Genomic DNA, 288,358 nt, shown 5'->3' with positions numbered 1-288,358 from the left:
CTGATATGAAACTTCCCGGCAGATTAAAGCTATGTGCCGGACGGAGACTGGAACTCGGGACCTTTGCCTTTCGTGGGCAAGTGCTCTACCGACTGAACTTCAAATGGTTCAAATGGCTCTGAGCACTATGGGACTCAACATCTTAGGTCATAAGTCCCCTAGAACTTAGAACTACTTAAACCTAACTAACCTAAGGACATCACACACACCCATGCCCGAGGCAGGATTCGAACCTGCGACCGTAGCAGTCCCGCGGTTCCGGACTGCAGCGCCAGAACCGCTAGACCACCGCCGACTGAACTACCCAAGCACAACTCACGTGCCGTCCTCATAGCTTTGCTTGTCTGTTAGCATTTAAACTAGATTCAACATAGTTTATGATTACACTGCACACGAGAGCAAATTCCCGCACAGTAAACTGCCATTTCAAACACGAAGTGCCATTTGTGGAAATGATTGAACTCAAGTAGTAATGTCTCCCAGCATGGTCATTTGACCAGAATACAAATGAGGCGCTGAGATCGATAAGGGCCTAAAGCACACCGCTGTCGATCTCACATTCGAGTGAACATCAGAGAAACCAGTCGTGCAGCTTTTCGTGAATTTTCATATATACCGTGTGGGCCTACAGCAGAAATAAACATGACTCACTATAAGAGCAACAGATTTCAGAATCATGAATAAATGCTACAGTCTCACAATCGACAGTGATGGTCTTTAGGCGCTTATTATACTCAGCACCGCCTCAAATGGATTACCGTATGATAAAATTCATAACTCATTCAGAAACTCAAAAAATAGGTTTACTTTCAGTACAACTTAGTCATGCATGTTTTTTATCAGATCCTTATGTATATAGCCCATAAGGCAATTACGTCACGCGAGTTGCGCATGCGCAAAAGCTCGTTAAAACGTGCACAACTGAAGGTGTGCTCGTGACACTGATCCCAAGCTTCACGGAGTCTAGAGGAGCAGTAGCGCATTAGCTTCAAGTGCCGTACCATCAGGTTACAGCATCTATGTTACGTTTAACAGCGTTCAAAGAAAAATAACCAATAAATCCACAAGATGTCGAATGTTAAGGTGTTCACGTGTTCTTGTGCTCTTACAGAGCAGACGCCACTGCTGTCACATTAATCCATCACAGATGTAATAATCTGCTCATAAGTGCACTTGTCCGAATCAGACTCAGGACAAAGTTTGATAAGGAGACTGAAGGTCTCCTTGACAATCCAGCTTAGAAAAAAATGATCGACGTTCCTCACCTTTGATACTGTATGCGGTAAAGTGCTGCTGCAGTTGCTGTAGGTAGATTTTCCAGTCTTCTACCTTCTCATCATAACTAAAAAAGGTGACACAGCGATTTTGTTGTTTTTTGCCTCTTGTATAAGCAGTAATATTTGAAGAGTAGCCATGAGCTGCGTCACCTATTGTGACTGAGACAGAAATAATTCATGTAAGGCACGTTCTCGTTAGGCATCATGGTAAATAATGAAGCACACAAATATGTATGATAAATAAGAGATACTGGGGAAGCAAAAGCTGTTGCACTATCGATTCAGAAGAGGACGCACACTTGACGACATGCAAAGATTAGTGGAGATTGATGCGCCTGTGATAGGATCTACGTGGGAAGCGTACAACAGCTACTACCGTCGTACCTTAGCTAAAGTTCAGGCGGAGAACTCGAAAAAGATCGGGTCCTATGCAAAATCATTAAGCGGGTCTAAGGCTTCCGCCCAGTCACTCGCTGACCAGTTTGGTTTGGCAGTAGAGGACTGCAGAAGGAAGGCCAATGTTTTAAATTTCACGTTTAAGAAATCGTTAACGCAGGACAATCGTACAAAGCATCCCTGACGTAGGGAAACAACTGAAAGAGTTGAAAATAAATAAGTCGTCAGGTCCGGTTGGAATCCCACTTCGGTTTTACAACGTGTACTCTGCGTCATTGGGCCCTTACTCAGTTTGCATTTATCGCTAGTCTCTAGAAAAAAAGCGCAGGTGACTCCTGTATATAGGAAGAGTAAAGGACGGCGCCGCAAAATTATAGACCAATATCCTTAACACTGGTTTGCTACAGGATTCTAGAGCATATTCTGTGTTCTAATGTAATAAATTTCCTTGAGACCGAAAAGCTCATGCCCACATATCAGTCAGCCAGCCAGTCATGCAGCAGCAGCCGGCCGAGACACACACAGCAATAGGGAAGCAACCGATTTTGTGACTTTTACGAGTTCCTAACCAGGAGCGAATTTTATAATGTCATCTGTGTGCTTTAATAGTTCAGTTTCTTGTGTTTCTGTGTGTTGATTTAATATCTAATATCCACAGTTCTCGCGTTTTTGTTTGCGTCAGAAAGCAAACCGATTTTGTGATATATTACAAGTTCCTAATCAGGGGCGAGTTATTTAGTTTCACCTGAGTGAATCTCTGTGTATTAATCTAATTTATTGGACACAGTTGTGCAGCACCTACTGACAGTCCGTTTATCCGCATAGTTTAGTTTTCCACGGTCTTTAGTATGGACAGGGACTGCGACTGTTGTGTGAGGATGTGAGCCGAGTTGGTGACACTTCGCTCTCAGCTCCAGACTGTGATGGCTTTGACTACACAGCTTGAGGCTGCAGTGGATGGGCCCCACTATTGTGGGCCGGCCGTGGGATCCAACGGACGTCCAGCACGTCCGAGTCCTCCGATTGGTCCTCACTGGTGGCCAGCCCAGTTACTGCTCACACTGAGGTTGACCCCCCACCTGTGGTTGAGTGGGAGGTCACCCCGGGGCATAGCAGGCAGCGAAAGACTTCCCAGCGGCCACATGTAAGGCCTCCCGGTTTGTATGACAAACAGGTTCCAGGTGCTGTCTGTGGCTGACACTGTCACTGAGCCAGATGCCGTCACCTGGCCTATTTCAGAGGAAACCTCTCAGCCTGCAAAACCTGGACAATCACGGAGGGTTGGATTATCGATAGTTGGGAGCTCCAACGTTGGTTGCGTTATGGTGTCCCTTAGGTACATGGCTGCCAAGAAAGGAAAGAAAACCAATGTGCACTCCGTGTGCACACCGGGTGGAGTCATTCCAGACGTGGAACGGGTCCTCCTGGGTGCCATGAAGAGCGCAGGGTACAGCCAGTTGCAGATGGTGGCTCACGTCGGTACCAGTGATGTGTGTAACTTTGGATCAGAACAGATTCTCTCTGGTTTCGAGCGTCTAACAGAACGTAAAGGCTGCCAGTCTTGCTTGCAAGATTTCTGCAGAGCTGACCATTTCCAGCATAGCCGACAGGACCGATTGCGGACTTCTGGTACAGAGCCGAGTGGAGGGTCTGAATCAGAGGCTCAGACGGTTCTGCGACCGTGTAGGCTGCAGATTTCTCGACTTGCGCCAAAGGGTAGTTGGGTTTCAGGTTCCGCTGAATAAGTCAGGTGTCCACTATACGCAGGCGCGGCTACACGTGTAGCAGGGGCTATGTGGCGTGGACCGGGCGATTTTTTAGGTTAGAGGGTCTCGGGAAAACACAAGAAGGGCTTCAGTCACAAAGGGTGCAGGCCGAACACAGGAAGAACGTAGATACGGGAACCATCAAAATAACAGTTGTAAATTCTCATAGCTGTGTTGGGACAGTACCAGAGCTCCAAGCGCTAATAGAAAGCGCTGATACTAAAACCGTTATAGGCACTGAAAGCTAGCTAAAGCCGGAGATAAGCTCAGCGGAAATTTTTGAGAGAACCTAACGGTGTTCCGAAAGGATAGGCTAAACACGGTTGACGGTGGCGTGTTTGTTGCTGTTAGAAGTAGTTTATCTTGTCGCGAAATTGAAGTAGATAGTTCCAGTGAGTTAGCAAGGGCAGCGGTCATGTTGGCAACCGGAATAAAATAATAATTGTATCCTTTTAGCCACCTCCCAATTCAGATGATACAGTTGCTGAAAGGTTCAAAGGAAACTTGAGTTTGATTTCAAACACATACCCGACTCATACGATTACAGTATGTGGAGACTTTAATTTATCCTCGATATGTTGGCGAAAATACATGTTTAACGCCGGAGGTACGCATAAACATAATCCGAAATTGTGCTAAACACATTCTCTGAAAATTATTTCTAGCAGTTAGTTTAATAACAAACGGTTGTGAAAACACACTTGTCCTCTTAGCAACAAATAATCCTGAGTTAATAACGAGCGTCAAAACGGATACAGGGATTAGTGAACACAGGGTTGTCATAGCAAGACTGAATATTGTAACCCCCAAATCCTCCAAAAATAAACGAAAAACATACCTATTCAAAAAAGCAGATAAAAATTCACTTGACGCCTTCATGAGAGGCAATCTCCACTCCTTCAAAAATAAAAATATAAATGTAGGCCAGATGTAGCTTGAAGTCAAAGAAATAGTATCGGCAGCAATTGAGAGATTTGTACCAAATAAATTCACGAACGACGGAGCTGATCCTCCTTGGTACACAAAACGGGTCAGAAGACTGTTGCAGAAACAACGAAACAAACATGCCAAGTTTAAACAGGCACAAAATCCCCAAGGTTGGCGATCGTTTACAGAAGCTCGAAATTTAGCGCTGACTTCTATGCGAAGAAACTTTGTCTCGAAGCCTGGCAGAAAATCCAAAGAGATTCTGGACGTATATAAAGTATGTTAACTGCAAGAAACAATCAGTGCCTTCTCTGCGCGATAGCAATGGAGATACTATCGAAGACAGTGCTGCCAAACCAGAGTTACTAAACACAGCCTTCCAGAAATTTCTTCACAAAAGAAAATGAAGTAAATATTCCAGAATTCGAATCAAGAACAGCTGCCAACATGAATAACGTAGAAGTAAATACCCTTGGAGTAGTTAAGCAACTTAAATCACTTAATAAAAGCAAGTCTTCAGGTCCAGACTGTATACCAGTTAGGTTCCTTTCAGAGTATACTGATGCATTATCTTCATACTTAACAATCACATACAACCGTTCGCTCGACGAAAGATCCGTACCCAAAGATTGGAAAGTTGCACATGTCAAACCAATATTCAAGAAAGGTAGTAGGAGTAATCCACTAAATTACAGGTCCATATCATTAACGACGATATGCAGCAGGACTATGGAACATATATTGCGTTCGAACATTATGAGTTACCTCGAAGAAAACGATCTATTGACACACAGTCAACATGGATTTAGAAAACATCGCACTTGTGAAACACAACTAGCTCTTTATTCGCATGAAGTGCTGAGTGCTGCTGACAAGGGATTTGAGATTGATCCCGTATTTCTGGATTTCCAGAAGGTTTTTGACACTGTACCACACAAGCGGCTTGTAGTGAAATAGCGTGGGTAACGCAGCAAGCTATAACGAGATGACATTCGTTGCAATAAGGCACGCAGTTGTCTAGTACGATGGCTATGTTTTTTTTTTTCGGTTAGCTCACAGCACAGCTGACGCCGTCTGCCGTGAGAACTGCATAGCGTAACATTCAGTCGATACGAAGATTCATACCCTCTACGAATCTAAATAATCCATATTAATTATTATCCGGTTTTGTTCAAATTTGGTACACAGCCTTATGTTATTAATCGAATGATGCTGTCAAAAATTTAGATTTTTATTTATTATAGTTTTGAAGATAAAGAGAATTACCTGAAACTCCTAAAACCTACGCTTATTTTTTAAAACCAAGTTAGCAACAATAACAAATTGACTTTCATTATCATTTGAAGCCATTCCAAAGTTATCAGTGCATAAAAATCAGTTAATTAGAATTTTCTTTTTAAAACTTTAATCACTGTGCATTACGTAATACAAAAATCGGTCAAAATTATTATTTGATTATATTTTGCCGTGTGAGTGCGTAAGAATGACTGAGAGTGTGTATGTGGGACATACGTTCAAATTTAATATTTCATTTTTCGTAAAACCTTGTACAAACGAACTGTGGGAAAATTATGTTGCAATCACGATTCAGGTGACGTATGTCGGGGTGTGCTTGCTTTTGTATAACAGCAGCCAGAATGGAAGTTAGAGGCGGAATAAGTTTATTTATCAATTTGAAGAATATTTCGCACTTCGTTTCAAATAATGGTTCAAATGGCTCTGAGCACTATGGAACTTAACTTCTGTGGTCATCAGTCCCCTAGAACTTAGAACTACTTAAACCTAACTAATCTAAGGACATCAGAAACATCCATGCCCGAGGTAGGATTCGAACCTGCGACCGTACCGGTCGTGCGGCTCCAGACTGTAACGCCTAGAACCGCTCGGCTACTACGGCCGGCCCGCACTTCGTTTATTTTAATTATCAACATACAAGAAAGTGAAGTTTTGCTGACATTAATTACTATCAAATTAGTGATTGGACAAGGCAAGATTTGTCGCGAGAATGATCTGGGACGAACGTTCTGATTGGTCGTTTAGATCAACAGCCAATCAGAATTAAGCTGTTCCCGCGCGAAAAGAGAAGTGGGCATATAGGAGAATACCTCAAGAAGAGACGCTTGATAGCCAGTCTATGGATAACACGATGTCAGATCGTTCCTCAAAAATACTCTGTAAGATGAGGAAATATTGACTTAATTTCGGTTCGACCATATCGTGACTGAAGCGACTGGAGTTATAAACATTTTAATGAAAGTTTGGTGTTTTCAAATTAAACAGTTTGAGAGATATGAACATGTGAACTTTCTGGTCGTAGTAACAACTCCGCGTGGTGTGTTTCGTGCTCTGTACGGAATATTTTGGAGAGCACCTATTACGAAGAAATGAAACAACCGAATGTTTAACTCGCGAATAGTTGTGGGTCTGTGACTGGTAAAACGTGAAAATTAGTCGGATCGACTTACTCAAATTCTGGCAGCTTTTCGAGTGAATATTTGTTATACAGACAGTGGAATGTGAATGATAACGTTTTACCATACTAAATGCGGACTTGATAGCCATATCATGTGTTTCAGTATGAATAAAAAGCAGAGTTAATCTCATTTTAAACGCTTTTCTGCAAGTAGACTGAAGATCCCGAACGCCCGATTTTTTAATCATGAACTTTCAGGAACTGACTTTCAACTAGAGTTACCCGGCCTCTGTGTCGTGGTTTCATCAACGCTGCTTTACACTGCCTAGTATGTATCTGCTACCACAGAGTGAAGAGACACCGGAAAGAATGCTATCGAGGTAGGTGAACTGAACGATAGCGTTAACAAAAACGCAGACGACCGATCCCGCCCCACCTCGCGTGCTTACGGAATGTCGTCTCAGTTATGTGACTGGATTTGTGATTACCTGTCAGAGAGGTCACAGTTCGCAGCAATTGACGGAAAGTCGTCGAGTAAAACAGAAGTGATTTCTGGCGTTCCACAAGTTAGTGTTATAGGCCGTTCGCTGTTCCTTATCTATAGAAACGATTTGGGAGACAATCTGAACAGCCGTCTTAGGTTGTTTGCAGATGACTGTGTCGTTTATCGATTAATAAAGTCATCAGAAGATCAAAACGATTTGCAAAACGATATCTGAATGGTGATAAAATTGGCAGTTCACCCTAAATAACGAAAAGTGTGAGGTCATCCACAGGGCTGCTACAAGGAATCCGTTAAACTTCGATTACACGATAAATCAGTCAAACCTAAAGGCCGTAAATTCAACTACATACGTAGGAATTACAATTACGAACAACTTAAATTCGAAGCAACACATAGAAAATATTATGGGGAAGGCTAACCAAAGACTGCTTTTTATTGGCAGGACATTTAGAAAATGTAACAGATCTACTAAGGAGACTGCCTACACTATACTTGTCCGTTCTCTTTTAGAATACTGCTGCGCGGTGTGGGATCCTTACCAGATAGGACTGACGGAGTACATCGAAAAAGTTCAAAGAAGGGCAGCACGTTTTGTATTATTGCGAAATATGGGAGAGAGTGTCACTGAGATGATACAGGGTTTGGGCTGGACATCATTAAAGTAAACGCGTTTTTCGTTGAGACAGAATCTTCTCACGAAATTCGTATCACCAACCTTCACCTCCGAATGCGAAAATACTTTGTTTACACCGACCTACATAGAGAGAAACGATCCCCACAATAAAGTAAGGGAAATCAGAGCTCGTACGGAAAGATACAGGTGTTTGTTCTTTCCGTACGCTATACGAGATTGAAATAATAGAGAATTGTGAAGGTGGTTCGATGAACCCTCTGCCAGGCACTTAACTGTGATTTGCGAAGTATCCATGTAGGTGCAGATGTATATATCTGCACGGCCCTAGAAAGCATCAATCGTGCGAAACCCAGCTTGCTCTTTTCGCACATGATATAATGCAAACTATGGATGAAGGGCAACAGGCAGATTCCACATTTCTAAATTTCCGAAAAGTATTGGTCACAGTAGCCCATCGCGGACTATTAACGAAGGTACGTGCATACGGAATAGGCTCCGATATTTGAGTGACTCAGGAAGCTGTACAGGAAGGTGTCGAAAATAAGTGACTGTAGATTGATACAAGAGCCGGCCGGTGTGGCCGTGCGGTTCTAGGCGCTTCAGTCTGGAACCGCGTGACCGCTACGGTCGCAGGTTCGAATCCCGCCTCGGGCATGGATGTGTGTGATGTCCTTAGGTTAGTTAGGTTTAAGTAGTTCTACGTTCTAGGGGATTGATGACCACAGATGTTAAGTCGCATAGTGCTCAGAGCCATTTGAACCATTGATACAAGATGATCTGGACAAAATTTCTAGTTGGTGTAATGAATGGGGCAGCTGGCTCAATGTATAAAAATTAATGCGGATGAGTAGGAGAAACAAGTCCGTAATGTTCGGATACGGCATTAGTAATTTCATGTTTGACACAGTCATGTCGTATAAATAACTGGGTGTAACGCTGCGAAGCGATATGTAATGGAACGACCATGTGAGGACGGTAATACGGAAGGCGAATGGTCGACTTCAGTTTATTGGGAGAATTTTATGAAAGTTTAGTTCCTCTGTAAAGGAGACCGCATATAGGATGCACTGGACTCGCATTCGGGAGGACGACGGTTCAATCCCGTCTCCGGCCATCCTGATTTAGGTTTTCCGTGATTTCCCTAAATCGCTTCAGGCAAATGCCGGGATGGTTCCTTTGAAAGGGCACGGCCGATTTCCTTCCCCATCCTTCCCTCACCCGAGCTTGCGCTCCGTCTCTAATGACCTCGTTGTCGACGGGACGTTAACCACTAATATCCTCCTCCTCCTCCATATAGGATGCTGGAGAAACCTATTCTTGAGTACTGCTCGAGTGTTTGGGATCCGCACCAGGTCGGATTGAAAGAAGACATCCAAGCAATTGAGAGGCGAGCTGCTAGATTTGTTAGCGGTAGATTCGATCAACATGCAAGTTTGACGGATATGCTTCTGGAGTTCAAGTGTAAATCCCTGGAGGGAAGAAGACAATCATTTTGAAGAACACTATTGAGAATGTTTAGAGAACCGGCATTTAAAGCTGACTGCAGAAAGTCCCTACGGCCAACAACATACATTTCGCGTAGGGACCACGAAGATAATATACGAGAAATTAGGGCTCATACGGAGGCAAACAGATAGTCGTTTTTCCCTGGCTCTATCTGCGCGTGGAACCACCATACGGTAGCTTGTGCGGTACGTATATCGATGTAGATGTAGATGCTGCCCGCCTTTCTGAAACAGAAAACTGCCACATGCATAATACACTATCACGCACAAGCTCTACACCTTTTTTTCGCTATCTGTTGGTCACTGTAGAGAAAACGGTGTATCAAACAGAAACTGCCGACTGCGCCATTTTGTTGGGAATTCAGGAGGACAGAGTAGGTTATCTTCAATCAGAAAGATTCCCAACAGTTAGTAATAAAATGATATTTATTAAATATGAAAAAATACTCAACTTAAATGATACCTCATCTTGTGAAATGACCAGCGAAATTAGACGTTCGAAATTATTACAAGTCCTCTAAAATATTAAAATCCTGTCACTGTTCCTCTGGGTAAGTCCAGAGCTGTCCTACGATGCCTACGGAGCCTAAGTCTCGGAGACGGCCGACAGTTCCCTTCAGTGCGCCAAGCCATATACAATCTCCACTTACCACCGAGTCTACAAGCTGCAGTGTTCGTCATCTCCGAGACTCAGATGGTTCGCGAGTTGTTCGTTTCCTTAAGTGATTTATTAATAAGAAAATTTCGAAACTGCCCAAAATGGTCAACGATTTGTTTGCTCATTTCAGCTTATTTACACTGAAGCGCCAAAGAAACTGATATAAGCATGTGTATTCAAATACAGAGATATGTAAACAGTCAGAATACGGCGCTGCAGTCGGCAGTGCCTGTATAACACAACAAGTGTCTAGCGCATTTGTTAGATCGGTTACTGCTGCTACAATGGCAGGTTATCAAGATTTAAGTGTGTGGTGTTATAGTCGGCGCACGAGCGATGGGACACAGCAACTCCGAGGTAGCGATGAAGTGGGGATTTTCCCGTACGACACACTTACGAGTGTACTGTGACTATATGGAATCCGGTAAAACATCAGATCTCCGACATCGCTGCGGCCGGAAAAAGATGCTGCAAGAACGGGACCAACGACGACTGAAAACAATCGTTCAGTGTGACAGAAGTTCAACCCTTCCGCAAATTGCTGCAGATTTCATTTCTGGGCCACCAACAAGTGTCAGCGTGCGAACCATTCAACGAAACATCATTGATATGGGCCTTCGGAGCCGAAGGCTCACTCGTGTACCCTTGGTGACTGCACGACACACAACTTTACGCCTCGTCTCGGACCTTAAACACAGACACTGGACTGCTGACGACTGGAAACATGTTGCCTGGTCGGACGAGTCTCGTTTCAGATTGTATCGAGCGGATGGACGTGTACGGGTATGGAGACAGCCTCATGAATACATGGACCCTTCAGGTCAGCAGAGGACTGTTGAAGCTCTGTAATGATGTGAGTCGTGTGCAGTTGGAGTGATATGGGACCCCTGATACGTCTAGATACGACTCTGATAGGTGAACATATGTAAGCATCCTGTCTGATAACCTGCATCCATTCATGCTCATTGTGTGTTCCAACGAACTTGGGCAATTGTAGCACGATAATGCGACACCACATGCGCCCAGAATTGCTACAGAGTGGGTCCAGGAATATACTTCTGAGTTTAAACACTTCAACTGGCCACCAAACTCCGCAGACATGAACGTTATTGAGCATATCTGGGATGCCATGCAACGTGCTTTTCGGAAGAGATCTCCACCCTTCTTGCTCTTACGGATTTATGGAGAACCCTGCAGTATTCTTGGTGTCAGTTCCCTCCAGCACTACTTCATACATTAGTTGAGTCCATGTCGCGTCGTGCTGTGGCACTTCTGTTTGCACGCGGGGGCCTTTACGATACTAAGTAGGTGTACCATTTTCTTTGGCTCTTCAGTGTATATGTGTGTAATTTCCATATGTGCATAATTTTCAAGAGGGACAAAAATGGTTCACGAGTTCTGCATTTAATTATTTAATTTCTTCAATGTCTTTTGGCGAAGTCAAAGTTCAAACATTAAAAAAAAAAAATTAAAAAGAATAAAAAATAATTATATCATATTATACAAGAAAGGGGATTGCATGAACACTTTGACGGCTTTAAGAATAAATATTTATATGATATTAATTAAAAATAGAAAAATAGTTTTATTGTATTTCTAGAAAGTTTATAAATTTTAGATGATAAATATTCTATGGTAATGTAGGAAATTCTAAAAAATTCTCAACACACAATTTTTTTATTTATTAAAAATTATTCAAAGTTGATTGTTTATTGAATTAAATGGCCATCATGTTTTTATACAACGAATTCAGGGTGTTATGGAGCTCAAAAATGGTTCAAATGGCTCTGAGCACTATGGAACTTAACATCTGAGGTCATCAGTCCATTAGAACTTAGATCTACTTAAACCTAACTAACCTAAAGACATCACACACATCCATGCCCGAGGCAGAATTCGAACCTGCGACGTAGCAGTCGCATGGTTCCGGACTGAAGCGCCTAGAACCGCTTACTAATTAAAAGCTTCAGCAAAATTTGAAGAGCAGAATTTGACGCCAACCGTGAGGCGACGTGAAGTAAACTATTTAATTTGTACTCCAATTAAAGTAAAAGGGAACACTTGAAATGATTCTAGGCAGGCGATGTGTTGCCTATAGAGGGAAGGCGAGAGGGAAGTAGCTGGAATTTATATGGGTGTGGCATTTTCGCGGGAACACAGAAAATGTCTCGATTGTTCTAGAATGATCTTCGGGTACGTAGATCTTTCTGTCAGTTTAAAAGTGCACAGAAAAGCTGCACCGAAGGGGAATCCCCAGACTGATCTGTTATGCAATAGATCGAGATAGCGCACAAAGATATAAAATAGTCCATTTAGATTAAGAATTATTTATTTCAATTGTGATTTAACGAAGGTAACAGAGGAGAATACCTAATAGGTCAGATTCCTCCATTTCAGTTCATATGTTTTCATTCAATTTAAAAAGCGAATACATCTACTGTGACTCATGAGCGCGGCTTCATATGTTCAGTGTAGGGGACACCAACTAAGGTGTTGGTGCACTCGAAACATGAGGTCGCTAGTGGGACTGCCTGAGAGGCAGATCATTTAGATGAACGCACGGTAAAAATGTTCATTTCTGACGTAATACAGTACTTTTGAAGTACTATCACTTTTCGGACAATGCTCCGAGTGTCTGAAACGGCGTCTGAGAAGCGACAGGCTATTCCGCAAATACACTAGTGGCCATTAAAATTGCTACACCACGAAGATGGCGTGCCACATACGCGAAATTTAACCGACAGGAAGAAGATGCTGTGATATGCAAATGATTACCTTTTCAGAGCATTCACACAAGGTTGGCGCCGGTGGCGACACCTACAACGTGCTGACACGAAGAAAGTTTCCAACCGATTTCTCGTACACAAACAACTGTTGACTGGCGTTGCCTGGTGAAACGTTGTTGTGATGCCTCGTGTAAGGAGGAGAAATGCGTACCATCACGTTTCCGACTTTGATCAAGGTCGGATTTAGCCTATCGCGATTGCGGTTTATCGTATCGAGACATTGCTGCTCGCGTTGGTCGAGATCCAATGACTGTTAGCAGAATATGGAAGCGATGGGTTCAGGAGGGTAATACGGAACGCCGTGCTGGATCCCAACGGCTTCGTATCACTAGCAGTCGAGCTGACACGCATCTTATCCGCATGGCTGTAACAGATCGTGCAGCCACGTCTCGATCCTTGATTCAACACCCGGGGACGTTTGCAAGACAACAACCATCTTCACGAACAGTTCGACGACGTTTGCAGCAGCATGGATTATCAGCTTGGACGCCTTGGCTGCGGTTACCCTCGACGCTGTATCACAGACAGGAGCGCCTGCGATGGTGTACTCAACGACGAACCTGGGTGCACGAATGGCAAAACGTCAATTTTTGGGATGAATCTAGGTTCTGTTTACAGCATCATGATGGTCGCATCCGTGTTTGGCGACATCGCGGTGAACGCACATTGGAAGTGTGTATTCATCATCGCCATACTGGCGTATCACCTGGCGTGATGGTATGGGTTGCCATTGGTTACACGTCTCGGTCACCTCTTGTTCGCATTGACGGCACTTTGAACGGTGGACGTTACATTTCAGATGTGTTTCGACACGTGGTTCTACCCTTCATTCGATCCCTGCGAAACCCTACATTTCAGAAGGATAATGCACGACCGCATGTTGCAGGTCCTGTACGGGCCTTTCTGGATACAGAAAATGTTCGACTGCTGCCCTGGCCAGCACATTCTCCAGATCTCTCACCAATTGAAAACGTCTGGTCAATGGTGGCAGAGCAACTGGCTCGTCACAATACGCTAGTCACTACTCTTGATGAACTGTGGTATCGTGTTGATGCTGCATGGGCAGCTGTACCTGCACACGCCATCCAAGGTCTGTTTGACTCAATGCCCAGGCGTATCAAGGCCGTTATTACGGCCAGAGGTGGTTGTTCAGGCTACTGATTTCTCAGGATCTATGCACCCAAATTGCGTGAAAATGTAATCACATGTTAGTTCTAGTATAATATATTTGTTCAATGAATACCCGTTTATCATCTGCATTTCTTCTTGGTGTAGCAATGCGAATGGCCAGTAGTGTACATCACGCGGTAACATTTACGGGTAGGAAGTGACCTTGAATGTATGTACAAGTATCATTTCCAACTGTGACGATTATCAGAACGACGATAGGACCGCGTCCTCAAGCTATTATGCTCTCTTAGGATAATGGTTAAGTGATTTCCGGGCATGGCTTGGCGCTTGCGAGATTTCTGTTGGTTATGTCTTCAACGTTTAACCACGCAGGTGGCCAACTCGTCACGTGATGGAGGTATGGAACCCCAGTCCTTTATTCCATTCATTATACACAAATGAGCAAGAATATAGTTTACAATTATTGTCGAAAGACCCATGTAGCATTGCAGAATTAATTAATGTAATTGAAAGGTTCTTTACATATTATTTTTACGTGTTGTAACTATGTTAAATTACCAAGTGCTTGAGGTACGTTTCTGGAGTTCTAGAAACGATTAACATGAGTAAAGATTCACTTCATAGTGACTACTTGATGTGTGAGGAGAATGTTATTTAACATGACTGATGGAAGTATAATACAAGGCGCGTAAGATGCGTCGTTCGCCTCATTCTGCAGTCTTTCGTGTGCTCTAGTTTTAAATAATGGGTGTCAAACACAACTGTAACTATCAATCCCTTGCTAGTAGCTAGTGTTTATTGGAGTAGAAGGCTCCTCTCACTAACATTTGAAGGTTATTTCAGTTCTCTTCTTTTTATTCGTGGCTAAACAACCCTACTTCCTAGGCCACCTCAATACAATTACGATTTGGGTAATAGCAGTGTGTAATTACAAGACGGATTCTCGGCACTATTCTCGAATGTGTTATTGTCGAGATGGTGAAATATGGGCGTTTGTAGCGCTTGCAGAATCTCACAAACGTGCATCGGCCAGGAAAATGCTCCAAAATGGCCATGAAACAAGTTGCTAAGTAGTGCATTAAGGAGGAGGAAACTATTTCCAGAAAGTGGAGCCCATATTACACAGGGTGTCCCACATAAAACGGATACATCTCACGCCTGAGATCCGAGTAACAATGAACTGGCTAAAAAAGAACAGATAATAGTAACCTTAAAAAACATGTACTTACCTGTTATACGAAACGCAGGAAGTAGTGGGCATAGGCATCCAAGCATCGTTCACTTAGTGTGATGACCTAACCAGCAACACTCCGTAATTAAGATGGCGTGATGTTGTTAATTTCTCTCGTAATGTTCCGTTTAAGATCGTCTGTTTGCGACGATTGTCCTCATACACTTTGCTTTTTAATGTGTACCATAAATAGAAATCACACAATGTTAAGGCAGGGGATCTTGGGGGCCAGAGGCCTCTACTGACAATTCCGTCTTCAGGGAACATGTTAGTGATGTAAGCCATACTTGGGTGAATGTGCGAGCGATTACTCCATCTTACTGGAATAGTGCATACAGCTTCTTTGCGTCTGTTAATTGTGCTTAGAAAGAGTCAACGTATCTGGCACTATTTAAGGTGTAATTGAAAAATGTGGGACCAACAATATGTGTACAGGACAATGCACACCAAACACCTACACTCCTGGAAATTGAAATAAGAACACCGTGAATTCATTGTCCCAGGAAGGGGAAACTTTATTGACACATTCCTGGGGTCAGATACATCACATGATCCCACTGACAGAACCACAGGCACATAGAGACAGGCAACAGAGCATGCACAATGTCGGCACTAGTACAGTGTATATCCACCTTTCGCAGCAATGCAGGCTGCTATTCTCCCATGGAGACGATCGTAGAGATGCTGGATGTAGTCCTGTGGAACAGCTTGCCATGCCATTTCCACCTGGCGCCTCAGTTGGACCAGCGTTCGTGCTGGACGTGCAGACCGCGTGAGACGACGCTTCATCCAGTCCCAAACATGCTCAATGGGGGACAGATCCGGAGATCTTGCTGGCCAGGGTAGTTGACGTACACCTTCTAGAGCACGTTGGGTGGCACCGTGCACAATTCAGCGTCCCCTCGACGATCACCAGTGGTGTACGGCCAGTGTAGGAGATCGCTCCCCACACCATGATGCCGGGTGTTGGCCCTGTGTGCCTCGGTCGTATGCAGTCCTGATTGTGGCGCTCACCTGCACGGCGCCAAACACGCATACGACCATCATTGGCACCAAGGCAGAAGCGACTCTCATCGCTGAAGACGACACGTCTCCATTCGTCCCTCCATTCACGCCTGTCGCGACACCACTGGAGGCGGGCTGCACGATGTTGGGGCGTGAGCGGAAGACGGCCTAACGGTGTGCGGGATCGTAGCCCAGCTTCATGGAGACGGTTGCGAATGGTCCTCGCCGATACCCCAGGAGCAACAGTGTCCCTAATTTGCTGGGAAGTGGCGGTGCGGTCCCCTACGGCACTGCGTAGGATCCTACGGTCTTGGCGTGCATCCGTGCGTCGCTGCGGTCCGGTCCCAGGTCGACGGGCACGTGCACCTTCCGCCGACCACTGGCGACAACATCGATGTACTGTGGAGACCTCACGCCCCACGTGTTGAGCAATTCGGCGGTACGTCCACCCGGCCTCCCGCATGCCCACTATACGCCCTCGCTCAAAGTCCGTCAACTGCACATACGGTTCACGTCCACGCTGTCGCGGCATGCTACCAGTGTTAAAGACCGCGATGGAGCTCCGTATGCCACGGCAAACTGGCTGACACTGACGGCGGCGGTGCACAAATGCTGCGCAGCTAGCGCCATTCGACGGCCAACACCGCGGTTCCTGGTGTGTCCGCTGTGCCGTGCGTGTGATCATTGCTTGTACAGCCCTCTCGCAGTGTCCGGAGCAAGTATGGTGGGTCTGACACACCGGTGTCAATGTGTTCTTTTTTCCATTTCCAGGAGTGTATATTCTCTGAGTGGAGAGGTCCTTCATACAGAGTATGTTGGTTGTCCTGAGACCAGTGTCTGGAATTCTGGGAGTTGACATAACCTGACAAATGAAACCAGGCCTCATCTGACATGAATTGAAGCAAAGGTTCCTAGTAACCGTTAACAATTTACATTAACAGCGAGTTACAATAATGAACTGACCCTGAGCCTCAGATTTCAGCTCTTGCACCATACTCACACAATAGGCTTTTAATTTCAGATCTTTGAGTACATGATGACACAATGTATGAGATACACCAACCTGCCGCAATAACCTTCCTACTGACTTGCGGGAACTTCTTGAAATGTCCGTGCAAAGTCTCTCTATAGTCTATAGTTTCAGGGATTTTGACTATTGGTCGCCTATTCCTCCGCACATTCTGAACGGATTCTAGAGCCGTTCATTTATTGTACACATCTCCAACGGTGCTTGTCGTGGGAAGTTTACTACCAGGATACTTCGCTTCAAAGATTTGTTTACATTCTTTGATGGAGCCTGTCTTTATTAACACTCCACAATATCAATTCGCTGTTCTAATGCAAACTGCCCCATTTCTGTAACAACACAACAATACGAGCTTTTCACAACAATTGACGCATGAACACAGGGCTGCACTCAACTTTCCGATAAAATGCAGTGCAGCCAACTTCCGAGACAGTATTGTCATTTCACGAGCAATTAGACCAGAGATGATTAGCCAGTACAAATGGCGTACCGGTTTATGTTTGACACCCTGTAGAATCAAGTCTGAAAAAGGTAGGTCAGCTTTAGCCTAGTAAAGATAATTAGTAATTTTCAGAAGTAAGTGAAGACAAGTATCAGAATTCCGCTGTGGAAGTCAATGTGAAGAATTATTAGTCTGTAATGTGACAGAACACTGAGCACCAGCCTGTCAGTGTAAAAATGTCGATCACGCACGAGGAGCAGAGCGTATCAGCAGCTGCCCACAGAAGTCACAACAAAGGGTCACGGAAGTCTGGTGCAAACCAGGTGTCCAGCAATTCTTCGCTTTACCTTCACCGGGTTGAGGGGCAGCCAAGTAGCCAACCAGCTGTCACGATGCACGTATGGCCGAGAGAGCTATGCGTGCCAATTACGCCGATCAACACGCCGTTTCAGAGCATTGTTGTGAGAACGCAACAAAAAGTGGTCGAGCATTTTTTGTTTGCTCAGAAGTGTTTTAATAATGAGTAGAAAAATGCCTGAACAAGCGGACACGGATAGTTTTCCACCTCATGATGAATGAGGTGAACCTCCAACACTTTGAGTAATATTAAGATTAAGCAAGAGATGCTGGATAGTAGTGTAGAGAGGGCAGCAAACAATGAAATGGAGAATGTGTATGTTGTTGACCCCAGAGCAAAAAAATGTTTCAAATGGCTCTGAGCACTATGGGACTTAACATCTGAGGTCATCAGTCCCCTAGAACTTAGAACTACTTAAACCTAACTAACCTAAGGACATCACATCAATGCCTGAGGCAGGATTCGAACCTACAACCGGACTGAAGCGCCTAGAACCGCTCGGCCACAGCAGCCAGCAGCACCAGAATCAACTTTATGGATGGTATGTACATGACAGCAGAAGTTTGGGCTACTGTAAAAGACACTACCTCAGTAAATGACTGGAATAAGCTCCTTCCATCAGATGAGCTCAGCACTGCAGCTGAAAACTCACCACGCAGCTAGTTTGTATCACAACTGACTTGGCTGATTAAAGAATTTTCGGGACCTGAGGATTGTGACCAACATTCGAGACTGGTGAAATGTAATGCTGAAAACTCTGGTTATCACAACGAAATCATTGCTAGTGTTATTGACAACTAAGACCATTGCAATGATGGGGAATAACCTAGTGACAACTGTACTGTAAAAGGACCATTCAACGAGGAAACTTTTCACTCCTTTGAGATGGCTATTGAGTGGTTTGAAAAACAAGAAGAGTGTGATGTTGTCCAGTTACTGTGTTTAAGATGTGTGCGAGATCTAGTGGCAAAAAAGGATGTTTCAGCTCGAAAGTCAATATTGACGTTCTTTTCATAAAATGTAGGGCTACTTTATTAGTAAATGACTTCTTTATGTATTGCTTGTAATACATAAAAAGTAAATGCAGTTTTGTGTTTAATACACAAATCTGTTTCTTTATCCCATATTGCAATCTGGCCCGCAGCTGGCTGTAACTTGTGCTCAGAATATCGCACAAAACTAACTTTTCCTATCCTAAACGGTGGTGCCGCTACATTAGATTAACGGGTGAAGCGAAGACATATGTAAGGCGTTCTGACGCCTTGAGGAAGGCAGGGCAGTTTATGCAGTTTAAGTAGGGGCTTTTACAGAGGTACAAGAAACAGAACAGCGCTCGGTACTTTAGAGAGAAGCTATGGGAAATTAACGAGTACATTTACGAGTTGGGTCAGAGCGATGAAGCGAATGGTGTTCTGTTGCAGGAGGCCGAGCAAAGGGCACTTGATGTATTTTTGAGAGGGTTACCGGCGCATATGTCAAGGACAGTGCATGAAGGGACTCTGAAAGATTTGAATTCGGCCATTCAGCTGGCAATTCAATGTGAGGAAATAGAAGTGGCAGCAGGGGTACGTGATAGACAAACAGTGTTTACAGTGGGTATGAAATGTTATAAGTGTGGTCGTACGGGACATGTGCAGAGCCAATGTACACAGTCACCGAGGAATAAAGGAAGGGGTGGAAATCAGCAGCATGGAGGATGGAGGAGCGGAGTTAGTAGAGGTGGACAATCGTTAAACGGCAGAGGGGCCCAAGACCCAGCTAAGGGAGCTCCCTTTTAATTTCAATGCTACGAATATGTATGCGGAGGTGGAATGTTCAGTTGTAGGATCCATAGGAATTAAAACGTTTAAGATTTTGTTGGGCACAGGGGCGCAAGTGTCAGTAGCTACTAAGAGTTTAATGGGACGAAGGAAGTTAGACCCACACGTTATAGGTTGCCTGGAGTGGGGGATAAGGAGGTCACACCTAGAGATGGGTCGAACTCGTTGATTCCCGTGAACTACTTCATTCATTTCACTCTCTGCCGTGAAGCGTTCAAATGAAGTAGTTCATTCATGAAGTACGGAAGCCTGGCGAAGTTGCCCAGTTCGCCGCTCAGCCGCGGCTACGCTCACTTCGCCTCGCTCGTACAATAAAGGTTTGTAATACTTCATAATTTTACCAACAGATGGCCAACTATGCAGTAACGTGCACGCAACGTTTTACGCTCTAACAGCGTCTGAGCTAACTTAAATAGAGCGTGGTCGAAGGGGACAAAGGAAAGATAAACAGAGAAGCCTGTCACATATAAAGAAGGTATTACATTTAATCTTGCTCGACATTTTTTCATGAAACGCCCAAAAAAGTCTTTATCAGCCAAGTGAAACATTATTTGTTGTATTCATGGACTGAAAAACTAGGCCTACCAACAAAATGCAGTCCAATTTCATGTTCCTTTTAAAATTTAATCCAAAATAGAGTGAGTATGTTTACCACTGTCACAAAGTCTACATATCTACGTTAAGCAATTATTCAGAAGTTTTCCTGTAGATTTTATTTTGTTGAGAATAATATAACCCTCCAAATTCAAAACGTAAACTGTCACCTGTAGTAATTGGTACGATTTCAGGTAAAATCCCTCTTTCAGTGTTATTAACCAAACTTTTATTTTCATGTTGGCTGTGCGTGCTCATACAAAAAAAAAAAAAAAATGGTTCAAATGGCTCTGAGCACTATGGGACTCAACTTATGTGGTCATTAGTCCCCTAGAACTTAGAACTAGTTAAACCTAACTAACCTAAGGACATCACACACATCCATGCCCGAGGCAGGATTCGAACCTGCGACCTTAGCGGTCACGCGGTTCCAGACTGCAGCGCCTAGAACCGGCCACTTCGACCGGCGTGCTCACACAGCCAGCCTCTTCGTTTGTCGGCAGGCTACCGGTAGACGCGCAGTATAACTGAACTGCACAAATTGTCACGGGTAATGATGTCAGCACTGCAGGAAGCAGCTGACGCTGCCTTCCCATTGCCCCTCACCTCCCCAACCCCTCGCAAATCTGTAGTTTCCCACAAACGCCGCGCGATTCGACAGGTAGTAAAGGGGGGACTGAAGTGAAGGGAGAATGAGTGACGTAACGCCGATGTAATAGGATGAGGGAGAGGGGAAGAGAGTGAGTGAACTTGAACAAAGTGTGGAGTGTGTTATCTGTGAAGAGTTTGAAATACCAGTTCATTGAAATTGAGTGGTTAGTTCACACTTCACTGGAGTGAAGCGTTCATTTGAACGACTCATTCACGAGCTCCCCATCACTAGTCACACCTTTGGTGTCAGTGACAGTTGACTATTGCATAGGGAAATTCCGATTTGATGCATGCATGGAGTTAGTACCATGGGTAAGCGAGGACTACGACATGATCCCAGGAGTAGATTTCTTGCATCAGCATCATAACCCTGGACAACGAACTGTGAAACTTGGTGGAATGTTATTTCAGATAGGGGAAACTGTTGTCGACGCAGAGCCGTCGCGAGGGGCGTTCAACGTAATGAACAAACCAATTGAACCGCGTACAATAGCATTAAGGCTTAATTCGCATGAGTGTTTGTCTAGTGGCACTGGGAAGTCGCTTTGGGTAAGTGTAGAGTCACATATACCTGTGGGTACAGAGTGCGATATTGAACCATTGGAGTATAATGAATTTTTGGATACATCAGGTTGTTTTGTGAACGTAGTATTGTACGTGTGCAGGAGGAGACCGACAGGCGAGTAGTTCCCGTGAACGTGGACAATTTTAGCGCTGTAGACGCGAATTTGAGAAAAGGAGTTTTAGTAGCGAATTTGGATGTGCAAATGACGAAGACTGGTGTTCGAGAGGTAGGCGAAGCGATCAACCACTAACTGCCGATATAACTGCATTGCGTGGCAAAATTAAGCAATTGAATGGAAGAGAAAGAGAGCATATGGAAGGATTATTGTGGGAATTTAAGGATTTGTTTTTTTCTACAAGGGCCGTTACCAGCAACTCCATTAGTTCAACATAGGATACCAAAAGGGAATGAAGCACCTGTTTACCGTAAACCATACAGAATACCGAGGTATTTGCAGCCAATTGTGGAGGATTTCATTCATCAGCAGCTTGCGGACGGTATTATAGAGCATAGTAATAGTTGCTGGGGAGCAGGCATTGTCGTTGTGCCTAAAAAATCTGCGGATGGAACTTGTGACTACCGATACCTCAATAATAAGACAGTAACGGACGCATACCCCATTCCAAACATATCGAAGACTTTGGATCACTTAGGAGAGTGCCAGTACTTTTCTATGATGGATTTGACAAGTGGTTATCATCAGTTAGAGGTGGCTCAAGAGGATCGTCCAAATACTGCTTTCTCTACGCCTGAAGGCCATTATCAGTACATCAGAATGCCATTTGTTTAGAAAAACGCTCCGGCAACATTTCAGAAGTTGCTAGACAGTGTCTTGAGGGGTCTGAAACCATGACAGTGTCTGGTCTATTTGGATGACGTAATAATGTTTTCAAATAGTATAGAGCAACATAGACAGCGGTTAAAGGAAGTCTTTATGAGGTTAAGAGGAGCTCGTTTGACGTTGAGCCTGGAGAAGTGTCATTTCGTTAGAAGAAGTAAAATATTTGGGTCATATTATCAGTAAGGACGGAGTGTGAACAGATCCGAAGTTGGTACAGGCTGTAAGGGATTTTCTGGAACCGAAAACAGTTAAGGAAGTGCAGTCATTCATCGGAATTCGCAATTTCTATCGAAAGTTCGTGAAGTGTTTTGAAGATTTGGCACACCCGTTGACGCAGTTGTTACGGTAGGGTGTGAAATTTGAGTGGACAGAAGATTGTCAGCAAGCGTTTGGCAAACTGAAAGAAGTGTTAACATCAAGTCCGGTTCTTGTGTGTCCAGATTTTGAAAAGGAGTTTATACTAGCATGCGATGCATCGAATCAAGCATCAGGAAATGGATGGGAAAGAACATCCTGTAGCCTATGCGTGTAGGCAGTTGAATGCAGCAGAGAGGAATTACTCAACAACAGAGAGGGAGATGCTTAGCGTAATCTATGGAATCACATATTTTAAATGTTATTTATATGGGAGAAGATTTCGGGTAGTGACAGATCATGCTGCGTTGAAGTAGTTGTTGGAGTTGAAAGATCCGTCCACTAGACTCGCTCGATTGGCTGTGAGGCTTAGTGAATTCGACTATGAGGTGGTGATTAAGCCTGGGTAGAAGCACAGTAATGCGGATGCACTAAGTAGGAAGGTGCAAAAGTAGAAGTCATAGGTTATGATCTAGCAGTATGGCAAGAATTACGGGATGCGGACAACGATTGTTTATTATATCGGACACAGCCATAATTTAATATGTACGACAGTCTTCTGTGCAGGGAAACGGAGCTAGAGCCAAGAGTAGTAGTGCCAGCGAAGTTGAGGGATGAGGTTTTAAAGGAAGCACATGATCACGTGTTATGTGGTCATGGAGGGTGTAGAGCGACGAATAGGAAAGTGGCGGAGAACTATTGGAGGAGAGGTAGGAAAGAAGATGTCGATCAGTATGTCAAGAATTGTATACCATGTGCGCAGAGAGCAGATTTGAGTCGGAAACAGATGCAGCTACAACGATTACCGGAAGCAACATGTACATTCTCTTTGTTGGGGACTGATATCTTAGGACCTTTTAGGCGAACACAATCGGGGAACAGATTCGTTCTGACAATAATAGACCATTCTTCAAGGTAAGTGGAGATGGTGTCTATGCCAAATCAACAGGCAGCAAAGGTCGCGAAAGCGATGGTAAACAACTGAATTTTGAAGTTTGGTGTACCGGAGACAATAATTACTGACCAAGGGACCAACTTCATGTCGGATTTAATGAAGGAACCGTGTAAATTGTTGGAACGTAAAGAAGTTGAGGACGAGTGCGTTGCATCCACAGGCCAACGGAAGGACAGAACAGGTACACAGAACAATCGAGAAGATGCTGAGTTTTTATGTGGATTCTCATCACTATCTTTGGGACGAGTATTTGAGGCATATTGTATGCGCATACAATGCAAAAGTCCATACAAATACCGATTTGTCTCCATATGAGGTAGTGTACGTGCGAAAAATGCCGTCACCGTCTGATTTAGTGAAACTACAGAAAGGAAGGATTGGTGAATCTGTACGTCAATTTGCGAGAACAATTCGGGATGTTTGGAAACGGGTACAAAAGGCGATGACAAAGGCTTTGGAAAAGCAGGAAGACGCAGTAAAGCGGAAAGGAAGTTTAGCGCAGTATAGAGTGGAGCAATGGGTAATGCTGTCCAGCCCCTATACGCAAAAAGGAAAAATGAAGAAGTTCCTCACGCGGTATCAAGAGCCATACTAAGTTGTTGAAACCACATCCCCCATTAATGTTAAGCTTCAGTGCCAACTAGAACGACGATAGTACGAATTGTTCGATTAGGCCATTTAAGGGTTGCCCAGATGTGATTCCAGGCGTGTCACAGGAAGGAAGAGGAAGAAAGAGAGAGTGAAGAGAGGTTCTAAGCACAGAGAAAACCACGAAGATGGAGTACAGCATGAAGAAGTACTGTATGCTTTACCATCCAGAAAGCAGTAGAGTATTTGTAGCTTTTTTGTTTTGTTTTTTGTTTTCTTGTCATGTATCATTAGGTTTGCATAGAGTAATTAGGAATTTTATTTTCATATGTTATATGTGTTTTCGAGTACTGTGAGCCTGCTAGGGGCAGCAGTCCTTTTGAAGAGGGAGGAAGAGTGATGGTGATCCCTGTGCTCAGGTCACTGAAACGGGAAGTGTAGCGTCTGACGTATGTGGAGTGTTGTTGTAGGAGAAATCTAACGCAGTTCTGGATAAATAATTGCGATGGAGTAAATTTTGCGGCAAAGCCATAATAAGCATCTGTTGAACGTTGTCAGAGTCGTACGATTTCCTGTTTAAATTTTTAGTTATCGACAGTGTTGGGTCGGGAAAGTCGTATTTATTGCACCAGTTCGTATAATGTAATTTAAATATGAAAGTAGTCACACTATCGGTGTTGAGTTTGGATCAAAAATAGTAAATGTTGGAGGAAGCTACAAATATAGGACACGTGCACGGTGCAGTTATTTTTAGCTAGGGAGAAAGAAATAGACTATCCAAGGGACATCGTGGACCAACAATTGAGCTTGCAACGTGTCTTGATGCTTTGGATCTTCTCCTACGAGAATTTGGTAGTAGTAGCAAGTTGTTTTGAACGAGGAGTATTTGCAGAAGCGAAACGTATACAGCTCGAGGGGAGCGGAATTTTAATCAGTGGAACTAAGTGTAACATAAAAGGACCAACCTTCCACCTGCCAGCGTCAATTTCAGGATTCATGCAATTGAATGTTATGCAGCCACAGCTGTACTGGCCAGAAGCCATTTTAGAGTTTTTGCCAAGGAAGAATCTGACCTTGTTAACTCAAACTCTGGAGCCAGGTCTGGGCAAATAACTATCATTTTGAGCACGTCTGTGCCAAGTGTCATCGCAGCCTTAACTTTGTTATGTGTTGTTTTCTTTCTGATCAGTCAGAGAGCTAATACCAAAAGGGAACCAAGGGTAGCCAAAGTCCCAGTGCATTGGATACCGAGGGCGTGAGACAAGTAGGTAAGGGATTGATCGACCAGCAAGGAATTTTTACGTTTTGTTTTATGTAATGTTTTTAAGAGGGCACTAGACCACATTTAAGTTTTCTAGTAGTAAGGAAATATGTCATAGGTGCCGACCCAAACAAGTTAAGAGCTAGTTAAGGGCAGTGCGCGATTTGCAGGGGGGGGGGGGGGGATTCCCCCCCCCCCCACCTCTGCATCAGACCATCCCCTCCTCTGGTTTTAGTTTATGCATCCCAACCTGGGATGTTTATTTCCCACGCACTGGAGTAAAACTTTACATATAATTTAAATTTGTGGAGCCGAACACTGAAAGTTTTTAATAAGTCTTACTATTAATATGTTTCAGTTTTCTATCATCAGAATAAGTACAGCTCTTCACAAATGTGCCTCTACTTTTTGAATTCCCCTCGTATACCTGTATGTAGATGATTTTGTAAATAAGCTTTACCTATAATGCACTTTTAAAGATATAACAAGGGATGGCTTTTCTGATAGTGCATACGCGTGAATAGTGAGTTTCGGCATTAACATCTATTCATAAATAGCTGTTAAACCATGCGTAACGCCACGGTCCAAGCTAGTAACATACATAATTCTAATAGCCCCCGAAGACATCCCCCCCCCCCCCCCCCACTGGTAAAAGCACAAATCGCACCCTGGTTAAGGGTCAACCCGGGAACCAGGTCTTTCCGAAGAAGGGAATAATGTAGCGGAACCACTGTTTAGAATAGGGAAAGTTAGTTTTGTGCGATATTCTGAGCACAAGTTACAGCCAGGTGCGGGCCAGATTGCAGTGAGTTATGCATACCAGCAGTTGCGAAGGCAAATAGAGGTCACAGGGGCGTAGAACAGCCGGAGAGGACACACACAGCAGTTTTCATGACGCAAGTCACAGGCAGAAGGGACCACTGGCCAACCTAACGTGTTACAAGTACGTGACGCGAAGCAGCATGCTTGGCAAAACAGAGGCCGAGTATAAATAGGTGCCGTTTTCTAACGAGATTCATTCAAGTGTGGCAGCTCTCCTGAATGGCGGGGCGTGTCACACCACCAGCTACACGCAGCAGCAGATGATGAACCAGTGTTCCAGTCCCTGGCTGGTCGTAGGTTCGACCCTCTGAGGCCGACGCGGGGTCCGTAGCCAGCCAGCAGCGGACCACTCTTCAGCTCATCACCACGGGCAGACGTCCTGACTTCCAGCACGCACCGGTGCCATCTGGCGCGATGGTCGCAGATTCGGTTGCGGATCACAGGAGCTTGTCATCGCCACGTCCTAAGTCACACCGGCGAGGGAACATGGTCTTGTAGTTGTCAGTGGTCCACTCGGCGGCTCCTCAGAGCGGCGCGGAGGCAATGAGGACGGGGACAGCTGAGTTGGCAGGTACACAGACCGCCGAGTCAACTGCGGCATCCTGACAATGCCACAACTCCGCCGGCGTACAAGTCCGGCTCGACACAGCATTCCATTGTACAGGCCGCTGGGGTCCTTACTCAACATTGCAGAGCCCTGTGACACAGACCGAGGTGTACGAGGGCACTGTGGTTGGAATTAATAAATCATTTGGAAAGCTCTTGCTGAGTTTTAATATGGCACATTCTAACTCCTGGCAACAGCCACTACACTAATGTTGGCTACATGTAACAACTGTTCTTCCGACTAACCATTCATCACAGCTTAAGTTTCCAAGTCCTCCACAAATGAACACACATCCTCAGATGCCTTGCCAGAAAACGGAATAATCAAACCTGTGGCAACTGGATCAATCTCGTGCTGCGGCACCCTAGGCAAAAACGACTGATCCGATGCGGTTTCCTACTCACTTCTAGATGTTAATTCACTCCTCAACTGTGTATTGTCTGCTGTCAACTGTGCTACCTTTTCCAACAAAATCTGTACCACTTCTGGTTCTGACACCTCGCATTCCTGATTCTGCCATTGTATTGCTTTCGTTCTCGGTTAATCCCGAAACAAAACAAGTATAAAAATAACCCAACTCCCTACACCTCAGTATCATCATTCTAAGGAACATCATACACCAATACAAAAGTAATTGAATGCTACAAAGAAAAAAATAATAAATCTTACTGCCCCAAATACACTTACACTTCCCTGACAACAAAAAATACTACGCCCACGCAAAAATCTACAATGGCCTGTCATGAGCCATACTCAAAATCACAAAACAAAAAGAAAACGTCCAACCTTCAAAAGAAAACTAGTCAAAACTCACTACATCTTGTGACTGTAATCCAGACGGTGGACTCGAACGTCATACTGTACAGGCAACGTCCGCTATTCTGACACCAAATGTCGTAACAACTTCTGACACGAATGTATTGAGAAGAGGTAGACAGCACCGTATTAAGACTCGTCCGAGCTTTCCAAGTTATTTATTGTTTCCAACTATAGTGCCATGTTCCGCTTGGTCTGCGTCACCGGGTCCCACAACGCTGAGGACACCACTTCACTGTCTGCGAAACAGCTTGGCATGGAATGGCTGGTCAGCGAACCGTGCAGCGCCCTGTGTGTCGCTCTTGTATGGCCGCGGAGTTGTGGCGACGTCAGGATGTGCCGGTAGCCAACTCAGCAGCCGCCATCCCCACTTGCCTCAGCGCCATGCGCCGGGAAGCCACAAGGCGCCCACGACATGCTTCCTTGCTGGCGTGGGTAAGATTGCAGCGACAACAAGCGCCCATGATACAGCAGCCGAATCTGCGCCCCTCGCCTCAGGATGTCTCCAGTGCATGTTGGGAGCCACGACGACTGCCTGCGGTAGCGAGCTGTGGAGTGGCCCACCGCTGGTTGGCTGCGGACCCCATGTCGGCCTCAGAGGGTCGAACCAGCGACCCGCCATTGACTGGAACACTGGTGCCCCATCTGCTGCTGTGTGTAGCTGGTGATGTGATGTACCCCACTGTCCAGGAGAGCTGTCACACTTGAATGTTTTGTTAGTGAACCGGCACCTATTTATATGTGGCTGTGCACCTCTGTTTTGCTAAACATGCCGCTCCACGTCACTTACTCATAAAACTTAGGTTGGCCAGTGGGCCCCTTCTGCCTGTGACTTGCGCCATGCGAACTGCTGCTTGTACTTTTTCCGGCGGTTCTACGCTCCTGTGGCCTCTATTTTACTTCGCAACTGCTGGTGAGTGTAACTCACTGTAAACAGGTCTGCACCTGGTTGTAACTTGTGTGTTCAGAAATATTGCACCAAAACTGACTTTTCCTATCACAAACGGTAGTGCTGCTACAATATAATATGGAAGTTACGGGATTGTTGTACCGAACAAAGAACTTACACACAATTCTTGGGATATGGTTCAGAGTGTAATTTGGTATAGAAAGAGTATGTTCAACTGTCGAATACAAGATACAGGAAACGTTATTACATCCCAATGATGATTATCAATCAAATTTTGTAATACTGAAACTGTACTGAGTGATTACTACAGAATTGTACCTTGTCTCTTACAATCGCACGTCTAGCAAAACAGTGCTTTCAACCTCAGCAATGAGCAATAGGATAAGTAAAGGAGTTGTGGCAAAAACAGTTTCATATCTTATTCTCTTAATCATTGTTCACTAATACATAATGTGACAAAATTTATAATTCACAGACTAGATCTTTATGCATAGAAATAAAACAGATTTTTGTCACTACAGAGAAATTGTAGAGTATCCTGTTAGAATGTGTTGGCACTTGTAGTTGTTTCTATTACACTGTGATGGTAGGTTTATTTTTTCATAGTGAATGGACTCCTTCATGGACTTACACTGAAGTGATAGAAGTCGTGGGCTAGTGATATGCACATAAACCGATGGTTGTAGTATGACATACATGAAGTATAAAAGGGCAGAGCATTGATGGAGCTATCAGGTGAACTCAGTTGATTCATGTGAAGAGATTTCCAATGTGATTATGACCATACGTCAGGACTTAACAGTCTTTGAAAGCTGAATGGTAGTTGAAGCCAGACACATGGAACTTTCAATTTCGAAATCGTTACAGAATTCAATATTCTGAGATCAACAGCGTCAAGAGTGTGGCGAGAATACCAGATTTCAGGCATTACCTCTCACCACAAATATCGCAGTGGCCAATGGCTTCACTTAAGGGTACAGGGTACTTTTATGGCTCAATATTATGCAAAAATCAACACCTATTTCTTGCAGGCACTGTTTATAATGTATATGTTTTACAGATTTTTTGTTGATATCAGATAATGCAGCACACTTTCTAAACAAATTGGAAGCATTTTGAAACTTTTGAACCTGCTTACGGTTATTAAAAAATATTACAAAGAAAGTGATGCAATTTTTTTCCAAAATGCGTCTTCAAATTTAATCCAATGTTATACTTTTGAAGGAGTCAAAATATTTACCAGATGTGTGTGAAATGATGGCTGATGTACTAGACCTATTTAATTCCACCTAATATGTATATTGCAAGGATAAAAAATATCATATCTTACACTTTAAAATCAAATGTTTCCCTAAGATCTTACATTTTAATTTTTATAATTTTTTTCCTAATAAAAATGTTATTTTTTCTGCAATTTAGTTGATTCTGAAATAAAGCTTAGGTCTGCTACATAAGTATGGACTATTGCAAGTTACAGAAAAAGAATTAGAGCAATGTTTTATGAACTTTAGTAAATATTTGTACCTGAATTCTGAAAAATACAACTTGTGGGAAATTGGAAATGAATATATGAGTTCAACTTAACTGTGCCTTAGAACATTCCTGAAGCACAATCTTTATCCTGCAGCATTTCTTGATCTTCAGGCTTCCTCTTGGCATTCCTTTTAGCACTTCTTGCTTCTTTGCTAACTTGAAGAGCGGATCTTTCAGTTTCGTGTGCCTGTTGTCTGTCATGCACAAGCAATTGATCTTCCATATTAGAGACACATTTTATGCCTACGTTTCTCAGGACTAACCTTCCTATCACTCCATCACTGAAACATAACACTGCATCTAGTACACCAACTTTTAGTGTATTTAGTCCTACAAAAAAATTCTTGGGTAATCCTTCCCATATCCAGTGGTTGAAATTTTCATTTGTATTCTGAGTGCCCCCATGAAGACATTTACTAAGCAAAACAGGGTCACTCAGGTCTCAAAGTTTGTTTTATTTCATTCATAACAGGCTCAGTAAAAGAATTCTTATGATGGTATATTTGACCACTTTCTTCTGCTTTTTGGTAATAACACCAAGAATCTGCTCCTTTAGGGCAAAGTCCATGTACAGCGTGGTCATCTGTGGACAACTTATGAAACTATGTGGACCATACAGCTTTTCCCATTGCTGTAACATCATTCAGAGCTGCAGTTCGTCTAATGGCCAGTCCATAATAACTCTAAAAAAGGTCTATTTCAGTTTTTGTCAATTTGCCTCGGCCAGACAGAGATTTTCCATCAGACAGCAACTTTCCTTTGATTTCTCTTCATAGCCTCCTCAATCTAGCACCCATCCTCTTTTACACATGTCCACAACACTCTAGTTTTGTTAACAAGGTATCACCATAAACATTGAACTCATTAATTTTATTGAAAGCTTTAGAGTTCTCATCGCTTAGGTACTTTGTATATCTAACGTTATAGATGGGCACTGACCTCTGAAATATTTTAGTGCTCCATCACACACCATACCTCCACTATAACAATCATAATTCCTAGAACACTGATGTTCAATATGTCCATCAGTGTTACCATGGCAGGTGTGGCATTACTTAGATAAGCCTCAACATCAACAACTTTTCCATTCTCCAGAGAAGTAGCACTTACAACACCATTCAAGGAATGATGTCCTCGATGTTTCCATGTCCCATCAAGTGCAACAGCAGTGTCCCTGGTTCCACTAATATTTGCAGTTTCTTCTACTGCACATTGGATAGATGCTTCAGACACAACCGTCAAGGCACCTAAAAGTATTTTTATGTACTTGCTGAACCTACTGGGAGGAGGAGGAGGAAGGTCCATCAAACCACGAAATGTTTGAGCAGCCTTTTTTTCTTTTTTCTTTTGCATGCATTGCATACACTAACTTCAAATTCACATCGTATGAATTATGGACAATGTTCGAAGTAATTTTTGAGGTAGTTTTATTGCAGGATCTATACAGAACAACTAATTTTGACACTAAACCCATCCTGCTACTTTGTTGTTCAGTTATTTCCAGACAGCCTACACCACCACATTGTTTACACTTCGCCACTTCCTTTATGAAAGAAGATAAGATGCCAACATCAACAACTACAAATCCACTAAAAACAGCGTCATTGTTAACACAAAAATCCAAATCACCAGGAGGTGTGCCTTGTGAGAATTTCTTCCCTGACGAACTGATACATAGGTTACTTTCAACGGTGTGGTTTGCCTTGTTTGTGAACTGGTTACCACAGAATTTCCTTTTATTGAATTTCTTGATGCATGGCATAGTTCGTATTTATTGCACACTAAGGGATATGTACTTCTACAAATATATGTAGCTCTTGGGCAACAAACTGCTTCAGCGAAACAAAAGTTAATAATAGCAAAGATAATCATTTACAGACTCTAGAAACCTGCACTGTTACCAACATATACAGTGAATCATACGTATAATCGCTGGAAACAGAAAGTTCACAGTTCTTTTCGAAATAATACTGGTTTCTGTAACAGAAATAAAGGGGACATGGCGGTATGCATGATCATAACTTTAAAATTTGGGATATACAGGTCATTTTTCATTTGAAACCTTGTTGTTTTTGTTGTGGTCTTCAGTCCTAAGACTGGTTTGATGCAGCTCTCCATGCTACTCTATCCTGTGCAAGCTTCTTCATCTCCCAGTACCTACTGCAACCTCCATCCTTCTGTATCGGTCGCAGGTTCGAATCCTGCCTCGGGCGTGGATGTGTGTGATGTCCTTAGGTTAGTTAGGTTTAAGTAGTTCTAAGTTCTAGGGGACTGATGACTAAAGATGTTAAGTCCCATAGTGCTCAGAGCCATTTGAACCAATTTTCCTTCTGTATCTGTTTAGTGTATTCATCTCTTGGTCTCCCTCTACGATTTTCACCCTCCACGCTGCCCTCCAATACTAAATTGGTGATCCCTTGATGCCTCAGAACATGTCCTACCAATCGATCCCTTCTTCTAGTCAAGTTGTGCCACAAACTTCTCTTCTCCCCAATCCTATTCCACACCCTGTCGAAATCCTATAAAGTATATATAAATGTAATCAGGAAAGACTACAGAATTTAATAAAGTAATAAAAAATCGATTTTTCCACCATTTATAAGTACCCTGTATCCTTAATGACCTAGAGCAGTGGTGTTTACATAGAGTTATCAGTGCTAGCAGACAATAACAGCGGAAATCAGCGTGGGACATACCACGAACATAATCGTTAGGACAGTGCGTCGAAATTTGGGTTAGCGGGCTATGGCAGCATACGAGCGTCGTGAGTGCCTTTGATGATAGCATGTCATCACCTGCAGCACATCTTCTAGACTCTTGACCACATAGATTAGACCCTAGACGACTAGTAAACTGTGACCTGGTCAGCTGAGTCCTGATTTCAGTTGGTAAGAGCTAATTGCAGGGCTCGAGTGTGGCGCAGACCCCATGAAGCCATGGACCCAAATTATCAACAAGGTACTGTGCTAGCTGGTGCTGGCGCCATAATGGCGTGGGCTGTGTTTACGTGGTATCGTCTGGGTCCTCTAATCCAGCTGAACGATCATTGACTGGAAATGGTTATTTTTGGCTACTTGGAGACCATTTGCAGCCATTCATGGATTTCATGTTCACAAACAATGATAGAATTAGTATGGATGACAATGTGCAATACGCTGAGGCCACTATTGTTTGTGATTGGTTTGAAGAACATTCTGGACAATTTGAGTGAATGATTTGCCCATCCAGATCGCCCGACATGAATCCCATCGAACATTTATGTTGCATAATAGAAAGGGCAGCTCGTACACAAACTCCAGCGCTGGCAACATTTTTTGCAATTGAGGATGGCTATAGGCGCCACAGAGTTCAATAATTCTGCAGGAGACTTCCAACGACTTGTTGAGTCCATGGCACATGGAGCTGCACTTCACTGGGCAAAACCAGGTGCGACACGATTTTAGGAGGTATCCCGTAACTTCTGTATTGACACAGTTTCAGCTGTGATAGTCTGATAAAAATTATATTTTATCCAAAGAAATGTCTTGTGGCTAACGCTGATTCTATGATCGTTTACAGTGTACTAGTACTTGGTTCATTAGCTTTACAAATAGAAGAGTGTAATTTGCTTTTTGTAAAATGAAATTGGTGCTTCACCTTTATTTTATGGAATTTGTGATCTTCTAGTCTAAATTTCCTATATTGCATTCTAGGGCTATTTTATGCTGATTGATACATATCTATTCAATTACAAGCACATTGTGTCCTTTTGGGTACAGAAATTTCACACTTTTTTATTTAAAAGCTAGAAATCCTTCAACTGAGACCAATACAACTTCAGTATCATCTGTATTGAAAGGATCTGTGTCTAAGTGCTGATTCATGTGGGAAGCCAACAGACTGGAACAGACTGGGAGGTGACATTACTGTCAAAAGGTGATGTGTTCACACTACACGAGATGTCAACACAGTGACACTCTATTAAAACCCATATCGAATGGTAAAATTGAGATTAAGAGATACCATCCATGATTTTAAAGCATATCAGGATATAGAATCAGAATAAAGAACTATTTATGATATAGATGTTTAAGGGCCAAAGTAAAAAATCATAGGGGAAGTTCTTGACAAAATTTGTATGGTAAACTGCCGAGAACTGAAACAACAAGATAAAAGTCGTCCAAATATTTGATAATTTCAGTATTTACTGCTAGAGAAAATATATCAGCATAAAAATCAAAGAAAATTTAGAAGGGAGCATATGAAGCCTTTTTACTTTTTTCATTATTTTTTCATTAATAATTAGCAAATAATGTTCAAAAGTACTTTTACAATGTATTATCTGTTGGATTTCGTCTTGGGAACTTCAATGGATGGTTGTTCAATGATTTTCCTGATGTTTAGCTGGAACAAGTGGTTGGGATTGTCCAAGTCACCCTCCACTGAAGTTGAGCTAGCGCCGAGAGATTATATGGGACAACTAACTGTCTGAGGGCCTTTGCCTTGCAGTGGGGTCTTTGACTGTTTTCCAGATATCGTTTTAAATGATTAATTATGTCATTTCATGCTTCTAACATGCTTTCTTTCCTCTTCAATTTCAGTATTCTTTTATAAAAACAGAAATGAAGTACAAAAAATTTAAACACCAACTAAAACGCTCCATTTGAGTCATGTGATGCCTGTGACATCACAGGCTAGCTCGCTGCTCCTGCTGTCATAATGCTAATTCACAGTGATGTCTTCTTTTGGAATTTCCGTTTCGGAAAGTGGGTTACAAATGGTGTGTAATACCATACTGTTCAAATACGCTGACAAAAATTCCTGAAAAATTGTTTTTGAGTGTTTACAAAGAATGAGAAGACACGTAAAATGTGGCTGCACTGTACAGGCAAAACGCCAGCGATTCCTTTTTGTGCGGCTATATGAAAGACAAGGTGTAAAGCAATAAAACAGCCATTCAGGAGGTCACCGACAGCAACCAAGTTCTGACACCTTGGCAGTTCATGTAGAATTTCGCTATTCCTCAGAACCACATCATCGCCAATGATGGTGAACATATCGAACATGTCATAACCTAAATCCTAATACCTGTAGTGATGTTTACATGTTGAATAAAATATGTGCTCCATAGTTTGTAACAAATTTACATTTTTTTCATATAGTTCTATAACTGAATAACTGTTACCCCGTAAGACAATGTCCATAGATCACTGGTTCGAATCTAACCCAAAAGAACGTTTTAACTTATAAGTAAAACGACTCGAGAGTCCTCTCACATGAAAACCAAATAACAATCGTAATTATAAAACTCCTCCACATCGATTAGAAACAGAATAATGTTTGTTTTCCTTCCTGTTTGCTTGCACTTACTTTTGCAATCGCTATTCACACACGTCACATTCAGAAAAGTATTTTCTTGTCAATGTGATCACACACTTTTTTCTTTATTATGAACAATATTTTTATCTCCGCACTGTCTAGCTGGGATTCTTATTGTTTAAACTTTTGCTATTTCATCATATTACATGAAAATGAAGTAAGTCAGTTAATTATAATTCTTGCAGCACGTTTTCGACCAATGAGTACTATCCATCTTAAACATCAGTTACCTATAATATTATTCCATATGACCTTACTGAATGAAAATACACAGAATAAGTCAACTTCCTTATTTATTGCTCCCAAAGATTTGCAATGATTCTAAGTGCAAATTTGGCTAAACAAAGCTGCTTTAGAAGTTCCAAAGTGTGTTTCGTTTTTCAGTTTAAATTCTCATCAATTTTGAAGTTTCCACGATAATTCTTTATTTCTTCATCATGCGTTACACTCATAATTGGTGTACTATCTATAGATGTGCAGAACTGAAAATACTGTGCCTTTTTGAAATTGAGAGTAAGGACATTTGTAGAAAACCACCTAATAATACTTTTAAGAAGATTGTTTACCGTTAATTCTGCTGCTATATGTATGTTTGGATTAATTACAATACTAATGTTATCTGCAAAAAGAACTAATTCTTTATATATATATATATATATATATATATATATATATATATATATATATATATATATATATGAAACAACAGTGGACCTAAGATTGAGCCTTGTGGAACCGCAATGAGTGATTTCTCCGCAAGCACAAGACTCTCCCCTACTTAATTTGGTTGAATTATTAAGTATAACTTTCGACATTCTTTTAGTTAGATATGGCTTTATTCATTGGTTTGCTATGCCATCAATTCCAAAATCTCATTTTATCCCAGAGAATTTTCACACAGCCAGATGCATTAGATAGGTTGCAGAAAACAGCAACTGACGTCATTTTGTTATTTAGTGCTTTTAAAATTTGATGAGTGAATGTGTAATTGGCATTCTCAGTTGAGGACTCTTTAGAAATTCAAATTGTTATTTACTGAGGATATAATTGTTGCTCAGGTGGTATACTATTCTAGAACACATGACTTTCTCAGAAATTTTGTAAAATGAGGTCAGTACTGAAAGGGGTCAGTAGTTATTGACATCTCACCTATCGACTTTCTTATAGAGGGGCTTTTATTGTCCTTGTTCAACATACCCTTTTGATATTTCTCTTCAACTGTTTGTCCCCATATTTTTTTTACATTTATGAAATGATTGTTAAATTTGTATGCTGCCTGTGACTGATCACTTAAAGCCCTTGCATTTAAATTAATAGTGATAATATATCTTGAATGAGATTTTTCACTCTGCAGCGGAGTGTGCGCTGATATGAAACTTCCTGGCAGATTAAAACTGTGTGCCCGACCGAGACTCGAACTCGGGACCTTTGCCTTTCGCGGGCAAGTGCTCTACCTTGTTTTGAGTCTTGTTGTCCTATCTCTCATTTTATTACATTCCATATAGCCTTAACTCTGTTTTTACAATTACTGATTTTGACATAATGTGCATGTTCCTTGACTATTTAGTAAATTTTCTCATGAGTTTTGAGCAATTTTTGTAGTGTGCAACTACTAAGGGCTTTTACTTGTTCTTCCTAACACATACGATTTCCTTGCTTTTCACAAGAACCTTTAATTCCTCTAGTGATCAACGATTTATGCATGGCTGTTCTATGTGCTTTCAGTTTAGCTTATGCAGAAAACTGTTTGCGAATACTGATATTAAATTATCACTTGAGAAAGTAATGTTATGTCGACATTTAGTTCTTACAAATTCTATCCTAGGTCATCTCTTGTAAACTGTTCTTAAGACCATATATTCTTGAGTCATTAATTAGTCTGATCTCCATTGAGGGGTGTCTATATTATAAGGCAGTGGTCCTCAAAATTTTGGGCTCCTTTTCACAACAAAAAGTTGTATCTGCCACTCTCCAGAGCCACTTTCATTAATAAAAAATAGTCATTTTTATATTTTCTTTGCCTTATTCTCCGTTTTACCAAATTCAGTTTAGAAGGATTTTGTGCTACACTAACCAAAACTACATGAATTATATGTGACGAAAATATGAAATAAATTGTTTAGCTTTGTTAAATTTTTATTTATTCAAACACCATGTAGTGAATGATAATTGCAGTCCAGCAAATGAGGCTTACAAGGACATTGAAAATTTGGATTACAAAGTTCAACATGATAGATTAGCTTGATTTTGAAAAGAAAGTTTATCAAGACGTGGCTTGGTGTCACAGCAGAAACTGCCACTCGAAATTCTTTGTTTAGATTTAGCTCTGGACGATAGTCTAACTTCAGAGATGCCAGAGGTGAAAAGTCAGTAGCACACAACTATGTTTTTGAAAAAGGAAATCAGGATCTGCATTACATTTTGGCTCAGTGTTGGCGATTCCCTGTTAATATGTATCCAAAACTCAAACAATAAGATTTCATTAAATTTTCTCTTTGGTGAAGTATCGCAAGTGAGATCAATAAGTTGTTCTTTCTCTTTTGTATTTAGAGATTAGGGTCCATGAGCATTCTAAATGGATTTTTAATAAAGTTAAATTTATCATAATCGTCGCTGAACTACTTTTAGAAGTTAATTTTTAGTGATGCAAGACGATGAAGAACACAGGCTTTCAGAGGTATTGGCATGTCTGCGTCCTCTAACAGTGTCACTAGAATAGGGAACATATTTAACATGTCACTATCCATTTGGTTTTGCTAGAGCTCTAATTTCTTTATGAATGCCTTCAATTTTCATCTTAAAATAGTGTAGTTGCCTGGTTACATTGAAATGAACTGTCAATAATATTTAGTTCCTCAAAGATGTCTGTCACGTAAGCCATTTTCAATAGAAAATCTCCATTACTGAAACAGTCTGCCAGACAGAGACTTTCTTTCTTTCAGAAACAGAACACCTCATTTCAAACATTCTTTTTAGTGCTTTACCCTTGAATACCAGCGAGTATTGCTAAAAAAGCAGTTGAGCGAGTTCAGCAACCAACTCCTTGCATAGCACTTTTAAAAGCCTTGAATTTACAAATTTTGCGTAATTAATGTTAACTATTTCTATAACCTACTACAACACCCCTTGAAATGGTAGACTAAATTCTTTAACGGCCAGAGCCTCTCAGTGTATTATGTAGTGAGTCCATATGGTATCAGGAGCTACAGTATTAAATTTCACTTGCAATTCACCATGAATTTCACAGAATGAGCGAGCTCCAGTGCACAATCCAGTGTAATTATTCCATGACATCCAGATTTGATTACAAGGTATTGATTGTATCAAAAAAGTTTTGAACTGCAGCTGTTTCCAGTATTGGCTCACAGAAAAGAAATTCCCCTTGAATATGAAACTCATCAACGAAACAAAATGCTATTTTATTTATCCTAATCAACTGTACATCATGGTCAGAGAGAGCATTTGTTACTGAATATACAGCTATTTTCTTGTTTTGAGCTTTATCAAAAAGAACATTATCAGTTAGGATCCTACTGTCATTATTTACCTGAGTTGGAAAACAGAGTAATGGGATTAAATTTTAGGATCTGAATAAGGCATTCCGATCTTTTTCCGTATCAGAATCCTTTAGAAAATATACACTAAAATCAGTACTTACTATTAACTGCTTACTGCTGTCTGGCAGAGAGCACAGTAAGGAATCCATATTTCTCATAAGTGATTCAAAATTTCCCAGTAGAGGGTCTATATACAGTTATGATTAAAAGTGAACAATTTTTCAGTATTAATTCACAAGAACATACTTCTATGTGTTGATCACTACAAAATTTACTTGTTTCATTGTTTTTAAACTTGGTTCTGTCTTAATATACAGGGTGTCCCAGCTATCTTGTGCACCCAAAATATCTCTGGAACAATAACAGCTATTGGAAAACGACGTTCACCAGTATCAATGTAGGGCTGGGGCCCATGAATGTACATATTTGGAAACATTCTAAAACGAAAGCATATGTGTCTTTTAACACAAACTTACGTTTTTTTTAAATGGACCTCCTATATTTTTTCTTCAGCAATCCATAGCATGACAAAGCACATACACAATGGCGTTGATTGCATCGCAATATTCCCATTACATCCCGAGATATTAAGACGCGAAGTTGACGTTTGAAACACCCGACATGCGCTGCTAGCGCACGTCCTGAGGCTCAGGCGTGAACCCCATGCTGCCCGTAATTGCGATGTGATTGACATGCGTAATCACACTTCCATACTTATCAAGAGGTCCGAAACGAATAATACGGTCTGCTGCCATCCTGCATTAATGTCGTACATTCCAGCAGGTATTTATCCCATAGGCTACGGGTGATGCGGTTCTGTAACATATCTGTGTACTGCAAAGTTAGTCACAAAGTTAACTTCGCTTATCGTTAATCCGTTACTAAAAAGGTAATGCCGTTCAACGTTAAAACTTTACGTTACTGTAGATCTAGCACAAGTGACAGTTAATCATTCACTTGTAATAGTAAAATTCATGTTGATGGTTTTAGTGAAACAAGCAAGTGGACTAAAAGTTTTACCGTTGTTTAAGTAAAAATGTTTTGATTTGGGAAGTTCAGGTAGGACATAGAAGATGAATGTAAACATGTCTAACCAATTAGTTTTATTATCACATAATTATCAATGTTATGTTTATATAATGTGTTACATGACAAATTGTTGCAAACAAATGTTTCTTAACATCACTTGGTAAAATGGCCCTTTGTAGAAACTACTACTGTGATACCAGCACTACATACTAAACATAGCGTTCACATCTCCTGCTCAAAGTGATGCCCATTGGCTTGCATACATAGGGTCACTCTGCGGATGAAGGATGCCCTACTTCGTGCTACTGTTTCCTCTTTGATGGCTGTACAAGCATCAATAATGCGTTGCTTCATGTCCTCTGGTGTTGTTGGTTGATGTTGGTAAACAGCATCCTTCACTGCTCCCCAAAGAAAATAATACAGTGGTGTAAGGTCCGGAGATCGGGCAGCCCACCTAACTGGGCCACCTCGTCCAATCCACCTACCAGGGAACTTAGGTTCAGAAGTCGTCGTGCTCGTAAGGCGTTATGTGCAGGGCATCCGTCATGCTGATACCACATGACCATTCTCCGGTTCAGAGGTACGGTGTCCAAGAGAACAGGAAGATTGTGTCGTATAAATCTGGAGTATTGTCTGCCATTTTGGATGCCATTTATAAAGAAAGGTCCGATAATGGTATCTCCAATAATCCCACACCAAACATTAACTTTCCACGGACGTTGATGCTCTACCTGACGGAGCCATTTTGGATTGTGTGCGGACCAATAACGCATATTCCTCATATTGACAATTCCTTTGTTGGAGAATGATGCCTCGTCGGTAAAGTGAACATCTGCAAAAAAATTTGGATTAGTCAGAAGTTTTTGCTGAGCCCACCGACAAAATATTACCCTATTGCAGAAGTCATTTCCATGAAGATCCTGGTGTAAATGAACATGGTAAGGATGAAATTTATGACGTTTAAGAATACGCTGTGCACTTGATTTCGACACACCAACTTCACGTTCAATTTGACGTGTGCTGTTTTGAGGATTTACAGCTATGGTAGCGAGCACAGCAACTTCAGCGCGTTCATCTGTGCGTGTTCTAGGACGATGTCGAGGTCTTGGATTTAAACTTCCCGTTTCACGTAGACGAGATGTGAGACAACCAAACATCCAGCGCGAAGGCGATGGCTTCTCAAGGAATCGTCTTCTGTACAGTCGTTCTGCCTGAACAGCATTTCGTCCACCTACAACAGGGTACAGTACAGGTATGTAGAGTAGGGTAGAAAACAGACATATTAACTTAATAATCATAATGTTCGCTAACAGTACTATCAACAAACAAGCAATCTCATAACGTATTTCCCGTCAACGTACATTCTCCATAGATCAGCAGCATTTCTACCGTATCTTCATGTGTGTACATTATACTGTACAGTATAAGTTCCACAACACAACGTTTATTCACGATGTGTACTACGTCCGTGCCGTCACTAGATTACTCTGAAGCACGACTACACTGGCAAGCGGTGTACTGCACGCCAAAGCAACAACAAATGGGATGCTCGGAGGGTGGTGGAGTACAGGAGTTTGCATGGGTCGCAAATCATAAACAAGGCGAAGTGGTAACTGTGGCAGTAGTGGGAACTACGTTGGACACTTGACTAGGTAGAGTCAGGCCCTGCGCGACAGGCACAATGGGTCATATAACGCATTAGATAAACCAAATTTTGGGTGTGCAGGATAAATAAGACAACCTGACGTGTGTACACCGATCGGTACTGGTTCATATTGTGTACGTAGATACGTAAAACGTGCAAGAGGGAAACCATTATGTGCTTATGAGAGTTGATGGCAGCAGACCGTATTATTCGTTTCGTACCTCTTGATAAGTATGGAGGTGTGATTACACATGTCAATCACATCGCGATTACGGGCAGCATGGGGTTCACGCATGAGCCTCAGGACGTGCGCTAGCAGCGCATGTCGGGTGTTTCAAGCGTGAACTTGGCGTCTCAATATCTCGGGATGTAATGGGAATATTGCGATGCAATCAACGCCATTGTGTATGTGCTTTGTCATGCTATGGATTGCTGAAGAAAAAATATAGGAGGTCCATTTAAAAAAAACATAAGTTTGTGTTATAAAACACATATGCTTTCGTTTTAGAATGTTTCCAAATATGTACATTCATGGGCCCCAGCCCTACATTGATATCGGTGAACGTCGTTTTCCAATACCTGTTATTGTTCCAGAGATATTTTGGGTGCACAAGATAGCTGGGACACCCTGTATGCAACAATTCCTCCTTTTCCCATATTAGTTCAGCAGGTGTAAGATGCTACATCGTAATATCTTATGAGTAACTTCTTGAACCCCATGGTTATGGGTGCTCAGAAAGGTACAGGTTTCCTTTCTTTTCAGAACCTCAGAATTTTCTAAACAGACAAGTAATTCTTCTACCATTTACTCAGTCCTCCAATAGTCTGACGAAATAAGTTTACATTACTTTTCGGTGCATTCTTAAGCGGTGGGGTTCTATTGCTTAAACGTCTTTCTCTACAGTGTGCCTCAATCATCACCCTAACCTAAACACTACATACTTTCAGCATTAATGTTATTTCAACATTTAATATATTAACCCAAATGTATGTACCAATGTCATATGTAAGTACTGATATACACTCCTGGAAATTGAAATAAGAACACCGTGAATTCATTGTCCCAGGAAGGGGAAACTTTATTGACACATTCCTGGGGTCAGATACATCACATGATCACACTGACAGAACCACAGGCACATAGACACAGGCAACAGAGCATGCACAATGTCGGCACTAGTACAGTGTATATCCACCTTTCGCAGCAATGCAGGCTGCTATTGTCCCATGGAGACGATCGTAGAGATGCTGGATGTAGTCCTGTGGAACGGCTTGCCATGTCATTTCCACCTGGCCCCTCAGTTGGACCATCGTTCGTGCTGGACGTGCAGACCGCGTGAGACGACACTTCATCCAGTCCCAAACATGCTCAATGGGGGACAGATCCGGAGATCTTGCTGGCCAGGGTAGTTGACTTACACCTTCTAGAGCACGTTGGGTGGCACGGGATACATGCGGACGTGCATTGTCCTGTTGGAACAGCAAGTTCCCTTGCCGGTCTAGGAATGGTAGAACGATGGGTTCGATGACGGTTTGGATGTACCGTGCACTATTCAGTGTCCCCTCGACGATCACCAGTGGTGTACGGCCAGTGTAGGAGATCGCTCCCCACACCATGATGCCGGGTGTTGACCCTGTGTGCCTCGGTCGTATGCAGTCCTGATTGTGGCGCTCACCTGCACGGCGCCAAACACGCATACGACCATCATTGGCACCAAGACAGAAGCGACTCTCATCGCTGAAGACGACACGTCTCCATTCGTCCCTCCATTCACGCCTGTCGCGACACCACTGGAGGCGGGCTGCACGATGTTGGGGCGTGAGCGGAAGACGGCCTAACGGTGTGCGGGACCGTAGCCCCGCTTCATGGAGACGGTTGCGAATGGTCCTCGCCGATACCCCAGGAGCAACAGTGTCCCTAATTTGCTGGGAAGTGGCGGTGCGGTCCCCTACGGCACTGCGTAGGATCCTACGGTCTTGGCGTGCATCCGTGCGTCGCTGCGGTCCGGTCCCAGGTCGACGGGCACGTGCACCTTCCGCCGACCACTGGCGACAACATCTATGTACTGTGGAGACCTCACGCCCCACGTGTTGAGCAATTCGGCGGTACGTCCACCCGGCCTCCCGCATGCCCACTATACGCCCTCGCTCAAAGTCCGTCAACTGCACATACGGTTCACGTCCACGCTGTCGCGGCATGCTACCAGTGTTAAAGACTGCGATGGAGCTCCGTATGCCACGGCAAACTGGCTGACACTGACGGCGGCGGTGCACAAATGCTGCGCAGCTAGCGCCATTCGACGGCCAACACCGCGGGTCCTGGTGTGTCCACTGTGCCGTGCGTGTGATCATTGCTTGTACAGCCCTCTCGCAGTGTCCGGAGCAAGTATGGTGGGTCTGACACACCGGTGTCAATGTGTTCTTTTTTCCATTTCCAGGAGTGTATTTATTAGAGTGATGGTATTGCTTTAAACTAGTGGTGCAGCTGTTGGCTGCAGTGGACAGCTCTTAATGTCACTTATTTGGCGTTTTTAATTGGTCCTGAGCCTGCAAATCCATGCAGTCCACTCTAGTGGATACTTCCTGCTGTTGTTGTGTCTTGTGTACCTTTAAAGCCTCAAGACTGATTAAAAACGCCAAAGAAGCGACATTAACAGCTGTCTGTTGCAGTGGACAACTGCACCACAGATTTAATCTAAGTATGCCGTTTGCAAAAGACGTCAGTATTATGGCTACATTTAAGGAAATGTAAATCATTAAACAAAAAGCTTTTCCTTCACCTCTATCGCATAATTTTGGGCTGATATTACACGAAATATTATTTCTAGCATTATAGAAGTCGCATTTAACACATGATTATGAGTGATGTTGAAAGGTCTCTGTTGGATTCCTTTCATGTTAATTTCTTAAATCTGTTGTCATTTACGGCGTAAATTCCTCTTCTAAATTTACTGTGGCGTTTCTGACTGTCTGTGAGGAGACTGAGCAGTGGAACGTGTTACTTTTACACATAAACAAGAACGATCTGTCACACTACTACACTTTAAAGCACAGGTTATATGTAATTCTTATATGTAATTCATGTCACACAGTCTCATACGGAACCTACATCCGCTTTCTTTTATATACTGTATATGATAAGATACTGTCATCCCCCTTCCCTTCTGTGTGAGAGGATGAATGAGCAAATGTATTTCTAGTTGCATGCTTGAGGGTAGCAGACAAGCCTGTCTGCTAGAGAACAGTAGGACCAACATCGGAACAGGTATTTACGCTTTCTAAAAGCAAAGAGGTTTCTATCCTTAGTGTGGTCCTGTCTGTCCCTTGTTATGTTGGTATAGGAAGCTGTCTGTCTGCTCACTTCCGTTTGTGTCTGGGAAGCACGCTCGGTAGCAGCGCAGGTCAGTCTGTCCGCGGCGAGCGTCTGAAGTGGTAAGATCTCCGGCTAAGCGCGTGTGTGCTAAGTCCGTAGGACAATGGATTTCTTAAGATCAGCCTAACTGAAAATTTAATCACCTTTATTTCAGGTTTAGCTCTAAAATATCTAATGTTATCTTAAATTGCAACGCAGTGTAATTCGAGTGTGAAGTTCAGAATATATTCCGGTGGTTGCTTTGTCGCTACTTTGTGAGTAAAGTGGAACCACGTGTTGGTCAGTAACTCTAACTAAATTCATCAATCTTAAATGCGAATGTGCGTGAGATTATAACGTCTCGTCTTGACAATATTTTTCAATATAGCAACTTTTCTTTATGTTCAACCCACGTGGGGTGTACTTTGTGAGACCAGTACCACGTGCTTATACAATTGTTTGACCCATCAGGTTAATAGTAAGACGATAGTAACCAGTTCGAGGTTATTCTTTTGTAAATTGCTTTTCGATCTAATTTATTTTAATTATCAAAATTACTGTGGAGTTACACTCTTTGTGTAAACCAAGTTGACCACGTGAAGCATGTGGTGTATTCATCAAAGTAGCCCTCAGCTATTCTTTTCGGGAAGATTTCACACAGAGTTAGTATGAATTTAGTATACCAGTGTGTGGTAATTACATGACGGACAGGATTGTGCTATGAACGTAACTTCTTAGGGTGAAAATTGAATCGGTGGGTTGTGGTTAATTTCTTCTTGCATATGTTTCAACGTTCTTCGTGTGTTATTTTATGAATGCAGTGTTGTACGCAGTCTCCCAATCTTGGTTCCATATTTGATGTGTTCTGTAAGATTACAATCTCACATTTCACAATCCTAAATAAGGCACCAGCTTAGTTATGAATCGAGTTTAATATGCTGAAATTTCAATGATCAATGTTAAAGTAAATTTCCAAATATATACTGATTTATTTCTTTTTATTTAAATTCTCTTTTTTATATACATATCACCGGTTGTCGTATGACTATTAAAAGATTATAATTAATGTTAGTCTGGTTGGGGATTTGGTAAGCTAGACAGGATACCTGGTGAAACAGTTGCTCAGTAATGCAAGGTTAACTTCGCCAGACAGCTCACAGCTTTTAACCCGCTTTTATTGGCTATCAGTACCACTTTCATAGCAAATTAAAGCAACAACATTACAATGTATTCAGAACAATGAAACACGCGCCATACATATGGGTATAGCTTAAACAGAATAACAAATGTTAACTCAGTGCAGATCTAAAAATAATTTCATCAGGGCCTTTATGTGGAATGTTCTATCTATAGGTGTGTCCAATTTGTTTGGGGCAATAGAAGAGAAAAAAGATGCACTAGGCACATGAATATGAAGGACAGTTATGAAAACAAATCATATTGGATTGGCTGGTTAATTGGGGGGAGGGGACCAAACAGTGAAGTCATCGGCCCCATCAAATTGGAGTTAGTAAAATAAATTAATCAGAAAAGGATGTTGATCGATACCAAACAGAAGAATGAAAGACAATTCATTGAATAATTGGTTAGATAAATTTATTAACAAATAGTTTTCTCAAAGTAAAAATCCTAGAACCAAAATCAAGTGTTGACTACAAACACCCATATTACAAGTCTGATCACTTAAATGAAGCAGAACAGACACTTATCATGAGTTACACATAATAATGACATCACGTCCAAGGTATTGCCTTTATGGACCTATGATACTTGCATTGGCTTCACACCTATCAAACTAACCTATACTTTATGCTACTGTATAAAGTAAACTCGTTGTTTAACGCTGTTACCAATAATCTCGAAAAGTTCTTGGCCACTTCACTTCAAATTTTTACATGATACTCTAATAAGCGTTCAGACTGACATAGGCTACATATTTTTAACATATGCATTTAAACATTGAGGTAGACATAGGCTATGCATTTTTAATATCTATTATACTGTATATAAGCGTATACAGAATATCTGCACTACTAAATAAAGACAAGTCACTGTTTAAAGTTGTTACCAGAGTTATGAAGTAACTTACTTTAAAGTTTTAGACAATTCAATACTTTCTCTCTCTCTCTCTGTCTTCATATATATATATATATATATATATATATATATATATATATATATATATATATATATATATATATATATATATATGTGTGTGTGTGTGTGTGTGTGTGTGTGTGTGTGTGTGTGTGTGTGTGTGTGTGTGTATTACAGTATCATGTAAAAATGTGATGTACATTGGTCAAGGAAGGTATATAAGTACTCATATTCTAAATAAAGGAGAAAGATTCTCAGCAAAAATCTCGAAATTTTCTTGACTAGTTTACTCTAAATTTTTACATGCTACTCTATTAAACTTACTGACAGACATGAGCTACAATGAGCTATATATTTCTTTTTAAGCCAGTTAAAAACTTTTCGAAAAGTTTTGACTGACTTAATTCAAATTTTTACATGATACTCCAGAAAACATTGAGATGGAGATATGTTACATATTTCTTTTAACAAAAATGTCCAGGTTTTCTGTTAAAACTGACTGCATGAAAGAAAATACTAGGCTATGCGAGGATTTGAAAATGTGCAGTTTGGTTTTCTTTTTCATAGTCAATTTTAACTATTATAGAAAGGCATTTAAGCAATTACAAAAATTGTTTCCCCTATATAGATCCTTTTTCGTTATACATAGTTTCCAACACGAAATGCATACACAAATATGTATTTTGTTTTCTTCCTTGCAGTCAGTTTTAACAGAAAGGAGGAAAGTTGTCTTTATGGGTTATCAGCTTATGATTAGAATACTACTCCAGAACCAAAATCTTTCAAATCTTTGTAATCCTACCCATTTGGAGATTTAAACTATGCGAAAAATTGTCACTGAAGCTATTATCCTTACAGATACAACAATAGAAGAGGTCTCCCATACCCTTATACCAACGATCACAACTAATTCACCCGTGCATTTTAAGTGACTTCAATTTCCAACAACAGTTTCGTCAGCAATAACAGTAAACAATGTTCAAGGTGAGAAAGATGGGGGAAGAAGAGATGGACAGAGAGGGAGGGAAATAGTACATAGAGAGAGAGGTAAAAAGGATATGAGCAGTGAGAGGTGGCAGGTGGAGATGAAGAGAAGAAGGAAGAGGAGGCAAAGAGTAGATAGAGGGGGAGGAGGTGATGAAGAGAGTGAGGGGGAGAGGGAAGAGGAAAGGGACAAAGAGAAGGGGGGAGGGGGGGCAGAGAGGGGGCATAGGAAAACATTAGGATTCATATCCAATTTCCACATATATTTAGTAACTGCAAACCATTGCTGGATTCGTTAATATTACATTAAATCATCAACTTCTTATTATGTGACATAGTGCAATGAGCTTATAAGCAACAGCTGTCTTACAAATGTGGCCCCTGTTACTTTTAAAACAATATACACACAGTTCCAAATTTAGATTTCTTAGGTGTGGAGAATCTGGTCAAATGCCGTAAGTTCCTTAATTTTCCCTTGTATGTTTAGAATAACACAGAAATCTAAAAATACCGACAGACTTGTACTTTCCATATGATTTTATTTGTTGTGAATACCTGAATATATATCTCACCTGCTTAACTCAGTGTTGCTCAGATTTATTCATAATTTCCCCCATAACTAGATACTTAGTGCTCCCTTATATAAAAAAAGGAGATTTTTTGCCTAACTATCGAAGTTATAAGAAAAATGAACTGTTGAGATTTTGTGACTTTTGCAAGTGAAAAGTTTGATTTGTCAGGTAGGCTATTTATATTATTAATGAAATTCCTGGTCCCGAGTTCGAGTCTCGGTCTGGCACACAGTTTTAATCTGCCAAGAAGTTTCATGCCACTGCACAGCCCACTGCAGAATGAAAATTTCATTCTGGAAACATCCCCCAAGCTGAGGCTAAGCCATGTCACCGCAATATCCTTTCTTCCAGGAGTGCTAATTCTGCAAGTTCCGCAGGAGAGCTTCTGTGAAGTTTGGAAGGTAGGAGACGAGGTACTGGCAGAATTAAAGCTGTGAGGACGGGTCGTGAGCGTGCTTGGGTAGCTCTGTAGGTAGAAGACTTGCCAGCGAAGGGCAAAGATCCCCTCCAGAATGAAAATTTCGTTCTGGATATGTTATTAATGTCTCCTGCATGCTCTACATCATGTGTTATAACATTAATTGCCTACCAAATAGACTGTCAAAATTTTTACAGTAATTAAGAAATACCTCAATATTTATACTAGATGAAAATATGGCTCATACTTTGTTTAATAAAGAATACTTGTTACTTCTCTTAAAACACTCTCAGACTTGATATATTCATTCATTCAGGGTCCTTCTCACAATGGTATAGGATATGTCATCATAATATAATGAGACTAAATAGTCCCAATATAAATATACACAGAATATATGAATATGTTTTATCATGATAGGACAGGTGACTTTATTGTTTGTACTGCATTGAATTACAAATTAATCTCTTTTAGAAAATCTTTCTATTCAAAGTTTATTGTGTGTGAAATGCATTTATTTGTATGATAAGACAGTAAAATTCAAATAAATGAGCTACTGTATTTACGTATCATATAGAAATATGCTTGTATTATCACATTCTATATTTGGATATAACTACATCCATTATAACTCTTCAGTAATTGAGTGAAAGCTCAAAAATCCTAGTTAGTGGCCCCCATAGACAAATCACGTAGTGTAGTTTTTGAATTACTTATTTTAGTGATATGTGATAGATTATAGCATCATATCTCTCATAACTATTCTTACAGTCGACGAAAATGGCACTTGCAAATTTCACAAATTACAGTGAAAGCGATAAAATTCTTATTTTCTATTCCACTGACTAGCAGTCTGAATCACTTTTCTAATATGTCACTGCAAACTTTCCACAACTATATAATGCAGTCATTTCTTATTAATTTTATTTATTCTTTTTATTTTATTCTTAAATTTCAACTGATTTCAATCACATTCCCTTAATTTAAATCACATATATCCCTATTTACATAATTTCATTCGTAATACTGTTATTATTCTGAGAGAGGAATGTGTTACCCCGTGAAACGCGTCTTTCAAATGGCATAGAGAACATCAGTGTATAGTCAGATTTCAGAAACCAATCAAAGTAACACCTTACTCTGATTTTCCATTACATCTATATTACGTACCTAAATATAAATTCATCACAGGAGACAGTATTTATGTAGTATAGGTCATAAGAATGTTTATTTTTTCCGTTCTCTGTTTGCCCTTTCTTTCACATACACTAGTGTCTGTCCCTATGCCTATTGATGGACATAGAAATCGTAGATGAAAAGTGATGATAAGTGGTTCTGTGAGATCTTTAATACCGATGTTTGTTGGGACGTCTAACATTCTGTTGTTTACCAAAAAATTTCTAAAAGTAAATGTAATGCACCTACATGTGAGTAGCAACTTCTCTGCGAAGTAATGGCTGGCTAAGAAACGTGGGCTTTATATCCCTGTTCAACAATCATCATCAAGTTTTTTCATGATGTTATTTAGTCACCTAGGCAAATGCCAGAGTGTTTTCTTTGAAAGGGTCATGCCAGACTTTTTACTTCCACATTTTTGTTGTGTATGCTTTGTCGTCTTACTTTACCGTAACTATATTTTTATTTACACTTATATTCATTTATACTTTTTGTAGGATATTTAACACGTTTCATAATTTTCTTGAAATGGTTCATAACAAGTAAATACATAACATAAATTATTTATCTTCTATATTTGAAAATATATTGTGATGAAAGAGATCAGCATTCGTTTTTCTATTTAATAAAGACTTATCTGAGAGAATGAGCTTTTTATTTTGACGGCTCTGTTTTCTTTTTGTTTTTGTCAGTTTTTTACTTGTTCCGTTCACTTAGTTGTTTTTAGTTGGTAACTAATTGAGTGTATTAAGGATAAGAATATTAAAACGTTGTGTTAAGAGGCCACACTTTTTGCGTCTTATTGTGTTTTATCTGAAAATGCATATTCAAAACATAAACGCCAGAAATATTCCTGTAAAAATTGTCATTAACGTCGAAATCAATTTACGGAAATGAGAATGATTAAAAATTGTCATTATTAATATTTCAAGCTTAAAATTGATTTTGATGTGTGCTATAGCTTTTTCTGCTGTATCTTTTTTTTCTGTGTTTTCATAGAAAAGCATATTACAGCGTTGTAGAGATGTTTCGACTTTAGGACCAGTACGTATTCTTTTTGCATACGAGCGAGTCGTTTTAAAATGGCTGATCCATTCAATGTAACAGAAAGCAAAATAATTTTTTATGTAATCTTTTAACGGTAATTCTGACGGGAAAGATGTTCCTTGAGTAATTGCAGAGAGGTAACTACTTGCGAACGTCAAGCTGTGAAGGACACTCGTAGTAAATACTAAGAAGCAAAGACATACCATAGTAGAACGCTGAAGGAGTGAACTGTACGTGGAGGATTTTGTATTTTTCTCTGGCTGTCGTTCTGGGGGCGTGTGCTGTGTTGCTACTTCATCGGCGGTGTTCTTAAATGTTTAAATTTCGTTTGTGGTTCTTCAGGAGTACATATGGCGGGTTTGAAAAAAGAAAGCGAACGCCAAAAATGGAACACACTGCTTGTTATTGATTTTTCCTCATCAAACCGTTAACCAATCACGGAGGAGTTCACTCTTTTTAAAGGGTGAGGTTTCGATGCTCGTTTGGTTAGCCATATTTAAATGGACAGCCATTAGGTTGACTGTGTACTATGTTCCTGTGGATTAAACAGTGTTAAGTTTGTGTTTTATCACGGTGTCGGAAAGGCGGATTCCTAAATGCAGGTTGCTACACTCTTTCGGGAAACAGCTACGCTCTTGGGCGCAAGCATGGAGGCCCAAGATCCGCCAGGGGTTGAGACGCAAGGGTTTAAATTGTAAGTATGCAGTGTCAGAAAAATTTGCGTTGTTACAAAAATTATATGGGGATATAGCGACAAGATTTAACAGTTGTTAATGTATAACATGTGAACTTTGGATACATTTTGTGTTAATGTTTACATTGACAGGTCTGTCAAAAATTGTTTGTTTATGTTGTTGGAATGCTGTTTTGGTGTAGTTAGGAAGTACCAGTGCACTGTTGAGAAACTTCAAATTTACAGTTTACTCATTCTGGCCAACATTTTAGTACACTTATTCTTGTGTTAGGTAATTTTTAATTATTTTGCGTATGTTTGAATTGTCATCCTGCTCATTCAAACTTCGTTATGCTTCATAGTCACGAACTTATTGTTTGCAACTTATCAGTATGATATAATACGTGTAATTTAGACTTCAATATATATAAAATATCTATATTGTCATGGTCGTGTGCGTTTTAATTTAATTTTTCCATATTGTTTGTTTGGCTGGAATATAACGACCAGTGCGTTGTTAATGTTATTGTAGTTTCGAGAATAAACTGATCGGAATTATTGTTTAGTGGCAATCCAATTATATATCCGTAGACAGCCACACGTACGAAGTGTTTGCGACGCGGTGTTTCCCGAACATAATGTACAGATGTAGATATAGATCAAATAAAGTTGTAACATTGTGATTCCATAACCTTGTTGGAAACCCATTGGCCTTCACATCACGCGATTAGGTGTTTGTTGCTAGTAAACTTTGGTTGTTGAATGAAACATGTTCCTGTGTGTGTAATTTCTTGCTAGTACACCGCAGAAAATACATAGCTGGGGAGTAATGCTTTTTATGGCCATCCTGCTATCAAAGTTTTTGTTACTTAGTTATCAGTGACAGTATGAACACTCAACATCTTTTGAGCCCATGTCATTGGCCAGGGTTCTGGATTTGGGTTTGTATCATGATACTCCAGTTAAGCATATTTGTTCTGCTGCTGTAATGAGTAATTCTACATTAATCACTAGAGAAAATGACGTTACAGTTATAAAAAGTTTATACAGTGGTAAAATTCTTCTGTCTCGATATATGCCGTAGAAAACGGATTATTGTTGTAGTGTCAAAGGTATTGTCTTTCTTTCATTCACATATTGTTACTCATATGAATACAGTGTGTAACAACAGAGATTTAGATCTGCATATTATGATTATCGTAGATCGCTGTAGTGAAGTTCTCTTAATAGGATACTGAAGTGCTGATCATAAACATACTGTATGATGCATAACTGAATAAAAGATTTGTGTTTGATGTTACTGTTAGAGCTATTGCATTAGAGTGGAATATAAATATACCTGAAATGCCGTATGAAATAGATTACTCGTGTGTGTTCTGATGGTTATTAATTTATAGATTTTACTGTTTACGGAACTAGAATGGGTGAATCTTACTTACCTGACATCAGAGCTCTTAAGACAGTGTCAGCTGTCATTCAGTGTTCAGTTTATTACATAGGTTTGTACATTGGTGATATGGTTAATCTAGTTCTACTACCTCCTGTTGTGGCTGTTACGTGAAACTGAATCACTGATGTCATAGTTAAGTGTGGCACTTTCAGTTGTGTAGAAATATTTCGGATTTTCTCTTTTCTGTCAAATCTAGGATATAGTTTGCTCATTAATATAGGTTTTGTGTACTCAAATATGGGAAAGTGATTATTGGTATCATATGTATGGAGCTCCGGGTAGGAGATAAATACAAAAATCTACTTTAAATTGTATCATTGAATAATAGTATTATGTTTTTGTCTAATGGACTGTTAAATACCCACATTTAAATTTGCTTGTTTTTTCCTGTTGTTGCTTACAAACATGTCACTTTTAAATATCAGATTAGTTGAGAAATAGTGTTACTTAAAACAATAGTAGGGCATTATATGTGAATGTAGGCTTTCCCAGTTTGTGCCTGGATGAAATCTTCATGGGCTTTCATCTGAGGGCTTGTTTAGATGATTGTAAACGTCATGGAATTTGAACACAACTATCCAGATGGAAACCCAAGATGATTTCATCAGTAGTGGGTCAAATTATAGTCTTTCCTCTTATTTTTTCTATTCTGTTGACCTCAGTATTAGAATTGGTAAACCATTCAAATTAAATATATCGGGATAAAACTAACTAACTTCTACTGTCAACTGGGCTAATTGCCAAATTCACAGAGAAATAATTTGACTGTGATAACAGCCCATCTGCTTTGGTTATGTAACTTCACCATTATTATTATTATTATTATTCATGTTTAATATTCTTGGTTTACAAGTAAATTGGGGCTCTTCACTGTGGATTTATACTATTCATTATCATACTGAAACAATTTGAAGTTTTTATTTAATTTTTAATTATTCGTACAGGATCAAAGGTGATTTGCCATTAACCAGCATTTGTATTTGTTGGATTAAAAATATACACCTATTTAGTTTAATAACTCATAGCATCATCTTTCAGGAAGTATGCAAGTGTTTGACTACACACAGAACTCAGAATGCCATTGTTTCAGATTTTTGGAGAATACCCTTTACAGTTTTGATTAGCTGGTTGCATTTTTCTGTTTCATACTTAATGGAATTTGTGCTGCAGTGGGGGAAGATAGTATTGTGCTGATCACTAGTCTGTCTTTGTAGCAGGAATAACATGTGAAATAAAACATTTTATGTGTATCTTGAATTATTGTGTGATATTGAATTTTTTATTGGTTCCTGTAGGCCTACGAATATTTACAGTGGAAAGTCACATTAAGTACCCAAAAATTTCGAAGCCAATTTGAAGGTCCAGTGCTAAACCTTTGACTACTATAGTTTTGAAAAATAATTACTCAGTCACATGTCAAATATTTAGCATTGTTGTTCACTTAAGATGTAATAAGTCCAACATTCAGGAAAGCAGATACTAGGCTGTGAGTAAATGTAGGAAATTTTAAAAATTGTAACTCATCAGTGAAGAAGGTGATGCACATTCTCTTATCCGACAGTTAGTATTAATACTTGAAAAGGATAGTTGCTGCTCGCCACATAGTGGAGATGCTGAGTTGGAGATAGGCATGAGGACACACACACACACACACACTCTCTCTCTCTCTCTCTCTCTCTCTCTCTCTCTCTCTCTCTCCAGTCGGCAGAGACTGCAGACGTGTGTGTGTCACCTATTTTTCACAAAGACCTTATTGGCAGAAAGCTTATTTTGTGACAATCTTTTTGTTGTGCCTGCTGGGAAATACGGAAGTGTCCGATCCCGCCCGTCTTCTTTGACCCATGACGTCACAAATATGGCGGAAACAAAAACAAACACACACACTTTCCACAAGAAGCCTAATGACACTAACGGGACAAGCGCGGGAAATGGGGTGTTTTGGGTGGGGGGCAAACTAAATATAAACAAATTTAAACGCCTTGCGTAGCTACAATGTGTAAGTGAAGACAGCCATGCATGAATACCCACCCACCTCCCCAGGGGTCGTAACCCCTGCAACCCATAGAAGATAAAAATGCTTCAGTAGCTGATTAGTGTTTTTTGTCTTTTTTCTTAAAAAAAATCTCACGGGATAGAATGAACAGATCAGAAAGATAAATATAATAAACTAAAACAGAAATTGGAGGAAACAGATAATTAAAATAAGTAATAAGTGTTTTTAAATTTAAAAAAAAATCTCACGAGATAGAACGAACAGATCAGAAAAGTAAATAAAATAAGATAAAACAGAACTGGAGACAGCCACACTCAAACCAAACTCCGCGCCGTCATGACGTCACACACGACAACACCCTTACGTCACGGGTCAAAGCCGACGCGTGGGATCGGACACTTCTGTCGACCCCCTATCTGTGACTCATCATCTCTGCTGTATAGTTTGTAGCAACTATCTTTTTTATAAGATTGTTACATTCCATTTTGGATTTTCCATTGTTTGATCTTTCTTAGTATTGTTCTTTCTGGAATCCTTACCAAGTGCATTGTGCACTGTACACTCTCTGCAACACACCAGATGGTCACTTGTGTAGTATAGATGTTGATGTGACTAGCCAAACCAGCATGACCCAGCAGTGATGTAGGAGTATAAATATTCATCAGGCCAGAACTCAAACAGGGACCTCTGTCTTTTATAACCTATCTCCTGCTATTGTAATGTCAGCATATTACATGTTGTACTATAGTCCACATTACTGCCGTGACAGTTTGAGAAAGATGCTACATCTAAACAATGAGATATTAGAGAAGTGTTTCTCGCGAAGTATCTTAACATTCCCCAACTATGGAGAGTAGCAAGTACCTTCATTCATTGCCATTCTACTTTACTCACAGAATGGCTGTGCAAGAACTACTGCCTAGGAGCATCAGTACCATTACCGGTGTTGACAGCAGGGAGGTTGTGGAAAGAGAGCTAAGATTTCTATAACGTTCAGAATAGCTTTTCGGTTTCATCTCAATGTGTTAAATATATGCTGCTAATACAGATATTGATGGATGACAATTGAAAGCCCTTTCTTGACCGTCCAAAAAAATGGTTCAAATGGCTCTGAGCGCTATGGGACTTAACATCTGAGGTCATCGGTCCCCTAGAACTTAGAACTACTTAAACCTAACTAACCTAAGGACATCACACACATCCATGCCCGAGGCAGGATTCGAACTTGCGACCGTAGCAGTCACACGGTTCCAGACAAGCGCCTAGAACCGCTCGGCCACACAGGCCGGCTCTGACCATCCAGTTTTCCATGTTTCCCCAAAGTAGCAATTCAGATGCTGTTATGATGGTATTGGTATGTAACTCATTTCAGGGACAAAGAGCTCTCTACAGGACTCTTTCAATAATTCATAAACAGTTACTTGCATTTTCACACTATAAATATTCTCATATTGTTGACACAGGCAAATTAGAAGAGCATTAACAGTGATGCTCTACAGCATGGATATTTGTGTGTATGTCATTAGATCATATTCTCTATATACATGTGTAGAGCTTATAAGATGTTGAGTCTAATGAATTCTGCCAGAATCCATTGGTATATCAGTGCAAGGGAAGTAATGTGATTCACATTTGTGCTTCTGCAGTCAAGGCAGTTAAAAATGGAAGCAAAGATGGCCCTATAGATCGAACCAGTTACCAGAATTAAAAGGAAAATATTATTGTGATCTGACTGCTTTTTATTAAAATATCAAGTATGATCACTTTTGTTCCATAATGACATCAAAAATTTCTTTTAGTTTTCTTGAATTACATAATGAGTTTTTGTTGATTTGAGTTTTAAGCCATTTGTTGTGAGCCAGTTGTAGGCTTGTTCCACTATCTCCTGGCTGCATCTAATATATACACTATGTGATCAAAAGTATCCAGACAGCCCCAAAAACATATGTTTTTCATATTAGGTGCATTGTGCTGCCACCTACTACCAGGTACTCCATATCAGCGGCCTCAGTAGTCATTAGAGATATTTAGAGATTAGAATGGGATGCTCCGCGCAACTCGGGGACTTCTAACGTGGTCAGGTGATTGGGTGTCACTTGTGTCATACGTCTGTATGCGAGATTTCCACACTCCTAAACATCCCTAGGTCCACTGTTTCCGATGTTGATAGTGAAGTGGAAACATGAAGGGACATGTACAGCACAAAAGCATACAGGTCGACCTCATTGTTGACTGACAGAGACCGCTGGCATTTGAAAGGGTCGTAATGTGTAATAGGCAGACATCTATCCAGACCATCACACAGGAATTCCAAACCGCATCAGGATCCACTACAAGTATTATGACAGTTAGGCGGGAGGTGAGAAAACTTGGGTTTCATTGTTGAGTGGCTGCTCATAAGCCTCACATCACACCAGTAAATGCCAAACGATGCCTTGCATGGTGTAGGGAGCATAAACATTGAATGATTGAACAGTGGAAAATTGTGTGGCATGGCAAATCACAGTACACAATGTGGTGATCCATTAGCAGGGTGTGGGTATGGTGTGTGTACTGCCAACAGTAAAATTCAGAGGTGGTGGTGTTATGGTGTGGTCGTGTTTTTCATTCAGGGGGCTTGCACCTCTTGTTTTTTGCATGGCACTATCACAGCACACGCCTACATTGATGTTTTAAGCACATTTTTTCTTCCCACTGTTGAAGAGCAATGCGGTGATAGCGATTGCATCTTTCAACACAATTAGGCACCTGTTCATAATGCACGGCCTGTGGCGGAATTATTAAACAACAACAACATCCCTGTAATGGACTGGCCTACACAGAGTCCTGACCTGAATCCTGTAGAACACCTTTGGGCTTTGGGATGTTTTGGAACGCCGACTTCGTGCCAGGTCTCACCGACCAACATCGATACTTCTCCTCAGTGCAGCACTCTGTAAAGAATGGGCTGTCATTCCCCAAAAAACCTTCCAGCACCTGATTGACGTATGCCTGCGAGAGCGGAAGCTGTCATCAAGGCAAAGGGTGGGCCAACACCATATGGAATTCCAGAATTACCGATAGAGGGTGCCATGAACTTGTAGGTCGTTTTCAGCCATGTGTTCTGATACTTTTGATCACATAGTGTACATATTTGGAACCTATATCAGTATGCTAGTATCATTTGCAGACACCACAGATTTAGAGTCCTGTAGATCAAGGGGGAAAGGACCAAGAGCTGAATCATAGGAGACAACATATTTACTGTTGAACCAGTACAAATTTAACTTCCTTCTTGTGATATTCTTGGTCATTGTTTGCATGTAGTTTTTTTGACCTTAGTAAATTCATGTTACATGAAATTTATTTGTTAGTGCTTACAAAAATCATCAGTGACTATGCATGGGTATCAGAGTGGACTTCCTAGAACTCTGCAGAGGCTGGTTGTTTAATGACTAACATCGTATTGCACTCTTGCTGCTCATTCATCTGGTATACATCCTCACCATGTCATGCAGTTTGTCACCAGACTAGTATTTCGTAGCATAATTAAAGTGAAATGTGATTATAGCGAAAGTGTGAAAACCGTTCTTTGTGCTCTTCAACACAGAGAAAAAATAAATCAGATGAAGTACGCTGAACTCATTTGTAGAATAACTGTTCTCTTTTCCCATGTCTCACTATGTTCACCATCTACAATACCAGGGACGTTTATACACGAGATTTAATTAAATTGTCCCTCTGTTAGAGCTGGGATATACTACAGTTTTGTAAGTAAAAGAAAGTACAGTAAAAGACTGCTACTGATTATGTAGAAATGCATTGCAAGCTAAAGTCAGTTAATTACATACAGGGACTTAGGATATTAGACGTGAACTTAGTGTTTGTTTGGGCCAGCTGCAGATTTCTGTGTAGATATGTCACCTGCCTGTTGGAACGCCATTTGAATCCAGGGATAGGGAAATTGCCAATAGCTCTAGGTCAGCACCTTCTTCAAATAGCTGTCACATAAAAAAAAAAAGCAAAACACAAATTCAGAAATGTGAAAGTAAGTGGACTCTAGACAGCAGCTCATAGCAACTAGAGCCGGTGAGATGTCACTGAAAACTGTGAATTACACTTCTGACTTTGTATCTGTTCCAATTGTGTGGGATGTGTATTAGACATGTTGATTATGTACTCTATGCTCTCTGGTTATCTGATTTCAGTAGGAAAATTTTCCAACACACATTAATACAATGAAGACAGACAATAAATATCTGTTTAATAATAAGTAATTGCAGATATTCTCCTAAAGAACTTCTGCAAAATGTTACAGAGGCGTGACTGATCATGACTCACTGGATCCAAAGTGAAAGTGCTGTCTCTAAAAGAGGGTGAACTAAGATAAACATCGTAGTACTATGTAGCACGTGAAAATCTGTGTGTTAATTAATGATGCCAAGGCCAACTATTTTAAAAATAGCTTTAGGCACAAACTGGAGTGGCCTTTATAAGTAACCAGATATAAATATTAAATGGAATGTGTTTCATGATAAATTTTTGTAATTACTGGAAAATAACTTCCTAATATACTAATCAGAGAAAAATCTTCTGCCACCCATGAGAATAATGTAAAAATGGTATTTTGTATGAGAGCTAGAACAAATAAAAAACATGCTGGAGTTTAATACTGTAAAATCGTTGTTGTTTAGTTGGTTGTCGTCGTCATCTTCGTCTTCCACACTAGTTTATTCTGTGCAAGTCTCTGCATAACTGCTGCAACCTACGTCCATTCGAACCCATTCATGGCCGAGCGGTTCTAGGCGCTACAGTCTGGAACCGCGCGACCTCTACGGTCGCAGGTTCGAATCCTGCCTCGGGCATGGATGTGTGTGATGTCCTTGGGTTAGTTAGGTTTAAGTAGTTCTAAGTCTAGGGGACTGATGACCTCAGAAGTTAAGTCCCATTGTACTCAGAGCCTTTTTTTTTTTAAAAGCCCATTCACTGTATTTGAACCGTGATCTTCCTCTGCTGTTTTGACCCTCAAACAATTCCCTGTTACCAAGTTGACGATTCCTTGATGCCTCAGTTTTAGTCCTATCAACTGATCCCTTCTTTTAGCCAGGTTGTGCAATAGAGTTATTTTTTCCTTGTTAGTTATTCAATCTACCAGTCTAATCTTTAGCATTCTTCTGTGAAACCACATTTCAAAAGTTCCTATTTTCTTATTGTCTAAACTGATTATCATCCACTTTTCACTTTTTTATGAGGTTACCTCCTGAAAATACTTCCTAACATTCAGATTTATATTCAATGCTTCTCTTTTTCAGACATGCGCTCCTTGCTATTGCCAGTCAGCATTTTACATCCTTTCTTCTTCGGCCATAATCAGTTATTTTGCAGCCTAAAAGCAAAACTCGTTCACTACCTTTAGTGTACCATTTCCAAATCTAATTCCCTCTACAGTGACTGGTTTAATTCAACAACATTCCATTACCCTTTTTCTTATTTTGTTAATGCTCATCTTATAACATCTTTTCAAGACTTTCCATTCTGTTCAACTGCTCTTCAGTGTCCTTTGCCATCTATGACGCAAGTACAATGTCATAAGCAAATCTCGTCGCTTTTATTTCTTCTCCCTGGACTTAAATTCCCTTTCCATATTTCTCCTTGGTTTCCTTCACAGCTTGCTCAGTGTACAAGTTGAATAACATTAGGGATAGGCTACAAAAACAGTTCAGAGGCATGCTGCTAGATTTGTTGCAGTATGTTTTGGTCAACACTGGAGTATTACAGAAATGCTCTCTGAACTGAAATGGGAAACCTTGGTGGGAAGAAGACTTTTTTTTTAAGTGCTTTTGAGAAAGTTAGAGAACCAGCATTTACAACATACAGCAGAACAGTTCTACTTCCACCAGTAGACAACATGAGTCCTGATGTTATAGTAAATGAATGCTTCTTAAATCATTGATTACTCAGGAATAATAGTATGACTGCACAAAACAATCATTCCTAGCTGCTTTTAATGGTCAAGCAGTGATGGCAATGGCCTATTGTTAGAGACTGTCCTGACTTCTATTTCTTTTCAAATTTCAATTTTTACAAAATAGAGTTAGTTCGTTTTAGCATAACTGTAGTTACAAACCAGTGAGAGTGTCACCTCTTCATAAATGGTACCCAATCTTATATTGTGTTGGTGGTAAAGACATGTTATATCCAAACTCACCAAATATCTTATACTGTTTGTGTGTGTTCCAGATAGACCAGCTTTGTAAATAATAGTGTAATACCTTCTTTTGCTTCTGTTAAAGCAGTTAATATTTGAAGAATACTTCTCACAAAGTTCTGCCACTCTCTCTCTCTCTCTCTCTCTCTCTCTCTCTCTCTCTCTCTCTCTCTCTGTGTGTGTGTGTGTGTGTGTGTGTGTGTGTGTGTGTGTGTGTGTGTGTGTGTGTGTGTGTTTTTTATTAGGGTTTTGCAAATCCACCAGTTATCCTTCTGACCATAATGCACTGGTCCTTGCTTTGTGGGCAAGGCCACTGTTGTGCTGATACAGAGTATGTTATGTTCCAACTGTTGCTGTAAGAAAGGAAATGTGTAATTTTCCCAAATATTTTAGTAAGAAACTTACTCAGTATGTCAGCACCCATAACTAATTTATCTAGTTGAAACCAGCAAAAAAAGATCCATGTTATCAAACCACTGCCACAAAATTGCTTTGACATATTCAGTTAATAGCATGTCCCTCAAAATTACTGACTGCTGCATCATCTACGGTCAAAGAAACAAAACTGTTAGCATGGCAGGAAAGTCCCAGTTTGGGCATTCTCGGTGTGTTAAGTCATGTCACAAATTGTGGCAACACTTTCACCCCATTAATGTCCATGTTGAACTATAGTGGCAATTTATCATCATACCAGGTAGACTTACTATGCACAATGTAGGAAATTAATGCTAATTAAACATTATACGTGGAAGTACAGGATGTCAACTGCGATCATGAAATATGTAGTGATTTGACTGGCAGTGTTAGATACGGTCTGAAGGAGGTGATGTTTCTGTGCAAGTAGCTCATGGTCAAAGTGCCTAGTCTTTACTCACTGAATCGGAATTCAGTTCTGTTATCTGGCCAATGTTTTTTATGTCCTCATCATGATAGGTGCCAATGGCCTTTCTGTAGTAATTTGTCCTGTCTTGGCGAGTACAACACTTATGCATATTATTTGTAGGCTTTGTAAGTACTATTATTGTATGAGCTAACAAAAACTGTGTTACAAAACTCAAAATGTTAAACAAAATTCGTCAAAGTTATTGTAAGGGTATTCATTTTATTGGAGTGGGAGAATATTATTTTGTTGAGGATGAAGTGGTTTTAGATGAATCAGATTTCTAGCAAAATTTTATGTTTTACAAAGTTCATATTTCAAATTTAGTAACTAATTAAATAATTATTCAATTCTTTGGCTGAAACGAAGCTAGTAATGGTACAATTTTTATTAAATTACACACTGATGTAAGAACCAAGTGTGACAACAATGGTTTTGCCCCTTTATTCAGGGACAGTAAAAGTCACTAACACTCTCAATTTTGAAAACAGTCAGCAGAAACAGTCTCTAAAATGAAATTGAGTAAGAGAGAGTAATGGTATAAATTTTGGTGTTGTAGTATAATATAAATATCCTAGGAAAAATAAGTTCAACTATTCAGTGTAATGAGTCTGAATAAGTTTAAATTCTGTCGGTCAATGTTTATTAAAATCCGGTTCAGTGTGTGTGAAATTGGATGGCCTATCAATTCACAGGTCATGCGTAGAGTATGGTTTTTCCAGTGGAAATAATGGTTCATTTCCCTCTAATTTTTAAGGAAAATCGAACTCAATAATGTCGGTAGTCTGGGGTGTGGGCATACCACATCACATTTGTGTGAGAGCCAAAGCAAGGAAAAAATCTGTCCACATCATCACTTTGTCACCCCATTTCACACATAAAATGTAGCCTGTTGTGTGAAATTCCTGAGACCATTTGAAATGCATTATCCTCAGGAAATAGAAGCCTGGTGGGCAAATAACCCGTATCAAGTAGTAACCTCATTTTTATTACAAAGTTATATGGTGTGGTGTACTTGAGAGCAGTAACAATGGAAAATGGTATAAATGGCCTCAAAAGAATGGGGGTCTTCCCATGTAGCAGGCATATACTTACATACAACGACTTTGCAGTGTACTAGGAGTTTGACATAAAAGGTGGAAACAGTGGAGTAAATGTGAGTCCAGGCGGTATCTGGCCAGCTCTGAAAATCAGCAAGCCACACCAAAAGACACAACTCTAGTAAAATCAGCACATTATGAATGTGTTAAGTAGCTAGCATTGTCTCTATGCTGGCAACATTTGAAATAATTCAAAGAGAAGAAAGCAGCAGCAGAATCAAAGGAGACAAGCAAAAGTTTTGTTCTTGAAAAGGAGAAGGTACTGAATGCTTATTCTGCAATGGTTCTTTCTCCGAAGATTAACATAGAGAAATGGGCACAGTGCATTGAATGCTGTTCTTGGGCTCCCAAAGAATATTAACTTGAAAAATAGCTTTTGTATGCCCTGGCTGCACTACTCTTGCGCAATAAATACAAAATATGAGAAGGTGGTAGGAAGAGAATATTACTATTTTAGGATTTACCTGTTATATTGGTTGCCATTATTTTCTCTGACTGCCTCCTATTAGGATTCCGTTTCTGATTTGATTCAAATTGACTTGTTTGTGCTTTTGTTAAATTTACATGTATTAAGTGTTACGTATCACGAATTCGGTAAGTCAGAATTAAAGTACAATGATTCTACATAGACTCCCAAGCAACAAACGTGAAGTTTTATCAAATGTTGCAATTTGAAGTGGTGTAGTGTGAGATGAGGGAAGTTATACCTGTTACACCTCAGGGATGAGGCTAGTATGAGGCTCAACTATCATTGGCGTCAATTACCTGAGTTGTGCTGAGGCACAGAGGCAGTCAATTTCTTGAAATATGTCTCATTGTCTGTGAGACTCTCCCATATATCCAACACTACGTCAGGTGTGCATAGGGCCACTGTTGCCCAGTGTAAGTTCATATGACACTTCATTTTGGCATACAGATATTCAGTGGGATTCAAATTCGGTGCTCACAAAGGCCAGTCGATCAGGTTGACATTATCCTATTGCAAAAACCATTGGTGAATGATGTGACTAATGTGAACCAGTGAATGGTCATGCTGCAACTGGATCATTCTGTTTGGGATTGTGCCTCCTCACACTCGGCACCATCTTATGTTTTGTGATGTGCACATACTGAAGAAAGCCCATAAAGTTTGTGATCATCAGAGTGTGCTTCTTTATCAACAGCCCTATGAGACTTTCATGCCCAGATACCATAAGTGGTTTTGAATGTTTTTCAAGCATTCAGGGAAATTGGTCTCATTCTTGACTTGGACAGTGAGTAAAAATTGAAGTTCCATACGGGTGTCAAGTAACACATTGTCTGGCTGACATGTCGACACCTTTCCTAAGACTGACCTTCAAAGCCAATCAGTTGCTTCCATCTGGTGCCACAGCTTTATCCATTTCTGGGCACAGCAAGGTTGAAAGTCTAACCTGGCTGCCGCTTCGTGCACACTTAAACCATTATACTGGACAAGTGCCAGGACACCATCTCTCATGGCCTGCATATCCTGACCCCAGCAGTAATGACTCTCATATACCCATCCGCGGCGCAGTGTTTTATCATGTTTGGCATATCGTGGCTATGTTCATGTTAACACTTGCAGTGTGTCAAGAACCAGTACAGTGTAAAAGTATGTTATCAAGAGTGCAAGCTGTACACAGCTGAAGATACCCAAGTTTACCAAGACAGTCAGTCAGTTTTGTTTTGTCACCTGTACTTTGACACATTGTGTCATAAAACCATATTTTTTTGCAAAGGCCAATAACAGTATTGCTTGCGTGACTGTAAACAATGTTGTGGATTCATTCCTTAATTCGAAGAAATTGGGCAGCATTACTGCCATGAAATTAGCGTCTTTTTGACTAGCTTTTCTGCCACTCACTTATGTGCTTACTTGATATAAAAAGTCCTGTGTAATATTTGGCAAGGATGTATTATGGGTTCATACAGCTAGCTTCAGAATTTGGCAGACCTATCAGAGTGCTAGATACATTGAGATTCCAAGTCTTCAAGGATATGGAACATCTTGAAAAAGCAAACATACATAATGCCTTTGTCCAAGAGGACTACTATACTAATTTTCATTTCACAGACCCTAAGTGAAATGGTTCTGAATGAGAAGGAATAAGTGAAAAATTTTAAACTTGTTTTTATGTACAAATTAAAACAAATGAACTGTTTTAATGTGTGATGTTTCTGCTTCACAAGAAATCTCAGACAGGGATCTGGACAAATGCAGCTCTTGTAAAATATCTGTAGCAGAATGTCCAAACTTGTGGAGTCCTACAATCGTATCCCATTAAACCAGTTTATCATTTCTTTATGTTGTCTCACTCTACCAGGAAACATTATATTGTATCACTATTATGTTGACACATAGTGGTTGCACCCCTATACTCTTCGGTTCCTAGAAAAAAGGCCCAATGAATGTTTGTCATGTGACAGTCAGAGAATTTTGGCCATATATTTTATGTTGTTAACAGGAGGTAAAAGCACAGTCAGGAGCTAATTGAACATCTAGTGCAACTTTGTTTTGTTGCCACTCTGAAAAGCCAAATCAGTGCATATACTTATTTTATTTTTATTCATTCATGAATTACATTCTACAAAACTCTAATATTTTTATTAACAAAATCCTGACTTAACAAGTAATAGTGATCTGTTTAAAGTTACAAAATGATGTATTTGAATAAAAACAGCAGCTGAGCGTATAGGGAAGTAATGAGTAGTTTTTTTTTCCAGAGTCACTGCTTTTCTGCTAATATACACAGACAAATTATTTTACATACCTATGTATCTGCCATTGTGTTTAAGGTTTGCTGTCAAATGGCTACGGCAAACCACATTAACAACTACATAAAAAGTAAAGATGTACTGTAACTTCATAATGCAGTCTCTGTTGTTAAATAAATTGCACATAATTTATAAAGCAGCATAATATATGAAGTAATCTAGAAGTGATCCTGTAACTGTCGGTGTGAGTAGATAAGCACAAGTGGACATTTAGTAATTAGTATACTTTACAGAAGTAGCCAGCATTAGTGGCTTCTCCTGTTTAATGTATAATTTGACTTGTTCCACATCCCAGAGTCTGCTTCATGATGGGATTTACAGGACGCAGCATATGAATGGAATGAAATTAATGGGTTCATTGATATCATCTAGAACACAGTATTCGTTGGGGAGGGGGGGGGGGAGTAATGCTTTGGAAAACATTCCATTATGTGTTGTTCATCCATGATTGTCTTGTCGCAATGCCTTTTTTGGATTTATGTATACATTATATGTTCACAGCACATATGTACTCCAATCAACTTTGTTTCAAGTTATCTGTCACAGTCAAAAAGAAACAATAGTAAACTAATTGTGGTACCAGATTGAAAAAAATGACTTTAATAGAAGCAAATTTGGGCTCAAAAATAGTTGAAGTATGCTGTGACATAAATGCTGGGTCACACGCTCTTTTTTTTCCAAGTTTGTATTGCATATTATTGCTCTAAATTTGTATTGAGAAACTTCTTACATATAGACTGTGAGGGAAAAAGGTGCATACTGGTTTTATTAAAGTAATTTCACCACTTCATTGTTAGATATAAATACTTATCATTTACATGTATAAAATTAATTACACTGCCTGAAAAAAGTAAATGAAATCTCCAGAAGATATAGCCAGATGTCAGTGTAACCTCATACATGTACATACTGTTGGCAGATATGTAAGTGATACAATTGCAATTCTCTGTGGCAATTAGAATGGCCACCAGTGTTGTCCCTGTTCAGTGTTGTTACCATACCTGGTAGGGCATATAAGGGGTATGAATAGCACATTAATGATAAAATATGAAAAATGCCTGGTTAGGTGTAAAAGAGACTCTTTACTAGGATAGATAAATCAACAAATGAAATTTTTAAAGCTAAATTATGTTAACACATTACCCATAGATCCTGAGTGTACTCTTGTTTTGCACACCATATGTTACAGACAGATGTTGAGGTAACTCGTGTTTTCCACTTGCAGTGTGTAAATGCCGACTGTTGTAATATATTTGAACTATTTCATCCATTTAGGTGTTTACGCCAGTAGTCAGTGTATCAAACTCGATTGCCTTCATATATGTTTTTACTTATTGAACATTTTGCTTGTGGTTTGATACTTCAAATAGTTACTATTTTCATCTTGAAGTACTGCCTGCTTTTTGAGATGGATCTATTCAGAAAACAGAAGGAATGGAGTGAATGTGAAATATTTTTGGAGGTTTTTGCAATGATTATTGAGATGTTTCTAGTGAGAATGAAGATCCAGATGACTGTTAATGAATGTTTTTATGGTTGTGACAACGATTCCAGTGACAGTAACAGTATTAGACCTGTAAAATAGTGTAACATGGCAGTGTTTTCAAGTGATTATGAATGATTTGTTTCGTCATTTTCTTAACCCTTCAGAGAAGGCACCTGAGTCTCACTCGGGCACTGGCTATACTAACACATTAATGAGACTCGACCGCTTTCTTGAATGTATAATCTTGGAGCCGTGAATATTCGGTTTGACTGTTGATGTGGAAGCATGGCCGGGATATCCCCATGATTTTTTTACATTTAGGGTTATTGTAATGAACCCATTTTTCGTCCCCGGTCACAATGCGATGCAGAAATCCCTTCCGTTTTTGCCTCTGAAGCAACTGTTCACAAACACCGTTCAATGTCTCTCGGTTTCAGCTCACATGGGACCCAAGTTCCTTCTTTCTGAATCATACCTGTAGTTTTGAGACATTTTGAAATGGCTCGCTGTGTCACTCCCACTAATCGTGCCAATTCTTCTTGAGTTTGACATGAGTCTTCACTCGGCAATGATTCCAATTCTGCATCTTCGAAAACATTCTCTCTTCCACCACTGTGCTGGTCTAAGACATTAAAATCACCATTCTTGAAGCGTTGAAACCACACACGACACATTCTTTCACTAATAGCGTCCTTAACATACGTACTTAAGAGCATTCAATGACTCAGTCGCTGTTTTCTTCATATTGAAACAAAACAGTAACACCTCCTGCAAATGACAAGAATTAGGCTCGTAAACTGACATTTTAAATCAAGAACAACTTTATGGTGCAGACACAAATCAACTAATGTTTGAATGAGGTTATGTTGACCAAGGTCCAAGCTAACTGCCTAATGTCTGCAATCTGTTTCTTTCGACCGCTACTTACTGTTGTCCCACCTATCAGCAAACGGCGGAAGCAAAGTTATACACCTTGTAAAAAGCCTAGTAAACATAGGGTCTAAAATGCATATCTGAAGACTACAAGTATTTCTTCATCTTCAATATTGTGAAAAAAAAATCTCTTCTACTGCAAGCTCTTTATTTTCCATATTTTTGGAAGAAGGTAATATGGATCAAATAAAGAAAAATTGTGTGGTAAACATGGGCTCTAAAATACATACCTTAAGAGCTATGACCACTTCTTCAGTGGAAGAGATGTGTTTCACAGTAGTGAAGATGAACATGGGCTCACAGCTCTTAAGGTTCTTAAGGTATGCGTTTTAGAGTCTGTGTTTACTATACACTCATACTTCGAATGATCCTTCCTGTCATATCCCTGAATATTGACCATTACTTCCTCTGAGATCCTGCATTGAAACTAGACATTTTTAAGTTGGGTCTATGATGACTGTGTAAAAAGAGTGTGAAAATCAAATTAGCTTCTGTAAGCAATCAAGAATGATTTTATTACTAGCTCTGTGGGAACAATGGAAAAATCCAATATCAGTTACAAAACTATCTATGAATAGAAAGATTTCTACGTAATCACAATGCTTTTAATCTAAACTTACTCACTGCATACTTTTATGGCTATAGTTTTCATTTTTCTTTAAATTTCACAGGACTTTTGATTTGTGCGGTATTGTATTATTGATGTTTCATGTGTTTGTCATACTGAGTTGTGGGTCTTATGCATGTTTTCCTTTAATTGTTGACACAAGATAAACATGTTTTTTGTTAGTTCTTTCCTAGCTGCTTCTCATCATGTAGATTGTGTGGAGTCAAAAAACTGCAAAATTTTGGGAATTTCTTTCTTTGTGAGTTTTTCCTCTCCATGCTACGACAAAAAGCGTTTGGAACTTCCACGTAGAATAGAAAAGTTTTCTACAATTTGCACTGGTCAAATGTATTTTTACACCACTTGCTAACCAAGATACAGCGTTCAAACAAATGGGATATTTATCAGATTATATAAAAAAAACTGCAACAAAGACAGGTTTCAGCATTACAGTTTTAATTGTAAACTTTTTTTTAAAGAAAAATGATATTGGTAGGTGCCAGTAATAGTAAATACTTAATGTTGAGAACCAAACCCTCCACCCTTTCCTCAGTGAGATGCTCGTTTCTGCTAAGGCTGCGTAAAAATTGCAAGAACTGCAGTTTTTCATCATAGGTGCTTCTAATTGTCAAAAGTTTAACAACCCCAAGGACACCCTGCTCCTAATCCAATGTCCTGTAATACCAACTAACCATATATTTAAAAAATGACAATTACTACAAATGAAAAAAATGCAGAACATAATACAAAATAACCAAAAAGTTAATGCTTTGATCTCTTTGGACAATGTGACAGGTCAAATAGAATATTATCTTTGCCCTCCTCAGCAGTTATGTCATAAGTTAGGGTTTCCCCATCATGGTAATCCCTCTCAGGATTCTCCTTATTGAGGTGCTGCTCATGTGAATTCTCACATGCAGGGTCACAACAATGTATGCACATCGCACAGTACTGGAATCCTACTGTTTCGAAGCTGCAGGCTCTTGTGCTACACCCTTTTTATATTTGTGAGAATTGATTTTCAGTAAAGAGGCTGGAGCTGCATTTTTCACTTGTATGGGAATCGCTGCTTCTTTTAGTTCTAGTCCCAAATAATGGAATCTTTTAGCTACCAAGTTATGCCACTACTTGTAGGTAAGTAAGAAAAGAATGGTAATGGGTGGTGTCTCCAGTAGACTGCAGCCTCACAAGTCATAATTTGGGTTTTGCCATAGAGTTGTCAGTAGCATAGATCATCCAATATATCTGTGTGCACATCTCCACCATACCCCATGAGAAACGTTTCCCCTGCTTCAGAAATTTGGCGTGTGCTCCATACAGCTTACACAGAAGGTATCTGCTGTCAATTGGTGCTCATTTGTGCAGCCCAAGGTCCACTTCTTTAGTATAGGAGTGAACGCTAAAACCAAACTGACTTTGTGCCCTTGCAGATACTATATACTCAAGTGAAGAGATACGTCGAAAAGCAGCTCAGGTCTGGACAAGTAGCTTGGATTGCCAGCAGATTGCTTGGCAGTGTAAATTCATTGGAAGAGAGTAAAGCAATTATCAGTAACTTTTTTGTGTGCAATTTTCAGGGAATATGCAACTGAGGCTAAGAGTAACATTCTTATTCTTCCACTTGAATTTCACATCTTGAAAATTTTCTTCATGCAGTTGATGCCAATTTCTCGAGCTAAATAACAGTTTGCCATTGTTCCTGTGCCAAGTGACATTATTGCCAAGGAATGGTGGATATTCAGAGAACCATTGTTACTTGGAAAGGCCTGTCATATCGACAGGTTGTTCAGATGTCCTGAACATATCTCAGTGAACAACTCTGTTTACAGAAGTGTTTGAGGTGTATAATACCAAAAGTCTATTGAGGCAGCATACTATCCATTATACAGTGGCTATCAAACAGCCCTCCACAATTTGTCGCAGTCATCGTGATCTGCTCTACATGATTAGAATTTTCCAGTATGATGAATAGTCAAGTAGTCACCATCTGTGAATTTGCGAAGTGCCGGACGATCTGTTTTGTCTTTTCGGCTGATCATGATCTCATAGTACAGATATACACATTTAGCATAGTTCAGAAGACCTGCTGGTTGGAAGTGGGGAATCATTTCTTTTACACATTTGATGTGCAGGCTCTATTCTCAAACCCACTCAGTTTAAATGAAGTTTTTCATTGGGCTACATATGTGGAAGTCCTGAATCCATAGCACAACTATAGGATCACAACACTATGTAAATAAATCCAGTTTCTAAGAAGCACTCGGACAGTGATGGAGGGTAGTTGTGGGAGTATGGACAGTACCGACTATTTTAGGTATCCCGAGGACACTGATCCACTTGGTTGCCAATTCGTGAACCTAAGTGGAAGTGAACGTCTCATTGACAGGGATGTTCTCAGGGTTAATAAACGTTCACCATTAGAGGTGCATGGTGGGGGTCTGTCTGGCCTTCAGCTCTCCATGCTACTCTACCCTGTGAACTTGCTTACTGTATTCATCCATTGGTCTCCCTTTGCAATTTTTACCCTCCACACGCCCCACCAATACCAAACTGACATCTTATCAACCAATCCCTTCTTTCATTGACATTATGCCGCAAACTTCTTTTCTCCCCAGTTCTTTTAAGTACCACCCTATTAGTTATGTGATCTACCCAAATAATTTTCAGCATTCTTCTGTAGCACCAAATTTCAAAAGCTTATGTTCTCATCTTGCCTGAACTGCTTGTTGTCAATATTTGGCTTCTGTAGAAGGTCACACTTCAGAAAAATGCCATTACAAAAGACTTCCTAACACTTGATTTTTATTCAATGCTAACAAATTTCTCTTCTTCAGGAACACTTTTCTTGCCTTATTTTACTGCCCAGCTCATGTACTACTTTTAGTGTCTCATTTCCTAACGCATTTCCCTCAGCTTTGCTTCATTTGACTCTTCTACATTCCATTACCCTTATTTTGCTTTTGTTAATGCTTGTTTTATATCCGCCTTTCAAGGCACTGTCCATTCGATTCAGCTGCACTTCAGAGTCCTCCATTGTCTCTGACAGAATTAAAGTTCCATTGGCCTATCTGAGTTTCCAGTTCTCGTCCCTGAACTTTATAATTCATTATTAGACCTACTTCTGCATTATCTAATTGATTTTGAGGCACATATCACCAGGATTTAAAAAAAAAAATGTGAAATTAAAAGTTATAGTGTTAAAAGGTACATTTTTTTGCAATTTTTTGATGATTTGATGAATTTGCCAGTCCTTTGAAGGCTTCCATCTTGGTTGTAGAGGACATTTGACCAGTGTAAATTGTAGGAAATTTAATGCTTCACAAGAAAAGTCCTAGTGCTTCTCGCTGTGGGACACAAGAGAGAAATTTTACCCTTGAAAGAAGGGTCAAAATATTGTAGCTTTTTGGCTCCCCCACGAGTTACCCCAGGGTTCTTGAGGTTGAAAACTTAGAATCTGTGCTACAGATCACGTACATACAGCACACTAAATCTTCAGAAAATTTGGACTTTTTGAGTACCTGTCGAATGGATTAGTTGGTCTTCGTATCCCTTTCTTCCTCCTCAGTCTTCCTTTGACCTGTTTTTTACCTCTCTGTTGTTGTTTCCCTGTGACTTTTGTTACTTAACTACTGGTAATTTATGTTTAATTGCTCATAACCACTGAATAATTGTTAATAACATGAGCATGAAACAGTGGGTGCTATTAATATAGAGTGCATAAATAATTTGTTCCAGATAGTTGGTCTTTGTAAAATATTTGTGTTTCAACCTGTAAATTTTGAAGTTGAAGCATTCTTGCAGTGAGACCACTGCTTTGCCTCTTGCTTATGCCAACTTCACCAACATCACTGGAAGAGAGGTGTGTGACACTTTGAAAAAATCCAGTATATCTTAAAAAATTTGAAACTGGATTATTTGTAATTTTTATTTTCATTTAGTAGCAAATTTTAATTATTTTAAGATCTGACTAACAGATCAGGAAGAAATTTCAGTAATTCATGATTCTGCTGCCACCAACGTACACTGCGTGTAAGGTCCACGAAGATAAGAGAAGAGAAATTAGGGTTCATATGGAGGCATACCGACAATCATTTTTCTCGTGCTCTATTTTCGAGTGGAACAGGAATGGAAAGGACAAGTAGTGGTACAAGGTACCGTGTGGCACACACTGTACGGTGGCTTCCAGAGTATCTTTGTAGGTATAAATGTAGATGTACTGGCCTTTTTTGATTTTGTTGTAGACCCATGTCTTCAAACACTTTTATTGTATTCTCAGTATTTTCCTTCATATATATAATATATTATTTTGGTATAGTGAAAATACGCATAACAGGGAGCTCACTAAAGCCACATATGGCAATCACAGTGGCTTTGTTGCATAAAATGTGTTTTGAATCAGTTAGGCCATCTACATCTACATGATTACTCTGCTATACGTAGTAAAGTGCCTGGCAGAGGGTTCAGTGAACCACCTTCAAGCTGTCTCTCTACCGTTCCACTCTCTAACAGCACGTGGGAAAAATGAGCTCTTACATTTTTCTGTGTAAGCGCTGATTTCTCTTATTTGATCATGATTATTATTTCTCCCTATGTAGGTGGGTGCCAACAGAATGTTTTCGCAATCGGAGGAGAAAACTGGTGATTGAAATGTCATGAGAAGATCCTGTTGCAATGAAAAACACCTTTGGATTAATGATTACCACTCCAATTCACATATCTTGTCTGTGGCACTATCTCCCCTGCTTCATGAGAATAAAAAACGAGCTTGCCCTTCTTTGTACTTTTTCGATGTCATCCATCAGTCCCACATGATGCGGATCCCACACCGCACAGCAATACTCTAGAATAGGGCGGCCAAGCATGCTGTAAGCAGTCTCTTTAGTAGACCTGTTGCACCTTCTAAGTGTTCTGCCAATGAATCGGTCTTTGGTTTGCTCTACCCACAATATTGTCTATGTGATCATTCCAATTTAGGTTATTTGTAATTGTAATCCCTAAGTATTTAGTTGAATTTCCAGCCTTCAGATTTGTGTGACTTATCGCGTAATTGAAATTTAGCAAATTTCTTTTAGTACTCATGTGAATAACTTCACACTTTTCTTTATTCAGTGTCAACTGCCACTTTTCGCACCATACAGATATATTATCTAAATCATTTTGCAATTCGTTTTGGTCATCTAATGGCTTTACAAGATGATAAATGACAGCATCATCTGCTAAAACTCTTAAGACGGCTACTGAAATTGTCTCCTGTGTCGTTAATATAGATCAGGAACAAAAGAGGGCCTATAACACTTCCTTGGGGAATGCTGGAAATTATTTCGGTTTCACTCGATGACTTTCCATCCATTACTACGAACTGTAACCTTTCTGACAGGAAATAACAAATCCAGTCACACATAGTTTGGTTAGAAGATACTTGTGAGGAACAGTGTCTAAAGCCTTCGGGAAATCTAAAAATATGGAATCAGTTTGACATTCCCCGTCGATAACGCTGATTACTTCATGAGTATAAAGAGATAGTTGTGTTTCGCAAGAACGATATTTTCTGAATATGTGCTGACTACATGTAAATAAATAGTTTTCCTCGAGGTACTTCATAATGTTCGAATACAGTATATGTTATAAGACCCTATTGCAAATTGACGTCAGTGATATAGACCTGTAATTCAACGGAATACTGCTACTTCCCTTTTAAGGTATTGGTGTGACTTTAGCAATTTTCCAGTCTTCAGGTACGGATCTTACTGTGAGCGAGCGGTCGTGTATAATTGATAAATAAGGAGCTATTGTATCAGCATACTCTGAGAGATACCTGACTAATATACAATCTGGACCAGAAGCCTTGCCTTTATTAAGTGTTTTAAGCCGCTTTGCGGCACCAAGATATCTATTTCTATATTTCTCATCTTGGCAGTTGTTCTTGATTGGAATTCAGGAATATTTACTTCGTCTTCTGTGGTGAAGAAGTTTCGGAAAATCGTGTTTAACAAGTCTGCTTTAGTGGCACTGTCATCAGTGACTTCACCGTTGTTATCGTGCAGTGAAGGTATTGATTGCGTCTTACCACTGGTGTGCTTTATGACCAGAATCTCTTTGGATCTTGTGCCATATTTTGAGACATAGTTTTGTTGTGGAAATTATTAAAAGCATCTAGCGTTGAAGTACTCACTATATTTTGAACTTCTGCAAAACTTTGCCAGTCTTGGGGATTTTCCGTTCTTTTAAATTTTGCGTGCATTTTTCGCTGCTTCTGCAACAGCTATCTGACCTGCTTTGTGTACCATGGGAGACCAGTACCATCACTTATTAATTTATGTGGTATATATCTCTCAATTGCTGTCGATACTATCTCTTTGAAATCATTCCACAACTTACCTACACTTGCATGATCAGATCTGAAGGAGTGCAGACTGTCTATAAAAAATGGCATTAAGAGCATTTTTATCAGCTTTTTTATATAGATATACTTTGTGTTTCTTTTTGATGGTTGTAGGAATTACGGTATTCAGCCTTGCAGCTACTGCCTTGTGGTTGCTAATCCCTGTATTCGTAACGATACTAACTATTTGTCCAGGATTATTTGTTGCTAAGAGGTCAAGTCAAGTATGTTTTCGCAACCATTTACACTTCGAGTGGGCTCAAGAACTAATTGTTCAAAATAATTTTCTGAGAAAGCATTCAGTAGAATTTTGGATGAAGTTTTATGCCTGCTGCTGGCTATAAAAAATGGCATTAGGAGCATTTTTATCAGCTTTTTTATATAGATATACTTTGTGTTTCTTTTTGATGGTTGTAGGAATTACGGTATTCAGCCTTCCAGCTACTGCATTGTGGTTGCTAATCCCTGCATTATGTGTCGCTTTGGATCAAAGAAGATTCTCTCTGGTTTTTGGCAGCTAGCAGAAGTGGTAAAGACTGCCAGTCTTGCTTGCGAGATTAAGGCGGAGCTCACCATCTACAGCATCGTCGATAGAACCAACTGTGGTTCTTTGGTGCAGAGCCAAGTGGAGGGTCTGCGTCAGAGGCTCAGGAGGTTCTGTGACCATGTAGGCTGCAGATTCCTTGACTTGCGCCATCGGGTGGCGGGTTTCCGGGTTCCGCTTAATAGGTCAGGAGTCCACTACGCACAGGAAGCGGCTACATGGGCGGTGGGGGCTGTGTGGAAGGGACTGGGCGGTTTTTAAGTTAGAGGGTTTCAGGGAACCACAGAAAAGGCGTCCTTTTAAAAGGGGGCAGGTAAAACACAGTAAGTTAGTTGTAGAAACGATCAGTATTGTAGTTGTAAATTGTCATAACTGTGTTGGGAAAGAACCAGAGCTCCGAGGCCTAATAGAACGCACTGAAGCTCAAATAGTTATAGGTACAGAAAGCTGGCTAAAGCTGGAAATAAGTTCCTCCAAACTTTTTCAAACGAACTAACAATGTTCAGAAAGGATAGATTACATAAAGTTGGTGGTGGAGTATTTATTGCTGTCAGTAATAGTTTGCCTTGTAGTGAACTTGAAGTAGGTAGTTCCTGCGAAATAGTATGGCTGGAGGTTATACTTGACAATCGGACTAAACTTTAATTGGGTAGTTTTACTGACCCCCCCCCCCCCCCCAACTCAAAAGATATAATTGCTGAACAGTTCAAAGAAAACTTGAGGCTCATTTCAAATACGTACCCACTCATACAATTATAGTCGGTGGTTACTGTAATCTACCCTCGATTTGCTGGAAAAATTATACGTTTAAAGCCAGCAGCAGGCATAAAACTTCATCCAAAATTCTACTGAATGCTTTCTCAGAAAATTATTTTGAACAATTAGTTCTTGAGCCCACTCGAAGTGTAAATGGTTGCGAAAACATACTTGACTTGACCTCTTAGCAACAAATAATCCTGGACAAATAGTTAGTATCGTTACGAATACAGGGATTAGCAACCACAAGGCAGTAGCTGCAAGGCTGAATACCGTAATTCCTACAACCATCAAAAAGAAACACAAAGTATATCTATATAAAAAAGCTGATAAAAATGCTCTTAATGCCATTTTTTATAGACAGTCTGCACTCCTTCAGATCTGATCATGCAAGTGTAGGTAAGTTGTGGAATGATTTCAAAGAGATAGTATCGACAGCAATTGAGAGATATATACCACATAAATTAATAAGTGATGGTACTGGTCTCCCATGGTACACAAAGCGGGTCAGATAGCTGTTGCAGAAGCAGCGAAAAATGCACGCCAAATTTAAAAGAACGGAAAATCCCCAAGACTGGCAAAGTTTTGCAGAAGTTCAAAATATAGTGAGTACTTCAACGCTAGATGCTTTTAATAATTTCCACAACAAAACTATGTCTCAAAATATGGCACAAGATCCAAAGAGATTCTGGTCATAAAGCACACCAGTGGTAAGATGCAATCAATACCTTCACTGCACGATAACAACGGTGAAGTCACTGATGACAGTGCCACTAAAGCAGACTTGTTAAACACGATTTTCCGAAACTTCTTCACCACAGAAGACGAAGTAAATATTCCTGAATTCCAATCAAGAACAACTGCCAAGATGAGAAATATAGAAATAGATATCTTGGTGCCGCAAAGCGGCTTAAAACACTTAATAAAGGCAAGGCTTCTGGTCCAGATTGTATATTAGTCAGGTATCTCTCAGAGTATGCTGATACAATAGCTCCTTATTTATCAATTATACACGACCGCTCGCTCACAGTAAGATCCGTACCTGAAGACTGGAAAATTGCTAAAGTCACACCAATACCTTAAAAGGGAAGTAGCAGTATTCCGTTGAATTACAGGTCTATATCACTGACGTCAATTTGCAATAGGGTTTTATAACATATACTGTATTCGAACATTATGAAGTACCTCGAGGAAAACTATTTATTTACATGTAGTCAGCACATATTCAGAAAATATCGTTCTTGCGAAACACAACTATCTCTTTATACTCATGAAGTAATCAGCGTTATCGACGGGGAATGTCAAACTGATTCCATATTTTTAGATTTCCCGAAGGCTTTAGACACTGTTCCTCACAAGTATCTTCTAACCAAACTATGTGCGACTGGATTTGTTATTTCCTGTCAGAAAGGTTACAGTTCGTAGTAATGGATGGAAAGTCATCGAGTGAAACCGAAATAATTTCCAGCATTCCCCAAGGAAGTGTTATAGGCCCTCTTTTGTTCCTGATCTATATTAACGACACAGGAGACAATTTCAGTAGCCGTCTTAAGAGTTTTAGCAGATGATGCTGTCATTTATCATCTTGTAAAGCCATTAGATGACCAAAACGAATTGCAAAATGATTTAGATAATATATCTGTATGGTGCGAAAAGTGGCAGTTGACACTGAATAAAGAAAAGTGTGAAGTTATTCACATGAGTACTAAAAGAAATTTGCTAAATTTCAATTACGCGATAAGTCACACAAATCTGAAGGCTGGAAATTCAACTAAATACTTAGGGATTACAATTACAAATAACCTAAATTGGAATGATCACATAGACAATATTGTGGGTAGAGCAAACCAAAGACCGATTCATTGGCAGAACACTTAGAAGGTGCAACAGGTCTACTAAAGAGACTGCTTACAGCATGCTTGGCCGCCCTATTCTAGAGTATTGCTGTGCGGTGTGGGATCCGCATCATGTGGGACTGATGGATGACATCGAAAAAGTACAAAGAAGGGCAAGCTCGTTTTTTATTCTCATGAAGCAGGGGAGATAGTGCCACAGACAAGATATGTGAATTGGAGTGGTAATCATTAATCCAAAGGTGTTTTTCATTGCAACAGGATCTTCTCATGACATTTCAATCACCAGTTTTCTCCTCCGATTGCGAAAACATTCTGTTGGCACCCACCTACATAGGGAGAAATAATAATCATGATCAAATAAGAGAAATCAGCGCTTACACAGAAAAATGTAAGAGCTCATTTTTCCCACGTGCTGTTAGAGAGTGGAACGGTAGAGAGACAGCTTGAAGGTGGTTCAGTGGACCCTCTACCAGGTACTTTATTGTGAACAGCAGAGTAATCATGTAGACGTAGGTGTAGACGTATCCATTAGTTGAAAGAAAGCACATTTCATACCAGTGTAAAAGAAGGGTAGCAAAAGTGGTCCACAAAACTGCTGCCCAATACTGCTGACATACATCTATTGTAGAATTGTGCTGAGATAAAACATAGTCACCATGGATTCTGTAGACATTAGTCACTTGAAACCAACTTGTGCTGTTCACAAATGGCATACTAGAATCTGTAGAGCTAGGAAGTTGTGTACATGCATTGTTTTTAAGTTCTGAAAAGCATTTGAGTTAGTGCCACACCAGCACTTATTAATGGAAGTTTAATTATGTAGGATATCAAATTCATGATTGAATCGATGAGTTTCTGATTTGGAGGACATAGCATGTTATCTTGGACATTGAGCCATCAGCAGATGTAGAACTGACGTGGGCATGCCCCAGGGAAGTGTATGTTGCATCTCGTACTGTTCATGTTGCCCGTTAATGATCTAGAACCCAACAGAATAGTATCTTTAGTGTCACATGACATGTCACATACAATCATTTCATTGAAACATTGGTGACTCATCAATGAAAACAGTTGTATGCCCACATAGGTATATATAAAAACGAACATACACATATGTTAAAGAATGTGCCCCCCTCCTCGCCCCCTCCCTCCAACACCACACACACACACACACACACACACACACACACACACACACACACACTCTTTCTCTGTCTACAATATACACGCTAAATAGGTGTTATGTCTCTCTCTCTCTCTCTCTCTCTCTCTCTCTCTCTCTCTCTTTCTTATAATGGAAATTCCTGGGTGGAGTAGTACATAAAATAATGGAATGACACTGACCTGTAGGGGACGAGCACAGAAATAAGTAACAGGAAACAGCAGTCACATTAGCTTCTTAGCTCCTGCTCCTTTTCTAGCAAAAGTACACACATTCACTCACACCAAAATGCACTCTCTCATGGGCACAGGTGTGTGTGTGTGTGTGTGTGTGTGTACTTTTCCTCTTCATTAAATTTTTCCACACTATAACAACATTTTTTAAGTGCTTGCTTCTGTAGTTTATAAATATGGGTATATAAAGGTAACACATACATCCATGAAAAGAGTACACAGAGATTATAATGTAAAAGATTAATACATATAACCGATTGACAATTCGTACAGTTGACAGTTGTTTCATTACAGTTGTTAAAACTATTGAATGTAAAACAATGAAAAGTTCAATAGTCCGCTGTAGCTGCACTGCACAGCACTTGCTTCAGCAACACATGGTTCATTCATACCTTGTGTTGTCAGCTGCTGTGTTGGTGACACACACGGGTATGTCAGCTTCTTGACCCAGTACTTTCCTGGATAGCATCTATGAGGGGCATTGTCTGTTGCTTGACAAAGTTTCAGTTGTGTAATATTGGGGTATTTTCAGAGAGTTAAGTCTTTGACGAAGCAACCCCTAGTCTGTCCTATGCCTTGTTTCATAAACATGTGTAAAAGAATTTCCTTTCCTTTGAAACGTGGGCTTTTTATCTCAGACGAGAGTATTTCATATATCAGCAGACAAGGAATTGTCATTAAGTTGAGGATTTTGAATAATGATTTGCACGACTGCCTATTGTTTATACCAGTCATAGCTCTGACAATTTTTTCTGTAGCTTGAACATTCTGAGGAGGTTTATTTTTTCAATACCCCAAAAATTATGCCCTATCGACAACTGAGTAAAATATGCATGGTAAGCAATTTTCTTAACAGCTAAGTCAGTTAATTTAGTTAATAGAACTCCAATTGCATAAACAAAACTGTTTAATCATTTCCCTAAGCAGTCCACCTGACCAGTCTGTGACATGTTTTTCCTATTGTAACTCCAATAAATTTAACAGTGTCTGCAGTGATCAGTGCTTTGCCCTCATAATTTGTGATATATATTCAAAAGTTTGTTTCATCCTGAAGTGTACAATTTGTATTTTTGTAAGATTCAGTTTCATACCATTATTATTCTTCACATTTCTGCCTGGCATTCATAACAGTTTCCCCATCAGTTTCCAGTTTAGGTGTAAAATGAGTATTTTTTCAGCACCTAATTTTATGATTTATTTATGGTATGCGACATTAATTTACTATTTGCCATTTGTTTTGCCTGTTTAATGACTGTCAAATACTCTTTTGTATTTGTTTATGTGTATGAGAAACTCTGCATCATGCTAGTTCCGTGCTTACATGTGCAGTTTAGTCATTCTAATGCTAGAGATCTTGGTGCCTTCAGTTATCCATGATCTTGTTTTGCTGTATATGGCATACGCTGTTATGAAGGGGGCACAGTCATTGAAAATAATCATTAATTCTGATACAAAGCTATTGTAGATGATATTTACTGAAGGCTGATCACTGAATGACCATGGAGCTTGATTCAGTGTCTTTTCACAGTATATGTTTTCTCTGAATATAAATACAGAAAACTGCACCCATTCATTTTTTGAATAGTTATTTATTGTTCCACGAACCAGTTTTCGAACCTTTTCAGGTTCACATCTAAATGGTTTTCTGGAAGTTGCATCACTATTTTTAGCATAATGCTGGGTGCTGACTTGTGACAGTATGGACAGCTTCTTTTGTTAGTGTCCATTTGTATGCTTCCATTTTGATGGCTAGTTGGTGCATCACTTCCCACACTTTTATACAATCTGTATTTATTTACACTATGACAGATTGTGTAAAAGTATGTGAAGTGATGTACCAACTGGCAATCAAAATGGAAGCATTACAGATGAACGCTAATGGAAAAAGCTGCCCATTCTGTCGCAAGCCAGCACACAGCATTATGCTAGAAATAGTGATGCCACTTTCAGAACACCATTTGAAGGTGAACCTGAAAGGTTTGAAAACCAGGTCATGGAATAATAAATAACTATCCAAAAAAGTGATGGTTGCAGTTTTATGTATATACATTCAATTAACATTCACAGGTTCTAAAATATCTGCAGTGGATAAGCTTAATAAAGTTTTATCTTAATTTGACAATGACACAAAAAGCACTGAATGGTCAGATATCTCCCAAGTCTGAAATGAACCATTCTTTAGCACGATAATTGATACTGCTTACAATATTATGTGTATGTGTTGCAGTAGATTTTGTTACTGTAGGGTTCTCCCTAAAAGTTAGTACTCGGTCATTTGCAGATGACAGATTTACCATTTCTCTCAAAAACACTTTATTAGCTCTTACATATATTGTGAAGTCTGTACAAATAAAAACCTTTTTCTACAACTTTTCTGCCTGAAACCTACTCAGGAAAGTTTCAGATTTGTATTTAATTGCACATGTCACTAACTAGTTTGATATATATGCTAATATACCTTCTCCAGAAGTACTTTCAGTTCATATAACATGTTCATCATTCCTACATACAGGCCATCTGTGTTTAGGTTCATAATGTAGTTATCTTTATGAACTAAATCAAGCACAGAAACACTACATTGGTCATCATTTCTGGTACCTGTGTGAATTTTTATTACTACATTGAACTCCCATGTTATTCTGTTACTTTTGGAGCCTATTCCATAGGAATTGGTTCACTTCATTAATTTCCTTGTGGAGGACCGTCCAGCTCAATAACAGGTTTATTTCTGCTTTTGTCTATGAAAGATCTCCGTGATAACTCGGCATACGTCATAAGCTAGTAGCCTTTTGCCACATTTCTTGAGAGGCATCCTGTGGCATGTGCCGAAGTTTCTGTCATAATTGCTAATGTGTAACAGAGTAACATTTACCAGTTTTGCACACAGGTCTTTTGGTTTGAAATTATTTAGTCTAATTTCTTAGTTTATGCAAAACCAGTCTGGTAGATCATACCTTAGAGGCAAAGTCGTTACAGTTAAATCTTGGTGAAATGCAGGAAATGTAACATTGTTAACAATATTTTGATAAGGGCACTGGCCTTGTTATTATTGATGTTATTAGGACCTCCTATGAGAGCAACACAGTTATTTCTTTTGAGATCAGGGCAATCCTGCATTATACTAAAAGTAAGTGTTGAAATTCGCTCCAGGTTTTACAATGCTAGAAACTATTGTTTACGATGTTTATCAATAATTCTTTTATGTTGCATGCATGATGGTTGCCAGGTAGTTTCACTTACTGCTTCTGTAGCCATTTTTCCACTGTCATGAAGTTGTTGGTCGTATAGTTGGCATATGCCTTTGAAAAACTGTTATTATACGAAACTCAAATGTTGTTTGCAGTTTACTAATGATTACTATTGTATTCCTTTGATGAGATATAATTTGTAGAGTGAATCAACATGTCCATTTGGTTTACGCTGAAATTTTTATTATGATCATCTAGCTATGGAAGGACAAGTATTTTCTTTTTCAAGAATGTGTACATTGTATCCTTTAGAGCATATCACTTTGAAGTATGCTGATCGTTTCATCTTTTCTCTGATTACATCTCTAAATTAGCTTTGGGTAGTTCCATGAGTAACAGAATGACATTAGTGATTGTTTTTGCACTTTAAGCATGGAAAAGGCCAATAATCATGATAAAAGAAAAAAAAAAAATTCTATTTTCTACATAAGCAAAGGAACACAATTTATTTTATTTAATAGCTTAAGTTTCATTCATATAATGAGAATTACGGGGAAAAAAACCTTTCTGGTAACAGTGAGACATAATTCAGACATGCATATTGTTCTCATTTATAATGTAAAAATAATTCAGCTCTCCCATTTCCTATAAAAATTCACAAAAATTATATTATGAAGAGGAATAAATGGGAAACAAGACATAGAAGATAAATGTGTTAAACCAATATTTTACTGACAAAAAATTGCTGGTAACAGAATGACACTTTCACTCGAAAATTGTTTCATTCTGCACTGCTGATTGGGTAGGGAAAATGGTACTTATTCCTCTGATCTATAGGGTTGCAGCTAGTTTCTCTACAATTTGGTCTTTTTCTACCCAACATGTATCTTCTTTTGAGGGAAATGTAAATATATTTCCATTTCCATCATTCTTTCTAAGAAATGAAATTTCATAACAATCTTCAACATAAATCACCTGAACCACAAAAAAATCTTGATCAGTTTCTACCAGCATAGGAAACCAGAGCAAAATCCTCTTGATGCAAGGCCATAGGATTGATCAGGTCCTGTGAATTTTCTTTGGCTGAATATCGCTTTTTGAAATTGTGTGCAAACCTCTGGGGAGATAGCAAGTAATGCTGGTACTCAATAATGTATGGAGCAATAAGTGTAACAACATGGATGGTTTTGGTCTGCTCTGTTGGAACTGTTCTCATCCATATTTGATCTAATTTATCCTTATTTTCTGCAATTTGCAAGGCAGAGATGTAAAAAAATGTTTATGCCATGACATCTTTCACATGCAATTTTTGCAAAGTCCTCAGCACCAGATAGTATATGTTTCCCAGCTCTGCAGATATTCCAGACTGCACGCTTTACAGTTCCACCAATCCCATCCACAACACTTTTGCTGTGTGATGTGGCAAAGAAGTCCCATGAAATATTTATCCCATAGTATTCTCTGAAACAAAAAATGTCAAGTTGGTATACAGGAAACACTGCTTAAATTAACTGGCTGCACCATCACTCATGACTGTGACAGATTCTACCTCTCGGCTCATGGCTATAATGTGCTCTACAGTCTTACCTAGTAAAGCGTGCACTGAATATTTATTGTGATCAAGTTCATCATCAACAACAGCACAATAATATCCATCATTTTGTGAGTCCCAAACATATGCTGTAAACAAAGTGATTTGTGGTTTTAACCAATGGGGAGAGTCCATGGTGACTCACATTACATTTTGAAATAAGTGTTTTATTATGTTGACTTGTTATCAATCTATAAACCCATATTTTCTTTTGTAAATCATCGTTATAAATTGTGTTATTCAGGCAAAGATCTTGAAGTGTTATTTAAGCAGGGAAGAGCATTAAAATTAAAGAACAAGAATGTAATTTATGTTGTGACTCATGTTACATATTTGGGACATCCTATTCCTAATGTGCATTTTAGGTCAAAAGTGTCCTCAAACTATTAGGAGTATGGATCTGGTTTTTGTCACAGAAAATGCATATTAGGTTGGCATTCAAATGACAGAGTTACAGATTTATAACAATACTTACACCATGTAAAATATTGTAATATATTGAAAAAGGCGCGTAACTCAATGTTACATGACTTCTTGTTGGAAAAACTTTTTTACCATAGGCAGAGAAATGAAAATATGACATGATGTGCCAAATAAGATAAACTTGACGTTAACATTTCACTTTTCAAACACTATGAAAAATTATATGAGCATGACATCTGGGAAAACGAATTGTAAATTCAATTAAAAGACAGAGAAATGAAAATATCCTCTTGCATTGACATCATCAAGTGGATTAATTTTCTTTATAATTTCTTCACATTTTACAGACCATTTCCAATAGTGACCAGCACGCTCCATTGCACTGATTAAGTAAGAATTTCCAAAAACTGCACATATATCTCAAACATTGAATTTACTGTCATATTCTACTTTGTACCTGTCTCCAATTTTCACATTTTCTGTAGTTTCTTCAGTGTGATGATCTGCAGCAACAAAAGTCTTTGGAGGTAGCAGATATGTTTGTAGTATTCCTTTCTTGTAGTGAAAACAGTGAATGCTTTTTATGTTTGGTGCTGAAGAAAATATTTGAGCCAGATTAGGTTTCAAATTTTCATCAATAAACACATGAAAAACCTGCATAGTTGTGGTACTTGCAGCTACGTGAGCAAAAGTTGATGCATCACCTACTATGAATTTTTGCTTTTTTACTGCATTCCCCACTAGCCATTCTGCAGCTGCATCAATTCCATCTACTGCTCCTTTACCATGGGATGTAGCAAATAAGTTCATGTAGAGTTCCACATTATGGAATGATTGAAATTGAGGTACAGCAGCAGTAATGTATTTGTTTTTAAATTGTGAGGCATGTCCATCTGACCAGATTGAAACTACCTTCACATTTTCAGGTATAGTTGATAGTACCTTGCTAACGTAGGCAACTGCAGCACTCGAGCCATAGCTTTATCCAGAGCACTATGTGGCTTATACAGTGACAAAATTGCTTTACTAGGTTGCTGATCTTGCATCTTATGTTGCCTGTTTTCTAATTCTTTTCCTTTTTATAGCTCTTCTTCCTTCTAACAACATTCCTAGCTTATGTTGACTTAAGTGTAGAAACTTTTGTTTCTGCTTCTGCTGGCTTTTTCAAGCTTCTTCCAGATGCTGCTTCTTCAATTCTTCATATTTTCCTTCACTCTGTAACTTTTCCCATCTCCTACTCTGTCTTTCTGCTGCTGCTAAGGGCATCCTCTTCTTCTAATCTTAAAATAATACAACTGTGACTCACATTACACATTTAATTTTCTGTTTCTACAATAATGGTTGAAATTGGGAAATTTTTAGTAGTGCTATTAGTTACACATTCACACTAAGAATTAAATTACTGAACAAGATAACTTTTATCTCTAATATCTCTCTTGGTATAAAAATTTAATTACATGAAAGTGACTCATGTTATATGAAAGTTCATGCTGTTGTGTTATATCATTTACCCTAGTCTATAATTTACCTACTTCAGTTTTATAGTTTTTATGCAATACATTAGGGTATGTAAAAGTAATATAAATAATGGTATGCCAATTCTTACCTGCCTATTAATTGAAATGAAGGTCCAAAATCTCCAATAATTCACACTCTCATCACATGAAAAACATATGGCGTTATAAAAATGGCTACAAATTATGAAGGGAAACCAATAATGGGTCACAAACCATTGTTGCCTTACAGTAAAAAGTCCAACCTTTTTGAAAAGTATGTAAAAAGTACAAAATTTTAAACTTTCAATATCATAAGTGTGTCCTACTTTACATGGAATATCCCAGTGGGCAATCTGGACTTCATTCTGCAGTTGAACAGTACAATTTTGTGCAAAATGTACTTCCAGGCTTAAAGATGTTCTTCTTGTTTGAGGATTTTTTTTTTAAATTGGTTGTTGTCTTTCAATAAATGTATGTTGTAAGACTTGGGGTACCATGTTTGAACAAGCATCAAGACTCTGACCAACAATACCATGAATCTCTTGCAGAGTGATTCACTGGTTCACTGTTTGTCATTGGGTCCATTTGATCAGCTTTTTCATTGAGTTTTCATCCAAAGAATACTTATCTTTCAAAGTACATTTGCACATTTTTCACATTTTGACATCATGCAAACTTCCTTCTCTTGATTGCAGCCTATTATGCTAATGAAGTCAGAAAATATGGTTTTCACAACCTCATTTATAACTTTCAAAAGTAACTTTACATTCTCATGGTAGCAGCAGACACACACATTGCGCGATGTATCCTGTAAGGTGCACACAAACTTTGGTCTCGATGCACAGAACTTGGACAATTTTATTGGCATGTCAGGGAATTCCTCTTGATATATAGCTTGTTCTTCTTTCAAGGTCATGATCATGTACCTCTTCTGGACTTTGGCTTTTCCACCTTCCCTATCCTTCATTGTCACACAATCTTTCATTCCAGGAGTTTGCCATGAAATGTCATCTCAAACATAAAAAGCAGCAACAGCTTCTTCTGTGCCTGGATTTAGGTGTTGAATCTGATTTTTCTCCTGTTATTCGTTTACTGAAACTCCATGAGCAGCAGCTAATTCCAAGACAACTTTCTTATACTTTCTTGGACTCTAGGTAAACACGTTTCCACATGTTTCATTGCTTTCTTTAATTTAGCTGGAGATTTATACGGACTATTGGTGTAGATGACACAAGCTTCACCACCATTGCCTTCAATGCTACCTCTGACATTATTTCTGATTTTTCTTTGATTAAGTTTATCTTTTTCTCTTTGCTTCTTAAGTTGAGCAACAGTTAAAATTGACCATTTTAGTCTTTTCCTTTCCCTGTCCTTTCTCTGTATCTCATCATTAACCCTTTCTCCTTGAGTCGTTTCCAGTATTCTCTCATTTTCTCAGCTGATGTGAGCGGCATGATAACAACTGTAAAAATGAGATATCTTGTTTGAGAATTAATGTGGAAACAGTGTAATTGCTAGAAATAAGCCAGTATCTATTTTAAATAAAAAATTCTATTCAATATAGTGATCTTCTAACAACACAGTACATAAAAATGTCTCCGTTATTTAGGCATAATACATAGTGACCTTCAAAGACAATCAACATTCTGTTGCAATATATAGGAAGTCAGTAACTTCTTTTTCTATAGGCAACATTGGGGTTTTCTTATAATTTGGCATTGCCATTGCTTCCCAGGGAAAGCATAGGTTATGGAAGAAGTAATACTGTTTATTAAAATAATTAACTCCATTCTGTATTCAGTATGCAGCCATTTAGTCATTTCAGTGTAATCTTTACTAAAGAACCTTATTAACTTCCCTTTCAGCAGTTACTCTTCAGACTCCCTGAATATAAGTTTCTTCTCTCTGGAAAGTACATTCTTGGTTTGTGGGACTTCCCACTTTCCCTCCAATTTTTATGAACAGTATAGCCAACATATAAATGTATTTGATCTACATCTGAAGGAATGTCAATCAAATTGTCATTCTGTTAATCCATTTGTCATTCTGTTACTGCATGTGTGTCATTCTGTCACCATTACAAAATACTGTTTGTAGTGAATAGTTTTTTCTCTGCTGTTAGACTTTTATCTCTCTCATAAATCTGTATTTACATGCCTATTTACAGGATTCTATAAAATTGCATTGACCCTCAAAAACAAATTTCAGGCTTTTTTCAGTAACGCAATGACAGGAGATAACAATAAAAAATCAATCAGCCTGGGGACTTTACTAATTAAATAAAATCAATATAAGCTATCGAAATGGGCTGGCTTAAGATACTTGTAAAGTTTTTCATATATATTCTGTTAATAAATTACTTTACAATGCATCACTGTAGTACTTTTGAAAACTAGTTTCTTAGAGGGTCTAGAAGCTGAAATGTTAGACAAGCTATAAAGCCATTTGTTCAGTTCCAGCACTTCTTAACATGAAAATAAAAATAAATAAATAAATAAATGTGTTTCAGCTAACAGAACTGAAAATCAGATTTGTAATAAGTATATTTTTAATTTTTAAGGTTTGTGTCTATGTTCTCATAGAACAGCCCCTTCACAAGCATCACTAGCACACGTGAGACGAGACGTTGAATAATTGTCAGTTACAAAATATTGTTTACTTTGGAACATTTCTCATGGAACCAACAGTGACAGTTGCTACACTGAATATGTTTTATCACTTGTAGTTGTTTGCACATTAACAGACATTTTTACCAGTGCAGTTTTCACTTGGACTTTCCTGTGCATCACAATCTCGGCAGAAGGCAATATTAATAGTAACTCCAAAATTTTGGCAGATTATGCAGTTACTTTTAATGAAACTCTGTCTGGAGAAGCTGTGTGAAGATTGGAAACTCGTTTGAAATGTTCAGAAAAATAAAATAGTACACTTCACAGAAACATAGTATATTACAGCAAAAATATCAGTGGGTTGAACTGGAATTAAGCAGCTCGTATAAATATGTGGGTGTAACGATTTGTGGGAATATGAAGTAGAATGAGTATATAGGCCTAGTCATAGGCAAAACACAAACAGACTTTGCATTTTTCCTGTATCCTACCATTGAAACAATAACGTCTAGAAAGTAGATAGCTTGCAAAACATTTCCAGGACTCATACTAGAATAATGAGTGGACTCTTATCAAATTGGACTAACAAGGGGATATTGAATGTATACAAAGGAGAACAGCACGATTGGTCACAGTTTTGTTTGATCTATGGGAAAGCATCACTGAGATGCTGAAAAATCTGGAGGATGTGTGACGATAAATGCCAACTACTCTACAAAAGCCTGTGTTTCAAGCTTCAAATATTAAGTGCAAATATATGTATTACAGCCACCTCCCCACTCCCCCCACCCCCATGCACACTGGAATGAAGACAAGATTGAAGTAACTACAGCAGACAGAGAGGGCCATTTAGGCGATAATTCTTCCCGTGCTCCATACATGAATGGATTGTAAATAAATCCTAATTTGTGGTACAGTGGGAAGAACCATCTGCCATGTGCTTCAGTGGTTTTTGGAATATGGAACTGTATGTAGACCAGTGCTATAATGAGCTGTGTTACATGTAAGTGGTCCTCGTTGACAAAATATGTTTAACTTGCATGAATCTCTGTTCATTCTTGACAAGTTATTTTCCTGTTTGCCTACCCCTTGTCTTCTTTTCAAAATTGGAACGCCATTTATTATTATTATTGTGTTAACTGTGTGCAGGTACTCCTGTCCTTTTATTTATTTTATTGACAGATAAATTTTTTTTTTTCCTCCCCCTTCTGCCCAGTCCCTGATTTATCCATCCCCAGTTTATTTTGGCCGTGTGAACTATGAACATGTGAAGTATTTCTTTCTTCTTATCCACTGTATTTATTTAACTTTCTTTTACATGCTACCTCGCATGTTATTAACATCACTGTTTATAATATGCATTCTTCTTGTCACTCTTTCTGTGCTGTGCCAGGGCAGTGAACTACAGACAAGACATCGTACAGGTTCCCCACTTATTCAGAATCCAATCTAAGCATTTACTCTGTTGCTTGTAGTTGAGGTGAAAAGTCGGAAAATAAACATAAAGGACTTGAGCTTTCATCTTTGGTAGGTCCTAGAATTTTCTACTGCTTGCCATTTCTTTCACATGTGGCAGTGATTTGTGTGCGTTAAAAATGTACAGTTGCTCCACATTTGGAGTTCATGTTAAACTGTAAATCTTCCAGTAAATGTCTGGGTAAGTCAGTTCACTGGTTAGAGAAATCCAGGATTTTAGAACAGCTTTGCTTTACTTGTGGAATCTCAAAAAACTGAAGACAGTATTCAGACCACTTTGCATATGTTGAAGTCATTTTTACACGACTGCTTTATGCACATACATCCCCCTTAAATGTTTTTGTTCATATAACTGGCATTTTCAATGTTTGGTATTTGCCTTTTAAAACAACTTTCACACATTTTGTTTTCATTCTTTTTGATTTTGTTGTCACATGCTATAATTTTGTAGTTCATTGGCCAGTGCTGGATATTTCTGGCAATACTTAACTTTTTTATTTCTCCTCCTCCTCCTCCTCCTCCTCCTCCTCTTCTTCTTCTTCACTGAATGTGTTGAGCATCGTAATTTCAGTTGTTGTTTGATTTTTGTAATAGGGTGTAAAATTATACAATGGTACTGATTTTCTTGTATAAATGCAATTTATTTCCTGTCATAGTGACTGACATGAGTGGAAGTGCTTAGAGCCTTTACAATAACATGTTCTACTATAGGTCACAGATTAGGGCCTTTGTCAGTTGTTTGGTTACTGTAGTGCCTAGCAGAAGTATACACCAGTCCATGCATTTGTGCCTGTTTGCAACAGTTCATAATAATATAACTTGTTTTTGGTGTCTGTTTCTGGCATTTAGGGACAACTAGGAGTTCTAGAACTATGTTAATGCTTCTTACGTTCCTTCTCCCTCCAGTGATATTCTGGGTCCATTAAGATGCTAGTTGTCATTAACTTGGACTGAGTGTAAGTTCATGGCCCCATCCATTCCCTGAACTACAGCAACCACCCCCACCTCATCCAGCCTTAATCAGGGGGATAAACAGCTCTTTTGAAAATATGTGATAGGTGAATGCAGTTCATCGAGCTCTTGCTGTACTACTTCCCTTTCAATGCTGCAACTCTAACTTCTAACTGTCCTATTCCTCCCCACAGGTGTCCACCACATAATGGCTATGTATGGACCTGGTGATCCTGGGGTTCCCAAGCTTTTGGCTTATCAGCATTACTAATTGTCCATGACTGTAACCTGTAGGCCCACTTGAATGGACCACTGTTGGTTGTGAAGATGGAATGCCATGTGCCATGGTTAATAGGGATCTTGCCGCAACTGCCCAAATTATGAGGAAGGTACAAACATTTTTAGAAAACTTCTGTCTCAAGGTGTGCTATATGCTAAAGGTGTGGTTTGCTTTGAGGCAAAACAGTCATTAGCTGGCAGCATCTGAGGAACCTGCCGCACCTCACCTGTATAAGATCCAGGCAGTTTAGACTCTGCCTGGTTGGACTTCATAGATACCTAGCTGGTGTTGGGTAAAAACATGGTCCTGACTCTTCAAACTGAAGGGGAAGAATTGTACCATCAGGGGGTAAAAACAGCTAAAGAAAGAAGAGATCTTGGTATGTCAAACCTTCCAATCATCCTTTTCTGGTTCTTATTCTTTCTGCAGTTTTCTTATATCCACACTGATTATGTCACACCACTTAGTTTGTGTTAAATTCGCTTGACTTTGATTTTATATGAATGCATGGTGTGTCTCTCGGGCATGGTCTCTCTCTTTCGGGCATGTCCAAATGAACAGACACCACACCGAATCTGTAGCAGTGATGCATATTGTGTAATTGGAGGTGGAGGGGGAGAAGGAAGAAAAGGAACTATTTTTATCAACTGCATCAGGACTTTGTGTCGAATGAACAAGTGAAAATGTGTACCAGACTGGGTTAAAGTGCTGCTGATCCCGCACAAAGTCCCAATGCAGCTAATATTAATAGTTCCTTCTCTTCCCTTCCCATCTCTTCACTCTTCTTTTCTTTCTCCCCTAGCTACATTCAGGTACATAATGACTTTGATTTGTTGCAAATGACCCTCGGGAACTGACAGGTCTCGACTCTTGCAATTTTAAAAGAAATTTCTTTGGTCTGAACTTGAATGAGCTTGACTATATGTGGTTGTACAAGACAGACATATCTAAGGATGTAAGGTGCTGTCCACAGTGAGGGCATTAGGCTAGAACCTGGTGCTTACTAAACCAGTCCAATACCAACCTGGTTCACCAAGGCTGGCGAGCCACCAATCTCAGTAAGTTAGCTTCTTCTTATGGTGATATGTGATCTGAAGATTCTGTTATTATCACAATCGTTAATATGCATCAAGGTCAGTAATTCACCTCTTGAGTGGCTGTTTAGAAATGGACAGCATACGATGAAATTATTCAAGATCCAAGCACAAAAATGCTCCGAGAGATTAAAACTGGCAGAAGCTAAGATTACAAGTCAGATTCGGAGCAGTACGCCACTGTGGCTAAGTAAAAGGTCCAGTGTAATTTTGGAAATTACAAAATACAAGAGACATTTTTAACCATATTTTTAACTGTATGTTAAATGAATATCTTGATTTTAAAGTCTGATACACCGATGGATCCTAGCAGGCCAATGTTCTCAACTTTTCAGTTATTTTCCACACAATCCAGCTGGAAGTTTCACCAACTCATTGTCTCTGTTCACTTCTGTTAATAATGGAAAAGTGAACAAAAGAGAGACAGAGTCAAAACATCAAAGACACTTCTGAACATTGGAACTAAGAAAAGAAGTATCCTGCTATTTGGTGCCAGGGTATACAGGAATTAGGCAAACAGAAGCGGCAACTATAGATAAATGTGGGGACAGTGCAATTCAACATAAAAATACATCTGTCAGTTTTGCCTCTGGGTAACATTGTGCAACCCTCTCAATATTCCATTAAAACAACTGTTCAGCATATTCAGATGATGGCTGTTGCTGTGTTCACTACTGCAACACATGACTGGTGATACAAACAGATGGCATCAACATTTATCAGGGTTAGGTGCAGGAATTATGCACTCACAGTTGGATGAAAGTAGCACTCAGTGTCCCAGTATGCTCAGTAGGCTTTGACTCTGCTGCTGGACACTGCTGTGGTTAAAAGCTGACTTTAACAGTCTGCAGTGTGATGCATTGGGTAAGAAATTGGAGGCTCTTACTTCATTTTAATTTAATGGCAGTCAGTGCTGGATTCCAGGCAGCACATTGTTGAAATCCTGCAGCTCTGTTAAGACTGTCTGTCGTACAGATATGTACAGCCTCATTAAAAACACAATCCCTGAATGATGATACCGAGTATAAAACTTCAGTCTTTTCATAGAACATACAGTGCTCCATATTCAGTCAGTGCTCCACTGCAGCTGATTTGTCAGGCTGGCCCTGTGAGTCTGTTGATGGTGTTCAGCACAGTTTTCTTGCACAGTGCAACGTACGTGCCCAACACAAGATTTTCTATACTGAAGAAGGCTGTTGCAGTGGTTGCCTCTGCATCTTCATGTACATCCCTGCCCTGAACTTGTTTTAATTGAAATGAATTACATATGAATTTTTCAGAATAACTGTTCTGTTAGAACACCATTCTTAGGTGTTGCAGCTCAGCTGCCAGGCTGAATTTTTCAGAATAACTGTTCTGTTAGAACACCATTCTTAGGTGTTGCAGCTCACCTGCCAGGCTGCCGGGATCTGAGATGACATGTGCTCTATGTCCCAGTGAGCAAAAGATATACCTTGTTGTTCAGGGTGGTGATACTTTTTGGCCTGCAAATATAACTCTGTGCGAGTCTGTTTGTGGTAAACACATAGTTAGAAGAAAAACTGATAGAACACTGGGGCAATAATGCTCAAAAATGGTAAGATACCATTTTTTTTTACACTTCCGTGGCGAACTGAATAGTGAACTGAATATTCAAATGGAATGAATTCAAATTCTGGAGAAAGATAGGTAGTGTCTCTATAGTGTGTGGCCACTCAACAAATACACTCCTGGAAATGGAGAAAAGAACACATTGACACCGGTGTGTCAGACCCACCATACTTGCTCCGGACACTGCGAGAGGGCTGTACAAGCAATGATCACACGCACGGCACAGCGGACACACCAGGAACCGCGGTGTTGGCCGTCGAATGGCGCTAGCTGCGCAGCATTTGTGCACCGCCGCCGTCAGTGTCAGCCAGTTTGCCGTGGCATACGGAGCTCCATCGCAGTCTTTAACACTGGTAGCATGCCGCGACAGCGTGGACGTGAACCGTATGTGCAGTTGACGGACTTTGAGCGAGGGCGTATAGTGGGCATGCGGGAGGCCGGGTGGACGTACCGCCGAATTGCTCAACACATGGGGCGTGAGGTCTCCACGGTACATCGATGTTGTCGCCAGTGGTCGGCGGAAGGTGCACGTGCCCGTCGACCTGGGACCGGACCGCAGCGACGCACGGATGCACGCCAAGACCGTAGGATCCTACGCAGTGCCGTAGGGGACCGCACCGCCACTTCCCAGCAAATTAGGGACACTGTTGCTCCTGGGGTATCGGCGAGGACCATTCGCAACCGTCTCCATGAAGCTGGGCTACGGTCCCGCACACCGTTAGGCCGTCTTCCGCTGACGCCCCAACATCGTGCAGCCCGCCTCCAGTGGTGTCGCGACAGGCGTGAATGGAGGGACGAATGGAGACGTGTCGTCTTCAGCGATGAGAGTCGCTTCTGCCTTGGTGCCAATGATGGTCGTATGCGTGTTTGGCGCCGTGCAGGTGAGCGCCACAATCAGGACTGCATACGACCGGGGCACACAGGGCCAACACCCGGCATCATGGTGTGGGGAGCGATCTCCTACACTGGCCGTACACCACTGGTGATCGTCGAGGGGACACTGAATAGTGCACGGTACATCCAAACCGTCATCGAACCCATCGTTTTACCATTCCTAGACCGGCAAGGGAACTTGCTGTTCCAACAGGACAATGCACGTCCGCATGTATCCCGTGCCACCCAACGTGCTCTAGAAGGTGTAAGTCAACTACCCTGGCCAGCAAGATCTCCGGATGTGTCCCCCATTGAGCATGTTTGGGACTGGATGAAGCGTCGTCTCACGCGGTCTGCACGTCCAGCACGAACGCTGGTCCAACTGAGGCGCCAGGTGGAAATGGCATGGCAAGCCGTTCCACAGGACTACATCCAGCATCTCTACGATCGTCTCCATGGGAGAATAGCAGCCTGCATTGCTGCGAAAGGTGGATATACACTGTACTAGTGCCAACATTGTGCATGCTCTGTTGCCTGTGTCTATGTGCCTGTGGTTCTGTCAGTGTGATCATGTGATGTATCTGACCCCAGGAATGTGTCAATAAAGTTTCCCCTTCCTGGGACAATGAATTCACGGTGTTCTTATTTCAATTTCCAGGAGTGTATGTAGTCAACATGTGGCCAGAAGCAGGAAGGTTGGAGAGTTGCAGATGTCAGTGCTGTTTCTTCACTCTTACATAAAATAGTTGACCACCATGAGAGATGGGAGACTTGCCATGGCATCACCATCCACTTTTTCAAAATACTGATTATTAAATAAGAAATAGGTTTAGATAAGCACATGTTTAAACAGTGCCACAATGTATTTCCTAAACCTGCTGCTAATAAGCTCAGAGTCCTCTGGAGGCACTTTTGTACTTAATGATATGACATCAGAGCTCACCTAAAGAGCCAACTGTTATATAGTTTAACAATCTTGAGATGTCCGTATCACCAGTTGCATCCTGTAGCAACGTCAAACAGTTGTTTTGATGAAATAGTATGTGGTTTGCCCAGTGTTATCTGGCTTTGAACCCAAGAAGTGAATTTGAAACATATCTACTAAGAAGCCCTGAAAAATCACACAATGCAAGATGTTTGTATCACCCTATCAGTTATTATCTTGCATCCAGGATGAAAAATTGAGTCAGTGGATAGACAGGTAGTTGGAAGTAATAAACAAGATGCCACAAATGAAGCCTAGTATTCAAACGGAATGTGCATCATCCCAGCAACAGAAACAGAATGAAATAGTGCTTACCAGATGCAGAATAGGCCATTGCTCATGACCCACAGGTGCCTTTTAGAGAAAGGGGAGGGGGGAGCACCAGTATGCATAGTGTTTAATGCAACCCTGTCTGTATATCACATGTTAACTAGGTGCATTTCGTTTGATAGCAAGAAGGCAGCCCTCAGACATAATGAGGATTTGCCATAACTTTTATCTGACAACATCACAAATTTTAAATATTTATATTGAGTTGGAACTGGAGCTGTGGGGAGGGGTTGAATGTGTAACTGATTGACTGACTCATTCATTGCTGTCATGTGATCAGCCACTCACTTCAAACTGTAGTGCTGTTTTGTCTTTAATCACTTCTTAACTTTACCTTCTTTTACCAACAATTTTATTTCCTGCTTTTTAGTACACAATTTGTAATCATTCTACTGATCATGGTATAAAAGTATGTGTATTTGAGAGATTTCGGATGGCAGGAATTTGCATTGATAACACAAATTTCAAATATTAAATATTATGCTGTTGTGAGCAATGAATTACACATTACATTTATAATTTTAACCAATTTTGTAAAGGACTTTGTGTATTTGGGACAGGTGAATTAACAATTGTTCTGTTACACTAGGCCTTGTTAGTTTTCCTTCTCATAGTTCTGTACTATATTTAATTGTGCTTCATCATATATATCATCACTCATTTGCCAATGTTGAAAAGGCAAAGCTCTGGAGTAATGACATCCTTTGAGAGCACTATGATGCACAATGTCTGGCACTGGTGGGGTCTAGAGGTCTGACCCTGAGTTGTGTCCTTCCTTGGTCTAAGCATTAGCACCCCAGACATTCATTAAATCGACCTGAAATGTGTGCATAGAAAATTGTTGCATTAAGATTGCTTGTGAAGCGTGACTTCATTCTTTTTGATAAATCCATACATTCATATTGATAATCCTGCCATTGATTGATCCAACATGAAGATGGCGAGCATATATGATTTAAAGTATTATTTTATCATGGTTGATTTCTAATTTTGAATGTTCACATGTAAGAACAGGAAGTTGTATGAAATATTGGGAAAACGTTGTTTATGTTAGTAAATTACATAAGTTGGTTACTCTCATTTCATTTGAAATGTGCAGGTTTTCTTTGTTTATTAAACTAACTCTTTCCCTGTTTTTAACTCAGTAGGCCAACATTCCTGGATGGACCTGTGAAACTAGAAACTCAAGATGATGGCTATGAAACAAGTGGTGACCTTGAACTGAGGACACAAGTAGAAAATCAGAAATTCATGAATCATCTTCAAGGCCCTCATCCAGCCAACATCAAATGTGAGCCTACTGAAGATCCATATAGTTTTGTGGATGATGATCCTACACCCACTGCTCAACATAGGCAACAATCTGTTGTTTTACAGCCCATCCCAAAGAAAAGAGGGCGAAAAAAGAAGAATTGTTTGGAGGGAGGGTAATAAATTTTTACTGTCATAGTTTTTTCTTAAGTTGTCATTCAGTTTTGCACTTTCTGGTATGCCTAACTATATTATTCCATAATTTTTATTGTTGAATGGTTGTGAAATGTTCTGTAAGCATGTTTTTCTGTTTTAATGGATCATATTTTGTTATATTGTTATCCAATAAATTAATGTTTACTGAAATTTTTCATGCTTAGTAATTGTTTGATGAATCATAGATCCATATTTTCTCTCTGTGTGTCTCCATTCCCCTTCCTCTTACACCTATGTTACTGCATCTCTCTCCCTCCCTCCCCCCCTCCCCCCTCTCTCCCCACCCCCAGCCCCATCACCCCTCCCTCACCTGAATTGACTCTGTGTGTGTGTGTGTGTGTGTGTGTGTGTGTGTGTGTGTGTGTGTCCGTATCCACTGCATGTTTCAGTTCCATGTCCATTACGTGCATTTTACAGTCTTTTATACCTCCTTCTGTTTTATGTTGAATTTGCCACAGGGGAATGTTCAAATATGTTTGCAGTTACTTCATCTGGTTATTTACTACTAGAGTTTTATCCAAAGCAGGAATATGTAAACTGAAATTTTAATCAAAAAATCTTCAATTACTCAAAGAACAGATATGAACACAATTGTACAGCTAAACTTGATAAAAGAGAGTATAAATTACGGGTGACATTGTTTAATTTCATGTAGCAACTGTTGGTTTTTCTTGTAACACAAAAGCCTGTATACCTGAAAAAGAAACTGATATCCAAGATGACATTTCTCAGTATTTGCTGACTGTATCTTGTGTAAGCACCTAAAATTTGCCCTTAAGTTTAGCTAGAGACTGTCTCCTTGCATAGATTTAATTCCAAGCTGAACGAAGTTTCAAAAAAAAAGTGTTTTTAATTTTTGTAAGCATTGCATTCACTCTACAACATACTCTGATGAACATTGTTAAAATTGATAAAAGTTTGTGTCTTTCTGAAAATATTGTATGTGGTGGTTCCATGTTGTTGTAATTTTAGAATGGCTGTTTTCTTCGAAATTTTTATTTATTGTATCAATTCATTCTGTATGATTGAAGTAAGAAACACCCAAAACAAGAGGTGGGGTTAGAATTTGTTGTGACTTTTAGAAGAAAAACTTCAATCTTTAAAGCTTGAAAGTAAGAATGGTGAAAAGGAAAAGGTTCACAGCTATAGCTTATAAATAAGTCACACGGGACACTCACAGGTAATGTTATTGAGTACATAATGTTGCTGATAGGGAGGACTCAAACACAGGTAGTAGATTGCAGTGCTGGAAAGCCAAATGTCACTGGTATTCTTGATTCATTAAAGAATTGTATCATCAAGGATTAGATAGAATATAAAAAATGATGGTAACTGAGAAAAATCGTGATAGTACAAAGATACTGATCAATGTAAACTATGATTAAAGGCAGAAGTATAAAAAAAGAAGGGAAGTATGCTCTGCCTGTGAGATTTATGATATTACTTGTGGAAGGTTTAGATGTTTATTATGGAATGGATATTAGTTTCTGTAGATAGCGTGGTATTTTTATTAATATTTTACTAAACACTATGTGGACTAGGTTAGTTAAAGTTTTCATTATTTCCATAGTGAGACAGTGACAAAATCGTTCTTTAAAATTCATACAAATCTACAGTTTTATTCCGATCTTGATGAAATTTTGCACATGTTACTGTCAAGACAAGAGGAAGCTCACTGTCTACATAAGATTTCATAATCTGACTTGAAATATATATGTATGTAATATAAAAAAGAGAAAGGATATTACCAAAAATCTCTGAAAGTTCTAGGCCGATTTACTTCAAATTTCTACACAATCCTGTAGTGAACATTTGGGCAGACATAGGCTTTATATAATGTACACAATATATAAATTTACTCTGCCGAGGAAAAAAGTCGCAACAAAAAAATAATGTAGAGTAATGAAAATTTGGGAATACATTTATCTAGGCAACATATTTAAGTGATTAACATTGCAAGATTACAGTTTAATGTAAGCAAGAGATAAGTCATTGCAAATGTGAAATGCTGGTACATTAATGACCAGTGTAACTGCCAAAACGTTGAACGCAAGCATACAAACGTGCATGCATTGTGTTGTACAGGTGCCTGATGTCAGATTGTGGGATGGAGTTCCATGCCTGTTGTTCACAGTTGGTCAATACATGGATGACACTGGAGTTGTTGTCTGATGATGTCCTCTATGTGCTCGATTTGAGACAGATTTGATGGTCGAGCAGGCTAAGGCAACATGTGGACACACTGTAGAGCATGTTTGGGTTTCAACAGTGGTATGTGGGTGAGTGTTATGTTGGAAAACACCCCCTGGAATGGTGTTCATGAATGGCAGCACAACAGGTCAAATCACCAGATTGACATACAGAGTTGCAGTCAGTGTGTGTGGGATAGCCACAAGTGTGCTCCTGGTGTCTTATGAAATCAGCCCCAGATCATAACTCCAGGTATAGGTTCATTGTGTCTAGCACATGAACAGGTTTGTTGCAGGCCCTCAGCTGGCTTCCTCATAACCAACACACAGCCATCAGTGGCACTGAGGCAGAACCAGCTTTCATTAGAAAACACAACAGATATCCATCCTGCCTTCCAACAAGCTCTCACTTGACACCACTGAAATTGCACATGGTGGGGATTTGAGGTCAGTGGAATGTATGCTCCAGAGCATCTGACTTGGAGCTGTCCTGGAAGTAACTGATCTGTAACAGTTCGTTGTCACTGTGGTTGCAACTACTGCTCAAATTACTGCTGCAGATGCAGTACATTGTGCCAGAGCAATATGCCAAACCTGATTGTCTTACCTCTCATTAGTGCCATGATTTACATCAGATTTCTACATTCAGATGAAACAATGAAGAAAATTAATGAAAAAGTAAATGCCTAACAAATGAAATATATTATGGGAATTTCTGTCACGAGAATGAATTATAGGACGATACCCGTCTTGGAGATAGTACCATCAGACGTCACTAGATCACAGGACAAAACAAAAGCACGAGAATTTGACATAAAAATTATTGCAAACTCTCATTTAATGATTAGTTGCCATTGTTACATATGCAACAGAACAAGGATGACCACGAAGAAACTATTGCTGAACGTAATAGAGGCCACGATCATCACGGGTTATGCTGCAGTTGAAGACATATTCATTCCTCGCATTCCATCAATATTCGGTGATTCAAATATGACCTTCGGTTTAAAGTGGTTGCAGCCTGCATTCCCTAGGAGTGTCAACAAGGCACAGGGCCAATGAGTTTTTGTGGCAGATATTAAACACAACAGACAATGCGGGGGACTGCAACTAGTGTGATATATACTGCAAGGTTCACCGCATATGGTGCACAGGCAGTTGTCAGTGGGGTTGTGAAATATTTCAGTTGAGCGTATTCATTGATGTAGTCCATAGGCTGCCACCCTTGTATACAGGTGGTGCAGCTGGAAGTTGGCTTCCTTCCATTTGTTGTTTGTCGTTGCTGGGTGTTGAGGAGTCTTTTATCTATTGCTTTTTACTTCCTGTCTTCCAGGTGTCTAGTGCTTTCTGGGGTTGTCAGCTTATGAGCTGCAATCTGGTTGTCAGCAAAGAAAGTTGTGTCTGCCAAGATGTAGGCTAACTCGTTTTGAGTGTATTTTGGGACAAATAGCATTCTTTTCAGGTATGCTGACTTGACTTCTGGTCATCTGAGGTTTGAATATGTGAGGTGTGTCCATATTAGGTGTGTGTCTTATGATGCCATCGGCACAACCTTTATGTTCAATAGCGCCAGAGCTGTTCTTGCAGCTAGTAGACTCAGTCTCTTTATCTTAGTAGTTGTCTTTTTTGTTCTCACTACACTACCTTCAATGTGCTTGGAAAAGGTGTGGCCTGTCATCTGCAGTGTAATTCCTATGTATTTGTGACTTAGAGTGTTTCCAGATATTGTTCCCTGCAGATGAATTTGTCTTGGTATTCAGGGTAACTCCTTTCTTGAATTTCATTGCTTTTGTGTTGTACTTATGAGTAGGTTGTTGTCCTGGGACCATTCTTCCACTTTATTAATAGCTTCTTCCAGGGACACTCTTCTTTCTCATACTAGGAGCACATCATTAGCAAACAGCAGCCCCATTCTCACTTCTTCTGATTGTATCCTTTGAATCACATCATGGGAAAATATATTGAATATTGTAGGACTTTCAGGCTCTCCCAGCAGTACTCCATTTGTTAACTGTATTCCTTGGAACTGCATTAATCATTCATGAATTCCGATTGTGTTTGCTCGCGAATTCTTGCTATGAACTGGAAGATGTGTAGTGGATATAGTTTTCCAATCCTCTACTCCTGTTTGCCATGTCAAAACCTTGTTTGTAGTCAACAAAGACTGTGTATGCATAGCCTGTAAGTTTGGATGGGGTTTCACTGGAGAATGTATCAAACTGCTTGAATGGTTGAGCTTCTAGGAATGAAGTCGTGCTGCTCCCAGGATGTTAAAGTCATTATGTTGTCATGGATCTTTCTAAGTGTGGTGGTGGTGGTGGTGGTGGTGGTGGTGGTGGTTATCTTGCATGGTGCACATTTGAAGGTGATGCCTCAATAAGAATCCAGTGAATTCTGCTATCCTTTTCCTTTGTAGACCACTTTAAGTTTAGATTTTCTGCATATTTTGTGGATGTCCATGATATCTAGGTACTTGCTGAACAGTGCTGCCCACAATTTTGTGGTGTGCAGCATTCTTCTTTCACTAGCTCACAGGGTTTTCTTCTTTCAGTTGTTTGCCAGACTACAACTTCCGTTATTTTGTTTTCAGTCAAGGGGGTGCTTCCCTCAATGCTATAATGCAAGCTCTTCTTCTGGAATAGGTTTACGTAGTGGTTTCCCCATACTATTGTGTAGATGCTTGGGGTCATCTTTGTTCTCCGTGGGTCCAGGGCTTTGTAGGGCTTTGCTTGTGCTTCATGTAGTAATTCTTCTTCTTTTATCAGAGTGTACTATTGTTTCTTTTCTGTCACGAGTGAGTTTTATCTTGTTCTAACAATGGAAAATCCAGGATGGAATGTAACAATACCAGAGTAGGAAAGTTGCTACTCACCATATAGCGGAGATACCGAGTCACGATAGGCACAACAAAAAGATTCACATAATTATAGCTTTCGCCCATTGAGGCCTTTGTCAGCACTATCGACACACACACACACACACACACACACACACACAATGTCTGCAGTCTCAGAGAATTGAAAAAGTGTGGTTTCAGTTCTCTGAGACTGCAGACATGTGTGCAAGTTTTGTGTGTGTGTGTGTGTGTGTGTGTGTGTGTGTGTGTGTGTGTGTGGTGCTGACAAAGGCCTCAGTGGCCGAAAGCTATAATTACGTGAATCTTTTTGTTGTGCGTATCGCGACTCGGCATCTCTGCTATATGGTGAGTAGCAACTTTCCTTCTCTGATATTGTTATATTTTGCTCTTGTATGCATATAGCTGTGTCTGAGATTTTCATCTTTTTCAGCTCATTCTTTTTTTTTTTTTTTTTTTTTTTTTTTTTTTTTTTTTTTTCTTCTCCAGGACCATGTATCTTCTTTTGTAGCATTCACTGTGAAACCAGAATTAGCTTTTCCTCGTTGTTGGTTGGGGAGATGCTGACTGGATCCTGGATCAGGAGTGATTCAGTTAGGCCCCACCGTGCATAATCAGTGTTGCCTCTTTCTATTGTGGTTAGTATTTTTTCACCACTTACATTCTGCTCTAGTAGGTTGAGGATGATTGTTCTCGGAGTCCATTGCTGTTCATTTTGTATTTTTCTCGTTGTTGTCGTGATCTGAATTTTTACTCATACTGGAAGGTGTTTCCTTATAGGAGTGCTTGGAGATTCTGTAGTGGATGTTAAGCTTTGGAGATTTATCTTTTTTCCTCCGTAAAAAATGTCTGGTACTGGAGTCATTGTATGAGATGTAGGTTTTATCCTGAACCTCATTGATGAGGGTAAAGTGTTCCTCTTCCATGAGCTTTACGAATTCCTGTGTTTTGCTGTTCAGCCTCTCTATTCGGCAGTTTAAATCTCCTACCAGCAGGGTTGGGACTTCCTGGTCAGTCTGGTCCACTGCAGTCATGATGCTGTCTACCACTTCATCTGCTGAACATTGAGGACTTCACATAGATTCCTATGATTGCAGCTTGTTTATATGTACTATCACAGTGGTTTCTCTTGTTGTGCATTTTTAAGTTCTTGTGACATAATGAATAATCCATTAAATTTTGGGCATGCAGCTGTCCAAATACTACTACTAAAACTGATATGTTGGCCACTTATTGTCTGGCCATCTTCAGAGTGAGTCACAGGACTGATGACAAGGTGCCAAATGTGGCCTTATGTATTCCATTGCAGTGGTACTGGACTTACTGCTTACAGATGCTGGCCGGCGGCAAAGAGTTACACTTACACACGCACCACCTGTTGTGGAAGCTTTCAGACATTAGATTCGCTTATCGATACATTTTCTGCGGCGGTAACACCATGACAATTTCTGTGCAATTTATTTACACCAAGAGCCAGATTCCATGTCTTATCCAAATTAAAACCATTATCTCTATTCATTAAGTTATTGGTTAATGACTTCCTTAAAAATAGAATCCCAAAAGGAAAAGGTGGTTGTTAAATTCTTCATGTCATTGTAAAGAATCGGATGACCCATATCTAAACAGTGTTGTGCCACAGCTGACTTGTCTGGCTGTAGTAAGTGCATGTATCTTCGGTGTTCCATGCACTTCTCATAAACGGTGCATATTGTCTGACTTGTATACGACTTATCACAATTTCCCCAAGGACCGTTCTAGTGACGTGTGTGGAATACCAAAGATACACATGCCAGACAAGTCGGCTGTGGGAGTATATTGTACAGATACGGGTCATTTGATGAACTACAGTGACATGAAGATTTTAACTTCCACCTCTCCCTTTTGGGATTCTGTTTTCAAGGAAGCCATAGAACTTAGATGAATTGGTAACTTAATAAATAGAGATAATGGTTCTAATTTGGATAAGGTATGGACTCCAGCTCTTAGTATAATTAAATTGCAGAGAAGTCGTGAAGTTGTTACTGCTGCCAAACATATGTGGATAAGCGAACCAAATGTCTGAACACTTTCACCACAGGTTGCGCATGTGTAAGTGTACCTCTTTGCCACCGACCGGCATCTGTGACCCGCATGCACAGTAATGCTGCGGTGGAGTAATTAAGGAAGCACTTGGCTCCTTGTCATCAATCTTGTGACTCGCTCAGAGTATGGCCGGATGGTACATGGCCAAAGCATCATTTGAAGTAGTAATATTTACGTGGCTGCATGCCTGAAAGTTAATGAATTAGTGTCCTCCCCTGTCTGCATGCTTAGCTTGACTTAAGGCTGAGTTACAGTAACATATCACTCCCCCTAATGGTCTTGTTTCTGTCCCAGCATTAGCCAACGCGTGCATGCATTGCATAGAAACCATTTATATTCCATGGTGTTTAGAGAGAGATTTCGCAGGAAATAAGGATATCACTGCCAAATTTTGTTTTGTCTGGTAAATTCTTCAGTAGGAATTTTAAGCCTTCTTCGCTCCATAGTGTGATTTCAATATCACACTCTCTTTGACACATTGGTTACAAACAACAGGATTGTTTACGACGTGGTCCATTGTAACTTTTGGGAGCTTACGTGTTATTGTTATTTATAACCCATCAATCAGAATTTTTTAACTGCTGTATATTGTTGATGAATACTGATGGTGCTGAGAATGGAGTGGAAATATTTTCAGGAGTGCTGTGTTGTGTTCCTTTTCTAATTAAAATAAATGTGTGTTTTCTTGTTCCATGCCTTTTTTTTCCCAGTAGTTTGCTATAAGTCAAATGTTTTATTAATAGGAAATGATTTTGCCTTGGACCCACGTTGTTCTTCTCTCATAAGTAGCTGCCTTCCCATGAACACTGATCATTACAGTCTTGTTGTAGTTACAAGAACACTGATACCCATGTGGTTTCTTTATTATTTTTGGAGCTTTTTTTATAAATTAATGTTGGTTTATCTTCCATTCACTTTTTTAGTATATTCACTTTCTCCCTGACATTTCCCCAAAAATGTTTAGAGTTTATGTAATGCAAAGTTCAAGGTGTATCCCAGTAGCTTAGTTCCTAAATCTTGATTTTTTTTTCATTTTTATAAGTAAATTTTTAAATCTGTAACTCAAATTTCTTCTTTTCGTATTACATTTCCTCCTGTTCCTCATGCTTAAATTCTTGTGTGTCTTGTTTCAGCATTTGACTGCAAGACGTCTCTTAGTGTTCATTGCTCATCAAATGCAGATTTAGCTGTTTGTTTTATTATTTCTACAAATAATCATTTTTAACCTAAGTTGTTGTTTCTTTAACACCTCTATTATTTCATACCTTTTTTTTTCCTTCTTACGCATATGCCTCTTTAATAATGTTTGATAATATTATCCAGTTTTTGGCGAGAGATTGATGTCTTTGTTCTGCTAACAATTGTATATTGCCATTTCTTTTCTTTTTTACCAAGGCTACAGAGGTTCTTAATCAAAACGTTTTTTTTTTCAAACTTACTTATTTTATGGCTGGTTTCAAGTGATGTCCTCTGCTTTGTTAGTCAAGCAGAACTTTTGCAGAAATTCCATAAACTTTCAAAAATATGTACAAATACTTCTTGACTCTGTGATTAAGTAGATGTCAGACTGCAAATCCTTGTTAGTCCAGTATTCATTCTGTGTGGAAGTAAGTGGAAGGCAGATGCTGCCATATCTGCTGAGTAGGGCGAATGCTCCAGCAATTTCTGTTTCCCAGCATCTTTGTGAACATGTGAATTGTCCTGGTGAACAATTTCTTTTCTTCTCAGTCCAGGTCTTCTCACAATTTTTGCACTACTTCTAATGGGTTCAAGAGACTTGCATACAATTTATCGGCCATTATTCTGCCTTTTGGAAGATCACCAGTTACAATATTCTACTTTGCACCCCATAAAGACAGTTTCAAGAGATGGAAGTGACTTTTGTCTGCTTTGGTGCAGCACCACAAATGTCACCACTCCAGCAGTAACACAGCAGTTTGGGCAGTGGATGGAAGTGGTCAACATAAGTCACATCCACAGGAACAAATGTCAATACACAATCAGGTGGATTCTTTCTAGAATGGTCCTAACATTGCTGAGAAATTAGTTCACACATTTGACTCTTGTCGACACTCAACAAATAGGGCATCGGTTACTTTGTAAGCCTGCAATCACAGATTTTCCAATTCAATATGTTGTGCAGTCTTGATATTTTCACATGTAATTGTAGTTGAACTTTCTTTGTGTTGCTAATTTTTGAGACAAGTATGGCCATATTTGAATTTAACCAGTTGTTCTTTACACTTTGAAAGTTGTAGAGGAGATAACTTACTTTTGACGACTTTTGGTCAGTTTGCTATGGTCACAAACTGTCCTGATTAAAGAATTTTATCATGACTCTGTATTCCAGTTTATACAATATAACAAAATGCACAAGATGATTTCTTTGGTAAGCTGTATAAATATTTTTTTAATAGATAAAGTTGACACTTGATCTTTGCTTTGCGCAGCTTGAACTAACATAACAAAAACAAAATTTCATTGACATTTGCTTCAACTCTAGGCCAGGCCAAGAACTTTTAATTGGTCTTGTGGATTGTGGTGTCCTGTGGCCATCATACAATTGTGCCAACGCCTTTATACAGTCAAACTCTAGTGCTTGGTCTTTGGCGATGTGTGGTATCACATTCTGGACTTAATCCTACCGATTTACATGGAATACGCTTTCTCCACCTTCAGGAGGCTGACAGTTCAAACCTGCATCCAGGCATCCTAATTTATATTTTCCGTGACACCAATTTTCTTGCCAATCCTTCCCTAATCTGAGCTTGTGCTCCGTGTCTAATTACTTTGTTGTTGACGGAATGTTAAACACTAATCTCCTCCTCCTCTTTCTCCAGGAAAGGGCTGTTAGAAGTTATGTGCAGTGTAAATTTGTGAACTTGATGTTTCTGCTGTTTAAATGTTTAGGAACTGTAACATTGCCGTTTCAGTATGTGTAAACATTCATGAAATTTATAATTAATGGAATATTCCCATTCATTGTGTTAATACAAAAGGGGAGACAGTGCACACTTACATAACAGTTCATATACCATTAGATGATAATAATACACATCATTCTTCAGATTTCATTTTCAGAAGGTTTCTAATAGGAATTAAAAAGCAAATGTAATAAACTTCAAATTTCCACTTAAGCTGATATATTTCCTCTTGACACAGTCTTATTGATTACAAGCATTCTTAGCAGCATTTATGTTTGTACTGTGCAGTAAGTTTGTACAGGGGCTGCCACTCTTAATTGGCATTGTTGAAGTACTGTGGAGTCAATAACTGTTTATGGCAAATAATAAAGGATCTTTCATACAGTGAAACCTCACTTTTACACTTTCCAAGGGACTTCAAAAAAATCGTCAAAAGACTTGTCAGGGACGTTTTTATTACCTAATAAAAGTTTGTTATCTAATAAAAACCACTGATGTAACTGGAAGTGATAACTGTCTGGGAAGTAGAAACGTTTGACTTAATTTTAAACATAGTAATCGATATTTCTGGGAAGCCTACAGCTCTCATTCATTATTTAAATAATGAAATCCTGCACTATTTTCACATTTTTTTCTTGCTTAACGATGCCTTTCAAGAATTTATAATTTCAAAATATCATAATTGATGTTTTTGAAAAGCTTGCAGCTGTCATTCATTATTTAAATTGTGAAATACTGCAGTAGTTACATATTTTTTCATGCTTAATGACACGTTTCAAGAATTTTTTCTCATTGTCAAGTGCAAATATGTAAAAAGTATTTTGTGTGGTTTGAATGTGTGTTATTCTGCCTCTCATGCACTGTAGTCATCTTTTTGAGGTTATCAGGTAATGTGCCTCCCCAGTTATGTAAAAACCACACACATACAAACTATAACTCACACTGTTTGTGTAACATCACAAAAAATAATATGAAAATACTGCACTTGACAACAAAAATAAGTTCTCATAACACGTTTTGCTCAGCGTGATAAAATACGTAACGGTCATTGTGTTTAAAATAAAAACATTTGAGCAACGCAAAGTGAATGAGGATGTCAACCAGCGCTACAAGAGGCCAAACTCTGAAACACGCTAAATATGATTCGATAAAGGTGTCACGATGATCGCAACACTCACGAAACTGCATTTGCGCAGTAGAGAGTTTGGAAATGATTGTGAATGGTCATGATATCTTTGTTCGGATGAACCTAGTTACCCCTATCAGCCATCAGGCCAAGTAGTGCTTGGCAGCAGCGGGAGATATGGCACGAATTGTTCCAACTTTTACATGTTTATTGATTCAAATCTGCTGATTAGAGTGCTCTGGTGTCAAGAAACTTAACCATGTAATATTTGTAAACACTACTGGATGGCCAACATGCCAGCATCATTTTTTTTCTCAACGAATATTTTTTTGTAATATGTAAATTGCATGAAAATTATAAATATGTTGCTGCAAAATGGGGTGCAAACTAACATTGTGGAAATTGGAAATTTGACAGGAATGATAAAAATGTCGTAAACGGCGGGAAAATGTTAGTTCTGGGAACGTAGAAGTGGGGTTACACTGTATATTAAAAGTGTATGCGTGTTTGAAGGGCGCACCACAGGCTGCAGTTTCTGTACTCGAAATGAGCTTTAAATGGAAGCAATTGGTGCACATTAATATTTTATGTGCTCTGAAAAAGTAAATACAACTTTAAAACTAAATATTAGTTAGACACTTTCGGATTTTCTTTTTCATTAGCAAATTCTACTATATCTCACACATCTATCATGATAGAAAGATTTGCCACTCTGTTATCTAGTTTGTTGTTTTGCAAGTTGAAAATCGTGTGACTAGAATGCTTCCAGAATCATCAGAGCAGAAAATCGTAACCATAAGTGTGCGAAAGTTATTGGTCTAGACTTCAGAAGAACTCTTGAAACTGCTACAAGAAATGTTTAATGAACAACTCCAAAATTGTCATGTCTCCATTTCATTTCTTCAACTTCCAGAGGGATTACTGGAAACAAATGATGAAGAAAATTGTTGACTTCTGGAAGGCTATTCTCAGTACTTACTAAATTATGGAAATTCCAATAAACAATCTTCCTTTGAGAAACCCACCCTATATCCACAGTTGGCACCTACCTCAGTGACAGATGGTAAGCAAATAATTAATAATACAGTGGGCCTAGATTACAACTTTTGTTTAAAAAATGTATTATCTTTTAACAAATGTAATCTGACTGTGGAACTAAATATACATAAACTGATCAAATAATCTGCAACTTGAAAAACAATAGTGCACCAGGAAAAGCTGGATTTGTAACTGAAATGTTGGAAATAGGTGGCACAAATCTTTGAAGAAAATGCTGCAGACGATCTGGCATACTGAGAAGATCCATAAAACAGAAGCTTATATTAAGTAACTCACTATGTACGAAACTGGATGAATGGCTGGATAGCTGGATAGATACAGAGAGATACATGCATACATAGAGAAAGATATCAGGTAGCATAGTGCTAGTTTTATAGCAATGTACGTACTCCAATCAAAAGTATCCAGACACCTGTTAGTGGACACTAATGGAGAGTGTGTCCACAATCTGCCTTCATGATTGCTTGAACTGTGCTGGGGATGCTTTCAGAGAGGTGTATGAATGTCTGTGGAGCAGTGCCAGCCCATTCTTCCTAAATAGCTGAAATCACAGAAAGAAGGAAGGAAGATTTTGAGTTTAATGTCTCATTCAACATCGAGGTCATTAGAGATGGAGTACAAGCTCGGCATGTTTCAGGAATGGGGAAGGAAGTCACTTATGACCTGTCAAAGGAGCCATCCCCTTATTTGCCAGAAATGGTTTATAGTAATCATGGAAAACATAAATCTGGTTGGCTGGACGTGGATTTGAAGGGTTATCCTTTCCAGTGCCAATTCATTGCATTATTAACTGCTCCACCCCACTCAGTGAAACCAGAAAAGGTTGTGATGTTACCCACTTGGGTCTGGACCGAAGTCAACATTCCAACTCATCCCAGAAGTGTTCTATTGGGTTCAGGTTGGGACTTTGGACAGACCAGTCTATTTCAGCAATGTTATTCTCCACAAACCATTGCCTCACAGATGATGTTGTAATGACGGGGTGCGTTTTTGTGCTGATACAATCAATCATCATCTGTGAACTGTTCCTCTACTGGACACAGTACACAATGTTGTAAAACATGTTAACATCCTTCCATATTTAGTGTGTGTTTTCTTAAGTACAACAAGGGGACCACACCATAACCACAAAAACCACCCTCATACTGTAACACTGTCTCCTCCGTACTTCACTGTTGATCCTACATGTGATGATGTGTAACGTCCTCCAGGCATTCAAAAAATTCAAACCCTACCATTAGATTGTCGCAGAATATAGCATAATTGATCAGACTATATTGTCTGCAGAAATGAATGAGTGAACCCCATTTGTTTAAGTTCCTATGCACAGTCATTGTGCTAACTGGACTGCTTGCAGTGCTTTGGAATTCACGAGTGTTTCCTTCTGCTGATTGCATGTAAAAGACGTCTGCAGTGCTCATGGTTCCTGTCCAGCAGTACATCAGGTCTTCCTGTTCTTGGTTTAGCTGTGGTTGTTGCTTTGCGTTTCCACTTTTCAGTCTCATCACCAACATTTGACTTGAGTAATTTTATAATGGTCGAAATGTCAGTGCTGTGTTCGTTAGTCAGGTGATATCCAATAACTAATCCACATTTGAAGTCACTGAGCTCTACTGACCAAACCAGTTCGCTGTTACAGCTTCTCTACTGACAACTCTATACTCCCCACCTCCTTTTATACTGGTGGGTCTGCCTGTTGTGACATGTGGTCAATTCCACATTATATATGGATGTCCGGAACTGTGTGCCAGACTTGCTGGACCATAATTCGAACCAGATTCGGGTCCCCATCTGGCGCGCAGTTTAAATGTACTGTTTAAATGTTATCTTACTTTAGAATTTATTCCTCTGAAAAATTGTGTACCAAAATTTAAAGTTTCTCATGTTACAGGAAACTGATGTCTACTTTTATACAGTACATATTAAAGGTAAAACAAGAATATTAATTTTTGAATACAACTACACATTTATCTGCCGTACCTGTACTTGTGGACTAGATTCTGTGACTTTACAGTTTAAAACCAGACAAGGAAGCATGGCACAGCACAGTGGTTAAGACACACAACTCACTTTCAGGAGGGCCATAGTTCAAATCCTTGTCTGGCAATCTGCATGTAGGTCTTGCGTGATTTCCATAATTCAGTTAATGCAAATGCCGGAATGACTCGTGTAAGGCTGCCTCCCTATATTTGAATTAAATGTTGATTCTATCTTTAATTTGCTGTGATATTAATTTGACATCGGACTCTGGATTTTGACAGCATTTGTGAGTAGTTTAACTCCCAAGGTACACACATCATAGTAATGAAGTTCTTATCCATGTGCCCAAGTGACACTGGCTCTATCAAATTCCTAATATTACTGCTCCTCATAATATAAAAAAAAAGATGAAAAAGGTGTCTTCAAATTGGAAACAGTTCATTACTAACACATTGCATTCACACAACTTCATAACTTTATTCAATTTTGCCAGTGCTTAAGGATTCAGTCTGGTCACCATAAAAAAAAAAGTTTCCCCTTTTCACACAAAACTAACTTGAAGAGACAGTTATTATTTTTTTTGCAACTATTTCTCTCTGTCCGGTGTGCATTTTGCACATTAAGCTCACCTGTGACCCACTCTGCTGGACTACTGTGCAGCAAATTGGTTGGTACCAAAATACCACTATTCACAGATGATGAGACATACCCCACACCCACCTATGGGCTCTTCACCACCATAAATGAGTAAGGGTGAAATGCAGTGTGTAGGAACTGCTGTCGATATTTGTACCTTTCCTCTTTTTGAGGGGGGAGGGGGGGGGGATGCCCACACAGTCCATCCTTCCCCTTCAAGCCTGTGCATCATGACATCACCATCAATGGTAACCCTAATCTTTCTTCTATCCTTATGCTGTAAATAATATTTTCAGGATACTTTGTTGGTTTCCCGGAGATGGTATTTTAAGGTGAGTATTGTGTACTTAATGTACAGGAACACCCGAACACAGAAGTTGTGACAGTACTGAGAAAGTGTTGTATCCACAGACACCATTGGGATTTTGCACTACTTGGTTCACCTCCATGCTTTTGTACAATTGGCTAGTCTGAAATCCTCGGGCATAGATTCAGAATCTGCTTAACAAACTATGACTATGCACTGAAAAGCCAGTTACAGTGGCTAGTGTAGGACACGTGCTTACAACCACAGATTGAAGATTACTTCTGTGATTTTTCTTTACCACTTCAGACAGATTGCAATATGGAGTCTTTTAGACAAGCAAAGGCTTATCTTCAGCCAAATCATATTCCACCATAAAATTGTAATTTTATCTGTAATGATCTCACCCTTGACAGGATATCAAAACAAAACACCACCACAGAAAGGAGAAGAAATTAAGTATACTTTTCTATTGTGTGCTGTATCTTCATCCAGTTCACTATTTAGTAATTTGAAGGAAATTGAGTTTTGGTGGTGTTTTCTGTGTCTTGAGTCAGAAAGAGAACATTCAGTTGATGGCACATATGATCCAATCCTTAGTAGGCTCTGACAACAGTTACGATTACCATAGGTTGATAGGAAATGCCTGTGACAAAATTAAGTGCATTTGTCAAGATTGATACTAAAATAAGGCTTTTTACATACTTATTATTGCACCCATTCCACATTAGTTGGATACCAGTTTCAAGAAAGAAATGTAAAAGTTGGAGCATGTTTGCAATCCTAATGTCATCTGCAAGTGATGTGGTTGTGGGCAGTGAAATACGTGAAGAGACTACATGAACAGCACTGATAACCTTCATGTTGAGCACCTGAAAGCTCCTCCTCCTCCTCCTCCTCCTCCTCCTCCTCCATGAATAGTGTATAACTATTTTTTATGTTATCTAACTCACTTGTTCCGAGTATGTACAACCGTGATAAACTGTACATTGGGCATAACTACATGATGATGTAGAGCAGTACTGGTCAACCTGGTCCCAACCACCTACTAGTGGGTGTTTCAGCTTTTGTGGTGGGTGGTAGGTGATAGGGTTTTGAAAAATATTTTCATTAGGTTTTCATAAAATTTTAATGTAGTGTTTGGTAAGTAATTATTATTATATTCTGTAATTTGTTATAACTTTGCAATATAAATTTCATTAAATAAAGTTACTTCCCTATTTTATAATTCACCATCATTGAGCAACCCGTGGGTGATTAGAAAATTTTACTATTAACAGACAGAAAAATGGGCAGTAGGTAAAAATGTTGAATACCTCTGATGTAGTGTATTGCATAAGGCACTGGCTCCAGATTCAATAGGAAAGAGGCTCGTGCTCTGTTTGGCCATCCTGATTTAGGTTATCTTTGATTGTACTAAATCACTTCAGGCAAAGGCCAGGATGGTTGCTTCATAAGGCCATGGCAGACCATCTGGCCTCTCCTCTCCTCTCCTGGTTCCTCTCCTCTCCTCTCCTGGTTCCTCTCCTCTCCTCTCCTGGTTCCTCTCCTCTCCTCTCCTGGTTCCTCTCCTCTCCTCTCCTGGTTCCTCTCCTCTCCTCTCCTGGTTAAATCCATGTGTGTTAAACAAGTACGTATATATTATTTATGTTTCCTTTGCATTAAGATGACAAACAATGTATCATTGTAAAATGATCTTTGGATGAAGAAATTACTAATACTAAAAATTGAAAGAGGAAATAAAACTGATTTGGAGTACAAGGAAGGGATTTGAATCTGGGTCTTCTGCTCAGTAAGCTGATGCACTAACCACTATGCCACCCTGACACAGTGTCTTTCACAACTGTACGACAACCTTAGCACACATCCCTCCTCAATCCAAATTCCCATCTGTACCACAGCCCACTTTGTATTCCCCCAAACTCGAACAGCTTTGCAGGGGCTCTTCAGCTTTATTGGAATAGCACCTCAGCATCAAAAGAAACGGGGATCATGCGTGAAACCCAGGCATAGGTGCTTTGATCAAATGAAACTACATGGTTCCAGAGACATTTTCATGTCACAGACTTCTATGATTTACATATATATGCAGACTGAAGTGACGAATGAAAATTTGTACCAGGGTCAGAATTCAAACCCAGATGTCCTGCCCACTAAGCAGATGCGCTAACCACTGTGCCACCCAGAGTTTGAATCCTGTCCTTGCTACAAATTTTCATTTGTCACTTTAGTCTGCATATGTAGTTTGATTTTTATTTTGTCTCGCGAGGCCTGGAGGACCACATTCCAGACTTTACCTACAGCATGGAAAGTCTGAGGTGTTCACCTGGATGTCAGACCCAGGACTTGCGTGTCAGTTGACAGCTACGCTAGCATACAGAAGCATTCATTGTAGCTGACACAGATATTTCCTATTCGTGACACTAAAATTATCAAGGACTCATATTAAATGATAAATTTATTTTCTCATTCATTGTAGAATACTGCGTACTTTATACCCACTTTTGCATGCACACTATTCACTGTGCATAGAAGGCCAGATTTCTCTCCATTATCCAACATATCACCTCACTGGTTAGATCCTCCTCTTGTTCTGTATATACCATACATTTGTCTGTAAGAAGAATGCTCATCTTCCAGAAAGTCTCACAAGACCTGCTTAATGAAAAGTATTGAAAATTTCTCGCAGTTGAAACCGAGCACGGTGGCACAGCGGGCAGCACTCTGGATTCACATTCGGGAGCATAACGGAACAAATTCATGACCAGCCATCAAGATTTAGGTTGTCAGTGATTTACATAAATCACTCCACGCAGGTGCCAGGATGGTTCTGTTGAAAGGGCACAGCTGATTTCCTTCCCCATCCTTGAAACATTCCAAGCTTGTGCTCCTCTCTAATGACCTCAATGTTGATGGGGTGTTAAACCCTGATCTTTCTCACCTTCTTCCTTTGAGCAACTGAAATTGTCCCCTGCGTTTCCCCATCTCTGGAGATGATTCATCTAGCATATATTCCATAAAATACCATTAGAATTAATTGTGACTCCTCAGAAACCGCTTTCCTTATGTAAAATGCATTGAATGTGCACATATCTCCTGTGACACAGTCTTCCAGATATGACTACACATAACTATATTTGTAAAGACGGTGTCCAGGGCTCTATATAAAAGTGACATGCTTAACAGGATTGAACTTGTGTAACCAGAAAGTTAGGCATATGTAGTTCTCACGAAGCACAATTTTGCTGAATATACAGCTCTCTAGCATTTTCATAGATGAAAAATTATAATCCTGATTTGTATCCTGCTGGTCAAGAAAGATTCAGTCTTTGTTGTTATATGCTATCAGCTTCTTTCTAGTAACATATGTCATGATCCATCAAACCAGGTAATATTTGTTCACCTTTCTAAGTTACATTGGTAGTCTTCATACACCCAATCTTTGTTTAGTGTGATACGACTAACAGAGGTAACAGTAGCTTCTGTAAACAATAGGGAAGAAATTGTTTCAAATGGTATGCCTGCTTATATTTTGTTATTAACACTAAATTGGTAAGTATTTGTCACAATGTGAAATCTAGAAATGGTGCCACAGGAATTCCAGTGCCTGCTTGATTTCACTGATGGGGTAGCTCAGATGCCTAGCCTGGATTAAATACATTAAGATGTTGTAACTTGTTCATTCTGTGCATGGATGTTTCTTAAACAGCCTGTGGAAGCTCTAATGATATTATGGGCATGTGCTATGTATCACCATTCCATTGAACAATCTGTCAGGTCTACTCTGCCCAACATGACAGCTATTTAAAATTCAGGTTTTCACCAAAATGCCATTGATTCTATGCTGAACAGTATTCACATCGAACTTTATTAAGGTTACATTACTGTCAGATTTGATTTTAAGGCTACAATATCTCATTTATTTTAATTGAGAGTGCATTGCTTGTTATGTGTACAAAGACAATGTAAGGTAGTATGTATATATTTTGTGGAACCACAAAAAGTAGTTGTCTGGAAATAATACTTCATTTAAACTACTTCTTGTCAGATGACCATCTTCAAGTCATGGCTGGTTAAACACTACAGCAACTGTAAGGAAGATAGCTTGGTGTCGAATTCATTATTGTTTTTAATTTGTATCATCTGTCACATACCTGAGCATCTATTACATGATACATTTTCCAACAATGTGATGAATGATGCAACTAAACAGTTATTTATTTGACACCAAGATACCTTCCTTAAACTTGATGTTGTGTTTATTCATGACTTGAAGATGGCCCATTGAATAGAACTAGTTGTTTGGCAGTAATTATCCATTACAACAGCTTTTAGTGGATCTGCAGTGTCATTCTTTAAATAAATTGAAGCTGTGTAGCAATGTGGAATTTTTTATTTAAATATTTAGAATTGCTAGGTCCAGCAAATTTACAGTTAAAATGTCTTTTGTGAATAATATTGGATACTGGATGATTTGTATTGCTACTACACTCAGTGTCATTCAAACACATCTACTATTTTAAACACAATCACAGCATTCATGAAATGAATTTAATGTTGGGTACATTTTTTTAAGTGTATCATAATAAACTAATTTGACAGATAAACACACTTTTTGTCTGACAAAATGTGCACTGCAGTTAATTGGAATGTCATTAGGTTTTGTCTGCTTAGATTCATGCTTTAGATCTTATTGTATGAGAATAGTTAGTGTAGTGTTGCATGAGAAACATATTTCTCACAAGCAATGGTTCTAAACCATACTCTGTACAATAAAGTAAGACTTTTGTCATTAAACCGATTGTTGTTATCTTTAAAGTAATAAAGTTAAAATATTTTATTTTCCCTTATTGTCACATTTGTAAACACTTGCATGTTGTGAACACTTGCATGGTGTAGATCACAGTATAATTATTTTAGTAATCTTTGACTTTTATTATTAAATATGGAATTTTTTGCAGGATAACTGTAAAATTTATTCTTTGCATGAATTGACTGTGTAGTTATTGTTATTGAATCTCTTCTTAATCAAACACTGTTGTAATGAGGACAACAAATAATATTTGTAGTACAAAATAACGATCAAAATGTGTGTTGTCATACACTCCACCTTCTTCCTATTTGCCAGCCTCCCCCCTCCACCTGCATTTGTGCTCTCTCTCTCTCTCTCTCTCTCTCTCTCACACACACACACACACACACACACACACACACACACACACACACACACGGTTGTAACACTGTTTTTTTACAGAGCATTTGTGGTTAAATAACTTATTAGATGTTGTGTATTTTTGCTGGCATATGATTTTAATCATTTTAAGATTATGTATTCTGCATGAACTTTCATATTTGGCAATACGGTTAATCATTTCACATACTTTCAGAATCACACAGCGGTGAAAGGTGCCGTATGTAATGTATGGTGTAATCGAGAACCCATTTTGTAGGTACTGATTCATTGTGTCATGTTGTTTTTGCATTCCACTGGTTTTTTTGAGAGCTGCATTAAATGTGTGTGTCCATACTCTGGGAAAGATTAGCTTTATAAACCTTGTAACGTGATTAATAATAGTTTTTCATAGATTTTTAGAACACTTACAAGTATTTGAAAATGATTTTCTGTTTAATTTCAGAACTGTTGAATGTGGCATAAATTATTTTTTCCATGCCTGATATTGCCATTTCTAATATCTCGATCAATTAGGCTCATGTTAATGATTTATAAACACAAGTTGGACTTAAACTGAAATAATGTGAGTGGTGCTTACTAGAGTTGTTTTAACTGGGTGAACTTTATCTAGGTTAGAGAATGCAGAAAATTTAATGAATGGGGATCCATTGATGAAGAAGAAATTAAAAGAAGGAAAATTTATACCAATTTTCAAGGAACGGAAAAAACATGACCGTTTTAATGGCATGTCGGAGGAGGAAGTTTCGAAAAGAACATTGCCAGATCATTTAGCACTTAACTTGGACATAGTTATTGTAAGTAGTTAAACTTATTACTTCTTCTATTACTGACATCTGTCAATGTAGTTTTCACTGTTTTAAAGTGTTTCTCATGTACCTTTGCTCTTTCTAGGTTGCACGGAATCAGTTTGCATTGTAAATTGTGAACTATAGAATCGTACTTGTTATGGGGGAATAATGTGTTTGTGCTTCCAGTACTGGGTACTTTAGAATGTTTCTTATAAGTCTTGTTTGTATTCTATTTGAACATTCATTATTCTTTTATTTGTAGAATATGTTGGAAAAAGTATATAAATGCATTATGATCGCCATGCATTCTTTATAAAGCCCTGTTATCTTTTTATTGGTTATCATATTAGTGGGCAAAGTTATGATATTACATTCATAGACTAATGCATTGAGTGAAGCAAATTTAAACTGTCATTTATTTATGTGCTTTAAACTTGAGCATGAGCATGAAATAGATGTTGCTTCATTCTAACACTTACAAATGCTCAAAATATTGCTAATTTTTAGACCTTGCTACAGTGGGCCTATTTGGTAAATCTTTCTTCCACCTTTCCATTGATTTACAGCTACACTGTTGTTCATATTATTTTGCCCCAATAGCATATAATGGACACTGTGAGTTTATTAAGTTACAGCTTTGTAATGGGAGGATCTGTGTCTACAACCAATTTAAGAAAATTTAATGTAATGCTAAACGTATCCCAGTTGTTAGTTGACCTAGGATCGGCCCTGATCAAGGAATGTCAGTGACCAATTTAATTAACCGGAAATAGTTACCATTCATTTTTGTGGCACATTTGTTTGATGTTTGTGGAGTTTGTGCTCAGGTTCTTTTTTCTGTGTCTTGTATTAATGGTTAACTTGTACTGTTAGTTAGTTTCTAGTGGGTATAAGATTTAATTACTGATCAGTATGTAGTGAGTTAATAGAATTTTCCTTAGAAGAATTATGAGGCAGTATTGTAGTTGTGCTGTGATCGGTTCATCAGAAAATATTATTGAACTCAGAAATGTATCAGTAAAATTCCGTTAGGTACCAAGTGTATCTTCCATGCTAACAGAATTCTTATTGTTTACTTTATCACTTCATCAACTGTCTGTTTAAAGATTCAGAAGACACGGGGATCCTTTGATTTGCATAAATGAGGGCTACTAATGCTTTCTGTTAATAACTCATTCATTCTGGAAGAAATATAGGCATATCAAATAAGGTTTTGTAACAGAATGAGCCACTTGTAATATCTTTGTATTGGCAGATAATTATTTCCTTGTTGGTTATAATCAAATTGCGTAGCCCATTGTATTATGTGAGCCTTTTTGGAAACTGCCTCAAGTCAGTTTACACACACTTTTCTAGAAATATACATTTTCAAATTCCTAGTATTCTAAATGTGCAGGACTGTTCATATTGCTACTGTGGATAACTGAAATCCATGTTCATTATCATGACTTCCCCACCCTACATCCCTTCCTCACCTTTTTTCAGAGCTCTCCTTCCTCTAAGATTCACTCTTTTCCATCCCACAGTTGAAGATGATCTTTCCCTACGTCAACCACCTACATAATTCTCTACTGTCAGCTTTGTAGCCATTATCCATACAAAAATGTGCTCTGGTATTGACAAAATTTTGTTGTTTGCTCGTATATTGCCTATCCAGTTGCAAATTTAGTTCGTTTCTTTTCTGTGTCCCTATTATATTGCATATCAAGGGTAAAAACTTTAACTCAGCACAATATTATCTTGTACAATCTATAAAATACAGAAGTTTGAGGCTGTCATAGGAAATTGCAAATATTATCCTTGTCAGTTAATATATAAGAACAGTAGTATACAAGTTTGGAGCTCAGGAACTATCTTAACGTTTCTTTTAATAAATTAACAAATGTTCTGTATTAAAAGTATGCCTCTTTCTATGCACTTTTCCTCAGTAAATATAGGCAATTTTTGTACACTTTTTGAATCTGTGTAAGTTCTTTTCTTAGTTTTTTTGAGCATTTCTAATTTCACAAGTGGGTTCGGATCATCCTATATGTTTTACATTAGGTTTTATTCTGTTTGAAAGAAGAACTGTGAAATCATTCAGCAGCTTATTGGTTAACTTCAGCATTGCGTATACAAGATTGTTTAATAGTGTTGCACCATGGCTGTTTTAGGTAAGAATTTTAAGTTGGCTGAAATATTTTCATTTTAAAAGAATCAGGTTCTGTTATTGAACAACCACCACCACCCTATTTTCGGGATTGCATAAGAAAACATTACATTATAATTTAGAGCCATAAATAAAGCTTGTCACTTTTTGCACCATCATTAACTTGTTAAAATTCACGTAATCTCATTCTTAAAGTTAACTCTTGTGTGCATATGAGTGCAAAACACTTCTTTCACTATATACATTACAAGTCTATAGATTTTGAAACATCTTCAATAGCAAAAATTAACACCCTTGCACAATGTGGGTGATGACTTGTAGCAGTTAACTGGTCGTCACTGTTTGCAGTCTACCACTATAAGCTCACCGAGCAAAATACACTGAAGTGCCAAAGAAACTGGTACAGACATGCGTATTCAAATACAGAGATATGTAAACAGGCAAAACACATCGCTGCGGTCGGCAATGCCTATATAAGACAACAAGTGTCTGATGCGGTTGTTAGATCAGTCACTGCTGCAACAATGGCAAGTTATCAAGATTTAAGTGGATTTGAATGTTGTATTATAGTTGATGCACAACCAATGAGATGCAGCATCTCTGAGGTAGCTGTGAAGTGGGTATTTTCCCATATGAAGCATTACAAGAGTGAATATCAGGAATCTGGTAAAACATCAAATCTCGGGCATTGCTGCGACCGGAAAAAGATCCTGGAAGAATGGGACCGACGATGACTGAAGAGAATCATTCAACGTGACAGAAGTGCAACCCTTCCGCAAATTGCTGCAGATTTCAATGCTGGGCCATCATCAAATGTCAGCGTGTGAACCATTCAACAAAAAATCATCGATTTGGGCTTTTGGAGGTGATGGCCCACTCGTGTACCCTTGATGGCGGTACAACACAAAGCTTTATGCCTCACCTGGGCCTGTCAGCTCTGACATTGGACTGTTGATGACTGGGAACGTGTTGCCAGGTCAGAAGAGTCTCGTTTCAAATTGTATTGAGCATACGGATGTGTATGGGTATGGAGACAACATCAGGAATACATGGACTCTGCATGTCAGCAGGGGACTGTTCAAGCTGGTGGAGGCTCTGTAATGGTGTGGAGTGTGTACAATTGGAGTAATATGGGACCCCTGCTCTGTCTAGATATGATGCTGACAGGTGACGTGTACGTAAGCATCCTGTCTGATCGCCTGCATCCATTCATGTCAATTGTGCATTCTGATGGACTTGGGCAATTTCAGCAGGACAGTGCGATACCCAACATGTCCAGAATTGGTAGAGTGTGGCTCCAGGAACACTCTTCCGGGTTTAAACACTTCCGCTAGCCTCCAAACTCCCCAGACATGAACATTATAGCCTTGCAACATGCTGTTCAGAAGAGCTCGCCATCCCCTCGTACTCTTACGGATTTCTGGTGTGCCCTGCAGGATTCATAGTGTCAGTTCCCTTCAGCACTATTTCAGACATTTGTTGAGCCCATACCACGTCATGTTGCGGCACTTCTGCGTGCTTGCCGGGGCCCTACATGATATTAGGCAGGTGTACCAGTTTCTTTGGCTCTTCAGTATGTAAGTCAGTGCCTAGAAAAGCACACAATCACTTTGGAGTCTGTTGGTGGTGTACAGGCAGTTACGTGACCCTACAACACTGACCTGTTGCGCATGTGCCAGTTGGTTGCATGGAATTTTGCTAAGTAAATTGGGTTGATGTGAAGGTTTTTAAAATGACACAAAGGAGCCATCATGTTTGAATGTGCCAGTAATAAAATTGTAAATAAAGTTGCTTGACTTTTTGGGATATCAATGTGGACTGTCCAACATGTTTTCAAGGAGTGGCATACCACTTGAAGTTACATAAAATGGTATAAGAACAATGATTGTAAAAAAAGGTCGTAATTGACAGGGACCAGATGAGTATCTTATGGTTTCAAACCCAACAGGAATTAATGCTGTCCATGAATCTAGTTCCATCTCGACTAGTTTCGGAGTGAACTATATGAAAGGAACTGTATGGTATGGACATTTGGTGTCTGGTATCTGACAAAATGTTGTTACTCACAATTTCATATAAAGCTGCAGGTATCCAGCAGGCTAAACAACACAGAAACTGGACAAATAGCTGACTTGAGGCATGTAGTGTGATCCAACGAATCACAATTTTGCCTTGTTTCAAATTATGCAAAGCATCTAGTGCACTGACAGCCCGATTAGACATTTAACCCGGTGCATGGAGAGTCTTGCTTGTGCTGTACATAATGGTTTTTCCTTCATGGGGGACCACAGTTGTATAGAACTTTTATGTCAAATAAATGAATTGTAATTTATAGTCAAACGGCAGACATTTCTTACAGTAGGCTGTTGGTGGCTCTGTGAAGTTTTGGGGGTGTTTTTGTACCAGAACTTGGACGCATACATTCAGGTTACAGTGAATGTGAACCAGAATGTTTATTTCAATATTCTCTTTGACCAAGTGTTCACCTTTCTTCTACAACTTTGTGACAAGTATGCACTTTGTTCTCAAAGATGAGTTAGCTGTGTTCACAGGACTGCACACATATCTTCCCAGTCTGATGAACCCCGGGGCACCCTTCATACCCCAACTGGCCAGCTAAATTGCCTAATCTTAACCTTCAAGTGGGTACGCCTATGTATAAAGTGCGCCATGCACGAATAACAGTGTCTTGTACAGTTCCATTGTTGTATTGCAATTGCGAATCATTATTGCTTCAGCTAACACTGTGATAAGTTGTGCTGTCAAACAGGCAAGTGAGCAACAGTCATATAAAATAAACGGTGAGCTAGGTGAGAGAAAACAATTAACTGTTCGTGCGAGAAAATGACCCAGATTTTGAGCTTTAAGCTCTATCCCACAAAGAGGCAGATGGCTACATGATAATTAGCAATTGAATAAGTGGTTGGCTGGGATGTGATGAAACCGCACTGTTTAATGATCCAAGTGCGTCATTACTGTGGGGGTAACACTTGTATGAGGTAACAGTGTGATATAATGAATAATTGTTTTAATACTGTTTAATGAAACAGTGATTTAGCTCATATAATGTTGGTTTATTTAAGTGTGATTTTGCTCGTACATCTTTACCTTGGTAACATGAAGACATCTATTATTTACATGTATACAAAGTACGCTACGAATTTGCTTGTGTTATAAAAAATGGCCTGCCCGTTCGAGGGTTAATTGCATAAAATAGTCAGGGCTGTTTGGATTGGCAATTGAAACTGAAGAAACTGTGGACTATCCTCCTCGGCCAATTGAGGTCACTGTCAGTGCTAGAGGCAGTGTTACACAGTATTATTATGACGTCTACTGGGGATGATTGATTTTTTGTTCAGAACGCTTACGTTAAATTTCACCTGAAGTTTCATCTTCCACTGACATAAATCTAAAAGACATGTCGTATCAGGCCCTGTTGCACTGCCTATTAGATTTTCATTTAATATCCTTTGGAATTTCGTCTTTTCCTACCTTATGTTTACTAAAAATCTCTCATGTTTGACTAAAAGAAATTCAGGGTGCTCCTGTTAAAAAAAAGTGTAACAGAGCGGATACACAGAATTACTGACCATTGTCCTTAATGTCTATCTGTTGCAGAATCCTAAAGCGTTTTCTAATTTTAAACAGTGTGGATTTCCTGGATGTTCTCTCAAAGAATTAACTTGGATAGAGGAACAACAACTCATGTGAAAGACAGCCTCATTTTTCATGCCTGATATCTTGCAAATAGTAATACAAGTGTGGAGGTAGAGCCTGTCTGTCTAGATTTCCAAAAATACGAAAATGTCAACTGGTTATGGAGATACATACTTATGGAGTACTAACACAAATGTACATAATTTGCTCAAAGAATTTTGTACTGGTAATACTCAACATATACAAATGATTGATGATGAAATATGGGCCAGTATCACTTAGCTTGTTTGCTACTAATACTGTTCTCTACACAAAGGCATCATCTTCCTGTGGCCACCGACGGAGGTCTCGCAGTAGCTAGCACACTGGACTGGCATTTGGGTGGACAATGGTTCAAACGAGCATCTGGCCATTCTGACTTAGGTTTTCCGTGATTGCCCTCAATCGCTTCAGGCAAATGCTGGGATGGTTCCCTTGAAAGGGCATGGTCGCCTTCCTTCCCCATCCTTCCATAATCCAATAGACTGATGACCTTGCTGTTTGGTTGCCTCCTCCAGATCAACCACCCATCTTCACAATCTCTCTGGCCAACAGGAAATGCAGAATGATTTTGGCAGTATCCCAGATGGTGTACTTAATGATAACTCTGTTTACATCTAAATAATAACAGCCTTATGATGAGAGAGAACCCCGTAGTATACAGTTATGAAATTACTGGTAAACTCCTGGAGCTTATCACTTTATTTACATATGTAGAAGTATTACTACAGAGGAGATATGGAATGGAGTAAACAAAGAAAATTAGCACTAGGGAATGTGACTGAAAAAGTGTAAAGTTCTGCCACAGCCCAGCACATCTAGAAAGACTTTAATGTGAACAATTCATTGTATTGCTCCAGAATTTTGACTGTTTATAAATTATGCATAGCGCAGACACGAAATGAATCCAGATTGTAAAAGGTCAGTGCAGCTCATATGAAAGTTTACGAGGTATGACCTGGGACCTTAAATGCGAATATCATGAAGACAGATGAGCAACATTTTTGAAAAACACAGTTGGGTAAATTTAGTGGCAGACTGTACAACTTTTCAACACCATCCACTGTATGTGGTGGATAGGGGCCATAAGAAGTATAGAATAGATTACTGCACATATAGAAATGTATGGAGTCATTTTTTCCATGCTCCTTACACAAATAGAATAGATCAGAAGGTCACTAATAATGATATGGGGTACCCTCTGCTGTGAACTGATATGTAGATGTGGCTGTAGATGTAGCATTAAGGTGGGAAAGAATTTAGGAAGGAATTAATTGTGCTTGCACTGGAACCATGTTCCTGATATTTGCCTTTAATTATGGTGGGTATCATGGCAATCTTAACTCCAGATGATTAGATGAAAATGTAAACTCCACTTCTCGTGAACAAGAGTCCAATGACTTAACGATTAGGCTAATTCGCATGTTCATTATACATTAACTTAAGACACATTTTTTTTATTTAATTTTTGCTTGGTCCATATTGAACTTACTAGACAGCATACTATTTACACATCAATTAGAACAACAAATTGCAGCTGCTAATGTAATTGTTATGATTTCTTTTTGTCATGTGCAAATTTTTGTGTAATACGCAAAAAATAATCTGCAGCTAATAACGAAAGTGAGCAGAAAATTATTAAGACCTATGAACTAGCAAGGCAAACACAGTACTGCAGCTTACCGGAAACTGTACAAAGGAATTCAGTACTGAATTGTGAACAGCTGTTGCTGCCACAGTGGGGAATGTCACACTAACAAAATCACCCCTTTAAGTGTCTGTCAGTCACATTGTTGTTCTGATCCAGGTGTAAAAAATTGTTTATATATTGGCATAAAATTTTGCCATCAGAGTATGCAGAATTCTTGCTTAGGGAAGAGCCAGGACATTTCTTTTACAGGTGATACTACAAAAATTCCCAGAAGCTGATGTATGTGAACCAGAGAAGTGTTTTCCATTAAATGCACACAAGATGGACATTAAAGAATCACATTTAAATGCAAGCAGCTGTGAGGGAAATGAGTTATATAGAGGAAAAGTTAGTGAAGGTTACACGCCATTACAGCACCATGTTGTGTTCTGTCATGAACATCATGGTCATAAATACATCCACAATCAGCTGCTACAGATTGGAGTGCTAAACTACTGCAGCAGATCATAACAACATTTATAAAAATCACGTGATGAAAATTTTTTTGCTATATGATGATGACATTGCATTTAAACTACATGATTTACTTTTATTTGGTTTCTTTTTATTGCAACTAAACCCTTCAGGTAAGTGAATGAAATTAATAAATGAACACTCCTAACCCCACAGGAATATACTTTTTATGTTCAGACAGCTGAGTTAAACTGAGGAGAAAAGTAAAAGATATGAAGTTCTATGCTGCTTTTGGAAGATTCAGGCAGTCCTAATCACCACCAGAGGAAAAATGCTCCTATTGGTGCTTAAAAAAAGGCTAATATGCTCATCTTTTAAAAGACTCTGACTGAAAAGTGGGGTGCCAGCTGCTTCATTCTACGTTCCTCACTACCTTCTCACTTCCTCATTCAGCCCAACTCAATGCCATTATCTCTTTGTGTTTCTCAGTTGCTGTCTCCTGTCCCACAGCCGCGCTCGATTCAAATGGCCTGGTGAACACGCTCCCTAGTATTACTAGGAGCGTGTTGCTGGAAAATTCACTTCCGGTTGCTTGCGCAACACTCTGATAAGCCGCGCTGGCACCGAAGTGGCGCGCAGGGACCGGACGTTGACGTCACGATAAGGACTGCTGGCTGGAGCTGCGCCGCAGCACGGAGCGTCATTCGCTGCCACTATCTCATTTATTCCTTCCCACTGCCGCAGTCTCTTCTCACTGTCACTATTTCTCTCCTCCTCATTGTCATTGTCATAGACTGAGTCATTATCACTGGCTCTCACTCATTTCTACTTTCTCCTTATCTTAATTCCTCTCTCACTGGCACTATCTCCTTCACTCTTTTTTCTAGCACTGTTCTATCACTGTCATCTATGTTCCCCTGCCACTGTGCCCCCCCTTCTCTCTCTCTCTCTCTCTCTCTCTCTCTCTCTCTCTCTCTCTCTCTCTCTCTGCCACTGCCTCCTTCACTCTTTCTATACCACAAGTACTCTCTGCTATTTTCCAGTGTATACTACTTTTCCATCTCTTTCCCACTGCCACTGTCTCCTTCTCTTTCAGCATAAAAAAAGCACAGATATGTTCACTCGCCAAAATTTTTAAAGGTCTGAGGAAGGTAGAATGAGGTAGCTGGTACCCCATTTTTCAATCAGTATTTTAAAACATGAGCATTTTACTCTCTTTTTTTTTTTTTGTGGTCTGATACGAGTATTTTTCCACTGGTTCCCTTCTCTTCTCTGCTACAGCAGGGCATGTCACTCATATGAAAAGAACTTTATGGGTCAGTATCATAGGGTAAATTTGAACCTCTGCACCTTGGACTTGGATAAAGATACCAAGAAAAATTTCAAGGTTTTTAGATGTTGGAATCTTAGGAATATATCATAATAATATCATCCATCTGCTATGCATAGCTGTCTTGGAATCTGCAGCTCAGTTCTGGTACCCAAAAAACCATGTTATTCAGGTTTTATCAGGAACCACCTGTGAAGTAAATGGTGCCTCCATAACCCTCTTAAGGCACACCATAGACCACATATAATGCAAAAGAACCAAAGGACTTGCTCCATTTGTCTAAGCTGGAGGAAGTGTGTAATATTTGAACTTTGACCCTGTACTGTAGGACAGTTACAGTAAGAAGAATCTTCTGTTGAGTATACAAATAGTCCCTAGTCAAATGGCTATCCAAAACACTTGACCATACCTTTCTATCACCCATAGAACCTGAGGTATGAGCCCCGGAACCATCCCACCTTTATGCACTGTGTTTTGGAACGTATTAGATAGCACATGCTCTTGCATGTGTACCGTTAGGTGTCCTGCTTTTAATTCTTTTTATTTTTACTTTTTTAAAACAATGTTAATATCATTAGTATCAAACTTTAATGTCAAATTGCACAGTGGACATTGTAGTAACTCTTTCAATCAAAGCAATTTTATTTTAGACTTTCTTTTGTGTACTGAAAGTATACACATTTTGTGCATTAATGTGAACAGTTTGCAATTCTTTATTGCCATGTTTGATGATTACCGCCTTAGTACACCTGAATGGTTCATAATGTACAGGCTTTCTAACGTTACTAGCCTACATCTGTCACAGCAGATCTGTGTTGTGCATGAGAACATTTACATTGCTCTCCTCAGGACTATATCAACTAAAGCTTTAATGTTACTTGAATGAGTGAACATCACACTGAATACAGAAAACTGAAGGCATTAGATGAAATAAATTATCACCTATTATATCTGTGAGCTGTTTACAGATCATATTTGCTATTAGTATATTATTAGAGAAGTACTGCCATAAATAAAGCTGTGTAGATGGGTCATGAGTTGTGCTTGAATAGCTCAGCTTATAGGAGTGTTAGGTCTGAAAGGCCAAGCTTAGCTTATGAGAGTCTTGAATATGAAAGGCCAAGGGTTTTGGTTTGGGTCCAGGTTCAGCATATTTTTAATTTATTGGCAAGTTTTATGTTGTTAGACCTAATCCCATTTCAGTCCATTTCATTTTGTAATTTCATGTAAGTTAACAGGGTTTTAATCATAATGTGAAAGTTCCCATGCAGAATTTAATTTTCATGTTTTTTTGGCCATGACAAAGATGTTACAATGAATCACATTGGAATATCAGAGATGATGATGATATTTCACAAAATATCTAATTGGTATTGTGCCTGCCCACAACAGATGTAGCATCAGAAGACAGAACTTTAAAATTTGAAGAGAAATATTTTGTATTGCATACACAAATCAAATAGATAATTGATTCTATGACTGAGCATTGTAGTACTCATAGAAAGTCAGTGATAATGGACTGATTTTAACAAACACAAGCTGTTGCCTACTATACAGACAGTATCTTATTAAGCCGTAACTTATTCCAGCAATCCCCGAGTTTGATATTTTGTCTTAACAGTATGCTAGCGCTGGTACATCTGTATGTTTTTATAAAATAAACTACCACCACCCATTCCAGATTTGTAATTGTAATAATGCTGTAATTATTTAACTACAGCATTTTTATGCACATTCTCTCTTTTTTTCCAAATCATGAGAGTGTATTTGTAACAGTTCTGTACCATGATTAAAAAGAAATTAGATCTGATTCAATGCAAGTAAAGTGTGCTCTATTTGTTGTTACAGTATCAAGGTATGTTTTGGTGTTAATTATCTCTCTGTTATCAGGGGAGTTAAATGAAACTCATTTAATATAATTTTCCTTTAATTATTTTTTATTAGAATATTTTGACAGTTCAGCAATTTTTCTGTCTCCAGTTGCTAAGGTAATTACTCAACCATTTTTTCACATTGTTTTATGATAACTTCTGTGACTAGAAATTTAAGTAAAAAAGAAAATAAATGGACAAATATCTCTGAACAAGATGGTCTGTATATACCTGTTAAAGATCAAAATTTATTCTACTCTGGCATAATAATAATCTCGTAACAATAGTTCCTTCTCACAGCAGAGATTGCCACACAATTCCCTGGTTTATCTTTAAGATGCTGAATGCAGGTTTGTAATGAGTGGATAACAAATACTAATGAAACTGATAGGGTACTGGTGCTCATTTATGGCTCCTTGCGTATTAGATGTCATTGCCATTGTTACTTATTTGCAGTTACCATTTCAGCTGTCACTACCTTCTTTACAGTGCACACCCCTATGTACTGCAGTTCATTTACAAGCTTACTTGCAACTAGTGTAACCTCATTATTAGTTTTGCTCAATAGACTATCTGATACAGACCTCTTCCATTTGACTTCTCCAAAATAAACACAACTTTTGTGGAACAAAACCTTGAGTGATTATGGTGACTTGTTGCTGCTGAATTTTGAATTAATAGTCCATCTGCTTACTATTTATTATATAAGACTTGGTAAAGTACTGGCTTACTTTCTGTTGATTTTTATAAAGAGCTCTTGATGTATTATACAATGTATATGAGGGTTATTTCTTGAAGTTTACCTCTTATAAAATGATCTACTACTGATCTACTACTGATCTTCCTGATGGATTGTCCTTCATTTGCAAATTGATTAGAGATACACCATGTACTTGTCTGTAAATGTTTTTACCTTTTTACAACCTGCAGAATTTTTATTCATTCATTTGATTTTAAAAATTATTGTAGAGCTCTAGGAAATTTGTGTTTGTGTTCTTTAGTGTGAATCATCCTATTTTTCTGGCAAACTGGAATGCAGATAAATAATATTCAAAGTTACTTTTGTTTTTTGTAAAAACTAAAAGGGGAAAAATTAATTTTGTAACAGACATTTTGTCAGTGTTAGCTTCCATTTGTGTAATAATGTCCAAGAAGATTGCAGGTAAAAGACAGGGTATTCGATGAGACTGGACTGTACTTTAACACCAGAGAGCGACTTTAGCTTCATATTACACTAAGCAAATAAATAAATAATGCTTAAAACTTCATATAATAAAAATGGTGCTTTAGATATTTTTTTAGGGTTTGCTATTAAATTCTGAAACCAAATGATATCATATTTAAGGTGTCTACATGGCCACTTTCTTGAGATACATAATCTGCTTTCATCCAAAGTGAGGAGGGGATCCTGTTTTTGATTAATTCCATGTCTTATAATGTATCACAGAGTCCAGCCAGGCAATAGTTTTCAAATGGTTTACCCACACAAGTTTATATGAATGTTCAAATGATTCCCAAGTTCCAGTATTGGACATGTAATATGCAGGCATTATCAAGATAAATTCACTGGATATATCTAAACAGTACACATATAAGTAATGTAGATGACATTTAACTCGCACTCTTCATACAGATGTGCTTGCTGCTGTGCCGAGAAAAAGTACCAACCTAAAGAAATCCTTCCCATTACTCAACACAAACAGCAGTGTTATAGCAACCTTGGAGAAGTTACAGAAAGAAGTTTTAATTGATATTTCAACAGAGTGACATTACATGGTTGTTAAGGAAAACTTTCTCCAATCTGTTGTGGGTCGCAGAGCTCCGCACTTCAGAACTGTGCTACACATTGAATTTGACTTGCTCTGAAACTTCCACTAAGTGCAGGGCTTTTGTATGATATACCAAATCACGTATACACCATTAGTCCAAAAATCTCACAGACCAATTTTATTCCTGGCATTCAAGTGATGTCAGCATACTAATTATGGGGTAGCTTGAACTAACAAGTATAAACAACAGATGTGCAGTCGACCAGTTGGTATTGAATAGGTAGAGTAGATTAATGTATCTGTGGCTGGAGTATGTCATTGTTCTTCTGCAAATCACAGTGGAGCAATAAACTGAACTGTACATCTCTAAATCAAGTGTTCAAGACATTCTACAGAATATTCTGAAGAAGAGAAAATTGTGTGCAAAGTTTGACGTGCACAACTTGACTCCCATGCAACAACCGTATAAAGTGTGGGTGCCATCTGCGACTTCACTGAAATGAAAAAGTGGACAGTTCTTTTCTGGAAAAAAATCATCACGGGTAAACTGTAGATGTAGATGTAAACTGACTTTGTGGTATCTACACAAACTACCACAAATTTAAAAAATGCAGAATGGGTCTCTGATAGTTTGCCAAGCCAAAGAAGTTGCGAATGTAATATTTAAATTGAACAACATCCCAAGGAGAACTTTTCTGACAGCTTCACATGATTGTACGAACATTCTGTGTGTTGTACTCAAGTTGGGGATACTACGTAAAACAATTGAAACATTAAAATCAATGTCTTAACTTTTCTAGTTTTTCTTCCCCTCCCCCCCCCCCCCCCCCCACCAGTCTTGAAACTTTTTGGACTGCAAGGAAATTGTACAAATTACAAATGTACAAATACACATGTATTTTCTGTGTCAGTGTGTCGAGTCATCCAAGATATTAAACTTTAATGAACTAGAAAAGCAGTTCTCCAAGTGAGATTGATGTGAAACTTTCAGGATTCTTATAAAAAATACTTTGCTTCTTTGACTTTGTCAGCAGTATGTTACGAGTATCAGATAAGCCGGAGAAACCCTGTCCAATAAAACTTCTTACAGATTCGGTCATAACTATTAAGAAATACAAGAAATAGTAATGTATCTCAAAAAAAGTAGCACTGGGCCATCGTGGTGAGTGTCCTGGAAATGCTGTAGAAATTCATGATGTGTGTTTAAGAGTAACTAACAACTATTATTTTCCCCCAAAGTGTCTCAGTTATTCTGGCTTTTCTCTTTGTTTCTTTTGATTCGTGATATTTATAGGATGTGCCAACTTAGTTTCTCCTCCTGTCCTTCTGAATCCACTTAGGAGGACAGTGTTTCAAATCCCTATCTAGCCATCCAGTTTTGGGTTTCCTGTTATTTCCCCAAATTACTAAGAAGGGGAAGGCACGAGTTGGGAAATTCAGATTGGAGTACTAGTTTAATGAATTCCTGAATTTGTGTAAAAGTAGCTCATTGGCAGCATGCTCAATCCCAGCTTCTACTTTTTTACCTTTTTTTGTAATAATAATAAGAATTTTTAAATAAAATTAATAACCAAAACTATGAAATCAATAATGCTTTTATTTTATATGTAACTTTGTTGGACCTAATGAAATGAGTTAAAATTAACAGTCTATTTTAAAATAGTTAAGTAATAGTATATCCATTTTTTTTTAGAGAAGAGGTAATTATTGATACACTACTACTGGCATTAAAAAGTCGTCAGTTTTTTATTTTATTTTTTTTTAACCATTATTATATGTGGGTAGGTGCAAGTTGTTCATTAGAACTTTTTTTAACATGTTAATTCCATGGAATAGTATAACTGTTGATCTGTTATTGATAGGCAGATGTTTCAGAATATCCAAGACACTACAGGAACTATTCAAATAACAGTACCTACAGGCTACAGTATGTTGCCACATTATAAATTTTAACAGATTGTGCTAAATAAACTCTAATACATGTGCCAGCTCCTTATGGAGTATTCCAGAATTTGGAGTGTTTATGTTGTTAAAGATTGTTGGAGTGAATATGTCTGTTAATAAGGAAACCATGAGTGTGTATCAGAAGTTGGAAATGAAATTACTCAAGACTCATTATATAGTGAAAAGCTGAACTTACTGCTTAGAGATACGGTTGTTCATTATGCAGGCTTGCTTACTGATAATTTATTTGCACCAAAATCATCAACTTCAATTTCTCATGAAGCAATGTTGATAGATGAGGACATTTCATACTGGCTCAAAAATTTTTGCAACTGAAGAACAACTCATACACAAAAATTAAAACTGTGTTGAGGAATCTTTCAAAGAAATTAGACATAATAGCCCAGTGGGTGAATATGAATCAGAAGGGGGGAAAAAAGGAAGAGAAGCAGAAAATCTCAGTGTTGACTATAGAACAAAAGTTGTAAATATTTCAATAGCTCATCCTATGTGGAGTCTCCAAAAAAAAAAAAAAAGGGGGGGGGGGGAAGAAGAAATAAAAAAGGTTAGAACCAGTTTGATAAGTATGCAATCATCGATTTCTTCACATACGATCATTTTGTGGAAGTTAGAGAAAGCTATCGACAAGTCACTAAGCAGAATTTGCAACAGTGGGCCTTGATGGCAGCAGATGGACAGTTGAATTTAAAGCCTCTGAAAGATGGGTCAAGAAGTTCAAATGTAAGCATGGGAGTCATCAGTGAAGAGTGGTGAAATTTATTCTAAAAAAAGAACCCACAACTATAGAACAAACTTTGGCATCTGCAGAGATTTTTTTAACACAAACATAGTGATTAATACCTACTTTCAATAGAGAGTTCATTAATAACACTGACCAGATAGGTAAATTACCACAAATTACTTTAAAAATTTTTGCTTTATTTTTTTCACTCTCTATACAATACATTTGAATGTATTTTGTTTTCCACTTCCAGGATATCTGTACCACTCTGTCTATAATAGAACTTTTGTGCAAAAAGGAACAAAAATTATCTTTATATAAAGGCACAATGTGAATAAAGCTACACATACATACACCACACAATATTTTCTAACTCTGTCTGGGAGATTACTACCCAAAGTATTTGTTTCTTTGCAAGAAACCACTGGCAAATTTAGCCCTTCAGTTCAGCAAACAGTAAATGAATATTCTCAAAAATACAGAAGTGTTGTGATGATGATGTAGGAATCTGGAAGGGTAACAATAGGATTGTACATTGACTTCCTTAACAGCTGTCTGATGTCTTATGTGGGGAAAGAAAAGTTTCAGTTGATTATTGACTCTGGGAGTGGGCGGACAATGCCTGGATTATATGATGAAGTCTTTCAAGATGAGGAAAAGTCACCAACTTGCACAATTAAAGTGAATTCCCCAAAATGTACTCCTCTTGTTCAGCCTTGTGATGTTTGCTTTTATTGGCAAGTAAAAAATTTAATAAAGTATATACAAAATTGTACTTATCTCATTGGAAATAACAGAGAAATAAATTCCCATGAAGACCATATAAAAATACAAGCAATAATGCATCATTGTCAATTTTTAATGAAATGTTCGTGTGTGCCTGGTATGCTTCCAAACTTTCTGATGAAAGAGGAATTTTTGTGAATGTCAGTGAAGTATGTTTTCCCACAGACCTTTTACAGAAGCATTATTTGTGTTAAAATTCATCTATTGTAAATTGTTCCAGATGTCAGTACAGTTTGTGTTTTTAGTGTTTTTATGATAATTATCATTCAGGTTCTTGTATGACAGTTGTAATATAAGTGAGATGTTTTTATTTTATCAGATGATTTGTTATAATTGCAATAAAAGTTTTATTTAACTATTTTAAAACACAATATTCATTTTAACTTTTTATGTCAGGTCTAACAAACAGTTGCAGCACGTATAAAATAAAAATCATTAATGATTTCATTTCTGATAGTTTTGGTTATTCATAGTATTTAAAAATACTTCTGATTATTACTTTAAAAAAATTGGTGGAAGCTGGGATTAAACACAGATCAGCAGATCAAAAATAAAGCGAGTTGCAATTGAGCTATTTTTACACAAGGTCAGGCATTCATTAAACTACTATACAAAGTGTGGGTCAAACTTTGAAAACTATATTCAGGCCAACCAAGTCTCATTCCAATCTGAATTTCCAAAGTCATGCCGTCACCTTGCAAGGCAAATGCTGGGGTGGTTCCTTTTAAAGAACACAATTGATATAATTCCCTTAGTCTAAGTTTGTGCTCCTTCTTTAATGATCTCATTGTCAGGGGGACGTTAAAACTAACCTTCATTCTTTCTTCGTCTGATTCATTACTGAACACAGTTAGGCAGATAATGACCTCACATTTTTTTAACATCTCATCTATCAAATTTTCCTAAAACGGTTGCCATTTTTGCTTTTACTACTGCTTTGTTACATTAAGAGTGGAATCACAGTATCAAAAATGTAGTAGACACTCAAGGTTGGCCAGATAAGTACTGAAGTACAGTAGCCAGCAGTGTTAATTGTAATATGCTCTTTGTTCGCTGTTTGAGATAAATTTGACGTAAACTTCTTTAATGGCTGAATTAGTCGCAGAACTTTTATTAAATCTTTTCCAATAGAGAAATCATCCAAGTAAGCCCCTTATGTCCTCTCTCTCTCTCTCTCTCTCTCTCTCTCTCTCTCTCTCTCTCTCTCTCTCTTCAAAAGTAGTATGACATGACGAAAATTCAACAGAGAGAAGCTATTTGTTCCCATAAAACAGAAAAGAAAGTTACACACACAAGATGTGATAATTTTCTTTCCACATTTTCAAGATGTTGACATTTCCACCGTAAAATTATCTCCACAGAACAATAACTTTTGAACAAATGGTCTTAAGTTGCCACTTTATTCTTAAAGACAGACATATAATGCAGGTTACACTAAATCATTCAGACTGATAAGGGGCATTATTGTACATGAATATAGAAGTGCAGTTATGGAATTTACCTTTAAATGACAACAAATTTTACTAGCACACATTTCTTTTTCAAAATAAATTCATATGTCTTATATGTTCAAGATTCAGACCAGAGAACTTATTCTTGGCGTTTGTAACAAAAGGTTTGATCACGTCAGTTCATATCGCTTTTCTTCCAAAAATTTTTCTCAGTAGTAAAACTGTGAGGAGTAAGTAAATTTTAGAAGAGGTTAAGTATTGAGCTGTGTTTGGTCTTTACCTCAACCAGTGTGTGCTGTCCTGTCTTGACTAACCACATCTTGCATAGGAAACAAAACCTGAACCTATGCTCTCTCTGCTGCCTCTCCCACTGCCTGTAGGAAGTGGTGTACAATCCGATACCGAGGACAGGCATCACAGAATTTAGCAGAAACACTGAAATCGTGCAACTATATGATGTCCTACTATCTGAGGAACACCACAGCTCAGTATATTTTCAGTAGAAAAAATAAGACCCCTTAACTAGCCAACACTGGGATGTACAAAATTCTCTCTCCTGATTGTGATAAGTTTTACAGTGGTCAATCAGGCAGAGACATAGGAAGTAGGCAAGTGGAAGTTGCAGAACGATGACTCGACATTTGCTGAACATATAGCGAGTGAGGGCTGCTGCTACCAGCCACAGTGCCATGTCGTCCACTTAGCAAAGGCCAAAATCTTCACCTGTTGGAAGTCCTGGAAATCAACAAATATCTGCCCCCACAGGACTGATAATATTAAATGACCAAGCAGCTCAATACTTCTAAACTTCAGTTAATCCTCTCAGATATCTAATGCTTCCCATACTGTCTCCTCCTTTCTATTCCTATATTTTATTATGATGGCCTATGTACTCCATCCATTCTTTTGTTACAGTTGTCAGTTCTATATTTAACTCTGTTTCTGTATCGCTTTCCATGTGTATTATCTCTTCAAGCTATTCTTTAGCACTCTTGTCAAGTGGTAGTAATTTTATTTTATTGTGGTTGTTAATGTAATTTAATCTATTATACAGGCACTATTTTTCATGTTTGGTGTTAAGGTTTTCCTGATTTTCTCCCATTTTGTTTATTTACAGTTCAACTTTTTCCCTTTTAATTATATTGCTACTGCACTGTCAAAAATGACATTTACTGTACATTAGTGCCTCAGTCAAGATGAGTAACATCCACGCCAATTTTTGAAAATATTGTGGCTTTCCAGAATGAAATTTTCACTCTGCAGCGGAATGTGCACTGACATGAAACTTCCTAGCAGATTAAAACTGTGCGCTGGACCGAAACTCGAACTCGGGACCTTTGCCTTTTGCAGGCAAGTGCTCTACCGGCTAACGTACCCAATCAAGACTCACGACCTGACCTCACATCTTTACTTCCGTCAGTAGAGCGCTTGCCTGAGAAAGGCAAAGGTCCCTAGTTCGTGTCTCGTTCTGGCACACAGTTTTAGTCTGTCAGGAAGTTTCATATTGTGATATACTTGACAGCAATAGTCAGTTAAATTCTGATGTCCTTGCTAGCGGAAAACTAGTTAACTAAATAAATTAATCCTATAGAACATAACACAATGCTGTGCTCTTTCACTTTCTACTAGAAAGCAACAGAAGAAGTGATTAACATAATATCCAATGACAGCTAAAATTTGGCATATTGATTTTATATGATATGACAACAAAAAAATTGCAGCAGATTTCAACATGACAGGCCAGATGATTCCCTTGTAAAGCTCTTGCTGTCAAGTGATTCATATTGGTGCAAATATAATGAAAAGTTCTGGGTAGAAAGGAGAAGATAAAAGAGACAGGAAGATGCCAAACACAATCTAAAAATATTGTAGTAGACAGAAAGTTAAAGGGATACTGTGATTAGTATTTTTGTGGTTGCTCTCATGACAAGCCCATTATAGACTTCCTGTAGTGTTGTCAGTGATGAGTGTAAGGAATTGCAGAATAACTATCATTGTTTTTCCACGTGGTGTAATGAATGCAAGATAATGTCCTGTCAGAGTATGAACATGATATTATTAGGTTACAAGACCAGAGGTAAAATTTCAGAGCCTGTCACGTCTTTTTAATATTCATTATAATATTAAAAATTGATATTAAACTGGCTTAACACATGATATCATTACTATACAAGATGCTAGTGCAACATAATACAGCTAACTTCTCCAGCATTTGGAGACCATACCGAGTAAGCATGACAGTAGACATCACATTAAATTAAACTTGGTGCTATAGTGGTCAGAAGTAAAATGCGTGAGAGAAATGATAACAAAAGCAGAAGTGCATCTCTAGAAGAAAGTTGATGTTCTTGCAAACCCCATTGGGTATATTTTAACAAACTGATAATCAAAGAGAACAGGAGGTCTACTGCCTCAGTCATATGTCTCACATAGCGATCTACATCTACATAGATACTTCGTAAGCCACTGTATGGTGCATGGTGGAGGGTACCCTGTACCACTAATTGTCATTTCCTTTCCTGTTCCACTCCCAAATAGAGCGAGGGGTGAAACGTCAGTCTGTATGCCCCCGTATGAGCCCTAATTTCTTGTGTCTTACTTTCATGGTCCCTACATGCATTGTATGTTGGTGTCAGTAGAATTGTTCGGCAGTCAGCTTCAAATGCCGGTTCTCTAAATTTTCTCAATTATGTTTCTTGTCCCCCCATGAACCATGGACCTTGCCGTTGGTGGGGAGGCTTGCGTGCCTCAGCGATACAGATGGCCGTACCGTAGGTGCAACCACAACGGAGGGGTATCTGTTGAGAGGCCAGACAAACATGTGGTTCCTGAAGAGGGGCAGCAGCCTTTTCAGTAGTTGCAGGGGCAACAGTCTGGTTGATTGACTGATCTGGCCTTGTAACATTAACCAAAACGGCCTTGCTGTGCTGGTACTGAGAACGGCTGAAAGCAAGGGGAAACTACAGCCGTAATTTTTCTCGAGGACATGCAGCTCTACTGTATGATTAAATGATGATGGCGTCCTCTTGGGTAAAATATTCCGGAGGTAAAATAGTCCCCCATTCGGATCTCCGGGCGGGGACTACTCAGGAGGACGTCGTTATCAGGAGAAAGAAAACTGGCGTTCTACGGATCGGAGCGTGGAATGTCAGATCCCTTAATCGGGCAGGTAGGTTAGAAAATTTAAAAAGGGAAATGGATAGGTTAAAGTTAGATATAGTGGGAATTAGTGAAGTTCGGTGGCAGGAGGAACAAGACTTTTGGTCTGGTGATTACAGGGTTATAAATACAAAATCAAATAGGGGTAATGCAGGAGTAGGTTTAATAATGAATAAAAAAATAGGAGTGCGGGTTAGCTACTACAAACAGCATAGTGAACGCATTATTGTGGCCAAGATAGACACAAAGCCCATGCCTACTACAGTAGTACAAGTTTATATGCCAACTAGCTCTGCAGATGATGAAGAAATAGATGAAATGTATGACGAGATAAAAGAAATTATTCAGGTAGTGAAGGGAGACGAAAATTTAATAGTCATGGGTGACTGGAATTCGTCAGTAGGAAAAGGGAGAGAAGGAAACATAGTAGGTGAATATGGATTGGGGGGAAGGAATGAAAGAGGAAGCCGCCTTGTAGAATTTTGCACAGAGCATAACTTAATCATAGCTAACACTTGGTTCAAGAATCATGAAAGGAGGCTGTATACATGGAAGAAGCCTGGAGATACTGACAGGTTTCAGATAGATTATATAATGGTAAGACAGAGATTTAGGAACCAGGTTTTAAATTGTAAGACATTTCCTGGGGCAGATGTGGATTCTGACCACAATCTATTGGTTATGAACTGCAGATTGAAACTGAAGAAACTGCAAAAAGGTGGGAATTTAAGGAGATGGGACCTGGATAAGCTGAAAGAACCAGAGGTTGTAGAGAGTTTCAGAAAGAGCATAAGGGAACAATTGACAGGAATGGGGGAAAGAAATACAGTAGAAGAAGAATGGGTAGCTCTGAGGGATGAAGTAGTGAAGGCAGCAGAGGATCAAGTAGGTAAAAAGACGAGGGCCAATAGAAATCCTTGGGTAACAGAAGAAATATTGAATTTAATTGATCAAAGGAGAAAATATAAAAATGCAGTAAATGAAGCAGGCAAAAAGGAATACAAACGTCTCAAAAATGAGATCGACAGGAAGTGCAAAATGGCTAAGCAGGGATGGCTAGAGGACAAATGTAAGGATGTAGAGGCTTATCTCACTAGGGGTAAGATAGATACTGCCTACAGGAAAATTAAAGAGACCTTTGGGGAGAAGAGAACCACTTGTATGAATATCAAGAGCTCAGATGGCAACCCAGTTGTAAGCAAAGAAGGGAAAGCAGAAAGGTGGAAGGAGTATATAGAGGGTTTATACAAGGGCGATGTACTTGAGGACAATATTATGGAAATGGAAGAGGATGTAGATGAAGACGAAATGGGAGATAAGATACTGCGTGAAGAGTTTGACAGAGCACTGAAAGACCTGAGTCAAAACAAGGCCCCGGGAGTAGACAACATTCCATTAGAACTACTGATGGCCTCGGGAGAGCCAGTCATGACAAAACTCTACCATCTGGTGAGCACGATGTATGAGACAGGCGAAATATCTTCAGACTTCAAGAAGAATATAATAATTCCAATCCCAAAGAAAGCAGGTGTTGACAGATGTGAAAATTACCGAACTATCAGTTTAATAAGTCACAGCTGCAAAATACTAACGCGAATTCTTTACAGACGAATGGAAAAACTGGTAGAAGCCGACCTCGGGGAAGATCAGTTTGGATTCCGTAGAAATGTTGGAACACGTGAGGCAATACTGATCTTACGACTTATCTTGGAAGAGAGATTAAGAAAAGGCAAACCTACGTTTCTAGCATTTGTAGACTTAGAGAAAGCTTTTGACAATGTTGACTGGAATACTCTCTTTCAAATTCTGAAGGTGGCAGGGGTAAAATACAGGGAGCGAAAGGCTATTTACAATTTGTACAGAAAGCAGATGGCAGTTATAAGAGTCGAGGGGCATGAAAGGGAAGCAGTGGTTGGGAAAGGAGTAAGACAGGGCTGTAGCCTGTCCCCGATGTTATTCAATCTGTATATTGAGCAAGCAGTAAAGGAAACAAAAGAAAAATTCGGAGTAGGTATTAAAATTCATGGAGAAGAAGTAAAAACTTTGAGGTTCGCCGATGACATTGTAATTCTGTCAGAGACAGCAAAGGACTTGGAAGAGCAGTTGAACGGAATGGACAGTGTCTTGAAAGGAGGATATAAGATGAACATCAACAAAAGCAAAACGAGGATAATGGAATGTAGTCAAATTAAGTCGGGTGATGCTGAGGGAATTAGATTAGGAAATGAGACACTTAAAGTAGTAAAGGAGTTTTGCTATTTAGGGAGTAAAATAACCGATGATGGTCGAAGTAGAGAGGATGTAAAATGTAGACTGGCAATGGCAAGGAAAGCGTTTCTCAAGAAGAGAAATTTGTTAACATCGAATATAGATTTAGGTGTCAGGAAGTCGTTTCTGAAAGTATTTGTATGGAGTGTAGCCATGTATGGAAGTGAGACATGGACGATAACTAGTTTGGACAAGAAGAGAATAGAAGCTTTTGAAATGTGGTGCTACAGAAGAATGCTGAAGATAAGGTGGGTAGATCACGTAACTAATGAGGAGGTATTGAATAGGGTTGGGGAGAAGAGAAGTTTGTGGCACAACTTGACTAGAAGAAGGGATCGGTTGGTAGGACATGTTTTGAGGCATCAAGGGATCACAAATTTAGCATTGGAGGGCAGCGTGGAGGGTAAAAATCGTAGAGGGAGACCAAGAGATCAATACACTAAGCAGATTCAGAAGGATGTAGGTTGCAGTAGGTACTGGGAGATGAAGAAGCTTGCACAGGATAGAGTAGCATGGAGAGCTGCATCAAACCAGTCTCAGGACTGAGGACCACAACAACAACAACATGTTTCTTGTATTCCCTCAAGGGATTCCCATTTGAGTTCCCAAAGCATATCCGTAACACGTGTTGTTCGAACCTACCTGTAACAAACCTAGCAGCTTGCCTCAGAATTGCCTTGATGTCTTCCTTCAGTCCAACCTGGTGTGGACCCGAAACACTCCAGCAATACTCAATAGTAGGTCGCACCAGCATACTATGTAAGGTCTCCTTTACAGGCAAACCACTCGTTCCTAAAATTCTCCCAATAAACCGAGGTCGACCATTTGCCTTCCCCACCACAGTTTCACAGGCTCATTCCACCTCATATCACTTTGCAACATTAAGCCCAGATATCTAAATGACTTGACTGTGTCAAGTTAGAAACTAGTAATACTGTATCCAAACATTACAGGTTTGACCTTCGTACTCATCTGCATTAACTTACATTTTTCCACATTTAGTGCTAACTGCTATTTATCACACCAACTGGAAATTTTGTCTTAAGTTGTCTTGTATCTTCCTACAGTCTCTGAACTTTCACACGTTACTGTACACCATTGAATCATCCGCTAACAACTGCAGATTGCTACCCACCCTGTCCACCAAATCATTTATGAATATAGAGAACCACAGCGGTCTGATCACACGTCCCTGCGGCACCCCTTACGTTACCATTGTCTCCGATGAACACTCCCAATCGAGAACAACATACTGTGTTATATTAATTATGAAGTCTTTGAGCCACTCGCATATCTGTGAACCTATTCCATGTGATTATACCTTCATTAAGTCAGCAATGGGCCACCGTGTCAAATGCTTTCTGGAAATCTAGAAATATCATGTGAGGAAAGGGTAAGGTGAGTTTTACTAGAGCAATGTTTTCTAAAACCATGCTGATTTGTGAATATAAGCTTCTGAGTCTCAAAGTTTATTGGATTCAAACTGAGAATATGTTCAAGGATTCTGCAGCAAACAGAAGATAGGGGTATTGGTCTGTAGTTTTGCAGGTCTTTCCTTTTACCCTTCTTATATACTAGAGTCACCTGTGTCTTTTCCAGTCGCTTGGGACTTTGTGCTGGGCAGAGATTTGTGATAAATGCAAGCTAGGTAAGGGGCCAATGCCATAGAGCACTGTTTGTAAAATCGAACTGGGATTCCATCTGCACATGGTGATTTATTTGCTTTGAAATCTTTCAGTTGTTGCTCTGTCAGGTATGCTTCTTACTGTGTCATCCATACAGGAGTCTGTCCGATGGTCAAATGACAATATATTTGTACGATTTTCCTGTGTGAACGATTTCTTGAATGTGAAATTTAAAACTTTCATTTTTCAATCTTCAACTGCCACACCAGACTGGTCAACAAGAAATTTAATGGAAGCCTTAGTCTCACTTAGTGATTTTACATAAGACCAGAATTTCCTCAGGTTCTCTGCCAGATCTTTTGCTAAGGTGTGATAGTGGTATTGTTGTATACTTGGCGCGTAGATCTTTTCACAGGTGCACGAATGTCTACTAACCTGTGCTTGTCATTATTTATGCATTCCCCTTTGAGGAGAGAGTGCAACAGCTTTTGCTTCCTCAGCATCTGCAGAATGTCATTATTAAACCATGGTGGGTCTTTTCCATCCTTTATCCACTTACTAGGTACATAACTCTCTAGACCACGATTTACAATCTGCTTAAACTTTGCCCGTCATTCCTCTACATCCATCTTACAAGAACTAAGTGATCATAAGAGTAAGATAAGAGAAATAAGTACTAAGGTATTTAGACATCATTTTCCCTTCACTGCTGGCACAAATGGAATAAATAAGGAAGTCAGTAATATCAGTTTGATGTATTCTCCACCATGCACTGTTCAGAGACATACGAAGTGTATATGTAGATACGAATGTTATTTAGTGTCTTTTGCTCTACTGTATTATGTATTTTCTGATACTTTACATCTGCATAATAGTTGATGTATACCAATACTTTTGAATTCTGTGTGGAATTGTGATGTAGATAAAGATAAGGCTATCTTTCATGAATCTACTGTACAGCTTGTGTCTTGAAATCTTTGAATTGAGGGACATAAGTTATAGTTCAATCATTTGTCAATGATGTCATTAGAAGTAGATCACTATATTAGTTTGGTAAGGCTAGTGAAGAAAATCAGTTGTGGCCCTATTTAATGAATTGTCCTAGCATTCACCTGAAATGTTTTTGGGAAAACCACAGAGATCCTACTGGCCATACGAGGATCTGATCTGTGCTTATACCAAAAAAACAGTCAGTTTTCTTAATCCACCTTACGTGGAAAAATTCCTTAGAAGTTACAAAACTCAAAGTGCCCACTTTGAATAGCAAACTTCCCGGAAAAATATTAATTATTGAATCCATATTTTCATGTTATTGTCTTTTATGTTGCGTATCCCCTCCCCCCTCCCCTGCCCTCTTCTGAATGTAACATCTGGTTAATAGCATGTTTCTTGGTACAGGATGTCCCACTCAAAAAGGCCCACAAACATACATCTGCTTAAATTACACGTAAAGGCTTTGCATAAAAATCAAGAAATTAAATGAACAAGTCGTACCTTGTTCGTGGGAAAATAAAGGTGAATCACAATAGGTGCTAGAAGTGCCTGCCCTCGACATGTAAACACAGTTGAACATGACACTGCAGATTTTCACATGTTGCTGCCAGAACCTCTGGTGTCGCTGCCTGGATTTCACGGATGATGCTCTCTCATAAGCCTACTAAGTTGTGTGGGTTTGCTGCTGGAGACCTTGACGTTTAGGCCACCCCAGAGGAAAAAGTTGGGTAGTGTTAAATCAGGTGACCTCTGGGGTCATCGTCCTTTCAAAATCTCTCTACTGGGTAAAAATGGCCGGCCGCGGTGGTCTAGCGGTTCTGGCGCTGCAGTCCGGAACCGCGGGACTGCTACGGTCGCAGGTTCGACTCCTGCCTCGGGCATGGGTGTGTGTGATGTCCTTAGGTTAGTTAGGTTTAAGTAGTTCTGAGTTCTAGGGGACTTATAACCTAAGATGTTGAGTCCCATAGTGCTCAGAGCCATTTCTGGGTAAAAATGATTAGACTTCAGCCATGGTTACTAGCAATGCGTGGCATGTGGCACCATCCTGTTAGTACCAGCTGAGCGTAAGTTCTTCATCGTCCAACTGGTTCACAAATTTCCGAAACATTTCAATGTAAACTGCACTTGTCATAGTAGACTTGAAAAAAATTGGCCTGATGATGCGATGCTGTGATTTCACAGAACATGACCATCTTTTGGGAATGCAGGGGTTGCTCGAACAATGCATACGGACTTTCATTACACCACAAATCTGTATTCTGAGAGTTTACATAGCCAGAGAGAGGGAACTATGCCTCATCACTGAACCACGTGTACTGCAGTATTCCTGGCCTCTGAGCAATAGATTGCTGAAATCTATGGCAAACTGTAATATGTTGGTCTTTGTCACTGACGTTAAGTTCCTGAACGTCTGCACATCTGTGTGGAGACATTCCAGCTTTCTTTGCAGCTATGTGACATGCTCCATGACATTCGATATTCCTTAGATAAACATCTGACAGACTTTGCGGGAGAAGCCAACAACTGTTGTTTCATGCCAGTCACTTTTTCTTCCGATAATTGTGGCCGTCCCTCACCATGAAGATCCAGCACTGTTTCACTGCTCTCTATCTTGTTCACTAACTTTTGAGGCTGCTGACACTGCTGCCAAGGCTGCAGTCCCTTAGACCTCAGCCCTTTCTCCATGTCCCTGCTTTTCGCTGTCTTCTCTTGTGTCCATTGGGACTGATGTATAGTTGTTTTTTAAACTCCTCTCTGTCTTTGTGTTCTATAGTTCTGACTTGGGCGAGTATGACCCCAGTTGCTTTTGCACCCTAAAGCAAAATAAATAAATAAACAAACAAACAAACAAATGGTAAATGCTGCTCACCAAACTGTTCAACAAACATTCGTTGACATGTCTTAATGGTTCAAGTAATCCAATATTGTTTCACAAGAAACACGTGCTCTTCGACAGAACAGCAATACATTGTCACTAAACACTGAACACTGAGCTCCAACCACAGCAGCCCGCAGAAACACACTGTTGTGTTAAACGATGTTGCAGAGTGCAATGTTTCCATGTCAAACATCACAAATTTAAGTGGAATTGCTACATGTTTATAGGGCTTCTTTTGAGTGGGACACCCTGTAGCTGCTGATTGTGTTAACTGTACTAGCTGCTGCCCAACAAATGATTATCAAATTAATCAATTTAGTACCAGATGTCACCTGATGAACACTCAATGCTTGTGTGATTATTCAATCTTATTTAATTGTATGAGGTTTTTGTTCTGTTCTTCAAGGAATTAAGAAATGTAAAGTGGCTTAAACCAGACATGTAAAACAGTAGTTATTGCACATGCACTGAAAGGGGAAAAATAATAGTACTAATACAGAATTTTGAATCTGTTGCCACCTTCATTACAAAGAAGAGAGAAGACTAACTTCATTTGAGGAACAGATGACTAATAGGGTAGGTAATATTTGACCAATGAATCAAAGGTGAGGAAAACATGTGTCCCAATAATTGTTAATGTCTTTCTATAAGGGCACCTAATAACATTCTTAATATATGCATGCCATTCCATTGATTCTGAATTAGTACATGAATACTAATACTTCAAAAAATGCTTTCATTGCATATTATTTCCCTTCTCCATCCTTGCTTAGTTTCAAAATCTGAATTAAAATATATGTTTCCTGTCGTGCTTGTGTTCTTTGTATATTAGTTATGATAATTTTTGTTTTCCCTTAACTGTGTTAAGGCTGAAAAAAAGTACAAAATAATGTGCAGGGATGTGGCAACGTTACACATTCTTTATTTCTTTAATGCATTGGAAGAAACAATAACATACACACTGATCCCTCATCTCCACGAGTATTTCTCAACACATTCTGCCATTGGAACAGGAGTTTATGAAATACTCTGTTGGTAGAACTGTTTTAGCAGAGTGTATAGCCACCTTTATGTAATGTATGCAGTCTGTGTCAGACTGAAAGTATTTCTTCAATGGCCCATATGGTTTGATATCCATTGACACACAGTTAGCGATCATGATACATGTTGGAGCATCTACCAGACTAATTATCCAATCTTTGAATGAATGGAGACTTCACAATTACTTCACATGTTCATGGAGCAGTCAAATATTTGCAGCTTCTGTATTAGATATTTACTCAATTTCCATGTTCCATAAATAACACTGCTTGACAGTTACTAAGGAACAGATACATTGTTGGACAGAAATAATCACAGGTAATGATGGACATGAAACATAGTAGCATATGTAATAGAGGTGGAGTAGTATATTTATAATGAAAAACGGTACAGTATAACAACAAATATTTATAATGTTCATGTTTGACACAGGTCAGGCCAACATAAAGTTCAATATTGGACTTTCAGTAAGGAATATGCCCTCTTGGGCATTAATGCACATTTAACACCTGTTATTTATGCTGGCTAACAAGCTGTTAAGCAAGCTTTGGGGGACATTGTTCCAGTCCTCTCTCAGTGTGGTTTTCAGTTCTTGCACGGTTTGGGAAAGGGGTATTCATTGGGAAACAAATCTACCAAGAACATCCTAGGCATTCTTTATAGGGTTTAGGTTCATGGAGTGTGAAGGCCATTCTATACGTTCAATGTCTTCACTTTCCAATGTGTCCAACACCTCAGCGGTCCTGGGTGAGCGGGCATTGTCGCCCATAGACAGAAAGTTGGGGCTTACTGTAACCCTGAAGAGACAGATATGATACAGATTAAACTCCCTGAAATGCTATTGTGTTGTAACGGTACCTTGCACAAAGATGTACAGTAGTGTTCGGTCATTGTACATAATGCCTGCCCATACCATAATGCCTAGGTCGTACCAATTACGTTCATCAACATTCTGTAGTGTGTAACCTGTTCCCCTCACTCCCCACACTAACTGGTGGCCACAATCACTTGCTACATTGAAACGGGATTCATTGGAGAATGTCACTTTGCATCACTGTTGTTGACCCCAGCCAACATGCTTCCTACACCAACAAACTTGTTCTCGACGATGACTTGGCTGAAGTGGGATTCATTTAACTGGCTTCTGAGCAGACAAACCAGCATGATTTAACTGTCACACAATGTTTCTGATGGAGACATGTACTGAAAGCAGTTGCAAGGTCTGCAGCACACTGCTGAGAGTGAGATGTCTGTTCTTTATCACCACTAGGGCTAGGTATCAATCCTCTTGTGGTGCGGTTGTCTATCTGCAACCACCTGCATGCTTTTGCATAACATTTCCACCTTCAGCAGTCTTTTTTAATCACGAGATGACACGTCTGGACACATTCATTACTGTGGCCACAGTAGTGACACTTAGACTGCCTTCGAGCCATCCAACTGCTCATTTGTCATCACTGTGCTTCATTGGCGAGCATTCCTTGTTCAGCATGTTGAGCAGTGTAAGCATAAAAATGCTGTTCCTGTTGGCAAGAAAAATAAAACCTTACCTATAAGAATTGGCCTTGGGTGATCAACTGCTCACCCACAATAGTAAGCACTCAAATTATGTCTTGCATACACATTTCCATACCACATGGAATGCTGCACAAATTGGTTCTACAACAACCTTCATCAGAGACAGTACTGCATGAGCTGTTGAATGCATACAGAGCATCTGTGCACAGGCTTTGCTTCAGTTGTCATGTCCCGCTCTCTACATTTCCTTTTACTATCATTGGTCAGATGTTCTATAGCGAGTGTCTGTTGTTTCTTAGAAATTGTTGAGGGGTGTATCTCCATGTTATGTATTACTGTTTGACAGTATTGTTATTATTGTTATGTGAAAGTTTCATCTGCTCAGATATCCACATATGAGGCATTAACACATCAAAATAAAATATATTCATCATCATCAGTAGTTTTCTGCTATATTAGCAGGTCCTTTGCCTCTCCATTTTTTGCAATACATTACTTCCTTCTTAAGGCTGCTGTATGTTGTACTATCCATCATGTCATCCAGTATCTGAAATCTCTTCCTTCCTCACTCCCTTTTCCTGTCTACATAACCTTCTAAAACTGTTTTTATCAGTCCATAATCCTTTCTTAATATATGCCCAATCCAATTTCTTTTGCTTATTTTTATTACATCTAGTAATTAATTGTCTTTTCTCTCCCACTCTTCTCAGTACCTCTTCATTTTTACTCTGTCCATCCAACTTATTCTTTCCATCCTCCGCCATGTCCACATACCAAAAGCCTCCAGCCTTTCTCTGTCTCTCTTCCTTAAAGTCAATGTTTCAGCACCATACAGAAGAACACTCCATACAAAACATTTTGAGTCTTTTCCTCAGTTCTCTGTCAAGACTGCTGCATAAAATTCTCCTTTTCTTATAAAATACCTCTTTTTGCCATTGCTATCCTTGTTTTAATTTCTGTGCTGCACTTCCAGTTGGTGACTGTCCTGCTTCCAAGATACTTAAAATTTTGCACCTGTCCTAATATTTCTCCATTCAGCATAATTTTTATTTCTTTATTTCCTCCTAATGCCAATACTTTTGTTTTCTTTGTGTTAATTTTCATTCCATAATTTTTTCAGTTAGCTTCAATGGTGTCCACTAAACCCTGTAATTCTTTTTCCCCTGTGGCTAGAAGGACCGTGTCATTAGCAAACCTCAAACACCCTACACTTCTTCCTCCAATTTCTACTCCTTTGTCATGTAATGAGCATTGGTCAATAATATTTTCCAAGTAGAGGTTGAAAAGGGTAGGTGATAGACAGCATCCTTGTCTCACTCCTTTTCCTAGTCCGATCCAGTTTGTGCTTTCTCCTCTCACTTTAACTGAGGCTTTTTGATTCAGATATAATGAGTGTACAAGTCTTCTGGTTTTCCAGTCCACTCTCTTCTCTCTCATTATAGTCGCCAGCTTGTCCCAAGCCTCATTGTCAAATGTGTTTTCTAGATTGATGAAGCACATATAGAGGTCTATTCCTTTTTCAATAAACCTTTCTCCGAAGATTCATAGGAGCCCTATTGCATCTCTAGTGCTCATATTCCATCTAAAGCCAAACTGCTCCTCGCCAAGGTTCTCCTCAATTACTTTTTCAAGTCTCATATTAATTATTCTTAGCATTGCTTATTGCTTTGGCTGCGTGTGAAATGAGGCTGATTGTCCTGTGCTCACTTCATTTCTTGGCTCATTGTTTTTTTTTTTTTTGTAATGGAATCATTACTGTTATCAGAAAGTCCTCGGGCCATTCACCACTGTCCTATATTTCATTACATAACCTCAATATTTCTCTTATTCCATCTTGGTTCAAGTATTTTAATATTTTTCCCAGTATTGTATCAGTACCTACTACTGCTTTGCCATTTTTCATTGCAGCTATGGCAGACTTTACTTCTTCCATTATGATGGTTAGTCCTTTCTCGTCATCACTTACACTGTTGAATGATTCAAGTTCCAGAGTTTCTGGTTTGCGATCTGTGTAATATAGCTCTTTTAGATATTCTTCCCATCTCTGGAGGACATCGTCACGATCATTGTACACTACCTCTTTGTCTTTACTCAAAATTTCCATAGTAGCACTTCCTGCTCTGTTTTTATCCCATGTCATAATCTTCACTCTGTTGTATAGTAAGTCATATCTTCCCTTCCTGTCCAGTTCTTCAGTTGCATAACATTCCTCTTTTAGCCATTTTTTCCAAGCCTGCTGTTTCTCTTTGCAGTTCATTATTTAACCATCAGTACATCTTCCTTGCATCTTCAGTGTTCTTGTTTTTAAATTTTCTTCTCTCCATCTTGGAAATCATTTCTTCTGTGACCCATGTCTTTTTTCCGATTTACAAATCCTATATTCTGCTGTCCTGCTTTAATAATTCCTTCTTTCAGCATATCCAGTACTCAATGACATTATCAGGTGGTTCTTTGTCTCGTAATATGTTTAGAAACTCAAGTGATAGCATTTCTTTAATTTTTCTTTGTTGGATCTTATCTTCTTTAGATCTCACTTCTTCACCATGGTCAACTTCTTCAGGTTTTTCATTCTTATTTCTATTTTTGCCATAAGTAAGTTGTGGTCGCTATTAATATCTGCACCTGGTAATGTGTGCACCTTCTTGATTCCATTCCTGTATCTTTCTTCTACCAGTATAAAGTCGATTTGGTTTCTGCATGCATTCCTTGAACATTAAAGTCAGTTTCAGATTTATGATAACCGGTGTTATATGAATTTTAACATAGTACAGTGACAGTGCTGTTATTTTACAGTAGTTGTCATTCTTTAGTCCCTTGTAGACATTTATAAATGAGGTATTATTCCAGCTGATTTTGAAGACATTTATGTGTTTCATATAAACCAAATACAAAACAATTCATTATTAAACAAATCAGGTCTTAAGTTTACAAAAGACTATCTTCATGCTCAAGGTTCATAATTATGAATTAAAGTTTTACTAAAGATTAAGAGTAAATATCTTTAGGTTGGACAATAAGTTAAGTATGCAGGAAGTATAGAATTACTGCATTAAATTTTACCAAACATAAGTGACAGGACTAAAAAATCTTTCTGTAATGTAATGTAATACTAAAGTGGTCAAGGCATGTCGTCATTCTCTGGCTGTGTGGTTGATTACTTCGGAAACACACTGAAAACTTGCATGGGTTGAGCAAGATATACATTTCTTAATTTTGAACCATTACCTTACGTAGAATTTTCAAGCTAATTCTTCAACTGTCTTCTGACATAGATCATCAGTGTCCAAATCCACAGTTGTTAGATGGACTGTTATTTCTCTCTTGCATGTGTCATCAAGTTGTTTCCTCATATGCCTTATTTTCTGTATAACACTGCTAGAGCTATACGTAGAGTCTGACTAATTAGAACACACAGTCCAATGGTAGTGTCCATAGTTTTGATGTCGACATTTGTCCTCCTTGTATGAAGCACCACTAAGAGGTCACTCTGTAAGTGCATGGGTTTGTGTGGTGAGAGTCAGTTACCATAAGCTTTCTGGGTACAGTACCATATCATAAAGTAAGAAGAAACTGTCATTGATGAAACTGATCTTTCAGTCATTGTTATAGTGGCCTCCTCCTGGCTCTACTTTCCAGCACAGCAGACTCAGGAGGAGGCTACTGTATGTGTTGTGTGTGTATTAAACCGGTGACCTAGAAATGATGGAGAGGCTTCATCACATTGTAGCCCTCAGTGGTTCACAACCCCATAACAGGCCACAGCAGTATACCCACCCCATTGCCGCCCCTCACCAAACCCAGGGTTATTGTGCAGTTCGCCCCCCCCCCCCCCCATGGGCCCCCCTGGGAATGTCTCATACCAGACAAGTGTAACCTCAGATGTTTGCCTGGTAGAGTAATTATGATGTACCCATATGTGGAGACAGTGTTTGCGCAGCAATTGCCGACACAGTGTACTGAGGCAGAATAAGCGGAAACAGCCTGCATTCGATGAGTTAGATGGAAAACCACCGTTAAAAACTATCCACAGGCTGGTCGGCACACCGGACCTCTACACCAATCCGCTGGGCAGATTCGTGCTAGGGACCAGCATGCCTTCCCGCTCGGGAAGCAGCGCATTAGACCGTGTGGTTAGCCAGGTGGGCTAGGATACTGTAACTGTGCTTGAAATATTGGTTTCATCAGTTTTTTCCCCACCTTTCCACACTTGAAAACATGTTAATGATGTGTATGGTAGTCACAGGGTCCACCACCTGTCATGATCCCTTCCAGAAAATCATGGGCGCTTGTAACGTGATGCATAAGTGGTTAAGATGTGCCACCATTGTTTAGCTGTTGTGCTTATTTTTCCTCTTCACATCACTCACATTTTTACACTTCAGATCTCCATGTACAGTTTTGTACATTGTTCCATAAGAAATATGGAATCTCTCACAGATGAGTAAATTATTCTTGTAATATTTGAAATTCCCTACCTAATGTCTTGGATATTCTGCAGTGTTGTCACACAGAGTGGTTGCATAGAAGTACTACATCAGAAAGGATGACACACCCTCTAATGAATAATGTGCATCACATGGAGTTGTTTCTCTGGTCCATGCAGTCTTCCCCTTACACCCTGAAAATTATAATGTGAATTCCACTTATATGGGCATCTTTCTCTCTCTCTCTCTCTCTCTCTCTCTCTCTCCCTCTCCCCCTCCCCCTCCCCCTCCCCCTCCCTCCCTCCCACCCCCCCTTTCTTCCCCCCCCCTCTCTCTCTCTCTCTCTCTCTCTCTCTCTCTCTCTCTCTCTCTCTCTCAATTTTTTGCATGTCTCGGAATATTTGGTTTCTGCTTATTATTTTTGCTTTGTGTGTCATTGCATTGCCATTCAAAAGTGCGTTAATGTGAGACGCTGATTATTAAAGCTGTTTCCTGCACATTGTAGCATCAGTTATAAGGTAAGTGAAAATTTATTATTCTATCCCATGCCCCCCCTCCCCACTTGATGTACTGCAGGTTGTTATAAGGTAGTAAAAATTTGATCATTTTGAAGATCAGCATTGCTCACAAAAAGATTGTTAAAGCTTGTTACTCTTTTTATGTAATGGGCATTGATAATCAGAAAATTCTCAATTTTTTATGAGCTTTCTCCTATATTATACAAAACAAATAAATAGCATTTTTTGAAAAAGTAAAAAATTAAAGGCTCCAGTTTTCACAGCTCGGGCATGCAGACAGTTTACTGATTTAAATTATATACAGTTTTTTTTTTCAACTTCTCCTGTCTGCCATGGTGTATGATGGCTTGTTTTAAAGTTTAACTTCTATAAAACATTAAGATAAAAATATTGGCAGTGCTGAAACAATGTAAAAGATTATCACGTGTATAAAATATTGTGTAGCACATGGACAGTCAGCAGTTACACTATAACTTTGTACAAAAGCTTTACACATTTTTTCTTAAAAAAACACATTTGATATATTTAAATACACCACTGATATTTAGTTATTGTTCCATTCATATATTGAATAACTACCCACCTGTAGCTTCAGCTTGCACCAAAACAAATCTTTTTGGTAATAACAGTAGTCACATTTTAATGTGCGTTAGATGACTTGAGGCAGCTATGAGAATATAACAGCATAGTTTCTGTGGTAACATTAAAGATTTTTTTGTGTGTTTCTGTTAAATACTGAATATGTGTTGCAATGCATGATATCTATTGCTGGACATTTTAAATTGTGTTTGTTAGTAAATGGCTTATCACTGTTCTGTTTTTTAAGGTGATTGAAAGATTAATTTAATTCAGCTCTTTATGAAACATGGGAAGTAACAGAGTTGAGTCTGAACTCTGATATAAGTTATTTTGTTTCACATAATATGTATGTCAATATGAATTCATGTGTAAATATGTTTGTTAAATGTCTTTTTTTCCTGACATACAAGCTTCCTTTTTGTTCTGTAGTTTACGAAAGATGATGTTCTGCTGAGTAATCTTCCTGCAGTGTATATCAGTAGGACTTTCTTCTTTATTTACACATTCAGCACATTATATCAACTCTTTTCCATTGGTACAGATTGGAATCAATCCTGGGCTGTTTGCAGCCTATAAGGGACATCACTATGCAGGACCTGGAAACCATTTCTGTAAGAACCTTTTCTGTTCATAAAACTCATAACTATACTTGGTGGCCATTATTTAAAGCCTTTCTTGCCTATTGTGTAAAAGTAACAATAACAATATTAATTACAATGCTGCATATCACTATTTTGCATAACAAGAGGCACACCGTGTGGAGAAAAAAATTGAAGAAATGCAATGAATGGTATTTACTTCTCCCGTTGAGAAATAAAAGTTGTGTGGTGTGTGCAATGTAACATAATATTCTTCAATAGTCTTCAGTGTAATGGCATTAATAGTCATTGTAATTTTGTAACTGTAAATATAGGATATGCATGCTCACTGTTGAATGGACACACACACGCACACACACGCACACACACGAAATACACTTTTTTTGTTTTTTTCAAGGTGATAAATACTAGGTGTTTCAAATGATTCATTTTATTTCACAAGACTATTTGAGTGAAGGTGGTAACTTGGTATAGATTTTAACTTGAACATAGGGCAACAAAATCCCCCTCCACCTCTCCAGAAGAACCAACAGATTTTACAAAGGTAAACCTTTTACATACAATGTTGGGATACTTTTTGTAATTATGTTTAGGATCAACGTTTTCATTTAACTTTCACAAATGTTCAATATCCAGACGATAGTCAGATTTGTCCCGTATGTTTGTGAGCACGTCTGGAGTTGGTGCAGTCAGTGCTATTGCTTTGGGATGTAACAGTTCACTCAAAGTTATGTAGGGAGAGGCACATAGACACAGTCTCTGAAACCCCCTTCCTAATTCCCCCCCCCCCCCCCCCCCACAACACACACACACACACACACACACACACACACACACACACACACACAGAGAGAGAGAGATCAAGTGACCTTGGTGGCCAAAGGTGCCAATGTGGAGTCCATCCACCTGATGTGGCTGATCCATCATTGAGGCAGATCGTTGTTAATAAATGGTCCTACAGTGCAGATACCAATGTGGTGGTGCTCCATTCTGTTCAGAATTTCTGGGATGTTCTCTCAGTTGTGGAAAAAGCCAGATCTCCAACACGTCCGGGTATGAGTATGGATAAAGAAAGGTCAAGCTAGTTGCACCAGGATGTCCTCTAATGACATCCACATGAACTAGCAACTTACTACTCCCGCTCCTGCTGCTGCTGCTGCTACTACTACTACTACTACCACCACCACCACCACCACCACCACCACCAAGTATATTAATAATGTTATGCACAAGTGGAAATATTTTGATCTTTGTTCATGTAGAAGATATAGTCAAGTTAATCTTTCTGAAACACTGTGTACATTAATATTTCTTGTTGATCTTCCCCACTGATGTATTGCAAGCACTAGTTAGACAAAGTAGGGCTTTTGGATATTTTCTCAGATCTATTTGCTAGAATCCTTTTCCCCGTCTCAAACCATAATGGTGCTTTCATGTCAGTGGTAAGTAGAGAAGATTAATCCAAATGCACTGCAAGCTGGTGACTGGTCTCCAAACACAGTAACTGCAAAAAATGCAATGTAAACTAGTTTAATGTGACATGTAAATTACACTTTGAGAAATGTGTGACTGAGACATTGATCACTTTGAAACTTTGCATGTATTGTAATTTTCAGACAGTGTTGTTGCGACCTTACCTCTGATAAAAATAGTGTGTGAAAAATGCTAGAATTGGCATCCGTTAGCTTCCCAAAACACTATCCCATGTGGTAAGCCTGGTAAGCCACAGCCTGAAAGACCTGCCAGTTTGGATGTGGAGGTGAGAGCTGTGTCATAGTTGATGGACTGCTTATGGCTGATAGGATCTCTTCTGAAACGTGTGTTAACCATATAACTGTTCTAAAAAGGATGAGGGACCAATATGAAACAGACAAAATTTCAACACACTGGGCTAATCTCAATCCCACATAGGTTGAAAATTGCCGGCATTATGAAGCTGTTAGGAATGGTATGAATGCAAAAATGATTCGTTCCTAAAAAGAAACATCACTTCGATTAGAACTAGCGTGTGTTTGCAAGTTACAATGTGTCGTGTCTGATGAGAATGCATTTTGTCAAGATTCCCTACATTATGTAGGCAATAAAGCCATGCTGTACATCTGCAGCTCAAATTTTATTATGAAGCTAATAGTGAAGGACATGGGCCTTAGAATTTAGGGGATTATTTTTATGGTCAGTGAAAGATATTGTGTTTTATCTTTCCTGTGCCAACCTTTACCTTCACTATTTAAGAAATCTATGGATAGGACACATCCTCAAGCATCAAGGATTCATCAATTTGGTATTTGGGGGTGGGGGGGGGGGCGATAAAAATTGTGGAGGGAGACCAAGGCTTGAATACATTAAACAGGTTAAAATTGGTGAAGTTTCAGTAGCTATGCAGAGATGAGACTTGCACCGGATAGAGTAGTGTGGAGGGCCGAATCAAAGCAGTCTTCAGACTGAAGACTACAATGATGACAACAGAAGCAACAGCTGATGAGCTACTTAGTCATAAGAAACTCTGATTTGTTGCATAGGGCTAACATTAGAATCTTTGTTAAGGTTCTTAAGTCTCCTTCAGGTTTATGGCTGTTTTGTCTTGGCTGAAAGCTCTAACAAAAGTTTGCACCATCTCTCTCCCCCCTACAAATCATACGACTTGCAGGACTTTTTCTCCTACCTGTACTCCACCTTCCAAGAAGGGATCTGTTTGAGAGAGACGTTTATATTTTTTGAGTATGTACTTGGAGTCTTTGTCAAGGTTAGTATATAGTTTGCTGTGCTACTCCTTTGGATATGTCTGCATCGAATTATCTTCCCCATTTCAACAAAGTCTTCAGATTTTTCCCAAGGTAAACTGAAGTTTCCTATTTTCTTGTCAGAATCCTCGACATAATTGTCCCACTGTACTTACTTGAAGTTGATCCATGTTTTGAAAAGGACAGTTTAAAGTTTAATGATTGCTTCTGTGATGCAGTTGATGGTTCTTTGTTGGGTTTGTGGCAGTGGCTCTGCAATGTTCTTTTTCGCTTGTAATATGTGGTCATTGACAGAAAACATGGTGTGGGTTTTATCCTTGTCTGTAAATAGTGGTATTTCAGAATGGAGACCATTTTTGGTTGTGAAGTAGTTTAAGACCTGACAGTGCAGTAAAGCATTTTACGTTCTCTCCATTTCTCTGTCTCCATACAGCCCCAAGAAAAGCTGTGCTGATTGAAGTCATCCAAGATCAGTTTTGTGGAATGTGAATATAAATTAGATGTATCTTGAACTTCGTCATGAGTTGCTGGTTTGTGCACAGATATTTTTGTACAGGAGGGAATTGCTCTCACTAAGAATTCTTGTGACATCTGCAGATAAAACTTGATTCTCAGTGTTGGTAAAATCTATATTGTCATATTTCATACACAGTCTTTCTAGGGCTAGTTTTATTCCTTTACCTGTGGTCCGAGATCAACTGGAAATCTGTCATGCCTTGAATAAGTACATCTCACAGTGTTAAACTTCTCGCAAATGATAGATAGGCTCCCTTTCCCCAATAACATTATCTCAGTATTAATAAAAATTATGGTGACATGTTGAATAATCGGGATCTCTGCTGGATGTTCGTGTAGTTCTCGCATGATATTTCAATGGTGTAACTTGCTGTCTTCTTCAAGTGCTAGCTGGGAATTGTCCTCGGATGGGTCGAGTCCAGTATTTGTGCCTGAATGGTGCTGGGTGCTCCATAATCGGTGTGAACTGCATTGAGTGTTCCGTCCACAGTCCGCACCCGCCAGGCACGGCTCCAATAGTCCTCTCTGGTCACCGGTGTTCCAACTGCCATCCACGCAGGGCTCAGCCAGGCTGTCCTCTGGGGGTCATGTTCATTATCTGAGATGTGACAAAGCCGATGGGTAATGTCTGGTACTCTGTCACATGCCTGTTTCCTCAGACTCCACTTCTGTTTCTTGCTGGGCGTTCCATAACTGATCCACACCACATCAGGTGTTCCGTCCGCAACAAGAAACATCCAGCAGAGTTCCCAATTATTCAGCATGTCAACAGAGCCTGAAGAATTACAGAAATTATGGTTATTGTCAGCACTGAGGAGTGCCATTGTGTGTTTCTCATTCTAATCAGCCTTACATCAATGCTTCAGTAATCGAAACTGCAGACCGTGGGAACTCCCCATTATTTCCCTGGGTATGTCTGAGGTACTTTCCATGTACCCCTTAGATAATTATTGAAACACATCAGATTTTTTTTATTTATTTTTCTGTGTTTCTCTTGTTATTCCTTGAATGCATAAAATTTGGTCTCTTGTTCTTAGTACTTGGCAATGTCTAGGCTGTTCTCTGGCGTTTCTTGCAGTCATGGTCCTCAAACATTGGGTAATGATTTTCAGGAGAATTTTACATACGCTATAGAATTGTTTCAACAGTCCTTCAAATCTCTTTGCTCTGGAATGAGGATAAAGATAAATTCATTGTCATAATAATGTTTCTGTTGCCAACAACATGGCCTTTAACAGTACTGCTGCAATACTACCATTACTGGGATTCATGAGTTACTAGTTGTTTCATTATCCTTATGACATCATTCACCATGGTACTGGTTTCTGTTTTAAGTTTCTAATCTACTTCAGGTTACTGATGTGAGATTTCCATTCTGTCATCTGCAAATTTCTTCCTTCTGTATTTATTATGTGCAGGATTTGGTGCTCTTTATGATTTCAGACTGTGATATTTGCTTGCCAGTCCATATGAAGTATGTCTCCAGATATCTATTTCACAATTTTTTTTTTTTTTTAATTACAAGGAGACAGAATGACTGGCCAACTCTTATTTTCAGGAGGCAAAATTCCTAGTATTTGTAATAGAAAAATGTTAAGTACAAGATAAGAATACTAACTTTCAAGAGGAAACGAAACAGGACTTGGTAGGGGAAGGGTTGACAGGGGAAGCAGGTAACTCAGACAAATACAGGAGTAGTCAGAGGTGGAGACAGACGCATCAAAAAAAATCAGGTGTTACATACATTGGTAAGCATTGTTTAGGTCAGAGAGGGTAGCATGAACAGAGTGAGTAGTAGAGGTAGGTTAAAAGAGGAAGAAAAAGAAACATTGAAAGAATTATTAAATTAAAATAATAGGAAGAAAAGGGAAAACAATAAGAAAAGGAAAAAATGGGGGATAAAACTATAGATAATAAGCAATGGTGAAAAAGAGGGTGCTGTTAATGGAGGTTAGGTCCAGTGGAGTGACAGGCTGAGAGTATGTATCTACCTTTGTAGTTAAAAGAAACTAGTGCTGGGTGGGAGGATCCAAATCGTCCTTGATGTATAGCAGGCACTCAGCTCTTTTACATTATGCTGTTGAACATGCTTAACAGCTGGCCACCGGATTTCGTCAAGGGGGATAGTTCATCTTCCTTCATTCACGTGTTCAGCCAGTTTAGTAGTGGTCATTTGCGTGCACTCTAGTTCAGTGGAGTTTGTAAACATGACAACCGTGGAGCATAGATGTTACCTTAATGGTTTCACTTTATACATGAAGTAAAGTGAATTGGGAATAAGATCTGACAGTGTTGTCCATCCCCTTCTCCCTCAGCCTCTGGACTCTTTTTTTGGACTTTCCAGTTTCGTAATATCATTTCTGTACAATGGTGGAATTGATTTAATCGAAAGCTGGAGGCAGTTGCTTTTTGCACTTCCCATATATCAGAAGATTTCACTGATGACGGGATATCAAATAGTAACTAATTTTCCCTGTCAGTTCATTGGTTGATTTTGACTGAGTCCTGTGTCACAGAGTCACATTTTTTTTGCATGTGAAGCCTGCATCTATTGCTATTTCTTGCACAGAAATGAACCGAGGTGACAACAGTCAGAGGATACCTCCTAATATTGTGTCAGACATCCTTTTGCCCAGTGTACTGCAGCAACTCGACATGACATGACTCAACAAGTTGTTGAAAGTCCGCTGCAGAAATATTGAGCCATACTGCCTCTATAGCCGTCCATAATTATGAAAATATCAAGGATTTTGTGCATGTACTGCCCTCTTGATTATGTCCCATAAACGTTTGATGGGATTCACGTCAGGTGATCTGGGTGGCCAAATCGTTTGCTTAAATTGTCCAGAATGTTCTTCAAACCTATGAAAAATTATGGCCTGACGATGGTGCACTTTTGCCCTTAAAATTTCATTGTTGTTTGTGACTGAAGTACATGAATGGCTGCAAATGATCTCCAAGCATCTGAACATAACTATTTCCAGTCAATGATCAGTTCAGTTGGACCAAAGGGCCCAGTCCATTCCATGTAAACACAACCCACAGCACTGTGGAGCCACCACCAGCTTGCACAGTGCTTTGTTGACAACTTGGGTCCATGGCTTCATGAGCTCTGTGCCACACTTGAACCATACTGTTACCTGTTACCAACTGAAATTGAGACTTACCTGACCAGGTCACGGTTTTCCAGTCTTCCAAGGGCCAGCCAATATGGTCACAAGCCCAGGAAAGGTGCGGCAGGGGATTTCGTGCTATTAGCAAAGACACTTGCATCAATCTCTGCTGCCCTGACCAATTAACGCCAAATTTTGCCACACTGTCATAACGGATACATTTGTCATACGTCCAACATCGATTTCCGTGGATATTTCATCCAGTGTTGCTTCTCTGTTAATACTGACAACTCTTTGCAAATTCTGCTGCCACTGCTTTGTTGTCCATGGTGAGAGGTAATGCCTGAAATTTGGTATTCTTGTCTTGGCAAACTCTTTTCGCTGTGGATCTCGGAATAGTGAATTACCTAACGATTTTCTAAATGGATTGTCCCATGTGTCTAGCCCCAACTACCATTCCACGTTTAAAGTCTGTTAAGTCTTGTCGTATGGCTATTATCATGTAAAAAAAACCTTTTCGCATGAATCACATAAGTACAAGTGACAGCTCTGCCAATGCACTGCCCTTTTATACCTTGTGTACACCATCTGTATATGTTGATATCACTATCCCATGACTTTTGTCACCTCACTGTGTGTAATCTTGCTTGTTTATTTCACAATTTTGCCTATCACCATGTCTTTTGTACTTGGTGACACATTACTTGAATTTCATCTGCTTCCTTCAATACTTAACACAGACACAATTTCATTATTCATACATTGCTTTATTGTAAATAAGCAAATGACCCAGAACAAGTCACCAGTGCCTGCAATAATTTATAATTTTACTGTACTGAAAACAATGTGTATTTGTTTCCAATAAAGTTATTTTCATAAGTATGTTACATATTGATTGATTACTGGGTTGGTACAGTGCTGCATCCATACAAAAAATTGAATACACATCAAATCCCTAAGTGGAACATCATATTCTGAGTTAGGAAGAGTATGCTGTTGAGAGAGTACTGTGGCAAGGTGCACACATTTACTTTACTTTACTTCAGTTATTGGGTATTGAAAGCAGCATACGTCTGTTTACATCTGTTCACCTCCGTTATCTCTTGTACATTTTCTCTGTGCCAGTTTAACACAGTATGTATGTATGAGATTCTACTCTTTACTGTTCCTCAGAACTTTTATTTATCCATTTTCTTTGATGCGACTTTGCTTATGAAGTCATATGTGGAGGTGTAGCATTATCTTGGATTTTGACAAAGATGGTACAATGAATTTTCACAGTATCTGCCACCTCTTAGAGCAACAGAGGGAGAGTATGGAAAATCTATATTGGATAGCTATAGCAATTCAAGTGAAACTTCTTGGGGAAATGTAATGTTTACAACTATGCCACTTTTTGTTTGAAATTTTTGTTGTTGTTATTTGCAGCAGTACTTGTAGCAGCAACACAGTATGTAACACTTGGTTAGTGAGAATTGCATTTTAGTTCAAGATATGTTATTAAAGGTCATGTTGCTAAGGACTGATAGTTGCTAGTTTCCTGCAATACACAGCCAGAAACCTCCTATGTAACCATCACACATCTACATTCATACTCCGCAACCCAGCTCTATGGTGTACCATACTTTTCCTTTCCTTTCCTGTTTCACTTACAAATGGAGTGAGGGTAAAACAACAGTCTATGTCCCTCTGTACAAGCACTGATTTCTCTTACCGTGTCTTGTGGTCCTTAAGTGAAATGTACGTTGGTGGCAGTAGGATTATTCTGCAGTCGTCTGCAAATGCGTTTTCAAAATTTTCTCAACAGTGTTTCGCAAACAGATGTGATCGCCGTAAGCTTAGTGACAACAGTGCATCCCAATTTAAGTTATACAATATAGCACTGAAGATGGTCACTCAGTGACAGAAAATCGATTTTGCAATAGTAAAAAATATACGACCAATGCTGTCTCTTTTTTCAAGTATACCTGTTATCTGGTCGTTGTGCACAAGACAACGTGGAGTCGCCAATCAATAAAAAGACAATCATATTCCCACCAGGGATTCCCATGTAACTTAATGAAGCTTTTCCATAATCCTCATGTGGTGATCAAACATACCAGTAACAAATCTAGCAACAGGCTTCTGAATTCTTTAGATGTCTGCCTTTAATCTGACCTGGTGGGATCCCAAACACACAAGCAGTACTCAAGAATGTGTCACACTAGTGTGGTCTCCTTTATAGATGAGTTAAATTTTCCCAAAATTGTTCTAGTAAACCAAAGTTGACCATTCACATTCCCTCCACTGTCCTTATGTTCTCATTACATTTCATATTGGTTTGTAACTTTGTGCCTAGATATTTAATCGACATGAATTCTGTATTTGAACATTACAAGATTTTTGTTTGTACTCATCTGCGTTAACTTACATTTTTCCCACATTTTGAGCAAACTGCTATTCATCACACAAAATAGAAATTCTGCATCCTTCTACAATGACTCATTGGTGTGTATCCTTCTACAATGACTCATTGGTGATAGTTTCCCATGTCATCAGATTATCTATGTATATGCAGAACAAGAGCAGTTCTATCAATCTTCTTTGGGACACTCCTGATGATACCCCTGTCTCTGATGAACACTTGCCATCGAGAGCAACATTTGATGACTTAAGAAGTCTTCAAGCCACTTGCACATTTGGAAACCTATTCCGTGTGCTCGGAGCTTGTTAACAGTCTGCAGATATGCAGGAGTCACCTGTGCTCTTTGCAAATGCTTCAGACTTTCTAATGGGTGAGAATTTTGGGATAAATGCCAGCTAAGTAAGGGGCCAGTGCTCTTGAGTACTCACTGTGAAACTGAACTAGGATTCCATCTGGACTCAGCAACTTATTTGTTTTCAACTCTTACAGTTGCTTCTCTACACCAGGGATGCCTATTACTATGTTCTTCATAGAGGAGTCCATGTGATGGTCAAGCGACGGTATGTTTGTATGATCCTTCTGTGTGAATGATTTCTTAAATGCAAAATTTAAAACTTCCGCTTTCTTTTTGCTGCCTTCTATTGCCCCACCAGACTGGTTAACAAGGGCCTAGATAGAAGCCTTCACCCTGCTTAATAATTTTAAGTAACACCAGAATTTTCTTCGGTTTTTGGCAAGATTTTTCACTAGGGAATGATAGTGGAAATTGATTTGTTTTTCAGCATTTTTTTTTTTTAGGTACTCGAATTTCTACTAACTGTTCCCTGTGGGCATTCCGCAGTCTTTTTTGAACTGATAGTGCAACATTCTCTGCTTCATCATGATTTTTCTGAATTTTGTTATTGAATCACGGAGGATCTTTCCTGTGTTTAACTCACCTACTCAGTATATACTTCTCCAGAGTGCAATTCACAATCAGTTTAAAGTTAGCTCATAATTCATATATGCCCATCAAAATGGAACAAAATGATTTCAATTTGAGTTCTTCTAGGAATAGGAGGAAGAACTGTTTCAGTTTGTTTTCAAATTTTGCTTTGGTGTCTGTTGGGCATTTTATATCACTGAGTAAGTTATCAGAAATTTTAGTTGCAGCATTGTGCACCCTTTTTTGTGCTAAAAACAATCTTAATGTGGAGTAATGAAATTCATTTCCTTCTGGTATTGCTCAGTGTGTATGCACCCCAGGAAATCTGGAAAAATCTCGGAAATTTTTTAGAATTCCAGAAATTTTTCATTGTTTTTCATGGAACTAAATTTTTAATTTTGACTGCCTCTTTTCTATGAGCATGAGTTCACAACCATTTACATTTCTAACAGACTGCAGGAAAATAGTGTGAATGGCAGTTTCAGAAGCATTACTTTCAAAATAATCTTCCTTACTCACAAGATGAATTATGTTACGAGTGAGAATGTGCTATGAATTTCTTGAAACATGGGTTGTTAGTCTCTCATTCAAAACTTAACACTGAGGTCCAACCACTTAGAAAAATTTTGGCCTCTGAAGACCAGCCTTTATGCCCTTACATAAAATTTTACTGGCACATTTGTGTTTGATATATCTTAAAAAGGTAGCATGCGCTAAAAAAGACAAAGTTTCAAGGTTAGCTTTTCACATTCATTTTAGTTCTTTCACAGATTACAAAAATTGTGCAGTAATGATGGCAAAAAGTATAATTATCCTTCAAAAGAAGTGTGAAGTGAATTCTTGATTAATTTCACACATAATTGACTTTATTATGTAAAATTCGAAATGCTCGATGTAATGTATTCAGCCAAGTAACCCACAAAATGTTCAGTGAACAGCAGTGAAATTTATAATTGTGCTTGTCAGAAATATTCAGCTGCTGCAATTTAAGCTGGTACTCTCAGGATCCTCCCTAACCACAATCTTGGAAAAAATCAGCAAAAATTTTTTGACTATATGATGTGTGAAAGCTTAGCTTTTCTTGTTGTTATACTGTGTGAGTATTAATTTAAACCATAAACTATTTCTGTTTCTGTGTTCACGACACTTAACAGTGATGTTGCTGTTGGCTGCCTGTATACATGTCATATGCTCTAAATATCTGCTGTTATTGGCTGGCGAAATCACGTGACATGAGCTTATGATTGGCTGACAAAAGTTTGCCTCAATCTTTATTTCAGTGCTTCAAAAGCTGAGTATTTTCAGTCAGGGTAAAGTGTATTTTTAACCGGGAAATCCAGAAAAAGTTTGGGCTTTTTTTTCTTTTTTCTTTTTTTTTTTCCCCTGCACATACACTCTGTAATCTTTTGTCTTGAACTGCTGTGGATTATTTACTAGAAATTTCATTGTGGAATAAATACACTGTGAAGCAGTAGACAGAATAAAACTTCCTGGCAGATTAAAACTGTGTGCCAGACCGAGACTCGAACTCACGACCTTTGCCTTTCACAGGCAAGTGCTCTACCATCTGATCTACCCAAGCATGACCCGCGACCCGCCGTCACAGCTCCAATTCTGCCAGTACCTCGTATCCTACCTTCCAAACTTCACAGAAGCTCTTCTGCAAACCTTGCAGTACTAGCACTCCTGGAAGAAAGGATATTGTGGAGACATGGCTTAGCCACGGCCTGGGAGATGTTTCCAGAATGAGATTTTCACTCTGCAGTGGAGTGTGCGCTGACATGAAACTTCCTGGCAGATTAAAACTGTGTGCCGGACTGAGACTTTAACTCGGGACCTTTGCCTTTCACGAGCAAGTGCTCTACCATTTGAGCTACCCAAGCACAACCCACTCTGGAAAAGTCAGAATGCTCAACTCCTTAAACAGATGTCTACAAGATGATTGACAGTAAGCACCACATATTATTCATACAGAATGTTTTTGAGCAATGAGGACTTCCTGTCTTAAGATTTGTTACCCAGAACATTATTCCATATGATATTATTGAATGAAAATATGCACAATATTGTCGCCTTAGGATTAGCCTTTTCCCAAGATTTGCAGTGATTCTAAATGAAAATGTTGTTGAACTAAATTGTTTCCAGAATTTCAAAATGTGCTTTTTCCCGTTTAAATTATAAACATATGGACACCTAAAATTTTGAATTTTCCATGCTGTATATTATTTCTTCACTATGTGTTACTCTTATCATAGGTGTGGTATCCCTAGCTGTGAGAAACTGAATATGTTGTGTCTTTTTAAAATTGAGGGTTGAGACCATTTGCAGAAAACCAGTCGACAGTACTTTTAAATGCCTTGTGTACCTTTCCTTCTCTTTCTGTGTGTATGCTTGGGTTGGTTATAATACTAGTATCATCTGGAAAAAAAAGAGCTACTCCTTGTTGTATGTTGATGGAAGATCGTTTACATATATGAGGGACAGTAGCAGACCAAAGATTGATCCCTGGGGAACTTCATACATGATTTCTCCCCAGTCAGAGTAATGTCCCTGGACTACATAGGTCAAATTACTAAGACAACTTTCTGCATTCTTTTGTTTAGAAATATGACATCCATTGGTTGACTATACCATCAGTCTCGTAGAACTTAAATTTATCTTGGAGGATATTGTGATTCACACAGTCAAATGCCTTACATAGGTCACAGAAAATATCAACCTGTGATATTTCTTTATTTAATGCTTGTAAAATTTGGTGAGTGAACATGTAAATGCATTCTCAGTGGAACAACTCTTCTGGAATCCAAATTGTGAATTGCTGAGGATATTATTGTTGTTGAAGTGAGATACTACACATACATTGATACTCCACAATCCACCATACAGTAAGTGGCAGAGGGTACTTCATGGTCCTTAAATGCCCTAATTTCTTGTATATTCGTGGTCCTTATGTGCAGTGTAAGTTGGAGGCAGCAAAATCATTCTGCAGTCAGCTTCAGATGCGGGTTCTCTAAATTTTCTCAATAGTGTTCTTCAAAAGGAACATCGCCCTCCCTCCAGGGATTCTCATTTGAGTTCACGAAGCATCACTTTAACTCTTGCTTATTGTTTGAACTTACCAGTAACAAATCTAGCAGCCCGCCTCTGAATTGCTTTGATGTCCTCATTTAATCTCACCTGGTACAGATCCCAAACAATTGAGCGGTACTCAAAAACAGGTTGCACGTATTTTCCTATATGTGTTCTCTTTTCCGTATAATTCTCCCAATAAACTGAAATCAGCCATTCACCTCTCCTACCACAATCCTTGCATGCTTATTGCATTTCATATCCTTTTGTATTCTCCGACAGTTGCCCAACTTTGACGCCTTATTGTACACCACAGCATCATCAGCAATCAATCGCAGTGTGCTGCCTACCCTGTCTGCCGAATCATTTATGTATATAGAGAATAATAGCAGTCCTATCACACTTCCCTGGGGCACTCCTGATGATACCCTTTCCTCTGATGAACATTCCCTGTCTAGGACAACATACTGGGTTCTATAATTTAAAAAGTTTTCAAGCCATTCACATATTTATGAACCAATTCTATATGCTCATAACTTGTTTAAAAGCCTGCAATGGGGCACCATGTCAGACACTTTCCGGAAATCTAGAAATAGGGAATCCGCCTGTTGTCCTTCATCTGTAGTCCACATTGTATCACAAGAGAAAAGGGCAAACTGAGTTTTGCATCGGCGAAGCTTTCTAAAACCAAGCTTACAAATGGACATAAGCTTCTTGATTTCAAGAAAATTTATTATATTTGAACTGAGAATATGTTCAAGGATTCTGCAGCAAACTGATGTTAGTGATATCGGTGTCTAATTTTGCGGATCTGTTCTTTTGCCTGTCTTATACCCAGGAGTCATCTGTGCTTTCCTCCAGTCATTTGGGAGTATTCTAGAATATATCAACTTCTCAAAAATTTTGGAAAACAATGCTAGTAGTGAAACAGGTCAGCAGTTATTGAAATCTCTTTTATAACCTTTCCTAAATAGTGGTGTGATGATGACATATTTCAGTCTCTCTTGAAAGATGCCTTGAGTTAGTAATGCTTTACATATTTCAGGTAAGACCATGCGTATTATATGGGAACAGATCTTTAGTGTTCTATTGGAAACACCATCAAAACCAGATGAGCTTTTATTTTTGAGAGAATATATTATTTTCTTAATTTCAGAAAAAGTTCTTGATACATTCATATGATTGAATTTTGTGAGAGTTACTTTTTCAACATACTGCTGTGATTCTTCTATTGAACTGCTTGTCCCAATACTTTCTACTATGTATAAGAAATCATTGGCAATAGGTTTGCTACTTGTGATTTATTAACCTTCCATTTAGTTCACTAGTGTGATATCCTGTTCTGTGGCTGGTTTTCCTGTGTCTCATTTCACTGCATTACCTCTAGCCTCAAGTGTGTCATCGGAATTACTGATTTGTGGCATAATCTGCATGTCCCTTGATTTTCTAATGACCTTTTGAATAGTTTTTGTTGTGTGGAACTACTACAGAGTCCCTACTTGTTCTTACCAGGAGGTACATTTCCTTTTTCATTTCACAAGATAATCTAATCCCTTTAGTGATCAACAGGTTTTTTTTTACATTGTTGTTTAATGTTCTTTCTGGTTAGCTTATGTGGAAAGCTATTTTGAAATAATGATATGAATTTGTCATGGAATAGATTAAATTTTATGTTAGCATTTGGTTCATTATGAATTTCATCCCATGTAAACTATTCTTAAAAATATTTGTCCTAGAGTCATTAATTATTCTGATTTCCACAGAGGCACTATCTCATTTATCATAACTAACTGTACATTATGATCAGAGAGAATGTTTGTTACTGGGTGAACAGTTATTTTCTTGCTTTGAACTTCACCAAAGAAAACATTAGCAATTACAGCCCTACTATCCACCCATGTTGGAAAGTTAATTACTGAGATCATAATGTAGGATCCAAATAAGGTTTTCATATTATTTTTCCTACCAGAATCCTTTAGAAAATCTACATTGAAATCAGCACAGACTATTAACTGCCTGCTGCAATCTGACAAATAGCATAGTAGGGAATCCAGATTCTTCATAAATAGTTCAAAATTTCCTAGTGGGCATCTGTTTACAGTTGCAATTCAAAGTGAACTATTTTTTAATTTTAATTTACAAGCATGCACTTTTATGTTCTGGTCACTACAAAATCCACTTGTCTCAATGGTTTTGAACTTGCGTTCTCTATTGATATATGTTACAACTCCTGTTTCCATATTAGTTCTGTGTGAGTAACCTGCTAGAGTGTAATGTTTTATACAGGGTGTTACAAAAAGGTACGTCCAAACTTTCAGGAAACATTCCTCACACACAAAGAAAGAAAATATGTTATGTGGACATGCATCCGGAAATGCTTACTTTCCCTGTTAGAGCTCATTTTATTACTTCTCTTCAAATCACATTAATCGTGGAATGGAAACACACAGCAACAGAACGTACCAGTGTGACTTAAACACTTTGTTACAGGAAGTGTTCAAAATGTCCTCCGTTAGCGAGGATACATGCATCCACCCTCCGTCGCATGGAATCCCTGATGCGCTGATGCAGCCCTGGAGAATGGCGTATTGTATCACAGCTGTCCACAATACGAGCACGAAGAGTCTCTACATTTGGTACCAGGGTTGCGTAGACAAGAGCTTTCAAATGCCCCCATAAATGAAAGTCAAGAGGGTTGAGGTCAGGAGAGCGTGGAGGCCATGGAATTGGTCCGCCTCTACCAATCCATCGGTCATTGAATCTGTTTTTGAGAAGCGTATGAACACTTTGACTGAAATGTAACGTGCTCCATTGAGTGTAGGGGGAAGAACATGGAGCCCAATCAAGACATCACCAACAATGCCTGCCCATACATTCACAGAAAATCTGTGTTGATGACGTGATTGCACAATTGCGTGCGGATTCTTGTCAGCCCACACATGTTGATTGTGAAAATTTACAATTTGACCACGTTGGAATGAAGCCTCATCCGTAAAGAGAACATTTGCACTGAAATGAGGATTGACACATTGTTGGATGAACCATTCGCAGAAGTGTACCCGTGGAGGCCAATCAGCTGCTGATAGTGCCTGCACACGCTGTACATGGTACGGAAACAACTCTCCATACAGTCACGTGGTCAATGTTACCTTGTACAGCAGCAACTTCTCTGACGCTGACATTAGGGTTATCGTCAACTGCATGAAGAATTGCCTCGTCTATTGCAGGTGTCCTCGTTGTTCTAGGTCTTCCCCAGTCGTGAGTCATAGGCTGGAATGTTCCGTGATCTCTAAGACGCCGATCTATTCCTTCGAACGTCTTCCTGTCAGGACACCTTCGTTCTGGAAATCTGTCTCGATACAAACGTACCGCGCCACGGCTATTGCCCCGTGCTAATCCATAAATCAAATGGGCATCTGTCAACTCCGCATTTGTGAACACTGCACTGACTGCAAAACCACGTTTGTGATGAACACTAACCTGTTGATGCTACGTACTGATGTGCTTGGTGCTAGTACTGTAGAGCAATGAGTCGCATGTCAACACAAGCACCGAAGTCAACATTACCTTCCTTCAATTTGGCCAACTGGCGGTGAATCGAGGAAGTATAGTACATACTGACGAAACTAAAATGAGCTCTAACATGGAAATTAATCGTTTCCGGACACATATCCACATAACATCTTTTCTTTATTTGTGTGTGAAGAATGTTTCCTGAAAGTTTGGCCGTACCTTTTTGTAACACCCTGTATGTAACTCATCTAACCCTGTTATGTGGTGCTCAGATAGTCATAGGATGTCTATCTTCTCAGAGCTCTCTAAATTTTCCAAACACGCAAGAAGCGTTTCTTCCTTGTTACTCAGTCCTCTAATATTTTGATGAAATAAGCTAATCTTACTTTTCTGTGCATTCTTAAGCATTTTGTGGGGCTCTTCTGTTATTTTGACTTCTTTCAAAACGTGGTGCTTGAGTGCTGATTTTAACGTAAAGAGGTCCTCTCTGACACTAGTTGCTAGAGGGATCTTGCTGTTTTAATGGTGGCTCTCGTATATTATCTGCAAGAACCTCGGCCAGCCTATCTTTCATTGTACATGCTGCTGAAGACAGTTTTCAGAAAATCTGTCCAGAATTGCTTCACAGGACACACTGCTCATATCACCTGCAGTGACTCCATATAGACATCCCTGTGTATACTTGTTAGGGTAAAGTCACCTCCAACTAATATTGCACGATCAGGGTATTTTTTTGATATTGAGTATAGACTTTCTTTGAATGATTCCACAACTATTATGGAGGAATCAGGTGGCCTGTAGAAACATGCAGTGATTAACTAGAGTTCCAGTTACTCACATCCAGATAACTTCACTTTCTCTCCCTAACATCATTTAAATTTTTTTCTCTCCCTATAACTACATCTTATTGTTAAAATGTTGTGTGCCTAGGGCCTCCTGGCGAATAGACTCGGTTGCCTGGTGCAAGTCTTTTCAGGTGACGCCACTTCGACGACTTGATGATGATGATGATGACAACACAAACACCCAGTCCCTGAGCAGAGAAAATCTCCAACCCAGCCTGGAATTGAACCCAGGCACCACTGTCATGACAAGCTGGCACACTGTCCTCTCAGCTACAGTGGCGGATATCTTATTTTTAGTGGATCCCTACTCCATATACCTGTGTGAGTTTAGAAAAGCATAACAATCTCTAACTAAAATGCACTCTCACACCCTATTCCTGAAATACTGAAGCTCCTCCACCTCCTCAACATCCTAATCACAAAAGTTCTTGTCTTCAGAAGCCATTCGTCATTTCATGATGACTACAAAGTCCAATTCCAGTTACCTACACCCAGCCTCCCAAATCGAAGACCATGCTCCTCAAAAATCGTAACCTGCAGTCCCTAGTCAAAACGCTAGACCTGTCTCAGAACCTCTTTTCCAGATTCATTTCCCTCTTCTTCATGATTATCCCTGACACACTGTTTCTAAACATTTCATAAAACCCATAAACCTAACCACCTTAGGACCTGCAAAATTACAGGCCAGCATCCTTAACATCGGTTTGCTGTAGAACTCAAATATGATAAATTTCCTTGAGACCAAAAAGCTTCTGTCCATGAATCAGCACAGTTTTAGAAAGCATCACTCATGTGAAACTCAACTTGCTCTTTTCTCCCATGATAATACTGCGAACTGTGGATGAAGGACAACAGGCAGATTCCACATTTCTCAATTTCCGGAAAGCATTTGACGTGGTGCCCCACTGCAGATGGTTGCTGAAGGTACGAGCCTATGAAATAGGTCCCCAGATGTGTCAGTGGAATGTTGTCCCCGACAGTGAGTGTTAATCAGAGACAAGAATATCGTCAGGAGTGCCCCAGGGAAGTGTTGTAGGACCTCTGTTATTTTCTGTATACATAAATGGTCCAGTGGACAGATTGAGCAGCAGTCTGTAGTTGTTGTTTGCTGCTGACATATTTACAGGTAAGAGTTGAAGATGAGTGACTGTAAGAGGATACAAAATGACTTGCACAAAATTTCTGGTTGGTATGATGAGTAGCAGCTAGCTCTAAATGTAGCAAAATGTAAGTTAAAGCAGGTGAGTAAGAAAAACAAACCCTTAACTTTCAAATACAGCATCAGTAGTATCCTGCTTGACACAGGCACATCATTTAAATACCTGGGCATCATGTTGCATAGCAGTATGAAATGGAATGAGCATGTGAGGAGTGTGGTGGGGAGGTGAGTGGTCGACTTTGGTTTGTTGGGAGAATTTTGGGAAAGTATGGCTCAGCTGTAAAGGAGTCCGCATATAGGACTCTAATGTGACTGATTCTTGAGTTTGCTCAAGTGTTTGGAATCTATGCCAGGTCAGATTAAAGAAAGACATAAAACCAATTCAGAGGTGGACTACTAGATTTGTTACCAGTAGGTTCAAACAACACACAAGCATTATGGAGATGCTTCAGGAGCTCAAACGGAATCCCTGGAGGGAAGGAAACGTTCTTTTCAGGAAACATTGTTGAGAAAATTTAGAGAACCAGTATTTGAAGCTGACTGCAGAACAATTATACTGCTGCCAACATAATTTCACCTCAGGGCCACGAAGGATAAATTAGGGTTCATTGAGAGGTGTATACAGAGTCATTTTTTCCTTGCTTTATTTGCGAGTGGAACAGGAAAGGAAATGACTAGCAGTGGTACAGGGTACCGCTCACCATGCACCATACAATGGTTTGCAGAGTATGTACGTTGAGGATCTAGATGTACATGCATCTGTGCTCCAACAAAAATAATTTTGGCTCTGATTGGCGAACACCTCCAACCCATTAACTGTAACCATATCAGGGACACCAGTCACTTCCATAATTGCATCTCCTACATCTACAACTCATTTTCATCCGTATCCCTGCTTGTAATTGTTGACACTACATTGCCCATTCTTCGTGCCTGTGGTCTTGCTACCATTGAACACTCTCTCTCACCATACTCCCAATTCCAACACCTCCATCTCATTCCTTTTACGACTAACCAACTATATCCTTACCAACAACTACTACTCCTTCGAGGGAAAGATACATAAGCAAATGTGTGGCAAGGGCATTGGCACCAACATTGCACCTCCATATGCCATCTTATCTGTGGTCCATTCAGAGAAAACCTTCCTAGCCATCCAAGGCCCTGTCTTTATTGCTACACAGTCACACCACCTCCTCTCCTATCCATTTCAGGTGGTCCTCTTTGGTTCAGCATGCTGCCTTCCATGATGTTGACCTTCACCTCTCTGATGATACCATGAAAACTTTCATTCATATAAAGACTGCCAGTCATCAACAGCACCTCCACTTAAACAGCAGCTATCCTTTCCCCACTAAAGAAATCCCTCCTATACAGTCTAACCACCTGTTCGTTTGCAGTGCTGAGGAATTCCATGCCTGTTATGTTAAAGGATTTTCACACAAAAGCCCGCACAAGCTGGAACTGGCAGTGAATGCTTGTGTATGATACATTTGTGATATATCCTTTTTTGACCATATCACACCAGTCTATGAATAGTGATCATGGCTACTTGCCAATAAGCATTGAGCTGTCATACTCTTTATGTTTCGCCTCTTTCCATTATTAGTGTTCATTCACATAATAATAAACGTTTTTTTACATAAAAACATATACTAAATATAGGATGTATATCCTTCCTTGATAAAGTTTGTGACACTTTTTATGATGTTAGGCACATTAACAGTGTATTTTATTAAATCACTAACTTTGTCATAAATAAAACCAACAACACTGGGAGAAAGTGCAACCTCTTCTGCTCTTCATTAAAGTTGCCATAGACCCAAAAATGGATGAACCATGCTGTCAAGGAGTTATTAGGCTGTTTACCTAAATATCTGATAATTAACAAATGCAGGCTGAAAGCAAATCAAAATTGATTTTTCTTCTCAACTTGATCCATCTGAGACATTTTTTCTAACGTGTAATACAATTAATAATATATCTAGTCCAAAAAATGAAATGGTAATGAAAAGACCCTGGAAGAATATAAAAAAATAAAAGCAGTAAAGATAGCAACTTACCTTATTTGACGGTGTGCTGAAAACTAATATGTATGAATTTTTTATGTGAAAACTCTTACAGCTCTTTAAATTTAAAACACCGTTGTTAACATTCTACATTTTTATTCCTAATGTGTATATATTTATACCTCAACACCGTCACCCTGACAACAAACTCGTTTCTCCTAACAAGACCAGTCTGTTGATACTGTCACAGTAGGATGTTTGACTTTGTTGAAGGAGCCACCACCATACACCTGCTTCACTGTCCAAGTAAAGTCCTCTCCAATTTTTGGAAACAGATGAAAATCGGATGGGGACCAAGTTGGGACAGTACAGAAGATGATCGATGACAGTGAATACAAGGTGTCGGGTTGTTGCAGATGTTGCAGCACTTGTGTGTGATCTGGCCGTGTCATGCCAAAGGAGAGGAGGAGTGGGTGCTCCTTTTGTAATACAAAACTCGATTACAGCACGCTGTTTCTCACACACCGACATAGTTATGTTACACACAGCCATGTTATGTGCTACAATTCAGAGTCCTCTTGCAGCAGAGAACTGGAAATATGTAGATATGAAGAATAAAGGTGTAGAATATTAATAAATGTTAGATTTATTTAAAAAACTTCGAGTATTCACAAAAAAAGGAGAATAAAATCATCAGAGGCATTACGTTCCAGCATGCCCTCGAAGTTGAGGCAATGTCCTTCATAGCTATCTAGTACAGAATACACATACAGACATGTTTGTGTTTGTTGACCACGCAGTGCCTCAATTATAATATGAGCTGTTAACTTTACTCCTTCCATTATTTATATTCTGCAAAATAATAGTATATTTACATTATTAAAGTCATTATTTTTTGTGTGTTCTTTACTTTGTTGTTTATTTTTTGTATATTATTTATGTTGAAACATCCACACTGAATAACATTTAAATAGCTTTTGCAAGTTGATACTTTCCACTACATTGTGATATGTACATCAACAAAAATTAATAACCGCAGAGATGTTGTGCCAATTCCATGTAACACCACCACTTGCCTTTATAATTGACTCAATTTTCCGAGAAAGTGCGTCCATGAGTAACTTTAGGTATGCTGTATCTGGCTGAAGTCAGTCTTTGATGTTTGGGTCCTCTAAAGCTAACAGATTGTGAGGGATGTTGATTGCTGTGTATCACACATTGTTCCAAATAGTCCTAGATATTTTCCATGGGATTAAGATCATACAGTTTAGCAGGCTATTTAGTGTGGTAGGATGCTCAAGTATTCATAAAACTGGTAATGTATGTGTACAACCTTGTGAACAGCACTGTTATCAACTTAGAAGACGGAGTGTGCACAGCATACTCATCATGAAGATGTAGAGGGAAGGGCAACACTTGGTCACCGAGAACGTTGAAATAACTGTCATGGCTCACATTAATGGTAATGTGAATGAGTGGGTCCAAGTCTTGGTTCAAAAATCTCTTCCAAAATCTAAAAGAACCATATCTAGTTTGAACTACACTCTCCATACATTGCAGGTTAAATGTGTTATTGGCTTGTCAGTACGGTCAGTGCCTCTTATCACTTGAAAACTGTGACTCGACGGACCATACTGCACACCTCTGTTCAGCTGCTGTCCTGTGTGTTTTTCTTGGCCCTATTGTCATTGCCATGATGTAACAACCCCCTCTGTTCCCTGTCGGTTGGGAACTTCTTACGAACATTGTACTTTCAGTGATGCCTGGCTGTGAGTGAAATTCCATTTTTTTGTAGGCATGTTGGACAGTCCTCATTGATACACCTACATATTGAGCAGCTTAATTCACGGCAGGGTCAGGGGCAGTCCAAACATAATAGATCTTTTCTGCCATCATCTTGTATACATGTCAACCCATCATACTATGCTGATTCCATACAACCGACACCCATGCACCACTTTATTGCCATGACTTATGTCACCTGGTACCACTCAACCATCTACGTGCTCCAACATAACCAGTGTGCTCTTCTAATAGGGTGACTAATATGTTTTCCAGTGAGCTAATGAAGTCACTTGCGAAAGAAGCTGAACATACTTGAACTACTTCCAGAAGAAGTTTGAAAACTGGGCAGTGTATTGGTATCAGGCAGCTATGGTACTGTTTACAGTTTAGTAACAATTGTTTGGCTTGCTAGAAAATCAGGTGTGCTCAGGCTTTCAAAACAAGTGACATAAAAAACAGGGAAAGACAGTATAAATTATTTGGATATGCTATTATTTTAAGTTAAAACTAAAGAAGCAAAGAGCATTGAAAAGGTGTGCTTAACAACATTTTGAAGAAGTAAGAGAGTTTGGAAGATATAGTGTCATCAGGCACAGAGAATAAGGTTGCTCTATTTGGTAAAGCATGCTAGTGTATTTGGTAAAGTAGGCCCTTTCAACTTTGCGTGTTTCCACCATCAAGAACTGTAAAAGTGTGATGTAATGTGGGGCACAACGAAGGCTCTGAAAATCATGGAAAACTAGCAGAGGAACAAATAATTAGTGTATGCTACTCCAAGCATGTTGCTATACACCACCCAAAGATATGCCATATCTCAATGTAGGGTCATGGCAGTCAGCGGAACAGAGGTTATTTTCTCAACCTCTTTCGTGTTACATCCCATTAACACCTCAGTAATAACAGTGACACATTTCATGTGAGCTGTTGACATGGCCATCTGAAAAAAGAAAAAAAAATGGTAGTGTTAACAGCATACCTAGTTTATCTGGATGACATTGATCCTGGGACATAATACAGGACTCCCACTCATGCAGCATAAGCCTTTTTCATCTACCTGCGGATATATTGTAGTTGCAGATGGAATCTGAGTATTGCCAATTAGAAGTGTTAATAATCATATTAGAGGGCATGCCTTTTTTACTGATTATTGTTATGTCATCCTGCAGGTGGCTGCTCTGACAGATAATGTTTTGTGTTCTGTGTTAAGTAGGTTATAAAAATTTTAGGCGAGAATGTTTACTTTGCATTTCTGTTACAGATAAGAAATAACAGAGAACCTGCAGCATATTTATGGTTGCATATTGTTTTTTATGTTGTCATTTGAATTTTTTTCTGAAATTCGTGAACGGAGTTGATGTTATTGTCTTCTCTTGTCTGCATGAAGTGTCCAGTGTCAGAAAATAACAAAAGGTTTCAGAAAGAGAAATTTTTTTTATCTCAGCTGGATGATAACTGGTGCTTTGAAGAACAAAATAGTGTTTTTGTTGTCATACTTTCGAGTTAAACTCTTCATTGAGGGTTGTGTCAGTTAGAATTATATTGTGCTACTAAGCAAGTTAAGTAAAGCAAATTAAATTCATCACATTTTTTCAGTGATGTTTTATTACATCAAATGTTTCCAGATTATGTGCATGAGGGTGCACACAAATACGAAGGACATTTCTATTAAGCATAATAAAATGCTGTTTTGTTATAATTGTTTTTCATAGGTTAATTGCATCGTAATTTTTTTCCCCAGAAGTCATATTTCCAAGTCTCCATCAGCATCAGTAATTTGATTTTTATGTACAGTAGTTCACCAACTGGTTTAGTCATCTTTGTACAGAGGTGCAAGTAAAGTAATGATGTTGGATGTTTTCTCTATCTGCAAGCCTAAACTGTGCACAACTATTTATACTCGGAGTAAAATGCTATGCTTGAGGGCTGTAGTACATGGAATCTGTGTGCTGCCAGAAAAGGAGAGCCTCAACTGCAAATACCTAAATCTACACTTTGTAAATCGCTTTGGACTGCTTGCCAGAGTTTCTAACCATTCCAGTCAAAGATGGAGTACAGGAAGGATGACTGCTTGTAGGCCTCTGTGCAAGCTGATACCTGTATAATTTTATACATACTATATCTGTGGTATACAAAAAGAAAGGGCTGAAGAATTTCACAGTTTCTGCCCTGAAATACTATTGATGAAGTTTGTAAGAAGATAGTCAAAGATGTTAATCATGTTTGAATGTCTTCAAGGCTTCTGTTATTGTAAGCATGGTATTTACCACTTACAACTGCCCAAACTCGTTATTATGTGGAATTGTAATTTTAAGTGTACCTCATTTTCAATCAAAATCCATGCACAAAGTTGTAGTGCAGTTGCTTGAAGTTTGGCATAATGGCCGTATTTATGCCTATGTGCATATTTGCTTACATGATTTTTAATTGAATATTCCTTCCTATTGAATATTCCTTCCTGCCTCCCCCCCACCCCCACCCCCTCCCCCTCCCCAGCTGCAAGCAGTAACTGCCACATTCCACATTTAATAATTACATGAATGCTATGGCCCCAACCCCCATCGAACTTATGTTCTATTCATTCTCTCTCTCTCTCTCTCTCTCTCTCTCTCTCTCTCTCTCACACACACACACACACACACACACACACACACACGAAAACATTCACACCACCCTTCTTCGTACACACGAGCAGTATTCATATGTGGACTGTAAAAGTATTTGTATACTATCTTGTTTGTTGACGAACAGCAGTTAACCAATATCCTACTGATGAATCAGAAACTGCCATTTGCTGTATGACCAACTGAGCCTATGTTATCATTTCTGTGGATGCTCTCAACCAGGCCAGTTAGGGAGGTGGCTAGGCAAGAAAGGGTGTTCACACTCGCTTGCCACCTGGGCAATGAGCTCTCGTCATAAAATGGGGTGGTCAGATGTCATTATGTAGCACAGGGAAAGTGCAAGAAATCCACTGGCTTCCGGCCAATGACCATAGTTACGTTTGGCGTAAGCATAAGAAAGAGTCGATATATTTACAGTGCAGGCTTAAAGTGGAGACTAGCACTATATAAATTGATGAGAAGTAATGAAGGTCAGACATGCCAACATGAATTTACAATTCTTTTGTGCAGGATGCATATATGTTCATTGTATATGACAATGTCTTGATATGCTTAGTGTTCTTCAAAGCTCTGAATAAAATCACAAGATTCAGTTTACAGTGACATTACAATACCTCCCATGCAAACAGTTATGGATAATTGAAAAGCAGAGGTGCAAAATTAAAGAAACATGCTGTTAAGTGATCTGACAGAAGTATGTATTCATCATATGGTAGCAAAGAAATAAACATCTGAACAACTTTGCCCAACATTTTCACTCTCAAATCACCCCGCCCCCCCCCCTCTCTCTCTCTCTCTCTCTCTCTCTCTCTCTCTCTCTCTCTCTCTCTCGCCCTTGAGAAACACTCAATAAATGAATCTGCAGTTCGAGCAAGTTACCATATTGTTTTTCAGTTTGCAAATTGTTGCACAGTTTCAGATATTTTTGGTTTATGTTGACAGTTAGAACTAACAGAATTACAGTGTGACAGTTGCATGCTAAATTTCATAACAAAACCAGTCTTGCAGATTTTTATTTCCTCAATATAAATTTCCATGATTTTACAAGTCTGCTGCAGCACTGATTATGTCGATGTTTTAATCTACATACTTGGGTGAACAACTTCTTCTCCACAGTGAAGAGAATAAAATCTACCCACAGAAACTCACCGACTGACTTCAACTTAAGAACTTGTCGTTGAATTAGGAGTGCTCAGAAAGTTGTACCAGACACTGATACTTTAGTGACTAGCAAAATAAGTGGTATTAATTTACATCCTGTGTTTATGTTTAACGTTTAAATAAAATGGTAATGAAATATGTTAATCAGTTTGAATTTCGTCCTAAAACGAGGTTCATCATAAGGCTACATGAATCCTAATGAATTTCATATTTCATACTTAAATGCCCATCTTCTTCACTTCATCAAAATATTGAGAAATGTTTCATTTCATTTTCATTTCTCAATAATACAACAGTCTTAGAAAATTAAACCATAAAACCCATAAATGAGCCAACGTGAAACAGTGCATTTCCCTAGAACATGACATTATTGGCCGTAGAATTAAGAGTCATTGTGAAGCTATCTTGTTCCGATACCTTTCACTCACCCAGCTCTCCCCATCTTATGCCATCGTGAGCCAGCTGCTTGCTCATGGCCATGACATGAGTGCAAACCTCACATGGGCAGATTGGTGAACAGGCCTGCTCTAAACTGACAAATCAAGTAGGCGTTGTGCCAAAAATCAGTGATGCTTACGAAGCGACCAAGACAAAAGGGTTGAATGTCTGATGTACATCAGGATTTTCTCTGCAAAAGTGAGATATGGCATCCAGCATGTGTTAGCCCCATCAGCAGGAATAAAATGTGTGCTCTGTAATGCTGGAGATGAACTAAACCAATGAAATCGGAGTGTGAACTCATATATTGTGTCAATGTGATGTCTCCATTTGAGGCCTACTGTTAGTCCAGTCAAACAGTAGTGTTAAGTGCACAACTGACATTATGTCCAACTGAAGCAGATAATCAAATCCACTGTTGCCAGGCTTTTTTTGGAGTATAATCATAAAATGAGGTATCACAGTTCCATTCTATTGGTGCAAGCTAAAAATATTTGCGGAAAGCAATGAAGTGCTATGCAGTTTAATAAACAAAAATAGATGATAAAATTTATTAGAGTGTAATTCGTTAAGATCTCCCAGCCCATCTGATTTTTTGGTTGGAAAATGTTTTATTACAGCTTCATGCATGTATTAAAGAACAGACACTGTTGATGATCCACAGCTGTACATTCCAAAATTAATTCGCCAACTGGGAATTCCTTGACATCAGCTGTGTTAGGTATAGGTCTGCTACTCAGTAGTGACATTTGAAAATTTGTGCCGCACAGAGACTGAAACCTGGATTACCTGCTTATTGTGAGTAGTTGCTTTAACCACATCGGCAATCCATGCATGCTCCTGGATCGACCCAAACTTCTTTATGTCACACTGTCTACATTCTGTCTCTATCGTACTCCATGAAGTTCATCACCTAATGCTCATGACAATACTTTGATTTGCTACAACAGGACATGAATTTAGTGTCCTACGATGAAAATATGTAGACAGTATGACATGTGGAAGTTCGGATGAGTCTGGGGTGTGTGCATGGTTAGCAGCAGCGGTTAAGGTGACCGTTCGTGATAAGTGGGAAATCTGGGTTTGTGTCCCAATCCAGCACAAGTTTTCACGCGTGTCTGTTGAGTAGCAGATTATGGCTATCTTTATGTTACCAAGGTAAATATGTATCAGCAAAATCACAATTTAATCTTAGTGGAATTAAACAACAATAAAACAAACTTGCATGATACAAGCTAAAACACTGTTTAATTAAACAATAATGTAATAAACTTTTATTGCATGACTCTGTTCTCCAGAGAGGTGTTACCCCACAAGAGTGGTCCACTTGAAGCATTAAGCAGCACATTCTCATCAAATCCCAGCCAAACACTTACTCAATTACTTATTACCTCATAGACAGTAGCCTCATTATGGAATTGTGCTGCTAACTCATAATCTAGGCCCCCCCTTTTTTTTTGCACTTATTGTAAATTTTTTCTCACCTAACTCGCTGTTTATTTTATATTACTGCTGCTTACTTGGACGTCTGACAACAGAGTTTATAGCTGTGTTAGCTGAGGAAATAATGAGGGAATAGATATGGGCCTGCAATTGTGAAACAACAATGGAGCAGTGCAAAACAATTTTTTCTGTGGATGGCGCACTTTATTCATAGGCTCGCCGCCCGAGGATTAAGTGATTAACATTGCAAGGTCATGTAAGTCCAAGATAAGCATTTGCAAATGTGAAAAGGTAGTACATTAAGAACTGGTGTAACTGGCAGAATTTTTAATGCAAACATTCATGCATTGTATTGTACATGTGCTGGATGTCAGTTAGTGGGATGGAGTTCCATGCCTGTTGCACTTGGTCAATCAATACAGGGACAGTTAATCCTGTTTGTGGATGACACTGGAGTTGTCATCCAATTATGTGTAATATGTGCTTGATTGGAGACAGATCTGGCGATCGAGTAGGCCAAGCAACATGTCGACACTCTATAGAGGATGTTGGCTTACAACAGATATATGTTAATGAGCAGTATCCTGTTGGAAAACACCCCCTGTAATATTGATCATGAAGAGCAGCACAACAGATCATATCACCAGATGGACATACAAATCTGCAATCTGGGCACTTGGAATAACCACGAGAGTTCTCCTGCTGTCATATGAAATCGCAATCCAGACCATAACTCCAGTTGTAGGTCTAATGTGTATAGCACATTGACAGGTTGGTTGCAGGCCCTCAACTGGCCTCCTCCTAACCAATACATGGCATCACTGGCACCATCAGAAAATACAACAGACCAATGGGCTCTCACTTGACACCACTGAAGTGTCAAATGGCAGTGACTAGGGTCAGTGGAATGCAGGCTACAGGGCATCTGGCTTGGAGCTGTCCTTGAAGTAACCAATTTGCAACAGTTTGTTGTGTCACCTTGGTGCCAGCTACTGCTCAAATTGCTGCTGCAAATGCAGTATGGTGCACCTGAGCCATATACCAAACACAATGGTCTTCCCTCGGTAGTACCACATGGCCATTTGGAGTGCAGTCTTCTTGCAACTGTACATTCTTGTGACCATTGTTGCCAACAGTCGTGTACAATACCTACATTCCTGCCAAGTATTTCAGCAATATCGCAGAAGGAACATCCACTTTCTTGTAGCCGTATTACACAACCTCATTCAAACTTAGTGAGGTGTTGATAATAGCATCTTTATCACTTTAAAGACATTCTTGAATAACATCAACTCACCACGTCCAATCTCAAAGGTAACTAACATTCACAACCGTTACATCTTGTATTTAAAGCAAGCCTGATTTGCATCCTCATAACAGTGCTAGTAGTGACATTTTCATGCAACTGTCATGAAATTAGAATAGACATCATCTTTCAGATGTAGAAACACGCCTACCAGCTTTTGTTTATGCCACACAACTCCTTGGTGTTAAGATTTTTTTCCCCCGTCATTGTATAAAAGAAAGGCAGGAACATAACTGGAACTTGCTGTTTTTTACTGTGAATAGCTGAAAGCAATGAACAAACTACAGCTATTACTTCTACCAAGGGCATGCAACTCAGCTTTATAGTTAAATGATGATGGCATCCTCTTGGGTAGAATATTCCAGAGTTATAAGTCACTAGTTCGAGACTACATGGGATGATGGCATCTGTGGGTCAGAGCGTAGAATGTTAGATCACTTTAGAAAATTTAAAAAGGGAATGGGATAGTTTGAAATCAGATATAGTAGGAATTCATGAAGTTCAGTGGTAGGATGAACAGGATTTCTGCTTAGGTAACTAAACTTACATCTGATAATGAATACTGAAAGAGGAATGCAAATGAGCTGGTATGAACAGCTTTAGTGAACGCATTGTCATAGCTGAGATGGAAGTCAGCACCCACCACAGTAGTACAAATTTATATGCCAACTAGCTCTACAGATGCTAAAGAGATTGAAAGAATTAATGATGAGATAAATTAAATTATTCAATTAAGGGAGAGTGAAATTAAATTGTGTTGGGGGACTCGAATTCAATAGCAGGAAAGGGAAGAGAAGAAAAAGTGGTTGAAGAATACTGACTGGGGGAAGGGAATCAAAGAGGAGGTTGCCTGATATAGCATAATTTAATCATCACCTGCACTTAGCATCACATGAAAGGAGGTTGTACACATCAGAGTGACCTGTAGACTGGAGGCATTTGACCAAATGCCAAATGATAGTGGTTTCTCACCCACCTTACTCACCACACCTGCTTATGTGAGGGGGGAACCAAAAGTAAAAAGAATTTTTCTCTGGCAGTTGGTAGAACAGTAGTTCCAAATTCTCCTGTTGGAGCCTTCACGGTATCAGTTGCCCTAGTGTCAGTGATGTGGAAACATTTTTATGGTCAGTGTTACTGTTTTTGTAAGTGTTGTTTCTCCCGTTTGCAGATTTTTTTGATGGCAGACAGTAAATACCGAAGTGCTAACATCATCACGTTTTGCTTCATGTTAGCGAAATCAGCAGCAGAAAACTTACAGTTCTTTGGATGGCTCATGGAGAGGTAGTTTGAGATAGGAAGGGCTTACGAGTGGTTTTCTCATTGTAAAAGTGGTCAAATGTCCCTTTACCCCCAGAACAGATAAAAACATTGAAAAAAAAATCCTTGTTGCAATCATGTTTGATCATCATGGAACAGTGGATGAATTGGTGGAAATGACAGGAATATTCTGGAGTTCATGCCAACTAATTTTGACCGATGATCTGATGATGAAATGTGTTGCAGCAAAATTCGTTCCATGTATGCTTTCTGATGACCAGAGAGCCAATCTTTTGCATGTGTGCTGGAAATTGAAAGAACAGTCAGAAGCTGATCTGGATTTTGACGCAAATGTCATCATGGGCTATGAGTCGTAGAGTCATTGATGTGACCCAGAAACCAAGCAACAGTCCAGCTAGTAGAAGTCTCCTCCATCACCAAGACCAAAGACAAAGAAAGCAAGGCAGGTGAGAGCCCATGTGAAGACAATGTCCTTTTTTTTCCCCCCAGCTAGGGGATCATCCACCTTGATTTTTTCCACCCAAGGTACCACAATTAACTAACATTACTACCTTAAATTACTGAAATGATTACATGAAGCAGTGAGAAAAAAAATGACCCACATTGTGGAAGTCAAGAGATTAGCCTTTACAACACATCACCACTGCTCATGCAGCATTAGGTGTTGAGTAGTTTTTGACCAAATGCCAAATGCCTCTGGACGCACTAAGCAGCAGAACTTCAGATCAGTTTAAAAACTGTTTGCACTATTGGGAAAAATGTTGGTACAGATGTATTATGTCTGATGGGCATTATTTTGAAGGTGTTTAAGCTTTGAAAATGTTTAATCAATTGTATGATTTTTTTTAACAATTCTTGTTATTTTTTAATCCTCCCTCCCTGCCTTGTATAGAGGTAAAACAGAGAGTTTGGAATTGGATTTTAAACTGTAATCTTTTGCAGGAGCAGATGTGGACTCTTACCATAATTTATTAGTTATGAACTGTAGAGTAAAACTGAATAAATTGCAAAAAAGAAGGAAAGTAAGGAGATGAGACCTGGAGAAATCGAAAGAACCAGAGGTTGTTGAGAGTTTCAAAGGGAGCATTAGGCAATGATTCACTGAAAGCATATGTGCCCATAAGAAAACGAGAGAACATGTTGGAGAAATGAGAAGCAGCTATATGAATGTCAATAGCTCAGGTTGAAAACCAGTACCAAGCAAGGAAGGAAAAGCTGAAAGGTTGAAGGAGTATATAGAGGAGGTGTACAAATGAGGTGAACATGAAGACAGTATTGTAGAAAGGGAAGTGGAGGTAGATTTAGATGAGATTGCAATAAGAATTCGACAGAGTACTGAAAGACCTAAATCAAAACAATACTCCTAAAGTAGATGACATACAGTTGGAATTAGTGATATCTTTTGGAGAGTTAGCCATGAATAAACTATTTCACCTGGTGTGCAAGATGTGAGACAGTCGAAGCACCTTCAGACTTCAAAAAGAATGTAATAATTCCAATTCCAAAGAAAGCCAGTGCTGATAGGTGTGAATATTAGTAAACTATCAGTTCAATAAGTCATGGTTTAAAATAGTGACCCAAATTATTTACAGAAGAATGGAAAACTGGCACAAGCTGACCTCAGTCAAGGTTATTTTGACTTAACAGAGAAATGAAGGAACACGCAAGGAAATACTGACTGTATGACTTATCTTAGAAGACAGATTAAGAAAGGGCAAACTTACATTTGTGGCATTTGTAGATGTGGACAAAATTTTTGACACTGTTGCTGGAATACATTCTTTGAAATTCTGAGTGTAGCTGGGGTAAAATACAGGAAGGGAAAGGTTACATATAACTTGTGCAAAAACCAGATGGCAGTTATGAGAGTCAAAGGGCATGAAAAGAAAGCAGTGGTTGATAGAGGAGTGAGACAGAATTGTATCCTATCCCCAATGTCATAATATGTACATTGAGCATTCAGTAAAGGAAACTGAAAAAAAGTTGGAAGAGCAATTAAAATTCTGGGAGAAGAAATAAAAACTTCGATATTTGCCAGTGAAATTGTAATACTGTCAGAGACAGCAAAGAAATTTTAAGAGACATTACACATAGTGGACATTGTCTTGACAACAGGATATAAGATTAACATCAACAAAAGCAAAATAGAGTAATGGAATACAGGCAAGTTAAATCAGTTGATGCTGAAGGAAGTAGTTCATGAAGTGGTGAAGTGAGACGCTGAGATCAGATTGGTCCAGCTATTTGGGCAGTAAATTAACTGCTGCTGGCCAAATTTGAGAGGATATAAAATGTAGACTGGCAATAACAGCAAGAAAAACATTCATGACAGAGGAATTTGTTTATAACTGTTCTAAATTTAAGTGTTAGAAAGTCTTTTTTTGAAGTTACTTGTCTGGAGTGTAGCCTTGTATGGAAGTGAAATGTGGATGATCAACAGTTCAGACAAGAAGATGAAACGTGATGCTATAGAAAAATGCTGAAGATTAGATAGGTAGGTCACATAACTAATGAGAGGTGCTGGACAGAATTGGAGAAAAAAGAAATTTGTTGCACAACTTGGGTAAAAGAAGGGATTGGTTGAGTGAACAAATTCTGAAACATCAAGGAATAATCACATTTGTATTGGAAGGAAAGGGGGGGGGGGCTGTGAAAGGAGACCAGTGGGCGAATATACTAAGCAAGTGCAAATGGAAGTAGAGTGCAGTAGTTATTTGGAAAGGAAGAGGCTTTCACAGTATAAACTAATTGAGATACCTGCATCAGACCAGTCTTCAGGTAGAAGAAGACCACCACCACCACCACCACCACCACCCGTATAATCTTTGGCACTCAGCTGTAGCACTGTTTTCACTTTTGACTACAGTCCATTATGCATATTTTACTTTTCTTTATATTCTTTTTGTAACCACTCTTTAAGATGTACATTCTGTTCAGCTGTTCTTCAAAGTGCTTTACAGTCTCTGAGAGAATTACAAAGTCATTGGAAAATCTCAAAGTTTTATTTCCTCTCCTTGAACCTTAATTCCCTTTCCAAATTTCTCCTTGCATTCCTGTACTGCTTGCTCAGTGGACAGATTTAATAACATTATGTGTAGGATACTACTCTGTCTCACTTCCCTTTCATGTCCTTTGACTCTTAAAACTATAGTTGGATTTTGGTACTAGTTAAAATTTTTCTCCCTGTATTTTTACCCTGCTGCCGTCAGAATTTCAAACATTGTTGTCCAGTCAACATTTTCAAAAGCTTTCTCTGAATCTACAAATTCCGTAAATGTAGGATTACCCTTCTTTAACCTATCTTCTAAGGAAAGTCATAGTCAGTATTGCTTCATGTGTTCCTACATTTCTCAAGAACCCAAACTGATGACCTCTGAGGTCAACTTCTACCAAGTTTCCCATTCTTCTGTAAATAATTTGTATTGGTATTTTGCAATCAAGACTTATTAAACTGATAGTTTCATAAAATTCACATACGTTGCTACCTGCCTTCTTCAGAACTACAATTTTTTTGAATTCTGAGGGTATTTTGTCAGTCTCGCATATCTTCCACGCCAAGTTTTGTTATGAGTTTCTCTCATAGAATCTCAATAATTCTGAGGAAATGTTGTGCACTTCAAGGACCTGGACTTAGGTCATTCAGTGCTCTGTCAAATTTTTCACACAGTATATCTTCAATCTCAGATTCATTTACTTCCTCTTCTTTTTGTATAATTTTTGCCTTAAAGTTTGTTTCTCTTATACAATTCTTCTATGTATTCCTTCCATGTATAAGCTGTCACTTCTTTGCTTAGTACTGCCTTGCCATCTTAGCTCTTGATATTGATGTTGCTGCTGCTTTTCTCTCCATAGGTCTCTTCCATTTGCCTGTAGTTGGCACCTATATTCCCCATAGTCATGCAAGCTTCTAAAACCATGTATTTGTCGTCTAGCTATTCCTGCATTGCCATTTTGCACTTTGTCAATGTTATTTTTCAGGCACCTGTGTTCTATTTTGCCTGCTTCATTTACAGCATTTCTGTGTTTCTTTCTTTCAACAGTTAAATTCAGTATCTCATGTGCCATCCAAAGACTTCTATTGAGCCTTGTCTTTTTGTCAATTTTATTCTATAATCCTTTCACTATTCGCCTCTCAGAGCTATCCATTTGTCTTTGATTGTATTCCTTGCCTCTGTTACAGCGAATCATTGCTTAATGCTGCCTCTGAAACTCTTAGAAAACTGTGGTTCCATTTCCTTAATTGACTACCTTTCTCAACTGCTTTGATTTTAATGTGCAGTTAATAACATGAAAATACTAAAATGTTAGCAATTGTGAAAGCCTACAACAGATTGGTACTTATTTATTGTTACTGTTCTTGTTGTCGAATACAAGACTTAAAGCATACTGGTGGCTACAAGGTAGATATTGAGTCAGTGGTATTGCTTGCTTCAAACTTGGCATTCAATAAGTTTTTAGGTGGTGCCAAATGATGAAAACCTCAGGGAACTCTTCCATTTTGAGTGGATATGAGTTTTTCAAACCCAAGATTCTTGAGCTAGGGTCTGGTGAGTGCTTCCAGACCTCGTTAATCATAATTGCTGTACCTGACTTAGCGACCATGGTGGGACATTGTATTTCTTAACTTAGCTGGCAAGATTGCAAAGATGCTGCAAAAAACCTTCAACCTCAGGATGTGCTGATGGGGTGGATTGCTGTTGAAGCAAAACAGTCATTAGGAGAAAGTCTCTCGGACAGTTCCCTCATCTTAGTTGTATAAGACTTGCTCAGATATGTGGAGCTCTGCCCAAGTCTGCAGGTAAATTGTTTTTACGTCACAAACTAACAACCCTCCGTTTGGGATGTGTGTTCCATTTGGTAACAGTAACACACAGCCAACAAATTATCTTCGGAAGATTGTCTACCAAACACAACAGAGCTGAAGAAATTGTTGAACTGTAACAAAGCATATACTGTATTGAGCTTTTTAGTGTATATAAGGAAGAAAGAAAGAAGGGGAAAAAACCTTTAGTCATTAAAAACATCTTAAAAATGAAACCTCTTGCAGCACTTGCTACAGCCCTGCAAGCCACAAAGTTTTTTAATTTGTTTGGTGAATAGACAGTACCCATAGAGTATAACACCTTGAACGTCAACAAGTGTATTGTGTAATGCAGAAACATAATGGAAATGCATAGCCAAAAGTTAAAGGATGAATATTTCCAAGGGTAAGGTGGAGGTGGTGGTGGTGGTGGTGGTGGTGGTGGTGGTGGTAAATGATATTGAGGAATTTTAATAATATCTTCTGTAAGCTAACAAATGTGTTATCACTCTGGGCACTCTGGATTCCCTAGATGAGCAGAATGAGCTAAGTCTCATTAGACCTGTATTTACAGAATCCGTGTTAACTTTTGTAGAAAATGTTTTTTTGCTCCAAAAGGGTTGTAATATTTGAGCATAAAATGTGTCCTATAATTCTACTACAGATGATCATGGATGATATAGACCTGTGATTATGTGCATAACAACCCTTCTTGGAAATGAGAATAACCTGTGCTTTTTTCCAGTTACTTTGTACCCTTCATTACTCCATTTACCTATGATAAATTGGTGCTACAAAAGAACCAAGTTCTTTGCCATAACCTGAGTAGAATACTACAGGTGTCCCATAACATGAGATGACTTTCCACAAACGCTTACTTCGGTATCTACCAATATTACAATCCTCCACAGTGAAACATCAGAACCCAAAGTTCAGTATTTTGACCTCCTCTCTGCCATCTCCCATCTTGCTGCCATTGTGGTCACTGACAGAATGAATAGATGATTTTGATCCACTTACTAATTTCAGATTAAATAGAAGGCCTGTTGGATTATCAAAGTGCTGTATTTGCAACATCATGTGCTGCTGTGGCTAAAATGTTAGCAAATGCACTAAAATCATGAATGAAGATAAAACAAACACCTGTACATTCAAGTTTATCTCATATCATCCTGTAAACACCAACTTACAAGTAATTAGTGCACATGCTGAATGAAGCAACTATACATAGCCTTTACGTGCACACGCAAGCGTGTAATATATATAATGTGTGTGTGTGTGTGTGTGTGTGTGTGTGTGTGTGTGTGTGTGTGTGTGCACACCTGCCCCCCCCCCCCCACACACACACACACAAAACCTAAGAAAAAAGAAATAGGAGGCTCTGCAAAACCTTATCACGTAACTCTCACATCCATTCCTTTTCTTAGGGATTTTAAACACACATCATGTGCTATATGGCTGCACGAACACCTGTACACAAGATTGAGCTGTTGGGAGCTGCTGCTTGTTAGAATCATTATGCCCTCTACACATGGGACAGAGCATGCATTCCAACACTCCTGCAAGGTCTTTCTCCAACATTCATCTATCCTTATGTTCTCTAGCCTTTAGAGACACTGTTCAATAGGAAGTACTCAATGATATGCACTCTGGTGACCACTTCCCGATCTGGATACATCTACCATACCAACAAGGCAAACTGGACACTACACAATCAGCTTGTTGTACATGAACGCCGAAACAGCATCAAATAATAAGCTGATCATTTCACCAGCAAGATCTACCATGCCACTGATTCACTCCTGCCAAAGTCTTCAGGACTACTGTAAAAACTCCCTCTTCCTTGATGGAATAATAAGTGCTTTTTTGGTAACCAGGAACACACGTAAAGCTCTTCATAGGTTAAGGTGTAGGCCATCTGGTGAGATAGTAGCTGTGCTTGTTCTGGTAAGTGAGCATGACCAATCTATAAGAGCAAAAAGAAAAAAGAAAAGAAAAAAGAAGAAACCATGGTTTCTATAGAACTCCATACTTCAATTAATGATTATGCTCTAAATGCCCACTCTCTCTCTCTCTCTCTCTCTCTCTCTCTCTCTCTCTAGTGAGAGCTGCATAACACTAGTTCACAACAAAATCCATTGCAGCATGTTTTCATATCTCATTGGAAATGCTAAGAAAATTGTCCTTGATCTTTTAACTTAATGTAGTAAATAAGACAACTTTGTGACTCATATAAGCTAGCTATTTTAATTCTCCCCCATAGACATGGAGAGCACTGGACATACCCAAATTCTATCATAGAGTGTCCCTTACCAGCTGAGTGGAAAAGACCTTTGAGTGGATACTTAGCCACTGCTTTGTCAGGATCTAAGACTTCAGGCAAATCCTTAATTGCTTTCAATGTAGGTTGTAGCGATGTATAAACTTAACCTTCTGAAGTCGACCTGACAACACGCGTTCCTACACAAGCAACACCTAATAGTTATTTTGTTGTTATTATTTAGAATATTTACAGTACTACTGTGAGACATAATATTCTTGGACAGCTCCAGCTATGAGGCTGTTTTCTTATGGCCCTTCCTTGTCTGCCTCCTCCTTCTCCTCCCCCCTCACCAAAATGTGTAAATAAAATCAAGTCGACAGATACAAGTAAATGGTCTCTCATGCTAGTGTTTTAAGTGTACCCTTTTTCTAATAACCAGATGTAATATTACATCCACATTAAAAGTCCCAGTTCAGTGTTTTTTATTAGTGGATGACTTTCTCCTTTATAGTTCGTCTTGTAGCAATAACATGCCAGCTACAGATGACTGTTAGGAAGCTAGATGAATGATCACTAATAACTAGTTTGTAACAATATCATGAAAAGGATAGTTGCTTCACATTTTTGACAGAATTGTTTTTAACCATTCCCATTGAGCTTCAAATCTTCTCGAACTCAGATTAAAGGACATAATTGTAAAAAGATGGTGAGGTTTCTCATATATGTCAGAGATTTACATTGTTGCTACATCTAAATGACATCAGAAATCGACCAAATTTTTTTTTTTTTAATATTTAAAAGTGTATTGCTCATAAGGCATGTGGAAGAGATCAAGCCTGCCTGCTCCAGTATTGTAGAGGCTTTGTTTGGGTCTCACTTGATTATAGATCCATGGTGTGCAAATGTCCCATGCCATTATATCTGAACATGCTGGGTACAGTCCAGCATAAGGGAATTATTTCACACACAGTAGCATTTAGAACGAGAGAAATTCTCAATCACTGTGTTGAAGCTGGCAAGCTGCCAATTCACATTAGGTGGCAATCATGATGCATTAAGCAAACAGCCTTAGGTGCCTGAATACTACACTGTTACTTGCTCTCCAGTGGAGTGACTTTCCAACAATTGTCTGTAAGTATAAAGGCCATTTGGGATTTATGCAAAGAGCCATCATCAAATTGGGTGAGGTGAATATTACACCAAGGTTGGAGTAAATCATCACTGTGCATTCTTAAGCCCATAAAAGTTTAAAATTTGACCAATTTTAGAAAAGAAAGCCCTGAAAATGCTATCTTTACATATTTGTTTTGTAATGTTTTAAAATGAGCAAAAAAATTTTAACATTGTGTATATAGATTGAGAAAAACAAAGTGAATAGTTTTCCCTACTCATATCTTCAGGATCTGCCAAATACATTCACAGTGTATCATGCTCGGTTATATGTGACTCGGGAGCAGATGGCAGAAGCCAAGGGAATAAGTTTCTCATATGCTCTTATTCCCTGGTATTTTTCCAGAATATACAGGACACTACTTCTACTGCCACAACAGGAGGTGGTTATGTTCTGCTGGAGTACTCCAGTACATGGGACTAAGGGGAACTGATCAAGCTGATACAGCAGCCAAGGAAAATAACATCTTGTTGAGTAGTGTTCCATATGCCTCAAGGGTGGTGTAATCTCACTGTTGAACCGGATTATCATGCTTTAATGGGATGAGGTGTGGCTATGAGTGAGGGACATATTGCCGATAATAAATTCACCTATCAAAATGTTGTGATTTTCCTCTTTTCAATACAGGGGTGGGGTAAAGGCTCATCACTTGCATTTATGTAGCACATTGCTCATTTACATTAGCCTTTTCCTTCAGCTTGAGGTTCCACCTGTTTGTTGTAACTATGGAGTACAAATTTCAAAATATACCATATTTTAGTAAATTGCATCATATTCTGATAAAAGGGAGGAAGTAATTTTATCTGGGGATCTAATCTCAGTTTTAAATAGCAGTGAGGTGAGTGTGAAAGATGGTTTCTAATTTTATTTTTTGTCTGGGCCCCGGCCTACGCTTTTACATTGGAGATATTAGTGTGTTGCAGCAGAGTGACTGGCTTACACATTTTCCAATTAATGATCAAGCAGCCAAATTCCGACTGAAAGATTTTTAACATATCTGTTTTGAGCACTTTAATAAATAAATAAAACCTGAGACAGTACACTGTAGCATCATTATAAGTGTGTGTATATATATATATATATATATGAGTATGATCATGCATGTGTTTCATGATCTGCAGTGAAAATTTTAAACTTTTATCTCATTTAATCACACTCACCTCAATGTATTTTGGTAACGCTGCTAAATATCTAGGTGCTGAGTGTCAAAAATCCAGTCTACCTAAGAACATCAGGTTTGAAAGCTTCATCAGTTGTGTAACACGTGAAGATGTCATAGGAATGTAAAACAAGAAGTGGGGATGGGATTCACAAGTGAGTGAGATGAAAATGCAGAAGTAAAAGAAACATTAAGAAAGTTTTGAGACATATCATTCTGTGTGAATTGAGAAAAAAATCAGTAACTGTATTGGAATAGTGATATACTGAAGAGTTATGAAAAGAAATAAGACATTAGTTAAATGACTCTACCACTGTAAACACATTTATAAACCGAAAACATACACTACCAAGTGGAATACTAGTAAAAATATAAGGCTTGTGTGTGTGTGTGTGTGTGTGTGTGTGTGTGGTTTGTTTCTAAAGTGCAGAAAACGGTGTAAAGTGTTGAAGGAAAATAACCCTCTGTATGTCTACAAAAAACATCATTGTATAAAAGCAAATTTCTGTGATATTATTGAACACACACATCAGGAAACATGATAACATAACATAAATCAGCATTCCACTAGTTAATGATATTTTGATGCAAATGTTCTACAGCATATTGAAAATTTATGTTCAGAATAACCTTAGAAAAAACACTGCTTTTCGTTTATTTTCATAGAAATGTTAATTTACAGGAAAAAGTAATATAACAAAGACTTAGACTTTTACTGAAGACATAAAGTGGATATAGTCATTGTCAAAATAGTCTGTAGATTGGCTAAATGGAAGTACAGTTCTTATACAAACAATACACATTATTGTGAATTACAGCTCTAATTTCACATTTAATAAATAAAACATTAAAAAAGTGAAATAAAATGAACTGGCTCTAAAAAGTATAATTTTGCTCTGATTTTTCTTCTTCTCTTTTTTTTTAGTGAAGAAATATACTATATAACTACCTAATAAACAGTATGATCATTTAAATTTTGCATTGGCATGCACATACACTGCCTTGCTTGGATAAGCTCTTCATGTACCTACAGAATAGATGATATGGTGGACAAGGTGGGCAGCAATATGCGGTTGTTTGCTGATGATGCTGTGGTGTACGGTAAGGTGTCAAGAGTTGAGTGACTTTAGGAAGATACAAGAAAACTTGGACAACATTTCTAGTTGGTGTGATTTATGGCTAGCCATAAATGTAGAAAAATATAAGCTAATCCAGATAGGTAGGAAGAACAAACCTGTAATGTTTGGATACAGTATTACTAGTGTCATGCTCGACAGTATCAAGTCATTTAAATATCTGGGCGTAACGTTGCAAAGAGATATGAGGTGGAATGAGCATGTGAGAACAGTGGTGGGAAAGGCAAATGGCTGACTTCAGTTTATTGGGAGAATTTTACGAAAGAGTGAGTCACCTGTACAGGAGACCACATATAGGATGCTGGTGTGGCCTATTCTTGAGTACAGCTCAAGTATTTGGAATCCGTACCAGGTCAGATTGAAGGAAGACGTCGAAGCAATTCAGAGGAGGGCTGCTAGATCTGTTAGTGGTAGGTTTGAACAACACGTAAGTGTTCCAGAGGTGCTTTGGGAACTCAAGTGGGAATCCGTGAAGGAAGGTGACATTCTTTTCGAGAAACACTGTTGAGAAAATTTAGAGGACCAGCATTTGAAGCTGGTTGCTGAATGTTTCTTCTGTCACTAATGTGAAGACCACGAAGATAAGATACAAGAAATTGGGCCTCATACAGAGGCAAATAGGCAGTCATTTTTCCCTCGCTCTATTTGTGAGTGGAACAGGAAAGGAAATGACAAGTAGTGGTACAGGGTACCCTCCATCACGAACCGTATGGTGTTCTGTGAAGTGTCCTTGTTGATGTACAAAACACACAACTCAGTAGGCAATTTTACAAAGTGAATGTTATACACCACTGAAAATGTGTCTTTGGTTTCATCCTTTGTATTTTTAATTGTTTAATTAACAGTTCACTGTCATTTCCTGTTGGAGACTGAACTGATTGCTTCCTAAGATTGTAGAGTTATCACGTTAGGGCTTCATGGCATGTTTAGTTCTACCACAAACAAGAACACACTTTTGTTTTTTGCCGTCTTCAGATCCAATGTAGTGCATGCCCCTTCATTGCATGTTGTCTGCAAACTCCCTATGACACAGTATGGATCTTACGGAATGTGAGCACAATTCAGTCACAAAATAAATAATTTAACTATGTGAAATGTTGTACACATGGTGGTAGAATTAAATATTAAAATGTAAGAACAGAATCTATCGGTTAATTAGTCATAACTGTGGAGATCACTAGCTGTCCATTGTCCTTTGCACAGAACTTGGTAAGCTAAGAACTACAGTAATATACAGGGTGTTTCAAAAATGACCGGTATATTTGAAACGGCAATAAAAACTAAACGAGCAGCGATAGAAATACACCGTTTGTTGCAATATGCTTGGGACAACAGTACATTTTCAGGCGGACAAACTTTCGAAATTACAGTAGTTACAATTTTCAACAACAGATGGCGCTGCAAGTGATGTGAAAGATATAGACGACAACGCAGTCTGTGGGTGCGCCATTCTGTACGTCGTCTTTCTGCTGTAAGTGTGTGCTGTTCACAACGTGCAAGTGTGCTGTGGACAACATGGTTTATTCCTTAGAACAGAGGATTTTTCTGGTGTTGGAATTCCACCGCCTAGAACACAGTGTTGTTGCAACAAGACGAAGTTTTCAACGGAGATTTAATGTAACCAAAGGACCGAAAAGCGATACAATAAAGGATCTGTTTGCAAAATTTCAACGGACTGGGAACGTGACGGATGAACGTGCTGGAAAGGTAGGGCGACCGCGTACGGCAACCACAGAGGGCAACGCGCAGCTAGTGCAGCAGGTGATCCAACAGCAGCCTCGGGTTTCCGTTCGCCGTGTTGCAGCTGCGGTCCAAATGATGCCAACGTCCACGTATCGTCTCATGCGCCCGAGTTTACACCTCTATCCATACAAAATTCAAACGCGGCAACCCCTCAGCGCCGCTACCATTGCTGCACGAGAGACATTCTCTAACGATATAGTGCACAGGATTGATGACGGCGATATGCATGTGGGCAGCATTTGGTTTACTGACGAAGCTTATTTTTACCTGGACGGCTTCGTCAATAAACAGAACTGGCGCATATGGAGAACCGAAAAGCCCCATGTTGCAGTCCCATCGTCCCTGCATCCTCAAAAAGTACTGGTCTGGGCCGCCATTTCTTCCAAAGGAATCATTGGCCCATTTTTCAGATCCGAAACGATTACTGCATCACGCTATCTGGACATTCTTCGTGAATTTGTGGCGGTACAAACTGCCTTAGACGACACTGCGAACGCCTCGTGGTTTATGCAAGATGGTGCCCGGCCACATCGCACGGCCGACGTCTTTAATTTCCTGAATGAATATTTCGATGATCGTGTGATTGCTTTGGGCTATCCGAAACATACAGGAGGCGGCGTGGATTGGCCTCCCTGTTCGCCAGACATGAACCCCTGTGACTTCTTTCTGTGGGGACACTTGAAAGACCAGGTGTACCGCCAGAATTCAGAAACAATTGAACAGCTGAAGCAGTACATCTCATCTGCATGTGAAGCCATTCCGCCAGACACGTTGTCAAAGGTTTCGGGTAATTTCATTCAGAGACTACGCCATATTATCGCTACGCATGGTGGATATGTGGAAAATATCGTACTATAGAGTTTCCCAGACTGCAGCGCCATCTGTTGTTGAAAATTGTAACTACTGTAATTTCGAAAGTTTGTCTGCCTGAAAATGTACTGTTGTCCCAAGCATATTGCAACAAACGGTGTATTTCTATCGCTGCTCGTTTAGTTTTTATTGCCGTTTCAAATATACCGGTCATTTTTGAAACACCCTGTATTACTAGCCATTCATAAATTTTAAAAACTTTGAATGGCCATTCTTGTGGAGAAGTAGGGTAATATTTTTTAACCCAGGAAAACTGACATGCAGTCAGCTTAATGATACATTGTGTATGTGATGGAACCTGTCAAACTGACTGCCCACTATCTCAAGCAAAATTTTGCAAATGTTCGTAAGGAAGTAATACAGCATGGTTCATGAGGTAACAGTAGCACTGAGGCAGGAAATAACTTGTGTAATGACTTGGTCAAGGTGTTTTTTTACTCATCTGATACAATGTGTAATATGTCTCATTATAATTTAAACAATTGCAGCTGCTACCTCAAATCCTATGAAAGTCCTTGGACTAGATTTTCAACTAAAATAAATAACGGGGGTTACAGCATTGACAAATTCAGAAGTATCAGTTGTGGCTCTGGAGACATAGTTATGTGACTGAACGAGTGAGACATGTTCTTCAGGGAAGTGAAAATTTAATTTTTCAACTCTCATTTCCTGCTACATATTTTCAGTTATTTTACACTTTGTGCATAAACAAGGGAAAGCTCATGTTAACGTTAAGTCCTGAAAGCATCAGACATGATAAGACACTCTGAGGTTATCTTGGGCCGTAATTCTGCTTTATGGGTACTTCAAAAGTTCGCCAGAACCTCTGGTGGGAAAGAAAGATATATTTAGAGCTTTTTAAAAAGCAACCATATTTATGTTAATTTCTGTTTATTGCAAATCATCTTTAACTGGATTAGCGTTCCTACCAAGCGGCTTCCCGGCAGTGGACAGTTCCTGCTGACATGCAATGATTGAAGCTATTGCACTGACTGACCTGACCACATATTGTGTATTACCAAACACAATAATTTAATATACCTGAAGATGGGTAAAATCCCAAAATGGGCCATCGTTTGAATAAATATTACTATAGCTGAAGCAGATCTTTCTAAATTAATAAACAAATTTACCTTCAGGCATAAAAATATTATTTGTTCACATAAGAGTCCATAAACCTGTAAGAACTCCAAGACCGGTTTCAGCATTCAAAGGCCATCTTCAGATGTTATGGACAGCATTTGGTGAACAAATGTTAATTCATTGACAATACATGAACACTTGGTCATCTAATGCCGCCAACAGCGGCATACTTTGCCTACTTTCATTCCATAATGTCGTATGATATAATATTTTTAACTCTTCAAGTCAAACCAAAGTTTTCAGAGTCCAAAAGCGTGTAATACGTATTATTTGTGGAGTAAATTCATGGATGTCCTGTAGAAACCTCTTCAAAGAACTGGGTATACTAACTTCTGCCTCTCAGTATATTTACTCCTTAATGAAATTTGTCCTAAATAATATATCTCTTTTTCCAACAAACAGCTCAGTTCATACATACAATACCAGGAACAAAAATGATCTGCTCAAGCACTTACTTTAGTTCAAAAAGGGATCCGCTACTCAGGAACACTCATCTTCAATAATTTTCCAGCAAACATAAAAAAATTTAGTTACAAATTAAGATCAGTTTAAAAGGAGCCTGAAAGACTTACTAGTGGCCAACTCCTCCTACTCCATTGACAAATTTTTTAATAGAAACAAATGATGTATTGTATATATTCATACTATTAGTATTGTTATTTCAGATGTTCCACATCCACGAGGATCTCCTCAGCACGGATCTAAGGAACGAAAAACTAATCTAATCTAAGCAGCATCTGAAGACAGCCTTTTAAGGCCAAAAACAGTTATGATGGTATCATGAGAAAGTGATTGGATCAAAAACATACCACTCAATAACTCATCTCTGCAAACTGAATGTCAGTTTTTCCCCAAGATCTTCAAGATATCAGTGAATTTTGTTTATCTTACAGTTGCCTATGATACAATAAGTAAACATGGACTCCTCTACAAACTTGCAAGTGTTATACACTGCCAAACCATAATTAGGATAATGAGAATCTGAGAGAGACTTCCCAGTTGTCCTCGGCAATCAATTAAGCAGATGCTTTAACCTTAACAAAATAAAGGCCAATACAAAGTTAAATGGTACCTTTCATGGTAAAGTCCTTTGCCACTAAGACTTCCCAAAATATTTAAGAATAACTCTTGTTACAACCTTGTTTTTCAAGGAAGACATAGAAAACACCACAGTATAGCAGAGATTGTACAGCAACATCATACGGAATCTGAGTGGTGAATGCCCTTCTGAAAGAATATGAAAAATTAATTCAAGTTCCCCAGCTTTCTACACACTCTGATGTGCCTGCTGGACTGAGCCAATGAAGATGCAGGCAGTTACATATCATATTGGCAGAATCACTGCAAGCAGTGGATTGCAACATGAGAAGGAAATGGTGAGAAACATGGAATAATGTTGCCCATGAGGAATATAAGACCTGGTTCATGAACAACCAGCATGGAGTTACCATGCTGTGCTTGGAAGACAATTAACAGGATTTTTAGGGGCCATTGCATCTGTGTAGAAAGCCTACACTGATGGGGAAAGGTTTCTTATTCTCAGTGTGACTGTGGCAGTAAACTTCAGGCCTTCAGATAGATTGTAACAAGCTGTATCAGGCGAGCTTACCATGGAAATCTAGAAGATTTCTTCAAAGTGAGAGAGGCAGCCCTTGAATGAATGAAAAACATCGATATTAATTTGTAGATTTAATGTTTTAGTTCTATTTATTTTATAAAATTATACAATTCGTGTACGTTAGTTGCACTTAAGTTTATATGCCGTATGCTAAATAAATAAATTCACATTAATAATAAAAATTATAATAATGACCATTACAAACAGAACTTTTTTTTATCTTCCCAAGTCCTTTTTAAATGTACACTCAACATCACACCAATTGGCTGACACGTTATTTAGGACCCATTGTTTTCTCTTGTGAAAGTAACTTTTTGTTTCAATATGATCAGTATTCATCAAAATGACTTGTCCATCTTATAGTTTAGTAGACTTGATTGTGGGTGCAAAAGATACATGCATCATCATCATCATCATTATTTTGGTTGACCAGATAATGTATGTTCTTTTTACAAGGTTTAAATTCAGTCATGTTAATTTGTTTGTCATTTATCAGTCATTACCAGCACATTTTCCCTATATATTTTCTTAGTAACTGCTTTTAAATTCCTATGCTTCATCACTTTCAATGTGAGAACAGACATGTTTCAACATCTAGAGATACGTTGTTGTTCCAAATTATTTGCTTAATGTGAATTTTATTAAATCGGCTGCAATGAGCATAGATGTATTTCTTAATTGTGACATATGAACATTTGAGCTTTACCAGGACTCAAACCCTGATTTCCCACCTGTTGCGAGCAATCACATTAACCCTTTTGGCTCTCCATGTGTGCTCCCTGGCCTAATCGAAACCACCATATCTTATTGTCCACTTCCTTATATCATAGTCTCATGTAAATCTTCCTTTAAGCTCTTTACATTACTTGATTCCCGCTCAGGGAGAATGACACTATCACCAGGAATCAAGACCATTTTTATTGTTGTATCCATCATCTTAGCTTAAAATTACTTGTGGTAGTGTCATTCTCCCTGAATGGGAATGAATTAATGTTGCAAGCTTAAAGGAAGACATACATAAGACCTCAATATATAAGGAAGTGGACAATGACATGGAGGTTTGGATTGGGTCAGAAACCATGCGCAGATAGTCAAAATAGTTCAGCCGACTGTTCAAGAAAAATGGGAAATCCGGGTTTGAGTCCTAGTCCAACTCGGATTTTCATACAACACAGCTGGGTAGTACATCTATACCCATTGCAGCTGATGATGACATGAAATTCGCATTCAGTGAATAATTTGGAATTATATTTCGTACAGCTGCTGCTTGACAAATCATATGTAAGATGTGGTGTTGTTGTTGTTGTTGTTGTTGCTGCTGCTGCTGCTGCTGCTGCTGCTGCTGCTGCTGCTGTACAGACTGCCATTAAATTTGCAATTTATCTTTTTTATTCAATTTTATTGATTGGTCTTTGAATCATAAATTATCATGGAGAAAAGCACATTGTGTCAGGGGACAAATCAGAAAAGACAATGTGACGATAAATAATGATAACATGTTGTGATGGGGCTACATACCATTCAACATACTAAAAATTTGCCTAAGGAGAAAATAAATTATTATGAAATTTGAGTACAACCTTGCAAGGCTGTTAACAAAGGCCTCCCCACTATTATTCCAATGTCTTTCATCAGTTGTAAGTATTTCGTTACATGTGACAGGAGTAAAGATAACCCCTCACAGTATAGTTGAGGCATTGAGTGTTCAATAGGCACTTAAACAACAATAGTGAAAACATCACTAAACATTTGGGCAGTTTCCTTCCCTTGGAGCTAAATAATACAAAACAGACACACACGGGCAAAGAAAAAAAAAAACCTACATTGTCCTGATGCTGCAGCCCATTTATTTGAGCACGTTTCCTCACCAGATGCTTGCATGACCTAAGTAGGTCATTGTTTGAAAGATCAGCAACATTTTCAATCCTGTTGATGTGCCTTTTGACTGGTCGACCCCTAAACTATATGATGAGTGGTTACTTTTACTTGTTCCATTATGAGAGTATTATGATAAGTCTGGTAAAAAAAAGAAAGAAAGAAACAATATTTGTTTTGTAAACAACTCACCTCACTTCTTGACATAGTCTCGTTTGAGGGAAGTACACTCATCCAGTGATCCTCCAGCTTTTTCATCCTTTCGGAAATATAGGTTGTGTTAAACTCTGCAAAATACTGTTGCCAGCAACTCTCACTTCCGCCTTTGATGAAAATTTCTTTCCAACAAGCCAAAGTTTCAAGTTAGGAAACAAGAAGCCATTGAGGCTAGGTCTCGTGAGTAGGATGGATGAAGAACCAATTCAAAGCCTAATTCATGCATGCACTTTCGCCATTGTTATCACTGATGTGCGAGACTGTGCATTATCCTGGGGAAAGAGCACTTTTTAAATGCCAACCTTGGACTTTTTTTGAGCCAGCACAAGTATGTAACTTAAAAAAGGTCATCACCTTACCAGCTTCTTCAGTGCATTTTCACCAGCCTTTATCCATTCTCTTGACTGCTATTTTGACTCTGTTGTGTAAGATGAATCCAGGTTTCCTCAACAGTCATCAATTGTTGCAAAAAGTCTTGCAGATTGTGATTAAACATCTCCAGACATTGTGTTGGAAGGTTGTACCTGATTCGCTTTTGGTCAACTGTGAGCAATTGCAGCACCCATCTCACACACAGCTTCTTCATAGTCTATTCTCTGTGCAGAATATTATGCTCTCATTCAACTGAGATGTATACAGTCTCGGCAGTCTCGTGAATTTTTATTTGACAGTCTTGCCTTACCATGTCATGGGTTTTGTCTGATTTCCTTTGTGGTAACCTCAAGCAGCAGCATGCTACACCTTCGGTGCTTGTCCGACCGTGTTAAAAGTTCACCAGTCCAAAAAGTAACTGGTCTTCAACGACAGTGCAGAGTCTGCTTGAACTTCAACCAGTACAGTTTTGATTTGTGCGGCAGGCCAACACTTCAAATGAAAATGTTCAGTAACAGCACAAACCTCAGTTTCCTCCATTTTCTGTCGCAGTCAACACACGGACCAATTCAGAGGGCTGTCAACAATGAACTGTACACTGTACATATGATCCTTGGACTCCTAAAGCTTGCCAAACATAAAGCTGTACAAAAGTGTTCCATTCTTTCATGGAAATTTATCAGACTTGTCAAACCACCCTCATATATGTATTCCATCTAGGATTTTCCAGTACCATATTCATAAAGTTCATTATTGTGAGATTGGTACTTCAGTTACCTTCTGATTCTGTGGTTTAGATTCTTTCTATGTTTGTGTAATTACAATTCTTTGTTAACATTAATATAAACAATATTGTAATACTATTTCCTTAGGAGCAGTAAATACTCATTGTACTTCAATGTACCTTTCATGTCAAAATTTTGAATAAAAAATAATGGATAAATTGCTGTGACAGTTCACAGGGGGGTAGTATCGGTGGACACTGTCCAGTGGCCATAATGCAGAAAATAGCTGTGTAACAGCATTTGAGTGGTCATTCAGTTGTTTTACATTCTTGCAGACTGTTTTTTCAGCTAATTTGTCAGAGTAATACCAACTAAAGTAAGTAGCATAACGAGTTTTAAAAAGGAAGCGTGTCTCGACTGCTTAAGCTATATTCAGCTTATCTATCAGTTCGACTAGCACTGCCTTTGTTTATAAAACTGTCATGCTTTGATGTTCCATCATTAAAGTGTTAATTGTCAATGTTCAGATAACCGACTGTAGGTTTATTTGACTAGTTTTGCACATCAGATGAAGACGCCAGCATCTGGTGAGGAAACACGCTCAAATAAATCTAATAATACTTAACCTGTGGCAGTTTAAATGTGCATTAAATATAATGGTTACTGTGTCCCCTGCCGGCAGGCATGTGTTAGCTACGCTGTGTTTTTTATTTCCTTAAGTTGTATAGCTTATCACTACTTGAGTTTGACTGAGCTGAGACATTTCATTATTTTGTCACACACATTCCCAGACCCTAGAATGCCTTGTTAGTATTTTATTGTTAGGTTTATATTATGCCATACTAACATTATATGATGTCCCATGTGCTTAAGATATAATAATAGTTTCATAGTGCATTGATATTGTTTGTATCTGACAAACATTTTATTTGCTTCTAACACCCAGGAGGGCTCTCATTTCCTATCTGTACAGTCTTGTGTACACCCATTATGTGTCATTTGTGTTTTACTGGTGGGATGGATGTCACCTAACACTCATTGTGTGTCATTTGTGTTTTACAGATGGGACTGATGTTATCTAATGTGTTACCCAAATGATAGAATTTCTTAAAATCATTAGGTGCCTACTTGGTTTAATAGTATGATACACAGTGCACTTATGTTCCAGATAGTTAGGTACACCTGAAGCGGACTGCACTTTACCATTGAATTAACAACAGATTTCTATTATTATATCCAACATATGCTAATGTTTGGGTCTACACAGTTTGCGTGTAAAACATTGAGGCAGATACAATAACATTACCCAGTTAACAGATAGTCGAATATGTGATACCTCCTCTATAGAGACTTTTGGGATGTAATAATTAAAACTTGTAAGGCAAAGAAATGTGCCTCATTTTTATGCTCACCTGGTAAATTGTACTGATTTAATTCCATAATTATGTTTACCGATTTAGAGCTGAGTTTATTCAGAGTCAGAACAATCATGTTCTCCCAGAAGCCACCTGTACACAAATTGACATAATTATATACTGTTTATTTCATATAATCTTTCGGTTAACTGCTGACAACAGAGCCCCCGCCCCTTCCCTCTACCTTTCTGTTCTGGGTGTGTCATGTGGTTGAGGACTATCAGCATAGTATTCTCATTATTTTTGGAAAGTGAACACTTCTTTGCTTGAAACTGACATGATTTCTGCAAGCTTTGATTGTTCCAAACTCACATTGTCATTTTCATTAATAGGCGTCAGAAAATTCTGGATAGTGACACTCATTTGATGCAGTACTTAATGATTTCTATATATACACTCATACAGTTTCACATTGTCATTTAGTAAACAAAATCATGTTCTTATGAAATATGCGACCAGATGTGTAACTCGATAGAGGATTTCCCAACTGATAGAATCCAATGTGTTGTTTTCATTGGAAAGATATATATAGAAACAAAAGAAGCAGCACACATGCCTGCCCTGAGCAGGTGTGGCGGGAACTTCATTGTTCACAACATAGACACTGAGGTGACAAAAGTCATGGGATGCCTCCTAATATCTTGTTGGCCCTTTTTTTCCTGGTGTGCTGCAGCAACTCTACGTGTTATGGACTCAACAAGCTGTTGGAAGTCCCCTGTAGAAATATTGAGCTATGCTGCCCCTATAGCCATCCATAATTACGAAAATTTAGAAGGGGCAGGATTTTGTGCATGAAATGACTTCTCGATTATGTCCCACAAATGTTTGATGGGATTGTGTCGGGCAATCTGAGTGACCAAATCATTCGCTCACATTGTCCAGAATGTTCTGCAAAACAATCGTAAACAGTTGTGACATGGTGCATTGTTGTCCGTAAAAATTCCTTCATAATTTGGGAACATGATTTCCATGAATGGCTGCAAATGCTGTCCAAGAAGTCGAACATAACAATTTCTAGTCAATTATCTGTTCAGTTGCACTAAGGGACACAGTCCATTCCATGTAAATACAGTCCAAACCATTATGGAGCCACCACTAGTGTGCACAGTGCCTTGTTGACAACTTGGGTTTATGGTTTTGTGTTGTCTGTGCCACATGCAGACCCTACCATCAGCTCTTACCAACTGAAATTGGGACTTACCTGACCAGGCTGCAGTTTTCCTGTGGTCTACGGTCCAACCGATATGGTCACAAGCCAATAAGAGGCACTGCAGGTGATGATGTGCTGTTAACAAAGGAATTCACTTGGTAATCTGCTGCCCTAGCCCATTAATGCCAAATTTTGCTTCATTGTCCTAATGGATACATTTTTCATATGCCCAACTTCGATTACTATGGTTATTTCATGCAGTGTTGCTTGTCTGTTGGCACTGACAACTCTACATAAACACTGCTGCTTCAGTCGTTAAGTGAAGGCCGTTGACTACTGTGTTGTCTGTGGTGAGAGGTAATGCCTGTGACAGTGTGGATCTCGGAATATTGAATTCCCTAACGATTTCCGAAATGAAATGTCCCATGTGTCTAGCTCCAACTACCATTCCACATTCAGAGTCTGTTAAATCTCCTTATGCAGCCGTATTTTGTCACCACAATGTATAATGGTTCAAATGGCTCTAAGCACTATGGGACTTAACATCGGAGGTCATCAGTTCCCTCACAATGTATAGTGATATGGAAATGTATACAGGAACTTCCCAGTGAAACATATGGTCTATTTGCAAACAATAATCCCTCTGTTGCTTAGGTCATGGTTTAGTGAATAATTCTTGCTGCCAAAATATTTTCTTTATAAGAATGAGTTGCAAAAATAGTCTGTGGTTTAAACAGACCATAACAAATGGTTGTTAACCCTGTGAGTGCCAACGATATGCAAAAATATATAATTTTGAAATATTTCGCAAAATTAAACTTTATTGTCATGGTACGAAATGGATACAAAAAGAAACTGGCAACATATGAACAGTCAGTTGGTTTAAGGAGGTGATTTCACTTTCAAACCACAAGAACGTGCAGTTTTCAGCTAGCCATCATTTCATGTGGTATATTTGAAATGCAAATTCACATTTTTCCTAGATAAAATATCACATCAATTCATAACACCTAAAACAAATTATAGTCATAAACATCAAGCAAAAATGGGCCTAAAATTTAATAAATTTTATATTGAAACTATGTACTGCCCCAGTGGTTTCATTTCAAAACCATTCATAAAAGCAGTAGTTCAAACACACATTTGTGTTACAGTGACTTTAGATATACTTACTTTCACTGTCAAGACTCTCCTCAATATGGCCACTATATAAAAACAAAAGAAAACAGCGTGTCACACTCTGCTACAGTCATGTAGCACATTCTCCGTGCTGACTGTTGCTTTGAACGCAATAAGTAACTGCTGCAAAGCACTGCATTCTTAGAAGTACTTCGTTGTACCATTAGATGTCTCTGTCTTGCATCAGTATCTGTGGTTTAATGCTGAAATCACTGGTATTTAAAAAAATTAACAAAATGATGGTGTCAAGCAGAAACCACTGGTACTCCAAGGATTAATCTTCTTGGTTTCTGTTGGTGATATACAGCAGTTGATATGATATTCAGAGAGGGTATAAAATGTAGCATTATGCACTCAGACGTTAAATGCAGTTTAGCACCTTTGGGGGGAAGTTTAAGGGTGGAAAGACAGATACTGCTGTCTAATGTAACAAACAGTGCCATTTTGTATGCCTTAATTTAACAACCTTTACATGTACTGCAGCTTTATCCCATTGTGTTTTCTATGTGAAATATAATTGCCATTTCATTCAGCTAGAACCAGAATTATATAGATATCAAATTGATACTCTTACAGAAAAAGAAACCTTTTGTAACAAATATTTGCTGCCAGCCAGAAGAGTGCTCTCCATTTGTCTCATGAAGGAAGATAAAATATGATGTTGTCACCATGGAAGATGACATCAATCAAAGAATGATTTCAGTTGACAATGATCGTGTTCAGATCTCTGTACTCTAATATGCTCACATAAAGTCATGGCAAAGAATTCTACTGAAATTTCAGTGTCAATCAGCACTACACTTTAATGACAATTAGAAGATGTCTTGAAGGTAAATACAAGCATGTCACAGTATACTTGTACTTGTCCTGCAGAACAACTGACATACCTACTACAGTGACATTACTGTTTAGGCATAACTTTTTAAAGAGCTTTCGTGTGAGCACATTTGAGTGCAGAAGTGTGAAGAAGATCATTAATGACTGAAACCATTTACAGTTACTGTAATTTGAAATCAAATACTAGAATGAAGAACCTTTTCACCAGGAAAATAGTCTTACACTTGTGTAATCATCTACATATGTTTCAATATTTGTGGTATAGTTAGTGTATGATTCACTGCATTACAGTGAAACCTGCTGTTATTATCTTGTACACCACACTTTTCAAGTGGTACCATTGAAAGTAAGCCACTTGGTTAAGCTCTGGTATCTCAGAGGCTACAAGCCACCTGCCGTTTTGCACGGATCATGTGTTAATGATTGTAATCAAGTGTATGTGTCTTCCAATAATTGTGATAACTTCTACTGTAAGAGCATTAGGCATTGTCACATGTGAGCCAAGGTCATAGGATATGAGTAACAATTAATTTGTTACCAATAATATAGCACTACATATTTACAGAAAATTGTGCTACATTATTCAGTTGTAGAAGGTTTTTTTTAATCAAGCACAACTGTTGTGTATTCTCATCTGCAGACAATGAAAAACTATAGTAAGTGAGGTCTGGTAATCTGCCATAAACTCGACACCACAAACAGCTGTGTTTGGAGTTGTGTCATCATTGTGAAGCAACGACTGCTTGGTCGCATTGTGTTCATTGACGAATGGCGGTGCTGCACTACCCCGGATGACCATCATCAGAAATTTTCTGTTTCAGACACACCAGAAACTTGATGTTGAAGACTCTATTTAGGTTATCAAGTACTGTACACTATATATACTGTCCTGTTTATTTCTTTTCCTGTCCAGTCAGTTGTTGTTTTCACCTGCCCTAAATACAGAATTTTATCAACTGAATTGTTAATTTGTATAATTATTTTAGTCATATTATTAATGATTTTCAGGCCAACTTTCAAACTTGCTGTGTTATATTCTTCCATTTGTTGATGTAGTGTAGCTACACTAGATACAAACAATAAAATGCCATCAGTAAAACAAAGGTGGTTCAGATATGATTATTGACAGATATTTCTGCTTCATTTAGGGATCTGAATATTTCTTCTAGAACTGCTGACAATAGTTTTAGTGATATAGAATCTCTCTGCCCAATTCCACTGGGCTGCTTTGGGGTCTAGTCATGGGAGCTGTAGCATTGACACATACCAGGTGATTTTCTTAAGAGTTGTCAGGTGCATTTTCTCTAGTGTTGCCAGAGATTTAAAGTTTCATTTTTTCATTGCGTAGTTGGAGTCAGCCCTGACCATACAGTGTCAGTGGAAAGTGCAGGTTTGTTTCCTGTTACAAACAAAAAAATTTTTGGAGAAGAATTTTATGTGCCTATTCAATTTTCTGTCCCAAATTGGTCTAGTGCGGTATTAGTTTTATTGATTTGTACAAACAGGGACAATGAAACACTAAGAATAACCATTACTCCAGCAGCGACTCCTGTGCTGCTCTCCCCTGCACTGTCCATTTCTGCCACAGAGCAGCGCTGCTCAGTCGCTGCTGGAGTACTGGCTATTCTTCCTGTTTTACTGCCTATGTTAATACATATTGATAAAAACAAATATTGCTCTAGACTGATTTGGGAGTGCTATATTGAATAGGCACTCGAAACTGCACTTTAAAAATCAGTTTGCTTGTTACAGAAAACTTACTGATGCTTTCCGTTGGCACAGAATGATGAGCAGTATTCATGTAAACTGACTCCGCCTACTCAATGAAAAAAATAAATTGCCAATATATGCTGAAACACCCAGAAAATGCACCATATAACTCTTAGGAGAGTGCCACTTGCTGTATTCTTTACTTTACTAACATAGGTTGAATTAATACCTTGTTTCTCAAGGCTGTCAGTACCAGATTGTGTAGAAACTGAATAAAAATCTTGTTCAAAATCTATTAATCCCAAGTAAAGTGATACTGTACATTCTCATTGCTCCATTCCATAATTTCACCTGAGACTTGCAAATTACCATTTGTGCTATACTCACTTCATATTCTTGCTGTTTACTATTATTTCTTTTGCCAAATTTTCATTTTATTCTCTGACATCCTTTCAATGATATTTCAGAATATTTTTAATTTTGAATATTGTCATATTCCTATTAACATTTACTTGAAGCTCTTACCTTTTCTTTTAGTTCCATCCTTGCATTTGAGACTGTCTTTTCTTATGCATTCTTCATAACAGTAACACCTGTATGCTGTTTTCATAAGTACCTTTGTTAAATAGTTGACCATTTTGTCTGCCTGAGTAATCTTCATTGTCTGAGATGCTGAACTTGTTTAATGTGATCACTATACCTCCATATTCTGATTTTGGTCTGATGAATTTGTTTGGTGGCTAAGTAGATAACTATCAGGGTAAAAATTCAAATTTTTGGAGTTCAATCATCTGTTGGTCAAATAATTTTTTCTGTCATTTATCATTTCTTTCATTGCTCATAAAGATTTACATTTATGAGAAGTGACAAGTTGGACCATTGTTGAGTCCACAAATTGTGAGTTCAACTATAACTGGCTTATCTAGCTAGTTCAAAGGTCAGAGGAAGGTGAGAGCATACCACCTCTAACAGGATTATACCTCATAAAACACTGGCATTCAGACCTGCATTTGAATAAAGGACAACTTTAGTATTTTTTTTCCTAACTGCGTATCTGTTTTAAATCTGCCTATTTCTAGTCTGTGATTGCTTGAAATTTTGAAGTGGCTTAAAATCAATAAATTCTGAACAATTTCTATATTGTCTGGTAAAATATAGTTTCATTTCAGTTCCATTTAGTCTCTCTCTCTCTCTCTCTCTCTCTCTCTCTCTCTCTCTCTCTCTCTCTCTCACACACACACACACACACACACACACACACACACTTCTGGAACAATATGTATGACAAACTTTTTGTACTTGACAAATTCTCTTCATGTATAGCTTTTGTAATCTCTGATTTCATGCCCAAATTTTCCAAATAAAGAATCGTTCTTTAATTTTTACCCTACATTTGTATTAAAGTCTACGATCATTATGTGGTAATGGGTAGGTTGTCATTTTTAAGCTTCTGTGACTCTTGATAGAAGTCTCCTGCCTTGTCATTAGAACACAAGAATGTTGCTATCTAGGTTTGTATGATTTCCATGAAATATCTTTTGTTTATTTTTAACATTGATCATACTCTTCCTTCAGTCTCTCTAATACTATTTTTTTATCTTCTAGTTTACAGTTAAGGCAACACCTCAATGTCCTCCCTGCTATATATTCTGATTTTAATTCCATTTAGTCTTTGTTAATTTTGCCTTGTTTCTGATCACATTACTGTGTCCTGAATCTTGTTGTTTAATTTCTGTTGTTCCTAAATAGTAAGTGCTAGAAGGAGTGTGTTGTCTATGTTCATATTCTGGTCTGTTTAAGCACTCTTTGCATATTACGGCACAGGTACGTAAATATCAGTCAGTCCAGTGCTCCCAATGTATTACTCCCAACTTTCTTTCGCTCAGTCCAAAAGACCAGTGTCACAGGAACTCCATGTGGCAATACAGCCTCTAAAAAACCATAGCCATAGAACACTAGCATGCTAGGACTCAGAGACTTTGACCAGATGAGGGAACAGTGCTAAATCCCAATGGATCTAGTCACAGCAGTTACAACTCGTGTGTAATGGCTTCTGAGTCTTAGAGTATGGTGTCAACACATACCAGGAGTCTGTAGTCAGTACTGCAAATTTATTATTGTTACGGATATAGGTTCTTATTTTTAATACATTTCCTTTTCAAAAAGATTGTGAATCCTTATTAATTGCCCTGTTTATTTTTAGTTGTTGTTGTCAGATATTTCACTGACTGACTGAGATTGGACTCTAGAATTGATTGATGTGTTAGAAGTTGTAACAAGTTTAACTGTATTGTTACATAATTCATATCAGTACTGGCTTTTCAGACAGATGTCCCCCCCCCCCCCCCTCTTTGTTTCTTTGTTCCACGGAGGGAAGTTTCGAGTTCCTTATTTAAAATGAATCTCGCTAGCATATTTTCATAATTCAGTTTTGTGTCATTGTGTTTGAAATGTACTGTAAAAACAAAACAACATTACCTGTCTGTTAAACCTTCTTCATTATGTGAAAATAAAACTGCCCGAATATTAATCATTATTGTCAACAGAAAAAAATGAAATCAAATCCAAACCTCAGTAGCATTTGCAACAACACTACTGAGTACTGGGTAGTGTTATTTGGTGTGTGGTTGAAATGCTGAAATATAATTTTTGTTATCAGTTGATGCCCTACAGTCGCCTACAATTTTTACTTACTGAGTACTAGAAATTTATTGCATATGGATGCTTCTCATCCACTGCTGGTGTTATATTACGTACCTATTGATTTAATTCAGATTGGCATTGTGCGGGCATTGCAACTATTTCTGTAACCAGTTGACTTATTATTGCTGCCACCAAAGTTCTGGGCACGTTAACACAGCAAAGTGATGTAGTGATTAAGATACTAGAACACTACTTGGAGTTCAAATCCTTGACTGACTGTCTTGAGTGTGCCGTAGTTTGCCTAACTCACAACATTTGAGCTGAAGGGCGGTTCTTCAAACAGATCCTGGGTGTTTCTTCCCATCATCCGTGTTCAACTGAGGTAGTGTTCCATGTATAATAAGGTTTTAATGTACTACATGAAGGCCTTACTTTTGATTGCTGACCACACTCTTGTACAACCCAAACCCATGACCATATTGTCCTTCATTTTTCTCTCTGTGGGTCACTCTTTTCTTTTTTATTACAATGTTATCCAGTGGTTAACCATACCTGGCAGGTAAGACATACCAGTACTAACCTGCGGATGCTGTAGATGTTACACAAGTGTTTCAATGTATATATGAGATATATGTGCGTTAATACCTTTTGTTTTCCAAGGGCCATAAATTTAGAGGAATGATTTCTCGTTTTCTACTACTGACTAGTACATGTGGAAATGATATAATTCTCTATTATTCATAATCTTAAGGCATTAATAATGCACTATGTCCCAGGGCGACCTGGGTAAACATTACCAGAAGAAGACAGTATTGTTATCATATTGAACAGCAGCAGTGAGAATTAGCTGCAGAAATATTTTGAGTGAATATAAACATCGATCTGTAGTTTATTAAGTTTTACATATCTTCTCATCAAATAGCTGGAGATGCTGTTCATGCTTAGGTGGCAAAATTGTTGATTCCTGATCCTCTCCAAGCAGTACTGAACTAAGTCATGTTACTCTTCTTTGCATGTACTGCAGAGATGTATCTTGTATGACTTACAAGCCCCACTGCAGTTCTGAATGTGTCTTAAACATAAACAAATAAAGGGACTACACTATATTTTAACACAGAAGAGTATTTTTTTGATCTAAGCTTCTTTATTCTTAGGTATTCTTTCTTTAGTTTTACACTGAGGTATTCATTCTTTAGTTGTACCATGTGGAATATCGTAGTTTTCCTCATGTACCGGACAGTGCAGTAATGGATATTTTCAGAAATCAGAAGTAAATTAAATATTTATTTGGCAAGAAGGGCACACATTTACATTAATTTACTGTTTTAACTTCATTAAGCATGGATCTAATAAGTGATGATAATGGCCACCATAGCAAATGCAACTTGCATGCAGTAATTTTTGATGATGTTTCTGTGTTCTAAATTTAAACTGCATTTCATTCCTGAAATCTCGTAGATAAATTCCCTCTTCTGTTCTTACAGGGAAGTGCTTGTACCTTTCTGGATTAACACCAGAACCAATGACAGCTGATGATGATTACAAGCTCCTTCAGGTTGGCATAGGATTTACAAATATGGTTGCAAGAGCCACCAAGGGAAGTGCAGATTTGACTCGAAAAGAAATAAAAGAAGGTGAATGGCATTATTTATTTAATTTGGTCAATGCTTTTACTGACATATTGACACACTGTGCATGTTGTATCACACTAGAAAACTTGCACTGTCAATGTTTTAAGGATATGAGAATGCAGAAAATATAATGTTGCTAATAAACAAATCAGACAAAAACTTCATATAAATGTCAATCCTTGGACTAATCAATAAGTCTGATAAAACCACAAGTTCTGTAGCATAGCACCTGTGTGTCAAAAATGGAAGAAAAAGAAAAAAAATGGAAAACTTTTTTCCTAATGCATTTTCCTGGATCCAAAGGAGAGGGAGTACCTTCAATGTGGCAAGAAGACAAGGATGTAAATTTTATTTAAGTGCAATACAATGAAAAAACTTAAAATTCTGAATTATTATTGTATTACAGTGCTGTTATTAATTCAAAAAATCCAGAAACACAGATTTTTAAAGTTTCTGAGAAGGTACTCTTCAATAGAGATGAAGTGGTTTGCCAAGAGAACGTTCTTTATTTCATCTTAAATCCAACACACTACCCACAAGACACTTAATATGCTCTGACAGGTTGTTGAATACATGTCTACCCATTTATCTGACTTCTTTCTACACTGATGTTAAGCTCCTGAGGTTGCTTTTGTTCTAGTATTGTATTCATGTTTTCCACTTTTTTAAGGAGATATAGTGCTAGTGACAAATGATATTAATGAATATACACTGCGCAACAAAATTAAAGGATAACTTTTTCAAAATCCCTTGTTTCCCATTGTGACCTACAACATTCTGTAACGGTCCAAAATCGTGGCTCCCTGCAACATCATCCTTGGGCTCAGCAGCGCTTCAAACAGCATAGTGTCAACACATGTGAAAAAAAGACCACAGCTCAGAAGTTCATGTGAGGTGCAAGGTAGGTTAGCAATACCAGCTTATTTTCCGTAACACGCATCACCAGGTGGGGAGGGAGTACTTTGTACACACCCAAAAAAAAAGTTAAAAAAATGATTTGTTAATGTTTTTGACTTATGTTAATGACATACTTTTTAAAGCTATGCTGATGTGTAAGTAGGGCACAGAACCCAAAAATATCTTTTAACACACTCCTAGCAATATCAAAACACTTTCAGTAACATGGCGTACCAACGGGGCAGTACTTTATGTCCACCATTAAAAAATAAATAAAAAACACAAATTTCATTAATTGTTGTTGACTTTTACTTGCAACATACTTTTTAAAGAGAGATTGATGAGTAAATTAGGTCCTGAACCCAAAAACATTGCATACAATACCTACTGTTAAAACTTAAATTTTGGGTTAAGTTAAACTAACAACTTAAATTATTTATGGAATCTGATGGAATAATTCATTAAAACAACAATAAACACATACTTCAAAATTTTAAAATATGAAATATCTGACTAGATTACAATATTTTCAAAAGATGAAAAGGCGGACATAAAGTACCCCCCTCCCTTTGGTATTGCAAGGGGTAATGATGTCACATTGACACCAAATTTCATCACAATTCTGCCCAATACCCTTGTGGACATGTCACATGAGGAGGAAATCATCACACCCCCATTTCACCCCTTCTTTTGACCCCTCTGCAATGGAGGTCAGAACCGTGCGCATCCAGCATTGAAATCAGTTTTCTTATGTGTGGCCAAGGAAAACATTTCAGACATATGATGTCACATTGGCACCAAATTTCACCACAGCTCTGCCCGATACCATCATAGACATGTCACATGAGGAGAGGTTTGTGACACCCTCACTTACCCCCATTTCACCCCTTCTTTTGACGTCTCTGCAATGGAGGTCAGAACCACGGAACCCATCATTGAAATCATGCAGTTTTCTTATGGGTGGCCAAGGAAAACATTTCAGATAAACTACCTCTCAGAATCGACACAAAAAGTCCTCAGGACATGACGTAAAGGGTTTCAATGAAATGCTACGGCAGCCACAAGGCACCTCTCAGCTGAATTGATATCGAGGTCTCTGACGTACATTTTTAAAGTGCCCAACAAAAATGTCCAAACTGGGGGCTCTTAAGGAACCCTTTGCTGTTTTATACACACACGTCAATGTTGCAATCTCTCTCCCCTGTGATCAAACGAAACAGAAGAGCTGAAAAAGCATAAACATCCTTTGCTGCTTCAGATAACATTTAAATTTCGCCTGGTGGCTCCACCCAGTATACCTAAATGGAAGTTGTGCTTGCACTATACTCAAAGGGGGTCAGATCACATTCAATGTGGTTGCAGCCCCACAATGTCCTATGTACTTACAGTAGGCTTGAATTGCCCAGGGGAGTAAACAATGTTGAAATTTGTCAAGAATGTGATCGTGTTGCTCATTGCATAGTAAACTGTTGTTTTTGCCTGCAAAATATGTAGGAATCAACACTCCAAGGGAAGAAGTGTTTCCACTGACATCCCTTATGCCATCTCCTGAGGCCTTTTATATCAATTCTGAGCAATTGTGTGTCTGGAATGCTTTCCTTTGCCACCCATAAGAAAACAGTGTTATTTCAACACTGGGCGTCGCATTACTGACCTCCATCGCAGAGGTGTCAAAAGAAGGGGTGAAATGGGGGTGCTTGGGTATGCGACAACCTTTCCATCACTTGACATGTCCACGATAGTGCTGGGCATAATTGTGTTGAAATATGGTGCCAATGTGACATCATTAACCCACCTTACACCTCACATGGGCTTTTGAGCTGTGGCCTCTTTTTCGCATGTGTGGACACCTTGTTGTTTGAAGAGCTGCCAAGCCTGAGAGTGACATTACAGGGATCTATAATTCTGCACCATTACAGAGGAAAGTTGTCATCATTTTGAGCCAAATTTCACATTTATGTATCACAATGGGAGACAGTTATGGGGCTATGAAAAAGTGATCCTTTCATTTTGTTTCGTTGTGTACCTATTGTGAAATAGCTACAAAAATGCCAAGTTTTATGAAGAGGTCTCTGCAGGATGTTCTACAACTGACTGCAGTTGTCATTCTTGTTACACACTTATATATATATAAAAACTGATCACTGTTAAGATGGATTTCATAAAAATAAATACTTTAGCTCATTAATGATTGTAAATAGCCATAATTAATTTTTAAATCACCTATAGCAGAAATCGAGTGTAGTTGAGCTAAGACACTACATTGTAGTGTGTGTAGAATTTCACCCTATGTGCTGCTGGACTAACATGTGTAATCCTTAACTGAATAGCAATGGCTCATTGCTGATGTCCTATGGCCATATCAAACATACTGAAGTTTATCACTTTTCTTACCAATAGAACTGTGTAGTCTGAAAATTAAGGTGTATTCTACAAGTAGTATCCCATAACTTGCATGTGCAGACAACACAGGATGAATAGCTTGACTAAGTAATATAATTTATTCATTAATTAAGCAGTTGTAAATGATGCTGGCCAAGTAAACATTATGAATTGCACCTGGCTGCAAGTCTCCAAGTAGTAGTTTGGTCAGATTATGTCAAGTTCTGATATCACAAACTGATTTTAAATACTGAGTGAGTGTCGTGTAGATTGTCTGGAGGGAGGGGGGGAGAGAGAGAGAGAGAGAGAGAGAGACTCTGAGCATTGATTGATGTGCCTCCTGCCCATAACATCGGCAGGTTGTATATTTAGTTGGTACTGCTTACACGGATGGCAATTTGTGACGTGCTAAATTACAATGTTATCACCTCAGTGTCTGAATATAGTACACTCTGCACTTTAAACTACGATTAATCTGCTGTTCCATAAAGTTTCACAAATCGTGCCTTCATGTTCCTATGCATATCAATTCTATCTACACCTATCATGTATAAAACAAAAGGACCACAAAAATAAAAACTCCCTCACCAAAACTGTACTGCTGAACTGCATGTTGCGGCTGGAGACACAGTCGTGGATAAAATTGCAGACATCAGAGACCACTTCTGATAACAGTTATTGTGGCTGGGGTGTGAGGCCTGTGTATGGTGGGTGGTGGAACTAATGTGCCAGAGGTCAGAAGGCTAGTAGTCCACCACCCTGCGTGGGGTAGCAGTGGAACAGTGAGTAGATACCTGGTAGCCATCCGACATGTCACGAAAACATCATTGTTAAGACATTTATTTATTGTTCATTGACTACAAAAGTCATCATGATTGTGGTCTCAAAGAAGTCGACGCCCCCGGGACATAAGTTATAGGTGACCTGCGAAAAGGTGTGGCCATCAGCAGTGTTGCGCAGCTGGTGCAGCAGGGATGGTAGCGATTTGGCAAGGACGCTGAACGTAACTGCGGGTGGCAGCTCCTGATGCAGACTACAGACTGACTGCAGCACAGAATGGGGCACGCAAATGCAGCCGGCCGATGTGGCCGTGCGGTACTAGGCGCTACAGTCTGGAACCGCGTGACCGCTACGGTCGCAGGTTCGAATCTTGCCTCGGGCATGGATGTGTGTGATGTCCTTAGGTTAGTTAGGTTTAATTAGTTCTAAGTTCTAGGCGACTGATGACCGCAGAAGTTAAGTCGCATAGTGCTCAGAGCCATTTGAACCATTTGAACGCAAATGCATGTCCCCCGGCTCAAACTGTATGCCTCCAGGGCAGGAGGCTTAAAGCGGCTGACATAGGCCCACAGGTGGCCCACCAGTTGGATGGCACTAAGTCCACAGCATTGGAATCAGCAAGAGCAGCACGGCCACTGCTAGCAGTGGAAGAGACTGGAGGTGGAGACTGTTTGATCCATGCAGACTAATAGACATATGTCTCAGGTCCCTCATCAGAGCTGGTGGCTGGCAGACTGCAATATTTCAGACTAGAAATGAGGATTGTTTGTACAGGCTTTGCCCATCCTTGTTTTGCTAAAGCATCCGTTTCTGTCACTGCTTTTCTGCTTTGTCAACAATATCGTAACTGGTCCCTTTACCATATCAGCAGATAGCCCCTGATGTTACATGATCTAACCGGCCTGAACTGACCCACTTCTGTGGCCTCCTGCATTAGCTGTAAGTTGAACTCCTCACCAATCTGCTAAAAAACAAAGAGTTTTACTGCCTGTCTCACATTGCACTTTTACCAAGTCCTGAGGGCAAACTTTGCTGTCACTGATACTGTATGTGCCACTGCAACCTTGAAAACAGTTGGACCCTAAGGCACAGGACACTTTGCTGTGAATATGCTTGCTTCCTCCCCACTACTGACTTGCTTCACATAACCAGTGCAGAATTTAAGAATAGGCAGTTTTTGAGACCTTATAGTCAATTTACATCTGCTGGTTACCTTCCAGTCAAAAAACTGGTAAACCTATAAAAAATCATATGTTAGTGTTACCTTGAAATCAGTGTTATATCTACGATATTTCTATGTAGGAAAGCAGATAATGCTCATAGATGCTGTCATTTTACAACATGTATCTGTCTGAATTAAGGCATTCTCACTAAAGCTTGCTTAGTTTTAATTTGTGCGGATGTTTTGGTCAGATGATAACTGCTGTCAGTAATTATATCTGTTGACAGCAGCTATCATCTGACTAGTGTCTATAACAGTACTGAAAGTTTTATTAATTAGTTTAATTATCTATTTATTTTATACACCATAACTTTACCAGTGTTAATCATAAAGAATCTTATGAGTGCTGGTGAACTCGTCTCATCAATGTGAACAAAATTGTGTGCTCGTACTTTTCCTAACATTAAAGCATCAATCGTAGCTCTTTCCTCTCTGAATGCAATGGACAGCATTTTCTGTAACAAACAAAGTTATCCGACAATTTTTCCATAAAACGTAACTTCTCCCAGAAAGGCACTGCTTGGCACACAAGTGTCGAACTCCAACTAAGGTAACCACTTTCATTCACCCTGAGCCCCTTTCTTCTGCCGGGTGATCATTTGCCATGCTCCTCCTGTAGGTATCACATGCTTTCTACCAGTGTTACGACAGCCAGATTAAGTTATCAGTGTAACTGCTACCTATGACTGTCTCATCACACGTGCATTTTCCAAATAAGATTGTAATCTTTCTGTAATACTATCTACTTTTTGTAAGTCAATGTTTGAGTAGAGCTTTTTTTTTTTTTAGCTTGAGTCCTGTTGGAGGTATTGTATTGTATGTAGTGAGTTGTGTCAAAATTTAATGATAATCTAATTACTGTAAATCATCTGTTGATGTTTTCAAATATTACAAGGAGCATTCAACAAGTAGTATAGCACTTTATTTTTCTTGCCCAGTTTCAGTTGAAAAATGTGGGATTTGCTATGGGACATTGAGGAATGTTCCCGCTTCACCCACTGTAGTTTCATGAAGTTCCAGTGTGTGGTGGCATTGTACACAGTGTTAAAAATGGTGCCTGTAATGAAGGTGTATTCAAAGCAGAGAGCTGTCATTGAGTTTCTTTTGGCAGAAAGACACAGATATTCATGGGAGCTTGAAGAATGTCAGTGGAGACAAGGCAGTGAACAAAAGTTTGATGAGTCATCCAGCAAGGTGTCTGTCATCATCGCGACAGGGCCCAGTCTCGTGCGTGCCGACTGACTATAAACAACTGTGACTCCTCCAATGTTGGAACATGCAGACACTCTTCAAGATGATTGCCGGATCACAATGAAACACCTCGCTGCACAACTGGATGTCTCTGTTGGTAGTGCTGATACACTCGTCGACAGTTAGGGTACTCAGAGGTGTGTGCCCGCTGGGTTCTTTGCTGCCTAGCAGAAGACTGTAAAGAGCAACGCAGGACCATTTGTGTGGAATTTCTTGCACATTCAAGGCTGATCGTGACAATTTTTTGTTGAACATCATCACAGGCGATGGAACATAGGTTCATCACCTCAAACTGGAAACAAAATGGCAATCTGTGGAGTGCCACAATGCCATCTCTCCTCCGAAGAAAAAGTTCCAAGCTGCACCCCCAGCTGGTAGTCATGGTAATGGCCTTCTGATATTCCAAAGGGGTTGTTCTGTTTAATGACCTCCCTCATGGTGCAACATTCAACCAAGGGAATTGAAAAAATGACTTCACGTGTTCGTCGCCACTAAAATGCAAACAAATTTCTCCCTCTCCATGACAATCCAAGACCTCACACAAGTTTTCACAGCCAAGAGGAGCTCACAAAACTTCATTGGACTGTTCTTCATGTTCCCTACAGCCCAGATCTCACACCTTCCAACTTCTATCCATTTGGCCCAGTGAAGGATGCACTCCACAGGAAGCAGTATGTGGATGATGGGAAGGTTATTGATTCAGGTAGACATTGGCTGTGACGTCAACCAGTAGGGTGGTACCATGCAAGCATACAGGTCCTCCCAGTAAGGCGATGTAGGGCCATTGCTTTGAACAGAGATTCTGTTGAGAAATAGGGTTTTGTAGCCAAAAGATTGGGGAATAATATGGTATATTGGAATCCTGAATAAAACCAACGTGTTTTCTGGAAAAAGAAATGTGTTGAATTACTTATTGAACATTCCTCTTACATTAGCTACCTTTTCAGTAAGAGGGATTCGGCCACTTTTTATTCAGGTGTGTTTATCATATGCAAAAATGGAAAGAAATTCATCATTTTACAGTACAAGCAGATCATTAATGTATGTCAGAAACAACAATGGACCCAAAATGTAACTTTTTGATATACAATGTCTGATAGCTTAAAATTCGCAGTGCTTGTTACTGTGCGATTGACATGGAACTAATACATTGCCTAATGTGAAACAGGTCAGGTATAAAACTTCAACCTTCTGTGTCTGCTATTTCATAATATTTACGAACAGTGAAATAGAATAGATGCTACTCATCCCATAGAGAAGGCATTGAGCAGCAGACAAGCATTCATTAATTTATTCCTCCATCTAACCATGATCCAACAATGCCCCCACCCCAATCCATCCCTGGGGAACTTACCAGAACTTCCGAACTGTACCTTCCATCCTCATTATTCCCCAAAAACCTCTTAGCATGGAAACTAATCTCACATCCACAGAAAGAACTGCACTCCACTACCTAAAAACCGAGCCTCATCGTGTAATCCTACCTGCTGACAAAGTCTCCACCATTGTGGAGTTCAGGTAACAATGATTGAGGAGGATAGTGATCATGCACAAAGCAGTTCATCCTTATGCTCATTAAACCAGTCCTGGATAATGTGAGATGTGTGAACTGGGGCCCTATTGTCTTGGAAGACAGAGCACCAGTAGGGAACAAACATTTTAATGTGGGATGGACCCGATCAGCCATAAGGGTCATATAGTCTTTAACAGTGATGCTATCTTGCAGATCTGTACCCATGGGACCCATTGAATACCGTGACATGGCTGCCCAATTCATCACCAGACCTCCACCTCCCCCCCCTCCCCCCCTCCCCCCCCCCCCCCAGTGTCAAATACATAATTTCAGTTGTGTTGTCTGTCTCACATGCATCTGTAAGAAGCAACAAGATGAAAACAAAGACAGCTCCAAAAATATGTAAATCACACAAGAAGAGATCGGGACTGTATGGAGGATGTGTAAAGGTGTCCCCAGTGAAGCTTCTGCAGAGTAGCCAAAACAACAAGCACGTCAGTTCCAGGAAGGTTAGGGACACCTTTTTCTTTGACTTCAAGGACATGGAATATGTACCACAATTAATGCATGTTGGTATGTGGACACTGCAGAAATGGAGCACACCTTCAGGTCCAAATTCCCAGGAATGTATCTGTATCTCTATTCTGTATCAGGATAATGCCCACAATGTTGGTGTGAATATGCAGCAGAAGTTTCGCTGGGAAGCCCTTACATATCCTCCCATATGGTTCTGATCTCTCCCCATGCAATTTCCATATTTTTGAAGCTTTGAAGCAAGACATTCATGGTCTTCGATGTGCTTTGGACAAAGAATTGCATGGCTGGGTGCAGTCATGGTTCTGTAGGCAACCTGAAACATTTTCCCATGAAGGCATTGACTGTCCCGTCTCTCAGTGGGGCAAATATATTAACAATAGGGCAGTTACTTTTGAAATAATAAACAGTTTACTTACTTTTTTCCATCTGTCTTGTTTTCATTTGAGTGCCCCCTACATACATTTTGCTACAGACATCAAGTGGCGAAACTGAAAATTCATTGCAGTGTTCAGCACATTGTCTGGCCAAAGTCTTCCCATAAATGTAGTTTATAGGTTGCCATAGTTGAAATATAAACTTAGTTTATGATACAACTTTGGCCAGACACTACGCTAGACACTGCATGGCACCACATTCAGTCACATATGTTTGATCATATCCAGGTTTGGCAAGTTGGGGGGGGGGGGGGGGGGGAACATTAATTGGAACTCACCACAGTGTTCCTCAAACCACTCCATCACACTCCTGGCCTAGTGACATGGTGCATTACTTGTTGAAAAAATGCTACTGCCATTGGGAAACATGATCGCCATGAAGTGGTGTACGTGGTCTTCAACCAGTGTACGATAGTCCTTGGCCATCATGGTGCCTTGCACGAGCTCCACTGGATCCAGAGATGCCCATGTGAATGTTCCCCACAGCACAATGGAACCACCACCAGCTTGACTCCATCCCACCATACAGATGTGAAGGATCTGTTTCCATGGAAGATGACTGATTCACGCCCACCCATCGGCATGATGAAGAGGGTATTGAGAATCGTCAGATCATGCAATGCTCTGCCACTGCGCCAATGTCCAGAGCCAGTGGTCGCGTGCCCATTTCAGTAGTAGTTGCTGATGTCGTGGTGTTAACATTGGCACTTGCACAGGTCATTGGCTGCATAGGCCCATCACTAAGAGTGTTTAGTGCACTCTGTATTCAGACACACTTGTACTCTGTCCAGCATTAATGTTGGTTGCACTACAATTCACCACCTATCCTGTTTTACCAGTCTGCCCAGCATATGACATCCAACATCTGTAATGAGGGGTGGCCACCCAACCCCACAACATCTGGACATAGTTTCATTTTGGTTTCACCAGATGTTGAAGACACTCAGCACAGCACTCCTCAAATACCTTCAGTTTTCAAAATACTTGTGCCGGGCCACCTGGCCATCACAATCTGCCCTCGGCCAAACTCGGATAGATCCCACGCCTTTCCCACACTACAGACAGACAGCACCCTCACTGATACTAAAATGCACCATGCATGTTTCTGACTAGCAGTCATTCCTCGCCACGTGATGCTGGATGGTTACATATCGATAGTAGGTTGGTGGTCATAATGTTCTGGCTGATCAGTGTATAAGGTGCCTGTCACCTACACACAACTAGAAACAATTAGTTAGATGTACACCATGATTCATAAAATCACACTTATCAGTAGAATCAACAAAAACGAAACCCATGTTAGACCAACTTAGCTGAACAACTCCCAGAGCTGAACATAACACCTCAAATTGGGGAAGAACTCAGTATTTGTATGGTTTATCATCAAAGCTATCTTTACCAGCTCACTCTTGCTATTGTAGTTCTGAAGTTGCAAATCTCCACACTGATAACCTCGCCTTCAGTGCCCTTAAGCTCCTGTATCTTTCAATCTATTAGCCAGTTAGAAAAATACTAACTACGGTATTTTGACTGCTATGATAAATTAGTATTAAATGCAATTTTATAATTTTAAATAGTAATAAAAGATTAAGTACCTAAGTCATACAAAGCTGTCAGTGACTTCAGAGATGTGAATCGTTTTGAAGCTTTCATCAGTTCCAAAATGTCAGCACTGAGGATGATTGCATCAAGATTGCCACTGGTAACTGTTACCAACAATGCTAGATGATGACCAAAAACAAAAACTGGTGGAAAAACAGTTGATAACATAAACACAGGCCAAATAGGCGTATCATGAAGAAACTTGTTTTTCTTGAAGTTCGGAGTGATTCATTTCAGTTATTGTTACTCAGGACTGACCATGACCATAAATGTCCTAGGAAGGATTCCAACATATCTAACTTAACAGTTGTAAATTTCAAAATATCTTAAAGAATTTTATTTCCACATGTTATAGAAATTTCCATGTGTGTATGGAAGAATGCTCATCATGCCCATAAATACATGTACATTTCATGTAAATACCATGAACATAAGATAATAGAAATTATGTCTCATATGGAGGCATATAGGTAATCGTTTTTCGCTTGCTGTATTTGTGAATGGAACGGGAAGGGCAATGATTAGTAGTGGTACAAAGTACCCTCTGTGATGCACCATACAGTGGCTTGCAGAGTATGTATGTAGTAGACGTAGATGTACTCTAGTAGAAGAGGTGGGAGTGCGCGTGCGCGCCCACACACACACACACACACACACACACACGCCCAGAATGAAAGAGGTAAGGAAATTAAGATAAATGTTATATACAAGAGTTGAATGTCTTGTACATGCTGCTCTGCAGCTTGCACATTTTAAAACTGTCATGTTACCCATTAGAGTGTACATTTTGTATATTTATTGCTGAACTAGTATAGAGTGCATGTGGCCATCAGTAGAAGCATCTACATTACAGAAGACAAATTACTTTTCACAATATGTTTTATGTTTATGTTTTGTATCAGTTAATGTGTCTGCTATTTTTTAATGTATCATAATTTATCTTGACTTACGTATATTTATTTCTTAGTACACGCCATTTGTGATGAAATATTTCCAATAAGTCAAAAGCACATATTTTGCCATTTATTGATGTAAATATTTTGTAAATGGTTGTATGAATAGTATTCTCAGTGGAAACATCAATCTGAAAAACCAGCCTGTGACTGATTCTGCAGGTCATTATTGTGAAGATGGATAACTACAATTCCCTTTTTAAGAAAGTTATGAGAAAAACATCAGTAATAATGCTGATTAGTAATTATCCTGTGCAAAACCAGCATTTTCAGATTAGTGCTTAACAGTAGCATACTCCAATCTATTTTACAAATTACTCTGAATTAAAAATGTATTCTATTAATAGGTGGCCCATTGTATATCATAGAGCTCCAACTTTCAATACCTTGCCTTACATTTAATTTTGAGTAACTTAGTGATTATCCTTTTTCACAAATGAATGTTGGAAAAAACTTCAGTTTTATAAAATTTTCTGGGTGTTGAGTTTGTGTGTGGTGTTTGACTTTTTGTGATTCATTTGAACTACGTTTCTTGCTCACATTTTAATAGTTATTAAAATGCTCAGCTGCATGTGTACTTCCATTTTATGATGATTTTGCATTCTTATGAGTAAAAATAATTTTATCTTATTATGTGGCTGTTTCTGCTGCAATTTTGGAGATCATATGCGTACTCCTAAAAACATTGTAACTTCATATGTTTCAATATTCTCTATAATATGAAACTGCTCTCTGTTTATTGTCTGATATATATATATATATATATATATATATATTTTTTTTTTTTTTTTTTTCCGGCCAAGTTCTAGGCGACTGATGACCTCAGAAGTTAAGTCGCATAGTGCTCAGACCCAATTGAACCAATTTTAATTTTTTGTTTGTAAAGGTAGTCTTATGTGAATAATAGGAAAATACTCTACATTTATCAGACAGTTTTAGACTCGTAATTCATTAATACTACTGGATCCATGAAGTCAGATTATATTTTTATTTCAGATTCAGAAAATGATCTTGTGTACTACAGAAGGAATTATTGTTAAAAGGAGATTTTCCACTTGTGGGTTGGGTGTCATTTAGAGTTTCTATGTTATTATCTTATACTGTGCAGTGAATCCTTCAAAGCCCTGTGATATGACACGGCATGCAAATTACCAATGAGGTAGCCCCCATGGTGCCAAAATGTAGTGAACTCAAAAATCCATCTCCGGCATGAAATGACATGCAGATTTCTAATGAGATCGCCCATCCTGGGAGCCAATATTTAAGTGACTATTATGTTTATGAAATCAAACAGCAAAAGGTTGTGAGACTAAGGAATTGATAAGTGGTGGTGAGTCAGCCATCCTTGCCAGTGTCCTGTGGCTTTATGGTGAGGCCCAGGAGTGGTCTCTGCATTGACTACTTGTCATGGGTTTCATAACCAATGGTCATGGTCTCAGAAGGCACATGTTAGGCAAGGAAATTGCAATTCTGAGTTCCCAAGCACTGGACTATAAGGGTACATCTATTTAACATGGAACAGGAAAAGAGTAAGTGACAAAGCAACAATGACAATTAGGATGGGAATAAGGATGAGATTCAGAGTCAGCAGACTAAATAGGCAATGGGTGGAAGAACATCCCTGTCCTTTTGCTTTTGCACTGTCTCTTCTCTTCTCATCACTCTACTTAGCTCATCAACTCCTCAAATTTTTCCTCCTCTCAGCATTGACATTGGTGGACTAAATTTGCAGCACCACCCAATGACTGATTGCCATTTGTCATAGTCATAGTGCCTCCCAATGCAGGGTGGAGACTTTTTATCTTGCGGAAGCTGGTGTGTGGCTCCAGAACTGGTGTCTTTCTCATGTGTTCACTGTTGAGGCTGTTGCCATCATCTCTTGCACATTATTCCAATGTTTTTCCTCAGTCATAGTTGCTGTGAAAGCAACTACACAACATTTCTTCATAACAGCTGTGAGACATGGAAAGTCTTATGTTAGTGCTTCGTCGAAGAATCATATGGCGTTCATGATTTGTAAGCAATCTTCCTGTTGCCCAGCAAACATTTTTTTAAGCAGCTAACTTTTTTCACAGTTCCAGTTTCACACACCTCCCTGTACGAATACTTGATGCTTTGTATCTGTGCTCCGTCCCATTGCTTGAGGGATCCATCAATTATCAGCATGTCTCTCACTTTTGAAGGCAGGCTAAAACAGCTGCTGCCAGCCAGGAGTTTCCTATGCCTCTATGTGTGTGTTCTTGACACTTTTGTGTCTATACTTTATCTTAGTGCCTGCAGGGGTCCACAATTATCTGCACATTTCTCATTATGCATCAGGATCTTTGCAAAATGTCCATTCTGAGACTAGCCAAGGACATCTACCAACTTGCTCCCTGTGTAGTTGAAAAATGTCCGCATCTCCAGTGCTCAGTGTATGGGGTTCAACTTTCCCGTCCTGGGCTGCTAGTGCTGGGAGACAGCAAAAGTGATCACTGGTGGAGTTACCAGACCTGATAAAATAAATTCATTCGTCAATATGCTGTAGATCTCCATACCAGGTTTATATTAATGTTGGTTCTTGAATGCTGGATTCATATGGTTGCTTTTGTATTGTCTTGACATTGGAATCGTCATCTTGACAGCAGTGGCAGGCAACTTTATTCCTGAGGTACCCACATTGCGGTATTGAAGTTCCTAAATGAGTACCTAAGTGACATGTGCCCTATAAAACTTCTACGTAATTCAGGAAGCAAACTAAAAATTCATGAGGAAGGTCTCTTGAAATTAGAACAGTTGTTACTAGCCACTGTATTTAGCATCCCTATGATGTCTAAAGTTCATTCACAGTACCTTAGTATTCACATGATTCGATAACTCCTCTCAAGTTAACCATTTGTTTCCTGATTCAGTCTAGTCATCATAATGTATTATATGTTTTCTCATTTTGTACACAACTAACCTGAAATAACAATTCAGCACAATTATAAATTTATACATAGGACCTGTGTCAATATCTGTACCCTTTCACCCCCCCCCCCCCTCCCCACGTTTGCCCCATTAAATAATAATATCGTGGATCTTTTGAGATTTTTGGTGTCCCCCCCCCCTTTTCCCCTATTCATGACCAGGGGAATTTAGTGGAGGGAGAACTTCTGAGAAGTTTGGAAGTTACTGGCTGAAGCAAAACTGTGGAAGTGAGTTGTAAGTCATGTTTTGGTAGCTCAATTGGTAGTGCCTTTCCCACCTGCCAATCTGCAGTTCCCTGTATCCATAACTGCTGACATCAGGTGAGTTGTACACAATGGGTGTGAGTGGAAGGTATCATAATCTTTGGTGTGCTGCAAACCCTGCATCAAGCAGCCTGCCAATGGTACTAGTACTTTTGGAATGTTGCAGAGGAAGCACCTCCTTGGATTGCGCGTTGGCCATCCAGATCCTACATGTCATGCATGCATGCCTTCCTGTGGTCATTGTTGCCAACAGTGGTCAGTCATGGTGACTGTATGACCGGTGTGGTGCACAATGCAATGATATGACCATACAGCCTTCTGCAGCCCCATGATGCAGCTTCTATGAATTCATCTATCTGGACAACCCACTCTTGAAAGTGTCGCCTGGGTGTAATTCACATTCAGGCTAATGACACTGCGCACTGTCATAGTGGCCGGCATGGCAGTTTGAGGCATTATTCTGTTGTAACCGCGACAGAAATGATTGCGTGGTTGCCGCTAACAAAAATGCGGTGGGACCGAACAGAAGTGGCCCACGAACAAACAAGATGGCCGAACGGGAATGGAAGGAAAAGCACGATGACAGACAGCCAAGCAAAACACCAAGATCAACAACAAAGCATTAAGCAATGGGGTCACAAGAGAGAACCGCATGAAATCAAAACAACATCCACTCGTAAACAGGAAGTAAGCACAGGCAACGTAAACACGATGTCTCTAAGCGTGATATCAACCAACTCAACACAAATACCAGACTGCCTCACTGAGTGAGAGGCAGCCGCCTAAATACACGACAGGGTGTGTCACTATTGGCCACTGGGACCACGTGCTCCAAAGTGGCGCCCTCACGTTAGACTCGGGGCCAGGAGCACATGCAGCCACAGCTTACGGCATTACTGCAGCAGAGACCTCTAGTGGTCATCGAACTCCATGCCATCTGGTGCAGATTCGAAACCCGCGGTGGTTGATACCAGATCCGTCCCCCGGAAACTTGCGTGTAGGGGTGAAAACGCCCCGGACGGCGCTGCGGTGGTTGGCAGATGGGAGAAGACCTGGGCTCGTCAACTGCTGTTGTCGGCAAGGAAGGGATCTCTGAGGTGTCCACGACGGCCAACCCAGAGGCCAGGGCATCGGAGGGAGCCTCCGATCCATCTGGGGGTGGGGAGGGCTGGCAGCAGGCTCTCGGGGAGGCAGCAATCAGGCGCAGTGGCGGCGAATTGAAGACCAAGTCTGTACCCTAAGGAGGTAGTGTAGGAGGAGATGGCGGCGGGAGTCCCGTGGGGGTACGCAGGCGGAGCTGCTTATGATGGCGGCACTCCAACCCTTTCGACGTCTGCATTGACGTCACACACTGCCCATGGGCCACAACAACTGTGGCGGGCGTCCAACCCGCCTTGTTCCTGTACACGCAGGCCCACATGGCTGTGCTGGGGGCGTAACACAGAGAGGGCCAGGAGCGGGGATGGGAGGGTGATGGCATCAGCAAATGGAGCAGGGTCCGTGGCTGTTGCCCATGTAGGAGCTCCGCCGGACTATGTCCATCAATCAGTGTGGTGCGATATGTGCTCAAAACCAGGGTGAGGGCGGGCGTGGTTGGAGAGGTTTCGGCCACCTTTGTCAACTGTTGTTTAAATGTGCGGACAAGCCTCTCCGCTGCGCCGTTGGATGATGGATGGATATGGTGTTATGGGCGCTCAACAGTGTAGTCTTTAGCGCCTTGCCGTTGGAGGAAGGGTGGAAAGGCGGGCTACAGATATGTATGATACTGTTGGCCAGACAGAAGTTTTGGAAGGAGGATGCCATGAATTGAATTGGGGGCCATTATCGGAGACCAATGTGTGAGGCAGGCCCTCAATGGCAAGAACCTGCCCCAGGGCCGTGAGTGTGGCCTCTGTGGTGGTGGATGCCATGCGGACTACATATGCATATTTGGAGTAGGCATCAACAATAAGTAACCACATGGACCCAAAAAATGGGCCTGCAAAATTGAGATGGATGCGATTCAAGGGCCGGCAAGGCACAGGCCAGGTTGCGAATGACTGAGGGGGGGCTTGTCTGGTGACGTGCACACACTGTGCACCTGCGGACCAGGCGGTCAATATCGCCATCGATGCCGGGCCAATACACATACCAGCGAGCCAAAACTTTCATGCAGGACATATCCCGGTGCCCGTGGTTAACAAACTGAGCATGTGATGTCGAAAATCCAAAGGGATGACCACCCGATGGGCATCCAGCTCTGTGGCCAACAGGAGGACATCATTGACTATGGAGAGTCAGGGGCTGAAGTCGGTCCGCATCCGACGAGTAAAATAGGAGGACCAACCGTGGACCATGTAACAGAAAACCTGCCACAAGATAGTGCCCCGGCGTGTAGCCATGGCAATGTGAGCACCCATAAAAGGCAGACCATCCTGCGCATCCCGGCAGGTGGAATCAATGTGAAAGCAGAGGACCTCCTGTTGGTCAAACATAGGATTGGGGCCTGCTGGGAGATGTCACAAAGTGTCCGCGTTAGCATGGTGGGCGGTGGGCTTATACCAGATGGTGTAAGTGTAATTCTGTAAAAAATAACGCCCAGTGCTGGAGACGTTGAGCTGTGCTATGTGGAAGGTGAGAGTGGGAGCTGAAAACATAACTAAGGATTTATGGTCCGTGAGGAGGGTGAACTTTACCCCAAAGTGATAGGTATGAAATTTTTGGGTTGCTAACACTATCGCCAGGGCCTCCTTTTCAATCTGGGAGCAGTTCCGTTGTGCTGGGTTTAACATTTTGGATGCAGAAGTGATGGGCTGTTCTGAGCCATCGGTATTCTGATGTGCGAGGACTGCCCCAATGCCGTATGCCAATGCGTCAGCTGTCACAACCAAGGGGTGGTCCGGAGAGAAGGGAGTAAGGCAAGGGGCGGGCTTCAGCATCGTCTTTAAATGGAGAAAAGTCTGGTCACAGGCAGGAGTCGAATCAAAAGTCACCCCCTCACAATGCAAGTGATTGAGGGGTTGAGCAACGGAGGCAGCTTGGGGTAAGAACTTCAAGTAATAAATACCCTTGCCCAAAAACACCTTGAGTTCAGATAAGTCCTTGGGATGAGCAAGGGCCTCAATGGCCATGACATTGTGATCCGAAGGGCGAATGCCATCTTTGCCAAGCCAGTGGCCCAAGTATTCCACTTCCGGTTGAAAAAAAAACAATGCTTGTCCAGCTGACAGCGTAAACCTACAGATTGCAGAGCATGAAATAAGGCACTGAAGTTGTGCAGATGTTCCTGGCAGGAATGCCCGGTGACCAAGATGTCATCCAGATAATTCACGCAGGCCGGGATAGGCCACGTAAGCTGCTCCAGGAACTTCTGGAAAATTGCCGGTGCCAAACAGACACCAAATGGAAGGCACTTGAACTTGTATAATCCGAAAGGTGTGCTGATAACCATAATGTTCTGTGAATCGGTATCCAAGGGTAACTGGTGGTATGCCTCAGCCAGGTCGATCTTTGAAAAGTATTCGCCCCCCGCAAGCTTGGTGAGAAGGTCGTCCTGTCGGGGAATGGGGTAAGTGTCTACTAAGCACTGAGCATTGACAGTAGTCCCAAAGTCCCCACACAGCCAAAAGGACCCATTGGATTTCCATACGACTATCAGTGGTGTTGCCCAAGCACCGTATGTCACAGGCTCAAGGACACCAGCAGCCTGGAGCCAATCAAGTTCCTGCTTGACTGCTGGCTGTAAGGCCACCGGAACGGGTCTGCCCCAGAAAAAGCGAGGCTGCGCATCCAGCCGCAGTGGGATGTGCGTCAGAAAACGTGAAGCACGCTTGAGATCCATTGCAAACAGTGATGCAAAAGCAAGCACAGCTCATCCAAGTCCCGAAAAGGAACAGCCGTGGAAATGACCTTAACTTCATCGGAAATTGAATTGCCAAACAGTTGAAATGCATCCAGGCCAAAAATATTCAAAGCTGATGGATGGTTGACGACAAAGGAGCCGGGGAACATGAAGACGAACTGCCCATGAAAGAAATGGAACCGTCACCATAGGCGACCAAATGCTGAGAGGGAGATGACAACACAGGGGAGCCCAGGTGGGTATATGTCACAATATTAATCAGGGAGACTGTGGCCCCAGTTTCAACCTGAAAACTGACATCCTCAGTAAAAAGGCGGAGCATGAGGAATAGCTTCTGTGCCGTTGGGTCCTCCAGCAGGACGACCGATTGCAGAGCATGTACTGTATCTTGAGGCTCAGGAGGGGCAGGATTGGAGCGAGTCGAGTGACTACGACAAACAGATCGGATGTGGCCCTCCTTCTCACACAGCATGCATATTTTCCAGCGGTGGGGGCAATCAGCTCGAGAGTGTGTGGTAAAGCACTGTGGGCAAGATGGAAGTGGGCCACGCAACCGGCGACGAGGGGCGACCAGAGGCTCTGATGCCGTAGAGACGTCGGACAAAGAGGAGTCCCGACGGCACTAGCCTCTGTTGGCCGGGCCACGTCTACGTCGCGAGGGCGGAACCCACAGAGACGTATCAATCGCCGGCACTTGCGGCTGTGCCATGAGACGCTCATTAGCTGCCTGAGCACTTTGAAATGAGTGGGCAGTGCAGAGAATCTCTTCCAATGAGGAATTTTCAAGTTTCAGCACCACAATGCGTACCTCAGGATCAGGCGCCAGCTGAAGCACCACATCCCGGATCGGGGAGTCCGCATACGAAGCCTTACACTGCTGATTGGTGCATGTAAAATTGCATCAACAACTGGGACCTTGCAAGTTCATGACCCAGGAACGATATGATTGACTGGCTGTTTATGGCACTTGTGGAACTGCAGTCGAGAGGCAACCACATGGTAGTACTGTGAAGAATAGTTTGTCAGCAAAAGGCATATCTTCTGGAAAGAGAGAGCCACAAGGGTTCCAACTTCCGGAGAAGAAAGAATGTATCTGGGGAGGCCCAAGACAAAAACAATGATCGCTGCAAGGGGTCATCCATGACTTGAAAAGCCGTGAAATGTTGTTTCAGCCGATGTAAGTATGTTTCTCCCAGTCTTCTTTAGCATTATTTAATGGTGGGAACAATGGCGGACGTGGGAAAGCATCGGACACCCGAGGACTCAGAAGCTGTTGTGGTAATGCGTCCCGGGCTTCGACTTTGTCCATTAGCATCCGCATTGACTTTTGTAAGACGTCTAACTGGAGCTGCTGCTGCTGCATGAGCTGCTGCTGTTGTTCCAGAAGACAGACCAACTTAGCCTCCATGCTAACAACTACTACAATTTACCTCGTTGCCAAAATGTTGTAACCACGACAGGTATGGTCGCGGGGTTGCCACTACTGAAAACGTGGAGGGACTGAACAGAACTGGCTGCGAACAAACAAGATGGATGAACAGGAGTGGAAGGACAAGCACGATGACAGACAACCAAGCAAGACACCAAGATCGACAACGAAGTATTAAGCAACATGGTCACAAGAGGTAACCTCACAAAATCATAACAACATCCACTCGTAAACAGGAAGTAAGCACACGCAACGCAAACACGATGTCTGTAAGCGAGATATCAACCGACTCAACGTGAATACCAGACTGCCTTGCTGAGTGAGAGGCAGCTGCCTAAATACACGACAGGGTATGTCACTGTTGGCCGCTGGGACCACGTGCTCCACAGTGGCACCCTCAAGTCAGACTTGGGGCCAGGAGCGCTCGCAGCCATGGCTTACCAACCGACTCAACTTGAATACCAGACTGCCTCGCTGAGTGAGAGACAGGTGCCTAAATACACGACAGGGTATGTCACTGTTGGCCGCTGGGACCACGTGCTCCACAGTGCCACCCTCAAGTCAGACTTGGGGCCAGGAGCGCTCGCAGCCATGGCTTACGGCATTACTCCTGGAGAGACCTCTAGTCGTCATCGAGGCCCATGCCGTCTCATGCAGATTTAAAACCCGCGGCGCTCGGTACCAGAATTCTATTAACCAATGGACCCAAGGTCAAGACCCCAACCATGTTCCTCAAGTGCATGGCCCCAACCATGTTCCTCAAGTGCATGGCTGGGCCGACCATGAAAACCTAATCGTTGGTGTAGCTAATGATGTGCAACATACACATCCAGTCAGCAGTTGGTTGGCTGGGTCCTCCTTCGTGCAGCTCTTTTTATGATGATCGGTGTATTTTAACTAGGGATCCACCCTGGCTTCAGTAGGTATAGGCAGAAAATTCACTACTGGACAGTGGATCTGGTGAGCAAAAGAGGGCCAATTCTGAGCTAATGAAAGTAATACAAGTGCTAAGGACAGCTAAAACAAATCACTGAAAATGCCCCATGTTGTACATGTTGTGGTCCAGTAGGCCTCAAATCCAAATGATGCTGATGATGGTGATAACAACATCATTATTAATAGCTGGTTAGTGTCCCTGAGGTAAAATCAGTTTGTGTGTCTGAGGTGTCACAAGTTAGTCTTTAGTGCACTGTGATTAGGATTTCCTCTCCCCACCCAATCACCACCACCACCACCACCACCACCACCACCACCATTCAGTTGAGGGAGGGATAATCATGTTGGTGACCAAAGTGTGAAACATCTGGGTGTAAGAAGTGTTACATTAGCAGACAGTAGCAGCTTCTGTTTCATTTTGACCTTAGCATTGTCATTGTGTGATGACAAAACAGGTGGGATCATTTTCTTTAGTATACGATGCAAAGGGACTTGTTCATCCCTGACTCTGAAAAACTTTTATGTTTACACATGACAGCTATGATCATTTTCCTGTAAGAGTTCAGTAAGCACAATTAGATTTTCCAGGCAATAACTGTTTCATGAGTTGTTGGAAAATAGCATATGTAATGTTTACTGATATCGTCCTCTGGGAGTATTGATAATGAGACAGTGTCTGTACCACTTATTTATGCCCTGAATTTAGAGGCTGCAGAGTCTGTGATCTGACAGTGTAAAAATCTAAACCCAAGATACTGTCAAACACTGTAAAGTGAGAATCTGAATTTTCTTAGGCCAGCTATGTGCACTTTCAGAGATATAAAGGTTGACAGTGAAACCCAAGTCTGCCTAGTTCTGAAGCAACTGAGACTTTCCAGTGGCGACTTTGTTTCAGCTCATAGCAGCCAGGTAGACCAAGCTGTCAATCAGCAGCATCTCAGTCTGCTAACCATTTTATGGAAGCTGTTGTTTACATCAGTATGGCAGTACCGGTTTATGTTCACACACGAACCTCCAATACGTATTGTGCCCCCTATATTGAGGCTACACTGACTGCTGCTACCCAAACATTGCTTCACTTGTTGTTCAGCCACTTTTCGATGATGATGATGATGATGATGATGATGATGATGATATCATCATTCTGTCTGGTGGCATCATAATTTTCAGGTGTGATATGATACGATAAATATTGTCTATAATAACCTCAACCTTGGTGGGACATTAGGCTCTAATCTTCACTGTGAACAGAAGAAATATTTGATCTTACCACTGTGTTAAAGAAGGATGGTTGAAATTTTTACACTAACTTTAGATGTACCCATACTGAGTCCCATGTATAATGCCACAAATCTCTACTTAATGTTCTCATTTTTATCAAGCAGGTCGATGGCTGTGGTAACATGCTTTCTGAGTTTAAACAATGTGACAAAAGTTGTTAGTATGTAAGTTTGAAATGGGACTCATATTACTCTCTTAAATTTTCATGGTAACTATACATGTTTTATTGCAAACCTTTTGAGTATTCATAAGGTGAATCTTTTGAAAAATGTATGTGTGACCATTCCATAGAACTCTTTCTGGTGCTTCAGTGATTGTGAAACAGCATTTTTCAGTATTCTTAATTTTCAGGAAGCCAGATACTGCTTGAAAAACTTCAAAAATTCAAGCCCAAAATTGCTGTATTCAATGGGAAGCTGATATTTGAAGTATTTTCTGGGAAAAAAGATTTTAGTTTCGGGAGACAGCCGGAATTTGTTGATGGGACGAATACAGTAAGTAAATTGAGTTAATTACTATCTCTGTGCAACAACCAGGGACATTTGTGTTGAGGTTCTTTTTTCTTATTTTATGTAGTATACTGTGTCACATGGATGCAGTTTGTGTATCTGTAGAACCGCAGGCATTGCACTCTTTATGGTATTGTCTTGTATACTATGTAAAATATGTCTAAAAATGTAGTATTGTACTGTATAATATCAGCGTGAGTTTCAAGTGAGATCATTTGGATTTTTTTATGTGCATAATTTAAGATTGTAACTGAGTGGTCATATTAACTGTACAAGCTAATACATTAGTGAACCAGTTGATGTAAGTCAGTCAGTTGATATTCGAGGTGATCCTTTAGCTGCCTAATGGAAATGTAACTTGGCAGTGCTCACTGGAGAAAGAATGTTAAAGCATGTGTTCGTTTGAGAAAACTAGCAAAAGCAACTCTGGAGTGCTACTCACAAGCACCTGTCCATCTGAGGATCAGTCTCAGTGAGATTCACAATTGAGAGTGACTAGTGAGCTGTTCCCAGGAAGCAGTTCACGAGTGCTCTCCACAACACCAGTATGTGGCTTCCATAGTTACAATGGAGAATTCTCAACGTGATTTCACAAAAGAGGAAACTTGCCAATACTGTAGTGATTCAAATTCAAACTATTATAGGCCTAGAAAGAGGAAAGAGTCAACATTATCAATTAAATCATGGATAATTTGAATAACTTTAAATAGAGTGAGCGATTCTAATGATTCCATAAACTGAGACCTTGTGCTTATTTTCTTGGGATAGGTGGAAGAGTAAAGTCTGCAGTTTCACAGAAAAATATGAAAGACAGGTTTGAAACTCATTTATGAATACTGAAAGTGGATTGACATGGCACTGTAGACTCATTGTGGTCTGAATGTAGAAACGCAAGAATGAAACTAAAAAACCACATTTCTTTATGTTGTACCTGCAGATACACCAGAAATAATGAATTTTAATGCATTGAAATGTGAGCAATTACTAAGGACAAGAAAATTTTGTGTAAATGACAAAGTGAAAAGTAATACGAAATCTGTTTTTTAATGACATAATGCAAAATTGGCAGTTTTTACGAAATTTGGCATTTTCCCATTGCCTTGGAAGAATGTTGTAAGTCTGAGGGCAACAATTTACTAATATTGGAAAATAATAGTTATTCATTGCTTGAATTGGATTTTGCCTTTTTGCCTCAGTTCTGAGAAGTGAGTATAGTTTTAAAATAACAGATGATATCTTGTTAAAAAAAAAGTGTAGCTGAAGATGTGACGTCAAAGCATCTAGATTCCAGTTTCAGTGACTGACAAATTTATGTATAAAATGCATATTTGAACCATCAGCTGTTTTTATTTTACACCCAAACATCTACCTTTTTGGTCTTGAACCATCTTCACGGATGAAGGGTACTAAATGTTTACAGAGCAGTACTCTGTTGTTGACTCCATTCAGCAGTTCCTGAGTGATGTTTGCACAACAGTTGAAATTCAACAATTTTGGAAGAAACAGCAGCATGTTTCATGCCAAAAACATCCGAAAAAACTGCTTGACATGAGCCAAAGGATATGCTGTCATCATTAGCAACCTCTCTGATAGTGATTTGGTGATTTTCCAGAACCATTTTCTTTACTTCTTTCACACTGCCATTGATGTGCTAGGGCAGCCGTTATCTTCAGTGTCTCTTCATCCCTCTTTGAAATGTTTATACCACTCATAAATTCTTGTCTTACTCCTAGTAGATTCACCAAAAACCACAGTCAACATTTTGAATGCAGAGCTGCACTTTATTCCATTTTTCAAGCAAAATTTTGATCCATCATTTTCAAAAGTAAAAATTCATCGAACACTTGAAAACATGTATGACCTTTTTGACTGCCAACTGTAAACTAAATATTCAAAACAGCTGAAAATACAAAAATATGTCATGAATGTGTACGTGTTCGAGCATGACAAAAAATTGAATGTATAAAGCCTGCGAAATTAAAATATTAAAATTACTTTTTCATCACACTTTGTACATGATTTCTTTTTTAATAATTTTTAAAAAAAAATGTTACATAATTGATAGGCATATTTTTATTTTCAAAATAACACTGCAAAACAATGAAGTAAGATAAAAATGGGAACATATGATACTTCTAAAATAAGCTGTTGGAAATGAATGCCAAAACTGGCAGAAAATAACACACAAATAGACAGAAATTAACACCAAAATTGATCATAAAATAAAAAGATTTGTTCCTGCACCCACCATTTACTCATCTGCTCCACTTTCACAAGTTCTCCATTTGTCTAGTTCTTGAGATATCTCAGAAAGAGCAGTTATATGGGCTCAATGACTTCAAGAGAGACAAAGTAACCAATCTTGGCTTTACACTATCCTTAATGTTATATGGATGGAATGGTGCAAAAATACTTCTAATGGGTATAATGTGATGTCAGCTTAGAGTGGTATTGCCTGTCCTAATCTGGATAAAAAAAATCTTGTAAATTTCAGGTCTCATTGCAGGGATTTAATTTACACACCAAGCAATATGTCACGATGTTCCAAAGAGAGGAAATATTAATGCTGCAATTAAAGTTCAGTACTTGGAAAACATGGTAATGTTGCTATAAGCATTGCAAATATGAGAACACTTAAAGAGGAGCGGAGCTCATCTGCTTGCTTTGTCCCTGAAACATCTTGATTTGTTACAGCACAATTGGTCACTGTTGTTGACTGTGCTTGGTGATGTTTTGCCTGTTGCTTTAATTGCAGCTGCTGATCCACAAGCTGTGTTTGTTGAAAGAGTTACAAAAACACACAATTTGTTTCAGTTTGTAAGAAAGATGTAGAGTTCATTAAGTTCTCATTGCCACTGTTGAGATATAGCCACACAAAAGTTATTTGTCAGATAAAAATAGAAACTGTTCACTTGATTGGAACTACACTAAGTACATGATAAGCTGAATACTGCAATAGAAGCAGCCGAGGTAAGCCCAAGTCTCCAAGCAGATACCATGAAACACTGTGTTGAAAGGCCCAAATAATATCCAAAAAAATCCAAAAACTGGGCAACAACAACTGACGTATTGTCTATAAGGCACATAAACAGAACAACAGTGTATACACAAGTTATGTGCTGTTCTCTGTGTCACTTGTTTCTCACTATGATAGGCACAATATTGTTCTGTCTGATGTTTCTTTGGATTGATGGCAAAGTGGAGCATGTTGTAGTGCTGGAAGTAGTGCCAGTAGCTGTTAAGAGTTCAGCATTGGTTGCTTTGTCCTTAAAGTTTGATTATATGGAAATAGTTAACTAAAGTAGGCAAGGACAATCACAAGAAACTAGCATACACCTAACTAGTGGGACTATGCGAATTTAAAGTGTTGTCAGTTATTTAGACAAGCTACCTATTGCCAATTTTCCAGGATATCTTCTTAGACAGAAAATGTACTTCAGTTATTGAGATAATATATGCAATCACAGGAACTATCCATAAAAATTTATAGAGTTTTCAAATGGTTTTAATAGTTGCAGCAAGAAGTGTTACAACTTAAAGAGGAAAAGTGTCTTTTCAAGGCTAAACAGATCAAGATGCATTACCACTGTGTGTAAAGAAAATAGTCTGTATATTGACCTAGAAATAGGTCAAGCCATAATTGATTTTATAGCTGTCCCAAACTCCAATGTTTTTCAAGAACTTTTGCTCAAAATATATGATTTACTACAGACTTTTTGTGGGAACTGTATGATTCCAGGAATTGCTGCTTGTGTGATGCTTAATTCCTTTAGGAACATGCATGTCAAATGAAAACAATAATATTTGTAGAGTTTGAACCTCTTGTTTCATTCTGTGTTTACAAAATAAATTGGTTTCTTGTAACAGTGACTAATGCAAATCACACTGATATGTTTTATCTACTGTGTGTCATTTTTCTGTGGGTCTCATTTTATTTCGTTATGCCTGTCACTTACTTCACAATTTTTATATGGTAGCATAATTAGATAGACTTATGAACATCCAGTGTGCAATATTTCCTCCTGATATTATCCCTCTTTGTGGTGTTGTGTTGTGACTAATATTTCTTGTGAAACACATTAGCAAAACAGCTCTTTTCAGCTGTCACCATTGGGACCAAGGAATTGCCAGTCTATTGAAAGATAGAAATAAACAATTTTTCATTAAAAAAAACTGTAGGAGATGTGGGAAGAGGCTCCCTCATGACATGAAAGAGGGATAAAATGATGGGAAAATATATACATGCCACCCACCTACTTATGAGTAAATAACAAGTAATAACAAATAAATGGAAACCTACAAAGATGCTGAAATTTGTGTGGGAAACCAGAAGAGAGGAAAACATTATGTACTTTGCTGAAGGCAGTTATTTGCAAGTGACCTTGTATTTGAGTAGTACAATAATAATACCCCAATGACGACTAAACACAGTCCCTGAGGATACAGAGGTTCAGGTGTCCTTATAAAAATATTTACAGGCTCAAGAAATTCAATAAGACATGCCCCCAAAACTCTCACTAAACCTGAAAGAAGCCATTTGACAATGTAGAATGTCCTACCACTAATTTGGTCATGTTTTATTCTGTCTATATCTTTCTAAAATGTTATTCACAATTGCCTCAGATCATCACTTGCTTTGTTGGTTAACATCTCTTCAGGATCTATTCAGATGACTTGCTAAGTGAACACATACGTATGTGTGTGTGGGCATCACATTGCTATAGTGCACAAGTACAAAAGGAAACATGAGAACACTAACTGAGATAAGTTCATAAATTGGCATCTTGCAAGGAGCTGCTCCATGTGATGATTCTGAAATAAAAGTAAGGAGGGGTCAGGAGAGAGAAGATTATCCCAATGAGGTACATGCTTTACATTGCTTGAGTTGGAGGAACTAAATGAGAATTACAGTGGTTGCTTAGATGCTATGCAAGACATATGTAAAACTCGAATCACAACTTATTCTTCTTGACTTACAAAGCACTGGCAGAAGATTGTAATGGTTACATCTCTCAGTACATAAAGGTAACCAAAGGAGTTGGTACAAATAAGAGGCAACTGAATAATAATTTTGTGTTCTAGACAAACACTCATTTATTTGAAACAAACAATTAAATACTTTATAATTGTGAAGTAATTGGAATCTACTTATTTGGCCTTTTATGTAAGGGATCATAGCAGAGACCTCCACAGTGGACTGTGTCCCATCAGTAATTAGTAGAAAGGTTATTGAAAAGAGTGCTTGCAGCTCTGTAGTTCTAAAGGGGAGAGTTCTTACACCTCCATTAGTGTGTTGAGATGATGCCATGTGGCTTTAGATTAATATTCTTTCAAGAAAAAATGTAAGAAATGTTAACATTGGCTAGAGTTCGCCTAGTGACAAAATTCAGAACCCTTTGACCTAGCCACTCAGCTATCATTCTATTGCAGAAAGCATGATCTGTAAATAACATGAGAACAAAAGCAGATTCTCGCCTGTTAGCAATGATATCAGTAACTGTAAGTAGCTTCAACTGTTGCTCCTGTGGAAGATAGAGCCCAAGCTTCAGCTGTTACTCCATTGGAAGATAGAGCCCTGGAGTGGAGACAGTGGAGCGTAGCATCAATTGTCAACTTAGTTCTCCTTTGTGGTACATAGATGGAGGACTTGTTGGGTTAAATTTCTTTCTACTCTGAATTCTCTTACATATAGTAATACGTTCAAAATTTAATCATTGTGGAAGTGATATTTTACAGCCCAAACAGTACTTTGTTTTCCTAGCTGATCTTGCTGTGATAAGAAGAAATAGGTAACGCTTTTTCTGGACTCAGCATTGCCTATCCTTCATAGGGAGTGTTCTGGCAGTGAAGCTACACAGTATCTTTCTCTCCAACTTGTATCCCTCCATCTGGGGGTCTCCAGGAGGTAGTGATTGGACAACCAACAGATTATAACAATCGATTGGCCAGTAGACTGTTTTTTTCATTCTGTTGGTTTTTTCGGCCAAATGAAACTAGTCTCTGCTGCCACATCAACTATACGAATGTTTTTCACTCACTCTCTTGGTCAGATTGGTTTCATTTAATATGAGACAACAGACTGAAACTTGTCTCTGATGGTTACCTCAGTCATATGAGTGTTTTCACTCAGTCTGCAGCCAGGAGTGTTTTCACTTACATGTGTGTTCAGCCTTTACAGGTGTACATGAGCCATGACTAGGGTTTCAAACATTTTTAAAGACAATTATATCTCATTTCAAGCTGAGGTCAATAAAAAGCATATCTCTGAAAATGAAGTAAACAGAACATAAACACTAGTCAGGGATTAAGCCTTAGGCCTGTTCCAGCTAGCCAACTGCTGTTTACAAGGCAGTACAAGGAATGATCTATGATCATGGGTTATGTGATCAGCATGTTGCCCATCTTTCCAGCCATTATTGCCAATAGATCAATCCTGATGATACTGCTGCTGCTTCATTCAAGCAGCTCCTCATTTGGCCTCACTAGGCTGAGTGGACCCTGTTTCAGACCTACCTACCTACCTTGAAAAAATTCTGAGAAGGTACCGGGAATTTACTCCAGGTCTTTCTGCACCGAAGGCAGCGACGCTAATCATTTGGATATGGAGGTGGTCCTAAAAATTAAGTATTTTCACAATCTATGTATTTATTTAAATACATATTGTTTTTACATATGAAATTAAATGTCAATTTTTGGTTGTTTTAAAAGTTTAATAACTATTGCTACATTGTAAATTTATGTTTAAATAAATTGACCAATTAATTTTTCATATAATTTATTGAAGATCTCCCAACCATCTCTCTCCTCAGCCCCAACCCCTACACCCCCATACCTCCACTCAATCCCCCCATTGGTTGGAGTCTGGCTAATCACAGCTATGAGCTCACTGACAACATATTCAGCCTTTCAGCTACTCCAAAACCATGTGTTTTGAACGGAGAGTCCAAAATATTTGTTTTGGCACAGATGCTGGTGCTGTCTTTTTCCTGTAGCAGTTTTGTAAACAATGACTGCTGTGGATGGGTGGAAGCCACTCTTACAGTTGTGAGGATGACCTTCTGCTCTCCCACTTGGGCATTGTGGAGTCAGTGGGTTGATGAGGGATCACAGGAAGCTGTTGGAGATGACAGAAGGCATTCAAGAAAACTCTTTCTTGTTTCAACAAGCTAGAGCAGTTACAGGTGTGCCCTCATCCATTGGGTGCCGCCTGGCTCAATCCACGGCATCGTCAGGTCAGGTGTCCATCTCTGGCTCACGCAAAGTGATGCTGCATTGTGGCTTATTTTCTGAGTGTTAGCATGGATGCTTGGCAGTGCTGAGACAGCAGCTAGCACTCATAGCCCCCGCAGCACAGCTGGCACTGGCTGCGCAGTCATCTGCAGTGCTGGACAGAAGTGTGGAGGCTGGGTATCACAGTGCTCAAAATCTGGGCTTTGGTGTATGAGTGTTAAGCTGATAGTGACAGTGGCCATCCAGTATGTGCTGGCATGTCATCTGGTTATGGTAGCTGGCTCAAACCTGTGCAGTGGCTGAATCACAACGTATTAATAAGGCTTCAGTGACTTTTTGTCTGCCGAAGGCATGCACTGTCAGTTGGCACAATGCTGCATTGACAAGTTGTTAAGGCATCTTGCCTCTCTCAGACATAACGTGTGTGGCACTTTGCAGATGAGCTGTGTCAGCAGCTGCATCTCTTTGGGACAATAACTGGAACACTTGTGTCCTCAATTTCCTTAGCATCACAGTGCTCCATCCATACCACACACCACAATGTACCTCCCTTCTTTTGAGAAACCCCTCCCTGAATTTAGTTTGCTGTTGCTAAAATGTAGGCAAGCTAGAACAGATACTCAGATACTGGTTCTGAAAACAGTGCACAAGCCCTGTGAACAAAAAGTAGAATAGCAGATATATGTTGCTACACTTTGACTCCAATGGTTGCTTTTGTTCACACCATTTGCGCTTGGGTCCACTTTTATGTAATCCACTCACTGTTTCATGCAATATTTTTTATGCTGCTCCACTGAGTCTCTCAGTGAAGCTAGTACAACACTTGCAGTCTACACACTCACTAGTCCATTCAGTATATGTGTTAAACTTCCTTATAGGGATAGAGTTTTGGGGTTCCGGAAGTTTTCCTACAATTACGCGATCACCACGCTATAGTACTCCTGCTTGACCTATGTAAAATCACAGGAAACTATACAGAATTTGCACAAGAACTCAGTCAGGACTTGAACATAAACTATTTACAAAAAGAATCCATGATAAAGTCACTTCAGTTGCATTTCTGATCATAATGTCTGGAGAAAGACATTGTCATCAGACTTAAGTGATGAAACTTCACTCCTTGTCACAGAGAGATGTGTTTAGTTACCATGCTCCATAAACTCTGTGATATCACTGGCATGTTCATTTAACTATAGGCACACTACCAGCTATAACTTGTGCCCCTTAATTCAACTGCTATCACTGAGTAACATGTTCCCCATTTGATATTTCTTTGGAACTTGATATGTTCTCCCTTTACGACTCTCATTATTCCTTTCACTGATCCTAATGGTTATCTGAAGTAGATTCTCTGCTGTGCTTCAGACCAAACTTTGAGAGACCAGGAATAGTATAACAGTGACATCTCAGCCAAGTGACTCATCTCATATCCGTGCTAGCCCAACACCTTGCTATGCTGTTTTGAGCCAGTGTAGCACAATAAGAAGACAAAAAAACCCAAACCATAAGATGATGGGTTTTTTTTATTCTGTCAGTGCTTTCTGCTTTCACATATGCAAGCAAGAGGAGTGTGTGGCAGAAACGGAAAGGAAGAGAAAAGCTCTGCACAAACATCAGTCACTCTGGACATCAAACTACACGTCAACTGGTGTAGATCCCTTGAGAATTTACAACTTGCATGACAGCACTACTTTTGATAAATTATGTCTACGCATATCTACTATTCATTATCACCTGAACTTCCCCAACATATACTCGCCTTCATTCCTAACATATTCTACGCAGAAAATGAAAAAGGGAACGGATACTTATTCAGGAATAATATACAAGAAACCCACAAGTGATTACAGAGGTTCAGGAAAGCTCTTTAGAGTTGGAACAAGCTATAGCATTTGCAGGAGCACACACTCGTCCAGTGGACGCCACATGGCAGCTACCCACAGATCCTCATTCCACAGGCTTGGTCACGTGCCGATCTTTGATCACCTAAAGCGACACTACACTGCAGAGTGTGGTCTGTGTGGCAGCGTGGTTGCTTGGTGGTGCTGTCGCACTGGGTACTGAGAAAGCAACTAGCAGTCATGGTCCCTGCAGCATGGCTGGTGCTGGCCAGCATCGTCCACAGTGCTGGGAAGCAGTGTGTAGATGGGGCAATATGGCACTTTGAACTCCAGACCTTGGCATACAATGGTGGGCTGACGATGAAGATAGTGATGGTGGTGATGACAGCTGTTCAGTGGATGTTGGGGACTTTGGCAGTGTAGCAGTCATGTTGTTGCAGTAGCTTGGTCAAACCCGCCTGGTAGCTTGGTTAGCCCTTATTAATAACCTTCCAGTGGCTGACAGTTTGTTTCGCTGTATGGCAATGGAAATATGCACTGACAGTTGACATAATGGTGTCTTGACAAGGTGTTACAAGTATCTTGCCACACATTGACATAATGTGTGGGACACTTTGCAGTTTGGCTGTATCATTACCAGCGTGCCTTTGGGATGGTAATTGGAATGCTGTGTCCCGAATTTCCTTGGCTTCACAGTACTCATCTACATTACGTCTATACTCTGCGAACCACTGTGGAGTGTGTGGCAGAGGGTACACCTCGCTGCACCGGTTATTAGGGGTGTTTCCCATTCCATTCATGTATGGAGTGCAAGATAAATAATTGTTTAAATGCCTTTGCATGTGCTATAATTAATCTAATCTTATCCTCACAACTCCTTTGGGAGTGATATGTAGGGAGTTGTAGTATATTCCTAGAGTCATCATTTAAAGCCTGTTGTTGGAACTTTGTTAGTAGACTTTCTCAGGATAGTTTCTGTCTACCTTCAAGAGTGTACCAGTTCAGTTCTTTCAACATCTCAGTGACCTTCTCCCGTGGGCCAAACAAATCTGTTACTATTTGTGCTGCCTTTCTCTTTATACGTTCAATATCCTCTGCTAGTCTTATTTGGTACTTGATCAGTATTCTAGCATAGGTTGCACAAGTGACTTTTAAGCAATCTGCTTTGTTGACTGACTGCATTTCTGTAGTATTCTACCAATAAGTTGAAGCCTACTGCCTGCTTTACCCATGACTGAGCCTATATGATCATTCAACTTCATGTCCCTACTGAGTGTTACACCCAAGTATTTGTACGCGTTTACAGACTCCATCTGTAACTCACTAATATTATACTCATAGGATACTAGGTTTTTTTTCATTTTGTGAACTCACAATTTTACATTTTTGAACATTTAAAGCAACCCACCAAGCATTGTACCACTCTGAGATCTTATCAAGGCCTGATTGAACATATTGAACATTTGTACTGCTTCATTCAGACTGTACTTTGTGGTAGGTAAGTGCATCATCTGCAAAATGTTTGAGGTTACTGATGATATTGTCCACAAGGTCATTAATATAAAACATAAGAGCAAGGGACCTAACATACTTCCCTGGGCACAGTAGGTGGAACGAGTCACTTTACATTCACATCTCAAATTAATTTGTACATACCATTACATTCTCAACACTTCTAAGGCAGGGTGTATACGACCCGGGAGATCCGGGAAAAACCCGGGAATTTTTTCATCCAGGAGAAAACCGGGAAGAACCCAGGAATTGTTTACAATTCCGGGAATTTTTCATTGTTTTAGTTTTCAGTAAAATTTTTGTGATTTTGAGTGGTAAGAACCAATACTCTAACAAAGGATATTACTGTACCCCGCTACTGCAGAATAACACTGCAGCAACGAAACATGAACGAGAGAGGGAAAAAAAAGGTAAAATAAACTGAAGTTGCAAAGGAAATGCGCCGTATACAACAGCAAAACACAGTGCTCATACAAGTGTTTGCCAACTGCAAAATGTGTCAAAGGCTTTTGGAAGACTATGCAGTGCTTCATAACAACAAATTGCCTCCGATGAGCGTGACGTGACAAGATTTTAAATTAGATTCCTTTGAGCAGTTGCGGGCGGGCTCTTGTGCAAGCGTAGTTGAGTCGTGTATGAGTAGTACCTTCTCCCGCTTCTGGTTACAGAACTGTGGCTTGGCGCCACTACCTAATATTGCCCCGGTTCGTAAATATAATAAATCCGGGCCTGATGCACAGAGCAGTCTGAGTTGTGGTGGGGAGGTGGGTCATCTTCACGTGATCTGTGTTTAAGTTCAGTGATTTTGTTTTCCTCTACGTTTATTGCTCTCACGTTAAATGATGAAACGGATTTTCGTGACCGGGAGATATCAAATGAATTAAAATACGTTCACATAATTACGGATGGCCAAAATATGTCATTAGTTTCAGATTTTATTTCCACCTTTCTGACAGTCAAGCATTAATCGCCTTGCAGAACAATGAAGTTATCTTTGTCGGTTTGCTAAAGAGATTTCGCTTTTATTAATCTTTTCTGCTGAGGTAGTCTGTTTATTTGAAACAAACTGTTTAATTTCACACTGTTGGCTGGTTTCAACTGTTGGCTGATTTCAAGTGCCCGTATGACATTATGCCATAATAAAGCACCAAGCATGAGATAATACAATACTGGTACTCCAAGAAAATTTACATCCGAATCGGGACATACGAATGTGCACTTTAAGCCGAATTATGCATTTTAGTATGGTTCACGAAATTCCGATGCTCTTGAAGTATCCTTTGATGTCTTGTTTCTTTTATGACATAATGTAAGATTTTTTAATGTTTTACATGTATGAACATGTGGCCTTCCTGCGTCATTGCGCGGTGATGACTGTTATCTGGCGCTCTCTTGCAACTGCTGAAACAAACCTATTTCTAACAGGTAGCGGGAAAATATTGTGAACGGTGGTTTGAAAAGCGTTACATACATTAAAAGCAAATTTCCTTGTACGCGAGATGAACTATGTGCGTGAATGTACGATGAATTTCTTAAATAACAAAGCGTTTGACTCTCATTTAAAAATTAATTCTTTGAGGACAGCCATTTAGAAGAATTACGAGCTCAGAAGATCACACATTTATGTCGTTATTAAAAATTTTACAGGCACCTTTGTGTGATGTATTTTAAAGTGTATCACGTGCAGGAAAGATCAACATTATATGTGGAAGGTTCAGATGGCTCTGAGCAGTATGGGACTTAACTTCTGAGGTCATCAGTCCAATAGACCTTAGAACTACTTAAACCTAACTAACCTAAGGACATCACACCCATCCATGCCCGAGGCAGGATTCGAACCTCCGACCGTAGCAGCCCCGTGGTTCCAGACTGAAGCGCTTAGAACCGCGCGGCCACTGCTGCCGGCATTATATGTGGAAGCTTAGCTTCTCTTCCAGCTTATTAATCTTGGAGACCAATATTATATTTTAATAGTATGTACGAGGGCAGTTCAATAAGTAATGCAACACATTTTTTTTCTGAAACAGGGGTTGTTTTATTCAGCATTGAAATACACCAGGTTATTCCCCAATTTTTTAGCTACACAACACTATTTTTCAACGTAATCTCCATTCAATGCTACAGCCTTACGCCACCTTGAAATGAGGGCCTGTATGCCTGCACGGTACCATTCCACTGGTCGATGTCGGAGCCAACGTCGTACTGCATCAATAACTACTTCATCATCCGTGTAGTGCGTCCCACGGATTGCGTCCTTCATTGGGCCAAACATATGGAAATCCGACGGCGCGAGATCGGGGCTGTAGGGTGCATGAGGAAGAACAGTTCATTGAAGTTTTGTGAGCTCCTCTTGGGTGCGAAGACTTGTGTGAGGTCTTGCGTTGTCATGAAGAAGGAGAAGTTCGTTCTGATTTTTGTGCCTACGAACACGCTGAAGTCGTTTCTTCAATTTCTGAAGAGTAGCACAATACACTTCAGAGTTGATCGTTTGACCATGGGGGAGGACATCGAACAGAATAACCCCTTCAGCGTCCCAGAAGACTGTAACCATGACTTTACCGGCTGAGGGTATGGCTTTAAACTTTTTCTTGGTAGGGGAGTGGGTGTGGCGCCACTCCATTGATTACCATTTTGTTTCAGGTTTGAAGTGATGAACCCATGTTTCATCACCTGTAACAATCTTTGACAAGAAATTGTCACCCTCAGCCACATGACGAGCAAGCAATTCCGCACAGATGGTTCTCCTTTGCTCTTTATGGTGTTCGGTTAGACAACGAGGGACCCAGCAGGAACAAACCTTTGAATATCCCAACTGGTGAACAATTGTGACAGCACTACCAACAGAGATGTCAAGTTGAGCACTGAGTTGTTTGATGGTGATCCGTCGATCATCTCGAACGAGTGTGTTCGCACGCTCCGCCATTGCAGGAGTCACAGCTGTGCACGGCCGGCCCGCACGCGGGAGATCAGACAGTCTTGCTTGACCTTGCGGCGATGATGACACACGCTTTGCCCAATGACTCACCGTGCTTTTGTCCACTGCCAGATCACCGTAGACATTCTGCAAGCGCCTATGAATATCTGAGATGCCCTGGTTTTCCGCCAAAAGAAACTCGATCACTGCCCATTGTTTGCAATGTACATCCGTTACAGACGCCATTTTAACAGCTCCGTACACCGCTGCCACCTGTCGGAAGTCAATGAAACTATACGAGATGAAGCGGGAATGTTTGAAAATATTCCACAAGAAATTTCCGGTTTTTTCAACCAAAATTGGCCGAGAAAAAAAATGTGTTGCATTACTTATTGAACTGCCCTCGTATATTAATTTAAACCATTAACTTTTGTTATTTGTGTTTTCGCGCTACTTAAGAGTGATCTTGCTATTGGCTGACTACATCATGTGTTCTATGCTGTGGCCGGCCGGAGTGGCCATGCGGTTCTAGGCGCTACAGTCTGGAGCCGAGCGACCGCTACGGTCGCAAGTTCGAATCCTGCCTCGGGCATGGATGTGTGTGATGTCCTTATGTTAGTTAGGTTTAATTAGTTCTAAGTTCTAGGCGACTGATGATTTCAGAAGTTACGTCGCATAGTGCTCAGAACCATTTGAACCATTTTCCTACGCTGTCATCAGCTGGCGAGATCACGTGACATAAGTTATGAGTGGCTTACAAAAGTGCATCGCAATCTCGATTTCAATGCTTCGAAAAGTAACATGCGGTATTTGGTGGAATTCCAATTTATACCTTCGTAATACAAAAATATGTAGCGTACATATTGCTGCACATAAAAGGTGTTTCAAAACGTGTTTTTCTTTTTCCCCTTAGTTTAGTTTTCTAAAGTGGCCAGAAATTCTACGTCGGTATATAAAACCATAAACATTCAAAGGACTGATGAGTTTTACAGTGCCAAGGAATAGTATACTGTCACTTAACACGTAAAAAGTGTATTTTCGCCTGGGAGAAAGTGTATTTTTAACCGGGAAATCCGGGAATTTTTTTTCCTTGTCCATGTAGACACCCTGAAAGGGTGTTTTTTTTATTTTTTTTATTGGAAAGTTAATTACTGATATCAAATTGTAGGATCCAAATGAGGTTTCCAAATCATTTTTTGTATCAGAATCCCTTAGAAAATCTACATTGAAGCCGCCACATATTATTAACTGCTTGCTGCTGCATGATAGATTGCACAGTAATAAATCCACATTCCTTATAAATAGTTCAAAATTTCCCAGTGGAGATCTATATGCAGTTACAGTTAAAAGTGAGATTTTTTGTGCATTAATTCAAAGGCACACAATTCTATGTGGTGAGCACTACAAAATCTACCTGTCTCACTGTTTTTGGAATTGTGTTCTGTCTTAATGTATATAACAATTTCTCTTTTTCCCATGTTATTTCTGCATGAGTAAGTTGCAATAGTGTAATCTTTTATATGTCAGTTATCTAACCGTGTAGTTGTGTGGTGCTCAGACAGGCACAGGATGTCCCCTGCAGAAATATTGAGTCATGCTGCCTCTATAGCCATCCATAATTGTGAAAGAATCATCGGTGCACGATTTTGTGCATGAGATGACCTCGCAGTTATGTCCCATAAATGTTCAATGGGATTCATGTCGGGTGATCGGGTGGCTAAATCATTTGCTCAAAACTGTACAGAATGTTCTTCAAACCAGTTGCGAACAGTTGTGGCCAGTGACATGGTGCAGTGTCACCTATAATAATTCCATCATTGTTTTGGAACATTAAGTCCATGGATGGCTGCAAATGATCTCCAAGTGGCCAAATGTAACCATTTCCAGCAAATGATCAGTTCAGTTGGAACAGAGAACCCAGCCTATTCCATGTAAACACAGCCCACACCATTGTGGAGTGTGTGCCTCACATGAACCCTACCATCAGCTCTTACAAACTGAAATCAGGACTCATACAACCAGGCCACAGTTTTCCAGTTGTTAGGGGCCCAACCAATATGGTCACAATCCCAGGAGAGGCACTGCAGGTTATGTGGTTAGCAAGGGCACTTGTGTTGGTCATCTGCTGCCATAGCCCATTAACCTCACATTTTGCTACACTGTCCTAATGGATATGTTTGTCGTATGTCCTGCATTGATTTCTGCGGGTATTTCGTAAAGTGTTGCTTGTCTGTTAGCACTGACAACACTATGCAAATGCCACTGCCACTGCTTTGTCCGTTGGGAGAGGTAATGCTTGAATTTGACAAACTCTTGATGCTCTGGATCTTGGAATAATGAATTCCCTAACAATTTCCAAAATGGAGTGTCCCATGCATCTAGCTCCAATTATAAGTCAACGTTCAAATCAAGTCGGAAACATTTTCACATGAATCACCCGAGTACAAATGACAGCTCAGCCAATGCACTGCCCTTTTATACATTGTGTACAAGATACTACCACCATCCATATATGTGAATATTGCTGTCTAATGACTTTTGTCACCTCAATGTATGTTACACTAACTGTGGACATGTGGACCAACATAAATACAGAATGATTATTGACAGTGACAGTGCACTTTGTTGAACATTACAAACTGCAAGCAGCTGTTCTGCCACTGTGCACAATTGTTTCTCAGTGGCGAATAAGTTACAAAGTGTTTGCTCTTGTTACTGATGACACAAGTGTTATGGAGGATGTAACTCAGAAAATGAATGTTGTTCATTTGTGTTGCTCTGCTCTTACACATAATTTAGTATTGTCAGGTGTGTTCAACCACCCTGATTCAGCAGCACAATGTTCCTTAACGGGAAATGGTTTCAAAGTTTGTGTGTTTTTCAAAAGCAGTACCATAACCACTGCAAAACTGGTAGACTGCCAAGTTGAGCTGAACAAGAAAACAGTTAAACACACACACACACCTGAAACAGGAGACCCCCCACCAGGTCGACTTCTATGTTTCTTATGATACAGCACCCAGTACTGATCAAAGAAGCCCTCACAATGGCATTTTCAGATGTCAGCTGTGAGGTTCTGACACTAGAAGGATGGAGTGTTTTGGAAGACTGCCTTCCTCTACTGGGGCCTCTGTTCAAGTTAACAGAAAAACTGTGTGGGTGTACAGTTCACAATATCTTCTGTTGTGGTCCCACTGGCCCAAGGATGCCAAAGAGCAATGACATACGCAGCCCACCTACAAAGGCAAGCACCATGTTGAGAAAACATCTACTGCAGGCCCTGTAAAAAGCAATGACCTGTCATGAATGCTGCGATGCAGATGGAGTCTTGTGCCATGAGGTTGAGAGTTGTGGAGCTCCCCTAAATAGGTCAGGTGTGCACTACACATCAGAGGCAGCTACGCAAGTAACTGATGTGTGTGTCATGAGTGTGCAAGGCCTTTTTAGATTAGGTGACTCTCCATCCAGTGCGGATGAGAACTGTGGAAAGCCAAGAAGTATCAGTGTAAGATCCAAAGAAATACCTCCTGCAGATGATAGTATCAAGATCCTAATGGTTAACTGCCAGAGCATTTGCAACAAAGTGCCAAAGATCAAAGCACTCCAAAAAAGCACTGAAGCTCACATAACATTAGGTTCAGAAAGCTGGTTAAGACTGAAGTTAATAGTAGTGAGATCTTTGGAGAAAAATTAAGTATATATTAAAAGACAGGGAAGTGGGAAATTGAGGTAGTGTATTTGTCGCATTAGACAAGAAACTTGAATCGTCCCAGATAGAAGTTGAAGCTGCATGTGAGATTGTTTGGGCGGGGGTGGCAAAATGTTATAATAGTGTCCTTCTATTACTTACCAGATTCTCCTCTTGATGTAATAAAAAACTTTAGAGGAAACCCCAGTTCATTTGTAAGTAAGTTCTTTATTGATACTGTAATCATTGGAGGAGACTTTAATCGTCCAACAATCAATTGGGATAGGAACAGTTTTGTTAGTGGTGGATGTGACAAGACATTCTCAGAAACATTACTAAATGCCTTCTCCGAAAACCACCTACAATACATAGTGCAGAATCCAACTCATGATGGAAATACATTAAGTGTAGTGGCAACAGACAGACATAGCCTCCGTGAGGAAGCCCACATTGAAACTGGTATCAGTGACCATAATGCAGTTATAGCAATAATAAATACCAAAATACAAAGAGCAACTAAAACAAGAAGAAATATTCATATTTCAGCAAACTAGACAGAGAAACAACAGTGTCATACCTCAGCGAGGAAACTGAAACTTTTAGCTCAGGACAGAAGCATGTGGAAGAACTATGGCTCAAATTTAAAAGAATAGTTGACCTTGCACTGGACAGATATGTACCCAGAGGGGCAGTTCGTAATGGGAGACATCTTCCATGGTATATAGTCACTGTAAAGAACCTTCTAAAGAAACAGAGACTACTGCATGATAGGTATAAAACAAAGCTTAGGGCTATAGATAGAGAGATACTGAATGAAATGAATTTGAAAGTCAAGAGAGCAATGCATGAAGCCTTCAGTGACTACTGTAGCAGAATATTGTCAAATGATCTTTCACAAAACCTAAAGAAATTCTGGTCATACATAAAGGCTATTATTGGCACCAAAGTTTGTGTCCAGTCCTTGATGACTGAAACTGGAACTAAAGCTGATAGTAGCAAAGCTAAATCAGGAATGCTTAACTCTGTTTTAAAATGTTCCTTTACAAAGGAAAAAACCAGGAATATTGCCCCAAATTAATTCTCATACCACTGAAAAGATAAGTGACATTGATATTAAACTTCCTGGCAGTTTAAAACTGTGTGCCCGACCGAGACTCGAACTCGGGACCTTGCCTTTCGCGGGCAAGTGCTCTACCAACTGAGCTACCGAAGCACGACTCACGCCCGGTACTCACAGCTTTACTTCTGCCAGTACCTCGTCTCCTACCTTCCAAACTTTATAGAAGCTCTCCTTCTGTAAAGTTTGGAAGGTAGGAGACAAGGTACTGGCAGAAGTAAAGCTGTGAGGATGGGGCATGAGTCGTACTTGGGTAGCTCATTTGGTAGAGCACTTGCCTGCGAAAGGCATAGGTCCTGAGTTCGAGTCTCGGCCTGGCACACAGTTTTAATCTGCCAGGAAGTTTCATATCAGCGCACACTCCGCTGCAGAGTGAAAATCTCATTCTGGACATTGATATTAGTCTCAGTGGTGTTGAGAAACAGCTGAAATTGTTAAAACTGAACAAAGCCCCAGGGCCCGATGGAATCCATATCAGATTTTATATCCAGCTAGCCCCTCTGTTAATTATAATCTATCGTAGATCCCTCGGATAGAAAACTATGCCAAGTAGCTGGAAGAAAGCACAGGCCACACTTGTCTATGAGAAGGGTAGCAGACGTAATCCACCAAACTACCATCAAATATCTCTGACATCCAATTGTTGTAGAATCTCAGAACACATTCTGGGCTCAAACATAATGCGGTATCTCAAACAAGATTTCAAAAACATGGATGATGTGAAACAAAACTCACACACACAAATTTGAGTTTTGTGGAGGTCCTGCAGCACCATGACCAGCCCTGGGTAAACACTGCTGTGAGCTTTGTGAATACAGAGTTGAGCAGGCTGCTGCTGACTGAAACAATACCTCATATGAGTGCAGTGCCAGTTGCTACAGTTGCGAGATGGGAATATACTCATACTAAACATGGCCTACAGCTGCGTAGGAGAGGAAAAAACAGATTGGCAAGCTTCTTGCAGATAACATATGGGGGGATGGGGCCACCATCACACATTGCAAGATCCCCGTGGTTACTGTTGTCAGAGGGGCATCTTATTCAGGCAACCTCCTTTGAAAGAAGTGAAAATAGTAGAACAACTCAACACAATTCTTAATAATGCACGGAAAAGTAAAGTTAGCTTATTTCATCAAAATATTAGAGAACTGAGTAATAAGGTAAAAGAGCTTCCTGTATGTTTGCTAAACAGTGAAAACAAAAACTTTGAAAATCTGCAATATTAGAAACATAGTTTGATTGTCCATTTGAAAGTGTTAACAAATAACTTAAAGATATTTTAGCATACTAGATACTGAATAGTTCCTTGCCGTTTTTTGAGTTGATACGTATGTTAGAATCAGCAAATTGATGTATGCAGATACAACCTGCGTGTTGTCACATATTTTGCTTTTGCCACTAAGTCACATGAGCTGTAGAGACCGTTATGCCTTACACCGCATCTGGCAAAATTGCCCCTTGACCACCTAAACTGTCAATACCAATCATTTGTATCACAAACTTACTGTTGGGGTCTGCCAAGCGGGACATGTTCTTTTGGGCTTTCTGCATTTTCATCTGTATTATGCTAGGCACCATACATGACTGTACCAGAATTATACCCCTCTCCCCCCTTTCCTGTTCCATTTGTGGATGGTATGTTTCCATTTGCAGTTGGTATGTGAGTAGGAAGAGTGTTAGTACCCCTCCATATACTCTCAAATCCCTCTAATTTTCTCCCGTGGTCAGGAAGTTCTTGAAACGTTTTTAGGGGCAGACTCTCTGCAGTGCACTCTGTTATTTATTTCAGAAATTTTCATTGGAAAGTGTTGAGAATTTCTGTGACAGTATCATGAACATTAAACAAACTCACAACAGTCATGTAGATCTTCTTTGAAACTTTTCTAGCTCTTCCTTTGACACTAAGGTGTCTCATGCCAATGAACAGTACATAAGAATTGCTCAAACGAGGGTTTAATGAATTGCACCTCCACAAAATTCTGCCACGAAATTTCAGTGTGTGATCTATCTCCCTCATGGTTAGATTTATATGGTTGTTTCACGTTAAATTGCAAAGACGGATACTCCCATATACTTGATAGTTGTGACTGATTCCTGTGACAATTGTCAGTGATATAGTTTTTCATATATTTACACACATTACATTATAAATCTTTGAATGTTGAGGTGCAGAAAGAGGAGCCAGACCTAGCAACCTACAATTTTTTTTTCGATGAACTTTAACATATTAATCAACAGGGAACTTGAACAGGTGTAGACCACTACACTTCCATTAAAAAATTTTGGTCAGATTTCATGATGCAGGATCCATTTTGGACCAGGTGGAATCATTAGACTAATCAAAAATGAGGAAATTTTATTCATACATTTCAGGCTGCACTGTACTAGACTTTGATGACACTTTTGATCATTGGCACAGACTGTATACTGTGTTGTATGTATTTATTAATTTACTTTTTTCTGTGTTTTCTCACAAAATATATCATCTCTACTCCCTCTCTGCCTCTTGTTTCTTGAAGACTCCTCATGTTCTTCCTGTCATGGTAAACCTTCAAGGATGTCTAATGGCATTCACCATACAAGCAGTTATGTGCTCTGATGTAATTTTTGTTAGGTAATATTTCATATGTACACACACTTAGTTTAGTAAAATTGTATTAATATTTGTGGTACCTTAATTTGTTATGGTCTCTAATTGACATCTAATAATAATTGTGTATTCATATGAAAATTTCACTAATCACATAGAAAGAAACAACCCTGTCTCATTGCTAGAAAGAGGGAAAGAGAGAGATACTCCAGCAATAATGATTTAACACTTGTGATTGTTTTTTCATCTTCATATTCTCCTAAAAAAGGTTAATATATGAGGGGTAAAAACCACAAGCAAACCTTTAGTCTCCGCCAAAGGAACATATGCTACTAACTGTTTTCTTTGTTCACAATAAAAAATATTTAATTGAAAATAACAGTTTGTAAATTTCAAATCGGCTGTCATATCTCACCACAAAGTGAAATGTATCCTAAGAAGTGCACTGTTGACTATGATATGAATGCAGGTCATTCACCATATGGCCACCGCCACTATCAGCAGGGGATCTTCTCCCAGAGTATATCTACAATGGATGAAAATAGCTAAGTCTTTAATTTTTTGGTAACTATTTGGTTGCAGCTTGATATATGTAAATAAAATTTCCTTATTTTTGAGGAGTCTGATGGCTCCACTTGGTCCAAAATGGAAGCATTGAGACCTCAATCCTTTCACAGGGGCTATTTTCAGCATTCTCAGATTAGTATAGCAGAGTGTATCAAAATCAGTATGTTGTAGGGCCTGGTCTCTACTTGTCATATGCAAGTTTTCGCCAAGTGCTGCATGTCGTAACAATTTTTTATGTGACCTCCCTGTAATACAGTTCATTTTTCTGTCTGTCCGACATTTTATATCACTGGCTAAGTGATCAAAAATCTTTGTTGGAGCATTGTGTATTCCTTTTTCTGCTAAAGACAACATTAATGTGGAGTAATGAATGTCATTTTTCCTTCTGGTATTGTAATTATGTACCTCATTTTTCATCTTGAACTGTAGTGAATTATGTACTACAAACTTCATGAGGGAATAAATATACTGTGAAGCAGTATTCAGAATACCCAACTCCTTAAACAGATGTCTACAAGATGAACGTGGATGACCACATGTTATTACGGCACATTTTTGCATAATGAAGTCTTTTGTTATTAAAGATAAGTTATCCCAGAAAATTTTTCCATATGACATTATTGAATGAAAATATGCCAAATATGTCAACTTATTGATTTGTCCCCTTCCAAGATTTGCAATGATTCTAAGTGTGAATGTGGCTGAACTGAGTTGTTTTAGGAGTTCCAAAATGCACTTTTTTTCCAATTTAAATTCACATCAATATGGACTCCTAAGAATTTTGAAGTTTCTACCCTATTTATTATTTCCTTACCATATGTTACACTTACCAATGGTGTAGTACCCCTAGATCTGCAGAACTGAATCCGCAAAAAGAACTAATTCTGTTTGTTGTATATTAGACAGAAGATTATTCACATATATGAAGAACAATAGTGGACCTAAACTTGAGCCTTGGGGAACCCCATACATGATTTCTTCCAGTCAGAATTATGTCCCGTGACTAGATTGGTTGAATTTCTAAGTATACGTTTCTGCATTCTGTTGATTAGATATGACATATGTTGGTTGTCTATACTAACAATCTCATAAATCTTCAATTTATTTAAAATAATGTTTTAAACACCTCGGAGACTTTAAACTGTTTTCCATGAGGTTTTATATAGATATTGTAAAAAATAGCAGCCCCATCACACTTCTTGTGCTACACAGGATACTTAGCTTCATGTGTGGAAATAGCTCCCCATAAGAACAATATACTATTTAATTTATCAGGTGACAGTGCGGAAGCATGAGCTGTGGCAACATCCTGGGCTCCACTGTGTACAGCCTTCTGGATCTTGTGGACAGACAGACCAATTCAGATTCCATATTACTTGAGCTTGTAGGATCCATGTTAAGCTTACAGAGAAGTTTTATTTTGGGTGTATAAAAAATCATGATACACAACCAGAAAGTATATTCCCAGATTCTACAGCTAATTGTCAGCAGTTAAATAAATCTATAGGTCTGTGCATACACTATTTATTCAAAAGACACTGCTGTGTAATGCCGTATTGACCATTAGTTATCACGAGGGGCAGACCAGTCAGTGTGAAAGGAGGTGAGGAGTATTGTGTCGTCAGTAGAGAAACAGTAACAGCAGAAGGGGTGAGTCAGGAGAGCTCAGTGACTTTGAACATAAAACTAATCATTGGACATCATCTGAGTAACAGATCCATTAGGAACATTTCAGCCCTTCCAAAAAGCTACCGAAACCAACTGTTGATGATGTGGCTGTGAAGTGGAAACACGTAGGAATAACCCAGCTAAACTGAGATCAGGCAGACTTCATGTACTGACAGACAGGGACCACCAAGCACTGGAGAGCTTGGTTTAAAAATTCACACACAATCAGCAGAAAGAATCACTTGTGAATTCCAAAGTGCTACTATCAGTCCAGCTGGCACAATGACTGTAGGGAGTTAAAAACAATGAGTACAATGGTTGAGCAGCTCCTCATAAAACACATGCATGCAGTGAGTGCTAAGCAATGCTAGAGGTGATGTAAAACGTGATGCCACTGGGCAGTGGATGACTTGAAACAAGTGATTTGGAGTGATGAATCACGCTATTCCCTTTGGCAGTCCGATGGTAGCATTTGGGTTTGGCAAATGCCTGGAGAACATTACCTTCTGTCATGTGTTGGGCCGACAGTGAAGTATGGAGGACATGGTGGTATGGTATTGTCATGGTTAGGGTGCAGTTCCCCCATCACACTTTAAAAAACTACTTGTGAGGATACAGTCATGATTTCAAAATACCATTTATTTAAAATAATTGCTTTCGGCCATCTTGAGAGTGATTGCACCATCTGCTGGAACTTGTGATGTGCTGAGCATCTGCCTGTTGTCAAGAGCAGAGCACTTATTGTGCAGATGCTCAGCATGTCACCAGTTTCAGCAAATGGTGCAGTCAATCTGGAAGTGGCCTACTGTATGTGCCGATACAGGTCATTTTAAATGATGTTTTGAGATCGTGACTGTTTCTTCATAAGTAATTATCACAAGTAAGATCACTGATATTCCCAACCATGTTGGTTAAAAACTTTAAAAAAACGCTAAATGGAGAGGAATTTTACAGCATTGTATACTGTGTACAGTAGAGGAACAGTCTGGAGATAATGATTGTTTGTATCAGCATGTCAATGCACCCTATCATAAAGCAGCATTTGCATGGCAATGGTTTGTGAACAGTAACATAACCTAAAAATGAACTGGCCTTCTCATAGTCCTGACCTTAATCCTTTTTAACACCTTTGGGATGAAGTAGAACATCAGCTTCGCTCTAGGTCCCAGCGTCCAATGCCACTACCTTTTCTGGTTTCAGCTCTTGAGGAAGAATGGGCTGCCGTTCCTCTACCAAAATTCAGACACCTCATTGAAAGTGTCCCCGGTAGAATACAGGCTGTCATCAAGACGAAGGGAGGACACACCCCGTATTAGCCCTTAACTCATGACGTGTGGTCTCTCAGACTGCGCAAAAATTTTCTAACTCACTTTCCATGGTCAGTTCCGGCAGAATGCCCTTCTTTAATCACCAATTCTACAAGATTTTCTTGTTCATTGCACTGTCACTTTCTAGTTTGTTTGGACATACGTTGTAGTCTCCTAGACCATGCCTTGTCAATCTACATACCATTTTTCTTTAGTATAGTACAAAATGTGTTCACAGGAACCTGTCAGTTTTAACAGTCCTAGCTCTGATGAAATTGCTAGTCAATGGATGTAAAAAGATGTCAATGATATAGTTCAAGGGATAGACAAAAAAGACCATGCTTTTAGAGTAACTAGTGATCACAGTTCTGCTAGCAGAGGATCATTCAGTGGCAAGGGATGTCTGTATTTGGGTGGAAGAACATCTATGAGAAGAAGACATGAAAGAAATATTAAGGAAGAAAAATTAGGGTTTAAAGCCCCATTGACACTGAGGTCATTAGACCTGGGACACCAGTTCGAATTGGGGAAGGAAATCTGTGTTCTTTTCAAAGGAACATCTCGGCATTTGCTGTGAGTGTCTTAGGGAACTCGTGCAAAACCTAAAACTAGGTGGCTGAATGGGGACTTGAACCACCATCCTTCTGAATGTGCTTTGTCGCAGCCCTACCACACTCAGTACATGAAATAGAAGTGAGTGAGAGGAAAAGTAAGTGTATTGGTAATGATGTCAAATCATGGAAATTGTTGGTCCATTTTCCTTATATGCCAGGGTAACCAGTGAATGGTACTTTAGCCATGCTGTGAAACCAGTTTAGTATGGGACATGTCCACACTCTCACAGTATTGTGTGCTTAATTGTCTGTGCTGTAGATGCATTCATGTAATACTGAACATCTTTCCATAACATCATGAAGGTAGCCCAAGCCAGACATGACCAAATTGTTTCTTTCTATGTGGTTTCTACAAATAACGGTTGTGCCACAGGAAACCCAAAAGTGCACTACAACACAACGCTATCTTTGTGAAGTTACACATTCTCTAAAGATTTGTCTTGAACTATGGTAATGATGGAAGCTACTTTATCTCTAGTAATGATGATACTGAAATGTCTTGGGGAAAATTTAATTATAAGATCTATAAGATTACGTATTGTACAGGGCTTCCCCATTACATCCAACACTGGGGTGCTATTCCAATACTAGAGAGCCCTGGCAATAGTGACAATGTAGGGGGAAAATAAGCTGAAGATATGAATTGAAGTTTGTGTTGGGGAGGGCATTTGACTTGGGTAGTTCGTGCAGCAATGTTGACCATACTGCTGTGGTGGTGTAATGGTTAGCATTTGTGCCTAGTAAGCAAGAAGACCCATGTTCGAGTCCTGACTGTGGCACAAATTTTAATTCATTTCTTCAGATTCCGTCAACATCATAGAGAATGATTGTAAATAATTATCGTTATTGTAGATAATGATGAGACCTAAATGTCTTGAGGAAAATTTAATTATAGTATCTGTTTTTTGTGGAGTGTTATCATCAGTGTATTGGGACAACTTCAAAAACTTTGATGTAAAAGAATGTGTGGAAAATGTTATCCATTACAGATACTTGCTTGTTGCAGTTATTACTTTTATATGGATTCTGTAAAGATGTTCTTTCAAACAGATGTGTGATAAAATACATAGAATGACATTATATGTTCCCTCTGTACGTGAAACACCAAATAACAGAAAGACAGATGATCAAAAGGTGGATGTGGTTTTACCAAAAATTTTTAGATATATATTTGACCCAGTAAAGTTACTGAAAAGTGAAAAATATAGAATGTCATTTTAAAAAATGGCACCAAGTATTTATTTGGTCAGTACTCAACCCATTATTTTGAACAAAACTAAACCCCTCTGAACAAGAAATCCGATGAGCATGCCACAAGGCAAAATGTGCACAGAGATGTGCAGAAGAGCACTGGATGAACCAGAAACAAGGGAACCACCTGATAAATGGAAAGATCCTATTCGTAAAGAGAATGTAAAGAGGGAGTTGACAAAAAAAGAATGGGTAATGGTAGTCAGTGACAGAAAAATGTGGAAAAGACATATTGAGTAAGCATAAGGTCAATTGGTTCAAAGTGGACAATGATAGAGAATGGTTTTTAAATATACCTTATTAATTTTAACTACATATATCTTACAACATTTTACTATAAGTACTGACAGCTGCACTGTCCAAATGGACACCAGATGGCTAAATACCCAAGAACATTTTAAGATTTCTTCTTGTCATCCAAAAATTCATAAGGCACACTTCTTGTGACCATGAATATGTGAATTTTATAATTATTTTTGCGAATGCTTATCATGTCTTCTGTATTTTTCATATACAAATTTATGGGAAACCACCTGAAACCAACAAAGCTGTTACCAGCATGCCAAATGTGATCATTTCTAAGTAATTTTTTGAGCCATGTCCAAGTACTTAGTAAGTTGTTTAGTTGGCTATTAAAATAACTTATAAGTGTGCAGCTGAGTAATACCATCAACAACTACTAGTATTTTGGCAGTTGAACAGTTTGTCATTTTCAAGGTACAAATCTAAACCCTTGATGCATAGAGTTGTAGTGACACTGAAACCAAAAAAGTGGCTGAAGAACAACAGAATACACACAGAAGAACAACAGAATACACACAGTCAACAATTAACATCACTACACAGCCAAAGATGACCAACATCAGACATTAATGATAGTGAAACATTAACTGACAACAGGCAAGCAAGTACCACTAATTCTGTCCATGTTCTGTTTAACTGAGGAGAGAGCAGATTTCCAAGCATAATTCGGCATAAGCTTCCACTCTGATTATACAGTCACAGTGATCTGTGGGTGCATTTGTACCTGGAAAATGAGAGGGTGTTCACCTATCAAAATATCTGCAGTTCTCAGGGATGTTACCTGTCTGCATTCACGTAAGATATACAAACATCTAATATGCTGGGAGAAGCTCAAGTCTCATGTATTATTGTCGAAGAAACCTGTGTAGCATACTTTGTGTTGATTTTCCACATAAATGCATAAGCGCACACAGCCACAGCACACTGATATCACATGGTATATATCATTCTGTATTAGAAAGCAGTTCTTGAGTCAAGGCTTTAGAAAGAAATTGTTGCTCATTTCAGAAATGCGTATGAAAGTGGAGTTTGTTTTTGAGAGTCATTGACATCTGCCAGTCATTGTACCAAAAAGAGTGATTCACATCTGCCAGTCACTGCACCAATCTTGATCCTCTGCAGATATTCCTGCATTTCACTACTGTATTCTGACATTGTCACCTCCCTATAGAAAATTGCATGGTGCATGATTTCTGTTTGACAAGGATGGTGTATCCACAGCTTTTGTCAATGCTGGTGACAAATAGACATGAATTTTTCATCTCGGTTGGTGTATAACAGGGAATTGGTGATGATAAATCTGTTAGAACACCTCTGAATATGGTTGTAAATAAGAATACAAAGACAGGTAGGAAGATATTTCTCTTTTGCAAGAGTGACAAGAAACAGATTTTAGATCACCTTATAGGTCAACATGAAAATCTCATCTCCAGCACTGTCAATGTTGAATGCCAGTGGACAAAGTTCAATATGCTTTAGATTGGTATGTGCCACCCAAAGTTGTGAGGCATGGAAAATACCCTCCATGATTCGACCATCATGTTAAGAAACCTGCTATGAAAGTTAAGACAGCTGCACTGCAAATTAAAAGTAGCTGAAGCCTCACAGATGATCAAAAACTAAACAAAGCCAAAATTAACATGAAGAGGGCTATATGTGAAACATTCAACAAACTCAAAAGTAAATTCTGTTTACTGACTTTATAGAAAATCCTTATAAGTTTTGGTCTTATGTTAAATCATTAAACAGATCAAAGCCATATGTGCAGACATTCTGTGACTGTAGTGCCACTGAAATGGAGGATGACACAGAAAAGACCAAAATATTAAATACCTTTTTCTAAAACTGTATCACAGCAGAAGTTCACTCTGTAGTTCCACCTCTAAATTGTCACACAAATGACAAAAGGCAGATGTCAAAATAAGTGACCATCAGATATAAAAGCAACTGAAATCGCACACAGGGGAAAGGCCACTGGACTGGGTTGCCAATTTAATTCTGCGTAGAGTATGCAGGAGCACTTTCCCCTCTTCTAGCCAGTGTGTGTTGGAGGTCTCTGGGGGAGTGAATCATTTTTAATGACTGGAAAAAAGGACAGATTATTTCTGTCTTCAAAAAAGGGTCATTGAACAGATGCACAAAACTATAGGCTTATATCTCTGACGTTGATCTGTTGTAGAATTTTGGAACATGTTTTATGCTGGTGTATTATGTTATTTCTGGAGACCGAAAATCACCTACATAGAATAAATACTAGTATTGAAAACAATGGATATGTGAAATCCAGTCCACATGAAAACCAGAAAGCATTAAATACAGGCAGCTAGTTAGATGCCATGTTCCTTGACTTCTGGAGGACATTCAGCACAGTTCCCCACTGCCGCATAAATGAACAAAATATGAGTGTACAGGGTATCAGATCAGCTGTGTGACTGCATTGAAGAGTTTCTAGCAAACAGAACACTGTATGTCATTCTCAGTAGAGAGAAGTCATCAGACATGAAACTAACTTTTGGTGTGCCCCAAAGGAGTGTTTCAAAATGTAATTATATAAATTACATAGTAGCTAACATTGAATGTTCCATGAGACTTTTCGTGGATGATGCTGTTGTATACAAAGAAGTCACAACGCTAGAAAATTGTAGCAAGATGCAGGAAGCCCTGTAGAGGATCAATATTTGGTGCAGGGATTGACACTTAACCATCAGTATAAACAAATGTAACATACTAAGCATAAATAGCCAGAAAGACTCATTATTGTTTGGTTACATGATAGTAGAATAATCACTGGAAGCAGTTGCATTCATAAAATATGTAGGAGTATGCGTATGGAGTGATTTAAAGTAGAATAACTACATAAAACTAATCACAGGTGAGGCAGGTGCCAGATTGAGATTCATCTGAAGAACCCACAGGAAATGTAATCTGCCCGCAGAGTAGATAGCGTATGAAACCTTCATTTGACCAATACCTCAATAGTGCTCATCAGTCTGGGATCTGTACCGAATAGGATTGATAGAGTAAATAGTGAGGATCCAAAGAAGAGCAGCATATTTAATTATGGGTTCATTTAGTAAGCACAAAAATATCACAGAGATACTCAATGCAGAGATGCTGAGTGCAGTGGCAGATGCGGGAAGAGAAGCATTCTGTATCACAGCATTGTTTACTGTTGAAATTTTTAGAGCTTACGTTCCTAAAAGAGTCAGGTTCCTCATATGTATCACTCGTGAAAAGACCATGAAGGTAAAATTAGAGAGATCTGAGCCCACTCAGAAGTTTACCAGCAATCATTGTTTCGGTAAACCAGACGTGACTGGAACAGGAAAAGGGGAAATGACATTGATACACAACATGCAGTCCACCACACACCATAAGGGAACTAGTGGGATATAGATGTAGATGAAATAAACTTGAGAATGAGCCATGCTGAAAACTAGTAATGTTTAATAAAGTACAGTTTTAAAATACATCCTGGTGGAACTTACTTCAAATTCTTTCAGCACCATTTTCATTGCAAAGAAAAGAAAGTGTGCCATTCCTGCAGTAAAAGCAGCTGTGCTGATTTAAGTACACCAGCTGACCAAAGTCCGGAAAAATCAGTTGCACAATATTGTTTCTGCACTGATGATATGAACTTGGTAGTTGTAAATGGTTTGAAGCTTTAGAAGTTTATTTTTGATTTTAATGCTTTGATTGCCTTCAAATGTAATTAGTAACTAAAGATTTTGGGTGAATCTGTTACAGCACTGATAACCATTATCGTAGTCCGAACACAGTATTTCTGGGCTTATGTATAGTTCTCACATTAATATACTTTGTTTTTTACTTGTTTCAGTATATGTGGGTGATGCCATCATCAAGTGCCAGATGTGCACAGCTTCCTCGTGCTGCTGATAAGGTTCCTTTTTATGCTGCTCTCAAGAAATTCAGAGATTATCTCAATGGAATAATTACAGACCTTGATGAAACAGAGGTAGTTTTCACAGACTCTAAGCTGAAGAACTACTTTGAACCGGAACTGAAAGATGAGCCAAAGGACGAGCACAGTTTCTATGGTTATGGACGAATTCCTGCCAATGATGAGCTGACTGATCTGAGTAATGCAGTCATGAAAAAAGAAGATCAGCCACCAGCTAAGAAGAAGAGAGGAAGGCCAAAGAAGATTAAATCAGATTGTGTTGAAGTAAAAAAACCTAGTGCCGAAGCACCGAAGAAAGAGCCTAACAATGTTTGTGAAGTGCCAAAGAAGAAAAGGGGCAGGCCAAAAAAAATTAAGACAGAGGATGTAATTCCAAATACTAATGGCCTTATTGACCATACAAATTCATCAACAACAGTTTCTAATAATTGTTTCTCTCCCCCTATTCAGTCACCATCTAGCTATGGACAACAGAATTTCTCACCTTCATATGGAGGACACTCTCATTCGTACTCCCAACACCCTTCACAATCACCATCAGAAATTCCTAATTATCATCACTCACCTGTTCCATCACAGCAGCATTATACACAGTCCCCTCAGCCACCGTCACAGTCCTTCACTCACTCTGATCTTTCATCTGAAATCAGTGCAGCAATTTCGTCTGAACATAATCTAGGATCTCCATCACCAACTTCTCCAAGTCTGGCACCTCCTGATTTTGAACCTCCGAGTAGCATGCCAGAGGAAACAAATGATGGGCAGCAAAGTGCGGCTAGAACATCAAAGGAAGAGGTAATGGGAGAAAATAACCAAAATCCCACTGAGTGTCGGTTTTCAAGTCCTGCACCTCCCAATGATTCCAATAATCTAGGTTACCCAAATTATGGGAATTTCCAGACAAGTCCAGATAACCATTCTGTTTTAGGTTATACAGGGACAGAATACAATTCAAAGAGAAATTTAAACCAGGATGTATCATCCAAAAGTTTATCAGGGCTTGAATCTTTGGTAGATCAAATTCCAAGTATTGCAGATGGTGAGGCCCCTCATAGTACAATTGGAAACGGTAATGTTGAAGAGCAGTTCAGCAATGGCCATATTCCTACCACTCAGTTTAATGACAACTCAGGGTACCTTGGAGGCTATTCAAGTGGTCAACAGTACAGTGCAGCGAACGGTCACAATTCTAATAATTATAGTCCACATTATACAAGCTCTGGTTCAAACTACTCTGTCAGCACATCAAACAGTTATAGTTTGCATCATAGTAATGGAAGCATGAACTTTTCTGTAACATCACTTGCAAACAGCAGTACAGCAGTGAATCATGAAGCAGGAGGACAAGTTTCTAGTTCATTCTCTGTCAGCAGCTTAGCTTCCAACTATGCACCAATGAACTCTAATGTTAATACGTACCCCAATCTAATTGGTGCACCACACCCAATGGCCAGTCATGTAGTGAGTAGTGCAAATGGAATGTTTGGCAATGGAATGAGTGGTGGAATAATGGAACGAGCATGTGGTATGGGCAGTTCGATGGGAACTCTGGGATCACCTGTGGGACTTCACAACCCCATGAGCATGGGAACACATTCTTTGCCATATCCATATGGTCAGTACTCTCATAGTGCTCCACCGTATGCTGGAGCATCTGGAGGTAGCTTTCAGTATCCTCCAGCTCACAGCTTGCATGTGCCAAGTCCAAATTATCCATACCCGTCCCCGTACTCAAACAGTACCTATCCTCAACCGAGCTACCTCCCAAATCACATGCTTGATCGATTAAAACAGGACAGAATGGATATTGGGTTTGGTAGTTTTTGATAGTTATGTTAATAATGAACAATAAGAAGAGGACTTTTCAAGAAACAGTTGCAATCTAACAACAGTTATATGTGCATTTTGTATGTAGTGACAAAGAAGAGAATGATAAATTCAGTGATGTGTGCATGTAATCCAGTGTTTGTTGTATTCTAAAATTTATATTTAACTTTATGAAGATCTACTAATACATTGCAGTATGGATGCATAGCTTTTTTAATGTGATACTGTTAAAAATTACTATAACTTGTACAAAAATAACAGGTGTGTTGTTATTTGACTGCCTGTTTGTTTTTTGTTTTTGTTTAATCTTATGTTGTGTTTGAAAATAATCACAGGGTATATAATGCCAAAACTCGTCAATGTGCTAGAGACATGGTTTTGTATCTTATGGGAGCTTCTAAAGTCTCCACTGTAAATTTCATGACAGGCTTCAGTACTGTGATTTTTAAGATCTGCCACAAGGCTTTGTTCAGAAATATATGTTGATGGATCTCTATGTGCAGAATTTTTTGAGTTTTCATGGCAGCTGGCCTATAGTTGTATTACTGTTTCAATTTTTTCCTCTGTAATTCATGTGTGTGTGACTGAAATGTCTGTACACAACTTTGTACATTGAGTCTCTCTCTCTCTCTCTCTCTCTCTCTCTCTCTCTCTCTCTCTCTGTGTGTGTGTGTGTGTGTGTGTGTGTGTGTGTGTGTTTTGAATGCACATATGTGTGCTTGGAGGTGTGTGAGCATGCACATTCATGTGCACACATGCAAATATGTCTGTCTGCCTGTCTTATGACTGTCTGTCTTATGTCTGTCTGTCTTCTCTCCAAATGTTAGATGTGATGCATGTATGACTGAATATTTTTCTAAGAATGAAAATACATGGGAGTGGTTAAACAAAAGCTTTTAGTAGAGTAGGTGAAGTTACCAGAATTGTACAAATACAGAAACTTGATTGTACTGTTTTATGTCAATGGTATGTAGTACATTGAATGGATTACTGTTTTAAGACTGCAGCTGCAAATCAGCATTGACCATGATTTTATTAAGTTGGATGGAGTTCAGTCACTGAGGTCAACAGAATATGACATTTTCAGTTAGAATGTCTGGGATTCCTGCCTGTCATTAATAAAAGGTTTGAATTGTTGCTGTGACTATTTCTGTACAATAACCTTGTTTCATTGTTATGTAATTATTACCCTTTGTAGTTCCATATTGTGCTTTGGTTGTTGAGAGAAAATTGTTGTAAAATTTATCCAAAATATATTGTAGGTAACTGAAAATAATACAGAAATCTCTTTGGGAATCAGAATAAGAAAACTTATTAATACCTACCTCTGCCTGTCCCATGTGATTGGAATAGCAGTTCATTCTACAGATGACAAGGATGAACTGAATAATTTCAATAAACTAATTAAATTCTATGATTTGTAACCTTGTGAACAGTTTTAAGAAAAACTGTATTGTACCTTGAAATTATGAAGTCTGTGGTTTCACCTGTATCTCAACTACGTACCATTTTAAAATTTTATAACTAACATTTTAAATGTGGAAGAAATAGAGTGACTTTCTGTTGTTTCAAATGCCTTTGATCACTTCCAATCTTGATGGCAGATAGTACTGAGCAAAGCAGTGAATCATTAACTTGTTTGCACAATGGATTCAGTTTCTGTTCTACAGTTCTAAATAAAACATATTTATTCTTATGTTCAAAATAGTTATTTGAAGTTTGGTTTGTATAATAGGAGCATTTGTCTTTATGAGGTGTGTGTGCTTAAGTAATAAGAAGAGAGATCTGTCAATGAATATGCTGAGACATTAAGGACTTTTACACTTTTCATTGAAGAATATAACTTACACTGTACCAGGTTTTCATCCCCTGGAAATTCTTAGCTCATGAGAATATGTGTTGTACAAGAATAAAAGCAAATTGTTACTATTAACACAAATAATTCTTCCTATTTCTTTTAATGTCTTCCTCCTGTTGTTAGTTTTTAGTATCACTAGGTGCTAATGTGCACTCTTTTACGATTTTCTGATATTTGTTCCTATGGCTATATCAGTTATAGCTGTCACCATAACTGGAAAGATGTAAAGTGTTAGTATAACAGTGTAAATGGAAAAGTTTGTTAAACCTAAACATAACAATATAGCAATCGATGTTGTTATGATAATTGTGAGAAAAAAGTAACTTCCGAAATAATACAAACTTTTCAACAGAGATGTAGTAAATTTATATTCTGTTCTGTATGTTATATATGTTTATCAGAAAGCCACCATATAAATGAAGAGGAGACTTAAGAGAGGAAGGTGCCTAGCATATGATACATGTCTGAATATTTGTTTTCTGAAATATCTCACTTATTTCTCTTGACAGTTTATTTATTTACCTGTAATACTGCTTTAACAAGAGCAAGTATGTGTAACTCTGTGTTAAGTTTGTGTGTATATAGAGATTATACTGTAGACATACATCTGTGATACATATGTCAGATCTATGACACAAATATGTCAAGATTTTGTTATATGATAAACAGGATCACAAAGTTAATGTGTGCCCCATGGGCTATTTCTGGTCACAAATTGAATGGCTGTGGTTATTATGTCTGTAGTAGCAATAGCTATTTCCCATAACTGACCACTGAAAATTGCCCCTTCTGCCCAACAGTCCTGCTTAGCATAAGCTGAATGTGAGAATGCCTCTGCTTATTGCTGCATTTTACTTCTTCACATATGTTTAGTTCTGTGATGGGAGTTTCTGCTCCAAATAGTGAAGGCAGTTTTGTTCACTGTATAATGCAGCAATGATAGGTAGGCCATCTTTATTCATCACCAAGCTAGGAAATCAAGGAAAAAGATTAATCAAAATTAAAAAGTCAGAAACAAATATATGTATCAAAGCAAAGTGTAGGCAGGAATTGATGATACAGTGTTGTAGTGATGCTCTAACAAATTAAACATTCCTTTTGTTACAGAGTGGAGGTGTGTGTGGGACTGTTGTGAAAAATGATATTAAAGGATAAATCAGTGCAGAACTGAAGCAGTGAGAGAAATTGACCCATGAGCCTGTATAATACAAATAATAATGTTGAATATGGTTTCTTGCTTTGCACATAACTGAGCTTGCTTTTCTTTTTTCTTTTTAATTTCAGCTTTTATCGTTAACCAGCTTCCCTGCACTCTGGACAAGTTGTAATGATACAGTTTTCTAATGTCTCCTGCCTCCATAACTTTTGTGAACAGTTTCATTTATAGGCAGCAGGCTTTAACTATGATCTATATTAATAGTCTTGTGAAATAATACCAGATTCTAACTGTTCCATCAGTACTGAATTCACCAGTTATTCAGTCCAAGTTCAGTGTTTTCAATGCTGAGGAATGTTATCAGCTATTGTCTTATTATAACAAAAAGTCTTGGCAATAATGTTTAATGATTTGGTGAATCAATATAAACCTGTAATCTGGAAGCAGATTTGAACCCAGTTGTAAATGATTACAAAACAATTATTTTTCACTGTATCGCCCCATGTGCTTCCTTGGCAAGAAAACATTCAAGTGGATATGCTTGACAGTTAATAACTGTATCATATTTGCAACTTTCTTGCCATTTCTGCAGCTAGGAAGCAGTGCCTATTTTCTTGGCTTTTGCATTGGCAGTTGTGAATCTAGCAAGAAGTTTCACAAATCTATTACTTTCATTCTGGTTAAATTTTTTGAAAAGTATTGAATTAAACAATAAAAGTAACATCTTTGTACACCTTGAGTTACAAGTTTAATATATCTTATTCTCTCTTAATCTGTACCACTATCACAAGCTACTCCTCCTCCTCCTCCTCCTCCTTTAGGAGGATATTCTTGCTTTACATCAAGGTCTAACTCTGTTTGTAAGCCACTTCTATTCTTGTGGAGCCCACCTAAAGTAAACTTTATTTCTGAAATCCTAGTATGAACAATGGAAGAATTCTTTGCCCTCTCTCCCCAATTGTGAATCATATAATGTGCACATCTGTGGATGAAACTAAAATAGAATCTGAGAACATATGAAGCATTTCATATACAGACTGGAAAACTGCTTAAAACCAACATCCATGTTGGTTGGCTTGCAGCCGCAGTTATTTGCCTGTACACACTGGACCCAATTCACTTTTGTAGGTGCCAAGTACTTACTTCAAATGATCAGCCTTCTGTTCCCTAAAGCAGTGGTTTTAGAAAAAATCATTTACTTCAGTAGTTAATGTTTCTCTGCACTTTCAGAAATCTGTAAACTCCATATGCTGTCAACATTGTGTAGTGTAGAATCATGGATCCATTTTTCTGTGATTTGTTGGTCAAATGTTGTTTGTTATATGCCCACACAAATAAGCAAATTAATAACAGACCACCTTGCACAAATATCTCCATATAGTAGCATATAAATTAATTTGATAGAGAGAATACATGTGAGCTCATCTCATAGTTATTGTGGGGTGTGTTACACAATTACAAAAGAAACTTTAATTACAAAGGTGCTTTATTATCCAGAGAATTTGTTTCCTGAAGACGAAGGTGTAAATTTGATTGTTCTACAAATTTTCTGTTTACTGAATGATTTCTATTCTACCTGCTTGATTTTACTGTTCATTTTTAGTCTGATACTTACTCTCAGTATCCTGTGTTGTAAATGTTTTGTTTATTTATAACTATAATTTCAAGATTAAATATTATCAAGAAAAACAAAAGTTATGAACAATAGGAAAACAATTGTTTCAACCATATTTGTTGAAGGGAGGGCTAAAAATGCCACAAATGTCTTTTCTTGGTGTCAATCAAGAACAAAGAACACAAGCTTTGCAATTTTGCAGAAAATAGTAAGGAAGATATAGGTACATTACAGAGGGGAATAAATTACAGGACTCTAAGAGATGAGATACCAATTCCAGAGACAGCTCTGAACTACTTTAACGATGTGCTTCTCCCAACTTGAACTTTTAAATCACTTAATCTTGTGGGATTTGTGTAACTATAAAAGAAAGAACATTTAGTTCAGATGACTCTGGCTCATAAATAAGTATAAGAAAAATCAGCTCATTCTGTACATGTAATTGCTTGACTTTTAATATGCTTCTCTGAACTCGAACCTGTAAATTACTTCATCTTGTGGGTTTTGTATAACTACAAAAGAAGGAACATTTAGTGCATATACCACCTGCTCTTTAATAATTATCAAAAGTGTAAGAACAGCCAGCTAATTCTCTACATTTCAGAAATTGCATTTAATTTTAACATTTGTGTTAATACTTGCTCTAACAGATCAGTGCTCTCCCCTCTACTCTCATAAATTCCCAAAAAATCTCACAAAATATGGTTGTCAGCTGTTTTCTTGAAGTGTTGAATAATATATTGTGCAGAACACCTAAGAAACTATCAACTGTTAATTACGTATCATGAGACTGAAAACTTCCATTGTTTTATACTCCCACATATTTCAGTTGTTCTTTTTTGTCTATTTGTTTGGTAGCACTGCACATCTGTTGTTTTTATACAATTTATGTGTGTAGGAATGTGGTACTGTTGTTGGCTGGTAATAAACTGAAATAAATGTGAAGGTTATTTGTCAAATATTTTTACTGTGCTCTTCAAATGTGTATTTATTTCTACTTATTTTACTTTTCTTTATGTGCAGCTATGTTTGACAAATTTATTCAGATTTAAATTTTCAGAGACAGAGGTCTCAATGATTTTTCAGTTTATGTAATAGTGCAGTGCCTAGCTCTTCTAATTGAAAATAATTTATTAATTGCTTCTTAAATGTAACTGTATATGTTCAGTAAAAGGAACTTATTTTCAGCATTAAATAATGAGATGTGAGTATATTATAGATACTTATATGTCTGTTGTTTTATTGTTATATTGCACAAGATATTTCGGATGTGTATATAGTATAATAGTCTCACTCATTGAGACCTTTTTATTTCAATGATCCTGAGGAAAACAATCTTCATCCTCTGTAAAAAAAAAAAAAAGTTTTTATATCATATTAATGAAAGAGCTTATTGAAGGTCCATAAGAAAGGAACAAAGGAATGTGTAGTTTGACAGTAAAATTTTAACACACAGCCCAGAAAAGTTTGAATGATACATGTGACTGCATTTTGCTTGTGTTTGTAGGTGACTGAATACATACTTTTGAGTTCATGCACAGTATTCCTTTCCATCTAGAGAAAAATTTGTGTTAACATCACTGGCCAAAACTGTAGTTCATTGATCTTTCATGGAACAAATTTGAATGTGTCTGAACTGAATCATTGAATTTTCCTAGACTTGAAAACTTCAGGAAAACAACTTACTGATGTGTTGGTGCATAAATTCTTCAGAGCTACTGTGATGTATTATGTCCATACCAGTCAACATTCTGGCCTCAAATGTGAAGAGTGTGTTGTATATCATATGCAACAACAGTGAAATTCAAGTGCATTATTATTCTTGTTCAGAGTGGTGTGTTGTAAGAGAGCTGTTTTACAGACCACAGAACTCCGCCAAATTTCATTAAGCTACCAGTGGTTGGCTTAATGTACAATATAGCAAAACACTTGGGCTGTGCACAAACTTAACAGAACTATGCCCCTGATGTAATACTGGTATGTGATCTTTTCACTGTCCAATGTGTAAGGGACAGTCTATAATATGCTATGTTTTCAAAAATAAAGAAGTAGTTTATATCACTCCTGCAGTCTTGGTGTTTCTCATTTGTGTTTTTCCAAACTTTTTAACAGTGCCTCAGTTTATTATGTCAATAACACATCCATTTCTTCAAGTGCATAAAGTTAAATTGTGTAAACTCATGATATGAGACTTGCGTCAAGAATAATAGATGTTTGTATGGCACATAAAGAACACAAAACCAGTTACCTTCACTTGACCACACTTACAGATCATTTCATTACACAGAGAATGGTTGTTTGTTGTGTTACTCTTAGTAACAGTGAATTAATCAAAGGGGACCAGAATAGATTTTGATCAAATGCATAAATAATTTCTACATAAATAATAAGAATTTCGTGGCCTCATCATAAATGTGGGAAAAAATATTTGTGACCTGGCTTGAAGGAACTCTGAACAGAGTGTGGTAATGAAATTCACACACATCATGGTTTAGTTTTGGAATGTATGTTCTCCTACTTGACAAAAGTCAGACACTGGCACGGTAGCACCTACAGGCATGGTTCAAACTCAGAAATTTAGTCTGCCATTTGCATTGTTGAAAGACATGAAAATGATTTTATAGAACTAAAACACTTGTTAATTGTCAGTTAAATAACAAATATTCTCTAATGGGTATCAATTATTACCCTGAAAGCTGTAGCAAGTGTTTTAGAAACCAAGGTGAGACCAAATGTCTTCAGGCATTCTCTACGTTGGTATCCCATCTCATTTACGAAACAAAAGACTGTATGATACATTTCCACCAAATTGCCAGCCTTCAACTAAGTAGCTATTACCTCCAGTCTTTCACCAACATGAAAGTTTACCATGAAGATAACTTATAACTTTTCTGAATTGACTAATAGCATAATCTTGTGACGAATGGATCTGAATGGTTATTTGACTTATTGTGTTCTATGACCATGGCAAAAGTGCTGAGTGCAGTACTTAAAAAGCAGCTTAATGTACTTCTGTATGATTTGTATTCTGATGACAATAAATTTCTTCATGACTCATCAATTACATGATGAGTAATGCATTGTACATGACCTTTATTCTCACTGTAGCAATCATTGACATTGCCTGATTGGTCAGTGTCAGCAGTACGTTTTCCAAAGAGGTAAACTGTAAGAAGTTTGAAAAAGCATAAGTACAATTCCTTCATTGATGTGAAGTCCATGTTGCAAGCTGGTAAATGGCTTTGTGGCCTTCCTGCCAGGCCTCAGTGCATTTTAGTAAAAGTGATTATATTTTTACTTATATCAATTTCCATGGTTATCAGCTTACTTCCAGGGAATGAGGTAGCCTCAAACTAAATGACTCATAAATGGCAAGAAATCCCAAAATTACAATCTGCGTTTAATACAAGAAACCTTTTCCATTGCTCAGATGAGGGTCTGCCCACAGGGATGGGCTTGTGACGTGATTGCCCATAGAGAACATTTCAAGCAGGAAAAGGACACATTCACAAGCTGACTGTGCCTGCTGGCCAACAATGTTTGTGAGTCCAAGGTAGAAGTGGTAAACCACAGGAAGCCTAGTAGGGAAAGCCGAAAATGAAAAGACCCTCCATTAGAAAAAAAGTAACAAATATTGACGTCTTGAGTGTACGCAGAAAAGGCATTCCTACCATTTACACACTCACATAACAATAGTCTGCAGGGTTTTGTTCACAATCTTAGTAATAAGTAATACATTGATAATGGTGAGTGCTACTTTGATTTTATATTGTCTAAATGATGCTGTTGTCAAAGTTGAGAGTGTCTGTTGCTATTCTAGTTCTTAAATCAGCACCGTGAGATCATCTGAAATTTTCAGAGCAAATGCTGCATTTTTCATTATTTCAATTTCTTGAAAGTTATGCTAAAGCAAAATAGTAAGCACTGATGTAAACAAATTATAATAGTAATAATAATAATAAACAAAGAAAAATAATAATAATTATTATTATATTTCAAACAGTTCATGTATTTTACTGTTATTCTGCACCTACACCTGCCAGAATCCTTGTGAGGACAAATGTTTCTGATACATTGTCTTTTGAAGTGATAGCATTGTGCCCTACTAAGTGATTCATTGGGCGGAAAGAATGTGACAACAAGAAAGAAAATTTGTTAGCATGATTATTTACTAACCTGCGTGATTCCAGTATTTAAGGCCCATTGATCTTATGTGTATGAATTATTTTTAACTTTTGGTTATGAGAAATTCATTCTTTTGAAAAACCTAACATAGACTCTGTTAGTATGTGCCAGACTACAAATCTAAAGGTCCGAAGTTCTATCCACATTCAGTCATAGAGGTTTTTTCTGTCACTGATCACTTCTTTCATATCTGGCAATGATGTGTCAAAGTGAAACATAACAAGTTGCTCCATGTCTCAGAGTCCACATTAAAACTGTAGGCATCCCTATAATTCTCTGGGTAAGAAAGGTTCAGAGGTTAGAGGAAAACAAGGATATACCTCTCGCAACAGGTCCACATGCAGTAAAGGATTGTGGCGTGTGAATGGACCTTCAGCTTGAGGACAGCTTTGCTTTACGTAATGAAGTAAGAATAATTCTGGTTTTTCTGTCAGGAATTCCACACATGAGTTGATGAGTAACAATCTGCAAGACTCGGAAAACATGAATTTTGCCTTTTGTGTGCAATGCTGTTACCTACTGATCTATGTAGGCGAAATCAATCTATGCAGTTTTAATTCTACTACAACCTCTCAACTACTTTCCTAACTTCACAGATGCTCTCTTGTGTACCGTACTGGCCTAGCACTCTTTTCTTTCAGAAGTGCTAGTCCAGCAAGGTATGCAAGAGATGTAGGAAGTTTAGGAAGTAGGAGTGTCAGCTGTTGAAGGCTTGCCTCTGTGTTCAGGAAATGGACATTAGCCTCATATCATATTCAGGGTTGCTGGTGAAAAATTTTCAAGCTTTAAAAATGATAAAAAGAGAGGACTGAAAAAACATTTAAGCAAAACTGATTTGTCTTTGGAAGAAAAAGTTACTGATCATTGGGTAGTAAGTACAGCACACAATTTTAATCTGCCAGGAAGTTTCAACTCAGTGCACACAGTGCTGGAAAGTTGAAAGTTCCCTCTAGGAATATAGATCTCAACTATAATCAGTTCAGACTCTGAAAATGCCAGTGCTGGAAAACCTGACTCTTACTTTTCTCACATGACACCCTGACAGACATGGATCATGGCAGTCAGGTAGCTGCTGTATTTCTCAATTCTCGAAAAGTGTTTGACCTTGTACTGCACTTACTCATATTACCAAATTTGATTGTATTGGGTAGCAAACAAAATGGATTGAGGATTTGTCGTTGACGAGGATGCAACACGCTGTCTTCAACACAGAGTCATCACCAGATGTAGAAGTAACTTCAGACATGCCCCAAGGTAGGATGTTGGGACCCTTCCTGATGATGTCATACATCAATGGTCTGACAGCCAATATTAATAGTAATCCCAGATTTTTTTTAGATGAGGCAATTATTTAAAATGAAGTACTATCTGAAAAAAGCTGCACAAATACATGTATTCAGTCAGAGCTTGATAAGATTTCAAAGTAGTACAAAGACTGGCAACTTGCATTAAGTGTTCAGAATGTAAAATTATGCACTTCACAAAATGGATAAATGGAGTTGCCTATGACTATAGTATCAGTGAATCACACGTGGAATTAGGCAACTCATACATGTACATGGCAGTAACAATTTGTAGGGATACAAAATGGAATGATCACATACAATCAGTTGTTGGCAAAGTAGATGGGAAACTCTGGTTCATTAGTACAATACTAGGAAAATGGAATCTGTCTGCAAAAAGGATTGCATTAAATACACTTGTGCAGTCAATCCTAGAATAGTGCCTCAGTGTGTGGTACCTATACCGAACAAGACTAAGAGGGGATATCGAACATGTACAAAGAAAAATGCAGCACAGTAAAATCTGAACTCATAGGCTCAGACGCAGATAGACACAAACCATACTATGAAAGCCTACTTACAAAGTTCTGAGGACGAGCTTTAAGCAACAGATGCACTACATCCCTTTACATATCACTTCTGGAGGAATTGTGAAGATGAGATAGATTAATTACAGCACATACGAAGGCATTTGAGCAGTTGTTCTTCTCATGCTCCATACATGAATGGAATGAAAAGAAGGCCTAATAAGTGATTTGATGGGAAATACCCTTTGCCACACAGTAGGTTATGGAGTGTAGATGTAGATAACCAGGTATTTGTGAGTGCAGAGAAGTGAGGTTGTTGGATTACTATTTATTGTTCAAATAATTTTTTGGCATTAAAAGGAGATTTGAAAGTTTCAAGTGAAATAAAAACAATGAAAAGTAAAGCTAACCACTTGGCATATAGCTGAAGCATTGAGTAGTTCACAGGCACATAAATATGACCAGAACTGTTTCTTAGATTGTGGGTAATGTCCTTCTTCAGATCTGTTTTATTAAAGAAAACGTGGCTATATTGTTCTGGCCAAGTGTACTGTTACTGAACTATCCAGGCATTGCTCATTACAGGCTCTTATTGCTGCAGTTCTGCCTGTATCTCTCTCTTACTGCCCAAACTAACAGAAGCTCTCCTGCATCTCGTGCAGGACTAGCACTCCTGAATAGAAAGGTATTGTCAGTAAATGGCTTAGCCACAATCCTGGAGACTGTTTCCAGAATGAATATTTCGGTCTTCAGTGAAGTGTGTGCTGTTTTGAAACTTTCTAGCAGATTAAAACTTGTGCAACCCGAAGTCCCAGATTCGAATCCCCATCTGACACACAGTTTTAATCTGCCAGGTAGTTTCGACAATGTGCAATCTATTACAGAATGAAAGAGCCATCCCAGATAAGGGATGATTTTAGAGGACAACAACAATGAAAAAGGTGACAAATAAAAACAATTAAAGCGATATTGGATAATTTCAAATTTTAGGAGAAAGGGTAGAGGGAAAAGTACCGCATGTTTATAATTAAAGTGCAGCTACTCACAGAGGTCCAGTGTGGGCTGTAATTACCATATGGCAGCGAAACTTGGTAGCTATTCTAATGTGTTAATGCAGAACTGATTTACACTGGACAAAAATTGGTTCCAATTTTGGCCTTAGGTGCAAATCTGGCACTGTGAATGCAAGGAATTAATATAGAGATGTTTTCATATGTAATGGATTAGGAATGGGACATGGTCAGAAAAGGTCAAACAAGTGAGAAGGCATAATGTTGTTCAACATGAGCACTGGAGACATTGACGAGATGCTGCAGCCATAAAATTACATGATCAACAGTTATTCGCAGGAGTTCCGATGGGATCTGAGCAACGTGTTCCTGATCTTCAGATTAGGTAGAGACTGAATTTGTTCCTGTTAAACATGTTCTTTTAGATATCCCCAGATCCAAAAGTCACATGGATTCAGATCAGGTGATCTTACAGGCCAATCATCTAAAAAACCTCTGAGATAACATGTTTGAGGAAGATTGCATGAAGCAGATCTTTCACTGGGGGAGTGATATGAGGTGTTGCCCCATCTTACATGAAAGCAGTGGTTTCCACTCAGTTCTGCACTTCCAAAGCAGGAATCACGTCCTGTACAATGAGGTCTCGATAACATGCTGATGTCACAGTACACCTAATAAGACCTCTGGGTTTGTTCTCCTCAATGAACTGAGAATTCACAACACAGTCATGAACGGCAGGTGCAGTGGCTCTTTGTGCACAACACGATTTAACAGTACCCCAAATTCGACTGTTCTGTGTACTCACTGCACCCTGTAGTGAAAAACATTCCTCATCATTCCACAGAATATTGCTGTGCTTCATATCATCAGCTTTAGTCCATGCCAGGAACCAAAGAGCAAATTCAGAACATTACTGTAGATCATGAGGTTTCAGTTGCTGCACCATCTGTATCTTGTACAGGTACCAGTGTAAAATAGACTGTAAAACTTTCTGTACTTTTGACCAGGGGATGGAAAATTCTCGTGACACTGCATGAGAACTAGCACTACCTGAGGCACATGCTGCAAGGTTGGCTACAGCAATAACAACCTCGTCAATAACTTTCACCAGCATAGGACGCTTTCCAATTCCAGGTACCACGCCAAGCTCATCCATGTTTTCGAATTTCATTATCATTTCTTTTAAACCATTTAATGACAATGAGCCTCTTCTCAGACCTTTCAGTCAGTGATACTCTCAATGGAGCACTGTAATTACTGCCATTCACATAAAATGGTTACACTAACAGCACACGGTCTCTCTTCTCAATAGTCATACTGTTCACTCACATTATGGCTTATCAAATGACAGTGTGAATGTCATACAAACAGTGTACAGTGCCAGATTTGCACCTGGTAGCCACAAATGGAACTAATTTGTTTTCCAGCATAAATTGATTCCACATAAACCCATTAGCACATCTACCAAGTTTTGCTGCCATATGATAAATATAGCAAACACTAGTCCTCTGTGAGTAGCTGAACTTTAAATATAACCATCCAGTAGATATGCCATTTATAGGCCAGGTGCCGAAAATCTTATCCTCAGTAAGAGGAAAAAAGAATGCAACCTTCACTGATTAAATCAGAGGAAGAGAATATTTCATGTCAATGCTCCAGTCTATTGGTTTAAAATTTGTAATGACTATATACTTGAGGCCGGCCGGAGCGGCCGTGCGGTTCTAGGCGCTACAGTCTGGAGCCAAGCGACCGCTACGGTCGCAGGTTCGAATCCTACCTCGGGCATGGATGTGTGTGATGTCCTTAGGTTAGTTTGGTTTAATTAGTTCTAGGCGACTCATGACCCCAGAAGTTAAGCTGAATAGTTCTCAGAGCCATTTGAACCATTTATATACTTGCAGTAACCTTCAAAGTTCTTGGACATGGTTCCTCTAACCTTGATCTTTCCCTGTATGCATCTGTGCCTTTTTTTTTTTTTTACTAGTGAAGAGACAGTACTTTTTTAGGGCTGCAGGCATGGGACAATGAATGGGAGCAACAGTCAATGACCCTTGGAATGAACAGTTAGATGAATAGTTCTGAAGACTGAAGAGATGAAGTGAGTACACTGGAAATTATTGAGAAGAAGTGATACTTATTGCATTGTAATGCAAAACCATTCCACAACACACTATATTAAATAAATTAAACTGAGATGACAGATGAAGCCAGAGAGTTAACAAAAAGGAATTATGAGAGGGGTTTGTATGACCAAGCAGTGAAGCGCTAAGGCAGGTGGTTTTGCTTTTCTACAATTTTATATATTCTGTACAGTGAGTTTCATTACTGGTACTGCATAAGAAATGAATAGTTTCTTTCAAACACCCTATATCTTTCACAGAGCAAAGTGGTGCAATGCTTAAGATATAAGAGTAGCAGGATTTAAATAGTTATTTTTCCATCCAGATTGAGAGAGTCTACAGTATTTATTTTGTGTAATTCATGATATTCTGTGAGACGACATGAGTCAAAGCTACTTGGTGATGGAAATGAGTCATGGCATGATTCACAGAAAGCTGATAAAAATTTTTAAAAGTAAATCTATAAAAAATAAGTAGAACAAAAGTAGTTTACCATAGCATATACAATAAATATGCCGTGGTAAACATTTACAATAAATAATATGTTACAGAGCAAAGCTGTAAACTACTATGAGGAACTCCTCTACAGAATTATCTGAGTAGCCACAAGGAAGCTTTTCAAATTACTTTTGAAAATCTGCTATTTATAATTCAAAATTTATTACAGTTCTGTTGGCGGCTTATTGAAAATGAAACCTATAGAACAGCACAGATCTTTTTGTAAAATCATCAAGAAGAGTTATCCCAGTTCCGCCACCCCCCCCCCCCCCCCCCCCCGCTGGTGTTCACTGACTGAATGGGGCAGTTCCATTCAAATTTCTCCGTGTTATTAACCACAAATACCGTGAATTAATGTACATGCTGGGATGGTAGTTATAATTCCAAAATGGTTGAATAAGGGCCTGCACAAAGCTCATGAACTTACACTGCGTATAATTCTGATTTGTGCACAGACTTTTTTTGTGAATGCACAGAGTTGCCCCAAAATATAAGGGGCAATCAAAAAGTTTCTGTTCAAAGGCCATATAGTTCAGAATCTGTATGCCAATCAGGTATCATTGCTGTAAGCATTGGAACAATTATCCCATTGACGCACCAGGTTGAAGATACCCATTTGGTAAAATCCGTGCCCTGCTGTGTGAAGAAGTCCGTAAGTGCCTGCTGCACATCCTCGACCAACAGGAATCATCAATCCTTCAAGGCCCTTTTTAAGGGACTGGAGACCTGGTGATCCCCTGGGGAGAGATCAGGAGTATATGGCAGGTGTTTGTGTGTCTCCCATTTGAGTTGGTGTAATTTCTGCTACAACATTTGTGATTTGGAGACGTGTTATCATGAAGCAGCAGCATCCCTTGGCACACCATCTGGTGTTTGTCCTTCAGCAGCCAAGAAAAAAATATGAGCATGTTGGTCCTGTTTGGACACATTTGGTAATAACGTCATCATAGTTCATGTTTCCACAATTACTGCATGCACATCACAGAGGTGTGAATGACACACTAATCCCTTGCCTACATGTTGATGCTTATATATGTGCATCGGAGTTGCATTATGTTGCATATATGCTGCAGCAAGAATGTCAAGCAGGAACTTTTTGATCAATCCTAATATGATGCCACAGAATATAATAAAATGGAATTAAACATTACTTGTATGTTTCTGCAACAGAGACGATGATATTTATTTTAATTATAAAGATGCCATCATTTAACTTATTCACAAATTCCTCAATGTAATATTGTCAAGAGAACTTTTCATCTAACTTCAGTTCCTAAGTCTTTAAAATGTTTGACACCACTGCTTATTTCATCACCTAGTGACAATAAAATTTTGATGTAGGCCAAAGCAATGAATTACAATTTGTACCAGTCCTAGGATTCAAACCTGCATCATTATCATAGATAAAGATGAGACTCAATATGTCTCAGGAACATCAGATCTATATGGTTAATAAAATTTTGCATTTACAAGGGTTCTGTATCAGAAGCTGTATGCTCTGCAATTTTTTAGTACCCTATTTGCTAAATATGCTGAGATTGTTTCCTTGAGTAAGCCATGTTAATTTCCTTCATATTCTTGTCCGTTTTAGCAATTGCTGCTACTAATGGCAATTTAAAAATGTTAAATTGTAAATCTCTTTTAGAGCAAATTATTTGTACTGGTGCTTCTGACATGCCATCTTATTAATGATGGAAGAGAGTAGTTGTAAACCTGTTTTGCATTCCTATCTTGCTTATTAGGAAAATTTCTAGAAATGACTACAAATAAATAACTGAGATTTTAGCCAGTTCATTCACTAAACTACAGATATCAGAGCAAATGCTCCATCATTCATTAATCAGACATCATGTTCCGTAGAAGCAGCCACTGCAGGTTATGTCTGTAAACTATATTAACAATTAACTTTGACAAGTGCTAATCTACTCACATCAATAGTTATGGGAATAACTTGTAGATTACCATAGGTCTATTAGGCAAGTGGAATGTAATTTGAAAAAAAAAAAAAAAAGGCACTGCACCTCCTTTTACACAGTACAGATTGTGTTTTTTCATCTAATATTTCAAACAACGCATTTATGTAACTTTACACAGATCATGATCAGATGTCTATGTATTACCAAATTAAAACTTGTCTAGTACAAACTCTACAGTTAAATGGAATTTACTGTCTAACTCCAACTATTCTGGTAAATTATAGAAGAAGTGTTTTTGAACAACTGGAGATTTTCATTTTCCTGACTGACGTTTACTGGGAACCTGTTATAGACTTTTGCACCAGAATGCAAAACTCCATTTGAGTATAACCATTTTCCTTCCTCCCAGAAAAAAACTTTCACAAAAACATAATTTATTATTTTATCTGTTGACACTTCCTTGCTTTTCTTGATGACAGTATTTGTATTGTATCAAAGAAGGACTAATCC

The 288,358-nt window shown here is 39.1% G+C and overlaps 1 protein-coding gene across 2 annotated transcripts; it reads left to right on the top strand.

Moving 5' to 3' along the window:
- Nucleotides 1–51,755: 51,755 nt before the first annotated feature.
- Nucleotides 51,756–278,370, top strand: LOC126248950 (uncharacterized). Of its 2 annotated transcripts, none has more exons than XM_049950482.1 (7): nucleotides 51,756–52,307; nucleotides 98,665–98,943; nucleotides 119,942–120,125; nucleotides 156,507–156,576; nucleotides 216,404–216,553; nucleotides 239,172–239,314; nucleotides 269,770–278,370. In XM_049950482.1, exons 1-7 carry the CDS (start codon nucleotides 52,210–52,212, stop codon nucleotides 271,678–271,680), a joined length of 2,835 nt encoding a protein of 944 aa, XP_049806439.1. In that variant the 5' UTR covers nucleotides 51,756–52,209; the 3' UTR covers nucleotides 271,681–278,370. The 2 variants fall into 2 exon arrangements, with proteins under 2 accessions (XP_049806439.1, XP_049806438.1); XM_049950481.1 differs by having other exon boundaries at nucleotides 98,662–98,943.
- Nucleotides 278,371–288,358: the final 9,988 nt, after the last annotated feature.

Source organism: Schistocerca nitens, chromosome 3, assembly GCF_023898315.1.
Source record: "Schistocerca nitens isolate TAMUIC-IGC-003100 chromosome 3, iqSchNite1.1, whole genome shotgun sequence".
Taxonomy (NCBI): domain Eukaryota; kingdom Metazoa; phylum Arthropoda; class Insecta; order Orthoptera; family Acrididae; genus Schistocerca; species Schistocerca nitens.
The sequence above is the reverse complement of the archived record's forward strand: the minus strand, read 5'-3'. Positions and strand labels throughout refer to the sequence as shown.

Excerpts from the sequence above, each read along its gene's own strand:
- LOC126248950 (XM_049950481.1), top strand. The coding sequence starts at position 52,210 with ATGCAGGTTGCTACACTCTTTCGGGAAACAGCTACGCTCTTGGGCGCA. Across the intron at positions 52,308-98,661 it reads GAGACGCAAGGGTTTAAATT|TAGGCCAACATTCCTGGATG; the intron begins GTAAGTATGCAG and ends TTTTTAACTCAG. Across the intron at positions 216,554-239,171 it reads TCGAAAAGAAATAAAAGAAG|GAAGCCAGATACTGCTTGAA; the intron begins GTGAATGGCATT and ends CTTAATTTTCAG.